At 33.4% G+C, this 283,855-nt stretch overlaps 32 protein-coding genes across 59 annotated transcripts in view; 19 read left to right on the top strand and 13 right to left on the bottom strand.

Annotated features, from left to right (window-relative positions):
* Positions 1–13,497: 13,497 nt before the first annotated feature.
* Positions 13,498–14,934, bottom strand: LOC137821929 (myb-related protein 308). The gene is made up of 2 exons (XM_068626737.2): positions 14,230–14,934; positions 13,498–14,139 (listed from the first exon to the last, which is right to left on the bottom strand). Exons 1-2 carry the CDS (start codon positions 14,490–14,492, stop codon positions 13,623–13,625), a joined length of 780 nt encoding a protein of 259 aa, XP_068482838.1. The 5' UTR covers positions 14,493–14,934; the 3' UTR covers positions 13,498–13,622.
* An 11,184-nt stretch (positions 14,935–26,118) lies between these two features.
* LOC137821677 (synaptotagmin-2) lies at positions 26,119–31,941 on the bottom strand. Its single transcript, XM_068626386.2, has 12 exons — positions 31,831–31,941; positions 31,644–31,742; positions 31,507–31,557; positions 31,314–31,437; positions 30,886–31,004; positions 30,373–30,474; positions 29,236–29,310; positions 28,680–28,756; positions 28,337–28,583; positions 27,537–27,887; positions 26,879–27,007; positions 26,119–26,347 (listed from the first exon to the last, which is right to left on the bottom strand). Exons 1-12 carry the CDS (start codon positions 31,939–31,941, stop codon positions 26,210–26,212), a joined length of 1,623 nt encoding a protein of 540 aa, XP_068482487.1. The 3' UTR covers positions 26,119–26,209.
* A 2,030-nt stretch (positions 31,942–33,971) lies between these two features.
* On the top strand, positions 33,972–44,424 carry LOC137823026 (E3 ubiquitin-protein ligase UPL3). Of its 2 annotated transcripts, none has more exons than XM_068628095.1 (18): positions 33,972–35,265; positions 35,539–35,649; positions 35,768–35,884; positions 36,038–36,208; positions 36,287–36,448; positions 36,621–36,869; positions 37,013–37,134; positions 37,214–38,642; positions 38,904–38,999; positions 40,029–41,600; positions 41,697–41,921; positions 42,005–42,109; positions 42,731–42,811; positions 42,910–42,978; positions 43,077–43,205; positions 43,355–43,477; positions 43,796–44,034; positions 44,192–44,424. In XM_068628095.1, the coding sequence occupies exons 1-17, from the start codon at positions 34,426–34,428 to the stop codon at positions 43,859–43,861; spliced, it is 5,667 nt and encodes a 1,888-aa protein (XP_068484196.1). In that variant the 5' UTR covers positions 33,972–34,425; the 3' UTR covers positions 43,862–44,034; positions 44,192–44,424. The 2 variants fall into 2 exon arrangements, with proteins under 2 accessions (XP_068484196.1, XP_068484197.1); XM_068628096.1 differs by having other exon boundaries at positions 34,075–35,265; positions 35,397–35,649.
* An 11,993-nt stretch (positions 44,425–56,417) lies between these two features.
* LOC137821882 (beta-galactosidase 13) lies at positions 56,418–60,860 on the bottom strand. The gene is made up of 17 exons (XM_068626675.1): positions 60,319–60,860; positions 60,122–60,217; positions 59,917–60,029; positions 59,768–59,834; positions 59,593–59,685; positions 59,364–59,507; positions 59,188–59,282; positions 58,991–59,096; positions 58,702–58,905; positions 58,448–58,615; positions 58,180–58,358; positions 57,976–58,085; positions 57,779–57,888; positions 57,562–57,669; positions 57,373–57,477; positions 57,124–57,269; positions 56,418–57,025 (listed from the first exon to the last, which is right to left on the bottom strand). The coding sequence occupies exons 1-17, from the start codon at positions 60,535–60,537 to the stop codon at positions 56,557–56,559; spliced, it is 2,532 nt and encodes an 843-aa protein (XP_068482776.1). The 5' UTR covers positions 60,538–60,860; the 3' UTR covers positions 56,418–56,556.
* Positions 60,861–68,000: 7,140 nt separating this feature from the next.
* LOC137821364 (beta-galactosidase 13) lies at positions 68,001–72,293 on the bottom strand. Its single transcript, XM_068625920.1, has 17 exons — positions 71,928–72,293; positions 71,731–71,826; positions 71,529–71,641; positions 71,381–71,447; positions 71,206–71,298; positions 70,977–71,120; positions 70,801–70,895; positions 70,603–70,708; positions 70,314–70,517; positions 70,060–70,227; positions 69,792–69,970; positions 69,588–69,697; positions 69,391–69,500; positions 69,174–69,281; positions 68,985–69,089; positions 68,736–68,881; positions 68,001–68,637 (listed from the first exon to the last, which is right to left on the bottom strand). Exons 1-17 carry the CDS (start codon positions 72,144–72,146, stop codon positions 68,169–68,171), a joined length of 2,532 nt encoding a protein of 843 aa, XP_068482021.1. The 5' UTR covers positions 72,147–72,293; the 3' UTR covers positions 68,001–68,168.
* Positions 72,294–73,581: 1,288 nt separating this feature from the next.
* Positions 73,582–76,950, top strand: MCM10 (minichromosome maintenance 10). 2 transcript variants are annotated; one of them, XM_068625921.2, is made up of 11 exons: positions 73,582–73,827; positions 73,924–74,095; positions 74,206–74,280; positions 74,378–74,615; positions 74,721–74,845; positions 75,592–75,625; positions 75,718–75,764; positions 75,869–76,012; positions 76,138–76,202; positions 76,297–76,366; positions 76,462–76,950. In XM_068625921.2, exons 1-11 carry the CDS (start codon positions 73,743–73,745, stop codon positions 76,625–76,627), a joined length of 1,221 nt encoding a protein of 406 aa, XP_068482022.1. In that variant the 5' UTR covers positions 73,582–73,742; the 3' UTR covers positions 76,628–76,950. The 2 variants fall into 2 exon arrangements, with proteins under 2 accessions (XP_068482022.1, XP_090151501.1); XM_090295375.1 differs by lacking the exons at positions 75,869–76,012; positions 76,138–76,202; positions 76,297–76,366; positions 76,462–76,950 and having other exon boundaries at positions 73,603–73,827; positions 75,592–75,608.
* Positions 76,951–90,654: 13,704 nt separating this feature from the next.
* Positions 90,655–94,927, bottom strand: LOC137821965 (beta-galactosidase 13). The gene is made up of 17 exons (XM_068626790.2): positions 94,599–94,927; positions 94,402–94,497; positions 94,200–94,312; positions 94,040–94,106; positions 93,866–93,958; positions 93,636–93,779; positions 93,460–93,554; positions 93,262–93,367; positions 92,964–93,167; positions 92,716–92,883; positions 92,447–92,625; positions 92,243–92,352; positions 92,041–92,150; positions 91,824–91,931; positions 91,635–91,739; positions 91,381–91,526; positions 90,655–91,280 (listed from the first exon to the last, which is right to left on the bottom strand). The coding sequence occupies exons 1-17, from the start codon at positions 94,821–94,823 to the stop codon at positions 90,812–90,814; spliced, it is 2,538 nt and encodes an 845-aa protein (XP_068482891.1). The 5' UTR covers positions 94,824–94,927; the 3' UTR covers positions 90,655–90,811.
* Positions 94,928–96,778: 1,851 nt separating this feature from the next.
* Positions 96,779–97,797, bottom strand: FP6 (farnesylated protein 6). Its single transcript, XM_068625154.2, has 2 exons — positions 97,528–97,797; positions 96,779–97,408 (listed from the first exon to the last, which is right to left on the bottom strand). The coding sequence occupies exons 1-2, from the start codon at positions 97,606–97,608 to the stop codon at positions 97,025–97,027; spliced, it is 465 nt and encodes a 154-aa protein (XP_068481255.2). The 5' UTR covers positions 97,609–97,797; the 3' UTR covers positions 96,779–97,024.
* Positions 97,798–104,068: 6,271 nt separating this feature from the next.
* On the bottom strand, positions 104,069–106,962 carry LOC137822277 (protein FAR1-RELATED SEQUENCE 6-like). Its single transcript, XM_090295668.1, has 4 exons — positions 106,817–106,962; positions 104,555–106,714; positions 104,288–104,479; positions 104,069–104,215 (listed from the first exon to the last, which is right to left on the bottom strand). The coding sequence occupies exons 1-4, from the start codon at positions 106,946–106,948 to the stop codon at positions 104,069–104,071; spliced, it is 2,631 nt and encodes an 876-aa protein (XP_090151794.1). The 5' UTR covers positions 106,949–106,962.
* A 13,213-nt stretch (positions 106,963–120,175) lies between these two features.
* Positions 120,176–121,508, top strand: LOC137822750 (putative BOI-related E3 ubiquitin-protein ligase 3). Its single transcript, XM_068627741.2, has 2 exons — positions 120,176–120,651; positions 120,923–121,508. The coding sequence occupies exons 1-2, from the start codon at positions 120,322–120,324 to the stop codon at positions 121,478–121,480; spliced, it is 888 nt and encodes a 295-aa protein (XP_068483842.1). The 5' UTR covers positions 120,176–120,321; the 3' UTR covers positions 121,481–121,508.
* A 3,246-nt stretch (positions 121,509–124,754) lies between these two features.
* Positions 124,755–126,761, bottom strand: LOC137821725 (chloroplast protein FOR GROWTH AND FERTILITY 2). The gene is made up of 2 exons (XM_068626460.2): positions 126,320–126,761; positions 124,755–125,781 (listed from the first exon to the last, which is right to left on the bottom strand). Exons 1-2 carry the CDS (start codon positions 126,617–126,619, stop codon positions 124,951–124,953), a joined length of 1,131 nt encoding a protein of 376 aa, XP_068482561.1. The 5' UTR covers positions 126,620–126,761; the 3' UTR covers positions 124,755–124,950.
* A 6,349-nt stretch (positions 126,762–133,110) lies between these two features.
* On the top strand, positions 133,111–138,535 carry LOC137821396 (uncharacterized). Of its 5 annotated transcripts, none has more exons than XM_068625966.1 (13): positions 133,111–133,937; positions 134,044–134,181; positions 134,282–134,363; positions 134,522–134,598; positions 134,795–134,895; positions 135,231–135,360; positions 135,610–135,726; positions 135,814–135,896; positions 136,755–136,821; positions 137,048–137,126; positions 137,448–137,539; positions 137,911–138,054; positions 138,139–138,535. In XM_068625966.1, exons 1-13 carry the CDS (start codon positions 133,827–133,829, stop codon positions 138,172–138,174), a joined length of 1,257 nt encoding a protein of 418 aa, XP_068482067.1. In that variant the 5' UTR covers positions 133,111–133,826; the 3' UTR covers positions 138,175–138,535. The 5 variants fall into 5 exon arrangements, 2 of the variants coding, with proteins under 2 accessions (XP_068482067.1, XP_068482068.1); XR_011082790.2 differs by having other exon boundaries at positions 133,192–133,937; positions 137,048–137,183; XR_016515603.1 differs by having other exon boundaries at positions 133,192–133,937; positions 135,599–135,726.
* Positions 138,536–146,193: 7,658 nt separating this feature from the next.
* Positions 146,194–147,752, top strand: LOC137820322 (putative aquaporin PIP2-8). The gene is made up of 4 exons (XM_068624352.1): positions 146,194–146,668; positions 146,755–147,050; positions 147,148–147,288; positions 147,376–147,752. Exons 1-4 carry the CDS (start codon positions 146,389–146,391, stop codon positions 147,493–147,495), a joined length of 837 nt encoding a protein of 278 aa, XP_068480453.1. The 5' UTR covers positions 146,194–146,388; the 3' UTR covers positions 147,496–147,752.
* A 1,369-nt stretch (positions 147,753–149,121) lies between these two features.
* Positions 149,122–151,538, bottom strand: LOC137822915 (uncharacterized). Its single transcript, XM_068627939.1, has 4 exons — positions 151,274–151,538; positions 151,047–151,187; positions 150,176–150,399; positions 149,122–150,075 (listed from the first exon to the last, which is right to left on the bottom strand). Exons 1-4 carry the CDS (start codon positions 151,374–151,376, stop codon positions 149,311–149,313), a joined length of 1,233 nt encoding a protein of 410 aa, XP_068484040.1. The 5' UTR covers positions 151,377–151,538; the 3' UTR covers positions 149,122–149,310.
* Positions 151,539–156,333: 4,795 nt separating this feature from the next.
* Positions 156,334–188,845, top strand: LOC137821096 (uncharacterized). 2 transcript variants are annotated; one of them, XM_068625520.1, is made up of 28 exons: positions 156,334–156,929; positions 157,016–157,176; positions 157,648–157,713; positions 159,835–159,952; positions 160,057–160,166; positions 160,269–160,364; positions 162,508–162,631; positions 163,287–163,354; positions 164,223–164,309; positions 164,566–164,718; positions 164,850–164,945; positions 165,994–166,053; positions 166,159–166,277; positions 166,413–166,500; positions 167,244–167,348; positions 168,057–168,161; positions 168,244–168,296; positions 168,384–168,447; positions 171,063–171,197; positions 177,178–177,290; positions 177,371–177,464; positions 179,616–179,835; positions 180,156–180,286; positions 181,447–181,593; positions 181,741–181,869; positions 182,182–182,280; positions 182,584–182,622; positions 188,142–188,845. In XM_068625520.1, the coding sequence occupies exons 1-28, from the start codon at positions 156,692–156,694 to the stop codon at positions 188,277–188,279; spliced, it is 3,156 nt and encodes a 1,051-aa protein (XP_068481621.1). In that variant the 5' UTR covers positions 156,334–156,691; the 3' UTR covers positions 188,280–188,845. The 2 variants fall into 2 exon arrangements, with proteins under 2 accessions (XP_068481621.1, XP_068481622.1); XM_068625521.1 differs by having other exon boundaries at positions 156,353–156,929; positions 168,060–168,161.
* A 1,102-nt stretch (positions 188,846–189,947) lies between these two features.
* On the top strand, positions 189,948–191,599 carry LOC137821095 (GATA transcription factor 25). Of its 2 annotated transcripts, none has more exons than XM_068625519.2 (5): positions 189,948–190,293; positions 190,384–190,526; positions 190,624–190,704; positions 191,037–191,136; positions 191,223–191,599. In XM_068625519.2, the coding sequence occupies exons 2-5, from the start codon at positions 190,396–190,398 to the stop codon at positions 191,250–191,252; spliced, it is 342 nt and encodes a 113-aa protein (XP_068481620.1). In that variant the 5' UTR covers positions 189,948–190,293; positions 190,384–190,395; the 3' UTR covers positions 191,253–191,599. The 2 variants fall into 2 exon arrangements, with proteins under 2 accessions (XP_068481620.1, XP_068481619.1); XM_068625518.2 differs by having other exon boundaries at positions 189,956–190,293; positions 191,031–191,136.
* Positions 191,600–191,718: 119 nt separating this feature from the next.
* Positions 191,719–193,881, top strand: LOC137821093 (glutamate-1-semialdehyde 2,1-aminomutase, chloroplastic). Its single transcript, XM_068625516.2, has 3 exons — positions 191,719–192,024; positions 192,095–192,268; positions 192,589–193,881. The coding sequence occupies exons 1-3, from the start codon at positions 191,851–191,853 to the stop codon at positions 193,654–193,656; spliced, it is 1,416 nt and encodes a 471-aa protein (XP_068481617.1). The 5' UTR covers positions 191,719–191,850; the 3' UTR covers positions 193,657–193,881.
* Positions 193,882–194,792: 911 nt separating this feature from the next.
* On the bottom strand, positions 194,793–197,237 carry LOC137821094 (RPA-interacting protein A). Its single transcript, XM_068625517.2, has 5 exons — positions 197,074–197,237; positions 196,731–196,995; positions 196,358–196,467; positions 195,852–195,962; positions 194,793–194,994 (listed from the first exon to the last, which is right to left on the bottom strand). Exons 1-5 carry the CDS (start codon positions 197,176–197,178, stop codon positions 194,833–194,835), a joined length of 753 nt encoding a protein of 250 aa, XP_068481618.1. The 5' UTR covers positions 197,179–197,237; the 3' UTR covers positions 194,793–194,832.
* Positions 197,238–204,131: 6,894 nt separating this feature from the next.
* Positions 204,132–210,527, top strand: LOC137821154 (uncharacterized). Of its 6 annotated transcripts, none has more exons than XM_068625618.2 (6): positions 204,132–204,316; positions 204,411–204,442; positions 205,808–205,996; positions 209,340–209,387; positions 210,086–210,153; positions 210,241–210,527. In XM_068625618.2, the coding sequence occupies exons 1-6, from the start codon at positions 204,240–204,242 to the stop codon at positions 210,298–210,300; spliced, it is 474 nt and encodes a 157-aa protein (XP_068481719.1). In that variant the 5' UTR covers positions 204,132–204,239; the 3' UTR covers positions 210,301–210,527. The 6 variants fall into 6 exon arrangements, with proteins under 6 accessions (XP_068481719.1, XP_068481718.1, XP_090151220.1 ...); XM_068625617.2 differs by having other exon boundaries at positions 210,238–210,527; XM_090295094.1 differs by lacking the exon at positions 205,808–205,996.
* Positions 210,528–211,672: 1,145 nt separating this feature from the next.
* Positions 211,673–216,385, top strand: LOC137823033 (DEA(D/H)-box RNA helicase family protein). Its single transcript, XM_068628110.2, has 7 exons — positions 211,673–212,300; positions 212,442–212,636; positions 212,752–212,939; positions 213,712–213,925; positions 215,422–215,553; positions 215,660–215,835; positions 215,929–216,385. The coding sequence occupies exons 1-7, from the start codon at positions 211,773–211,775 to the stop codon at positions 216,152–216,154; spliced, it is 1,659 nt and encodes a 552-aa protein (XP_068484211.1). The 5' UTR covers positions 211,673–211,772; the 3' UTR covers positions 216,155–216,385.
* Positions 216,386–217,327: 942 nt separating this feature from the next.
* FRS2 (FAR1-related sequence 2) lies at positions 217,328–221,708 on the top strand. Of its 9 annotated transcripts, none has more exons than XM_068628104.2 (9): positions 217,328–217,464; positions 218,214–220,330; positions 220,424–220,480; positions 220,563–220,616; positions 220,774–220,839; positions 220,920–220,982; positions 221,059–221,127; positions 221,213–221,287; positions 221,369–221,708. In XM_068628104.2, exons 2-9 carry the CDS (start codon positions 218,246–218,248, stop codon positions 221,441–221,443), a joined length of 2,544 nt encoding a protein of 847 aa, XP_068484205.1. In that variant the 5' UTR covers positions 217,328–217,464; positions 218,214–218,245; the 3' UTR covers positions 221,444–221,708. The 9 variants fall into 9 exon arrangements, with proteins under 9 accessions (XP_068484205.1, XP_068484210.1, XP_068484206.1 ...); XM_068628109.2 differs by having other exon boundaries at positions 217,337–217,464; positions 221,059–221,124; positions 221,373–221,708; XM_068628105.2 differs by having other exon boundaries at positions 217,337–217,464; positions 221,059–221,124.
* A 3,554-nt stretch (positions 221,709–225,262) lies between these two features.
* LOC137821955 (histone chaperone ASF1B) lies at positions 225,263–227,326 on the top strand. The gene is made up of 3 exons (XM_068626778.1): positions 225,263–225,598; positions 226,544–226,659; positions 226,756–227,326. Exons 1-3 carry the CDS (start codon positions 225,490–225,492, stop codon positions 227,104–227,106), a joined length of 576 nt encoding a protein of 191 aa, XP_068482879.1. The 5' UTR covers positions 225,263–225,489; the 3' UTR covers positions 227,107–227,326.
* Positions 227,327–228,665: 1,339 nt separating this feature from the next.
* Positions 228,666–233,519, top strand: LOC137820119 (uncharacterized). Its single transcript, XM_068623951.2, has 11 exons — positions 228,666–229,808; positions 231,144–231,257; positions 231,340–231,372; positions 231,465–231,636; positions 231,733–231,911; positions 231,983–232,119; positions 232,251–232,346; positions 232,505–232,574; positions 232,664–232,741; positions 232,817–232,934; positions 233,147–233,519. Exons 1-11 carry the CDS (start codon positions 228,807–228,809, stop codon positions 233,206–233,208), a joined length of 2,061 nt encoding a protein of 686 aa, XP_068480052.1. The 5' UTR covers positions 228,666–228,806; the 3' UTR covers positions 233,209–233,519.
* A 905-nt stretch (positions 233,520–234,424) lies between these two features.
* Positions 234,425–242,763, top strand: LOC137820120 (MLO-like protein 1). 2 transcript variants are annotated; one of them, XR_016515718.1, is made up of 14 exons: positions 234,533–234,880; positions 234,959–235,215; positions 235,302–235,418; positions 235,533–235,593; positions 235,839–235,933; positions 236,414–236,488; positions 236,597–236,685; positions 236,826–236,875; positions 237,253–237,293; positions 237,406–237,528; positions 241,479–241,688; positions 241,864–241,931; positions 242,047–242,107; positions 242,202–242,763. XR_016515718.1 is itself a non-coding variant. In XM_068623952.1 (13 exons), exons 1-13 carry the CDS (start codon positions 234,694–234,696, stop codon positions 242,430–242,432), a joined length of 1,542 nt encoding a protein of 513 aa, XP_068480053.1. In that variant the 5' UTR covers positions 234,425–234,693; the 3' UTR covers positions 242,433–242,763. The 2 variants fall into 2 exon arrangements, 1 of the variants encoding a protein (XP_068480053.1); XM_068623952.1 differs by lacking the exon at positions 237,406–237,528 and having other exon boundaries at positions 234,425–234,880.
* A 906-nt stretch (positions 242,764–243,669) lies between these two features.
* LOC137820129 (UTP--glucose-1-phosphate uridylyltransferase) lies at positions 243,670–252,617 on the top strand. Of its 4 annotated transcripts, none has more exons than XM_068623969.1 (19): positions 243,670–244,468; positions 244,548–244,636; positions 244,742–244,832; positions 245,343–245,403; positions 245,602–245,679; positions 245,752–245,802; positions 245,885–245,937; positions 247,552–247,624; positions 247,840–247,897; positions 248,020–248,066; positions 248,158–248,202; positions 248,625–248,657; positions 248,838–248,875; positions 248,958–249,033; positions 250,067–250,150; positions 250,252–250,350; positions 250,428–250,532; positions 251,681–251,752; positions 252,133–252,617. In XM_068623969.1, the coding sequence occupies exons 1-19, from the start codon at positions 243,837–243,839 to the stop codon at positions 252,157–252,159; spliced, it is 1,812 nt and encodes a 603-aa protein (XP_068480070.1). In that variant the 5' UTR covers positions 243,670–243,836; the 3' UTR covers positions 252,160–252,617. The 4 variants fall into 4 exon arrangements, 2 of the variants coding, with proteins under 2 accessions (XP_068480070.1, XP_090151700.1); XR_016515716.1 differs by having other exon boundaries at positions 243,696–244,468; positions 248,810–248,875; XM_090295574.1 differs by having other exon boundaries at positions 243,705–244,468; positions 245,516–245,679.
* A 1,781-nt stretch (positions 252,618–254,398) lies between these two features.
* LOC137822276 (protein MAIN-LIKE 1) lies at positions 254,399–254,851 on the top strand. The gene has a single exon (XM_068627164.2). It carries the CDS (start codon positions 254,399–254,401, stop codon positions 254,849–254,851), a length of 453 nt encoding a protein of 150 aa, XP_068483265.2.
* A 33-nt stretch (positions 254,852–254,884) lies between these two features.
* Positions 254,885–255,661, top strand: LOC137821338 (uncharacterized). The gene is made up of 2 exons (XM_068625886.2): positions 254,885–255,421; positions 255,494–255,661. Exons 1-2 carry the CDS (start codon positions 254,885–254,887, stop codon positions 255,659–255,661), a joined length of 705 nt encoding a protein of 234 aa, XP_068481987.1.
* A 447-nt stretch (positions 255,662–256,108) lies between these two features.
* LOC137822858 (protein FAR1-RELATED SEQUENCE 6) lies at positions 256,109–259,719 on the bottom strand. 2 transcript variants are annotated; one of them, XM_068627872.2, is made up of 4 exons: positions 258,949–259,719; positions 256,690–258,846; positions 256,423–256,614; positions 256,109–256,350 (listed from the first exon to the last, which is right to left on the bottom strand). In XM_068627872.2, exons 1-4 carry the CDS (start codon positions 259,099–259,101, stop codon positions 256,204–256,206), a joined length of 2,649 nt encoding a protein of 882 aa, XP_068483973.2. In that variant the 5' UTR covers positions 259,102–259,719; the 3' UTR covers positions 256,109–256,203. The 2 variants fall into 2 exon arrangements, with proteins under 2 accessions (XP_068483973.2, XP_068483972.2); XM_068627871.2 differs by having other exon boundaries at positions 256,423–258,846.
* On the top strand, positions 259,719–261,062 carry LOC137822861 (Ribosomal protein L3 family protein). Its single transcript, XM_068627874.2, has 2 exons — positions 259,719–260,388; positions 260,640–261,062. The coding sequence occupies exons 1-2, from the start codon at positions 259,875–259,877 to the stop codon at positions 260,927–260,929; spliced, it is 804 nt and encodes a 267-aa protein (XP_068483975.1). The 5' UTR covers positions 259,719–259,874; the 3' UTR covers positions 260,930–261,062.
* A 764-nt stretch (positions 261,063–261,826) lies between these two features.
* ROL5 (repressor of lrx1) lies at positions 261,827–263,698 on the top strand. The gene is made up of 6 exons (XM_068627873.1): positions 261,827–262,485; positions 262,567–262,659; positions 262,738–262,778; positions 262,873–262,939; positions 263,026–263,137; positions 263,221–263,698. Exons 1-6 carry the CDS (start codon positions 261,893–261,895, stop codon positions 263,377–263,379), a joined length of 1,065 nt encoding a protein of 354 aa, XP_068483974.1. The 5' UTR covers positions 261,827–261,892; the 3' UTR covers positions 263,380–263,698.
* A 9,482-nt stretch (positions 263,699–273,180) lies between these two features.
* Positions 273,181–279,957, bottom strand: LOC137821098 (chromo domain-containing protein LHP1). Its single transcript, XM_068625522.2, has 6 exons — positions 279,218–279,957; positions 279,066–279,091; positions 278,887–278,973; positions 278,165–278,815; positions 273,626–273,686; positions 273,181–273,489 (listed from the first exon to the last, which is right to left on the bottom strand). Exons 1-6 carry the CDS (start codon positions 279,407–279,409, stop codon positions 273,442–273,444), a joined length of 1,065 nt encoding a protein of 354 aa, XP_068481623.1. The 5' UTR covers positions 279,410–279,957; the 3' UTR covers positions 273,181–273,441.
* A 1,123-nt stretch (positions 279,958–281,080) lies between these two features.
* LOC137821132 (uncharacterized) overlaps positions 281,081–283,855 on the bottom strand; it is a 4,320-nt gene continuing 1,545 nt past the window's right edge. The window contains exons 1-4 of one of the 2 annotated variants that reach the window (XM_068625579.2): positions 282,322–283,855; positions 282,102–282,220; positions 281,866–281,913; positions 281,081–281,451 (exon numbers count right to left, since the gene is read on the bottom strand). The exon at positions 282,322–283,855 is cut by the window's right edge and continues 1,545 nt beyond it. In XM_068625579.2, coding sequence (XP_068481680.1) covers positions 281,404–281,451; positions 281,866–281,913; positions 282,102–282,220; positions 282,322–282,418 — 312 coding nt within the window. In that variant the 5' untranslated portion in view covers positions 282,419–283,855 and the 3' untranslated portion in view covers positions 281,081–281,403. The remainder of the gene's footprint in view (positions 281,452–281,865; positions 281,914–282,101; positions 282,221–282,321) is intronic. The other variant, XM_068625580.2, reaches the window with a different exon arrangement.

The raw sequence follows: 283,855 nt of genomic DNA, 5'->3' as shown, positions 1-283,855 counted from the left end.
ATTTGAATATTATCTATATCATCTATATAAATCGAAGTATTATGTAATATAATCAGAGCATTTATGTAATATAATCAGGGGATATTGTGCAGGTAATTATAGCGTTTATGATATAATTGAAGATATTACGCAGGTCATTTATGTGATATAATCGGAAATATCGTGCAGGTAATTATAGCATTTATGTGACATAATCGAGGATATTATATGAATAAATCAAGACACTTAACGAGGTTGGGATTTTGTGTCTCGAAAACACCTTGATCATGTTGTGGCGGGACTTCTTGTTTCCACACCTTTTGAAAAAGCGGGCCAAGATGGGTCTGGGCCCATTCTATACGCTTTATGACTGTTCGGTCAGCCCAATTCCTAGCATGTCCAAGACGGTACAACTATTTGTACCAAATCAATGAGATGGGGTTTTTTAGGCCCACCTTGTCGTGTTTTAGTCTAGCTTGGTCGGCCTTGGTGGGTGACCCGATAGGTTGGTCTATTCGGCATAATTCTTAGCAATTCTGGGACGGTACACAACCCCCCATCCTTAGGGCAAGCTCACGAGGCGCAAAGGTTGATGTCCAAGATACTGTTTGGCCTCCAGAATTCACCTATACGTAGGAGCATAATTGGTCGGTGTGTTTGATCGACCATACTCCTAGCAAGTACGGGACGGTACACAACCCCCCAGCCTTGAGCTGAGTGATGACTTTCTACGGCAAGTGTATCGCGTTTTTCATAAGTAATAATTGTCCTTAAGGACGAATATCGATCTCACAAGAAACAATGAATTATCAAGTACAATAATCGCTAAAACATGCAATTAACACCAAATTTGGGAATAAAATGCTCTTATTCAAATAAAGATATTAAAAATGTAAAAAGGTATAAATTCATAAATTATGGATTAATTTATATATAAATTAGCAATAAATCCTCGTAAGTCTTTGCATTTTAATATGAAATATTACTGAAATTAAACATTTATCACCGAGTGAGTGGGGCGAAAAGGCTTGTTAAAAACATTTGCGGCCTAGACCGATCGTTCAATATATTTTATCTTGAAGAGTAATATAAATTTTATGCAATAATAATAAGTTAAAACCAAACTTGATCAACACATTGTTGATCAAGAGTGATCAAAGGCTTTGAAGAATCCAAATCCAAGTGTTTGATACAAGGCTGGAGTTGCTGTTGTGTTTAGGATAGGATCTGGGTAGTTTATTTGTGTAATCCACTCTTTGTTGAATGTAAAGCTAATGTGTTTTAAAACCTTTTTGAGTTTAAAGTGTTTTTCAAACTAAGTGAAAAACAACCTGTTGTTTTGTCGAAACAACCAATTGTTTTGTCGAAACAATCGATTGTTTTGTCGAAACAACCAATTTTTTTGTCGAAACAACCGATTGTTTTGCTCTTAGGTGTTTTTGAAAAGGTTGAAAACTGTTTTGGTTGATTGACTTGCTGTCAAACCAAAACAATCGATTGTTTCGTGGTTTCAATCGATTGTTTCTTTGAAAATCTTAACAAAATTTTGTTTTGTTAGTTGAGTGTGCTTTAAATGATTTCTAACTGAATACGCTCCTCTATTAAATGTTTTGACCAATCTTTGAAAGCTATAAATAGTTTGTTTATGTTTTATAACAAACAAGAAAAACAGATTTGAATTTTTGAGTTGTGAAAGATTGCTTTCAAGTTTTGAACATTCACATCAAACTTTGGGTTTTCTCAAGAGAGAGTGGAATAAAATTACATCTGTATTGATTTTAGATTGTTCTGTAAACAAGTGTAATTCGTTATGAACATTTTGTAAATTCTGGTGTTGTTGCCAAGGAGTGTTGTGTGCTCTTGAGGTTGTCAAGATCAACATTCGTGGTGTGTATTGTGCCAAAGAAAGTGTGTTTCTTGAAGGGTTCAAGGTCACTTCTTTGGTGGTTTGTGTGTAATCTGTTTTGATTGCTTAGTGGATTGTCCAGTGGCTTCTGGAGAATGGATGTAGCTCTTGGCTTAAGAGTGAACCAGTATAAACTGTTTGGGTATCTCTTTCTTCCCTTAAACTCATTTAAATTCAGTTGTCATTGTTTTGCTGGTATAAACAACCGATTGTTTCGAAGAAATAACCAATTTTTTTTCTGGTGCTTTGCTGTTTTGTGCTTTATATCTTGGCTAACTGAATCTGTGATTGAGTTTCGTACAAAGGATTTTGTTCTAGCTGAAAAAGTTTTCAAAAACCCCTCTTAAACAATTCACTACCCCTCTCGTTTAAGGCCATACATTCTAACACACATGGCATAGGTAGTTGTCGAAGTTGTTTGCGGCTAAGTATGATCGTTTGTTGGATCTATCTTTGAAAAACAATATATTTTAAAGCAATAAATCAAGTTTAAAGCCAAACCTTTTAGGCCTGCATATTCGATCTGAGTTGGTTTTGGTTGAACTGCTCGTGTTCGAGTATAAGGCAACTAGATTCAAAACTTTAGGTTGTTTTTTATCGAACTACTCAGGTTCGAAATGATGGCAACCAGATTTAAAACTCCGAGTTGTTTTTTTATCGCTGACTTTTTGGGTCTGAGTGGAGACAACTAGATTTAAAACTCTAGGTTATTTTTAATCGAACTACTCAGTTCCGAAGTGGTGACAACTAGATCTAAAACTCTAAGTTGTTTTATGACCGTGGCGGGTCTGAGTGGAGACAACCGAATTTAAAACTCTAGGTTGTTTTTTATCAAACTACTCAGGTCCGAAGTGATGGCAACCAGATCTAAAACTCTCAGTTGTTTTATGAACGCTGATTTCTTGGGTCCGAGTGGAGACAACCATATTTAAAACTCTAGGTTGTTTTTTTATCAAACTACTCAGGTCCAAAGTGATGACAACCATATCTAAAACTTTGGGTTGCTTCCGACCGAACTGCTGAGGTTCGTGGTTATGGCAACCAGATTCAAAACTCTGGGTTGCCTTCGACCGAACTGTTCAGGTTCGTGGTTATGGCAACCAGATTCAAAACTCTGAGTTACTTCCGATCGAACTACTCAGGTTCGTGGTTATGGCAACCAGATTCAAAATTTGGGTTGCTTCCGACCGAACTACTCAGGTCCGTGATTATGGCAACCAGATTCAAAACTTTAGGTTGCTTCCGACCGAACTACTCAGGTTCGTGTTTATGGAAACCAGATTTAAAACTCTAGGTTGCTTCTGACCAACTACTCAAGTTCATGGTTATGGCAACCTGATTTAAAACTCTGAGTTGCTATTGATCGGGCTCCTCGGTCCGAGAATTGTTCTAACCTATTTCCAAAAAATAAAACACAAATTATATACGAAAAATGTAATTTTATTGAAAACAACATTGCTAGAAATAACTGTTATACATATCTTTTTTTTTTCTTTAATCATACTTTTAATACTTTAAAAATAACTCGCATCCCTCACTGATGGAAACTGTCCAGCCTCACACAACCATATAATAAGGAGGATAAAGACCTAGAGTTGTTTATTGATTTAATTGAAAATATGAGTCTAACTGGGCTTTTGTTTATATTTGTAGGCCCAATCAAGAGGACAATTCCAGGGTGAAAGAATGTACAAACATATCCAACTGGTGCGCGGTTGGTGGTCGTTGTTTGTGGGTGGTGCATGGTGGTTGTGGTTGGAAAGTGGACTCAGGTACACAAATAACAACTTATAATTGATGCAAAGTTGTGAAAACTCAACTGGTGTAGAATGAGTGTTTTAGTACTGGAAAAACACCATGTTTTGATAATTTTTTTTTCATTTTCTATTTTTATGTATGTATGTGTGTTGTTCTCATGTTTTAATAATTTTTATTTATTTTATGTATGTATGAGTGTACTATGATTTGATTTATGTATATATGCAAAAAAAAGTTTAGTTTGGCTGAATGCTTATGAAGATAATAACTACAAATCCTTAAACTATGTAAAAATTTGGTTATCTTTTATTATGCATATGCAGTTTTCTTTTTGGATTTGTAATCTTAATTATGACACGAATTCTATGCACATTTATAATATTTGTTATGCACAGACTTTATCCATGAATTTTGCTTTAAATTTTAAATTTATTGCATTAATATTTATTTCATAAATATTTTTTGTTTCATCAAATTATATATCCAATAGAGTATCGAAAATAATATGTTCCAACATAGTAACAAAAATAATCTTTTAATTTCATACAACTATAATTAAAAATAAATAAATCACAATTACAACTTTTTTCTAACTAAAGTTTCTGAGAATCATAAACATGGTACGAATATTTTACATCATTTATTATTTTTTGAAGTTAGCTCTAATACATACCGGAAATAATATTTCAATTACTAAAAAAAATATTTTTTTTAAAACAATTACAATTCACAAAAATCAATCAAATTATTTTTTCAACAATTTTTAAATATAAAGACAAATATCTAAACTTACATTTTTATAAATTAAAAAAAATAAAATTTCAATCACATCACTCACAAACTTTCATACAATTTTCACTTTATTTACCTTAATCCAAACATTCTAACTTTTTTCACTTCAAATCATCTTAAATCTATTCTTTGAATTCTCCTCTTAATCCAAACAAAGCATTAGTTATAACTTGTTTGAGTTGAATTTAATTAAAGAAAAAAATTCTTCCACTCAATTTTACCCGAATTGTCGCTTCAAAAAACAAATTAAATTATAAAATAATAAGCTTACAGTAACTTAATTAAACTTACAAACATGATGTGGAATAATTATTTTGAAATATTTTAAAGATTTTTAAGTTTGATATTTTACTCTAAATACTTTTAATAGTGTTTTAAGTTAGAAACATTTTGAAGAGTCTAAAGTAAAAAAGGAATGAAGAAACTGCAAAATATCTATTTAAGCAGTGATGTGAGATGAAGGTGTTTCCACGTGTCTTCTAACTGTCTCTGACTTGTCTCCTACAACATGTTAGAAGGTGGTGTTTTTAGCACTACCACATGAGTTCGTGACATGTGTAATCTTCAGGTACCTATATGACACATTTCTAGTTTGGGTGACATTTCAATAGTTATTATTTCATTATATTATGTAAATAAGTAGTCAAAATTGTTTGTATAATTATCCTAATAAAGAAATATTTCATGGAAGAAAAAGTGAAAGGTAAAATAAACTTTTGTAATTAAATATTTTTTTGAAATAAACAAAGTCTTTAAGTTCAATTTATCTTTTATTAAAAAATAAATATGTTTTATTAAATTGAGAAAGCATTGCACTCCAAAAGTAAACAAGTTGTCTTGTAAGAAATTATTTTATTAGATGTGAAAAGGAGTATACAAAAAATTGAAATATCTATGTAATATTTTATTTTTATTTATCGACTGATTGATATTTACATGATAATAAATACTTCCACTCAAAATATAAACAAAATACTAACAAATACAGAGCAAGGTCTCCTGTAGAATAAAAAAATCAATATATTATTTTTATACAAGGCAATGCACAACAAGTTAAATTGATTTTATTTACTTTATATATAATTTTTTTTTAATATATCCTTTTGAATTAATATATCATTTACTTCTAAAAAAAACAAGTGGTATTAAAATATTGAATATTTGAAGTATATGAGATTATAAATAAGTGCGACTATAGTTTTGTCTTCTAAGTTTAACACAAAACTTAGTTTTCTAACTTTTTATATTCAAATTGATATTTTAAGACAACTTTTTTTCTCGTTTATTTACTCTTGCTTAATTTTTTTTAACTCTTTTATCTCATAATTTAATATTAATCTAAATGTTTTTTACTATACTATTCGTTACTTCTAATGTTTCCTTCTCCATTTTAAACACCTAATAACCAACATGTTATAGTCATCAAACCAAAATTTTATCCCTATATTCGCATTAAACATCAAAACATTCTCCTGATCATAACAAGTTTGAAGACAGACTAACATAAAGGAAAGTGTAGACGCAAAATATAAAGGATTAAATTGAATTGAAAACAAATAAAAAAGAAAAGTCACAGAAAAGACTAAATCGAACGAGAAATGTTTAGAAAACTAGACTAAAATCCAAACATAAAGAATTAAACTTATAATTTTATCTTATAAATATTTTAAGATAATTAAAAAAAATAGTTTAGAGTTTTGAATAATTTATAAGGAAGAATTACATGAAATTTCTCCCTCTAAGTAAGTAAATATAATTATTCAAATGGTGTGAAATTTGTTTTCCTTTTCATTAATTTGAGATCTACAATTAAGTACAATCTCATAACAAAGTATAACTAGTAGCGTAGTGTTTTTATAGTTTGAAAAATGATTAAATATGATTTTTGATTTTTGTATTTCATATAAATTTTAAATGATATTTATAATAAAATAATTGAATTGAGTCAATTTTTTATAAGACTATAATAAAAATAGTAATAATATTTTTAAAAAACTTATAATTATTTTATGTATAAAAAAAATAATGAATTAAATGATCTAAAATTTAAAACACATGAAAGAAAAACAATTTTGTATTATAATATACAAACACGAAAAACATGTGTAATTCTTTATAAATTTGTTTGTGGAGGTAAGGGTAGGAAAGTGAGGAGAAAAGGAGGGAGCAGAAGTGAAGCGCATGTGATGTTGGTGGAAGTTGAACCAATTTAAGCATTTAGAAAGCAGAAAGCAGAAAGTAGAAAGTAGAGAAGGAACAATGAGTATGGTGGTTGACGGGAAAAGAGGGCAAAGAATTAAAAGAGAAGTCTCCTACTCCACCAAGCCTATGTTTTTGAGATTTTAGTAAGAAAATATAAATATTGAAAGTTGAGAACCCTAATTTTTGAATTGAAAGGAAAGAGTAGAAATATCTGGTGGAAGGTTCTGATGTGTGTACCTAACACATTTGAAAATGAAAAAGTGTGGTGATGATGGTTGAAAAGTGTGGAAATGGCCATGGTTTTGGGGATCTGCCTGCCAATCATCTACAACCCACTCTGTCCTTTATTCTCATCTCTGTATCATATCATATCTATCTCTTTCTATTTATTTTCTCTCATCTTACTAAATTATTTAACAAATACTGTTGGTTAATGCCTCTTCACCAACACTACTTATTAAATATTCAATCTTATGTCTTTTCTCTTCTAACTTCTAACTACAATAACCATCTCATTACTGTAATAATGCCTAATTGCTTCTCAATGATGAGTTTAGGGAGTGGTTCCTAGAATGGTGGAGGATTAACATCTATTTGTGCTTGGAGGAAGTAATGTTGGATGTGATTTTATGATTTTAAATGAGGACATAATCTTTTAACATTATAATTAAACTACGGCAACAAACAGAGGTATTATTTACATCTGCATTATTATTATATTTATATTTATTTAAATAAAATATAGATTTATGTACATCAGTTTCAATATATTTAAGAAATAAGAGAGATAAAGGAAGAAAGAGCAAAGAGAGTAAAAACAATAATAAAATTCTAAAAATTCAAAAATTTAAATTAAAAAATTGAAGAAATGAAGTTATATTTTAGAAAATTAAATTAAAAAAAATTAATCTACGTTTAAAACTGCTTATAATAACTATTTTAATATATTCTAGAAAAATTAAAAAATGATGTCATAATAAAGTAATAAAATTAAATATTAATATAAGAATAAAATAAAAAAATAATTGAGAAAAGTTAAAAAAAAAATCTATTTATATATAGATGATAGATAGTTAGCAGTTAATACTTGTTAAGCTTTGTATGACATCTTAATTTAAAACTTCATTTAATTATATATTATCTAAATTTTAACTTAAAAATGTTTAAATATTATTATTTATTGTTGTCTTTAGTGTTGTAGAATATTTTTCAGAAGTAAAAGTTATCTTTAAAGCAAAAAATAATTATTCTTAAATTTGCAGGTCTTCAATTTATTCCCATATTAATTTATTCTAATAAAAACTATAATCCTAAAATATTATATTTATGATATGCATTAAAGATACTTTTGAAATGTGTTCAAATTATACATATACTCTAGTGCTTAAATAAAGATAAGTGAAAGGTAAAGAACGATACATTGAAAAATAAAATAAAAACATAAAAATACAGTATAATCAATTAAAATAAAACATATAATTGATTATATTTATAAATAATAATAAAATAATTTTCATATATATATATATCTATTATATATTCTATTACATTAAAAAATATAATAATCACTAAAAAATCATTAAATATCAACTAATATAGAGACTAAAAATAATTATATTGACTAATTATATTGTTTGGTGAAATAAATTATCGTGTGACGGAGGTCAAATAAAGTAAGTTATGATCGAATTCTGACGTTTTAGTTGTTATACTTTTAAATAGAAAAAGTTGTGTACTATTATAATTTTTAACCTAATAATGAGTGTTCAATCCAACAACTGGTATTAAAGTCAAAATTACAAGTTCGATTTTCAGCGAAACTAATCCTGACTAGCTTTTGACTCACTGAGAAGCGTTGGACAAACAAATATTAAACTAAAATAAATTTAATATCTTTTTAATATATATATATATATATATATATATTTATTATAAAAATAAATAAATAAAATAAGATTAATTAATTTAAATTTTGATGATTTGTTTTAATATATTTTTTATTTTAAAATATAATGTTTTCTTTATTAAAATTTTAAAATAATTTATATTTATATTTATATGATAAAAATTAGTTTAAAATTAAGTTTCAAAATACATTAATATATAATCAAATTTATTCCACAACATTAATTAATCCTTTATAAAAAAAATGTACTTATTTTTATTTTCCAAAATAAAAAAGGAAAGCATTATCTATAAGGCTCTGTTTGTTTTTGGTTGTTCACGGTATACGAAGAAAGAAAGACGAAGATTATGTGCGTTTGTTTCCACTGATGTCCGTGTATTGGTGAGCGAAGAAAGGTGCTGAAACACATTTTTTCATCTTCACGAGTGTCTAAAGATTTGCCAAGAAAGCCACATAGATTATGTGAATTGACCATATTACCCTTGATTTATAAAATTATTTAATAATATTATTAATAATAATTAATTATAATAATAATAATAATAAATATAATGATTTATAACAAAGGATAATTGATATAATAATAGTATTAAATATAAAAAATAATAAAATAATAATATAATATAGAAATAATTTTAAATACATTTATATTTTTTTAAATGAAATATTTGATCAATAATATTTTAAAAATATATATATAATAATAATAATAATAATAAATTATTAACAATAAATATAAATATAAATATAAATTACATATTTAATAATAATTAAAATAAATTTATTAAATAATATTAACAAAAATAAAAGTTAATTTTAATTTTGATTTGATTTATGAAAATTTTTTTTTTTAAAAATGTAAATTTGTAAACTTACATTTTATACAATTTAAAAAAAATAAAAATCTCCTTACAACCATCCTATCACACACAAACTTCAATAAACTTTCCTCACAAAATCCACTCTAATATATCCTAAGGACCTGTTTGCATCCGAGTGAATAGTATTCACTCGGATTGAAAAGCAAATAAAATATGTGTTTGTATCTGCGTAATGGTGAGGAAAGAAAAGCGAATGGTTGTGGGAGAGTAGAAAAAACAATCTTCGATGTGCAGCGAAGAAAAGCAACAAAACCAACAAAAAGTTTAAATAACATTATTAAAAAGTCAAAATTACCCTTAACTTTATATATATAAAATAAATTATATATATATATTACAACAATAATAATAAATTATAAAAAAAATAAAAAAAATTACAAGTTTAATAATAATTAAAATAAATCTATTAAATAATAATATCAATAATAAAAAAAAATTAATTTTAATTTTGATTTGTGAAAATATTTTTTTTAATAAAAGAGTAAATTTGTAAACTTACATTTTATACAATTTTAAAAAAATAAAAATCTCCTTACAACCATCTTATCACACACAAACTTCAATAAATTTTCCTCACAAATCCACTCTAATATACCCTAATCCAAACAACCTTACTTTCTTTACACTTTCCTCTCAAATCACTCTAAATTCACTCCCTCAAATCCTCTCCCCAATCCAAACACACCTAATTCAAACAACCTCACTTTCTTTACACTTTTCTCTCAAATCACTCTAAATCCACTCCCTCAAATCTTCTCCTCAATCCAAACACACAAAAATAAATATGAATGCACAGGCATCCAATCCTCTACCGCCACGTCCAATCAGATTAGTGACTTACCCCATCATGACATGACCTTAAATTAATGTGCCAGATCAATTTTGGACGCTTGGTAGGATCATTTCACTGTCCCTTGTGTTTTAGTTCCTACCACCTTTTTAATTAATCTTATTGTTCACACTTAACTATTTCAAGTTTCTCAAACTCCGAAGACCATTCTTCCCCTTCTATGTTAAAGTATTCGGTACGATTTTTAGCATTTTCAATTAAAATATCAAGAACGTTTGGTGTTTATATATATATTATAGATATATTTTATAAGTTTTAATTAGTTAATTTAATTAATATTATTTATTTTTTTAAGTTTGAATTTTTCTTACATTCATCACGACTTTAAATCAGGAGATGTATGTGAAATACAACTTTATGTACCTCAACAACTTTAAGTTGGAACATGCACGTGAAAATTGTATATCTTATTATTATTATTCTAATTGAGAGTTGTACACTTTGTTTCGATTTTAAGTATCTTATTAAGGCTCTAAGTCGGGACATATAAATAAGGTTTGTACATCTCATTATGACTCTAATTAAGATTTGAACATCTCATTACGATTCTAAGTGTCTCACTATGATTATAAGTCGAGATATACACACAAGATTTGTATACCTCGTTATGATTTTAAGCTGGAACATGCGCAAAGGATTTGTACACCCATTAAAACTCTCTTCGAGGTTTGTACACCTCATTACCACTCTAATACAACTCTAATACAGAAGGTGTGCACACCTCACTTTGATAATTCCTTCAAAAAGTTTTTGAGTGACACACATCATGCATTGATAAAAAGATATCACTTAGTTACATTATTTTTATACTTAACTATTAAAATCATATGATAAGCCCCTTCCCACTTTACATAATTTGCTTGTGAATTAAGTTTTTCAATTATTGATACAAGTCATGCCTTGGTATTAAACAAACTTTGGCTAGAAAAACAAATTATGTAAAGCAAACGTTATTTAATTAGTCAAGTCTACAATACCACAAATGATATTTAGGTGTTCTAACTCTTGCTTTGTTTATTTCATGGAACAAGTAAGCTTTTTTTCACTATATCAAGACTTTTTTGTCTTTACTTGGCTTATATATGCTAAGATAGTGTAACCTTATTGAAACAATTTCATAAATCCTTACTCTGATCAACGACAAAATGCTTTGGTTAACTAATTAATTTGTTTTAATGTCACGTCGTTTTAAAATGATTTTTATCTTCTTGATTCTCGTTTACAATACTCTAGTTAACTAAGGGTCGGTGTTGTTTCAACTTAACAAACTTTTAAGGGTTAACTCGTCCACAATATGAGTATAATTAGGTTTTTTGCCTTAAAAAGCTTAAGTCCAAAGTTGTGTATTGTTAGTTTGTTTGATCTCCTATTAAAAGAGTATGTAACTTATGTAAAAAAGTTGATTTTAGAACTCACTAATCATCAAAATAGAGATATTCAATAAAATTATAGAAAATCTTAAACAAAAATAAAGGATGTGTGCTTTTAGTACTTGAAATCCTATGTTTGTTGTTGTATTATTTTGGTTTGCATTCTTAATTTATCAACTACTTGCAAGATTGCAAAATCTTCTTTTGGGGGCTTAGGGTTAAGAACCTCTCATGGTGATTTTGGGGAATAATTTGACTTTTAACCGTTCCTAGGACGTCAAAATGTTATAGCCAAAAGTAACCATACTTATTCACAGTGCTTTTAGTTAAAACATCAAGAATTTCGTGTGTGTTGATTTTAATGAAAGAAGTATTTTATAAACTCTTGTCCTATTATCTTTTGAATTTTAACTAATATTATCTAATGCTTAAAGTTTGAATTTTTCTCCACTCATATTAAATAACACAAATAAACATTCTCTTATTTTTTCTTAAAATTCTCAATAATTTTATTAAATTTCTGTATTAATTATTAATAGGTCGTGCAACTAACTCTTTAAATGAATTTCATTCTTTTTTACCAGATTAACCTATTAGGCAAATGGCCAAACAATTAGCACAAAACATTCTTTTAAACGGCAACACCTTAGCTAAGGTACTTAATGAATGCAATTATGGTGATTGTTGTTGGGTTTGGTCAACTTAATGAAGAAGAGCATCACATGTAAAACTGCTAACATTATTTGTTTCCAACACGTTTTTGGTGTGTATTTCTCAATTATTATACTATGATAAAGAAGCATGTTATGATGGTCTGGGCACCCAAAAACGTGTCACCAAATTTAGAATCGTATAGAAATATGCATTGTATTAACGTGGGAAAATAATTATTTGAATGAAGTTGGGTTTTAGAGTAATTTTGCATGTAATTGCAAATTAAAAATTTGTGAAAAGGGTTGATGTAGTAATTGAAGTAGAAAAGGGTGAAAAGAAGGTAGAAAAAAAATAATGGGAAAATGTGAGTAGGTACATCTCATCATGTGTACCGTTACATACAAAAGTAATGAAGTTTGTTGAATGGTGACCTAAATAATTAAATGTTAGGAGGATGGTAGAATGAATATATATGATGTGATACAAATAATACATTAGTTCATCCACGCAATTTAGGTAGCCTATTAATTATTCAGCTCCCACACTCACTCTCTTTTCCTATCACACCTTATCCATTTACTCTTTCCACACCCACAACTATCACTCTCATTTCTTCTTCTTCGTTTAACTCTTCAAATCACAATCCTCAAGTACAAACCAAACTCCATTACTTTCAACTCTCTTCATGCCATGCCATATACACACCTCAAATGAAATTATTAAGAAAGAGATTTGCCATTAGTTGAAGAAACAAAACTAATGATATCTCACATTCTAAACTATTAAATGCTTAACCCTTAAGAAATAAAAACACTAAGTACATCTGTGATTTTTAATTAATGCGCGTAAGATATTAGTTAGCACAACAGACGCAATTTTTTTTATCAGTATGCCTTGATTAACATGTGATGCAAAAAAACATTGATCTAAATTATAAAAAAAAAAATTATGTGCTATTTAATTATGAAATACATGTAACCAAATAGTTAATAATATCATGTAAGATGATTAAATTAGATTAAAATGAGTAGAAAGTTTACCATCCTATACAAAAAGAAAAACAGAATATAGTGAATCTAAAGTAATCGAATTGATGCGAATCGGAATCGAAATCGTAGTGAAAGGCGAAGAGGCCTACGTGGTGTTTCAAACAGTAGCTAACAGTTGGGAAAGAGAATGAAGAAGAAGGAACAGGAACATAGTGTTGAACTGTACTGGGTGGAACTGTATCATTTGCATCCATGGATCCAAAACTAATTAATTAATTATACAAATTAGAGAAGAGAAGAGAAGAAAGAGAGAGAGATTCTGAAATGAATTGAATTTAATTTAATTTCATTTGCAAGGTTCTGTAGTCCAAAGGATTGGTTTTCAAGCCCAAGAAATCGAAGCCAGTGGCAGCAGAAGCGTTGGCATTAGCAGTGTTGGCATTGAGGGCACAGGAACAGTCTTTGCTGTTTTGCAAACCCAAACTGCAGGCAAAGCAAAGGCTTCTCCCAACACTCTTCAATTCATCTTCATCATCACCCTCCTCCCGCTCAGGATGGGGAGGACTTATACTTAGCTCAAGGTTCAAGTCAGGGCACCGTTCCGATGTGGGACTTTTCGAATCCTTAACCTCCACGAACACGTTCTCCTTTTCCTCTTGTTTGGGAGCAAAAGATATGGTGGCTGCGCCGCCGGATTCTTGAACCTGATTTTGACGAGGAGAGTCGTTGAGAGGCCTGTGAGTTGCAGGGTCAATTCCTCTGCTCAAAAGCTTCCTTCTTATGTGAGTGTTCCAGTAATTCTTTATCTCATTGTCTGTTCTCCCCGGCAATCTTCCGGCTATCAGAGACCACCTATCATTTGGACCCACCTCATCAATAAACCAACAAATGCTAATAATCTCGGTGTTTAGGTGTTTATCATTATATATATATATATCTTACTTGTTCCCAAGGAGGCTGTGGAGTTTGATGATGAGTTCATCCTCTTCTTCTGTAAAATTCCCGCGTTTGAGGTCAGGGCGGAGGTAGTTGATCCATCGGAGACGGCAGCTCTTGCCGCAGCGGAGAAGGCCGGCGGCTTTGGGGAGAGAGCGCCAGCAGCCTTCACCGTGAGCTCTAATGTAAGCTATGAGGCGATCGTCTTCTTCTTTGGTCCATGCACCTTTGTTCGTGTGTGCTTTCTCACAACAAGGGGACCTTCCCATCCTTTCTTTTTCTTCTTCTTCTCCTCTTCTTCTTCTTCAACTTCCAGATGAATGAATGAATGGGGTATGTGTTGGAATCACTCTCTGGCTTTGGTGTAGTGGTTTTGGTGGAACAATAAGGGTGGCCGGCCCTGAGAGGTGATTTTTATAGGCTTTTGACCCAACAAAGGAAAAAGGAAAAAGGAAAAAGGAAAAAGTGATTACTGATATTGGTGCTTCTAGACGTGAGTTGGTGAGATAGGTTAGAGGAGAGTGGCTGGTACCTTTCTCTCTCTCTCTCTCAATTCATTTTATGAGATTAGATTAGATTAGATTGTTAGTACTATAATTTCATATTATTATATTATGTTATTCTTAGCCTCAAAAGATATTAGCTATGCGTTGGGAAGGATATGTTAAAGTATGGACAAGGCAAGAAGATGTGAACTTTCTCCCTTTTTGCATAAACCAATAAATAATACATCATTTTATATCCTTTTCCCTCTTCCTCCTCATAAATAAATTATTCAAAAATCAAATAAAGTCACTCCCTTATCAATTCTTTTTCAATAATGGCCTCCTAACATGTGATGCTGTTGCTATTACCGTAAGGACTATGCTACTTCCGCATTTAATCACTTTAAATTATATGCATCATTTGTAAGAGTTTTTTTATTTATTTATTTCCCTTTTATAAAATGATTTGTAAGATTAAGTTGTTAGGTAGTTTTATGAAATACTTTTACTTGTTTTTCAATTCAAGCAGAAAAGGTTTTTTAATATCCGTCGAACACAAGTTGGAGATTCATTTCTCTTTATTAAATTATTTAAAATTAGAATAAAAAAAAGAGAGTATTATATTATCCTATTTTTTAAGATGATTGATTACAAATATTGTCGTCAGCTTGCACTTCAGAAGACGTACTATTTTCTTTGTGTTATCCTGATTTCACCAAGTAACAACCGCCCAATATAATTAGTATACCGTTTAATAAAACTAGATATGGTGCGTAACCATGAACATATATTAATCGAAAAATAGAGTTAGGAATGTTTAATATTGCATCTGGCGTAGTAAAAAAGATTGAAGTGAGATATTGGATATTGTGAAAAAGGAAAAAGGAAAAATTGATTTAGTGATTTAAGTAAGTTGGTTGTTGTGAGTTTCCTGGAAAGAAATGTATCGGTAGTTTGGGTATTCATGTGTGAAAGCATAGAGATGGTAATGGTAGTTGCTGTTCTTTATTATATTGGTTTGGTGCATTATCATGCATGAGAGAGAGAGAGAGAGAGATAGTGTGTGTGGACAGTGACAGGTTTCTAGAAGAGTTGGAAGTTGGGTTGAAGGAAGGGTGATGGTGATGGTGATGATGATAATTGATTGATAAAAAGAGAAAGATAAAATGATAGAATGTATGGAAGTGGTTGTGTATGGGCTTTGGTTCACCTTCCACCTTCCGTTTATCTTTGCCCCCAACCCAACCAAACCCTCCTTTTTATCTTTTTTTCTTTCTTTATATCTGTTTTATTTTGTATAACTCTTGGGTTTGACATTTAATTTTGGTGAATATGATTGGAAGTAGATGGTGAAGAGTTAGTGGCATAGGTAAAAGTTGGGTTGAAGTAGGGAGGAGAAAAGATTGCTAGTTATCATGATTTCATCCACCTTTTCACTCTTTATCTCACACTCCTTGCAATTCTAGTCCCACTCTACTCTCGGTTACATGTTGAACAACACCATGATTTAGATTGCCACTCCCAACAAAATAATGAAGCCTTTACAAAAACCAACCACTTTTTTCAATACTCACTCTCTCCTTATAACACCACATTCATTTATACAGGTGCACTTGTTGCTCTGTACCAAACTCAAAAATATAAAACTCCAATCAATAAATTGATTTGGGTTCATATCAAAATAAACGCACTCTGCTTTCAATCTTAGGTTTCTTCATTAAAAACCAACAGCTAACAACTAATAGCTTTCTTGATGAAAATATTTATCTTTCACCTTCTCCGTCTTGGTCCTTTTTCATTCTTAGTTTTTGCCTCGTTTTTTACGTTTTGGTTTGGTCAGATCATGTGTCTTTTAGTTCCTGGTCTAAATCTTTGTCTTTGTCATCCAATTTCTGTTCTCGTCTAATTTTTTTCGTCTCAAACGCTAGCCTAGTAAGGTAGCCAACCTTTAATTTGTTGATGAGGGCAGAGTTTGAAATTTTTTAATTCCTTACAAGTTTTCATACTAGGTTGTCTTCTTCACACAATCTGGCCATAGGTACCACCCAACACATTCTGTTTGGTCCTAGAAAACTTGCCTATTGGTTTCCAAGGTTGCAGTGCAATTGTTTTATTACAAACTTTTGAATTTATATGACGAAAGTAAGAACACAAGTGGTGAAAGGCTATGGTTCATAAAGGTAATTGACCTCAACTTGTAAGTAGACAATACTCACAGAAGCCTTCTAATTGGTGGGTCATTCCATTTTGTTAGAATTTTATAAAATTAAGTCAAACAACTAATTAATTTTTATTGGTGATAGCTATGGATTCCACAATCAAATTAAATTCGGTTCATTGTAAACAATCAAATGCATGTTAATTGACTTTAAGTCGTTTCCTACTTAATTCAATAGTAAATTCAATTAATCAATGTCCAAAATTTTATTTACGATAAATAGAAGTTAGCAAAAATAATAAATTAAAAAAGAGAATTTTTCAACATCTTTGTTTTTTTTACACTTAATGTGCTTTTTGAGTATTATAGATGAATCACTGGATCGCCTAGTCATATAATTATTAGATCATCTTAAATTGAGATAGATGAACCCTATTTAAAATAATAATTCTATTCATAAACTTTGTCCAAAGAAATTATTATGTTGATTTGGTTAGAATGTTTTTGTACAAACTTTTAATTTGGTTAAGTTGTGATTACCCATACTTTCAATAATTTACATATGTTGAATTTTGGGGTAGGAGGGGGAAAAGTCTGGTCATCCACCCTAGTTGCCGTTAAGAATAGAATAGTTCAATTGGGACAGTGGGAATCTATTATACTATTTTAAAATAGCCATTACTTTCAAGTTTAGTATAAGAATTAAGAAAAGTAGAGAATGAAGTTGTGATTTGTACGGTGAGGGAGAATAAACAAAGAGAAGGAAACTTTAGTTTACAGAAATATGACACGTGATAGAAACCAGTCAGTTTTTATGTCAGTATAAAAATGGCTTTTTGTTGCATACTCTAGTTTTAGAAAAAAAAAATTATATTACAGGTATTTCACTCTATAAATGTCTTTAGGGGTGAATTGGTGGAGTTAGATCAATTTTAGTACAATTATATTCATTCCAACCTAATCATAGAGAAGTCATAACGATAAGAGGGAGGGGAGCAATAGTTGTAATGATAAAGTGAGGGACAATAAACAGGATAAAACGCATAACTAATGACATTAATAATTAGTAAATTGAGTCTCAGCAAGGTTGCTTATGAGTTGGGGTATTGTTATTCGAAATTATCAATCAACCTACATTGGTAACCCAAACCCAAAAAGGAGGAACAACACAAGGGCATAGTAATTTCACATCAAAAACTCATATGTATGAAAATGTTAAAGAGTTCAGATAATTGAATACATCTCCTCGAAGAGTTTTCATTGTTATTGTAAGGATATGGCCTGACCTGATTCTGAGTATATCAAGATCGGTTGCTGATCGTCATAGTAGGCGGACATTATGGTAAGAGACATGGGATTCATAGTAATTAGCCTTAAATACTCAGTTAAGACAGAATCATAACCGTAAGATGGAGGTTAAGAATATACCCATATATACTATGTAATATGTTGTTGAAAATATGAGCTAATACATTGAATACTGACCAATGAAATGGTATTTCTATCTTTAACCACTTTTGATATTTTAGGCAGAGAATTTCTGTTTAGAACAGTTATCATTGATAATTATGAATAGAACAGTTTACTCAAAAGTTTTTATGAATAATTATTTATAAAACAATGAAGACAATCATATAGCCTAACTTAAAAGACAATCACCTAAAAATTTATAAATATATATTATCATTTTATCTCCTACTTTTAACTTTCCTATTGTTAAGTATTTATCATTTTTATACTCCATATACTTAAGCATCATAGAGTTTTTTTTGTGGATCTCCATTGAAAACCAACTAAAAAGTGTAAGGAATACCTAATCCTCATGGAGACACCATGCAAAATTATTTCCAATAAGAAGACCACCCAAATAGGAATCTCGAAATTTTTGAGGGGAAAGTATGAATAGAAAAAGGGATTGAGTGATGTTGATTAGGAAGAAATTGTGGGCAAAAAATTGCATTTACATGATTGTTTGAGTGTATGTAGTGAGAGCCAACACAGCAAAAAGAGTATGTCATGTGCTTAGGTACTTGTGGGAGGTTGTCCTGAGAACCCTTACCTACCACTTTGGTTGTCCTTCCCACGTGGGTCTCCCAAAACCCCAACCTTTTTCGATATGTCTGCTTCATCGACACGTATATGACTATAGGGTGGATAAAGAGTTAATAGTTATCATTCGTGATTCAAGAAATATGTTCTTCACATACGACAATTATTTTTATGGAGTTTGGTAACATTATTGTGATTGACAGACACCAACTGCAGATACAGATCTATCTCGACCTGTCTCACGTTGTTCCTTAGGTCTTTCGTTCTTCTCCTTTTTATTTTTTCCCCTTTCTTTCCTTTTTAATTCGGACATACTGCAATATACGAGTACCAATAGTAACAGGTTGTTAGTTTGAGCAGTAAGCGTGAATTCCTCTGAACCAACATCGTGTAGGAAAAACAACCCCATTCACAAAACTCATCTTATCGCAATGCCAATGTTTGGATTTAAACAACATTTTGCTTCATAGACAAATACATTTGATTTTGGATTGATAAATAAAAAACACAAGTACCAAGTCACGGGAAGGCTCGTCTAAAGTTAAAGGACATGATTATCCATCTCATTTCAACTACTTATTATCATAAACACTACTATCTCGGGTGTTTTCCCTGCGATTTGTTTTGTGATATCAAAGACATAAACCTGCAATAGAGCTTTCTCTCTCTCACCAAGTCTACTTAACTAGACTCCTAATCTGTCCAGAATTTGCTTTTTCAACTCAAATCTAAGATATTTTATTATAAAGTAGACTTTAAGCCTAATTCAATTCCATAAAACCAATTCATAAGTTGAGGTTTGCATGCTCTAATCTCTAGTAGATGTGGAATCTCCAACACACCCCAAACAATTGTTAAGATAGACTTGAAAATACCATATTACGAAGTAGACTTTAAGTCTAACTCAATCCCATAAAACCGGTTCATGAGGTGAGGTTTGCACCCACTTATATACAATGAAATATGCTCATCATTAGTTGATGTGAGATCTCCAACACACCCCCTCACGTCGAGAGTGACATCTCGTGCGTGGTCCGATAACGGTCCGATAGCGGGTGACCTGATAAGTCCACCAAACAATTGCTAGGATAGACTTGAAAATAGTTCTCATACCATATTACAAAGTGTACTTTAAGTCTAACCCAACCCCATAAAACCGGCTCATAACCCACTTATAGAATAGAAATATTTTTATTTAGATATAACCACAATTGCCTTTGTTTAGATATTACTCTTAAGCTATTCATATCTCTATAATGACTGTCACGTCACTCTTATTGACACTAAGCACAAATACGCAGATAGTGAAACTGCAAAAATGAATTCATGTAGCAGCATTATATATACAAGAGAGATCAACAATGTGAAGTCTACTTCACCCTGTTACAAAATTCATACTTGTAATTAAGGATCACTAGATAGCAGCGGTGCCATAATAACCAAAGGTACTTTGGAATTTGAGCTAGTACAGTCACCTGTTGCCTCTTGAACTAGGAGCAAACCCGCTCTTTGTAAGATTTCGGCATAAACTTTAAAAGATGCTTACTCATCCTGCCAAAGGGGTGTGCAAATCCATTTGAAAGTTCATGAATTCTCAAATCGGTTCGGTTGAACCATGAGGCAGCAAAACGGTCTTAGGTCCCTCACAACTATGAAACCAACAAGAACAAATAATGTGATTAGGGACAGAATTTGAAATAAGACACCTGAAATGGTCACACTGCAATCTACCAAAACACATGTATCTCTGACATGCCAAGAAAAAGAATATGTGAGAACAAGTGAAATGGTTTCTGATGGTGGGTGGCCCAGTGTTGTACTAATGTAGTGATGGTCAGTCGTGTTGTCGGTCTAAAAACTGGTGGTGAACAGAAGTCTAAAGTGGAGAATGGTGGCTGGCTTGGATGCAGTTCTACAAAAAAATGCAGAAACAGTGAAATCAACTGAGGAAGGTGGTTATGACTGTAGTGAAGGAAAGCTTAAGGTTTTCTTAGCAGTGCAGGAAAGAGTGTCTTGAGTCATGAAGAAGTATATTATTTTTACGATAATTTACAGCAGTAGGTTCAATATATATGTAGGCATTCGAAATAAGTGAAACAAATTCCAACCTAGAGATTTTAGGCTACAAACTTGTACAGAATAATGGTAAGAGGAAATATTGCACACATAGCTAGTTAGCTACAACACCTATCTTTTTCACTCCTCCAATTTGGGAGGTATGGGAAAGAACCAAACTCCTTTTTTTCCCAATTCAATCATAAAATATTATAACAATGGAATAGTAACTACAGTATGCTTCACTCCATTCCATATCAGATGATATTTAACATAGCATAGAAGTGAAAATGGCTTGTTTAAGCCAACTCATCCTATTATTTTTATTTAAAGAATTCAGAACAAGAGTAGAAATTGAATATTTTAGCCCACAAACAAATGATGGGTGTGATAGAGAATTTAGGTATTACCTCTCTTATTATCATTATTGTAAAGTAAATAGAGTATCTTCGATAATATAATCTCTTATGAATGGTTTCAAATTTCACTATGTTTTCTAATGTGTGTGTTCCTTTTATTAAATTAGGATAAGAAGTGTATCACTTTTTAGTACATAAAGATTAATGCTTAATATTGCATCACATCAGAAATCATCGTTAAACCCAGGAAAATATTATTCAGTGTATCTAACCTCCCCTTCCTGCTTCTCTAACTAACTCCCAATAAGACAATATGCATCTGTTTTCATGGGAACTCGATGAAGACAATGTTCACCTGGTAGAAATATGCATATATATATATATATATATATATATATATATATATATATATATATATATATATACCTTTGCATGCATGGCCTTCACTTCATGTGCCATAAAATCTAAGACAAAGGAGACTGGATTATTCCCCGAATGGGGATTGTAATATTGGCAAAAATTAAAATAGATCCATACATTTGATGCACATAGAGAGATGCGAATAGCAGAAGATTGAGCATGAAACTGCAAAGATGAATTGCTGAAAGGTAATATGGGAAGGAAAGGGAGAAAAAAGGTAAGCGTAGAAATGAATATTCACTACTAGAAAATCATGAAATAAAAACCAATTTTTAGAAACCAAAATAATTAGTTGCAATAGTATATAAATTAGGGACCATTTTAGAAACTAAAAAAAATTGGTTTCTAAATTAGTTTATATTATTGTTAAATAGTTTTTAAATTGGTATCTAATTAGCAATCAAGGTTTTAACTAGTGGACTTTAAGCCTAACTCAACCCCATAAAACCGGCTCGATGAGGTGAGGTTTGCACCCACTTATATACTATGAAAGGCTCTAATCTCTAGTCGATGTGGGATCTCCAACACACCCCCCTCACGCCGAGACTGCCAACTCGTGCGTGAGACTATATATTATGGGTGGTCCGATAGCGGCCCGATAGCGGGTGGCACGATAGGCCCAACACAAACACTCGCTAGGATAAGCTCGAAATGGCTCTGATACCATTTTGACGTTCTACATATGTTTTATGGTTGTTGAAGCGTAAAGGTGAAAGAAGAAGACGATGATGAATAGTGCTAAGGAGAGAGAGAATCTGAATATTATTCTAACTCATTTACTTTGCATGACTTTTTACACGTGGACATCTTACTTAGTGCCTCACACTGAGCCAACAAATATACATAGACATAAACTAAAAGAGATAAAAGCTCAGCCCAATGGTTTCGGTCCAATCCAACATAAAACAGAAATACTAAAACACCCCCTCAAGCTGGTGGGTGAATGTTTGACACACCTAGCTTGGAAAGAAATTTGAAAAAAATCTCTCTGTTAAGAGATTTGGTAAGAAGATCTGCAGGTTGATCTTCAGTGCTGATTGGTAGTAAGTGAAAGAGACCTTCATGAAGCTTCTCCCTTACTACATGGCAATCTATCTCTATATGTTTGGTTCGTTCATGGAAATTGTTATTTTGTGTTATATGCCTTGCTGACTGTCTGTCACAGAATAAGCTAGCAACTCCATTAGTGGTTACATGTAGATCTTCGAGCAAGAAACTCAACCATTGAATTTCGCAATTAGAAGCCGCAAGAGCTTGGTATTCAGCTTCAGATGAAGAGCGAGATATGGTGTTTTGTTTCTTGGTTCTCCATGATATCAAGGATTCTCCAAGGAAAATACAGAATCCTGTGGTGGAACGTCGTGTTGTAATGCATGACGCCCAGTCTGAACACTGAATGCCTTGATCTGTAAATTGGTGTTTTTGGGATAAAATAGTCCTTGTGTTGGAGAAGCCTTTATGTAACGGAGGATCCTCTGTGCAGCTTGGTGGTGTGCCTTCGTAGAAGATTCAACAAACTGGCTAAGGAATTGCACAGCAAAGCTAATGTATGGTCGTGTATTTACTGAGTAGAGCAATCTTCTAATGATTCTTCTATACAAGAACATGTCATGTACCTCTGTATTTCCGTCAAACAGTTTTTCATTCTTTTGCACCATGGGTGTGGCCGTTGGCTCTGCACTCAGCATTACTGCATCTGCCAAAATCTCAAGAGCATATTTACATTGACAAATATGAATTCCCTCTCCAGTCATAGCTATCTCAAGTCCTGGGAAAAACTTTAAGTGACCTAAGTCTTTTATTTTAAAGGCTGCATCTAAAGAACCCTTTACAATATTGATCTCATTGGCATTGTTTCCAGCGATGAGGATGTCATCAACATATACAAGTAGAGCAATGAAAGAACCTTCAGTGTTTCTTACGAAGAGAGAGTTGCCAGCTTTAGAGCGAGTAAATTTGATGGAATAAAGAAAAGAAGTGAGCTTGTCATACCAGCATTTGCTTGCTTGTTTTAGACCATAAAGAGACTTCATCAATCGGCATACCTGATGTGTTTTGTTGGAAGCAATACCTGGTGGAATTTCCATATAAACTTCTTATTCTAAGTCACTGTGCAAGAAGGCGTTGTTGACATTGAGTTGTCCAAGATGCCAGTCCATGGTGGAGGCAACTGCAAGGATGGTGCGAATCGTTGTGAGTCTTGCCACCGGTGAGTAGGTTTCCATGTAATCAATGCCCTCATGCTGTGTGTATCCCTTCACCACAAGCCTTGCTTTGTATCTTTCTATGTCTCCATTAGCTTTTCGTTTGATTCTGAATACCCACTTGCATCCAATGGCTATCTTGTTTGGTGGGAGTTCCGTAATCTTCCAACTTTCATTCTCTTCAAGAGCCTTTATTTCAGCTTTCATGGCTTCCATCCATTCTAGATATTGCTTGGCTTCCTTATAGTTTCGATGTTCATTTTGACATGAAATTGATAAAGCATACTTTAAATGATGTTATGCCAAATTCTTGTAAGATATAACAGAGCTAAGAGGGTACAATGCCTTGGTTTTCTGCGTTGCATTGTTGCATGGTGAAGCCATTATGCTGTGATGGTAATCTTCCAAGTAAGTTGGTGGTCTCTTGACTCTTGTGGATCGTCTGGGTTCTTCTTATTCAGTGTTTTCCTTTGTCATAGTGGGTTTGGAAGAGGTAGCATCATACATTGTAAAATCAGTGTCTTCAAGAGTAGTTTCATCACTGTTTTCGCTTTTTGAGTTACAAAATTAGGTTTCATAGAATATCACATTTCTTGATACAAATATTTCTCTAGAATGAACATCCATAACCACATAACCTTTAGTACCATGCTTGAAACCAAGAAAGATACATTTGCGTGCCCTGGGATCAAGCTTGTGTCTGCTTTGCTCAAGGGTAGAAGCAAAACAAAGACATCCAAACACTTTAATATTGTAAAGATCAGGAGTCCTTCCATGCATTAGTTTATATGGGCATTCATTTTGAATGACAGGAGAAGGAAGACGATTTATAAGATGCACAGAATGAAGAACCGCATAAGACCAATGCAGCGACCAATCATCTTCGTAGTACATTTCTCCTGTATCTGACAAACAAGCCCTTTACCAACGTAGAGATAGAAGAGAACCAGTCGTAGTGGAGAGCAGAGCGGGTTACGATACCATTTTACGAAGTGGACTTTAAGCCTAACTCAACCCCATAAAACCGGCTCGATGAGGTGAGGTTTGCACCCACTTATATACTATGAAAGACTTTAATATCTAGTCGATGTGGGATCTCCAACAAATTGTCTTTGCCACGGTAGGGAAGTTACCCTCTTTAAAATAATCAATTCTCAATTCTTAATAATGTAATTAAGTATATGTATTGTAAACAAATGAAACAATTAGACTTTATGTAATCAAAATAAAATTGTTTTTGAAACCTTGGCTAGATTAAGTTAATAAAGATTTAGATCCCTTATTTACTTAAATATCTTTCCAACATGTTTAGGTAATTTATTATGCATACATCTTTGTTCATGAATAAAATTAGTATTTCATTAATTTTTATTTTTTTTACATTTTCACTTAAGTATCGGGTTACTTTTTTTTGTTACATTTAAATTTATATTATGCAAAACAAACAAAAAAGCAACCTTGTAAATGGTACTTACTTTTTATGAGAATTCGTTTTTGACAATCATACCAACCATTTGATAAATTACTTTTAAAGATAATAAGTTCATTAATAAATATTTTTTTTTATATAGATGATGAAAGGATAAAGGATAAAATAGTGAATATAAAAAGTTATTACATGACAAAATATCATGGTTCTTTTCATATTTTATACTCACCTAAAGAGACAATTCAATAATCATCCATTGATTAGTGATTATGGAGAGATATTTCATAAAAGTTAAAGTCAAATATCCTTATTTTCAAATATTGATTGAACACATAAATAAATAAATAAAAAAGAATTATAGTTTTAACATAAATGAAAATTTATACATAATAAAAATATTTAGATTTATTAAATTGCATCTCTCTTATTAAAATTTCAAAGGAGATTATAAAATAATCATTTATTGACACTTTAACAACTCAATAACTTAGTCTAAATGCTTTCCTATCACGTGTTTTTCCCACACAATGTTATGCAAATGAAAAATGTTCCACAAATTATATAAAATTGACAAAGGACACAAGTTCAAACTCCATTGTGTCGTGCATTTATCATATGATTTATGTCCAAGTCAAATCATATGTTATTAATCATGTATGTAATTATGTTTTCTAATGAATTTTTTTACAAGCATGTACATGATTAACAAATAAACCAACCTACTTTAATTATATCCCAATAATTGTTATTTTCATCCTTAATTCTCTATTTGCATGTAAAACTCAATTTCAAAAGAAGAAAAAAGAGCAAATCCATGAAGAATTTTGTTAATTAGCTTGTGAAGCTCTCCATTGTAGTTCTATTTGGATACGACCATTCTTGGAGTCTATAAGATGATGTCTTTCGTTGATTCTATTGTTCGCAACAACGTCCATAAGACTAATGTCAGCATAGCCCAAAGATTCCTAGTGTCACAAAACAAAACAATAATTAGTGTATAAGATAAACAATGATTTTCACATATTTTAGGAACTAAATTAGAACATGATTTCATGTGAAAAATAGTCCTCTGTTAGACAAGATAACGGAACAAAAGTAAAATCTAAAAAAACCAAAACAATTTATTTTATAAAGTAAAATGCTAATGATTTAAAAGAATCAAACTAAAATACATGACCTTATAATCTCGAAGATTCATACAAAGATACACAACCAATGAAATTCAATTTAATTGCAATACCTTGAAAAATATCCTCTTACGAAATAAAAACAAGGTACATCTACCTTTAAAACTTTGTATACTTTAGCATTAAAAATTAGTTACGATAAATACAATAAAGTTTATAAACAAATTGCATCATACTTTATAGAAGCAAAACATTAACACATTTTTTGAATTTTTTTAATAACTTTGGATCATATATTTTTATTTTAGATCGCTAAAATGTTTTAAAATTTTCATAAATAATTAATGACAAAAGTTGTAAATCATGTACCTTTTGACGTAGAAGGCTTCGCGACGAAGTGCTAACAACTTCCACATGTAATTTATCATTGGTGGGAGGCTCTTCCACCAAAAATTGAAACTCTTCTTCCCATCTTGGATCTCTACTTTTTTTCATTATCTATAAATTTTAACAGTAAACATGCATTCATCAATATCATATCACACACAAACTAATTTCATATCAAGATTGACTGTAACATGTATTTACTATTTAAATAAAAAAATTGTACGTAGAATCTACAATAATTTTTATTAATTAGTGAAAAAAACGAGTTTAATAGAGAAACAAAAATAATTTTGGATTAAATAAAATTGATAGTAATTACAAATTTATTTTTATATATTACAAAGTGAACTTTAAGCCTAACTCAACCCCCGACTCATGAAGTAAGGTTTGCATCCATATATCGTGGGTGAGACAACATATTATGGGTGGTGTGATAACTATATTACGAAGTAGACTTTAAGTCTAACTCAATCCCATAAAATCGATTCATAAGATGAGATTTACACCCACTAATTATATACAATGAAATGTCATCATCTTTAGTCGATGTGAAATCTCTAACATTATATTTTAATTTTAATGATTTGTGTAAAAGAAAAATAAAAACATAGAAGTATAATGATTCTATTGAGACTATTACCTTAGTCCTTCTCTCTTCTCCTTTGAAAATAAGACGTACGTGGGGATTAGTATGGTACTTTCCTTCAACGTCTTGAGCTTCATGGATTATAACTACAAGTAAACCTCCACCAGGAGGAGTGCCTTCGGGAGGATCTTTTATCGAGTGTGCTTGTTTAAAACTTTTGGCCAAGTCTTCAGCCCTAAATGGTTTATATGTCAATTCCATAATAATTTGCCCTCTAGACTTCTCATTTTGAGCATCCTTTGGATTCATGTTTTTCAAAAGGTCAAGAGTAAAAAGTTTAGGTTCTTCGGATACAAGATCTTTCAAAGGAATCATATTCATACCCATCTTGTCATGCTTCCCAACCTACGTGTGCAAAAATAATATTCAATCCAAATGTATAATTATAATATAATATATGGATAAACACTGTAAGAAAAAATAGAAACTAATTTTAAAATCAAAATAAAATTAGTTGTTATAATGATTAAATTAAGAAAAATTTTAGAGAATGCAAAAAGTTTTTAGTTTCTAAATTAGTTTTAAAATTGCTATGTAATTAACTACCAAGGTTTTAACTACCAATTATTTAGATTTTAAATTTGGTAGCAAAAACTTTGGTAGCTAATTAGATACTAATTTAGAAACCATCTAACAATAATAGAAACTAATTTAGAAACCAAAATTTTTCAAAGTATTTAAAATGATATGTAATTTAATCATTATAACAACTAATTATTTTTGTTTTTAAAATTAATTTCTATTTCATGATTTTCTTATAGTAAAAATTTATAGAATCAGACGTAGAAATCAACCTGCTCCCAGTCATAAACATGAAACTCTAGAGATTGGGTCTCGGGATCTTTAACAACCAGGCTAAATTCCTCGTTCCATTCAGGATTCAAGTTCTTATGCTTTACTGTAGTTTTTTTCGATGTCAATTTATCATCGGTAAGTGTTAACTTCACATAAGGGTCAGATGCACCCAGAAGATCTTTCTTCTTTAACTTCATTGCTCTTAACACCTTTGTATTTAAAATCCCAACAGGTTTCTTCAATGCTCTAAAATCCCAACAAAGTTCATTAATATAAAATAGCAAAAACGAAAGCATCATAAAGACGTAAGATAAAAATACTGTAGATAATGCATAAACATACTTCGTCGGATCCATAACTTCAACATCTAAAGTTTTGGGCCACAGATACATATTTGCAACTTGATCCTTGATAAGTTCCTGAAAACAACAATCTTATAAAGTTGTTCAAAAGTCATAAATCTTTCAATTACCTTGTAATAACTAAACTTAAAAAGCAAAAAGTAAACACATAACCTAATTGTTATTTTCATACCACTTAATGTTTTAAAATAACGTCCTTAATTTTTTTTTTTCAAAATGAATAAATTATATTTCTAAACCTAAACCATCAATCTTCAAAACCTTATAATTGAGCACTACTTGCATATTTTCTTTTTGTATTCATCTCATCTTTGTTTAGTATTATTTATTTTTCTATTTTGTGTAACATGTTTGTTGTTGTTTATGATATTTAAAAATATTATACTGATCACAAGTAATCACTATTTCACTTTTACAAAGAAAATACTATATATTACTAAGGGAGATGAATGCTCTTATTCTAAAATGACAAGTATAATCAACTTTAACTGAATTACATAAGAATGAAATAAAAGTATAAAATATGAGTTGTATACCTGAACAAACTTGTAAAGTACAGGAATAGACATAAGATCAGCCCCTAGAAGCTTCAGCCCAAAGTCAACATAGGGCTACATGATGAAAGATGTCAAAGCAAAAATGCAAATGTAATCATTTAAGTGTTGTAATAAAAACAAATAATTTTTGCACAAATAATGAGATAAACTATAGTTAACTTTCTAAATAAAATAAGCATAGTAAGTATGAGAATAAAAGTTGATGATTATCATATTAATAAGGTTTACTACAAAACTAAAAGATTAAGCTACACTCGTCTTTTTTTTCTTTAATTTTGCAATATCCCTCATTACACATTCATATATATAATACCATAATCACACATTATACATATAAATATAACATTTTTTTTAAAAAATACTACCGTGTTTACCTCTTAGGAGCATTATGTACTATAAAAAAAAATTAGACGTCAAATATAATTTGGCGAGGTATAAATAATAGTTTATTCTTTGTTGATTAAAAAAAATGATAAATTTGTGTGTGACTTTTTCATATCATTTACTAAGACATGAAGAAAAGAAAAATACCTAAAAAGGTCCAATCATCATTTTTTTCTTTTAATGCTCAAACAACCAAAAAGAAATGAAAACAAGTGTCATTTTAATAACATGTCAGTTGCTAAAAAAAGAATTAATTTTAGAACAATATTTTCAGTTTTTAAATGTTTAATATCTTAATGACTTTATGCATCATTTTGATATACCAAGTGCAATGATTATCTACGTTACTAAGTGGTGTGAAAACAAGTTACCAAGTATGATATCACTCATAAATAACAATATTGATTAATTAAACTACGATCTAAAAGTTTTTCAAAAAAAGTGATGTTTTTAAGATTTAATCAGTTCCAACGATAAAATACTGCATTGTATTTTTATATTATTACACTACTTAAATATTACAAAAAGAAAAATCATTATTTCCTTTTTTCATAAGAATGGAATTACCTACAAAAAAATTGCACTTGATATTCATGTTGGTCTCAAAAGTTGCACTTACACAAACATTACAAAGCTATATAATATTACAGTATATGTTATGAGTAAATAAAATGTTTTACATGTATTTAAGTGATAAGTGGGTAGGGAAAGCAATAACAAATCAACACTAACCTTTTCCATGAGAGACACATAAATACTGGCAAAGCATGGAAAACTTGGAACCAAAGGTTTCAAAGTAATACGTGGTAAAACAAAAACTTGCAGATCCATCACCTGAAAAATAAAATAAAAAATCTTAAAATCAAGAAACATATATAAGTTTCTGAGTATATAATGAACTTTAAATCTAATTCAATCCCATAAAATCAGTTTAATGAGGTTAAGTTTACACCCAATTATATACTATGAAAGACTTTAATTTCTAGTTAATGTGGGATCTCCAACACATCCTCATGCCAAGATTGTCAACTCGTGCATGAAACTATATATTATGAGTGGTTCGATAGCGGATGACACGATAGTCGTAACACAAACACTCGCTAGGATAGACTTGAAATGACTCTAATACCATATTAAGAAGTTGACTTTAAGCCTAACTCAACCTCATTAGCCGGTTTTATAGAGTTGAGTTAGTCTTAAAGTTCACTTATTAATATATTCATTTCCATACTATGAAATATTCACCTGGATGGTTGCTTTCAACCCAAATTTCTTAACAGCAACAATGATATTAGGATTTGCTGCCCATTTTACAGAAACCTCCATGATTAACTCTTTCTCTTCGGTCTCGTAAACTTTCATTCCTATTGAGAATAAATCATGCATTCAAAGAGAAACGTGAGAAAACTCATATAAAATATATCATATAAGTGAAAATCAAATTAGATCTAAATATTTAATACAATTTTTGAGATTCTTTATTTATTTATCATCAAAAACACTTTGTTGTAACATAACCTCCCTCCAAAAAATATGATTTATCTTGAGAACAAAATTTAATTTCTAAAATGTGATTAAAATACTTTACAAATAAGAAAAATAATATTTAGCAATTTGTTTGTGCAAACTAAAAGGTTTTCATCCAAAAATGCATGCCACCCACATAAATTAACCTTGAAAAGTTGGCGGCAATGACCCTAGTGTTAGCTCTTCAAATTCAACAGAGTCAATTTTATATTGTGGTATTTGCTCATCAATTATAGGCTTTGCAATGGTCTCTGCTGTCTTGCATATAGCCTGAGAAACCACATGCTCAAACAATCAAACACTGTTGAAGCTGAGTTAATATATATAAAAATTGAACACCTTGTTTAGGTATGGCCACATATATTCAACAAGTTTGTTAAGCCAATCAACCTGCATGAAAAACACCATTCAACAACATTGCAATTCTGCAAAAGATCATAACAAAAGATGAACATAAAGTGTAATCAATTGCTTACTCGATCAAAGTCTGGATTCTTTATCCAAAGTGGTATTTCAGGAATCATTCGCTCTACATTTTCTGAATCTTCCTCTGCCAATGGTTTTATTTCAGGGTCCTACCATACATAAGTGCAAAACTTAAACAAGCACAGCAAAAAACATAAGATATTATGTTGAAACCGTGTGATGTAATGTAATTCTTACCTTAACATCACTGGGTTGAACATAAATGAAGAGAAAATAACCAATAGTAAGACCGATGGAAATCCCAAATCCAAAGCCAAAAAACCCAAATATGGTGCCGAAGAAACCCATTTCAATTCTCAAATTTGTTTGATCACAATCTCTCTCTTCGTCTTCTTCGTCTTCGTCTTCTTCTCTCTCTCCTTTGCTCTATGCTAAATGTAAATCACCTCACAAATATGTTACTACCAATATCCTTCAGCTCTCTTCGGATCACCATTCCTACTTTCAAACCAAGACGTATAAAACGAATCTTGTTTTATCCTAAAAAAGAATACTATTTTTACTAAATAAATCAAATTAAATTGTAATTACAAAATATATTAAGGGTATAAAGATAATTAAACATTAATTTTATGTCATTTACACGACAAGAAAACCATGAAATAGAAGCTACCAATGTTTTAACTACCAATTTAAACTAATTTAGAAACCAAAAATTTATTTAGTCTCTAAAATGGTCTCTAATTGCAACTAATTATTTTTTGTTTCTAAAATTAGTTTCTATATTATAAAGTGGACTTTAAGCCTAACTCAACCTCATAAAATCAACTCATAAGGTGAGGTTTGCACCTACTTATATACAATGAATCGTCATCATCTCTAGCCGATGTGTGATCTCCAACACACCCTCACGCCGACAACTTGTGTGAGATAACATATGATGGGTGGTCCGATAACGGTCCGATAGTGAGTGACCCGATGAACCCAATAAATACTCGCTATAATAGATTCAAAATGACTCTCTTACCATATTACAAAGTGTTATTTATTGTGCTAACATATATTTAAAAAAAATATGTTAAGTATTATTTTAATTGTCTCATTTGTCACCTAATTTAGAAAGTCACATGTAATTTTGAAAAAGAATAAGCAAAATTTTAGCCCCAGTAGATCATGTAAGAGATCAGACTATTGAGACATAACTTTCTTTTATTTTTATTCAGTTTTTTAAATTTTACTTTCTCTATGTTTTTCTTTATAAATTAAATCGTATAAGCTAATTTACTCATATATCACGAGTAAAACTAATGAAATGGTATAAGAGTATTTTAAGGAACAAAAGACAGATATAATTACGCTGACATAATTGTGAATTTTTTAAGTAACACGATTAATAAACAAGCATTGTGTGTTTAATTACAAAATTTAAACTTGGAACTTTTTTAATTTATACAAACGTGGCATGTACTTTCTGTGACAAAATGAAAACACCAAGAGATATACAATATTTTTTCTGTGGAATATTTGATTATAAATAATAGCACACTTTCACGTGAAAAGACCATACTAAAAATAAAAATAACACATAAATAATCATTCTTATGGATAAGTAGTAAACAATAATTAAATGATAAGATATAAATTTGAACTTGTAATAATTTGTACTCCTCTAACTTATTTTAAGAAATCGTAGCTCAATAACTTTAGAATATTTAATAAATATTGGAATTAAAATCAAAGAACAAATAATAACAGTAGATAAATTTGACTGTTTGATATTGAGTGTTTGATCTAAATTGTAACAAGGTTAATGTATTCAAAATTTTAACAATATCACATTACTAACACTAATATGGTTAAAAGTTATTGACTATAAATTAAAAAAATCTTGAGAAAACGTGAAGAAATATACGTGTGTTGATAAATTATCTAATTTATGATTTATTTATAAAAAAATAACTTTATTGGTATAATAAATTTTTATCTAATCTATTTTTAAATTTTTTTTAATATGTATAGTCTCTCTATGTATCGTTTTTCATAAAATGATTGTTGTTATTTGAGATGTCAGCTTAACTGAGATGTCAAATTACATAATAACATGAAAGTTTTTATTAAAAAAATAAGTGAATAAAATTTTGAAACAATGAAAAATAATTACTGAAATTTAAATAACTACAAATTTATATTAATTATTTTTTAATTTATACATTGTGTATAAAAAATACTACGTCTTGTTATATTGCATGAAAAAGGAAGACATGATATTAAAATTGAACATGGTTAACGATGTTGATAAATTAAAAATATATGAAAGATATAATGTTTTCATGAATATAAAAACATAATTTGAATGGATGGGTAGGTGGAATAATTGTGTTTTTTTGAATTTGGAATGAAGTGAGAACTTGTTGTCACTGAGTGCCCTTGCCCAAAGAAAGTTACGTATAAAAGGGGTATTTCTGTTCTGCGTTATGTCCTGTTTGTTCCTTTTTTATTCCCTTCGATGCTCATTACATGACCTTACTTAGGGTTTTCATTCAACAATTTCCTTTCGGTGTTCTACACTAAACGCAATACATTGCACGCATTCCATTCGATTCCAGATTCTCAATTACCATTTCCCAATTCGCTACACTATTTCTTCAATATCTCATTCCGTTCATAATAATCTAAGGCGGTTTCGTATTCGTACGACCACCGATTCGGACTTTCTTTGGATTTAGGGTTTTCGTCGATTTAATTTGTTCTTTATCCGATAGGGCACAGATGCAAGGGATTAATCGATCGGTGAGAGGTCTGAGAAACTGAAAGGGTGAGTCTGGGTTTTGTATGGAAACTCGTAGTCGGAAGCGGGCGGAGGCTTCCTCAGCTGCCCCTTCATCCTCGTCCATCACTCGTTCCGCCAAGCGTTCTCGTCTTTCTTCTTCCTCTTCTTCGATCCCGAACACCCCAACTGTTAATACACGTTCTCGTTCGGTCAGGACTAACACCACCACCACCACCACAACCACCAATTCCGTTTCTCTCATGGACCCCACCAACGAATCCTCCGGGTCAAGACGTGATCGCCGTGGCAAGAATTTAGAAAGGGACAATTCGGACAAAGGGAAGGAGAAAGAACAGGATGTTGGAATTAGGGATGTAGAAAGAGAGCGAGTCTTGGCGTTGAACATGGAGAGTGAAGGTGTTGGGGACGACGATGATAATTATAGTGACGGTGGTGTGCATCGGAGTTTGACGTCTGCTAGTACCCTTCAAGGGCTTCTTCGGAAACTTGGTGCTGGTTTGGATGATCTGCTTCCTGCCACGGCTATGGGTGGTTCTGCGTCCTCTTCTCATCTGAGTGGTAGACTCAAGAAAGTTCTGGCTGGATTGCGTGCTGAGGGAGAAGAAGGTCGTCAGCTCGAGGCATTGTCGCAGCTTTGTTTCATGCTTTCCATTGGCACCGAAGAATCCCTTAGTACGTTTTCCGTTGACTCGTTTGTTCCTGTGTTAGTGGGGTTGCTTAATCAAGAGAGCAACCCCGATGTTATGCTACTTGCGGCCAGGGCGCTTACCCATTTATGCGACGTTCTTCCCTCATCCTGCGCTGCTGTAGTGCATTACGGGGCAGTGTCTATATTCTGTGCGAGGCTGCTTACGATAGAGTATATGGACTTGGCTGAACAGGTTATTTCTCAGTCAATCTCTTTTCTGCCGTTGGTTTATGTATCAGGAATCTAGAACAGATGTTGCGATTGCTTTACGTTGAATTCTTTTTAGAAATGTCTTATCTTGTGTATGACGTTCCTAAACCGCAGGTTGGTTTCTTTTTGTCTAAGGCTATGCATTTGTTTAAGTATGTTTCGAATGGGCTGCTGTCTTCAACGAGGTTCTTTTTGTTTGATACACCTGTGGCTGTCTGCATTGAATTCTAACAGATGCGATTATTGATATTAACAGTCTCTTCAAGCGCTAAAGAAGATTTCTCAGGAGCACCCAACTGCCTGTCTTCGAGCTGGAGCTCTGATGGCTGTACTTTCTTACTTGGACTTCTTCTCAACAGGAGTTCAGGTAACTCAAACGAAATCCTTACATATAAGAGTGCTTATAATTTTCAAAGGGTGATGATTCATTTTGCATATACTACCCTTAATCAGCAAGCCTATATTGACATGATCATATTTTTCAGCGGGTAGCATTGTCTACTGCTGCAAATATGTGCAAAAAGCTTCCTCCTGATGCAGCTGACTTTGTAATGGAAGCTGTTCCTCTTTTGACAAACCTTCTTCAGTACCATGACTCCAAGGTAAGGCTATGTTTTTGTTGTTATACTTGTCATAAAACGGAAACAGCACTCGTTAGTTTTAAGAAAATATTGTTTGAGTAAATAATGATCCTACAGACAGTGTTGCCAATTATCTAATTGTGTCTTCACAATTTTCAATTATAATATTTCTAGGTTCTGGAACATGCCTCTGTTTGTCTGACTCGAATAGCGGAAGCATTTGCCTCATCTCCAGACAAATTAGATGAATTATGCAATCATGGACTGGTAACACAAGCTGCCTCTCTCATTTCTACCAGCAGTTCTGGAGGCGGTCAGGCTTCTCTCAGCACTCCAACATATACCGTAAGTGTAGTCTTTGTCGCTAAATCTTATATTTTCACCTTTGGCAGGATGTTCCTTTGACATCATTGGTGCATGCAGGGTCTTATTCGCCTTCTTTCCACATGTGCCAGTGGATCCCCTCTTGGACCCAAAACATTACTTCTCCTTGGAATTAGTGGCATTCTGAAAGATATACTATCCGGTTCTGGTGTTTCTTCTATCACCTCTGTTTCACCAGCATTAAGTAGGCCGGCAGATCAGGTATGATGTACTTTGGAGTTCTTTTTCTGTTTTTACATATAATTTTATTTTACCTCCCTCCGGTTCATTTTCATAGATTCTGATATTGATCTCATCATTTAAATCCCTTAAAACTTTTCAGTTCTCTTTTAATTAAAAATGAATTTATCCCATTCTCTTTTCTAATATTTAGATATTTGAGATTGTGAATCTCGCAAATGAACTTCTGCCTCCATTGCCACATGGAACCATTTCTCTTCCTGTCAGCTCCAACTTGTTTGTGAAAGGGTATTTTGTGAAAAAATGTCCTTCTGGCAGTTCCGGACAAGAAGACACCACCAATGGAAATGTTCATGAGATATCAGCTCGTGAGAAATTATTAAACGATCAGCCGGAGTTACTTCAGCAATTTGGGATGGATCTCCTCCCAGTTTTAATGCAGGTTAAATGTTTAAACTAGTTTCATTGTCAAGATATATTCATTATTTATAAATTTTTATAAAACTAGCTCTATTTTTGTGTCCTTGACTTCTTCACTCCTCCATCCCGCAACTTACCAATATTTTTTCCCTGCTTTTGAATTAGATATATGGTGCCAGTGTCAATGGTCCTGTTCGCCACAGATGTCTTTCTGTCATTGGAAAATTGATGCATTTCAGCACAGCTGAGATGATCCAGTCTTTGTTGAGTGTAACAAATATATCAAGGTATCTAGAACTTCAATTGGGTTGCTGTTGCTCTATGTTCTCTGTAGAAAACTTATGCATTGTCAATTTGATGATATAGTTTCTTAGCTGGTGTGTTAGCATGGAAAGATCCGCATGTTTTGGTACCTGCCTTGCAGATTTCAGAAATTCTTATGGAAAAGCTTCCTGGAACTTTCTCTAAGATGTTTATCAGAGAAGGTGTGGTCCATGCAGTTGACCAACTTATTTTGGCTGGAAATTCAACTAATATATCTATACAAACATCTGCTGAGAAGGATAGTGATTCTGTATCTGGAACTCATTCGCGCCCCAGACACTATCGCCTGCGTAGTGGTAATTCAAATCCCGATGCAAACTATTTGGATGATTTGATGAAGAGTCCAGTTCCGGTAAATGTTGGTTTGCCAGCAAGTTCTGTAGAAACCCCAACCACTAGTTCCAGTATTCGGGTGTCTATTAGCTCAGTTGCTAGAGGGTTTAAAGACAAGTACTTTCCTTCTGATCCTGGGTCTATTGAAGTGGGTGTTAGTGATGATCTTTTGCATTTGAAAAATCTCTGCTTAAAGCTGAACACTTGTGTTGATGATAAAAAAACTAAGGCAAAGGGAAAAGTTAAAGCTTCTGGATTTGGTCTGGATGATAATTCTAGTAACATAGAAGAATATTTGATTGGGGTGATATCTGACATGTTAAAGGAACTTGGCAAAGGTGATGGTGTATCTACTTTTGAATTTATTGGTAGTGGTGTAGTTGAAGCCTTGCTGAGTTATTTATCTTGTGGGTATTTCGCCAAAGATCAAATGTCAGAAACCAGTCTCCCCAAGCTTCGTCAACAGGCACTTGCAAGGTTCAAGTCATTTGTTGCTATTGCACTACCTTTGAGTATTGATAATGGGGCTGTTGCTCCTATGACTGTCTTGGTTCAGAAGCTTCAAAATGCGTTGTCCTCCTTGGAGCGCTTCCCTGTAATGCTAAGTAATTCATCTCGTTCATCTAGTGGGAGTGCACGTCTCTCCTCTGGGCTAAGTGCATTATCTCAGCCCATAAAGCTGCGTCTCTGTCGAGCCCAGGGTGAAAAGTCACTTAGGGATTATTCTTCCAATGTGGTACTGATTGATCCATTAGCAAGTTTAGCAGCTATTGAGGAATTTCTGTGGACTCGGGTCCAGCGTAGTGATTCTGGTCAAAAGTCTACTGTAGCTGGTGACAATTCTGAATCTGGAACAGCTCCTGCAGGGGCAGGTGTTTCATCTCCGTGCTCTTATACTCCATCCACTACCCGACGTCATTCAACTAGATCCAGATCATCTTTTAATATAGGAGATGCACCTAGAAAAGAAACATTACAAGATAAAAGCATCGGTTCATCTAAGATCAAGGGTAAAGCTGTATTAAAGGCTACACAGGAGGAAGCACGAGGACCCCAAACGCGAAATGCTGTTCGTAGAAGAGCAGATATTGACAAAGATGCTCAAATGAAACCTATAAGTGGAGAATCAACTTCTGAGGTATGCTGCTAAATTTTGGGAAAGAGTCTTATTAGTAGAATAATTTTGTTTTAATTTAATTATTGGATATTATTTATACTTATGCTTATTGTTCTTTCCTCCTTTTTTAGAAAAAACCATTGTTGAGCCTTCTTCATCTAATAGTTAGTTGATTTTTTTACTTGATTTGGTCTCCTGTATCATATTACTTGAGTGGTGTCTTTTACTGTTTAAGGTCTTTCTATTGTTTGACATTATTTTCTCTCTACCTTTATTGGATAGGATGAAGAATTGGATATATCTCCTGTTGAAATTGATGAGGCTTTGGTCATTGAAGATGATGATATTTCTGATGATGAGGATGAAGACCAGGAAGATGTATGTCTATACTTCTGCTAGGAATTAATCTTTTTGTTGTTTTTGGTTATTCTTATATTCATACCCCATTAATGATTTAAATGTTTAGGTTGAGTGTACGCCTTTGCTTTTTCTTCAGTTCAAGTTGTCATTCAGTATGTTAAATTTCTTCATGTATTTATGTTTTGCCATTGTATCTACTTCCGTTGTTATTCTCCTATCTACTATTTTTAGAGATTTCAGCAAACATAAATGACATTATTGTAGTTATAGCCTCTATCTATCAGATCATGAGCATTAGTTGTTGTTACCAGTGTTGTCAGGATTATGATTTAGATTGTAAGATTGCAAGATTGTATGATCTTGCTGCCACTTTCCTTTTTATATCACACGTTAGGAGATTTCAAGATCACTGAACTGGTGAAATTGTGCAATCTTGTGCAAGTGTGATTAAAAAATCTGTCAATTTCAAATCATATTTGGAGTATTTTCTTTTGTTGACTTCTTGTTGTGTTATATTTGAACTTTAGCAAACCTTCTTGTATGTGTTAGTGATATGCCATCTGTATATTTTTATATTTTCTATTTTATATGCAAACAACCACGCGCATAATTGTTTTATACGATCTTATAATCTACATTTTATGAACTTGCAACTGTTCTGTGATCTTAGGTAGGATTTCGATCTTGACAACATTGGTTGTTTCCAAGAGTGGAAACTACCTTTAGCTTATTGCGGCTGTTTTAGTACAATTGAGTTTTGCCTGATATATACGTGCCATTTTTGTTTCCTTGATTGGATACTATCATTAGTTGTTTAGTAGTTTGGATAACTGATTTGATTTTAGGTTATGAAACCATATTGGTATTATTGTTTCTTATATATTTTATAACCTTTATTGATAATTAATTGTTGATTCCAAGATTGGATCTATCATTTGATTCCACCGCATTCATCCTAGACATTGAATTTATCAAACAGAAGTGATATTATTTCACTAACCATGATTTAATGTATCATCTACTTGTTTTATTTATCTTTTTCTACAGGTGTTGAGGGATGATTCTCTTCCTCTCTGCTTACCTGACAAAGTACATGATGTGAAATTGGGTGACTCAGCTGAGGATAGTACTGTTCCTCCAGCAACAAGTGATAGCCAGACTAACGCAGCCTCAGGTTCTAGTAGCAAAGCTGTTACAGCCAGGGGATCTGACTCTGCTGATTTTAAAGGTGGGTATTCATCTAGCTCAAGGGGTGCAATGTCATTTGCTGCAGCTGCTATGGCTGGGCTTGGATATGCTAATAGCAGAGGTTTCAGGGGTGGCAGAGATAGGCATGGGCGTCTGTTGTTTGGTACTTCTAATGATCCTCCAAAATTAATTTTTACTGCTGCTGGGAAGCAGCTTAATAGGAATTTGACTATATACCAGGCAATTCAAAAACAGCTTGTGCTAGATGAAGATGATGATGAGAGATTGGCTGGCAGTGACTTTGTATCCAGTGATGGAAGCAGTCTGTGGGGTGATATTTATACTATCACTTATCAAAGAGCAGAAAACCAGACAGATAAGGCTTCTATTGGAGGATCAAGTTCAAATACTTCAAAACCTGCCAAATCTGGCTCTGCCTCAAATTCCAGCCCAGAAGCTAAGTTGCATCAGACTTCTGTTTTAGACAGTATATTGCAGGGAGAATTGCCGTGTGATCTGGAGAAATCTAATCCCACCTACAATATTTTGGCACTCCTGCGTGTGTTAGAGTGTTTGAACCAGCTCGCGCCTCGTTTGAGGGCTCAAATGGTTTCTGATAGCTTTGCTGAGGGAAAAATCTCTAATTTTGACCAGCTAGTTGTTACAACTGGTGCTAGGGTTGTTCCAGAGGAATTCGTTAGTGGGAAGCTTACTCCAAAATTGGCCAGGCAAATACAAGATGCGCTTGCACTATGCAGTGGTAGTCTTCCCTTATGGTGTTATCAGTTGACTAAAGCATGCCCTTTCTTGTTTCCTTTTGAGACTCGACGACAGTACTTCTATTCTACTGCATTTGGGTTATCTCGAGCATTGTATCGACTTCAGCAGCAGCAAGGTGCTGATGGTCATGGATCAACAACTGAGAGAGAGATTAGAGTTGGGAGATTACAGCGCCAAAAGGTTCGCGTCTCTCGAAACCGTGTCTTGGATTCTGCTGCAAAAGTTATGGAGATGTATTCTAGCCAAAAAGCAGTGCTTGAAGTAGAATATTTTGGCGAGGTTGGCACTGGCCTGGGCCCCACCCTTGAGTTTTATACAATCCTAAGTCATGATTTACAAAAGGTTGGACTGCAAATGTGGAGATCCCATTCTTCAAATAAACATGTAATGGAGGTTGATGGAGATGAGAAGAGAGAGAATAGTGTGGTCTCTAGGCCTGATTTGGCTGGAGATGAAGAACTTGTTCAAGCTCCTATGGGTTTGTTTCCTCGGCCCTGGCCTACAAATTCTGATGCATCAGAGGGTAGCCCATTTGCAAAAGTCATTGAGTATTTTCGGCTGCTGGGTCGTGTTATGGCAAAAGCTCTTCAAGATGGACGACTATTGGATCTGCCATTGTCTGTGGCATTCTATAAGCTTGTTCTCGGCCAAGTATGTTATTGAATAATGTTGATGTTTCAACCTTTTTGATGTTTGTAGAATGAAAACTTATTCTAGTGTATGTTTCTGATCTTCATTTTGGTGCAGGAGCTTGATTTGTATGACATTCTGTTCATTGATGCTGAACTTGGGAAGACTTTGCAAGAGTTGAATGCCCTTGTTCGTCGGAAACATTATGTAGAATCTATTGGTGGTAGCTATACTGATACACTTTTTAACTTACATTTTCATGGTGCGCCCATTGAAGATCTTTGCTTAGATTTTACACTTCCTGGTTTTCCTGAGTACACCTTGAAACCTGGAGATGAAACAGTATGGAGTTAATTTCTGAACTAGTTCTTGGATCTTGGTTCTCGTGGTATAAAAAATTCTTTAACTTGCTCTCAAATTATTAGGTCAATATCAACAATTTGGAGGAGTACATATCCTTGGTGGTTGATGCAACAGTCAAGAGTGGAACCATGCGGCAAATAGAAGCATTTAGAGCAGGGTTTAATCAGGTTTCTTGTTTGTGTTAATTAGTTAATTTAAAAAGGTTTGCACATTGTTGGTGTGGAGTATGTTATTTTTCAAAAAGGTGTCTCCCCTCCCCTTCCTAATGAAATGGAAAATATCTTCTTGTAACGTTGTCATCGTTTTTTATATATCTTCCCCTACTTGTCTCCGACTACATCCCTGAGGATTTTGTTTTTATCTGTGTGCAATGATGGTGTTGTATGATTTATGTAGCTGATATCACTTAAGTGTAGTGGAATAAAACTATTGTAGTTATTGTAGATTGGATTGGAATGACTATATATGATGCATGAAATTAATTTGATGACATTACATTGAAATTCTTAAGTTGGTGTTCTGTAATATATGCACTTGTCCGTTTACTTATTTGGTCCCAGTCACCAACCATTACTTTCCCTGCACAAAACAGAAATTGAAATGTTTGGTTATCGGATTTTAAAATTCCAACGTTCTAATTGTTTGTGAAATGGGTAGTGGGTAGTTATGGTTTTGCTTGTCTCTCTTGTAGAGGAGAGGAAGATGTTGAGAGGGAACTAGTATTTTTTTGCTCGTTTTATTTAGTTCAAAACTGAACATAACTTGCATGCTTGTGCTGTTTAATGCAGGTTTTTGACATCTCATCTTTACAAATTTTTACTCCTCAAGAACTAGACTATTTGCTTTGTGGCCGCCGGGAGTTGTGGGAGGTATTTTACCCAATTTTTATTACTGCTTTTAATAGTGGTTAAACTAATAAAACAAAACATTGAAATCATAATATCTTTTGTTAAAACTGTTACTGCAGGCTGAGACACTTGCTGATCATATAAAATTTGACCATGGGTACAATGCAAAGAGCCCTCCCATTGTTAATGTATGTTTCTCCCCCAATTATAAGTAATATAGGGTATTATGGAAGACTAGAGATAGTTGTATGTTTATCATACTTGTCCTGTTGGATGCTATTTTCAGTTACTTGAAATTATGGGAGAATTCACACCGGAGCAGCAGCGTGCCTTCTGTCAATTTGTTACCGGCGCACCTAGGCTGCCACCTGGTGGGCTGGCAGTTCTAAATCCCAAACTAACGATTGTGAGGAAGGTACTTGGAAATAGATTTGTGATGACATGATGACTCGTTGCTTATTCATCCTGTACTTCTATATTTCCATTTTTTGTGTATTAGTTTTGTTATATATAAAATTTGTTGTTGCCGTTGCATTCATGGCCTTTTTTTTTGTCTCGGTGCAGCTTTCGTCAACTGCAGTTAATACTTCATCAAACGGGAACGGACCTTCAGAATCCGCGGACGATGACTTGCCTAGTGTGATGACATGCGCTAATTACCTGAAGCTTCCTCCTTACTCTACCAAGGTACTGTGATACAGCATACGAGAAATGATTTTTGCGACGCAATCTCTGCACTATATTTGGGGGAAAATGTGTATTTTTAAGTTTCTACTTGTTTTAATCTACAAAATGGAAGTGGTGCAGTGAAAATGGTATTCAAGTAAACATTGGTTTGTCATAAAACTGATTTTATCTTCACGTCCATGTTTCGTTGGGATTAATTCTTGGAGTTGGATTGCTCATTTTATAAAGCTTGGCAAAACCAAGCAATTATTTTCCAAAATACATTACTTTGCTTATTGCGTCTTTTGTTGCTGATCAATGATGTCCAATTTTCAACAGGATGTTATGTACAAGAAGCTACTCTATGCAATCAGTGAAGGCCAAGGATCCTTTGATTTATCATGAGTTCTGGAACTAACCAACCTTACCCTGTATGTTAATAGATGGATCAGGGTTTATTGAGTCTATTATTGAGGCTCAGTTAAGTTTTGGTTGGGATGTAGTTTCCTCCTCGCGTCTCGAATAATAGTCTCGTTTTCCGTGCTGAATGGGAATTGCAAGGTTGTGGAGTAGTTCAGGTGAGTTTGCCTTTTCTGCCAGTGAGGATGTTTCTGTGTCTGTTGATATATACATCTTATTTTCTCTGCTGCAGCTCGTTAAGATCTTTTACTTTAGTGCCTCATTCTTCCTTTTTATTTTTGAGAAACTACTAAGAATTTCTCCTATAAACTGCAGTCGAATCGGGTGGCCACATTACAAAGTGTAGGATCATTTACGGAGCTCTTATTTATTTTTACCTATTAGAACTTGTAAATAAAATAGCAATCATGAGATTTTGATTCTTTTTTATTTAATTTTTTTTCATTATTCTGTTTGTGTAAGTCCAATTATTCGCAATTAGCATGTACGAAGAAAGCGTAAAGGGAAGAGAAATAATTTAAAATATTATGCTTGATTATTGGCTCTTAGTTCTGCCTTTTGGAGTTTTATTAAGCAAATGTCTTCCTAGCAAAACTATCATAAGTTTGTTATTTGTTTAGCAAAAACTAGTTAATGAATTAATTATTAGTCAGACAAGTTTCTTATTGTCATAATACAAAATAAACTGATAAGCTAGATGTTAAAATGACATAAAAAAGAGAATTAAATAAGTTATTATATAAATAAAAATATGTTATGTGATTATTTTATAATTTTTAAATTAATTTTCTATAAAGTAATTTAATATTTCTATTGTTTTAAAAGGTTTATGTATTTTTTGATTGTGTAAGTTGTTTTCTTCAAAACATCCAATGGTATTTATTAAATTTAATTTATCAATTTAAATTAATTTAGTAAGCTTTATTTTATAATTTTTTCTATAAATACTTTTCATATACTACTTGTAATATTAAATTTTCTTTAATTTGAATTATAAAAAATTAAAATATAATTTAATAAATACTTGTATTAGTGTAGTAATTGCTTATTTTTATGAACTTGAAAATATGTATTAGAATATAAAATAATTATAGTAATGGAAGCATTTTATTTGAGGGTTTTTTTTTTTTTTTTTCTCGCGAAAATGTGTTTTTAATTAGCTTTTAAATGTAAGATGCTAAAAATTTGTGTTGTTTTTCTATTTTTAATATTAATAGTGTTGGATTTTTATTTATGTATATATTTTTGGTTTTATTTGTATTCAAAACATGCTTAATACATTATATACCAGTATAATGATTAAAGCGGCGCGAATGTTTGGACTCAATCAAATCGTTTTAAATTGACAATCTGATTTAAAAAAGTTTAAAGCAGATCACATAAAGTAAAATTTTATAATTTGATTTGGTTTTTACTTTTGAAAATTAAATTAATCAAATGTAACAGAATTTCATATTACATTGACTTTTCTTTGACATTTACGAATAAAATTACTTTGGTTTTAATGTAATCTACACTTTAGTTTTGTTTCCTTAATATGATAATCTGTTATTTTATGTTCATACAAATTTTAAAATTGTATGAAACTGATAATGAACTAGTTTACTGTAATGTAGGTTTCATCATGTGCTTTTTTTACTGATTTATTATTTGTAGTAATGTTAATGTTATTTTTCATAAGCTGTATATCGCCTGAATTTGCTTCATTAGAATAACTATTCAAAAATCAAATGGTAAAATATTTATTAAAAAGTTACAAGTATTTTTGTGGGAGACAATTAGTCTTGAACCGGGTGGAATCATTTTGTTCATGATCTTCATCATAAATCACTAATACATTGGTTTTAGATTGAACTTTACGATAAAAACTTAATTAAATCAAATTATATATTATCTTTTATTTATGTTTCTAATGAAAAAAATCTGAAACATAATCATATTGCACCGCTACTCAAACACCCTATTAATTGTTTACAAAGTGGAAATTTCGGCATGCTTTATGAGAATTAGGATTAAAGAGGACTATGATATTTGTTGGAAGTAATAATTTAGAGTTATTTTGGTTAATTTTTTATTATTATTGTACCCATGGGGCCGACAACAAATTGGCAAGAAAAAAAAAATAAATTTTAGGACATTTTGTCTTGTTTGAGTTTGGGATAAATGTACTAACGAATATTGAGATTATGAGAATTTATATTGTATTATCGAATACCGAGATGGAGAGATCCCATAATATGCTATCAAGTACTGAGATGATGAGGTTCCTTAGTATGTTATCGAGTACCGAAATGATCAAGTGTCATAGTGTAAGAACCAAGATGACGAGGACCCATTGTGTGATATCCAGTGTCGAGATGTTGTTCAACTCGACATCCCAACATCTTAACAACGTACGCGACAAACGTCTCCTAATCAAGATTAGAGGCTTAACAACGTAGTTAACAAGAATCATACAATAAACAACCAACAAATCATTAATGGTACATGGGCCTAACCTAGTTATTTGTACAATATAGGAGATTGATATTATCACTATAAATAGGTGAACATCAAAGGTGAAAAGGTAATGATTTTTTGACTTTATTATATACCCACAACTCGAACCGATAACTGACTTGAGCGTCGGAGTATAATTGTAGGTACCCATGCCTAGGTCTCGAAGACTGATAACTCGTGGGGATGACAATGTGGGACGACGGGTCGTGCAAAAAATGTGTGACCTATTTTAACCCGTTCAGGCCCGTCTCATAAAACCCGCAACCTGCATGGGCCAAATGCGAGGAAGGGCAGGGTGACCCGCATAACCCGCATATATTGAAGTTCTATAAAAAAAGTTGTAACTCCATAATTTCTTCTTGCACCCCCATACTCTTAAAAATTCAAAAATTATTCATCCTATATTATACAATTTGAAATACAAATTTGTATTCAATTATACCATCAAAATCACAAATTTTAACTTCCATATTCTATAACCCAAAAAGTCTCCAGATTCCACATTCTAGAAAAAACGTTCAATGAAAAACGTCACAAAATAATTAGAGACTTTTTTGAAGTATGGAGTGTAGGAAGAAATTGCCCTTAATCCCTAATTGGTAACACCTTCACAAAATAAGGCTTGATGATTTTTTGATATTTAATAATGTGTATATATTTAATAAAATATTTTATTAATCAATTTATTAGTACAACTAAAATCCAAATTTAATTGAAAATCAGAACATCATTATAATTTTTTCTTACCCATATCTTATCATACATATGTCGTGAGAATAATATTATGAGACAATTTATCTAGTTCATCTAAATAAGAAAACGAATTAATTTAATAAAAAAATTATTCAAAAATTATTTTTTATTAATTTAAAAAAAATATTTTTTATGCTAGTTGACTCGTAAATCTGTGAATTGACTCTTATACCTGACGGGTCAAAAGCAGGATAGGTCATATCGTATTATCATTCCTAATAATTCGAATATTGAGAAGTCGAAGACCAAGAATGACAATAATAAAAACAATTATAAAATATTATAGGTGTTTTAATTTAAAATTAATTGACATATTATGGTTATATTTAGTGATTTAAAATTAGTTTTACATAATTTTTAAACGATTGGACGTTTACTTTTTTTTTGAATTATATCTCTACAAAATGGTCTTAGATGAGAGCTTGGAAAAAATTATTACCAAATAATAGTATCGTTGTTTATGAAATTCATATCCTCCAACTATTTTTATTAAAACAGAAGAGCTAAATTATCTTATTATTTGATAAAACTATTAATAATTAAAAATTTATGACATTTATTAAAACTTAAAAAATTATATTTCAAATAAATTTTAATATTTACAATTAAAAAGAATGGTGCATTGTACAAATTAGTGTATGGAGTATTACATATGTATCACGACCCATGAAACATTAGTTTGAAACAATTTTTTTTAATAATAAAAAAATTCAATGAGATATTTATAATTTGTTTTGTCTTTCATAACAATTTTTTAAATAAATTATGTATCTGGGTTGGAACTAAGAGAACGATTCGAGCACTCCTTCAGTCGGTCGGTCAACTCTTATTCCATTCCTCTTGAAACAAACTCCTCGCTCTCCTTTTGTTATTCTACTCCTTGTGTCCGTGAACTCCAAGCTTGAATGATACCTACAAAAGGCACTCCGACGCTCAAGTGAGAATTCGGTATTCGACACTTGGCGCTATTAATAATGTATGATGACGTACTTGATTCTTGGAATCTGTGCCTATTTATACAATTACCATGAACCTTTGTTCTTGGGCCAGATTAGGGAGCTGGGTCATGCTTAGGAATGCATTACCTAACTCTTGAATGTTGATTAGTCTCGTTAATCCTATTTAGGTGTAACGACTTTGGTTGTGTCGGTCGATCTTGGATCGGAGGCCGAGTCAGAGTGTCGGTCGTGCGGACTGTATCGGTACATTTGCCCACCCGGCTCGAGGATGGTTAATCCGAAGAGTCTTTATCCAAGGTCGTAGTGACAGTTGGGCTTCCAAGGTTGGACGTGACGGTGGCGGCACCAAACACGTGACGTGACACATATTAATGACGAGGTTTTTTGGCGCCACTTGTCGTGAACCGTTAGATCCAAGGAGATCTAACGATTGAGATGAGAATGACGCTTCGTCTTCCGACCTCTCCAAAGGCTATAAATAGTGGTCCCCTCATTGTTTCGAGTCACTACTTCCTTGTTCCGACATCCGAAACCTACTCGTCCTGACGCACTGTCTTCCATACCTGAGAGGTTAGTCACGTCTTCCTTGTCATCTTCTTCGTCCTCCTATTCGCTTCCTCTTTTGGCTCCTCTACGACCAAGTCCATGTCAGTTAGGACGATTCAGGTATTGCTCCCTATGGAGGATGTTGTAAGGGCCGATGACCCAGAGGTGCTGCCAACCGGTCGGATCCCTTTGAGCAGTCGTTCCACCTCTTAGGTTTGACTGGGTAGACCTTGAGGTAAATAGATTTAACTCTACCTTCCTGGATGGACCTTCCATTTCTTCTTTTATAGGAAACACACCATTTTGAAGCTGGATGCCAACAATGGTATTTTGGCTATTGATTATTGTCGATCAACCGATACCATATGTATGGTCGGTCTCCCGAAAGGGTCCCTTCTTCTTCATCTATTTCTGTTTTTTTTTTTCTGACCTACACTTCACCCTCCCTTTTGATGATTTCACCATGGGCGTCCTTTAGGCGCTCAATGTGGCCTGTTCTTAACTCCACCCAAACACTTGGGCTTCGCTCCAGACCTTCCGCTTCATATGTGACATGTTTCACCTCTCTCCGACTCCTTCTACCTTTTTGAGTTAATATACCTCTCATCTGATCGAGCCTGTTAGCTGGTTGTCGCTTATCAGTCGGTCGGGTAACATTTTGTTTAATCCTTACACCACCTCATACAAAAATTTCAAAGGAAAGTTATTCAAATTTTTTGTTGAACCTGAGGGCATGGGGCTTTTCTTTGCTGAAGCTCGTAAGTCCAAGTTCCCCTTATATTGGACTAGGAACCCTACCCGGTACAAGGAGTAGCCTCATTCGGCTCCGAGTGTTGAGGAGCAAGAGATTTTTATTCTCTCTTTGACAAGCTCCCTCGAAGGCTCCATACACGGAAGTTGTTAATCGTGTACAAGTCGTCTCAACAATGGACCTACTTTCAAGGTATGTTTACATTGTTTTTTGTCTCGATCGGTCAATGGTCCTTAAATTTTTATATTTTTTCTTGATGCAGATACTATGACTGTCTTTCGTGCCAAAGGCAAAGGCAGTATTGAAATGGTTGTGGCCAGCAACCCCTCATCTTTCGGAGTCAGTCCTTCAACTGCTGCCGACGAGGGCAAAAAAAAAATGTTAGGAGGGCTCCAACACTACCAAGATCACTTTGTCTCCAGGTGGCACTCCAAGGCATCCACTTCCTCGCTCCCCCATTCGGCTGCGGTCCACTTCACAGGTGGGATATGCCCCCTCACTCTTTTCTTTTTCTTCTCCCCCACTAGACTCATCATCTTGGTTGCTATACTCAACCCTCAATCTTAAGATCACAGTTCTCCTATTTGGGCATTGGGATGCTATGTGACCTCTTCCAAGACACTTAAAGCATTGGATGCCTCTACTGCGAGGTTGTGAGGTAGACACATATTTTCCTAAACTTGCTATGGTGGTGGGTTCTTCCTCCCGAATAGAGGTTCTCATCATGTAAAGCTCCATCTTTTTCCTATACTCCTCTACGCTCATGTTCTTTTGTTGGAGTCTTTGGAGTTTGTCCATTAACTCCCTATTATAGTAAGAAGGAATATGGCAGCGTCTCAAGGCTCCCCTAATATCATTCTAATATTATATGGGAGGGTCCTTGTGGAGGCGTCTATCCCTCTATAAGGTTGTCCACCAATACATAGCATTTCTTGAAAGCTTAAAGTGGCTAAGGGTACCTTCCTCTCCTCATTAATATGATGGCAAGCAAAAAGTTGTTTTATTTTCATTTCCTAATCTAGATAAGTTTCAACATTTTTCTTTCCATAAAAATGAGACAAGTCTACCCTAGTCTCTTTTTGGCTTTCTCTTATAGTTCTTCTAGGTGGAGGTTGATAATAGTCATTCATTCTAAGACTCCCCTCAACATGTGAGTCACTCAACCTAGAACTAGATGCATGTGAAGATTTTCTTTTTAATTTTCTTATGTATTCATCTTTTTCTCTTACAATTTTCAACTCTTCTTCCAATATTGCAAGATGTACATCTCTTTCTTTTTTATCTTCCAAAATTTGAACCTCATGTTGTAATCGTCTAAGTGATAGTGATTGAAAATCTCTAGCCAATTGTTTCATAAGAGATTTTATGGATTTTCTATCACTTTCACTATGACTTGAAGAATGAGTATACATGTTTAGAGTTATGTGATAAAAGTAATTTCCAAAAAGAAAGATAGGTGGAGTGAAGGAGGTAATTTCCCAGGAAAGGGAGGTAGATCGCTAGGATCTCTTAAGTACCAAACATTTCCTTGCCAGATACTATCCCCACAACACTTTCACAAACCTTTCTCTAAGCAATTTACTTAGAGCACAATCAAAGATGAAAACAAAGTTTTATGCAAGAAACAATGCAAAGTAATAAAACACAATTGAAAAATGCTATCTAAAAAACTTTTAAACTAGTCGAAATCCTAAGGTGAGGCTTTTTGGCACTTTGAACCTTGAAGGCACACTCACCGACTAAAATGAATTTTAATCCACTAACTAATCAAAGTTTTGCAAACTACAACTCAAAGAAATACAAAGAAAATTAGGTCAATAATATTTTATGCACAAAACTAAAGACCTATTCTATGCACTCCTTCACTTGTAGCTCGTTTGTGTATATTTTTATGTGAGTTTGTTGTTGTCCCTTGCTTTGCCTCCTTAGGATATTCAACCTTAGATATTCGGTTTTAACCTCTTTAGTGATGTGGCTTACACAAAAAATTTGCAGCTCCACAACTCACCAAAGCACAATAGGTTACTTCCACCAAAAGAGGCTAAACAATTTCAAAGCAACAAAACTCAAATTTAGAAATAAAGACTACTTAAAATGGAATCGGTAATTGAAATGACTTGAAAGAGTTGTCAAGAAATTCACAAGTAATAATTTAAAGTTAACAAGAAAAGGTAGCACACAAAATGGAATCCTAGTGAATGGAACTAGAATAGATGAATAAAACCAAAACAACACTACAATTTTTTTTTTGTGAATTTTCTTTTAACTTGCCGAATTTATGTTGGACATATTACTCTAAATTTAAATTTGAAATTTTAACCACATAAACTTCAATGCTTAAGCTCAATGTAGGCACTGGAATTTCACAAAAAACATTACGCCAGATAATTGCAATAATGTTTTTCAAATTCACTACTGATTCAAATTTTCCATGGTCATATTTTTTGTGCACTCTGGCCGTTTGTCATTTACCATTTTTTTCTATTTTGAATTTTTATATACTATTTTTTTTAAACTTTTTCTTAACACATCAAATTGCTCAAATCCAAAATTTCAATTTTTTTTTCACCAACACAATTAATTTTGATAAACATTTTCAACCAGTACAAAAACTGTGAAACAGAGGAAAACCTATACTAGAATTAAAAACAACATTGGAAACTTCAAAAACATAATAGAATTGGATGGAAAATGAACTTGTATGGAACTAACAACAAGTATGAACTCAAATATAAAAAAAAATAAAAAGGCACTAAAGCTCAAATTGAGAATATAACTTGTACTCAAATTAAAATCAATCAAACAAAATTAACAACAAAAGTACTACATAGAATTGATGACAATTTTGGATGAACATGACATTGACAATACTTGAATGGATTCAAAAATTAAAATGACTCAAATAAAATGTGAATGCACTGATTAAAACAGCAAGAACAACTCAAATAAAATAAAAACAAAACAGTTTACTCCATAGGAACCTAAAACAATTGAAATCGGAATGTTCAAGAACAATTAACAAAAACCACTGAACCGAAAATTTAAAACAACAACATAACATGAAATTGAAATTAAAACAACAAGAAAATTCAGAAACAATTGATGAACAACCCGAATATGAAGAAAACATAAAAATAAATGAAGAGAAGACACTTATCTCTTGAAGAACAAAAACTCTAGATACCAAATGATGGTGTTGCCGTCATGACCGATTGTTTTATGGAATTTTTGTTGGAGTTAGTGGAAACTTGATGAAGAAGATGGAACAAAGAGCGCTCTAATGGAGATATGAGTTCCTTGAAGGTGCATGAGAGGTAGGGAGAGTGATTGGTTGGGCCATATCACTTGGAGAGGTGAAGAAGAAGATCAAGGTGTTTATCCTAGAGTGTCTAGACAAGAGAGTGAGAAAGCTTGCAAACTTGGGCAACAATTCACTTATATATTGATCTTAGAATTTCATGAGCCAAGCACCTCTTTATATAGGGTAGAGGTCTGACCAATGTACAAAGCAAATGGTGGGAAAATTCAAATGCTAGAGGTTTGAAATTGGCGCCTATTTTGGAGTCACAAGGCAAACATGACCAATGTGGGTTTCATATGACTCTTTTTAGATTTAGGACCAACCTAGGTTAAATTAGGAGTCTTCTAGAAACCTTTATTTAACCTAGGTTGGTTTTTAGGTTCCTAATTCAACCCTACTTAAAATGAAGAAAAAATACAAATAAAATTCATATTCTACTTTTGGCAAGAAAATAAATTCTACTATATAATTCTACATTAGGTTATGACATTTTTTAACATGTAGATGAAGGTGTTTCTGTCATCAGTAGTAGACTCCCAATCTTCTTGTATCTTCCTTGTCTTGGACCTAGTGATTGGTCCTGGGCTTGACCCTTCTTCCATCACTCGGGTGCCCACTCTCTCGCTCGAGAAGTCGACCACGTGATCATCATACGACTTCATCTCCTCCTCGGCTATTCTCATCTGTTTGAACGTCTTCCAATAGAGTATGTTCACTGAACTCCCTTGGTCCACCAGCGTTTTCATGATGGCGAACTTGTCAATATCGATCGATATCACCATGAGGTCGTCATACGAAGGGTCGACACCCTTGAAATCCCTATCGGTGATTGGGGGCATTCTCAATTTAAAAGAAATGGTGTTCACTTGATGTACTGCTCTCAGGTGCTTCTTCCTGGCATTGTTGGAGCTACCACCCCCAACAAATCCCCCAGTGATGGTGTTGATGACCTCTCGGCCACCCCTTCCTCCTTTCCTTCTTGGAGGGTCCTCCCTTCTCAGTCGACGCTCAGGTCGGTGGTCGTCTTCTCTCGTTCTCTAAGGGGAGTAGTCCCTCCACCTTGTCGCCTCTTCCCGTTGTGGGGACCGCTTCGATCCCCGGTCCCCTTGCACAAATTGCCGAAGCTGCTTGACTTGGATAAGTTCCTCAGTCTTATTTTTCAGTGCTTGCCACTCCTCAGTGGTATGTCCACTGTTTCTATGGTACCGACATCTATGGGTTAGGTCGACATTATGAGGGCATATGCAACCCTTCTTCGTGGTGTAGTTAGATCGACACTTAAGGCCTCATGTAGGACCTTTCCCTTGTCGGCGCTTAAGGGGGTGTATCTTGTGAACCGGTGCCCCCGGTTGTCTCTATGCCTATCTCCTCGTCTAGCCACTAGTCAGTTTTGGCTCTCCTCCTTCTCTTCTTTCCCCTTATCCCCACCTGTCTCGGTTCGGGCCTGGTTCCTGAACTCCCTTAACTCCTCCAGCTACATTTAACTTAACGGCCCTCCGCCTAAGCTCGTCCAGGCTTTCAGCTGGCTCCATGCACAAGCTGTCATTAAACGGTCCCAGCCGTAGGGCTATTACCATGTGATGTATGCCTACGTCCAGGCTTAGATTCCAAATGTTCATGGCTACTTTACCAAACTTATCTATGAACTTCCTCAAAGATTCCCCCTTCTTTTGGTGAATGTTGATCAGGGCGATAGAGGTCAGGTGATGCGGTCGGCTGGTAGCGAACTGTGTATCAAACGTGGACACCAGGGTCTCAAAACAGTCGATAGAGTTTAGAGGAAGATACGTAAACCAGCTTAAAGCTCATTCTTTCAGCGAGGTGGGGAAAATGTGGCACATAGTTGCATTGTTTGAGGTGTACAAGCTCATGTGCGTGGTGTACATGTCTATGTGCTCATCGGGGTCGGTCGTACTGTCATAACGATCCCTATTAAAGCCCTTCCACCTAGGGGTACTCCGATTATATAGTCGATGAATGGATGTTGGCAGGTTGGATCCAAAGTATTGGTCGTAGGGACCAACCTATTCAGATAGGACTCACCGTCAGCCTATTGGGTGTGGATCTTATCGTTCGGCTCCTCAACAATTTTGGGGCCGGTAGGGGGTGGTGAAGGACCTCCCAACAGGGTTGGTCGGCCTGACACATGGACCCCCTTCCACAAACTTCTTCTTCATCTCTTCATTCTCATTTTGGAGAGTTAGAATCTCATTTTCATTATTTCGCTTAGTCTCCTTGTTCCTTCTCTTAATCTTAGCCATCTGTTTTTGCAGAGACATAAAGAGCGACATCTGCTCAGCATAAGACATCTTCTCGTTCACCATACTTCTGGTTGACACCATCTACTTTCTTTTTCATGCTAATTCTCTCGGTCCCACGGTGGGTGTCAATTGTTCTCGAATGGGGTTGGAACCAAAAGAACGATTCGAACACTCCTTCAGTCGGTCTGTCAGCTCTTCTTCCGTTCCTCTTAAAACAAACTCCTTGCTCTCCTTTCGTTGCTCTACTCCTCGTCTCCGTGAACTCCAAGCTCGGATGGTACCTGCAAAAGACACTCCGACGCTCAAGTGAGAATTCGGTATTCAGTACACGACGCTATTAATATTGTATGATGACGTATCTGATTATTGGAATCTATGTCTATTTATACAATTACCATGGGCCCTTTGTTCTTGGATTGAATCAAGGAGTTAGGTCATGCATAGGAATGCATTACCTATCGCTTGAATGTTGATTAGTCTCGTTAATCCTATTTAGGTGTAACGGCTTTGGTTGTGTGTTGGTCTTGGACTGGATGCCAAGTCAGAATGTCAATCGTGTGGACCATATTAGTACACTATCAATTTTCAATATTTACCTAATAAAACACGTGTACATTCACAATTTTAAATATGTAAGAAAAACAAGTATAATAAATTCATTATTTGATTTTCGTAAGTGACATATAAGTGGTTAAATGGTCTTTATAGAGGTATTTTCTTTTTGCTTCTTAACAAAAGTATTATGTTGTAGTCTTTGCACAAAATTATTGTTTTAATATTTGTAAGAAAGGAAAATAACACCGGAAGCTGTTGAGTGCTTGTTGAAAAATAATTAACATAAAATAAAATGAAACTTGCAACGAACAACAAACAAAATTATTCACTATCAAATGAATTAATTAAGAAGTTTTTGAACGAAACACTTGTTAACTAAGTGAGTATATTGGTAACAATGATGCAATTTTTGGTTTCCAAGCATTGTTTTCACCCTTCTTCTAAAAAATATATTTGATCTATTAAAAATCAAAACAAAGTGTTTTAACACCAAGCTACGCTTCATTTATTTGAAGCATTTATTATTAAAAGCGGTCAAACGATAGACTTACGAGTCATTTTTTTTTTCTAAAATAAAAAATAAAATGTCACACAAAATTATGTAATATAATTATATAATTTTTATAACTTTGCTTATGCTGTTAACCTTTCAGCGAAAAATTTATTACAGGTGTGACATATATACAAAATTCATCATTTTTTAAAATGATACTGATATTTATAGATTGGTATATTTATATCATTCTAAATAAAAAAAATTAAATAGTTACAATATTATTTATAGGATTATATATATATATATATATATATATATATATATATATAGATAGATATATAGATATATGTAGATAGATATATAGATATATGTATGTGTGTGTGTCATGACCGAAGAGATTTCAAAAAAATAAAAAAGATAGAAGTTATGAACAAAATTGAATATAATGTAATCACTGAATTCAGTATGATGTTACAAAAACTCAATGACACAAGTTTGAACTCCTGGGCTATATTTGGCCACATCAAACCAACCATTTTGGACTCATTGCTTCATTGATTTAATAACACCTTGCTTGAATTGCAAGGGTTTTCACCAATATTTCTGGGCATGGATCCGCGCCATTTTGGTTCAACATTGCACGATCTAATGCTACCGTGCAAGTTTCTTTGCCCAAACATTGCTGCTCCACAATTTGCTTCGTAGCAGCAGCATTGCAGCTTCCCAAAACAAAATCTCCGCAGTAACCACTAGGGTTGCCAAAACTTGCAAACTCAATTGCCGTAATTTTTTTCCCAGGAATGCACTCTAGTGCAGCTTGGGGTCCAATATTTGACACGATAGGATGGAAGTTTCCTCTCCTAGACACCCATGAGTTCACATTGGCAGGGTCGTTCTCTGCAATGAAACTGCAAATTGTGTCTCTGTTCACGTTCAATACCTCAACTTGTCCTGGATTCATTGCCTCCTCTTCAAATATAACAAGCAAGTTGTCTTGTGGGTTGAGGAAAGCTCTTGGGATGTGGAACCTGAATGAGTGGTGCAAATTACAAAGGTTTTTAGTTAGACCAATATCAAGTTCAAGACCAAGACAAAGGTTTTCCCTTTTTTTCAGTGATTTACTTACTCTGATTGAGTAGGCGTTCCAAGTGGGGAGAGGAAAGTCATCCAGTGGCGTCCAATGCTTTGACCATTGACCCATATCAATCCTTTGCCCATTCCAGTCATCCTTATGGCAACTGGACCTGTTCCCTCTGGGGTGGCAAATCTAGTCTGTGAAACCAATGCATAATATTGTTAAATAGAAAAAGTAGAAAGCTTTTGAAACTGTTTCATAAATAAAATAGTTTCATTTAAGATGTGTGATATTTCTTACCCTGTACCACGTTAAAGGGCGTGGAACTGGAGCGAGTGGCATCCATTTTGCCCTCAATGATCCTTCCTCACTGAAAACTTTCATGCCTTCACCTTTGAGACCAACCTGCCAATTGAAATGGACCAACTTAGTTATGTCACTATAATAAGCTCAACGATAATTTTTCTACTGAGCAGTAATTCTACTAACCCGATGACCCCACATATTGTCACTAACATCAATTGTTCCGGAGTTGAGATCAAGGATAGATATGGACTTGGGTCCGGCGTATCTATGTTCCATGTAAGCTCCACTGTCCTGTATATTCAAAATTTCAAGAGATGAAACAATGTTATATTGTTATGCTCGCTAAAACTTGGATTGGTGTTCATTAAACAAACTAGAAGAAAAAAGTTAAGTCTCTTACAGGTAATCCAACAGTGCTAGCCAAGATGGAAATATAGTTGGTTCCAACCTTAAATGCTACTGGTCGCTGAAACTCAAAAGATTTTTCTTCATGGGTTCCATGAGCAGTTCCTAACACACAATAATTAAGACATTGACATTACTACCCTGTTTCCTCACCTTTTTAATGGTGTTTTTCTTTTAACTTTACGTGCTTACCAACAAGATCTCCGTTTACAAATGCAACCATTGAGTGTCCGAGACTCATAATACGAAGAACTGGGATAACTCCAGGCTTTGTTGGCAAGTCTTGTGGACTCAACTCAAAGCTGCAATGAATAAATAACTTAGAAGTTGGAGACAATAGTCATATAAAATGTTTCAAGAGTAAAATAATTAAGCATTCCTCGTACACAAACTCACCTGGTGGTGTACCAAGCATAATCAGTGGTGTCCTTGAGCAAGCTGTAAAGCTCTGCCGGAAGGTTCTGGTACGTATCCATTTTTTTGGTTGTTGGAATAGCCTCGATGAACATCTCCCATTGAAAATTGTTTGCAATGGGCGACCTCTCGTAGTTCCTTGAATTATGTTGTGAAACAATCTGTTACATGTGCCAAAAGTGAATAAATACCTGATTGTGAATTGTATATGATAATATATCAGAGATGAACAAGTTAGTTAGTTAATTACACTTTGCGTGTTGTAGACAACGGTCTTGCAGTCAGGGAGGACGCTAATGGAATGTGGAGGCAAAAAGTAGTTGGTGCCTCTAAAGTTAATAGTGGCTGCATCTATGGTGTGGTTGTTAGTGATGAAAGCAGCACACATGTTTGTTCCAAGCTTCTCAAAGGTTCTAATCTGCATTAAATAAAGTTATTTAGCTTAATATTTTAGTGAGACTACATTCTTTATCATAGACATCAGAAGTCGTATCAGATGATTACTTCATGGAATTGGTTCAACTTTTCTACATTGGTATCGCCACCAAGGATAGCCTTCCTGCACAAGAGCACTGCTTTGTGCACATCCCTCAAATGACTCCATTTTGGTTCTCTCTGTAGACCATATTCATCAAGAGGAGCCTCGTCGTAATAACGAGTTGTGGTAAAAGCAGAACTGGTTCTACCAAAGTTTGTTCCACCATGATACTACAAAAGTTGCAAATAGAGTTAGAAACAAGATATGGCCACAAGTTATATTAATACAACAAGATTTAGATGTCGAGAGAAACACCATATAATAGTTAACCAAGTTTCCACCCTTGGAGAAGAAACGGGCAACTGAGAATGCAATATCTTCTGCGGATCTTTGGGATGGTGGATCTCCATGTACTCGGTACCTGGAGTTGAAAATTACCACAAAATGTATTAAGATGAGTGCTCCTGATTATGAAGTTGTTCACTAAGGATAAACGTCAAGTCGTTTCTTACTGAGCGGTCCAGTTCTCTGTCCATATGGATGGTTTGTATGGTTTGTTTGGCCCTGAGAAGGTATCACCGCAATTTCTTCCATTGCATGCATTGATCTATGAAATGAAATCACACAAGGTGAGACTATGTTGGAAGAGTATTTGTGGTTATGCTACTGCTACCATATCATAACTTACCACTGGATCAGGTGCATCTCTTTGCTTGCACATGACCCATGGAACTCCGACATTCAGTGCTACTGCCATGTTTGCAGACCACTGGACGTAACTGTCTCCCTTCTCTTCATATGCAAGTTGAATATGGTTGTACTCGTTCTCAATCTGCAACCATTGAATAATGTCACGTGTTTATGTAGGTTGATTACTCAAAAGAAATTAAACACAAGTTTGGTTACACAATCAAAACCTGAGCTAAGATGATGGGTCCTCCTTGGGGAGCAAAGAGCTTCTCATCTTTCATCATTTGTACAATCTTTGTCACGAATGCTTGCATGTATTGCTTCAAATTAAAAGATTTTTCATGTTAATGCTTAAATTCTATATTAAATTTCCATAAATTATATATGAAGGATTGAGACTACCTTGTAAGGCTCATTGTCAGAGCGAAAAATGATGCCAGGAACCTCTCTAAGCCAATATGGAAGACCTCTGAGGAACAAAATTAGGAATGAGAATAAGAAAGGAAAGGAATCATATATTTGGAAATCAACTTGATCAGTGGATGTTTTACCCGTGGTTCCACTCAGCTTGGATGAAGGGTCCAACCCTAAGAGTGACAAACATTCCATGTTCTTGAACGAGCTTAATAAACTTCACCAAGTCATAATTACCAGCAAAGTTGAACTGCATATTGAGGGAAAAAACATATTTTCAGAATACCCCTTTGAGTTTTGTGGTAACAAAATAATTGAAAGAAGAGAAATGAAATATTTCACCTGTCCTTGTTGGGGCTCGTGAGCATTCCAAAACACGTAGGTTTGAATGACATTTATGCCTCCGCGTCTTGCATTATCAAGAAGGACAGGCCACATCTGCATTATTGATACGCACAAATGTGAAATGAGTCATGTGATTTTATTAGTTTGCATGAATAATGTAGCATTAGTATATGATTAGGAATAGAGTAACTTACATCTTGTGTGCTTCGTGGGTAATGGATGGAACCAGAAAATAGCAGCTCGCGCCTTCCGTTGATGAACATGGACTTACCATCATAAGTGACATTTTGAGCGGTCATGTGACGACCATGCGCTCCCTTATGATGACCGCGTGCATGTGCCGCAACCACAATGATGGAAAGCAATGCCATGAAAAGAAGGGTGCGAGACATGGTATTATTGGTGTGTTCCATCCTTATGACTTGTTATTGTTGCATAAGAATTGAAAGGAGAGATTGAGTGAGCCAATGCAGGGTTCCTCCTTCTCAAGAGAGGAGAGAGAGGTACCCAGGAGCTGATTTCCTCATTGCATCACCTTCCCTTATATACTACTCCCCCACACTCCAATTCTTCTCAGCCCTTTGAGACGAAATTTCTCTCTCACCCATTATTTTCCGCATTTTGTTACGATTCTTTGGTGGATCTTTCTTCATCTTTACCATGAAAACTCTAACCACTCACATTCCTCTTTTACGCCTCTTTTTTTTAGCTCAATCTACCATATTTACTCACCACCTTTCAAAATAACTAACAAATTGCACTATTATAGAAAATCAAATAACATCCATCTGTATTGGACTCTTTCAAATTATCTTTTTTTTATAAATATTTTATACACACCGTGTTTATATTATTTTTATATATTTTTTCACTCTTCTTTTTAGTGTTTTATCATATAACATATTATCCATTTTGCTAAACAAAATTTCTACTTTCTTATTTAATTATAAACGTGAATTTTTTTATTTTTTTTATTTATAATTGTTATAATTTAGGACATTTTTTTGAGTTATTCTAAACAAACACTTAACATAATAAATTTGAATGAAAACTCTTTTGCGGAAAATAATTTAGTTGATTATTTTTTAAATCGAACCTATATTTTTAATTATATTTTTTTATCCATAAAACTCAAATCTAAGTACCACTAAAATCAATTATTCTTTTATAAACATATCAAAATTTAAAGTGAATTATAATTAATATGAATTTAATTAAAATATGTTGAAAATGTAATTTTTTTTTAATATCTTCTATTATAGGTTATTATGAAAGATAAAATATTGGCTCTCTTTACAATTCATTTAAAAGGCATGGCTAATTGTTGGATATTTTTATTTTAAAATGCTTACCTGAAGTGTATATAAAATTAACTTTGATATGTTTAAAATGGCCCACTTGCTCTAGGATAAAACCGCAATCAACCATGATGGATGATCACCCTCCACCGCTTAAGAGGTCCATCAGTATCAACATGGTCATAGTCGTCTTCACCGACTTCTACATCAACCCTCTCACACATGTCTATTGAATTTATACCAACACCAATTCAACTATTGAATTGAGATACAATAGAAAACAAAAATAAATGTTCAGGAAAAGATAAGTAAAATGAAATGAAAGGGTTTAAAAAAAACAAACTTTAATAAAATAATTATTTGATTAGAAATAACACCGACTGAGGTAGGTAAGTGCATTAAGGGGTCCTAAATGATGTAGAAATGTTTGGCTTTCTTAATATCTGATCGTTGTCGTTTAGCTGTCAAATTAATATGATTCTAGCATAGATTTGTCTAACACTAGATAGATGATAGTATAATTGTGGTCAGATGACCCCAAGTCGTCTCCCAACGAATCCAATAGTGATTCAGTTAACCGAATTCAAAATCTATCTACAAGCAATGAAAAGTTAGTAATAACAATAATAATAAAAAGGGGTTTAGGATAGTTATGCATAAAATATAAAAGAGATTGAAATAGAAAATAAAAAGTGGTTGATCCCCAAGTTCTTCCACCATTGAATTCTTTGCACAGGTTCTCTAAAGATTAATCCTTTCTCAATCCTCCAACAGAGCTAAACCAGATTGAACATGCGCCGATCTGATTCAACTGAAACTCACTAGTAAAACATGCGTCTACTAGTTTAATCAATACCCACTTTGTTCCATGCGTATACTCCATGAGAATGTTTATCTCCCCTCTCTTGAACCATGTACCCAAGAAATTAATTAGAACAATGCGAACTAACTAAGAAACCAAAGTTTAAGATAAGGAAGACTCTCAATCATGCGTATAACCTCTCACAAAAACTAGTTTTCGAGAAGATTAGACAATAAAAACAACTGCTATAAAGAATTGAAAAATGAATCTTTTATTGAACAAAACCCCAGAACTCAATGGGGAATTACAAAAGAATCAACCATAAAGGTTTAGCCTTCCATGCGGAGGCAAAACAAAAGAATTATAAAGAAAAGAAACTAAGAAAACCCTATGAAGCTCTCCTTTTTCTCCTTGATGCTTGTGTCCTTTTATAGGCTTTTATGCTTCAAGGATATTGGGAAAATATTGTAGTTTATATTTTGTTAACAGTTTTCAACTTTCCAGAATTCATGTATTTTGCAGAAGATTTGCTTCCAATTGTGTTTCTGAGATATTGTAGATTTTATTTTCTCTTTCTTCTCTTCGGAATTTGTTTCCCGTTTTGGTTCAAGAAGCAACTTGGACTTTTGCATATTTGACCCATTCACAAAGGTAGATGCTTACTTCGAATAATTTACTCTAAAAACACAAAATTAACAAAAATAATAGTTAAGGCCCAAATAAACCCAATTATAAGAATATTAATTAAAATAATGGATTTATTTATTATTATAGTCCAATAATCTATGATTAAGGCTATTGAGTGTGAATAAATATATGCTCATCAATATTGATTGTGTTTTTCTCCTGTGTTTTTGTGGCCTCAATGTTATTTGGGTTCTGATATATTGACACCCTCTGCACATAACACACATTTGACGTTGCAAAGGTGGCATAGACGTGGTAAAGTGAGATAGCGTTACGTGACATGACAAAGTGAGATTGCGTTCGGTGATGTGACAAGTTTCTAAGGGCGAGTGTTTTACATCGGTTGGTAGTGACAACCGGTGTAATATATTGTAGTTTTTACTCATACGCCCATATTACACCGGTTTTAACCATGTAACTGGTGTAAAATATGCGCATATAAATAAATTTTTAGGTCAAATTAAGTCCCAGTTCCTTCTCTCTTGTTCGAGTGCAGTGTTTGAGCTTCAGTTGTTCTCAGCTTCTCTGTTTTGTTCGACTTCCGAGTGGGTGGTTGGTCTTGGGTTCCGTTTCCCTTCGTCTTTGTTGTAACAGTGATATCGTTTTGGCAATATAATACAAACCAAGCCAACAAGGAGATGACCAATGATGCACACTATGAGAAGTCATTTCAACAATCAAGTGAAGACCTCACCAAGGATCTGGCAGACCTCACCAGAGGGATAAATGGACACAAACTAGAGCATCTTATGTTCTTCCTTCTGGTCTTCTTAAAGATAAAAACAAGTTGTAAATAAATTGGGCTCACTTGAGGGGTTAAAATAGCAAGATAGGATAGAATAGTGCCTTTAGCATAAATAGGAGTGCTTATTGTGAAATGGGCTTGATCCAAGCCCATTTTTTCAAGACAAGGGACGTAGAATTAGGATTTTTGACCTAGTTTCTAGAAAGAGAGCCTAAAGATGCGGTTTTGACCTTAGTAAACCCTCCTTGGTCGCTCTTCCCTTATTTCCCATCCTACCCTTGCCCTTCTTGGGCACCAAGACACCCATTCTTATAAATAGGGTGTCTTACTCCATGTATTACATGTTAATTTTGAAGAGAAAAGTTACTCTACACAAATTGTGTGAGAAGTGTGTGAGGTTTGAATCCTCTTGGCTAGGTCTTATCTTTAGTGGTGTGAGAATCTCAAGTGGCGACCCTTCACTCATCTTGGTGGCTACCCCACCCCAAGTGGCGTGAACCCCTCTCACAAGCACTCCATAAGCTACTCTTCTTCCACTATTTTCAATTCATTTCCATTTCATATATGTCTTTGTTTTGCTTTTGCTAAATGCTTATGGTTCATTATTTGGTTCGGCCATGAACACCATTGATGTTTACCTTACTGTTATTTCCATCTTCATTGCATTCCATCTATCACTTTATATTGATTTTTCATCTTTGCCTTTGTGAAGTGAACCTTCACACTTACTTAACCATTTGGTTAAGTTCGTGTCCAGTGGGAATCTTCCTTAGGTTTTCACCATTAAATTGCTAAAATCCCAACTCTAAGTAAAGTGTCACCATAAAATGGAACCATCTAAAGATCAACTCACATCACGATGTGTTGCAGTTTATTTTGTTATTCTGTTGGTGTGGTTGTGGTTTCGTGTTTGTCTTGGTATTGTCTTGGCGAGTATGTGTTCTTTCCTAGGTTTTGTTGTGTTTTGCTTCGTTCATTTGGACATTTTGTGATCTGGCATTTGTTTTGTTTGTTGACTTTTTGTGTTGTTGATGTCAGGTTTGTTTTTGAAGGAAAAATATGGCAAACGAGTATTGTCTTAATGAAGTTAATGTATGTTTGTGTTAAAAGGTATATTTTGTTTTTTTATTTATTTTGTAAAGCAACTAATAAATTTACTGTTTGCAATTACAGATTAGGGTGAGACACAAGGTATGTATATAACATATCATTGAGATTAATGGTATGTTATCTTCTTCCCAATGTAAGAGGAATGAAACTACACCATTTAAATGGTTGCTCGGATTAGAAGAACCATTGAATATTTCAAGTACTATTTTAAAGGAGTTTGTTAGTAGGTGCTCTGCTGAGGACTAATGTTTTAGGATAAGGCAACATCTTGTGACATTTAGTCCTTTTAATGTCTGTATTAGTTTGGGATTAGGAATTAGTGGTATAAATGTAGAATTACAAGACGATGAGGGGGGCCTTGTTAAAAAACTATTTAGTGGTGAGGAGATTACAATTGTTGGCATTGGGTGAACACGTTGAATGACAGTAAAATAAAAAAAAAATGATGTTGATGTATTTTGTAGACTGTATATATTGCTTGGGTAAGCTATTTTCTATTTTCCGCGAACATCTAGGTCTTTTCGTAGTTTTCCGTTTAGTTTGTTAGATAACTTAGATTCCTTGAGTATGTATAACTGGGGTGAAGTCATCCATGGGTTACTTGTTAGCAGTTTAGGGCGTGCTTCTGAAACTTTGAACATGCAAAAGAATTTAGCCGGAGTACACCTGGTTGGATGTGTTGCAGGTTAGTTGAAGTGATTTTTTTCCATATTTTCATTATGGAAAATTCTTGTATTTTTCAAATTGAAAAATTAAAAAAGAACTTTGTTTTCCATTGTAATAGTTGTGGGCAGTTCAACATGTACGTGTTGGTGATGGGAGTCCAACATATTATTTTCCACGTGTTCTTCAATGGCCACGTGTAAATGACCGATCAGGCAAAATACATGTTGCATTTGCTTCGAATGAGGTATTTTCAAGTTTTTTTATGGAGTAATTGGTGAATGATTTTTTGAATTTTTTAAGTGGTGGTTTTCATTTATCTGAATTGGTTTACTGGAATTTTTTCAGATTGTATGGGATTGGGATTTGTCAGAGGAAGAAGAGGCGTTGGATGTAGTGGTTGAAGCATAAAAAATTGGTGGATAGTCCTCACCAAAATGTATTGAGAATGATGAATCCTCCTTCACTTCCATTGATTTGGAAAGGATTTTGTCTGAACAACGAAAGTGCCAACAAAAGTGCAAAGAAAAGACTGAGGAAAATGACATTCGCATTAACGCCATTGAAGAGAAAATAAGACTTCTACAGGAGCAAGTCTTCAAGGGCGACCATAATGTGGAGTCATCATCATACAGGACACCTACGCCAAGAAATACCGATAAGACGCATGATGATGTTGATTGTGAGCTTATTTACAGGACTTTGACCTCCGGTTGTGATGGATAAAACAATAGGTTTATGAATATTAAAGTGTGAAAATACCCTAAATAAAACAAATTTCTACAACATCGAAGCAGACCACGTATAAAATTAATTCCAACCCAATTTAATTAGAAAAAAATCATACATTAGAGGATCATGCATCATGATCAACACTTCAGACAAAGATGTTTACGTTTTACCTCATTTTGAACACCCTAGACCAACAAATGTTTGCTTTGGGCTTCAATTACAACTTCTACAGTTCTTTATCCCTCCCTTTGACAAGACTACGGTAATTTGTCCCTCCCTCAGGTAAGATGACGACACCACAAATGTTTTTTATGTGCTTCGATTACAACTTCTATGGTTCTTTGTCCCTCCCTCCCACAAGACTACATTTATTTGTCCCTCACTCCAGTAAGACGACGACATTAGGGTTCTTTGTCCCTCCTTATGACGAGGCTACGCTTCTTTCTCTCACCCTCCGACGACAATGCTCTTCGTCATCCCTTTGGCTCCAAATTCTCCCACTTCTACAACAAAGTAAAACACTAAACCCACACTCAAAGCCTAAACTTACCATTCTACCCTCATATAAATGAAGTTTCACACTGGTTTCCTAGACAAATTGATGTAATATACCCACACATATGAAACTGCCCTTAGTTTCAGAAACATGTGTTACACCAGTTGCATGTACAAACCGATGTAATATACCCACGCCTACGAAACTGCCCTTAATTTCAAAAACAAGTGTTACACCGGTTGCATGTACTAACCAATGTAATATAGTGAAAAAAAACATAGGACTTAATATGTTACACTGTTTGGTTGGAGTAACCGGTGTAAAAGCTACTTGCAAGTTTCAACAATTCCTAAACGAAAGAAACAAGCAGGGGACGATGGCACAACAAAGACATTTACATATTCTACAACGTTTGTTCTAGTCCCTTTTGTCTTTCCCTCCTCCGACGTTGACGTTTTCGGTACGTGCGAATCACTATTACACATATGTCCTAAGATATCTGCATTGCCCTTAGTGTCAGATCACTCCCAACACAATTACTATAAACTCCACTGCCACATTGTCAATTAATGACACACAAGCGGTGTCAAATCTGTGTTAGTGGCAAATGGTGTTAATAAAACATTTTTTATGTTATTTTGATACATCTGAAAGTTCAGAGTTTTCTTTTCTCAACAAAAGCAAAGCCTTAGGTGTTAACTAAACAAGCACATGGTATGACTTATCTTATGGTGTTGTTTGTTCTTTTTCTTTCTCTCTCTCAAAAAAGTGGATTAAACCTTGAGAGAGTAAATGGGTTTGTATGGGGACACAATTTTTAAATCCAAAGGAAATCATTCTTGCTCCCCGCCTTTACCAAGTGACACAATTGTGTCAGTGCTTTGGAGGTGGAGGAGGAGTTAGTTTCTACAAAAGGTAGAACCGCGGTACCAACGGAAGACATGTATGGCCGCTAGAGGAAGATGATTAGGGTTAGGAGACACATAGGGAGAGACAAGTGATTAGGGTTGAACGTAATGACGAGGCTTTAACATAAAGACATGTGTCCCACTCACAGTTGCCATGTCATCAACAATTAACGTTGTTAATGGAAATTTAATAGAAGGACCAAGTTTTATATTTTTAAAAAACCTCAAGAAAAAATTATTTTTAAAAAAATCACGATAGTAAATTGAATATGAAGACTAAAAAGGTAATTAAATCTATTTTTTATTGTTATTTATGGATAAATTGGTATACTTATATAATTTTAGATAAAACAAACTAAGTAGTTCAACTATTATTTATAAGATTATATTTATGTCATTACTAAAGAGAATTGAAAAATATAAAAAAGATATAAGTTGTTAACAAAATTGAATGGGTGAAAATTTTATTGCCACGAACATGAGAAATAATGTAATCACTGAATTGAAGTATAATGTTACAAAAACTCAATGACACAAGTTTGAACTCCTGGACTCTATTTGGCCAAATCAAACCAACCATCTTGGACTCATTGATTGATTGATCTAATAACACCTTGCTTGAATCGCAAGGGTTTTCACCAATATTTCTGGGCATGGATCCGCGCCATTTTGGTTCAACATTGCACGATCTAATGCAACCGTGCAAGTTTCTTTGCCCAAGCATTGTTGCTCCACAATTTGCTTTGTAGCAGCAGCATTGCAGCTTCCCAAAACAAAATCTCCACAGTAACCACTAGGGTTGCCAAAACTTGCAAACTCAATTGCCGTAATTTTTTTCCCAGGAATGCACTCCAGTGCAGCTTGGGGTCCAATATTTGACACGATAGGATGGAAATTTCCTCTCCTAGACACCCATGAGTTCACATTGGCAGGGTCGTTCTCTGCAATGAAACTGCAAATTGTGTCTCTGTTCACGTTCAATACCTCAACTTGTCCTGGATTCATTGCCTCCTCTTCAAATATAACAAGCAAGTTGTCTTGTGGGTTGAGGAAAGCTCTTGGGATGTGGAACCTGAATGAGTGGTGCAAATTACAAAGGTTTTTAGTTAGACCAATATCAAGTTCAAGACCAAGACAAAGGTTTTCCCTTTTTTTCAGTGATTTACTTACTCTGATTGAGTAGGCGTTCCAAGTGGGGAGAGGAAAGTCATCCAGTGGCGTCCAATGCTTTGACCATTGACCCATATCAATCCTTTGCCCATTCCAGTCATCCTTATGGCAACTGGACCTGTTCCCTCTGGGGTGGCAAATCTAGTCTGTGAAACCAATGCATAATATTGTTAAATAGAAAAAGTAGAAAGCTTTTGAAACTGTTTCATAAATAAAATAGTTTCATTTAAGATGTGTGATATTTCTTACCCTGTACCACGTTAAAGGGCGTGGAACTGGAGCGAGTGGCATCCATTTTGCCCTCAATGATCCTTCCTCACTGAAAACTTTCATGCCTTCACCTTTGAGACCAACCTGCCAATTGAAATGGACCAACTTAGTTATGTCACTATAATAAGCTCAACGATAATTTTTCTACTGAGCAGTAATTCTACTAACCCGATGACCCCACATATTGTCACTAACATCAATTGTTCCGGAGTTGAGATCAAGGATAGATATGGACTTGGGTCCGGCGTATCTATGTTCCATGTAAGCTCCACTGTCCTGTATATTCAAAATTTCAAGAGATGAAACAATGTTATATTGTTATGCTCGCTAAAACTTGGATTGGTGTTCATTAAACAAACTAGAAGAAAAAAGTTAAGTCTCTTACAGGTAATCCAACAGTGCTAGCCAAGATGGAAATATAGTTGGTTCCAACCTTAAATGCTACTGGTCGCTGAAACTCAAAAGATTTTTCTTCATGGGTTCCATGAGCAGTTCCTAACACACAATAATTAAGACATTGACATTACTACCCTGTTTCCTCACCTTTTTAATGGTGTTTTTCTTTTAACTTTACGTGCTTACCAACAAGATCTCCGTTTACAAATGCAACCATTGAGTGTCCGAGACTCATAATACGAAGAACTGGGATAACTCCAGGCTTTGTTGGCAAGTCTTGTGGACTCAACTCAAAGCTGCAATGAATAAATAACTTAGAAGTTGGAGACAATAGTCATATAAAATGTTTCAAGAGTAAAATAATTAAGCATTCCTCGTACACAAACTCACCTGGTGGTGTACCAAGCATAATCAGTGGTGTCCTTGAGCAAGCTGTAAAGCTCTGCCGGAAGGTTCTGGTACGTATCCATTTTTTTGGTTGTTGGAATAGCCTCGATGAACATCTCCCATTGAAAATTGTTTGCAATGGGCGACCTCTCGTAGTTCCTTGAATTATGTTGTGAAACAATCTGTTACATGTGCCAAAAGTGAATAAATACCTGATTGTGAATTGTATATGATAATATATCAGAGATGAACAAGTTAGTTAGTTAATTACACTTTGCGTGTTGTAGACAACGGTCTTGCAGTCAGGGAGGACGCTAATGGAATGTGGAGGCAAAAAGTAGTTGGTGCCTCTAAAGTTAATAGTGGCTGCATCTATGGTGTGGTTGTTAGTGATGAAAGCAGCACACATGTTTGTTCCAAGCTTCTCAAAGGTTCTAATCTGCATTAAATAAAGTTATTTAGCTTAATATTTTAGTGAGACTACATTCTTTATCATAGACATCAGAAGTCGTATCAGATGATTACTTCATGGAATTGGTTCAACTTTTCTACATTGGTATCGCCACCAAGGATAGCCTTCCTGCACAAGAGCACTGCTTTGTGCACATCCCTCAAATGACTCCATTTTGGTTCTCTCTGTAGACCATATTCATCAAGAGGAGCCTCGTCGTAATAACGAGTTGTGGTAAAAGCAGAACTGGTTCTACCAAAGTTTGTTCCACCATGATACTACAAAAGTTGCAAATAGAGTTAGAAACAAGATATGGCCACAAGTTATATTAATACAACAAGATTTAGATGTCGAGAGAAACACCATATAATAGTTAACCAAGTTTCCACCCTTGGAGAAGAAACGGGCAACTGAGAATGCAATATCTTCTGCGGATCTTTGGGATGGTGGATCTCCATGTACTCGGTACCTGGAGTATAAAATCACCACAAAAATGTATTAAGATGAGTGCTCCTGATTATGAAGTTGTTCACTAAGGATAAACGTCAAGTCATTTCTTACTGAGCGGTCCAGTTCTCTGTCCATATTGATGGTTTGTATGGTTTGTTTGGCCCTGAAAAGGTATCACCGCAATTTCTTCCATTGCATGCATTGATCTGCAAAATGAAATCACACAAGGTGAGTCTAAGTTGGAAGAGTATTTGTGGCTATGCTACTTCTACCATATCATAACTTACCACTGGATCAGGTGCATCTCTTTGCTTGCACATGACCCATGGAACTCCAACATTCAGTGCTACTGCCATGTTTGCAGACCACTGGACGTAACTGTCTCCCTTCTCTTCGTATGCAAGTTGAATGTGGTTGTACTCGTTCTCAATCTGCAACCATTGAATAATGTCACATGTTTATGTAGGTTGATTACTCAAAAGAAATTAAACACAAGGTTGTTTATAAAATCAAAACCTGAGCTAGGATGATGGGCCCTCCTTGGGGAGCAAAGAGCTTCTCATCTTTCATCATTTGTACAATCTTTGTCACGAATGCTTGCATGTATTGCTTCAAATTAAAAGATTTTTCATGTTAATGCTTAAATTATATATTAAATTTCCATAAATTATATATGAAGGATTGAGACTACCTTGTAAGGCTCATTGTCAGAGCGAAAAATGATGCCAGGAACCTCTCTAAGCCAATATGGAAGACCTCTGATGAACAAAATTAGGAATGAGAATAAGAAAGGAAAGGAATCATATATTTGGAAATCAACTTGTCAGTGGATGTTTTACCCGTGGTTCCACTCAGCTTGGATGAAGGGTCCAACCCTGAGAGTGACAAACATTCCATGTTCTTGAACGAGCTTAATAAACTTCACCAAGTCATAATTACCAGCAAAGTTGAACTGCATATTGAGGGAAAAACATATTCAGAACACCCCTTTGAGTTTTGTGGTAACAAAATAATTGAAAGAAGAGAAATGAAATATTTCACCTGTCCTTGTTGGGGCTCGTGAGCATTCCAAAACACGTAGGTTTGAATGACATTTATGCCTCCGCGTCTTGCATTATCAAGAAGGACAGGCCACATCTGCATTATTGATACGCACAAATGTGAAATGAGTCATGTGATTTTATTAGTTTGCATGAATAATGTAGCATTAGTATATGATTAGGAATAGAGTAACTTACATCTTGTGTGCTTCGTGGGTAATGGATGGAACCAGAAAATAGCAGCTCGCGCCTTCCGTTGATGAACATGGACTTACCATCATAAGTGACATTTTGAGCGGTCATGTGACGACCATGCGCTCCCTTATGATGACCGCGTGCATGTGCCGCAACCACAATGATGGAAAGCAATGCCATGAAAAGAAAGCTGCGAGACATGGTGTTATTGATGTGTTCCATCCTTATGACTGGTTAGTGTTGCATAAGAATCGAAAGGAGAGATGAAGTGAGCCAATACAAGGTTCCTCCTTCTCAAAAGTAGAGAAAGAGGTACCCAAAGGCTGATTTCCTCATTGCATCACCTTCTCTTATATACTACTCTCCCACACCAATTTTTGTCAACCCTTGGAGACAAAATTGTTCTCTCACCCACTATTTTCTACATTTTGTTACCATTCTTTGGTGGACATTCCTTCCTCTAACCATAAAAATTCTAATCACTTATATTTCCTCTTTTTTAAGCTCAATCTACCTATATTTACTCACCATCTTTGAAAATAAATAACGAATTCCACTATTACATAAAAACAGACACTGAGACAAATTCAAATTAATGATTTTTTAATATTTCTATAAACATATACTGTATTTATATTACTTTTAATCATCATTGACCTTTTCTCTCACTTCCTTTTAATTTATTTTTTGTGTGTTTTTAATCATATAACAGTTTCCCCTAGAAAAAGTCCTAATAAATTGCTTTCTGATTTAAATAGAAATTGTCATGCAAAATAAGTTGTTGATTTTTTATAATTGTTTTAAAGCTATAATTAAGAATATTATTTGAAATGGGTGATTCTAAACATAATAAACCTGAATGAAATCTGGTTTGCAAATAATATATAATCAATAACTTAATCTAAAGTTATATTTAAGAATATTAAATTTTAAGTATCACTTAAATTAATAAGTTTTCAATAAACATGTCGAATTTAAAAGTGAATTATAATTAATATGGATTTAATTAAAATATATTGGCAATGTAATTTTTTAAATCTGATTTATAAGTAGCTCTGAAAGGTAAATTGTTGGTTCTCTTAACAATTTCTTTAAAAGGCATGGCTAATTGTTGGATATTTTAAAGTAAGAATGCTTATGCTGAAGCACACATGAAAATTAAATTTGACATTATTTTTATATTATAAATTAATATACTCAAATTAACGAGTAAGATTTTCATTTATTCCATTAGACATTATCACTCTCTCTTTCTCTCTTTCTTTTATATATATATATATATATATATATATATATATATGTTTTTGATTTTTTTAAATATAGTTTTATTTGCTACTTTTGATGTTCGTTAAAAAAAGGCTCTTAATATTTTTTATTTATTTAGCTATTTATTTATTCCCATCAACGTTCCATCCTTAAAAAGTTATATTTTTTTCTTTTTATCAAAGCTATTTATTAATTAATTAATAATTGTTAAGAATAAATTTATATCATAACTTAAACAATTGATTATAAATTTAAAATATAATTTCTATTTAAATATTTATTTATTAAAAATTAAAATGTTTAAATAAGTTATACATTTAAAAATGCTTATTTGTCTGAAATTTAAAAAATTTGTAATTTATAATATCTTATTGTTGATGTAGGAAAAGAAGGGAGGGAGAGTAAACTGATAAACTGAATTCCCTCCAAAACATTTGCATACCCTCTATGAATCTCCCTCCAAAATCAAAATCACCAAAACCCTAACCCTTTCTCTCTTCTCTTCTCTCAATGCGTTGAGATCTGTGACGCAGGGACAGAGCATTAGCCACAATGACAAGCCACGAAGATGACCTCGATCTTCTTCTCTCCCTTCAGGACCGAGTTCCCGACACTCCTCCCGCTTCTCCCACACCAGGTAGCATCACTATCACTATCACTATCGCATGCAATTCTTTTCTTTATGCATTTTCATTCCTTTGTTCCCTTCTCATTATCATGTCAATTATTGCAGGTTACCTTTCCGATGACGATTCGCTCAACCAAAGGGAGAAATCTGACATGTCCGTATTCAAAAACGCCGTTCAGGATTGCCTTCCCTACGATCCCCCCAAACCGCCCAAACCAACCAACAAACCTGTTACCAATGATTCCCAGCTTGAAAAGTTTTCAGGCCTTCGCATTAGGTTTCATTCTCTTCGTTTTCATTTCTCCTATTCACTAATATGCCTGCCTGTAAATTAACGCCTCTGACTGAACTGCAATTTATTCTCTATCTCTTTTTTGTTCTGTCTAGGAACCAATTGTTAACTCCTGCAGAGCTCAAGGAACATTTTTCAGACATTCGATTCGTTCGGTTATCTGTTATCAAGTAATCTTTTTCACCTTCTCTTCATGCGTAAAACGTTTAATCTTTTTTGCGAGTATTAAAGATTGGAATATTTAAGGATTTGATTTGGATTGTTCAGGAATTCGTTGATTGGGGATACCTTGTCTGGAAGTTGGGCCACTGTTGGTGTGTTGACTGAGAAGGGGAGTCAGAGGACGAGTTCAACAGGGAAAAACTATTGTATATGGAAAATTGGGTGTCTGGATGAGACTACCGTTTCGCTTTTCTTGTTTGGAGATGCTTATCAGAGGAATATGCAGGAACAAGCGGGAACGGTCTTTGCACTGTTTAATTGTACTGTTCGCAAGGATAATGCGGTATTGAATTGTTATGAGTAGCATCGGTTTTTCAGTTGTTTATGGGGCACAAAGGTTTGCCATAAGTTTTCTAATCTTTCTCTCTGTTTTTCAATGTTTTTGCAGGGTACTGGTTTTTCTTTGAGTATATACTCCGCCAGACAAATTATGAAGATGGGCACCTCTGTTGATTATGGAGTTTGCAAAGGGAAACGAACAGATGGGATGGCTTGTACGCTGGTCATAAATAAGTATGTAAATAACTGATTTTCCTTATTCTCTTTGGATTTAATGGCATTAGATTCGCAATAGTTTTTTTTTTAATTCTGTGAACCTTGTCCTCCAATATTTTCAAACGGAGTTATTCATGGTGATTTTTTTTTATTTGCATTTTTACCGACTATCCCTTTAGTGAACGTGCCTGATTTAAATTGCAATTTGGCAGTGTGTCCAAGTACCTTAATTTTGAGAAGCACGGTACATTTTTCACTCTGATAAGTAAAACAGAAGAGGAAGTACTTTAGGACTAATAAATAACTATAGGCCGACACTTTTTACGGGTGAAAAAGATAAGGTAAGATCATGCTAGATCTTGTTGCATAATTTGTTTTGAATGTTTGTAAGATGCATTTGAAGGAATACATTCCCTAGGGTGAACTTTAGAAAACGAAGAGCAGAGTGGGTGAATTAATAGTTTAGGTTTGTTGTTAGGTATCTCCACTTCAATAACAATCTATGGGATTTTTAAGAATTCAGTTTACTAAATTCACATTTGCCAAGCATGAGCAATATTAATTGTTACATGAATCCATGTTCTTTTCATAATTTCATTTTGTTAATTTGTTTTTCATGAGTATACCACGTTTAATATTAAAGGACTTGACCTTAAAACTATCCAATAAGGTGTACTCATTGATAAAGGAACTATAAAATAGCTTACATTATCTTAGTTTTCGTCATATACCGATTTCATAACCCTTGATCTTTGTTATTTCAGACGTCATGGGACATATTGTAAATATCATAAATCAGTAAGTAGCCTTTAATTCTTCTCGGTTTTCATGTATATTCTGTTGTGACAAGGATATTATTAGTTTCACTAACTACTTATAACACCATGTAGAAAGCATCAGAGAATTATTCCACGATGCGAAGTGAACTCAAGGGAGGGTGCGTATTTAGTTCTTTCAAGGTTCAATTTCCTATTGCTGGTGTAAAGCTTGTTCTCAACTTGTTTGATTTCACCTGTTAAACATGTATTTTTTTATTAGCAGAAACTTAAAAACAGCGTTTAAGTCTAGGAATTACCTCAAATCAGAAGGAATTTACTTAGTTGACCCCCTTGCTGACAAAACAAACTTGAAGAAGTCTCGGCCAGTGAAACTATTGTCTGCGGATGGCCTCAGAAAGGCTTTGAGGTTTGTCTTCTATTATTTTGGCCCGGGCTAGTGCTGAGTTATATTGTGAAGACCTTCTATTTTTTTTTTCTTTCCAGTTGAATCTGTTGAAGTCTAGTATTAATAATAATTTCTGTTTCTGTCAGCAATGCAGGAAAAGTAACAACAACAACTCATTCTCAAGGCATTAGGTTTCTTTCTCAGCTTGCAGGTGATTGGGTTACTTATAACTTTAATGACATTCACTAATGTACTCATTATTCATGATATTGTGTTCTTAGCTTACTTGTGTCTATATTATCCAGCCAAGTCGGATCCAAAAGTGAAGAATAAAGGATCAAAGATTCCAAATGAACAAAAATGTACGGAGAAGAGGTGAGATGGAAAAAACAAATATTCGAGTTTGTCACTTACATGTTATGGATGCCATTGGTAGAGGACGAACATACCAATTTGACTTATTATTTCAGGAAATCATCTTTTCCGAATGTGGGATCCTCTTCAGTCATAAGAAACCGACAGTTGGATGGAAAAAGAATAAAACCAGACGGCCAGGTTTTGGCTGCTACAACTCCGAAGTATACAGAAAAGATGATTGAATTAGACTTTGTTAGCTCGGATGATGAAGACTTCTAAAGTTTCTACATTGCTCTCATCCCCAGTTTCACTGTCGAGCATCGATGTCGGGCAAAAATGTGTTTCATGAGTAGAAAGTGAAGGTTTTCTACATAATAGTATCTTATGGCCTACGTACGTTAGTGTCCCCCTATAAGGTTTGATGCTTCAATTCAAAGAGTATTTTCTGTCAATATGCCATTATTTAGAACTATGGTTGAATTGATGTTTGAAGATTTAGTGAACGGAAATGGAGTAAAAAGTAAGCACTACCATTATTTAAATTTTGTAAATTAATATAAAGTTAGGATGGAATGGGATTAGTTCTACTTCATTTTTCTTTATTTGAGGGGTATTTTTTCTTCTCTAACATGAAATTGATTTGATTTTGATATAATGTTGCACTTAATGGTCCATTTATTGTGCTTTATGAGGAATATCAAATATATCCTTCATGGGCTTGCTCTATGTACACAAATAATACTTATTCTTATGGCTGCATACATTTGATATAGAGAGATGTTAAACATGCCTTCATCAATTTTGGTGTATTTAGGTACCTTTGTTTATTAATCTTATTTTTTAGTGTTTGGAAATCTACGAATTTGCTTTCAATTATGTGCAAGTTAGCTAATGAATTAATTTTGTAGTAAACTAAGGAAAATAAAATAGTTATTTTTTTTTTATCAGCAAATAATTAAAATGAATTAAAGGGATACTTTAAGGATATCCCAACTCTTATACTTCAGGATATTTCAGGGAAAAAAATTAGGACATAAAAATTATCCTAAAACCACTCAAAAAAACAGGATCACTAAAAATCCAGTATCTGTTTCATAAAGAACTTCCCCAAAACTACCCCTGCACTCTTAAAGAGAGAAGACTACCTCTCTAAGATCATTACCCACTTCCTCCACATCAGATAAGTACATTCTATATGACCCAGGAAATTCTTCCCAGTACCTACGTACAAATAGAGAAAAAGTGGTATAGCCCCCATTAACATTTGGTACCTACGGCCTCAGCATCATTACATGTTTGTTGAATTTACACTTGAACCATCAGTCCATTCTCACCATTTCTTCAGCTTTATGTTATTGGAATCATACTATAGCGATCATGAGCAACACACAAATCTTAAGCCAGCTAAAGCATGTCAACAAGTGGACCAGCACAAAATTCAAATACAAAACAACCTGTCACATAGTAGAATGGCGCTACACCATCCCCCTAATCCACCATACCAGATTTAGTTCAGCATAAATCCAAGACTCCTGACTTGACTAGATCAAACAACAAGTACACCATCTACACAATGCAAAAACAATCTACGCAAGGCTAGAAAACCAGCCCACACACCATCCTACACAGCAACCACAATCCAGAACTCTGACCAACCATCAGCTACAATCTCCAAAAACAGAACATAATTGAGACCTACTGCAATTCAAGGCCCTTTACTACCTAGCTTTAGTCTTCCCCTTCCACCATCCAGCAGCTCCATTCACAGAAAAAACCTTCACAGCAGCTTTAGCACTGCACCAAATTTGATTCAGGTATAAGCTTTCCTTAGCTTATGGCTGATTGTCGCACCATCTATTTATTAAACCTGAAGAGCACTTATAGACTAAGGAGTTTAACCTTAGTCCTCTTTAAACTACACACCATCCTCCATCCAGGACCATGCTTCCACTGCAATCATCAGCCACAGTACTCAACATACTCCATCGGCAAAACTAAGCACAAAGTGCTCAGCTAAGAATTACATCATCAATGTATTAAGCCCTGCTTACATGATCTACATCGAAACTGATGCACCTCACCCTCCTATTTAGACTCACCACATCTTTCTTTCTTCCTCCTCTACCGCCGCTTATTTAACACTACTAATGTAGTACATTGGGTTCAAAACCCAGACTGCAAAAGAGTAGTTAAAGTCGTGTTCTTTATGCTTCATCCATAACCACGATTTAAGTTGGGCCTTTTCGAATACTTCTTCTACATCTACAACTCCTTGGTTAAACACAACTGAGTTTCTATGCTCCCATAAACACCGGACTATAGCTGCCCACACCCCTTTCCAAGTTTTGTTTATTACTACTCTGGATCAAGTGAAAGCTCTCAAAATGGGTCATTAAATCATTATGTTGGACAAACAGAATTCTAATCCATCTAAAACACAAGGCCCACACACACAGAGCATGTTTACACTCTAAGAAGAGGTGCTGACACGACTCTTCCATAGAGTGACACAGAGCACATACAGTAGTATCCAACACTCTCTAGTTGGTACTCTATCCAACAGAACTCTCCACGCTGTGATCACCACATTAGGGAATGCCTTAACCTTCCATAGGTTCTTGAAAGTATCAATATATACACCCCTTTCAGGCTTATATAGGTGTTCATATGCAGAACTCACCGTAAAACCCCCAGATTCATCACCTCTCCACACATGAGTATCCTTTCCATCCTTTATTATTGTGGCCCTTGATATGTGCATACCAAGTTCGATTTCCATAGGGATCTCCCACTGAAATCTGTCACACCTCCATCTTAAGGTCCATCTCCACCCTGATTCTTCCCACACACCTACCTCTTCCACCTTTTGACCCTGGTGCAACGATAGGGAATACATTCTAGGAAACAGGGATTTGAGATTAGCATTCCTAACCCACACATCCTCCCAGAATCTTACTTTATCTCCACTCCCTAATTTCCAACCAACATCTTCTTGAAACCAACTTTCGCTAGATCTCTCCACCACCACGATTGAAATTTAAGTGGTGTTTTAGATACATCATGTTCCAGGCCTTACTTTGAGTCCAAACACTCCTTCCACTTCCCTTTTTCGTTCGAGATACAATGTCATTTCCATTTAGCCAAGAGCACTATGTTAAACTTTCGAATGTCTCTAATGCCTAGTCCTCCTTCCTCTTTTGGTTTACATAAGTTTTTCCAACTGACCCATGACATTGTTCTCTTCTCCTTACCCCAACCCCACAGAAATCTCCTTTGAATACTAATAATGTTTTTGCATACCGACTCCGAAGCTTTGAACAAAGACAGGTAGTAAAGCGGTAAGGCAGTGATAACAGACTTGATTAGACAAATTCTTCCTGCCATAGATAAGAATCTTCCTATACCCAAGTAGTTAAACGAAATTCCTATATGAGCACAGTTCAGGGTCCTCGTGTAGTAGTCAATATCTCTTTGTTGGACATTTATACTTGTTAACTTTGACTTATGAAAATTGATTTTCAATCCTGAGGCTAGCTCAAATCCCATTAAGATAGCCTTCAGAGTCACCACATTGTTGAAGGTGTTCTTGTAAAGGAACAAAGTGTCGTCTGCAAAGTGAAGGAAGCACAACTCAACCTCCTTGCTTCCGATTTTGATGCCAGATAACAAGTTCGCCTTCACAGCTTGCCTTATTAGCCCGGCAAGACCTTCAACCATCACTAAAAAAACAAATGTTGCTAAAGGATCACCCTGCCTCAATCCTCTAGACAGTTTAAATTCCTCCGTGGGGCACCCATTTACTAGCACAAACACAGTAGCGCTTTTCAAGCACCCTTGTATCCACATAATCCATCTATTGTAAAACCCCAACCTATGTAGCATATCATAAAGGAATTCCCATCTAACTGAATCATATGCTTTTTCGAAATCCACCTTTAAACACATGTCGCTTCTCCCTCCTCTCCTTAAGTTCTCTACCACCTCATTAACCATAAGTACACTATCAAGTATCCCTCTATCCTTCAGGAACGTCGATTGGCTTTCATCAATAACAGAAGAGAGCATTTTCTTAATCCTGTTTGCCAACAACTTTGTTATGATTTTGTACATAGCACCCACTAAAGAGATTGGTCTATATTGCTCTAAAGTAGAGGGGTCCCTAACCTTAGGTACCAGCGCAACGAAAGAGGCGTTGCAACCCTTTGGCATACACCCAGATTCCTGAAAGAGAACCACCGCTTCCACAACCTCATCTTTTATGACCTGCCAATTTTTCTTAAGAAAGTTAAAATTGAATCCATCAGGGCCTGGACTCTTTCTGCCTTAACACTGTCACATAGCATCCCTTATTTCCTTCTCTGTAAAGCCAGCTATAGTGCTCAGATTGTCCTCTACCGATAGGGACTTAAACTCGACTGCATCAAGCCTAACGCCAAAATCTTTCGTGGATTTGAATATATTCTCAAAGAGTTTCTTCGCTTCTAGGCGTACTGTACTATCAAACCATAGACCCCCGACCTCAACACCCTTTACTTCATTTTTGAGCCTTCTCCTTTTCAGAGTCGAGTGATAGAATTTAGTACATGAGTCCCCATTCCTGAACCAGCTTGCTTTAGCTTTTTGGCAAATAAGAGAATCTAACCTTTTATCAACTTTCTGCAGTCGACTTACCAATTCACATCTTTTTACTCCATCAGATACCCTGAGAGTACCATTGCAATCTTGGCAATCAAGATCCTCTATTTCCTGCACTATCCTCTTCTTACTTGTATACATGTTACCGAACACTTCCCTGTTCCACACTTTTAGATCACCTTTTAGACACTTCAACTTCTCTTTGATCTTCAAAAAAGTGCTCCCCTGAACTGTGTAAGAGTTCCATTTATCCTTCACCATCTCACAGAAGCCCCTCTCCGTAAACCAAGCATCAATGGTTCTGAAGGGCTTAGGACCCCAATCTATATCCACAGACTTCACCACTATAGCACAGTGGTCAGAGACTTCCCTTCGTTGCACATACTGTATGCACATAGGCCAAATTTCCATCCACTCCGCAGATACAAGCACTCTATCTAGTCTACTTTTTGTCGACCCATTAGAAGTAAACCACGTGAACTTTTTACCCACAATAGGAAGATCAAGCAAAAGAGGTTGGCATCGATGAAGTTATTAAAACCTTTAATCTCACTTGCATGGTTCTCCCTGCCCGTCCTTCCTTTCCTTTCCCTATGACTTCTAGTGGTGTTAAAATCACCACACAAACACCAAACCACATCTTGTGAGATGGCTTTGATATTAGACAACTTCGCCCAAAGGGTCTTCTTATCTCTCAGGTTGCAGGCAGCGTAGACGTTTACCACTACACATTTGTGGTTAGCTTTGATATGATTACCATAAATCACAATGAACCCCTTCCCCCCATCAAGTGACTATTGTAACTAAACGCTTCTTTATGCCACATTGACAGTAAACTTCTACTTCCATTGTCTCCTTCATAATGTAACCATCCAACTTTGTTGTCCCCCCATAAAGAGTAACATTTAGCATCTGAGAGCATCTTTGATTTTGTTTCTTGTAGACAAACAAATTTCGCTTCCTCACTCACTATGATTTGTCTCAAGTACCTAGCTTTCGTGCCTCCCCTCAAACCCCTTATATTCAAGTTCACGATTATCATAATACACCATTTACTTTACCCTCCTTACGACTGTTCATAACCTCCGAATCTCTTACTTTCATACTATCATATTCTTTTACAACCTCCTCTTCATCCCCTCGGCAATATAACCCAGTTTGCTTTCCAATTGCCCACAAATAAGATGATTTTGCCATGTTGCGGGGAGCAAACTAACGAGAATTGCAATTTATAATATCCCTATCTGAAATGGAAGCATTCGACATTCCGTCTCAGTGCATAGAAGAGGTACCCACCTGAGAAAATCTTTCACTGATCCTTGCCGACCGTCTCGGATGCGAAAGAGGTTCCCCCAAACTAGCAAGCCCTTTCTTCTTTCTCCGTCGTGTTGGGGAATTAGACTTACTTCTCTCCCTTACTGCCCCATTTCCTAAAAATTGTAATGAGGGCGACGCTCGTAGCACTTTTATTCCTGTTGCTCCTTTGTCTCCATTGCCACCATTCACGTATTGCACCCCATTGAACTCCCTCGTCTTCGATAATGTGGCATTCTCTGGCACAGTGACTCCTAAACTTCTGCTGTCAGCAATGGCCTTACGTTTTGCTTTGTTGACACTCACTCCTGGGCCTCCAATAGGGCTTTCGCTCGACATACTATGGTGACTTGTTTCGTCCCTTAATCCAAACTCTGCTTCATCTTACATGTCCTCAACCCCAATGTTATCCTCTTCTATCTGGGCTAACGAAGATGACCAACCCCCTACAAAATGGGCCTCCTTCTTTCTATCAAGGCCCATACCACCAGTGAGATCCTTTAGGTTATTTTCACACTCAATATCTATCACCATTTGTGACATCTCAACTTGTGAAGGGTTACTGATAAAAGCTGCACCACAGACAATGTCAGAGAAAGATAGCGTGTCAACACCTTCACATCCCGTTTGCCCCTTTCTTTCTACTTTCGTTACGGCTTTAACACCTTTCCACTGACAATATTTGCTTTTCAAAGTAGATCCCTCAAAAGCAAAATGTGTCTTATGCGAATACTGTTCATTGTCTTCCACTCTCACTTCTCCTTCCTCCTCCCTTTTTGATCGGTGCTCCTCCCCTTCCCATAACCTGTTCTCTTCCTTACCATTGTTCACCTCGAATTTTGTTTCCTTTATATATGTTTCCGAGGAGGAAACGCTATCGGAGGACTCAATGGAACAGGACGAGGCCAGAACTTCGATCACTTTAGAGAAGCAATCCTTGTTTCAGAAGGACAACGATAAACCGTAACACCTCACCCATACTGATTTGTGGCTCGGGCCACTGGATACCGACCATGGCTTAAGACTTTCAAACACACTATCAAACCACTCACTATTTAGCTTTATAATATTCTCCATGTTCTCCCCTTCTCTAGGTGTAAGCAATACTAAGTTGTCCCTCAGGGCTCTTAGTCGAACTATATTCAAGCCCCCTTTTACTACTTCCTCCCACAGCTGGTCAATGTCCATAACATCTCTAAGCTTCCCCACCACACTTTTTTCCATCCATGGTAATACATGTTGTTTCGTTTTAATGCTCAGACCCTTCCACCGCTCTTCACTTGCACCTATTACAGCTTCAACATATGACCTTTTCCCTTGCTTCTCCACCCACATCTCCTCACTTTTCTGTTTCCCACTAAACTCCATATCCTTCTACTGATGCTTCATAGATTCCTTTTGGCTCACCAAATATGGGGCTCTCAGGTTCCTCCTCTCTATTCTACTTAGAGCAGGCTGATGTCTTTGGTATTTTGGAACATTCACAAATAGCTTCCTGTTCCCTATGTATAATTGGTCCAACTCTTTCTCTAGACCCCCCACATTACTCACACCAAAGAATCTCACAAACCCAAACCTCCTCCCCCATTTATTAAGTCTTCGTGAGATAAAGACCTCTTTCACTCGAGCCCGTTTTTGGAAAACCTTGAGCATGTCTAGTTCACCGAGACCATTTGGGAAGTTTGAAAAGAAGAAGGTTGTGTAGTCATTTGCAGCCCCTTGATCTCCATACCGGTCTGAACGTCCTCTGTTTTGGACTCTTCTTTGCTCCCCCACCTAAGAGTTTCTCCATTCTTCACTCTCTTCCTTTACGACAACCCTCTTCATTTCCTTACTTATTTTTAGTGCAATTGTAAAATTGTTTTCATATTAAAAATAGTCACAAATAAAATATATGGTTAAGTTCTATATAATATAGTGGCAAATAAAATATATGGTTAAATTCTGTTTTAAATCCATAAAAAAGTTGTTAGAGTTATGTGAAATAAACTTAAATTTATAACTATTGTAGTTATGATGATAATTTTCTGTCACAAATAGTTAGTTTGCTTATGTGTTTACTATTTATGTGGATTGAAGGAAACATTTAAACGGTTGTTTTGATGGAAAGAGTGTATAATCAGTTATGTAATCTCTTACGGCATAATCAGTTATGTAATCTCTCCAACTGTTTTATTTTTTTGTCTTTCTTATTTTTTACTTGTTAAAGTTATAAATTTTGATTTTTTTTGTCTGAAATAATTCTTAATTTTTAATTTAAATGTTTAACTATTGGATAAATATTAAGTGATTGTAGAAAAAAATAATTTTAAACGTTAAATTAAATTCCTTTAATGAATCTAATTGCATAAAATAAGTGAGAAAAAATAATTAATATAATATTTTTTTATTGTATAATTTAAATTATATAAATTAAAGAAATATAAAATAAATTTTTATTAAACCTTATAAATATTTACATAATTTATCCAACTATTTATAAATTTATTCACTATATACTATCAGGGTAAAATAATGTGAATAATTTAACCAAGGAAAATATATTTGATATGTGAATTACTTTTTTATAATTTTCAATTAATTATTTAAATATATTAAATCTTAAATGATATTTTTTGAATATATAATTCATAAGATATTCTGTTGTTTTTTAAAAAAAACTTATATAGAATTGTTTGCTGATTATTATTTTTCTGTAATTTTACTTTAAATTAGTGTTTAATGAATAACTTTTGAGCGTGCTAGAATTTTGAAGTAAAAATTGATTACAGTACATTATTACTATATTAATTGGTTATTCATCACATGATCCATTATGCGGCACAAAAATCATAATTGATTATGTACATCTTGAATAACAAAAAACATGGAGTTGTAGAAAAAAAAAATGTTTTTATACAAAACCATCTAACATGTTTTATGTGAAATAAATGAGGTTAGTAAGTCAAAATTTTGCGATTGATTATTGTACTTTAAGAAATAAATTATTTAAATTTAAAATACTAAACAATTTTTTTTACATGTTATCTCTAGTTAAATGCAATTAAGGGATGCAATTATGAATGCAAAAGTTATGGATTTAATTTTTTTAAAGTAATTTATATTTACTTTGAATTCAAAAACTAAAGTGGAAATTAAATATGATAAAGATATTTAATACACAAAAATGTATTGGTGTTGTATTGGATCAGATGACGTAGAGCTCAGGTGGTCGGACATCAGTTTCTGTGTTAAATAGGTCAGCTTGGTTGTCGAGTCAAGACTGACGGACCATACAAGTGGATCCCAAGTATGTGTATTGACTCTCATTCATAAATTTAATATATTCCTTCGCATATAAGGCTTGCTCGGTCAGCGAAGAATGTTATTGGGCCTAAGGGTGCGTTTAGTGCATTCCGGTATAGTACAAGTAAAACGTTCTCCACAAGCCTGATCCCAAGAGTGTTAGGGTTTAAGGGAATAGGTCGCATGCATGGTACGTAAAAGCATGTATGCTTGTGAGAGACAGATTGGACTCCTGATGTTGGTACATGAGTTGGTACCCTAGTGATTATTCTTTTAAGATTTTAAAAGGGAAAAACATCAAAAGGGAAAAGCAGATTCCAACAGAGATAGACGGAGCCACAACTTGTCTTCGAAGTCAACCGGCGACCAGATCAACCCGCAAGAACAGTAAATAATTGTAATGACATTTTTTATTCACTTATATTTTAAACAATTTTTTATTTGAAATTGAAATAAATTAATTGAATATTAATTTGATATTAGTGTTTTTTTAATTTTGTTTTGTTGTAAAATAATATTAAAATTAAATTAAATTTATATAAGTGTAAAATTATATTAAAAATATAATTCTTTTTTTAATCTATGTAATTTTATGGAATGTTATTAACAAAATAACTTTAAATAATATTTCCAATTTTATAAAATAATTACTTCATAATTAACCATCTTTCAGTTTTAATTTATACTCAATTTTATTAAAACAAATTCAAGAATAATTTTGTAATTTATTATATTATCTAATTAATTTTTTTTCTATCACAACACCAATGAAATCTAATATAAACTTTTCATTTATTTTCCATTATTTTTCTTTAATCCAAACAACAGTATTTAATAAACTCACTTTTTTACTTCTCATTTTCATCTAAACAAAGTGTAAAAGAAACTTTCCTTATAATATACCCATATGATAATGTGTTATTTTTTACTTGTAAATGTTTGTGAAAGATCAAAGGGAGTTCTACATCAAACAACACAGATGCCTTACTTTTTTGTTTTTTTTTAAGTTCTAGATGTTATGAATGTATTGAATGTGGTTCTCTTCAAAAAGTAAAATGAGGGTAAAATTATTTTTATTATGTAATGGGATAAAAAAGTATCCATCTTATTTTAATATTTTATAGGCTAAAAACTAATTATTTTGTATCACTTTTTACCAAATTATGAATGTGGAGTAAATTTATTATGACAAAAATTGTTGTAAAAAATAATGATTTTATTCTATTCCACGTACTATTGTGAAATATATAAAAGATTAACCTACAACTCGATTTAAATTTTGATAAAGATTATTGTGATTCATTTATAACTATTAGTTTGTAGTTATTGAGTCTTTTAGGAAAAGATTTACAAGAAAGATCTAATACTAGTGAGTGGTGTTGCATTATGTATGAAATAAAAAAGAAAAAGAATGAAGAAGAACCTTCCATTGGCTCCAATTACAAATTACAAAGTAATTAATCCATTCCATTATTTTTTTTCCCTAAGGAGCATAGAGTTTACTTTGTGCAACATATAAAACCTGCGTTATGGTTTCAGTGTAAATGAATCAAAACAAGTGCTTGAGTAATTCACTGTTTTTTTTTCTTATAACATTTTTAATTAAATAACATGTTTTTATGAAAAATACTTAAAATAAATTATATAAAACATTCTTTATGAATATCAAAGTTTCACTCAACAATTTTAATTTTAAATATGACAACATGATTTTTGTATAATGCTACAAATTAGTAAATTAGTAACCCATTTATTATTTTTAACTGATTTAACCAATCATCTTAAAGGATGTGAATTAGTTAAAGGTGACAAAAAGGCATTAATGAATAGGACGATATTTTCAATCTCTAAGTCTTAGGTGTAATTATATAAATACTTATAAATTAAGTTTCATTATTAGTTTTAATTAAATAATTCAACATTTAAAATAAAAAATATTTTAATATATTTAATTAGAGATATTATTTAATTAATTAAGGTTTAGAAAAATATTCATATAACTAAGAGTTATTTTTTAATCTATATTTAAAGAATTAGTGGACTTATTATCAACGTGTTCTTTGGTAGATAAACTAAGACCCTCAGCCCATCTCGATTATGATGGGTTGACAATTCGTTTAAGAGAATTAAAAGTAAAATAGGACTAAAAGTATGGAATTAACCTATTTTATTATTCTTAAAAATTATTGAAAAATTTATAAATAATAGAATATTTAAATTATTTTTATCTTAACTTATAAATAATGTGATCACTATAAGAAAATCATTAAATAATAACTAAGAAAATCATTAAATAATAACTAAATTTAGAGACAAAAGATAATTAGTTATTATATTGACTAAATTATATATTAATTTAGAGACTAAAAAATTATTGATATTTAATGTTATTTTTATTATTAATAAAATATTATAAAATAGTTTTTAAATTATTATCTAAATTAGCTACCAAAGTTTTAGCTACTAATATTTTAAATTTTAAATTAGCCTCTAAAAGGTTAATAGAGACTAATTTAGAACATAAGTAATTAGTAGCTAAAACCTTGGTAGCTAATAGTTAGATACTAATTTAGAAACTACTTTATAAATTTTTATTAATAATAGAAACTATTTTAGATATCAAATTTTTTTAGTTTATAAAATAGTCTCTAGTTTAGTCAATATAGTGAGTAATTATTTTGGTCTCTAAAATTAATTTTTATTTAATCATTTTCTTGTAGTGGACGACGTATCAAAACAAGTATCTCATTCGAGGTATAAGGGGAACAAATTTTCCCTAATTGAGGGTTAAGGGAACAAAGATTCATCCTTAATGTTCCAATTTTAAGTCCATTGATATAACATCGTTAGAGTCAATCATCACATCCAATATATTGTCTGTTTTGAAGCTTGGAACTCCATCTTGCTTTTATCCTTAAAAGATGTATCAAAATGTTAAAATATATATATAAATTATAATTGACATCGACTCCTAAACAATGTGATATTATATTGAACCTACCGAACAATTATATAAAAATTAATCTAGTAGGTATATTTTTATTTATTATAATGAGAAATGTATTACCTTCTATAAACCATTCATAAATGATTTTTTAATAAATAAAAAAATATTATTTTTTAGTATATTTCTATAAATTAAATTCTTTTATAATTACCTTTCACTGAATATTAATTCCTTAATATGAAAATCAATTAAAAACTAGGCTAATAGTATATATATTATTATATTAATTAAGTATATGAATATATTATATATGTTGTATCAATATGAATAATGTATTAATACATAGTAGAGACATTGAAAGAATGTAAAGAACGCAAACAAAATAGATTTTAATGTAATTTAGTCTATTGTAATAAAAAAAGATAAAATTATTAATTTTCAAAGGAAGTTGATGTTGGAAGGATTTTACAAATTTTGCCTTCTTTAACAATCAAAGTTTTAACACATTTTTATTCGATTTTGTTCATATTTTTACTGTTATTACTCAAACACAACTAATATTACAATGTTTTTACAAGATTAAGGTTAAGATGATGTTTGAAGTTGATTAATTTTTTATTTGAGAATAAAGGAAGATGATGTTGTAAGCTCTAAACTCTTCCATAATTTGGAGTTACAATGAAAAATGATTATAATATCTAAATCATATATAATAGAATTTCTAATGAAGAACTCAATTTAATGATTAGATCGTCTTGATGGAAGAAGAAAAAAACCATCTAACATATGAATTAGATCATCTAATATATGAATTAGATCATCTAATATATGTAAGGATCTTAATAATTTTTTTGTTATTCTCTTTACTTAAGTTTTATATAGATACTATTGTCATAGTACACTTTATTTTTCATTAAACTATATGTATAGAACTTCAGAGTGTTAATAAAAGTGTATTTTTTTTAATATTTTGTTGTTGTATTTATTTTTGAGAATCCAACCCTTTTAAACATAAAATATTTTAATAAAAATATAGTAAATGGTATAATAATTAAAATAAATTATATAATACCAAAAAGACCCTCACAATTTACTAAAATATTAAAAGTAGAAAAAAATTCTAAATTTAATTATTACTTCAAGTAAATATTTAAAATTGAATATTCTTGTATAACTAAGGAAATGGTATAAATTATTTAAATTTTTTAACATATTTTTTTAGTCAAGTAAGTTTATAAGCTCGTTAAATAAACTATAAAAGATAGTAAACATCACTTGTGAAACTCACTCTAAAATTTTATTTCAGAATTTAAAATATTTTTAAAAATTATAATACTAATAATTTCTTTTAAGAAAAACTAGTATAATAAATTTATTGTTTGATTCTCATGGATTAATTTCTACATGAAAACATGTGCAATAAAGCCAAATAATACAAGTCTATCATTATTCTTGCTTCTTAATTATAAATATTATGTGGGAGTCTATGCACAAAATTAATGTTTTAATATTTATATGAAAGGAAAATAATACCTATAGTGGTTGAGTGCCCATACTGTGACCTTAGGTAGCATTGCAAAAAGTTAATTAAGAAATGAATTAATTAAGAAGCTTTGAAAGAAACACTTGTTAACTAAGAGAGTATATTGGTAACAATGATGCGATTTTTTATTTCTAAGCATTGTTCTCTCATCTTTCTTCTAAAAAAATATATTTGATCTATTAAAAATCAAATAGTGTTTTACCACCAAGTTACCCTTCATTTATTTTAAGCATTTACTATTAAAAGCTGTAGAACCATAGATATCACGTGTCAATTTTTTCTTTTCTTTTTCTAAAATAAAGAATAAAAATGTTACACAAAATTATGTAAACTAATTATATAATTTTTATAACATTGCTTATGTTGTTAACTTTTCGGAGAAAAAATTATTTGAGGTGTGACGTATATACAAAATTTATCAATTTTTAAAAATCATAGTGATACTTATTTATTTATTTTTATTTATAGAATATTGGTATATTTGTATAATTATAGATAAAAAAAGTTAAGTAGTTAGAATATTATATATATATATATATATATCATTACTAATAGACTTAAGAAAAATAAAAAAGATAGAAGTTGTGTACAAAATTGAATGGGTGAAATTTTTATTGCCAGGGAAATGAAAAATTGTAAATTGAAGTACGATGTTACAAAAACTCAATGACACAAGTTGAGCTCCTGGACTCTATTTAGCCAAAACAAACAAATTATTTTGGACTCATTGATTGATTGATTAATAACACCTTGCTTGAATTGCAAGGGTTTTCACCAATATTTCTGGGCATGGATCCGCGCCATTTTGGTTCAACACTGCACGGTCTAATGCAACTGTGCAAGTTTCTTTGCCCAAGCATTGTTGCTCCACAATTTGCTTCGTAGCAGCAACATTGCAGCTTCCCAAAACATAATCTCCACAGTAACCACTAGGATTGCCAAAACTTGCAAACTCAACTGCTGTAATTTTTTTCCCAGGATTGCACTCTAGTGCAGCTTGGGGTCCAATATTTGACACAATAGGGTGGAAATTTCCTCTCCTAGACACCCATGAGTTCACATTGGCAGGTTCGTTCTCTGCAATGAAACTGCAAATTGTGTCTCTGTTCACGTTCAATACCTCAACCTGTCCTGGATTCATTGCCTCCTCTTCAAATATAACAAGCAAGTTGTCTTGTGGGTTGAGGAAAGCTCTTGGGATGTGGAACCTGAATGAGTGGTGCAAATTACAAAGGTTTTTAGTTAGATCAAGATCAAGTTCAAGACCAAGACAAAGGTTTTCACATTTTTTTTCAGTGATTTACTTACTCTGATTGAGTAGGTGTTCCAAGTGGGGAGAGGAAAGTCATCCAGTGGCGTCCAATGCTTTGACCATTAACCCAGATCAATCCTTTGCCCATTCCAGTCATCCTTACGGCAACTGGACCTGTTCCCTCTGGGGTGGCAAATCTAGTCTGTAAAACCAATGCATAATATTGTTAAATAAATATAAAAAAGTAGAAAGCTTTTGAAACTGTTTCATAAATAAAATAGTTTCATTTAAGATGTGTGATATTTCTTACCCTGTACCACGTTAAAGGGCGTGGAACTGGAGCGAGTGGCATCCATTTTGCCTTCAATGATCCTTCCTCACTGAAAACTTTCATGCCCTCACCTTTGAGACCAACCTGCCAATTGAAATGGACCAACTCAGTTATATCACTCTAACATGTTCAACGATAATTTTTCTGCTGAGCAGTAATTCTACTAACCCGATGACCCCACATATTGTTACTGATGTCAATTGTTCCGGTGTTGAGATCAAGGATGGATATGGACTTGGGTCCTGCATATCTATGTTCCATGTAAGCTCCACTGTCCTGTATATTCAAAATTTCAAGAGATGAAATAATGTTATTTTGTTATGGTCACCAAAACTTGGATTGGTGTTCATTAAACACACAAGAAGAAAAAAGTTAAGTCTCTTACAGGTAATCCAACTGTGCTAGCCAAGATGGAAATATAGTTGGTTCCAACCTTAAATGCTACTGGTCGCTGGAACTCAAAAGATTTTTCTTCATGGGTTCCATGAGCAGTTCCTAACACACAATAAATAAGACATTGACATTACTACCCTGTCTCCTCTCCTCACCTTTTTAATGGTGTTTTTCTTTTAACATTATGTACTTACCAACAAGATCTCCGTTTACAAATGCAACCATTGAGTGTCCGAGACTCATAATACGAAGAACTGGGATAACTCCAGGCTTTGTTGGCAAGTCTTGTGGACTCAACTCAAAGCTGCAATGAATAAATAACTTAGAAGTTGGAGACAACAGTCATATAAAATGTTTCAAGAGTAAAATAATTAAGCATTCCTCGTACACAAACTCACCTGGTGGTGTACCAAGCATAATCGGTGGTGTCCTTGAGCAAGCTGTAAAGCTCTGCTGGAAGCTTCTGGTACGTATCCATTTTTTTGGTTGTTGGAATAGCCTCGATGAACATCTCCCATTGGAAATTGTTTGCAATGGGCGACCTCTCGTAGTTCCTTGAATTATGTTGTGAAACAATCTGTTGCATGTGCCAAAAGTGAATGAAATACCTGATTGTGAATTGTACATGATAATATATCAGAGATGAACAAGTTAGTTAGTTAATTACACTTTGCGTGTTGTAGACGACGGTCTTGCAATCAGGGAGGACGCTAATGGAATGTGGAGGCAAAAAGTAGTTGGTGCCTCTAAAGTTAATAGTGGCTGCATCTATGGTGTGGTTGTTAGTGATGAAAGCAGCACACATGTTTGTTCCAAGCTTCTCAAAGGTTCTAATCTGCATGACAAGTTATTTTAGTTATATTTTTGTGAGACTACTTTTCATATGAGACATCAGAAGTCATATCAGATTATTACTTCATGGAATTCGTTCAACTTTTCTACATTGGTATCGCCACCAAGGATAGCCTTCCTGCAAAGGAGCACAGCTTTGTGCACATCCCTCAAATGACTCCATTTTGGTTCTCTCTGTAGACCATATTCATCAAGAGGAGCCTCATCGTAATAACGGGTTGTGGTAAATGCAGAACTGGTTCTACCAAAGTTTGTTCCACCGTGATACTACAAAAGTTGCAAATAGAGTTAGAAATTTAAGCAGAAAAAAATGGCCACAAGTTATATTAATACAACAAGATTTAGATGTCGAGAGAAACACCATATAATAGTTAACCAAGTTTCCACCCTTGGAGAAGAAGCGGGCAACTGAGAATGCAATATCTTCTGCGGATCTTTGGGATGGTGGATCTCCATGTACTCGGTACCTGAATTTGAAAATTACAATAAAAATGTATTATTATGAGTGCTCATGATTATGAAGTTGTTCACTAAGGATAAACGTCAAATCATTTCTTACTGAGCGGTCCAGTTCTCTGTCCATATGGATGGTTTGTATGGTTTGTTTGGCCCTGAGAAGGTATCACCGCAATGTCTTCCATTGCATGCATTGATCTGTCAAATGAAATCACACGAGGTGAGACTAAGTTGGAAGAGTATTTGTGGCTATGCTACTACTACTGTATCATAACTTACCACTGGATCAGGTGCATCTCTTTGCTTGCACATGACCCATGGAACTCCGACATTCAGTGCTACTGCCATGTTTGCAGACCACTGGACGTAACTGTCTCCCTTCTCTTCATATGCAAGTTGAATGTGGTTGTACTCGTTCTCAATCTGCAACCATTGAATAATGTCACATGTTTATGTAGGTTGATTACTCAAAAAGAAATTAAACACAAGGTTGGTTACAAAATCAAAACCTGAGCTAAGATGATGGGTCCTCCTTGGGGAGCAAAGAGCTTCTCATCTTTCATCATTTGTACAATCTTTGTCACGAATGCTTGCATGTGTTGCTTCAAATTAAAAGATTTTCATGTTAATGCTTAAATTCTGTATTAAATTTCCATAAATTATATATGACGGATTGAAACTACCTTGTAAGGCTCATTGTCAGAGCGGAAAATGATGCCAGGAACCTCTCTAAGCCAATATGGAAGACCTCTGATGAACAAATTAGGAATGAGAATGAGGTTGAGAATAAGAAAGGAAAGGAATCATATTTTTTGAAATCAACTTGATCAATGGACGTTTTACCCGTGGTTCCACTCAGCTTGGATGAAGGGTCCAACCCTAAGAGTGACAAACATTCCATGTTCTTGAACGAGCTTAATAAACTTCACCAAGTCATAATTACCAGCAAAGTTGAACTGCATATTGAGGGAAAAACATTTTCTGAACACCCCTTTGAGTTTTGTGGTAACAAAATAATTGAAAGAAGAGGAATGAAATATTTCACCTGTCCTTGTTGGGGCTCATGAGCATTCCAAAACACGTAGGTTTGAATGACATTTATGCCTCCGCGTCTTGCATTATCAAGAAGGACAGGCCACATCTGCATTATTGATACGCACAAATATGAAATGAAGCATATAATTTTGTTAGTTTGCATGAATAATGTAGCATTAGTATATGATTAGGAAGAGAGTAACTTACATCTTGTGTGCTTCTAGGGTAATGGATGGAACCAGAAAATAGCAGCTCACGCCTTCCGTTGATGAACATGGACTTACCATCATAAGTGACATTTTGAGCGGTCATGTGACGACCATGCGCTCCCTTATGATGACCACGTGCATGTGTTGTAGCCACAACGATGGAAAGCAATGCCATGAAAAGAAGGGGGCGAGACATGGTGTTATTGGTGTGTTCCATCCTCATGACTTACTATTGTTGCATAAGAATTGAAAGGAAAGAATGAGTGAGCCAATGCAAGGGTCCTCCTTCCTCAGGTGTAAAGAGGTACCCACAAGCTGATTTCCTCATTGCATCACCTTCTCTTATATACTACTCTCCCACACCAATTCTTCTCTACCCTTCCACACAAAATTGCTCTCTCACTCACTATTTTCTGAATTCTGTTACCATTCTTTGGTGGACATTTCTTCATCTTTGCTATAAAAACTCTAATCACTCACATTTCCTCTTTTACTCCTGTCTTTTTTAGCTCAATCTACCTATATTTACTCATCACCTTTCAAAATAAAAAATAAAAAAAATCCATTATTATAGAAAATCAAATAACATCCATCTGTATTGAACCTTTTCAAATTATCTTATTTTTTTAATGTTTATACACATTGTGTTTTTATTATTTTTAATCATCATATTTTTTTTTTCACTCTTCACTTTAGTGTTTTAATCATATAACATATTTTCCATTTTGCTAAACAAAAATCCTACTTTCTTATTTAATTATAAACATGAAGTTTTTGTTTTTTTTATAATTGTTTTAATCGTTATAATTTAGGACATTATTTTGAGTTATTCTAAACAAACACTTAACATGATAAATTTGAATGAAACTGTTTTACGGATAATATCTTGTCAATAATTTAGTTGATTGTTTTTTAAATCGAACCTATATTTTTTTTATCCATAAGACTCAAATCTAAGTACCACTCAAATCAATTATTCTTTTATAAACATGTCAAAATTTAAAGTGAATTATAATTAAGATGGATTTAATTAAAATATATTGAAAATGTATTTTTTTAATATCTTCTATTATAGGTTATTATGAAAGATAAAATATTGGCTCTCTTTACAATTCATTTAAAAGGCGTGGCTAATTGTTGGATATTTTGATTTTAAAACGCTTACCTGTATATAAAATTAACTTTGATATGTTTTTATATTATAAACTAAAATTCAAAAATCAAAGAATAAGAGTTTCATTCTTTCAATTAGACATTCTAAATATATTTTTTGTCTTTTTTAATATATATTTCATTTACTACTTTCGATGTTCGTTAAAAAAAAGTATATTTCAATATATACTTTATTTATTGCTATTTATTTATTTCCATCTACGTTTCAACCTTAAAAAACTTACCATTTTGTCTTTATATCAAAATTAATTAATTAATTATTAATAGTTAAAAATAAATTTTATTATAACTTAAACTGTTGATTATAATTTAAACTATGATATATTTTAAATTATTTATTAAAAAATTATGTTTCTATATTTTAAAGTGCTTATCAAATATTTGTAATTGTAATATATTATGGTTGATGTACGAAAAGAATGAGAATCCTGTAGTGGAAATATTATCGGGTAATATACTGATAAATTGGATTTTGTTATGATTTAATTTTTCATCTGTTATTTACTATAACTTTCTAATTTCATTTCTTAAATTATCACTTAAATTGTTGTCAGGTTTTCATATTAGAACACTTTCGATGGTTGGTAAGAAATATGATTACTTTGTAGAAAGAGATTTTATTCCATTTAAAGTTTTCTTTTATAAAAAGACAATGTCATCATTTCTAAACATTGCTTTTCTGGTCGCTTTAAGTGTATAACTTGTTGCTTGAAACGCATAAATTCAGACTTAGAATAATTGTTTCGCTTAAAGCCAGATTACAAATAATTCTTTTTACATGATTATTTAAAGTAAATACATTGTCACTTAAACAACAAATTTATTTTGAGATAGTCCACAACAAAATATCGCTAATTATTTCAAATTATGAACATAAACCTATAAATTCAAATATCACCAAAAATTATAAAAAAAAATAAAAATCAACAAAGGTTCACAAATAACAAGATCCATGGTGTTTCTTTATGAATTGATAATTGAAGCAAGATCCATGAAAAAGAAAGATTTGAAGAGGTAATTAGCATATATTCAAGAGCTTATGACCCTGTAAACTCTGAATTTGAAGTATCCATTAGAGAAAGGTATCGATGAAAGCAAAGAAAACAAAATACTGGAAATATTATGAAACAAAGTTTGATTGAGCGAGATTCTGAAAACCAAAATACTAATATACAATGAAGTCGAACATAATAATGGTGGCAGCACACAGATGGAAAAGTTTGGGAACATGAAAGGCCAAAAGAAAGAGCGTCACATAACGGCACAAGCGGTGGGGTTCTCGTCACTGAAGGCGGTGGTGTAGCGGACTTCGGTGGAGCTGGCACGTGCGAGATGGGAATAGTGAGGGTCATCGGTGTTTCGCACGTAACCGGAGGGAGCTTTCTTATCATACACCCCGGGTGCGTAGGGGTGCGCAACGACGTCGTAAGGGACGTACGGCCAGAGCTCTGCTTTCTTGCCGGTGCGGTGAGCAATGCGTGCCACCACCTTAGAGGGATCCACGTAGCCCACCACTGTGACTTTGTTGGCCTTCCGATCCACCTCCACCTGGTTCACGCCTTTCATCCCCTCCACTGCTTTCCTCACTTTCCTCTCGCACCCTTCGCAGTCCATCTTCACCTTCACCTCCACCGTCTGATTCATTCATACACGCTCAACAACATACCAATAACAGTATATAACAAACTCAACTTAATTTCTCCTATCTGGATCTATCTCATATCGTCCTACAGTAATAATAATCAATGAATTACCTGCAATTGCTTCCGCTTCTTCAGTTTCGAACTGCCACGGGAGCAGTCAAAGAGCTCGGAGATGTGATCCAGAGCACCCATTTTTTCGCTTCAAACCAAAGGAATCAAACAATATTTGGTTCCAATATCTGATCTGAGTAAAGCAGTTGAGACTCTGAGACAGTGATACAGACAAAGTTAAGGTTAGTGAGAAGCGAAGATCTTTTGGGTGCTATATCAGGCGACGAAATGTGGGAGGACACGTGTCCATCTCTCCAATTGGACGGTGATGATTTTACGGGATCCATGACCGCCTAAAAAAAAACAGCGTCCGTTTCAAACCTTCTGTTTGGAGTGAGGTACAAGTGGGTGGGCCCACCTAATTCCAATTCCAATTCCAATAATTATGATAATCAAATCATACTTTTTAAACTCTTGAGGGTGGCGGGACCACTGCCCCAACCCCAACAACACACAACTTACCATTCTTTAACCCAACAAATCATTTCAGTTTCAGATTTTTAATAATAAATTCAAACCAGTAATTTTTAATAAGTAGTTTGTTATTTATTTCATCTCAATACGAACATTAAATCATTTATTAAAATAACTTATAAAAATACGAATATATATTATATTCAAAATTATTCTAAATATTATTTATATTTTCTTATATGTTTGGTAAACCTGAAAAAACATTTTTCTTAGGTGTATATTATAATCCTAACAAGTTTTTATGTAAACAATAAATAAAATAAATAAAAGGTAAGCCACAAAAAATTAAGATAATATTATATACAAGTTTTCTTTCTCATTTTTAATATAAATGTTTACATTCATTTTCTTTATCAGCATTCACCTCCTTAGTTAATATTCATTTTTTTTCATCTACAATCATCTTATTTAGTGACACACATTACTTTTACCCACACATATCTTTTTCATCCTCTATTTCTCTAATTTTTTCATTTAGAGTCATCTACTTCATTCACAATCATATCCTTCCTCCACACTCATCTTTTTCATCCACTATAATTTTATTTTTTTCAAATCTTTTGTTTATATTTTATTTTACTAAAAAAATATTGTTTTATGAGAAACTTTTTTTAAAATTACTATACAATTTAAATTAATATTAAAAATATAAATAAATAAATTTTAAAATAAAAAAATATTAACAATATCAAAAAGATGTTAAATTAAATAAATTTTAAAATAAAAAATATTAATATAGATCAAATAGTCGTTAAATTAAATAAATTTTAAATAAAAAATATTAAGACACTAAATTACATTAATTACAAACTTAATTTAAAAATAAGTGATAAATTAATGTTTACTAAGCTCATCTTCAAAAGTCGATGTAATAAATTAATATAAACAATTTTAGAATTGAACATAATATGACGTGAATTTTAAATCCAAATCAAATAAATATTTGTTTAGTTCCTTTTCGGTATTTCTTTTTTGTTATAGTGTGAATCGTTATAAATTTGTTATTGTCGTGATGCAACAACTGAGACCTAATTCACAAATTCACACCATCTTGAAACTAGTAGAAAGTTTTTTTCACATATAAAACTTCATTATGAATAATACCAATCATTGTTTGACAACTATTACTATAAAACTTCATTATGAAGAACACAAGTTTTAAGAATTTATTTTACATTATTTTTTTATCTGCATTAAGCATGGCATTAGGACTTTTATATGCAAATAAAAAAAAATAGACATTATAAAAACATTATGAGATGAAGATTCTTATATCACGTTAGAATGTGTACGAAGAAATTCAACTTATTTTTTATAACTTTTTTCTATTATATTTTTTATTTTCCGCTTCTGTCTGATATAAAAATGAATTAAGTTAATTTAACTCTACCAGGAAACAAAATGGATTTAAATTTATATTTAGAAAGATAAATTTAAAATTTTATAGTTTTGTAATTAAGTTGGTAAAAAATATTGTATTTTATTTCGTTTAATTTTTGTATTGAGTATATTTGTTATGTGAATGTGTGATATGAATGAAAAAGAGAGTTTTTCTTTTCTTTTTTCACATCGGTATATTTGGTTTCATATTGAATTACTCTTTCAAGTTTTATCGTAGGGTCCTTCGACAGCGTTATGTATAAAAGAGAAAATGAAAGGGAAAAGAAACATTAAAGTAAAGTGGAAATAATACTTTAAAAAGAAAGAGGACCACGTGCATGTCATTTTTTTAAAAAAAATAATATTTACAAGTTTCTAAAAGTATGATAAAACTTGTCTCTAATTTGTTTACTTTTTAATTATTAGACAATATTTTTAAGAAGTGGGATAAAGCTGTAATTTAAATAAAAGGTTCACATTCCAAACATTTATATAACTACTTAATAATTTATTGTTTTTTCTTCTTCTTTACACTTATAAAGGTTTAATTTTTAATAACCACATAACTCTTAAAAGTCACTATTAAAATGTGGCTATACAATTGTAGGTTAATTTTTTAAGTGCAGATTGAGAAAACTTAACTAACATCATATTTAGCCTAAGTTATATGAACAAAATATATTTAGATGGTACTACCTATTATGATTATGAATGTTATTATTGTGTTACATGTATTAGGACATAATATTATCTTAAAAAAGAGTTTTCATTTAATATAATTTTATAAAATTAATTTGTAAAATGAGAATTGTATTCCACTTATATATTCTAATATGATATTATTCATACTCAAAAACATTTTGTTCATCTCGACATGAACATCTTAAAGGTGGAATTAGATTGTTATGAATGATTTAAGAGAAATTCAGTAACATATGATAACCTAAAAACTTGATTAAAACATATTCTAAAATGACTTTCATATCACAATTTTTTTTCATACAAAAATTCGATCACATTTTATTCATTCACCATATACTCACACTTCACTTGGGTCCAATAAAGAAAACGTAAAGAGTATTTGGGCCATAGCATAGTTGGTTAGTAGATGGACTGTTTCTTCTTGCACCTCCATATGTTTTTCTCCCAACCTTCATAAATTTTCTTATTTTCAAAAATATTCCTATGTAATATTCCAGATTTTGTAATCTGAAAGTTATTTTTCAAATTCGTAATTAGCTTTCAGATTACATAATCCAAAAGGTCTTTTTCAGATGCATAATTAGTTTCTGAATTACATAATCCGAAAGTTATTTTTCAAATTTGTAATTAGTTTCCAGATTACATAATCCAAATTTTTTTGTTCATACGCATGATTAGTTTATGGATTACATAATTCGGAAGTCTTTCTAACTTCTGGATTATGTAATTCGAAAGCCTTTTTTCAAATACGTGTCTAGATTACATAATTCATAAGTTATTATCAAATTCAGACTTCCAAATTATATAATCCGAAATACCATTCTGGATTATATAATCCAAAATATGGAGGTGACACAAAAAAAGATAAAAAAAAGTATTTTCATGTTTTAAATGGGGTGCCAGAAGAACATATGGAGGTGCAAGAAGAAATAGGCTAATAGATGTTGTTTGTTGACGGAGGCCCATGTTTGAGAATGGAGTAAGTTTGTGGCTCATTCTCCCTGCACCCAATGCTTTGTGACTGGCACCCAATCAGATTTGTGAAAAGACCATATTACCCTTAATGAAATTAAAAACACTTAAATTATGATCTGCACCCAACAATAGGGTTCTTCTTCTTCTTCTTCTTCTTCACCGTGAAGCAGCAGCCACCGTGAAGCAGCAGCAGCCACCGTGAAGTTGCCGGGAGACACCGTGAGCCACCGTGAGCCACCGTGAGCAGAGTTGGTTTGCTTCGTCGTGAGTGCTTCATCGTCAAAGAAGTTGAGGTACCGTTCATGGATTTTTCTTCGTAGAGTAGTACATTCCGGATAATTTTATCCGCAGATCACCATTTGCTTCTGGATAATTTTATCCGTAGACCACCATTTTGTTCCGGATAAATTTATCCGCAGAGGAATATTGGCATCCGGATTTTTTCATCCGGACTTCATTAATGGCTTACGGATATTTTTATCCGTAGTGCAAGAATTGGTTCTGGATTTTTTTGTTCGTAATTCAAAAGTGGGTTCCAGATATTTTTATCCGTAAGCTACGTTTGACTTGCGGATATTTTTATCCGGATTGTTGTTATTGGTCTGCGGATATTAATATCCGTATTAGTGTGAAATTTTTCACAAGTGTTTTAAACTATATGTGTTATAATTTTGTTATATATGTTGGATTGAATGTTACTTTTATGAAATGTAAGATGGTGCGGACTAGAGGTGGAGGAAGTTCTAATTTGGATCGTGTGCGTCCAACTGCATCGATTAGAAGAAAACGGGGTGGGTCTAGTACTTCAATTCCAAATGAAGAGTTTGAAGATTATATTGAACAAGAAGAAGTTGAAGTTGATGATGAAGGCTATCCAGGAGGGCCATTGGATAAGTCCTTACTTGTTAATTATGAACATCACGTAGCCAAACAGTTGTGGGATGGTTTGGTAAGTAATGAAAAATAAATTTTTGTATTTGTTATGCATTCCTGATTATTGATGATATATGTTGATTATTGTAGGATCGTGGTGAGCTGAAGGTCGTTTCACATGGGAGGAAGATAAATAAGTTAGGAGCACCTCATGAGCGCATAGAAGCTGTTGTAGAATTGTCTGGCTTAGGTGGTCTGCTTCATGCTAGTTATGAGAGTCTAGACCGAGGACTGCTGTGTGCTTTTGTAGAGAGGTGGCATGCAGAGACAAACAGTTTTCATTTACCGGTTTGGGAGATGACCATCACTCTTGATGATGTGTCAAATTTGTTACATTTACCCATTGTCGGTCAGTTTTACACACAGGAAACCTTAGATTCTGATTCGGCGACTGATTTATTGGTAGAAGCCCTCCGTGTTGACCATGCACTTGCATCTGAAGAAACAAGACACTGTCGGGGAGCTCATGTGCGCCTTAGCTGGTTAAGAGAAGTGTATCAAGATGCATGCTCAAGGAGGCAGTGGACTGTGGCTGCCAGAGCATACTTACTTCACCTTGTCGGTTGCACTATTTTTGCGGACAAGAGTGCTACATCAGTAAGTGTGTTTTATCTTGGATTTTTTGTTGATTTGAGGCTTACCGGGGGATATTCTTGGGCAGCAGCTGCCCTAACTCACATGTATGAACAGCTAGGAGATTGTAGTTATGCAAATACAAAGCAACTAGCTGGTTATGCAACATTGTTGCAGGGGTGGATTTATGAGCATTTCCCGTCTATAGGGATGAGACGTATGCAAGCATTGTATTCTGAAGATCAACCTCGGTGCAGGCTGTATGATGCTGGAAAAGGTACTTCAATTGTTGTTGTACGATCACAGTTGGATACATTGACACCAGCTTCCATTCGGTTTTGTCCATACAACGAGCACAGGGAAGAACGTCCATTCGAGTGGATTTCCTTATTCTGTGGTTATTTGAGGCTTGGAAATTGGACACAGCTGCACATGCCAGAACGTGTTCTGCGTCAGTATGGCTATACACAGATCATCCCTCGCAACCCATCTGTAATTGGACATGGTCATCCGGATACAAATGAAATGGACCGTCGATGGTTACATTTCAATGATTATGTCATACATGACTATGCCATAGCACGTCATCCTAACGCTTGCGTTCAAGAGTACATGGGTTGGTTTAGATCTGTATCACATCCATGTGTGATTAATACAGATGAGGATGACCGTCCTGTACCGGTACCCTCAGATGCACGTCATCACGAAGCAGTGCCAAGTCATCATGAGGAGTCACATCCTGCTCTGGTATGCTTCTAACCTTGTTAAGATATTAATTTGTATTGTTTTTTTCTAATAGTATGTCATTCATGCTTGTAGGGTATTTGTCGTAGAATTACAGAGACATTGCAGCCATTAGTTGATCATGGCGATGTCGTGGAGGGCAGCCCTGTTTGGGAAGGCATACAAGCAGCCATTACGTTAGCACGAGGAGCGACTGATCAAAGAGCTGTTTATGTCAGGAGACATGCACGTAGGAATGATTGATTAGGATTTCTCAATATGTCAGATGTATTACGATTTCTTTTTATGTAATATTTTGATCCATGACAATGTATCTGAACCTTAATTATATGTTTCAATATGATCCTTATCGGTTCTTGCTTCACGTTACTTTTATTTTATATGTTTCAATATGATCCTTATATGTTTCAATATGATCATTAGTACAGAAATCACTGGCTTACGCATATATTTATCCGTAGGCAAAAGTATGACTTACGGATATTTTTATCCGTAGGCATAATTGTGACTTCCGGATTTTTTTATCCGTAGGCATAACAGTGACTTCCGAATTTTTTATCCGTAGGCATAACAGTGACTTCCGGATTTTTTTATCCGTAGGCATAACAGTGACTTCCGGATTTTTTTATCCGTAGGCATAACAGTGACTTCCGGATTTTTTTATCCGTAGGCATAACAGTGACTTCAGTGAATATTGTAGGACAACTGCAAATGTACTAAACATCCATAAATCTAAATTATGCTATTACAAATGTTATAATTACAAATATCGTCTAATGGACATTAGTTGGGTATAAACTTGTATCCGGCTAGTGTAGTATGTTGACCAAGTTTGGGCCGCCGGATAACGATGTGATGCCCACAATATATCCGTAGGTGGAATTGGACAACCATCTTTGAGCTTGACCTATAAAGGTAATAAATATAAGGTACACAAATCTTGATTTAGCACATCAATCTTGATTGGTTTAGTTTATACCTGGACAAAATGATTTTCGTGGACATGTCCAATTGCAATGATTCGGTGTTGACGGAAGTTACTTGGTGCTTGGGTTCTTAAAGGAAAAATACTCAATGATTGTAACATGGACAAAGAAACAAGAATGACATTATACCGATTTGCAATAACATATCCCATGTCTGGAATTGTCATCCACTTATCTGTTCCTGCCTGCAAGTACAATTGACAAACAAAGTTAAATAAAGAAATGCAATGTAAAAATGAAATGGTTTTAGTGGTTGGTACCATAGACATGTGTTCCACTAGAAGTGAGTTCTTCAAGTATTCATATCTATCATCACCACCAAAGAGTTGAACATATTCTTGTCTCCATTCACTTAGTTCTTTTAACAAATTCATTCGAACAACAGCCCATGACTCCTCTCCCATTCCCAATTGGGCAACAACAGCACGGTAGCCACAATGGCCATCAGCCCTAACGTCAACAACATCAACAATATATGGATGATACCCTACAGGGAACTGATCAAGGAAAGGAATACATTTTGCTGGTACAATTTCTGGTAAGCTTTCTTCATTAGATTTTTTGCTTGCACAACTATCATGTTGTGAGTGTAAGAAATCCACATGTTCAAAATAAGAAGGGATTCGCTTAGTTGATCTCATGAATTTGGTAGGACGAGACATCTTTACAGCACCTTTTGTTTTCACCTTATGATCTGGTGCGTAAATAGATGTTTTCTCTGGAAAGGCAATATCCTGCAATTTACTCTTGATGTTAACCTTACCAGCAACATCCAACTCTTTAAACCGCTTCGCGATGACCTCAAACTCTTTATCAATTGACAACTCAGATGAAGATTGTTCAGTAGCAATGTCTTCAAAACTTAAACGAGTCCACATCACATGTATTGATTTAAGTGGTATGCTACCAACACCAAATGAAGCCAATTGACACGCACAAGGAAGACCATGAGTACATGTAAGACTACATCCACACCTACTTTTATCAAACCCCACTGATTTAACCCTATCAAGTTCTTCTGAAATAAGGTTCAAAGCATATTTAGACACAAAACCTAACAATTTTTTGTAAGCTGTAACCTTGAACCGATGTCCAACCACATGCAAACTCTTTTGGAATGAATCTTTGATTGCATTATGTTGTAAAATAATCATCTTATTGATGGAATCCCAGCAGAAACATAAATCCCCCATCGAATTCTGAAGAACTCTCTTTAGGCTCCAGTGTGCCGCCTCAACTCTATTACTTGTTGTGTTTCCTAAGTGCATCACCTTATCTATCCATGCCTTGACAAATTTTTCTTTATGTGGACGTAACCATGTATCCATCACATAATCAACAAATATAGGCCATGGAGAACAGACAACTCGAAGAGCATTGACACGATCTTCAAAGGCCTCAACAATATCACAATCCACAACAGATCCCCACACTTCCATTACTTGATCCCATGCCTCTCTTGGATGCACCAACATTTTACATTTTGCTTTCACATTTTTATCAATGTGAAACCGACATTGCAAATTATAAGCTTCAGGAAACACCATTCTAATTGCATTCATTAAGGCAACATCTCTATCACATACCACCACCCTAGGGCATGAATCAACTCTTAAAAACAACCCTTTAAGTCTGTCAAGGGCCCAAAAAAAATTATTTTCCTTTTCTGCTGCTAGTAAACAAAATGCAACGGAGAAAGTCAAACCTGTAGACGTAATCCCAACAACCTCAAGTAACGGCATCCTATACTTGTTCGTCTTGTACGTACTATCCATTAATATGACAATGTTAAATGAGTTCACCAATTTTACTGAATCTGGGTGTGTCCAAAATATATCTTGCACAATATTAGAGACCTCATCGCACCTACACCAATGCACGTACCTGTCTCGCTCTAGTAACAACATCAGTTGTTGCATTTCTGTTCTGTGACCTCGTTGTGATCTTCGGTGAACAGTGATTGCATTATAAACCTGCTTAATCGTTGTCACATTCTTCTCATTTCTCTCTTTCATGGTTAGTAAAATATTTCTTGGCTTCACTGCAGTTTTACTCATATCCTCAACCATAACCTTTTCCTCTATACTTAACCTTCCAGCATAGGGATGACCCACCATTGTCTCTGCCAAGTCATGATTGTGAGAACGACAAATTAATTCAACCTTCCACCCTTGACCACCTTTGACTGGTTTGCCTCGCAATCTGAAAGGACACTCACACTTCCTACTTCCAGTTTGACTGACATCTACTTCTTTTTTATACCGTCTGTATTTACCTCCTCTCTCACAACCTAACAATACATAGGTCATCCTTCCTCGTTGGCCCGTCCATGTATCTGACCTTAATATAACAATGACAAACCCATAACTATAGCCAACACTTCTCGCCCAATCTAACAGCTCATCTCGATCACGAAATACCTACAATAACATTCTTAAAAATTTAAAAGAACATCTTGATCATCATGCCAAATTTAAAAATAATTCATATAAAAAACATTCACAACCCAACATTGACCATACCTCATTTGTAGAAAATGCCTCACTACATTCATGTGCCCTGTGTTCATTATCTAATGCGTTATAACTTGTTGACTGCTCCAGATCAACATCATCTAATCCATCCCACACATCAATCTCCCCTAAAACTCCCATGTATGACTCTGTTGTATCCATTCGGTTGCTGAAAAAAATTAACACTTCACTTCCGGATAAATTAATCCATAACCAAAAAAATATCAACAGTTAACTTCTGGATATATATATCCGTAAGGCAATATTATGAACTACGGATATTTTCATCCGTAAGGCAAATACTAGTCCCGGATATTTTCATCCGTAAGGAAATATTATGAACTACGGATATTTGCATCCGTAAGGCAAATACTAGTTCCGGATATTTTCATCCGTAAGGCAAATATGAACTACGGATATCAGCGTCCGTAGGCAAATCCTAGTTCCGGATATTATTATCCGTATACAAAATTTTGACTTCCGGATATTAATATCCGTAGGCAGAAAATTTGAATTCCAGATTCCGATATCCGGGACCAGCTGAGCTCGAGAAAATAACCAAAGACGAACGAAAATGGATTACTTACCTCATTAACTTGCCAAACGAAGCTTACACTCAACTTAGCAACAATGAACGAAGCACAACCTTCTCTTTTGCAGCTCAAACCAAAGCTTCACACATTCATGAACTTCTTCTTCCTCACCATTCAATGTTTTCATAAATGAAGAAGACAAGGGCATTTTTGGATTTTAAAAAATGTGTCGGGTGCCAATCACAATTGATCGGGTGCAGGAAGCAATTGCCTAAGTTTGTTAAGGGGAACTAAGTATGAGGTGGTTTGGTGTAGTGGCTAACTGCTATTTTACTAATGCATACCCACATTTGGTGTATGCACCCTTTTCTTTTTGTTGCTTTTGTAAAGGCTACAACCATAGCCCAAAAAGAAGCATGCTCTTTTTATAATATGATTAATATTAACTATTGACATTTTAAAAATAAAAGTCAATTGAAATTTAATTAAAAATAAAGGTAAATTAAAAAAAATGTTAAAATATCACTTATATAAACCTTCAACTTGATTATAAATATGTATTGATAATTCCACTCTATAGGTACTTTTATGTAATTTAGTTATAGAATATATATACAACTGAATGAGATTCGTCGAGTGAAATCTCATTATCATATCCGAAGCAGATTATGCAAAAAAATCAACAATTTTGCAAAAAAATAATAATTAAAACAGGTTTTAATTTCAAATTAACCAATTGATTCATTCTAGCAAGTCTAAAATGCATAATTATAACGTAAATAAAACTCATCAATTTACATACTCCCAAACACATAATAAAAAGTTATAGTGATAACATTTTTTCTAAATCAAGCTAAATGTTAGAATAGTTTTCCGTACTTGAAAATTATTTAGAGTCCATTAATGAGCAAAAGAGAATTAAAAAGCTCCCACATATTTAGGCATCTAAAAAGTTGTCACTAAACCAACTAAAACTACAAATCAAACATTGCCCTAGTTCAAAGAATATTATTTCTCAACTAACAAGACAAGTAAATTTCTAAAAAACACACACATATATACCTAGATAATTAGGTTGGGGCAGAGAAATATTTAGAGTAAAAATTATTTTACTCGTTTTATTGGACATAATTACTTCATACTCTCTTATCTTCTAATTGGTATAATCTATTATAAAAAATAATAAAAAATGATATTGAAGAACAAAGATAGAGAGAAAATATAAATAAAAAGAAGTGGGAAGAAAAACAGAACAATAGAAAGGAAAAATAATAAATAAATGGGTTACGGCGCATTTTTCTTAATATACATATTATATAAAATTATAAAGATCAAAGAAAATTATTTAATATTATTAAAAAAAAACTAGTAGTGAAGGCAACGTAACGTAAACATTCATATCTATCTTGACATAATAGGTTTTTTAGCCTACATTTGTTTCAAGTTTCAGGAATCACATTTTAGATCAGTATTCCAACTAGAATACTATTTTTGGACATATCTAAAAATATGTTTAGATAGTATTCCTATTCCTAGAGGTTCTTTTTAAATTAAAAATAGTTAAATAAAAATGAAACATATAGTAAAGTCAGAAAAGGATTTTCTAATTTTTCATGGAATACTTTTTTTTCCATCCTAGAGTGTGAAATAATCGTGTAGACACGGAAAAAGAAAATTAGAAATAAAATACTCTTACAAAAAAAGTTATGCAAGTTTGTAATAAAATAAGTTGTCGTAAAAAAAATGTCTCCTAAAGAGATCAATCAGTTTACTACTATAATAGTAGTTGAAGTTAGGAGGAATATTATCCTCTCTAATAGTGAAAAATGGCATTAGAAATGGTAAGTATTCCTAGTAGGGAGATCACTACAAGAAAATCTTGAAATAGAAACCAATTTGTAGAAACTAAAATAATTAGTTATAATAATAACTAAATTATGAACCATTTTAGAAACTAAAAAAAAATTATGGACCTAGAAAACTATTGAATAACTTCTTCTTCCTTCTTTCGGGTAGGTTGTTAGAGTTTCACTATGATCCTTCTAGCTTTGATGTCACTCCTTCGGGTTTCGGCCTCTCAGTCTGAGGTAAATGTCAAATGGATGAGGTACCTGCAGAAGAAGGCACTTCGACGCTCAAGTCAGTAAAATGGGTATTTGGCACTCGGGGGTATACAATGATAATGATGTACATTTGTTCTTAGAGTGTGTGTTATTTATATTATTTTAATGGGTTTACCTTATTGGGTCGGATTAGTGGAGTGGGTCACACTTAAGGGCGTATTATCTAATTCTTAATGGTAGTTTAACTTTACTGACTTTGGTTTGAACGTTAATGGATTAGATGTGTCGGTTGACCTGCACAGCTGTGCAGTCTCGATCAGTTCGGTCAAAAAGTTTGAATCGTAATAATGACCAATCGGTTCATACCATGACAATTAGAAATATGTAGAGTATGAATTAAAGATATAGAAGTGAGAAAGTAATGAATGATTAGTTTGTTTGGGAAGTGGGGAGAGAAAGTTAATTTGAGAAAAAAAGTAAAAGAAAAAAGATAGATAGAAATGGGTGTAGTGTGAAGTTTGGGAGAAGCAAGAAGTGAATGAGGAGGAAGAAGAAAAGAAAGGTATTTATGAGAAGAGAGAGAAAGAAGGATGAGTTTACTGAGTGACTCAGTGTGTGGTAAGCAATAAAGGAGAAGAAGGTAGTCAATGATATTACTCATCTCTTTTCCATGTGTGCAAGCTAAGCATGCATGGAATCTTCACTTTCATTATCTTAACCTAAGTATTTGGAAATAAAAACTATTGCCTCAAAATACTGACTAAAAGTTTTATATTCCATTAAATTGTCTTTACCTGTTTTAATCCTCTCCATATTTAATTAAGTTGCCAGCTAATATGGAAAACTGACCCGATTGATATATACGCTCATCTTCATCTTCAGTGGCACAAACACCAAAAACATAAACATATGCATGCAACAGACAGAGCAATAAACTACTGTAAACCTGCCAATTTGTTATTATACCATACTATACCATCATGTTCAGTGTCTTAAAAACATGGCAGGTGCGGTAAACTAAATATTTTATTCATTTCATTATTATGTATTATTAAAGTAAGACTCACATATATAAGAGAAGACATTTACATGACAATAATCGAAATCAACTTTATCTTCTGATATCTTCAAAGATGGGAAAACATAAGCATTTCGTACAGAGGGGTAGATGTTGAATAAGAACACATGATTGACTCATCGTAGATACAAACAAAAGGAAGAGAAAAGAGGTGATCCTTGTGAAGCAAAGACCCCGCAACTACGGCATCATTGTTTCACCCAAGCCATGTACGGATGAATTCACCAACTTTTTTTCTTCAATTATCCTATCCACCGTGGCGGTGCTTCTCATATTACCAAAACCATTCAATCGCCTCTTCTTTAACCTCTTTACATAATATAAAATAAAAGACATACCAAAAGTAGATGGTGCTTTTCAACTCAATTTTGTACTAGTGGAGTGGGACAGCCTTTTCATGTACTAACATAACACCATATATAATTAGTGCTGTTTCTAGGCTTTTTCATGTCAGATTAAATGCAGAAAACTCTATTACACTTGCATCATCATTTTTCAAAATATGTATGCATATGTCACCTACAGAATAAAATAATAACATTCAATCTACCTTTAGTATAGTAACTGTTTAGGACCCAAAATACTCAAATTCAAAACTGATATTAAGCATGTAGAAACCAAAAAATTTCATTAATCTGTATCCTTAACTTCGAAACAACTTAAATTTAAGAAGGTTTTATAAGGGTGGCTCAGAAGCTGGTACAACAAGTAGTTAATTGGACTGTGCCATTGCCCAAACTTTGAATTCATCATCACCACTTTCAAAACGTAGCAGTGTGTGGGTGTAGAAATAATGACAGTACCAAAGATTTTCCATGGTGGAAAATCAACCATATATCAAAGTTTCATGAGTGTGCGAAATCAAAGTCCAAAAGTGAACTATTATGACGACGTTGAACGACTTGATTTTTTAGAAAGAAAAAATAAAATTGTGACGCTTCTTTAAAGTCCTGGATAGGTAACTTGGAGGTGGAGATGGGAAGTTTAATGTCACTTTGGGCAAGGTTGAAAGCCAATAGAAGAAAAAGACAAGTAGTTGAGAAGTTGCTGCGAAGACTTTTTGCGTCAAAATACGATAAATTGGGTACGCGTAACGCGTAATGGAACAATATCCCATCTTTGATATATAGTTTTAAAAAAAGCAAACCCCATTTTCCACGAGAAAGATTATGGGTTTTGTTTGAGTAGAGTGATAGTGATAAGGAAATATAACGTTTTTCCAAAACAAATCTCAATTAATTGCTAAAATATATTGTGGTGTGGCCATGACTTTTCCCAAACACCAAGGGAAATCAAACATCATTTTTTTTTATTTTTATTGTTTGTTGTTGTCTTGGCTGACATATAATGTTTCCGTGATTTGGGATTCCAACGTAAGAGTCCAAACTCAAGGTGGCTCATGCTCGTGCCTTCCTCTGATTACATGTGCACTTCCAAAAAGATAGGTTCACTATAAACTCCAAAGTTCAACCCAAAATTAGGATCATTTCACATACTTGCTCTATTTTTTTATGAGCCATTTCTATAAAATAAAATTCTACCACTCTTTTGCTTTCAGTTATAGCTAACAACTCTGGTTGGCTCCCACTCCTCAAAACAAAGCCATATATATATAACTGAAACCTATTAGGTGTAGCTTTTGGCTTTTGGCTTTTGGTGGATGAGAAGGTTTATACATATCAACCACTCAGAAAGCAATATGCAATTAACAAAGGTTAAATATGCTTAAAACCCACATCATTCTCAACTAAATTCTGCCTAAGTCATTAGCTGATAACTTACATCTTGTCTTCAAAACAATGCCAAAGTTGTTCCTCCCATAGAACTGTACATTTGTAGAAAATGATGTGTGATTACAAACTTTTTTTTTATTGACAATAATAAATTAATAAATGCGAGTTATTTTAGGATGGTTCAACTCTTATACAAAAGAGACAAGTGATACTAAACTAATTAGTAGCTAAAACTTCCAAACTAACAAACACAAGTATTAACCAGACATAAATTTAAACTATATCAAGCAATCATTCTCATACACTCTAAAGGGACCATACACCAACTAGAAAAGGGAAACGAAGCGGACCGAGATCTAATATTAATCAAGACTAAACATTTGCTTGCACTCGTGCATACACTTTAGACGCATCAGTCACTCTCCTGTCGAAGATAATAAAATTCCTATGGATTCAAATTTCACCCACCACCCCAACCCAGATTGTGCGTCATATTTCATTAATCGACTCTGAAGACTGACTCATTCTAAATTGTGCAAAGTTTAACACAAGATCAATATGGGATACAAACGCCACCCCACTCTAGACAGAGGCAGAGGCAGAGGCACCAAACCCGCCAAACTACCATAGAACTTGTACATTTGTAGAAAATGATGTGTGATTACAAGCTAGTGTATGTGCCCAACAATTCTGCTTGCTACATAATTATAATAAATCAAAAACATTATGAAAAGTTTTTAGTTAACAATTAATATATTAGGATATATCTCGCTTTCAATTTCAGCTGCCATATCTTTAAATTACACCTTCTCATCTTTCAATTTTCAAACAAGAGATTCAAATGCTACATTATGTGCTCCTTTTGGTTTTCTTTTTCACCTTTTTCCATTTTGGCAATATTGACTGAATGCTGCTGTGGACCGCGTACCACATTATTAGTCTTATTTTTCTCTCTACAACGTTCTTTACATTTCTTTTATCTTACTTTTTAGATTGTCTTTTGATTTTTAAAAAGATACATTTTAAGTGTTTAACTCTCAAATTTTATAGTCTACTTATGATATTTTATATTTTGTAACCGATAAATTTGAAGTAAAAAAATCTTCAAATTTTAAGTTAAAACAGCATAAAACCATTGGACTTTTATGTTAAATTTTATTCTTTTTATACTCGACCACAAAACTATAAATTTATACGTTTACATATATATATATATATATATATATATATATATATTTGAAAATTATGTTTCCAATATGTAATGATATTTTTTTAAAATTTTATATATTGAATCTTGACGCGCTTTAATGTAAAATTCTTCCTGTCAACGTTTTGAATGAATTTATAAGTAGACAACTTTGATCTGCTACAAAAATAAAAAAAATAAGTCCCAATGCATTATCTATTTCTTATTTAATAAAATGTTGATTTAATTTTTTTTTATAAAGTTTTCGTGTTAGGCATCATTATGCAACTTGACATTTCAGCTAAGCTGACACCTCAAGAAACAACAATCATCTGCCATCACATGAAAAAAAATATTATTAAAAAAAAGAAAAAAGAAAGAAAATACAAAAATATGGGGGGACTAGACCAAAACCCATATGTTAACACAAACGATACATAAGTAGATTATACCTATTCATAAAGAATTCTAAGAACATACTAGCTGGGAGTTTATTATACCAATGAAAAGATTCTCTATGAATAAATCCTAAATTAGCCAACTTATCGGCACAAACATTCCCTTCACGAAAATTATGAGTTACCCTAAACCTGATTGTCCCACAAAAATTAAGACAAGTATTCCATCGATTCTGAAGCATCCACGGAACATTAGTCCTAGCAGTAAACGCAGCACAAACCAATGCAGAATCACATTCAAGTCAGACATATATATAATCAATTATAAAATTTTAGTTTAAGTTGAAAAGTATTTATTTATATTTTGTCCTTGATATTATGTTGTCTTGAAATATTTTAAAAAGTTTCTTTTGGTTGTTCAAAATAATTTTCTATTATAATAATTTATATGTTTTTTTATTATATGATGATGGACATTATTAATACTATAGCGGATACACATATGTAACAACACCGGTGTATTCGTATTTTCCTCTTTTACTCAACTTTCATGATGATAGAAATTTAACATATATATATATATAAATAATTTTGGATGAGTAAAAAATGAAAAACAAAAAATAGCATGTAAAGAAATGATGAATTGATTAAACAACATTTTTTTTCTTCTCCGGTTTAAGTCTCTCTTTTTCTTCAAAGTTTTTTCTCTTTTTTCATTGATAGTTTTGGGATTGGAGAGTGTAATTATTGAAAATGAATATTATTTTATTTTATATGTGAGATTTGGTGTGAAAACGTATGAGAGTGTATAATAATATTAAATTAAAAAATAGTTTTATACTAATAAAATAAGATAAATTAATAAAGATAGGATCGGAATAAATTTGTATAGAAAAAAAACGATTATAACAAAGAATCCTCTTTATATATAGGTATAGATAAAAAATAAAAATAACTTAGTGTATATTACCCTTCAATATTTTAGATCGTGTAATAGATGTCCCAATTAAATTGATACACAAAAACATACGCAAATAATATAAATCACTTAAATAAAAGTGTGTAATTAATTAAGTACCTTATTTTAAAAAATATTAGTTACTAAAAAGTCAAATATACATTAGATATATAAAGTTAATTTAAGTGTTTAAAAATAAAATATGTCCACCAATGTAACTATAGTAATTTACAATTTTATTTTTTTCTGATTACAGTTGTTTAATAACAGTCATTGACATTTTTGAAATTTTGAAGTTATAACATAAAACTTTTGAGGGTAGTCCTTAGGAATTGTCATTGAGAGTGGAGAAATGAAAATGTTGGTTTTAGGTCAATCATCATAAAAAAAATATATGGAAATAAAAACTTTGTAATTAATTAATGTACGAATAACACATTTTTATGATAATTATAAAGTGATTGTCGTTGTTTTGACACTTTAACTATTATTGACCTATGTTGTTACTATTATTACCGTTTGAACATCATGTTAATATATATATTAAAATTAAATTTATTTTATTATATTACCGAATTCATAATCATTAATTTGACAATTATCGCTTTGTGTTAATGAAACGATAATAATTGTAATTATTATTATATAAATTTTTAATGGTTTAAAAATTATATAAACTATTTCAATCATTTTTAAAAATTTCTTTCTAATAATAATTGTTACTCTTTATTTCACTATTACGTTTTTTATGTTTCTAATAATGATCATTACTCTTTATTTTACTATTACGTTTTTTATGTTTCTAATAAGGATCATTACTCTTTATTTTAATGTCAATCTATTAGGTTTTTATTATGATGTACTTCTTTAAGGAATTATATTACCTCCCCGTTAACACGATTCACTCTTATAATAAATTGAAAATTATGAGAAAATAAAGAGGAAAAAATAAAAAGATTGATGGTTATATATATTAAAATATATATGATATAATTTTTTATAATTAGTGTTGGTATTCTCTTAACATGATATCTTTATAAATTTGAAATAATTTTACGATTTGATTAATAAATAAATTTCTTATTTTTATAAAAAAATAACTATATAATTGATCAACTCCGTTAGTTATACGACTTTTCAATTAATCTTTACAGATTTATTTTTAATTTATTTTTAAAACTATATTTTTAATATAAAATTATAAATATACAAGAAAGCGTTCATGTTTCCACTAGGACGATATAAAAATATTATCTATATTAAAATTTGATTGAAGTTATCTTCCTGATAGATATTATGGATATACATGCGCCAAAAATTGATAATATATATATATATATATTAAATTCTTACATTATTAATATAATACACTATGAACATGGTATAAAATGATTGGAGACATTTATATATCAGATAATTTAGATAAAAATCTAATAGTTTTGATTTGTAATTTTTTACATTATTAATATAATACACTATGAACATGGTATAAAATGATTGGAGACATTTATATATAAGATAAAGCTTTAAATAAAAATCTAATAGTTTTGATTTCTATTCTGCTTTTTTTTAGCTTAGTGATATTTTTTATTTCAATTTGAAAAGAAAATATAATAACAAAATAGAATGTAATTATGTTTTAAAATAATAATAAATTAGGAAGAGTGGAAAAATTACATTATCTTACTATCACACAAAAACATTGTTAATATTTCTTGAAGATCTCAAGTCGATTAGATATTAGAACATTTAATAGTATATATTTTGATGAAAAATCATCTTATAAGTCGATTTTGATTTTATAAGGTTGAGTTGCACTTCAAAAGTTATGTAGAGTTTATACCACAGAGAGTTTGTTGGACTTATCAGGTCTCAGGTTCTACAATATCGGACCACTCATAAATATATATAGTTGTTAAATATCTCACATTGACTACATATTAAAATATTTCATAGTATATAAGTAAATGCAAACTTATTTTTATAAATCGATTTTCTAAGGTTAATTAGATTTAAAGTCCATTTATCAATAAATATTTATATTTTAAATACCATAAAATTTATAATAGACAATTATTAAATTCAAAAAAATAATTAAAGATGGTTTGTGTAATAAATAAATAATAGAAAATAATTAAAAGAAAATAAAATTTACTTATATTAAACAGAGGGTGTTAAGAATATACCTAGCAAGTCAACAAAGGGAAATAAATAAAAATATAAGTATTTAATGAAAATAAAACATTTATTATTATAAAATAACGTAATTCTGTTTTATTTTATTAAATAGTATTATTATTTTAATTTTATTAATTACTTTATGGAAAGCAATAACTATTTTAAAAAATTAATGAGTAAAACATATGTATTATTTAATATCACTACTCATTCTTTCGATTTTTTTTATATATACAAGTTTTTATGGTAGTAGTCATTCTCTTTAAATTATTATTATTTTTATATAAAAGTTTTTATGTTAGATATTAATATATAATTTTTATGTTAGATATTAATATATAATTTAATATATTAATTAGACTGACATTTTAAGTCACCACAATCGTATGCTATTATATAAAGAAATATTATTAGAAAAAAAAAATTATACCAAAACTCATATGTTTGATAAAAAAATATGTAAATAGACTATATTTATTGATAAAAAAATTAAAAACAAACTAGATGTAAGTCTATTTATAAAATTAATGCATAAAATTAATGTTTTAAAATTTATATGAAATAAAAATAATAACTATAGTGGTTGAGTGGTCATACTGTGATTTTGGTAACATTTCAAAAAGTTAATTAAGAAGCTTTGAAAGAAACACTTGTTAACTAAGTGAGTATATTGGTAACAATGATGCAATTTTTTTTTTCTAACAACACTTTACGATTTTTTTTTTTACATTTTCGGTATAACTTTTTGACAGAATTATCAGAATCAGTACTTTTATAAAAAAAACACAAATATGTGAAATCGCATTTTAAATTTTTTTTTTTAATATATAAAACATATTCTAAAATAGGATTTATACTAAATACAAAAGTAGTGGTTTGATTTTTTTTAAGTAATTTTTTAAAATACAATTTCTCTTTTTTTTTTCTATAGTAAAATATATAATTTTAAAATATATTTACCTATATTCTATATTCTATATTTTTTCTTAATTATTTATTTCTTAATTTTCTTATAAATATTCTGAAAGGTAAGAAAAACCAATACAGTGAAAAAATATCAAATATATTATTTGATGATTTTTTACACAAATTATGAGATATACAAATAATTTTGAACACTTAAATTATTAAGGTGAGATTATGGTGTTTTGTAAAGGGTTTTATAAAAACTTAAATTATATATATATATATATATATATATATATATATATATTTCTAATTTCATTATATTATGAGATGAGAGTTGTATATAATTCTAAAAATTGTCAAAAACATTTTTTTTAATAAATCATTATTTTCCTTTATAAAGTGTATGAGAGGGTAAGATTACAAAGAAATTATAAAAATATTTTAATTTCTCACATGTATCAAAATCTTTCGTATTATAGTGCAAAATCTTATTGGAGACAAAATCAAGTATATTAAACATGGCGCATCTTTCAGTAAATAGTTAAATTTTGATTTACCATATCATTTCAAGAGATTGGCTCTTTTTATATTATATCTAAATTCAACTCTTATTTTTTTTATTTTTGTTAACAATTAATCTTAATAGATATTAAAATAAATTTAATCTTAATAATAAATTACTCAAAGAGGAAAGGCTGATAAAATGTCGTTAAGATATTTGATATTTTTGTTAATGAAATTTATAATATTTTTTCTGACATGCTTATAGTAACAAGTAAATGATTTTAGAATATCCAAACAAAGTATACAAACATTTAATTATCTAAATAAGAATATAATAAATTATAAACTACAAATATAGAATAAAACGGTGATATACTAAACTTCTAATTAATACAAAAAAAAAACCTCACATGTTGGCATTTATAAATTATAAGTGATATGATTAAAATAAATTAATGATACTAAGTTAATAGTATAAAAGTCATACTAATTATATTTGTTATCAATTAATAATATAATCTTTGTACACTGATATTATACTAATGGAACTCAAATTTTATAACAATTAAAGTTTGTGTGGCAAGAAAACTACTCAATTAAAATTTATAAATAACTTATCAATATGAATTAACCACAATATTTAATTGCCTTAAATTTATTATTCAAAAGAGTCAGTCACTTGGATCCATCTGGAAGTCAATAATCCTATTTGTAATAGTTAACATATAATTTATTATACTAATAAAAGCACAATCAATAGTTTCAACCTATAAATAGTAGATTGTTAAGAGTTATATTTTCTTTGAGTTATTTAATCTATTTTTTGAATTGATGATATGAAAATAGTTTTAATATTTAATTCTGATTGAATTGTTAAATTATATATTAATTGCATTTACATACGTTGACCAACATTTGACTTCTGGTCTACATATTAAAATGGTTCGAATTTTTTTCATCTTTAATTGAATATCAGGATGTAAAAATAAAGAAACACACCAGGTAACATGTAAAAAAAGAAATTAGCCTCTGACCATCATTATTGTACATTAAAAATTAATATTTATTTTATAAAAAAAATTGTTGATCAGTAATTTTTTGTCTAAATACAATCTCACAATATGCCAAGGAACTTTCATGCACGAAAAAAAGAATATTAGTTACAACTAAGATAATGGTTATTATATATAATTTGTCATGCATTTTCAATTTAATTTATTTACAGTATTAAAAAAAGTAGCTAAAAATGATGGATATTTGAAATCAGGAAAAAAGGATTTGACGCATATTTATTTATTAGGAAAAATAAGTTATATAAAAAAAGTGAGAAAAAAAGAGAAGGGTAAAAATGGTTGGCTTAGAATCCTTGACCTATGTGAAAGATGAAACTGCTGAAAAAATTCTGACAGTTAAATTTATAGTATTAAATAGAAACTTACTTTTTGACATTCACAAGTTTATTGATGTCAGTTTTGTGAGACAGTAGCAAATGAAATTGAATTCTTAAATTCAAATCCAAACAAACGGCTCTGACAGTCACAAAATGTCACAAAATGTGCATGTGGTGAGTGTTTGCTTAACGCGTCCCACACTTCTCTATCTTGAATGCTTATACGATAAATTGATAAAAAAGAGGAAGAAAGTTATGAAAGAAGAGAGAGAAAAAATTGCAGTATCCTAGGCCTTTTTTTTTTTTGTTTCCTTTTCAACTTGTTCAGTTACTATTTCCATTCATTCAAATCTATTCATTAATTTATTTCCAATTCTTTTTAACTTATCTCTTCTCTCACAACTATAAATATGTATCACTGCCACTCTCTCTCACAGACAACAACTCTTCTTCTTGGATCTTATGCGTTTCCACCAAATCACACGCTGTCTACTACTCTGCTCGTTTTGAGGATCTCGTGAAGACCTTCTGTGGTTTATTTCTTATGTGTTTGCTTTTCTGATTGGATTTATTTCGATCTTCATATGGCTATTGAAGCACAGTTGTATCCCAGCAATCAGTTTTATGGCTCAAAGAACTTGATGGTGTGTTTGAATTCTCAAGCTTATGGTCATAAGCATAATCTGCAACAACCAGAACAACAACAATGTCTACAACATCTGCACCATGCTAGACAGATGAATCAAACCACGTCTCTTGTTGATCCCACCTTTTCTTGTTTTTCCAATTCAAATGCCCAGAATAATGCTTTCAACAAGTACAACCACAACGCTCAACCCTTAGCCTCGTATCCTCAACACTTGGCTACTGAACTTGATGAACAGAGAGATATCGATCACTATATCAGATCTCAGGTTAGTTTCGTATAGCGTTACATTAACAGTTTTTTTAAGGTTTTAAAACTTCAACGAGCGTGATTCCGGCAGGGAATCTGGAAGGTCCACCACCGTACTGCCACGGAAATTGTGTTCCATCGGTTGTTTTTATCTGCAATTTCAAGGAGCTGCTTGACTTTTTTGCCATTGAACAATTGAGAGATTTGTTTGCTAGCTAACAATTTTTTTTTTGTCATTTTAGTTTTGTGTCACAACCAGTCTAATCGGTGTTTGTTTTGTGTTTGCGCAGAATGAAAAGTTGAGAGTTTTGCTGCAAGAGCAAAGAAAACAGCATATGGCGGAGTTACTGAAGAAGATGGAATTGAATGCCCTTCATTTATTGAAACAGAAAGATGAAGAAATAGTGCAAGCATCGAATAAAACGATGGAGTTGAAAGAGTTTTTGAGAAGGTTGGAAGTGGAGAAGGAATCATGGAGAAAGGTGGCTGAGGAAAAGGAGGCTGTGATATTGTATCTTCATAACAACTTAGAACAGATGAAGGAAAGAGCAGTGCATGGGATGACATCAGAGGATGCAGAGTCGTGTTGCGATGATAACATGAGAATCACAGCAGCAATGGGGGAAGGAACAGGAGAGAAGAGAGTGTGGCATAGTAGTGGGGTAGGAGAAGTTGAACAAATTAGGAAAAAGACAATGGATTGCAAATGTTGTAATTCTCAAAAATCGTGTTTTATGTTTCTTCCTTGCAGGCATCTCTGTTCGTGTAAAACTTGTGAGCCTTTTCTACAAGTTTGTCCTGTCTGTAGTATGCCCAAAAAGTCTAGCATAGAGACTTTAATCACATAATTTTATACAAAATTACTTTTTTGTTTTAGCACAGTTTCTTTCTCTTTTATGATTCTCTTTCATCACAGGTTCTAATGCAGAGCTAACCTTTTGAGTTTGGCCATGAACCTTTATGAACATGAACAATTACAAGTTATTTTTTTATGATGCTATGTGTCATATTCAAGAGGGATTCCTGATGAATGGTCTATTCATGCTTTCTGCCATTTCCAAGATATCGATGAATGGTCTATTCTGGATTCTGTGTCATCTTAGTTTCTCGGAGTATTTTCACCATAAAAGCTGTTCACACCCCAACTTTATCACCATCACCAGTTACTTGTGTATATGTAAAAACATATTTATAACTGTTTCTTTTCCAATGTCCACATTTTCATATGATGTTATTCAATTACAAATTATAATATTAGTTATTTTTCTTTATTTTTATAATGATATTAAACATGATTTACAATTAATTCATACAATTAATTCATAGTGTAAATATTTTATATGCATGATACATACTCATTAAATAAAAAAGCATGAAATATCTTTATGTTTGCAAGATTAAAAAGTATTTATTTTAATTTAATATTATATAAAATATAAATGATAGTATAACCTTCTCCAATATTTCTTAATAATCATCTCAATTTTTTCAAAATATCTTTAGTATTAAATACATACATACATATATATATATATATATATATAAGACCTTCTTTTAATAAATAAGAAGACTGATAAATAAAAATGTAAAAATATATATCCTTAATTTTCATTTTTTACTATGAATTTAATTATTTTATTGAATTTTCATTATTCTTTCATGAGTTGTTTAAATAAATTAAACTACAATTATTTAGGCTTAAATTCACTCCAATGTCTAATAAATTTAAAATGTGTAATTTGATTTATACAAAAATTTTATTAGATATTTTATTTTCTATTAAAAAATAAACAATTCTGATCCACTGTGATATAATTCACTGTTTTTTCAGAAAATATTAATGTAGCGGTCATATTACAAAGGGAATAAAGTAAAACAGTTTAATTATATATATATATATATATATTTAATTTTTTAATTTTATTAAATTAAACAATTGATTCATTATAATGTCCTTCATCTGTTATCAGAAAATATTAAAGTTTAGGTCGTAATAACATTTAATAGGAAAAAATAGGAAAGAGAAAAAGGTTGGTGGGTGAGTGATCACATAGCCTAGGACTATAGAAAGTGGTCAATAATATTCCAAGAGAACATAGAGTAAAAATGATTTAATTATATATTTGATTTTTTAGCTTTTTAAAGTTAATTATACTATAATAGTATTCCATAGTTGTCATAAAATATTAATGTATCAGTTATAATAAAATTTAATAAAGAAGAATGAAAAGATAAAGGAATAGAAATATAAATGATACAATTTTGATAGAGAAATGTGTAATAAAATATGTATTTTAGATTAATTATTATAAAAAACATTAATGTGCAAGCTACAATAACATAATAACATCTAAAGAGAAAAGAATGGAAAAGAAAAATAACACTTAAAAAAAAATAATAGATAGAAAAAATGTTGAACTATGATATATGATACTATGAAAAAATAAAGAATAAAATTTTTTCACTCTATAAATTACTCCGATATTACACAAAAGTAAATATATATAATCATACAATAACTTTAACTTCTCATAACACTAATATCAATAAAATTACCATTCAAATAAAATTATTATATCATTCATTTTTTTATTGTTTATAATAGGATATATTCTATATTAGATATTTTCATCGATATACAATTCATTATGAAAAAATATAAGATTATTTTTTTAGTTCACTTACCTACTTAGACACATAGTATGGAAGATAGGTATGGAATAAGGTGAGTCATTGTCCTAGCTAGTTCGTATAATAATAAAAAAATAATTTTTTTCTGTAGTTTCTCAAATTTCTTCCTGCATCTCACTAATTTTATATTAATGAATATTTGTCATATATTTGTCATGATTTCAGGACAACAAAGTTTTGATAATGTAGCATGATTTGTTTTTAAAACTTTAAAGTCATTTTCATATATTTCTTTTTAATAGTAACTTGAATTTTTGAATTATGAACTAAATTTAAATATTTGTAAAAAAAAGTTAAAAAATATGAATATTTTTAAGAACTCTTAAGAAAAATTATTTATATATTTACTTTTTTATCTAACTAAACATATTTGATACTATATTTGGTTTATAAATTTCTAAAGGTTAATAACATAAATGTATCTTCTGATTGAATTTAGGTATAAAGTCATGTATCAAAATAATTAATGGAACAATATTGAATATGGAAGAAAACATATATAAATAAGAATGTATAAGAATATAAAAATACGAGGAAGATTAATGCTAGTTTATAATTTTAACAAGTGCAAGATTTTAGAAAATTAATGAGATGGATAATTTTGTTCATCTGTAAAGAATAGGAATTAAACAATTATGATAACCATGTATAATTTATTGTTTTCTTTTAGCAATATCCAAAAAATATATTTTGATATAGATCTGTAAAATTGTGATTATGTATTTATTACGTCTTCTAAGTTTGGTACATTTTTAAACATATATCTTACAAATGTATCTGCAAGAAATATATTCAGTGAGGTTGAATTAAAACTTTTATTTGGATTGATGGTATTACAGCTGAACAATGTTCAGTGAAGGATATCTGCATGCCATTTACACCAGTTTAGTGAGGAACTGGTGAACATGATTTTGTGGATATAGAACACTGCAGACCAGTTTAGTTTTGATCGAAGCTGCACTCAAATGGTCAGAATTAAAATTTAAAACATAGTAAATCACTTAGATAGTAGTTGTATCTGCTTCAATTACATCATGATTCACACAGGACACAGAATTTGAATTCACTAAATTACACATTGATTAAAGAGATAAAAGATAAAGTAAATTCATAATATATAAGTACTGAAAATCTCACCTACAAGTTGGTTACCCCAAACAATCCACATGATGGAGAAGAAAGCCTCTTCAGAAAGAAAGACAAGGATCACAAGCATTTTTTTTAAATTTAAAAATCAAACTTCCAGGGATCCAAACTTACAAAAATGCTTTTATTGTATGGTACAAAACAATGTCAAATGTAATTTTAAAAACTAAATCATGAGATGAAAGAATTGTCATTCAGCAGTCCACTTCTGCAGAATCATGTTCCCAACAATTTAGGAACTCCCTTTGATAGCTAGGGAAAGAAAGAGGCTAATATTTCATCATGTTTTTGTCAGCAACAGAACCATTGAACTTACATATAGACACTCAAATGCAAAGTACATATTTAACAGTCAATTACACAAGTTGTCTGGATGATATACTTCCTCTTGAGGACCAAATTTTTCTCTAAAAGACTTTACTTTTTCTAAATACCAAAGCGTTGTTCGTAGGGAAAAAGGACCTTGCTGATTAACCATAACTTAATACAGACTAAACCCAAAAAACTGGCTAACAATGATAGCAAATCCGAGGGCTATTGCAATAAGAGAAGAAGCCCAAGTGAGCTTCTCGGTTATCCTAGGTACTCTATCTTTCAGTGCCTGGCTACACGAACCTATAAACACAGTATAGCTTCCCATTGCGATTACAGTTCCTATTAAGAACATGATGAGAAATGCAGCACCGGCCAAACGAGAAGGCAGAGCAAGGGCAGGCAAAACCATCATCAATGCATCCGGTTGCAGTCCATGAACTATCCCAGTGGCAAAAGTAGCAAATCCAATATTCTTTTTGCCTACTGTTGGATCGTCAAGTGATTCATACACGTTGACATCACTTTCTAAAGCAACACCCGCTGTATGTGCTTCTGAGGCTTCTCTAATTCCCATAGCACCAATTATTAGCAGGGTTAGACCCACCACTCTAGTGCCCCAAGTTCGGATAATTTCAATATGGAGTTTATCCTTGAGAATCAAAAATATTAACCCAAAAAGAACCTGACCAGCATCATGACCACAACCCCAAAGGGCTCCAACAGCAGCACTCTCCATTCGGGTTCGGCCAATTGACAATGGAGCCAAGGCGGCTAGGTGGTCAGGCCCTGATAGTGTGTGCAAGCAGCCAGCAAAGAAACCAGTCCAAGCACTACTCAGGAGCTCAGTGTGGATTAATTTTCTACCAACTGCAGCTGCAGCAGGACCACCAGTCCTCGCAGCAGTTTGAAAGGTTGCAAAAGCTGCTGGTGCAATAGCAGGATGGATTAAGATCAAGGCAAGAGCAGAAAGTATTATAAGAATCCGAGCTGGTATTGCCTGAGACAAAAAGCACGAGGATTCTTTTATTAAGATCTATTCATACACCACAATTTTAAAAAAACAATATATGCCACACGTAACTTTGTGTATATACAAGTCTCTATTCAATTACATATATATAACTCACAAGAAACTTGTTGATCTTGTTTTATTGGCATAAATATGTAACTCATGACAGAAATTGGTCACGCCATCAAGGTACAAAAGGGTCATAGACATGTTTGTTACGCTAGAAAAATAAGGGGAAAGAAAACAGAAGCATGGATACAAGAAAAGAGGCACTTAATTCTAAGTTTGTAAAGAAGATTCTTCAAACTTGGCACACATCAAATTCGAATTGTATAGTACGGGTGCCTGACATTTTAAAAAGGAAAAGCTGTATCACCCCTTACAGGGACATTTTATTTAATCTTTAACTCAAAAAACCAAATGGTGTTTTGCTCATGAAACATGAATTTGAAAATGACCAGAGATACAGAAACGAGAGAGAGAAAAGATTACGTAACAACAATGATTGCTCGGAGCAGAATCATACCTTTGGGTTTTGGAAAGTGACTGTTTTGATTTGATTGAGAGAATGGGGATCGGGTGGGGGTCGATCTGGAGAAGAGGAAATGGATGGAAAAGTATTGGGGTGTTTAGAAGATGGAAGAAAGGGAGTGGAAGACAAAAAAGGAGACGGGTTTTCATATCTGCAACAAATTGAGGTGACCCTCTTCAAGTGGGAACGTGTTAATGGAGATAAATTGATTCTTGAAGTTGCAGGTTGAAATGGGAAAGAGTTGGTGAAAGTTTTGAAGGAAGAAGGTGAAGGCGAAGACAGAAGCCAATCCATGTCTGGCTTCTATAAACAGAAACAGAGGAAGAGAAACAGAGCACACAACACAGATTATTTCCTTTCTTTTCTCCTTTTCATAGCTTATAAGTCCAAATTGTTGTTCTCAAAACCGAAAGCCAATGTTCAAAGGTTAGGTGGTACTTTGCCGCACCGGCCCAATCAGAATTAATAAAATTAGATTATTACTTTACGATATTAAAAATAAAAATAAAATATTTTTAAAATTTCAAATCAAATGCACTGTAATTCTCAAACTTTAATTTTAATAATAATCAATATTTTTGGTTTATTTTTTTTCAAAACAAAACATTATATCATTTAAAATTAGTAATGAGAACAAGTCCTTTGGACATGTTTTAGGTTTTATTTTCAATATATATATAATATTGAATATTTTTTTATATTTTTTTATTTTTTATTTTTCACTTTTATATCAATTATTCTAAAAATTTGTTTGATGATTAATTTAATTCAGACGACCAACAATTCATATTTTTTTACTAAAAATATATTATTAGTATAGTGAAAAGTGTGATGCTTTTTATTTTATTTTCAAGTGGTAATAATTGTTTGTGATAATTGTTTTTTATGGTTAAAGATAAACATTGGTAGTTAAAGTAATTTTGTGGAGTGTTTCTTAAAGAGAGTTGTGTTTTAATTTGTTTATTTTTTTTAGAAGACACAAAGCAAAATAAAAATAGAAAAACAAAAATATCCAACTACAGAAATGAAGTATAAAACTTTAAAAAAAAGTCACATTGAAAAAATATCAAATACAACAATTTTTCTTATTATCTTTCTCAAACACTCTCAGATGATAAAACTACTCTTTAAATCACAAGTATATGTTGAAGCATATTGAGAGAAAAGAACTTAAATGAATCATATCTAATACCAAATATTGTGACTAAAAAAAGTAGAAGAAAAATAAATTATGTTTTATTTAAGATTATTTAATTTTTTTTAAAACATTTTAAACTAACTTTTAATAATTAATATGAAAAAAAGAGATGTAGGAATGAAAATGGAAGGAAATTTAGAATTTAACAATTTAAGTAATGGTATTAGGTCCGTTGTGATTTTTGAGCATATAAGGTTTGTGGAGTCTGGTGAGATAAAGTAGAGATTAAATTAAAGTAATAAAAAAGAAATAAAAGTTGAGCAGAAAAGAAAAGGACAAAAAGAATAGCACACGATAACCCACCTTTTAACGTGCTTTGACATGTGCTTTCGTGTGTTAGGCACACACCGCAGACCCACTCGCCCTTTCTTTTTTTTCTTCAATCATCTCCTACATACTCATCACAACATTACAATCTGTATTCATAAAATAACAAAAATATTAACATTTGAATAATTGTTTAAGGATTTTAACTTTATTAATTTATATATTTTATTTACCAGTCGGATTCAGTTACTTCCTGAATAAATGGAATTCTTCCCGTTAAGACCACATACAATCTAAGCTGGGAGCATTTAGATCTAAGCTTGGAGTATTTAGATTAACCACAAATATAACAATTTCTTACCTATTGTTTTTTCTTTCTATTTTATTTATACATTCTTTATTATATGTTCAAATTATTTTTTTTTATTTTTTTTATCTGATCTTAGTAATCATTTTCAACAATAAACATTATCTCTTTGTTTAAGATTGATTTATCAGACTTGATTTACACTTATACGATATTAATATCATTAAATACGTAAATCTATAATTGATCGTGATAATTTCAAACTCGATCCATGATATAAAGTCCTAAATCACAACCATTAAAACTAAGTTTAAATTAACAAATAAGTTAAATCTTTAAATATCAACGACTAATTTATTCATGTTAAATTAGTTCTATTACATCACAATCCAATAATATAAATATATTTATATAGTAATAATAATATAAATATATTTATATAATAATAATGATAATAAAATAAATTATAAAATAAATGTAAACATTATAAAGTAATAATAAGAATAATACTTAAAATTAAAATATATATATATATATAAAATAAACTTATAAATAATATTATTATTTAAATCTAATATGAAATTATTATTTTTACATTTAAATTTATTTTAAATTATAAAAAAATATTAAAATTTATTATATTCCAAATTTTTGCAGAAATTTATCATAATTATGAATATTAAAATCTTATTTTAAATTAAAAAAAATTGTCTATTGTTTATGCTTTGACAATTTTACATAATTTATATATTGTATGAAGTTAGTTTTTACATATTCTCATAATCAATTAAGTATATTTTTTAAATTATTTTTAAATATAAAGAGAAATTTATAATATTAATTTTTATTAATTAAAAAAATTATAATTTCAATTACAATAATTACATTACTCATAAATTTTTCTTTCACTTTTTATTATATATATCTTAATTCAAACAACCTTCTTCCTTTATATCTTTTTTAAATAATATCACATTTACTTTCCAAAAATCATTTTCTAATTCATACAAACTCAAATAAACTATTAGAGAGTTGATTCAAGAACCATTTCTCTCTACTCCATATATCAGGGCAATGAAAGAATTGTTCTATAAAATACGATTGCACTATTTTCTTAAAACAACCGTACGGATACTTAGCCAATGAGATTGTACCAAATGAGATTCGTTTTACCCATGGTTTTAGGGGTGTGTCCTTAGTAGCTACATAACTCATTTTTTAACTCCTAAGAAAGGAAGACAATCCCATTATCCTGCATAATTGAAAAGGAAAGATTGTCTAAAAGTAGGTGGGTTTTTTTTCTCCATTTTGAAAAGTCAAAATAGGTGTTCCTAAAATACTTTTTGGACATGATTTTTCCTCTTCCAAAATTTACTATCTATGTTATAGAATATGTATTTCAAAAGTCTTCTTATTTTATTTTGGAAATAGCTTTTTGATATGCATATAAAAACAATTTTGCAATTTTTTTTCATAAAGTCTATTTGTATCGGAGTTATTTAAAGTTTATTTTGACGAAAGTTTGTTGACATTATTAGATCACTTGTTGTTGGATCACCTATTATATAGTTTCACACATGAGTTAACTAGGATGTGTTTAAGATCCTATATCGACTAAAATTAAAAAACATTGTATAGTATATAAGTATGTGCAAATCTCAACTTATAAGTTGATTTTATAAGGTTGAGTTAAGCTTAAAGTTCATTTCTTAATATGGTATCAGGGTCATTTAAAATTTATCTTATATAGAGTTTATTGATTTTATCAAGTCACGCCATTAAACTAGAGATAAAAACATTTCATATTATATATATTAATGCAAATCTCACCTTATAAATTGATTTTATAATATTAAATTAATATTAAAGTAAACCAACTTTCAATATTTCATTGAGAATCAGAATCAGTACAAAACAATTTATTCTTAACTCAAACAACTAACTAGTAGATACAAAGTATGATTTTTTATTTCTTAGGGATTCTATACTACTAAACTATAAATTAGTATAAATAGAATATACTTTTTTTTATTATTTTGGTGTTATTTTTTAATTAAATAATTTTATTCTTAACCAAATAATTTCTTTGGTTGAAGAAAATAATCATGGACAAGTTTTACTAAATTCATTCTTATAAGATGATTACTTTTTTAATGTGTGTATTATATTGTTTCAGTGTAGATGTACAGACAAAGCACGTGTTTAGTAAGTAATCAAATACATAATTCAACCAAAGTTGATCTCATGGGATTACATTGATATTTCTGTAGCGTTTGACAATCCTATGGGGTGAGTTTTGAAAATGAAGAACATTATTTTTCACATGCATATCATATCATATCATGGAGTGTTTTATTAATGTGGATATTATGTATAGTGATTTTCATCATCATTATTTCCTTTACCCATAAAATAAAGAAACATTGCATTATTCTGAATGGTCACTTTCCATCTCCATCATCCCTTTCATGGTTATACAAAATATTAGCATTTTTAATTTACTTAAATAATGTACAAATGAAAAGGAACTCACGCTTATCACAATACTAATTAACTTTTCAAATGGTTAAGTTATTTAAAGAAGAATGAGGTTGCTTTAAAAATATTTATTTTATTTTATTACGAACGGAACTTTAAATCTAAGTCAACTCTATAAAATTGATTTTAATAGTCTATTACGAAGTGAACTTTAAGTCTAATTTAACCCCATAAAACCGATTTATGGGGATGAGATTTGCACTCACTTATATACAATAAATTGTCCTCATCTCTAGTCGATATGAGATCTTCAACACAACGTGATGCTGTTTCTGATCTTTGACGACTCCACTTTTGTGACCGGCCTTGATCTAAGGGTCGACGACGGCTTTGTACAGAACCACTAATTATTCGGCATATGCATGTACTCATTTTGGTTACATTCCATCTTTATGAATAACAAACTGTCGCAATACAACTTTTATATATGTTGTGTACGTCAAATTCAAATTAATTGGAGTTTTCAATCAGTAACTTCCATCTTTATAACTCTAATTCAAGGTAACAAGGTTGTTCCCTCATTACTCCAAAATCAACAATATGCAATATCTCATTGGTTTAGATATACAGTCGTAACCTTTTCACCAACTTCATCTCCAAAACTGTTCTTATACAAAAGGATCAAGACAACTTCTACTAAAATTTGAATCGGTTATTAGGTTCACATTTATTTTCACGCTTTTCAGACTAGTTTGACTTATTTTTCCTTCCTTTATTCTAGTTCCTTCATTCCAGTCAAACTCTTCTTAATTTCTTTCGCTCAGGAGTAGGGAGGACACATGCAGAAGGTGTTCTGACACTTAAGTAATTATTCGGCATTCGATGCAATTAATACGTGATAATAACATACTTTTTTTTCGAGAATTGTGATTATTTTTATGCTTATTATGGACCCGTTATTACTGGATCGTGATTAAGAACGTATTACCTGATTTTTTTTTTGTACGATTTAGACTTGTTAATTTCTTTCTAATCTTAATGCATTTTTGAATATGTTGGTTGACCAATATCAAATACCAAGGTTGCTCTTAGGTCTCATCTGATTTCGATCGACACAAATTCATTTTTGTGAAACCATGATCATAATTTTTAAAAGAGAAGGCTTCATTACACAAAGTCCGTTGTCAAAATATTGGTTTTGTGTTGTAAATTCTTTTAAGGGGGAATAGAAACGTTTGATTTCTTGTGTATTCTCTATATATATACACAATTCATGGCCAAAAGCTTGAAAAATTTTAAGGTCACATTAAGTTTTTCATTAATTACAGTAAAGTAAAGGTGTTAGACGCGATTTTGCATCTCAAAGAAATTTGAAGGGAACTCTTGTTAGATGCTTTGTAATTTATGACATGAGCTGAACCATGAAGTTAGTAAAGTTGTTTTTTATACAGAATATCAAACAAGTTAATAAAAACACTAAGGTTTTTTTTTTTTTTTTTTTTTTAAGTTCATATGTGTCTTGATTCACTATATGGAAGACTCCTCTTTAAAAAATAGTTAATGGCATTATTTTATTTATTAGATTAAAAGCTCCACATATTCTCTCTAGGTTTAAAAATATGTTGAACCGATTCTCCAAGTACAGGAAGCAATGACTTGCACTTGTGGTAAATTGTAGATCGATCCTCTTCTGATCACGAGTTTGGGTGCAAAAACTCTGTGAATAAAATTTTGGTGTACTAATCAAGTTGTCATTCGTAAAACTGAGAACAAAATAGCTGAAGGTAGTAAAATGAAGTAAAGTGGAAGGAGATGTGACTGTAAAAATAGTTTCTTATGGTCTGTTACATATATCTGAACGCCTTGATAAGTGCCAAAAGTTTGATCTCAAGGTGATAAGGTTGAACTCCAAACTGACAAAAATGGAATCAGAACAAAGTCTTGCATGTCTGTCACCTGTATTTTATTTTGTGGGAGTACGTAGGAGACAAATCAGGCTGCAAAATATTTCTGTCATTTACTTAATTCTTACCTAATTATCAATTACCATGATTATTAATTTCTATTTGTTACGGGAGGATGAGACTTAGAGAACTATTGAATAACCGGTTTCAGACAGGTTGCTAGAGTTTCACTATGATGCTTCTTGTCCAGGTGCTACTCCTTCAGGCCTCGGTCATTCAGTCTCAAGTGAATGTCGAATGGGAGAGGTACGTGCAGAAGGTACTCCGACGCTCAAGTCAGTAAAATGGGTAAAAAGAGGTGTTCGGCACTCGGAGGTATACAGTGATAATGACGTACCTTTGTCATTGGAATATGTGACGTACCTTTGTCATTGGAATATGTGACGTACCTTTGTCATTGGAATATGTGCTATCTATATTATTTTGATGGACTTACCTTGTTGGGTTGAATTAGTAGAGTGAGTCACACTTAGAACGTATTACTTAATTCTTAATGATAGTTTAACTTTACTGACTTTGATTTGAGTTTTAATAATTTAAATAAGTCAGTCGGTTTGCATGAACCAGGCTCGGTCGGCTCGGTCAAGCGGCCGTTCGGCCCATATGGATACATACCTAATTCATATATTTGGCCCTGCTAGAAGGAATGATTGGCGCTGCATTTGAAGGAACGTCTGGTGTACAGTGAAATATTTCAACATTCCTCTGCACTATAAATGCTGAAGCTGAAAGTAATTAAAGTTGTTGGTGAAAGTCATATCATATGTAAGTGTATGTGTGTCCCAATATCACTTTCGTTGTGGTTGACTACTGCTTGTGACAGTAATCCAGAAAAAGGTTAAACAGACAGCAAAACACATATATTAAATGCTAGTTTTTCTTTTATTAGAAGCTACATGAATTAAATAGTGGTTATAGAATGTGTATTAGGTAGAGGAGTTTAATATAGTAATATAATGGGAGAATGAGAAGGTGGAAAGAAGCGTAGTTGTAGAGTTGTAGTTAGTGTTTTGGTACTCAACAAACAATCCCAAGGGACCCAATCTGCTACCGCCACGCTGTTAAAGACATGGAACAACAACAGCATAAGCATATTCCCATTTTCCTAGTTTCTCACGCTTTTCCCTCGCTTCTTACACTGTGTTTGGATCCTAAGGGAGAAACAAGTCAAAACACTCACCACCCCCAAACCAAAGTCACACCGTTTGCTTTGTTTTGTTTGGTTTTGTTTTGTTGAAACAATCCGTAGTAGTTTGACGAGGATACTATTACTGCGCCTGCAATTCAATGGCTGATCCACGACCGTTGCTGCTCAACGATTCGGAGCCAACTCAACTCCAGGGCGGCAGACCCACCCGAATCGCCTCCCTTGACGTCTTCCGCGGCCTCTCTGTTTTTGTATCCAATTCTTTCACTCTCTTTCTTTGCTTTTAAACAAATTAATAAGCAAAGGTCTTATCTTTGTTCTGGGAATTGAACAAGGCTTTCCCTTTTTGAATTTCAGCTTATGATAGTGGTGGATTACGGAGGTTCCATCTTCCCCATCATTGCTCATGCCCCCTGGAATGGAATTCACTTGGCTGACTTCGTCATGCCATTTTTCCTCTTCATTGCTGGAATTTCCCTTGCACTCGTTTATAAGGTGCCTATTCCAGTGTCACATTACGTTTTCTGCTTTTCACTCCTTATATCAATCCAATTAATTAAAGCCCTCTTTTTTCTTTTTCCTCGCAATATGTCAGAGAAGGCCGCAGAGAACACAGGCTACATGCAAAGCTTTAGCTAGAGCAGTCAAACTATTTGTTCTCGGTATTGTTCTTCAAGGTACTTTCTTCTTACTTACTCTTTTCTATCCACACTGTCATGGTACTGTATAAGACTTCAATTCAACTATGTTCACCTGATTTTGCTGTACTGGCCAACTGCTTTTTCTGTTGTTCTAGCTTCATCGCCTCAATAAACAATATGTGTATTCATTTCAGGTGGCTATTTTCACGGAATAACTTCCTTGACTTTTGGTGTGGACGTTGAAAGAATTCGGTTGTTGGGAGTTTTACAGGTAGCTTCATCCATAAAACCATCTCTAGTAGCTTGCTGACTACTTTTCATACTATAAGTTGACAGTTGAAAGAAATGTATCTGATGTAGTTGTGATATATGACTCTACCTCATCACTAGTGGTTGATATCGGTATTGTTTCTATGCATATTATTTGAGGTAGCTAACGAATTTCATATGATGATCTATGAATCCAGAGGATATCTATTGGATACATTGTTGCAGCTTTATGCGAGATCTGGCTTCCACCTCCTCGATGGAAAGAAATAAATTTCCTCAAAAATTACTACTGGCATTGGTAAGGTTTTCATGTCAGAGCTATTAAATTTGAGGGCCCTAATATGTCGATATCTGTTTGCCCTTTTAATCAAGATTGTCTCTAACCCAAAACCATCCTTGATAAGTATAATTTCAGGCACCTATTGCTGCCACAGGATGTTTAAAAGTAAAACTTAACAACAGGCACTTTCCAAATTCAAAAGTCTCAACAAATGTTAGTAGGAAATTAAATGAACTTAAATAGCAGGATTATTCCATTTCACATTGAATGAAGTTGCCAAATATATTTATCTAGTATTACATCCAGTATATTCATATTCATTGGCGCATCATTTTACAAATATTTTTATGCAGGTTTGTTGTAGTGATATTGCTGGCACTTTACTCAGGATTACTGTATGGTCTATATGTTCCTGATTGGCAGTTTGATATATCAGCCTCGACCTCTTCGTTGCCTCCTATTGGTGGTGGTGTTGTTTACACGGTGAGGGTAGACCCAGCACCCTTCACTTCTCAACTTTTGTATCTTTTATTTGCTTCATTTTTTTGTTTAGAATTTGATTTCATGAATTCTTATCAAATTTTACTCGTTAGATAGCTGTCCTGCGCTTATTAATTGTCAAAAATGGCACGTGCTTATTCATGTTTGAAATTCATTTGTATGAGAATATACTGGTGTGGAATTCAAAATATTTAGTTTACGATGCTTACAATGTTCTCAGCCCAATATCAGGTCAATTGTTCAGTGAGAGGCGATCTTGGACCTGCTTGTAATTCTGCTGGAATGATTGATCGCTACATTCTTGGTCTAGGCCATCTGTATAGAAAGCCAGTCTACAGAAATCTTAGGGTATCTTATTGTTGATTCCATTTCTTTGTTCAATGCTTTACAGCATAATGTGACATGTTAATTCCTTGTTTATGATCTAACTTCCAGGAGTGCAATATGTCTAAGGGTCAAGTTTCAGATAGTTCACCTTCATGGTGTCATGCTCCTTTTGACCCAGAAGGCATTTTAAGGTAATAAGTATAAACTGCTAATATTTACCTGAGTCCATCAGTTAAAGTCCTTCCTCCTATGTAGAGTTGCCTTTTTATCTTGTGTAGTGCCTAGACAATTATGCTCTGTGCAACTGGAAGATTCTTTTGCAGATTAAAATGATCACTTTTTTAATTTGTGATATCGTGGAATTACAATCACAAATAAAGCCAACAAGGCCCGAGTAATATTGTTCTAATTTCAAAATCAAACCCAGTTGATTTTTCTTTTTGTTCCAAGAGATCAGAGGTATTATCCATTATGCTTAACAATTTTATCTATGGAAGACGCCCTTAAGAAAGTAGAATATATAAATTATCTTTGACCTTTACTTCTAAATGACCTTTACTTCTAAATGAGCTGGGACTTTTGTGTAACCTAGTTAGGACATGTTGAATCATCATACTTAGGTAATTTAATATAAATAACTTTTGTGGCATCTTTCAATACCATAAACATTTTTTCCACAAGTGTTTTAAAAGTTTTTAATTTTAAGGGAAGATCGAGTTGTGTGATGTGCTTTCAGTTGATGACCCCCGGTTTCTGTGACTGTTATCGCTTTCTGCATTAGTTCCTTCTGTTGTATTCTAGTTTCTATTATTCTTTGAAGAACCTGAAAGGTTTGTTTTCTATAGAACAAATTGTAGATGTTGATAATCTATATATTTATTCCTAGTGGGTTCTCACGTTCTTTACAGATGTTTTAATGATAGTCTGGCAAGAAAATATTTATTGAACAGCAAATTATATATATGGGTCGTAGGTTTTGTCTTAGTATTCGAGTTACATTTACTGGTAATGGCAGATGATAGTCTATAATTATCTTCACTTGTTCACAGCTCCATAACAGCAGCAGTTTCATGCATAATTGGACTTCAGTATGGTCACGTTCTTGCCCACTTACAGGTGAGATCAGTATCAAGTTTCCAAACCTCAATAGCCTGTAAAATTTAGCATTTTCAATATGAGTTCTTTAAATCCTAACTATGATCTGATAGTGCACTTCCCTTTGTAGAATTTTTTTGGCATTGAATCATCACAAGTACTGTAAATTGTGGCTTTGATGTCTTGGTTGGTAATTTGGTAGTCCTTAGTGGCTGACCTTTTTCTTTTATTTATGCTTGTCCTCTAGGACCACAAAGAGCGCCAATACAACTGGATGTGTTTTTCCCTTTCATCTTTGGCTCTTGGATTGTTCCTGGCCTCAACAGGTCCGTGCTGTAAACCATGTGTGAGATGTTGGAGATCCCATATCATCCATAAATAAAGTCAGTTTACAATTATATAAATCGGGACAATCTCACCTTACAAACTAGTTTTATGAGAATAGATTAAACTTAAACTCAGTTCTTAATATGAGAATCCTGTGTTTGTGGAACGCCCACTGAAAGTTATTTACTAATAACAAATCTCACATTCTCTTTCCATGATCATAATTGTTCGGGATTTTAGCAAATGAATTTCTTTATGTTCTTTAATGCCATAGAAAGTTTACAGATATTTATTTTACCCTTTTTACCTTTTGTTTTCAGGAATTCCAATAAATAAAGCTCTGTACACCGTCAGTTATATGCTACTAACTTCTGCAGGTTCTGGTCTCACATTCATTGCTTTATATTATCTGGTGAGTGCCACGTGATGTTATAAGAGAAAACTATACAGACAGAGATACAGTTCCTGCTTTATTTATTGGGTACTATTTTAGTATGAAGATTAAACCTGTGATCTCTTGCAATTTTCCAAACTTTTGACCACTATATCCCATCCCGAATGGCTTACATATTATTTAGATTACCCCGCATGTTCCTGATCAAGTTTAATTTTTGGCTCGCGGGTTCTTTCTTCGCCATTATCTTCCATTACATCATTCCTTCCGCATGCATCGTGTTTTGCAACATTCATTTTTTCCCTAGCTAGTTCCATTTTCTGATCATGGGCGTCATGTTCTCTTTGAAGACCAATATGATTACATTGTAATACTTTACCCAATTGTAGGTAGATGTTCATGGCCACAGGCGTTTGACAGCGGTGTTGGAGTGGATGGGAAAACACTCTTTGAGTATATTTGTTCTTGTATCTTCAAACTTAGCCGTGATTGCTATTCACGGATTTTATTGGAATAAACCCGAAAACAACATCGTAAGATACTGTTGAACGCTGCTGTTTTATGCCAGAAAATGTTCCGGTCCCCCAAACCAAAAATTGACTGTTACTTTTATGCAGATAAACTGGATTGTGACACGTTTCGACCGCACATAACCTCCTCGTATCTAACTGGTGTTAGATTTTGATGCCTTGCCTTTCATAGTGTACATATTGAAACCAGGAAAAGAAGGAAGAAGCAAACAATGCAAAGTAACACCATTGCATTGAAGTAAGGTTGTTTGAAGATGGGGTCGTGAGTGAGTGCTTATTGAAGTGCATAGGTAGTTTGGAATTTTGCATGACATCAACTGTATATTTTCCTTAAGAACTACCATGTAATTGTGAAATGGTTAGTGCTCACACTATCTCTTCTCTGTTTGGCTGGCCCATGTTCTATTCTGTCCTAAAAGGAATGCTAAATGTCTCATTCAATCCTTTCATGTGTTCAAAAGTAAAGAGCATACCTTAATAATTATCTCATGATCAGTTGCTTCTACAAAGTGACAAAGGCCATACCTTAATTATAAATATTCTTTTATTTTGTTGATTCAATAACTTACATTTTTTGTAACTCTTTTGTCCAAAAAGTTTTAAACAAATGTCAAGTCATATTTTCTAATGCTAAAAAAATTATAAACAACTGTGTTTAGCATCAACCACTTCCATTAAAGATGTCATTAGTTTTAATAACTGTTTTAAGTATGCAATTTTAGTATAACTGTTATTCTGTCATCAACTTTTTTTACAGAAGTTATTGACGTGACATGATGATTGTGTCACCGACTAATAACTATATGACACTAATATGGTGTAACGATTTGACAATTTATCACGTGTTAGGGTGACATTCACTTGACATTCACTCATAGACTAACGTGACACTAGTGAAGATTGAATATAAGGGTGAGGAACATTATTGATTTAAGAAAAAAAAAATCGGTTGTTTGTATTAAAGTAACAACGGAAAAGGAAATGAATTGAAAAAATAAATAAAAGTTTCACTACAGTAGTTATTACTTATAGTGGTCTAAAGCATAAAACTAAACCGTGATTAAAGCATAAAAATCGTGGTCTAAAGTTTAGGCAATAGTTTTTAGCCGTGGTCGAGGTGAGTGTGACCGTTTGTAATAGGTCACGGTTTTTATAAAAACAACAATTTTAAAATCGTTGTATAAAATCTTTATAACAACCACAATTTTAAAAGTGTTGTTGAAAGTATTGACAAAAACAACAATACATTTTTTTAATTTTAGAGGAATTATTCATACAAAAGTTCATGATGAAAAAAATAAATATTGAAGGATAATGTGTATTGAAATAGAAGTGACCAACAAGAAATCTCATATGGATGTGTTCAAACTACATAGTCAAAAAAATTGTCTTAAAGTATAATGATAACAATCAAGTCTTCAAAATGAAAACTACAAACTTAGTTAAAAAAAAAAATATAGTGTATTGTTTCTTTACTACATATAATAAGTTCATTCTTCTTCAAGATTGTTTTCACATTCTTTATTGCTTTCAAGCTGCAAAAAAATACATAAATATATACTAATTAAATCTAATTCAAACAAAATAAATATAGTAACTACCAAAATATAATTGTATAAATAATCAATAACATGTCTTAATCAAATCCATTAAGCTTTGGTGTAACACTAGACAATTGCATGTATATGTTTACAACACAAAATCAAGAGCACCACATAATCCAATTCATATCACTAAACTTATTAGCATAAAGTGATCCTTCCCCCACCGAATACACACAGCCTGAACATGATCCAGAACAACAATCCCCTTTGGATTGAAAATATCCTTTACTCTTCAATGGTCTGCAACGCCTCTTGCGTTATCCCTATCTTTGTCATATTAAAAAAAGAACATAACTCGTTATACTAAAACATAGGGTTTCAACAGACGATACAAGAAAGTGTTCATCAACCAAAAAAGAATGCTAAAACGAACCAATCATAAAAAAAATTACAGATGAAACCTTTGCTCCTAAATTACATTATGTGAAAGGAAACCTTTGTCCCCAAATTAAACTCAACTAACATGAAAGATTAAATGAAAGTAATGAAACCAAACAAAATCAAACAAACCTAACCAAAACAAAATTCAATCAAACCAAAAATTGAAACCCTAAGAGAGAGTACCTGAAGTGAGTGAAAATGTCCACTAATGTTCAATGAGGATAGAGTGCAATATACCTGATTGACGAAAATGAGAACGTACAGTCTAGGTGAGAAGTGGGGAGTAACACGCAGTGAGGAAAAACACCTAGTGAGAAGGTATGAAGTGAAGAAGAACGTCACAGTGACAAGTGAGGGAGAACGTGGTGAGAAGGTGAAAAGTGAGGGAGAATGAGTGGTGAGAAGTTCGTAATAGCGCATAGTGAGAAGTGAAAGGCCTGTGAGGTGCATTTTTTCAGTCACGAGAGAGGGAAGAAGAAAAGAATTCCCACAAAAAATTGAATTTTGTTTATATTTTATTTTAATCTAACAGGCCACGTGTAAATAATCGTGGCTTAAAGTGTTAACGCTTTTATAATCGTGGCCTAAAGTACCAACGCTTTTATGGCCGTGGTTTCTTATATATTTTAAGCCACTTTGATAAAATTGTGGTCTATACTACATTTAGCCAACACTTTTATACTCGTGGCCTATTTTAGCGTTATCTAAAGTAAAAAATGTTGTAGTGGTAGATGCCTAAATTTTTTAATTCTCTCTGTCCTACTTGAAACAATTTTCTATAGCCACAATTAAGAAAATGATGCCTTACTGCTAATTGGTGTCTTTATTGTATATATATATTTTTTTTTTGCAGTTGGTTAGGGGAATAATTGTCCATTTTGAAAAGGGAGGAAAGCAATGTAAGTAAGGTTTAATAAGTTCTATTCTACATGATGCTGCTAAGAATTTTCCTTTCCAGTCGTAAGAGAGTTTTCCACTTAATTAAAGTTGGATCTAGACAATTTTATGTTGTTAATAAGAGATTCAGCAAAACCTAAAGATTGCCAGAGTCCAATACAGAGCCTCCATCTTTAACCCTCAGTAATGAACTGGAATAAAGATAATTCAGTTTTTTATCATACAAAGAAGAGAAGTAACTTTTTTATGTGTCAAAAGCAGGCATGGAAGACCTCCTTTTTGCCACTCTCAAAATGTTTGCGGACTCTCTCAACACACTGAGAAACGCTTCATGCATAGTCGCAGGATACCGCTTGTTGGTTGCCTCTTTAACAAAGAACACTCTTCCATTCCAAACACTCTCTGCAAGAATGTCATAATCAACTCCTGAAAACCCAACAACAACATAAGAATAAGATCCATATGCAAAGTGATCCTTCCCCCACCAAATACACACAGCCTAAACAGGATCTGGAACAACAATCCCCTTTGATTGAAAATATCCTTACTCTTCAATGGTCTGCAATGCCTCTTGCCTTATCCCTATCTTTGTCATATTAAAAAAAGAACATAACTCATTATACTAAAACATAGGGTTTCAATAGACGATACAAGAAAGTGTTCATCAACCAAAAAAGAATGTTAAAACGAATCAATCATAAAAAAAAAATACAGATGAAACCTTTGCTCCTAAATTACATTATGTGAAAGGAAACCTTTGTCCCCAAATTAAACTCAATGAACGTGAAAGATTAAATGAAAGTAATGAAACCAAACAAAATCAAACAAATCTAACCAAAACAAAATTCAATCAAACCAAAAATTGAAACCCTAAGAGAGAGTACCTGAAGTGAGTGAAAATGTTCACTAATGTTCAATGAGGATAAAGTGCAATATACCTGATTGACGAAAATGAGAACGTACAGTCCAGGTGAGAAGTGGGGAGTAACACGCAGTGAGAAGGTTAGAAGTGAGGAAAAACGCCTGGTGAGAAGGTATGAAGTGAAGAAGAACGCCACAATGACAAGTGAGGGAGAACATGGTGAGAAGGTGAAAAGTGAGGGAGAATGAGCAGTGAGAAGTTGAGAAGTTCGTAATAGTGCACAGTGAGAAGTGAGAGGCTTGTGAGGTGCATTTTTTCAGTCACAAGAGAGGGAAGAAGAAAAGAATTCCCGCAAAAAATTGAATTTTGTTTATATTTTATTTTAGTTTTTTTTAATCTAAAAGGCCACAGTAAATAACCGTGGCCTAAAGTATCAACGTTTTTATGGTCATGCTTTCTTATATATTTTAAGCCACTTTGATAAAATCGTGATCTATACTACGTTTAGCTAACACTTTTATACTCGTGGCCTATTTTAGTGTTGTCTAAAGTAAAAAATGTTATAATGTTTGTGAGTTATATGATAGGTGTGATTAAATTTTAATTTTTTTAATTGATAAAAAAAATAAGATTACAAATTTGTTCTTGTACTTAAAAATAATGAAAATATATTATTTATTTATTTGTACATTTTAGTTTGTTGTAATTAAAACATTGTTTTCGATGTTTTCAAAGAACTAATTCTGAAAAAATACAATAATTCATAATCGAATATTTATGAACCATAATTGATTAACATTTACAAACCAAATAATTGGTTAACACACGAACACATTAGTCATAATTGATTATCAATGCATACATAATCGGTTATAACACACAATGTAAAATCCATTACTCCTCCTCCACATTCAATTATGCTTACATTTATGCGTTCCTCTTCTATTGACTAACACCACACCACCTCAACAACGACCATATCCATAGATTTGAACACTACAAAACCAGTTTTAGCCAGTTACACACACCACCACTACCCTTCTTCAATAAGGACCTCACACATGAAGAAATCACACAAAGACCTCACACAGCAAAGAAGAGTGCATCACCAACGAAAACAAGAGTGAGAACTCAATACACACCCATAACTATTTAATGCAATTTTCAAACTCCATCTACCCTTAGCTACCCATGGTTAAGGAATCACTATATTTTCTCCATGAATCTTGATGTGCATGCGCCTAACAATGAAAAGCAAGTTCTCATGCATAGATAAAACAAGGTTAATTTTGTTCTTTACGTATCCATTTGTCACTTTGTTCTTGTTTCTCACAATGTGAAAGAGACTATGATATTTCACAATCCACATTTTTTTTTCACCTTCATTTTGTTGCACTTTAGCTTAAGCAAATACATTGAAGGAAACACACTCACTACAAGAAAATCATGAAATAGAAACCAATTTTTAGAGACCAAAATAATTAGTTGCAATAGTAACTAAATTAGAGACCATTTTAGAAACTAAAAGAAAAATTGGTTTCTAAATTTATATCTAATTAGCAACCAAGATTTTAACTACCAATTATTTAGTTTTTAAATTTGGTCTCTAAAACCTTGGTTGCTAATTAGATACCAATTTAGAAACTATTTAACAATAATATAAACTAATTTAGAAACCAATTTTTCTTTTAGTTTCTAAAATGGTCTCTAATTTATTTACTATTGCAACTAATTATTTTGATCTCTAAAAATTGGTTTCTATTTCATGATTTTCTTGTAGTGACTATAATATATTAACAAAAATTACAATTATAATTCTTTTCACAATTGTATAATTGTGATTTTTATGAACCAAAATTGAATAATTAATTTTCTCTATTTTTTATTTTCTTTATACCTTTGCATTCAATTTGTTTAAAATTATTAATTGATTTGTAAATTAAAATAATATTCATTAACAAATAAATAACAGTGAAATAAAAAATTAACAGATAAAACAAAAATAGAAATTATTATGATTTGATCACGTATTAAATATCATATGTACTTTACATATTCTATTAAATTTCTAAGTTAGTTTAATTTATATTGACTTTTTTTGACAAATTAAATCATCATATATACTGAATAAAGTTGTATATAAATATAAATTATCATCATTGTATTAACCTAAGAGAGCCAGTTTAGACAAAAAAAATTTCTGTAAATTGTTTTGGAAGAAAAGTATTAAAAAAAATTATAATCTAAAATTTGCTTATGTACGCGTTAAAAAAAGTTAAAAAATTATTAAAAATTCTACAAATTATTCTGTGTATTTATTTTGTAGGAATTACTATTTTTTTTTTAATTATTTATATCTCATATATAAATCCTTATGGAAAGACTTAACATACCCTAAATATACATAAAAGAATCTAGGATACAATAGTTAAAAAAAAAAAACTCTCTCGTCAAATTCTATTCTTGAAATGATTCCACAGTGTTATTACTTTTAAACAACTAGCTTAATACTTTTACAAGTTTTTTTATTAAGAATGAAATCTTGTAAGAATTTACATATTTAGAATTTGTTTTGTTTACATTTCAATTTTTATATTTAAAAAAGAATTAATACTTAAGAACTTAATTTGATTATTAAATTTTTTTTACCGTTAAGACATCATACATCAGCTTCTTCCAATGATTTTGTTATAAAAACATAATTCTTAAAATTAATATCAGTCTTCAGATTTATCATTATAAGCTATATATTCTTGCTGATAAATAAAAAATTAAAATTAGAAGCTCTTCTTAGATACTTCTCTTTGCTTTTTTGTGAGACTGATGTGTCAAATGGATGAAGAAATATTTGCTTCACTTGCATCAGCGGATAAGAAGAGATGTGTACTGGAACTATGTACCACATACATATCTACACGGACATACATATTTACACGGATACACGATACCAACATTCACATACCTATAATTTCTAAAATATAAGATATATATTATATAATTATTAATTATATAAATTGATAATAAAGATTTATGTTAATAATTATGTTTTATATTATTTTTTGGAAAAAAAATGTGTTTTATGACTGATTCGTTTCTTATTTTTATAATTATAATAAAAATTGATACAATAAGTTTAAATTTTTAGAAAATTAATATATTTTTTTAAAAAAAAATATGTTAGAATCGTGTTAAAATTGTCAGAAATCAAATAAATATTTTTTTGAATTAAACACTTCATATATACATATCCTACGAGTGTTATACGAGTGTCAGTGTCGGATAGGTGTATTCGACACTGACACGCCATTTGAGATAAGTGTCTGAACTTCATACGTATGGAACGAATTATGATATTTTTTTCTTTTTATCACAAATGCAACATGTAAATTAAAAAAATACAAATTTTGTTATTAAAAAATAAATACTTTAAAATTCAATTTATCCATAAATTAATTATGGTATTTTTATAATTTATATTAATCTTATAAGAGTTCTTATAAATTTGTAAATAAATTTTAGATATCTTTGTTTTAAAGAATGTTCTTTAAATATATCCAATAATACATGCGATTGTAATGAATTATAAATGTTGTTTGTCGTAATAAGAATAATAATAATAAATGAAATTATTTGACTTTTGACTTAATTTAAGTAAGTTTACTTTTTGATTTAAATTGATTTGTTCCTTAGTATCCAAAGAGAGGAGATTCTTTGGAGAGGAGAGTGGAGAACGGCACGCAGCTCTATTGTCTGCCAGCTAATCCTGTTGGACTCTTTATGTCCATTGCTCTTCCTCCCTCACCCTTTCACTTTTCCACACCAGAGAATGTCTCTACTTATACTCTCCCACACTGCTTTTCAATTATTAACATTACCTTTTTCATTATTTCCATTCATTCATTTTATTATTTAAATCATCTCCCTTCTTTTATATTTTTATTAAAAAAATAGTTATCAATAATGGTAAAATACGATAAAATTAGGAAAATAAGAAAAAACTTTCATCATTTTAACCAACATAGAACACTTTTTGGTGTGAAGTACAACGCATTGGTTGCTTTAGATTCAAACTTTCGTAAAAAAGTAAAGAGTTTCATGTGGGTAAAAAAAGTTGAATACAAGGTAGGAAAAAAGTTATTGACACGTGATAATAAAATATATAATTCATATTCTTTTGTCTGTTACCTTTAATTGAATTGAAAATAGCATGATTTGAATTTAAGTTGAGAAGGAAAATGAATTTGAAATGAATAAATGAGAGAGAGAGAGAGAGAGATATGAACGTTGTGTTGTTGTAGGGGTTGCATGCCATGCCAGGCTGACAGAAGAAGAAGATGAGAAGAGGGCCCACCTCTGCTCTGTCTACCCATTATATCATTACCCTTCACATGTTACTCTGTCCCACACCTCACTCTCTTTTTCTTCTCTTTTTTTAATCCCAAAATGCCCTTCTCTTATCCACACCACACTCTTCTCTCCTCCTTATAACCTACCAACCCAACCCAACCTCCACTCTCCTTCTTCTTCATCTTCTTCTTCTTTATCTTATTCTTCTTCTTCATTTGTTCCTCTTCCTTCACCAACACCACCACAATGTCCAAGGAAGTCAGCGAAGAGGGGCAGCAGAGGAAGGACTATGTAGACCCTCCACCAGCTCCTCTCCTCGACTTCGCCGAGATTAAGCTCTGGTCCTTCTACAGAGCCCTCATCGCCGAGTTCATCGCCACGCTCCTCTTCCTCTATGTCACCGTCGCCACCGTCATCGGCCACAAGAAGCAGACCGGCCCTTGCGACGGCGTTGGCCTTCTCGGCATAGCATGGGCCTTCGGTGGCATGATCTTCGTTCTCGTCTACTGCACCGCCGGCATTTCCGGTAAACGACTAACCCAACCCAACCCACCGCTTCCGTTTCTTTTTTGCTTGCAACAGTTTTTAACTTTTTGTCACAAAACATGACAGGTGGACACATAAACCCAGCGGTGACTTTTGGCCTGTTCCTGGCGCGCAAGGTCTCGCTCATCCGTGCGCTTTTCTACATTGTAGCGCAGTGCCTTGGTGCTATCAGCGGTGTTGGCTTGGTCAAGGCCTTCATGAAGCACCCCTACAACTCCCTCAGCGGCGGTGCTAACTCCGTCAATTCCGGCTACAGCAAAGGTACCGCTCTCGGGGCAGAGATCATCGGCACCTTTGTGCTTGTCTACACCGTTTTCTCTGCCACCGACCCCAAGAGAAGCGCGCGTGACTCTCACATCCCCGTATGTTCTCCTACACCCTCACTACTGCTGCATCTATGCCACTTTTAGTAATAAAAGTATATAAATAAATGAATGAATGTGTTGTGTTGTTGTGCAGGTGTTGGCCCCATTGCCTATTGGCTTCGCCGTTTTCATGGTTCACTTGGCTACCATACCCATTACTGGTACCGGGATAAACCCAGCTAGAAGCTTCGGAGCTGCTGTTATCTACAACGATGCCAAAGTTTGGGATGACCATGTAAGACTCTAGCTTGACGTGCGTGGATGCGTGGTTGTGCTGTTTTAAATTGTAACTGATGATAATGTGTGGTGTGTTTTGTTGCAGTGGATCTTTTGGGTTGGACCATTCGTGGGAGCATTGGCGGCGGCGGCGTACCACCAGTACATACTGAGAGCAGCGGCTATTAAGGCGTTGGGGTCGTTCCGGAGCAACCCTACCAACTAGTTGATGATGATGATGGAGAGACAGAGAGAGAGAGATAGTGTAGAGGAAGTTTAATTGGTGTTTGCATTCATGATTTGTTATTCGCTTGATGTGTGTGTATGTGATGATGATGATGACCCATTCGTCTTTTCTTTTGTAATTTACTTATTTATTTATTTTTATTATTGTTACTATTTATTTGGTTTGTTTGTAGTTTGGTTTCAGAGGAGAGATTATGACCGTTATTTAATTTTATATTTATATGCCACTTTTCTTTACCCCTCCTCGTCTTTTGCGACATAAATTTTTGTTGTCTTCTTCTTCTTCTTCCTTTTACCTCCTCGTCTTTTGCAACAACATTTCTCTCTAACGGTTATCCGCTACTGCTCGTCAAATGATTTATGTTTGCCAACGTGATTTACAGCATCCATGTCTTTTTCTATACCTGATTTGTGCAAAGAAAATTAGAGTTACCATTCAATTTTCAAACAGTTTAGTTGGCCCAGTATAATAAATCCATCTTATATATCCAAGAACGTAATGGAGTAATTTCATCGTAAAAGTTGTCATTTTGTGTAAAGTTTTTAAGGTATAATAAAGTTGTAAATGAAAAATTGTGTTGTATTTGATTTAAAGTGAATATGGTAAAGTTTGGGCATAGTAGGAAATTTAAATAAAAGTTTTATGAAATTAAAAAGTTGTGATGAAAACGTAATACATTGGTTAGCATTATGAAAGTGTGGGGCGGAAGAGTGAGATTAAAGTGGAGTGAATGGAAGGTTTGGAAAACCTAATGCCTATTCTTTTCATCAAATATTTTCACTTATTATTTTTCTCTGTTATTCTGGATTATCTATCTATCTATTAATCATTCTCTTATAATTGCCCAATCACTTAATTATTTATCTATATTTAACATGTCCCCTTCTTCACGTCTTAGTTTGGCCTGCCCTTGAGAAATTGAATTCTTCTATTGCATATACAAAGAGGATACACTATTTGTTAATTTCATTTGGTACCACTTTTTAATTAAATAATTGTACCCTTTAATAAATTAGAAGTAATTGAATATAAGTTTTCTTTATTTTAAAACAATTAAATAATTTCTCTTTCTAAAAATAATGGTTATATAATTTTTTAATACTATTTTCACAAAATTATTTATATTTTAAACTATATTATTATTTTCAATTAATTATTCATAAAAATAATAAATCTATACAAATATTAAAATTATATATATATAATTTAATCTAATAAAAATATGAATATATATTTACGGGCATATGTTTTGCTAGTAAAAATAATTAAGATTGAATAAAAAATTAGTCTAAACGGTCTCACAAACATCCCCTTCACAATGGAGAGTTGTGTAGTTTGTATGTGAGCGTATAATGATAGGTTGATAACTCCAAAAATTATATACAATCTTAATGTGATTGGATTAAAAAATAAATATATATAATAAAAGATAAATTTGTAATTAAATGATGGATGATGATATATTGACAATCCTATATTTTTAATACCATCACATTACCATCCTCAATATTATTATTTTAATATTTTTCATATCATTTAGTTACAAATTTATCTTTTATCATATATATTTATATATAAATAAACCGTTTCAAGAATTGTATATAAGTCTCATAATTATCAAAATATATATTTTTAAATAATATGAATAAATATTAAAATAATAGTATTGAGTCGGCATTTATCATACCTAATAAGAAAAGATTGTTCTTCATGCATTTATTCAGTAACCTATTCTACCTTTAAGCATTGCAAATTTGCAACTTATTAATATGCGTGCACCCCAAACGAATTTGTTCAACATAATAGTTCATCTACCAACGATTTGATAGGCAAATTGTCAACATTGGACTTGATAGATAGCATGTTTTTGGTCAGTTCTTCTGACTTGAGTTCGACCTCTCTCAAACGAGCTCTGATCTCAGGAATTCGTGCTTTGATATCAGCAACCTCTTGTTCTTTCTGAGCCAAACTTCCCAACTCTTGTTCTAGCTCCTCTTTTATTGTCTCCACTTCCTGCTGCTTATTAATCAGTTCAATATTTTCAGCTAATTCGTCGAGGGCACTACGCAACCATGCAACATGAAGTTGAGCAGATTCCACATCCTTAAGAAGGGCCAACAATTCTTTCACTTTGGAGTTGCTTAATTGAATTATTGAGGTGGAGTGTAGCTCTTGCACCACAAAGCATACACATTCAATGTAGTATGAACGCATCACAACTGATTCCAAGTGACAACTTGCTCCTATGTCCCCGTACCTGTCAAGGATAGACTGCAGGATCGAAACAAAACTTTCTTTTACTTTATATCTTCCAACTTGAAGACGGGGTTCTGAAGTCACTGACTCGCTCTCTCCTTCATCGTTTAAATTTTCTTCATTTCGAATACCAGAGAAACTGGAACCTACGGATCCACCGGCTGAAATATTAAGACCCAATTCTTGAGTGTCATCAACATGATGAGTTACTGGAACAACTTTATGAGAAGCTGTTTTTTCCTTGTGATTTGTTGGCATTGGGTCGGCAACATGATCCCTTGGTTGGTCTTTGAGATTGAAAGGCTGCAAAAAAAGCACATGCAAGACATGACATCAGTTTGTGTCGCTCTTTCTTAACTCAAAGATTGGAAGGCATGACGTGAGACAAAAGAGTGACCACTACCTTTACAACTGGATCATGTTTCTGTACAGAAATTGGCTCAGAGGGAACGTGCTCGTTTTTCACTGTCTCAGCCTTTTTCTTCTCAGAATACTGTGATATTGGTGATGAAGCATCAGATAGGTAAATTGCTCCAACTTTTGAGGCAGGAACGCTGTCAAGAACAGGGGGTTCTGGTTTAGAACCTAGCTTATTTTTCCTGTCTAACTTTAACGGAGGAGGGGCACCTACAAATGCAATTAGAATGGACAAGAATCAGAAACATATTTATTCATCGGCATGTGAGAGATCTTCATCAACCACCCGTTCATCAAGTCAAGGACCAACTTTTATACCTCTAAAACGACTCTAGTGCCTATACAACTAGTTTCATATTTTTCTGTCATATGAATTTTCTTATAAATGTGGATTACCCGAGTTAAATCAAACACACCATACATACACAATAACACATGTTACTACTTTAAATACTTTTTAAATTTACAAGAATTCAAATTAATAGAATTGTTTTTAGATAACTAGAATTAAATTTTATCATACTCACGTGAACTAACAGTATTTGTGAACTCAGCAATCTATTTATAAGTTTGTTTAACAGATAATATGAACATGAATCCTAATGTTTTGTCGAACAGTATGGCTACAGTAAATAAAATCCATGTTCTTAAGATGTTAATTGCATGATCGAAAGATGTCTAATTCTATCGCTATTTATTTAGCCTGATTTAGAGGCTAAGTTAAAACAGAGACGTTGTTTTGCATGAATTATAATTAAAAAGATTGGACCGAGATTGAATACAATAGAAGGGTACTGAAATTAAAAAATTCCTCATCAGGTTTGAACCTGAGATGAAAAGAGAGAGAAAGAGGGTACCTGAATCCGATAATCTTTTGTAACAGTTGTGATCACACTCGTGGTAAGGATTAGACGCTTTAGGACAACCTGAGTAAGTTCGTTTGTGTTGCTTATGAACCTTTTTCCCAAGCTCACCATCTGTCACACTTCGACCATAACCTTAGCAGCCATGCAAAACTAAATTTAACAGACGGAAATGGTTCCAAAATACATATACAGAATGAAGAGAGGAGAAAAGAACTAACCAGAATTAATCTTCTTTCTGTTGGTTTGGTTGGTGGCTTTGGAGCAAGCTTGGGTGCATTGATGGTAAGGATTAGAGAGATTAGCACAGTTAGATGATGCCATCTGCTGCTGTTTGATTCACCTCTTCTGTGCCGTGTAAGAATCACAAAACAATAATACGAACCATCTATTTATTCATTGCTCCATTCCTGATCAACTTCTGGACATTGTTTCTTTGACCAAATTAAATTCCATAATGACGTGTATTGATTTTTGAACATGTTCGGTTTGATCAAATTCTAAGACTTTGTTTTATATTGTGTCAAAGTCTTGTCTTCTAGACACTCGCGCGCCAACAACGACCATTTTTTATGGCTACGCATTGTAGAAAACTTTTTGACACAAAAACAGTTGCTGCATTATTTAATAGGACGGAATTCTGATATGCTACTTTAATAAATAATAATTGTAAAGCATTTAATTAAGTTATTTGTGTCAAAAGGGTTACCCATAAGTAAAAAAAGACACACATTAAAAAAACACGATTTGGCAATATAATTTAAATCAGAGAAGACATGTTTGATAAAGAAAAAAAAAACAGATAAAAAGAACGCGGGAACAAGATACCGTTCCCACGCCGCATGCAAACAGCTTCAAATGTGACTAATAATAAATTATCAATTTAATCTTAACAATTTTGTCCATCAAATTGATGATTAAAAGGTTGTTTATTAAATTAAAATAAGAAAATTAGCGTTTAGAATTAAATTAATTTATAATTTATAATTTTAAGAATTAATTTTCATTTTATTCATTTTTAAGATTTATTTCAAAGACTGCACACCATTACCATTTGAATGACTAAATTGATATTTTTTAAAATAAATAATACAATATTATTGAGTAAAATAGATTTTGTCTCTAAATTTCAGCATGATAATTGATAAATCATAGGTTTTATTATATTTTTTAATTCCTAAAAATTATAGTAAACCCAATTTTGATATTTCAAATTTAAAAAATCATTTTAATTCCTAACATATTTTGAAAAAACAATAATTTCAATCTCTAAATATTGAATTTGAAAAATTAAAAATATTAAAAAAAAACATAATAGCCCTTCAATTTTTGTGTTTTGGACCTAAAACCTTATTTTGTAAATTGTAAATTTAAGACACTACAATATTTTCTTAAATTAGAGAGACCAAAATTAGATTTAGCCTAAATTTCAAAAACTACAAAAATAACTAAACCAAAGTAATTTTTATGTGAAACTTATTAAGGTAAAATATTCCAACATAAAATGAATTCACTTTAAAAATAATTTTGTAATCAATTTTATTTAAAATTAAATTTAAAAACGCTCATCTAAATATACTAAAGTTAGGCACTTGATTTTCAAAACAACTATTTTTGACAGAAATATATGAGTTTGACTTGTTTACATAATTCAATTTTTTAAAATTAGTATTCTTACATTTCTTTATTTTTATTTATTTATTTTTATCAAAATTTCTCAAATAATAACAACAATCATACTTTTCTCTTAACATTTTTACTCTTAAGAAAATGATGATCAGAAATGAAAAGTAAAAGTTTCATAATTTAATTTTCGATGAAAAGTGTTTGATTTTGACAAGTTTGCATTCTGCAAGTGATGAAATATTTTAAGGAAAAAACCACGATATTATTACTTTTGCTTTAATTGTCTTTATTATATCTTTCTATCCTGTATATTTTTTTTATTCTTATAGTAGTTTTTTAAAATAACAATTTTGTGCTGTTTAAAACCAATAGACATAAATATTTCTTCCTTTTGCATTCTTAAAATAAATAAAAAATTACACGGTTAGTAAAAAAAAAGTCCTGAATATCATACTGAAAGTAATTGTTATGAAAATTAATACATTTATTATGCATAACAATATACAAATTAAAAACCGTGTGAATTTTTTAATTAATGGGTTATAATTAAATTCATAAAATATTTGTTAAAACTGTCTATTGATTGTAAAAATAACTGTTATATGGAAAATATATTAAATGATATTTTTTATTACATCATTTAGATACTGTAGCTAACTATCGAAATTATATATTATTTGCTATTATTATTACTGTATATATATATAAAATTATATTTTGAATTTTTTTTAAACATAAAATACAAAAATATATGTCTTTTTAATCAGACAAACATATCTGTAAAGTTTGGTGATTTAATTGAGAAATAATAGGTTGGTCAATAAAATTAATAACAGGTTGATTGATATTAGATTGATTGAGAAGCACGTAAAACAAAACGTGAAGGCACGAGTGCCATTCACGTTTGTGCGACAAGGGCGACCTAGTATATTGGTTATACAAATAACTGATCGTAATTTTTATCACGTTACTCAAATAAATAGTGATTTGGAGTATTATCTCACATTTTTTACATCGGTGATAATAAAGAAAATATTAATGGTATATACATTAAAAGAACTAAGAATAATGTCCATAAGTATTCTATTGATTATCAGTTTCATATATATATATGAATAGAGAATATCAATATGACTAAACTTAAATTTCACACAAATTTATTGCAGCAATAATTTTGAGAGGTGTTTTGATTAAATTTTCTAGCAGAATCAACAAAGAATCCATAACAACTAAAAATCAACAGATCTTTATATCAAAAAGATAATCTACAACGTATTTATTGTAAGAATACAAAACGTATTTATCGTAAGAATACAAAATGTGAGTGGTATTTGGAATCATAGGAATTGTGTGTCCTTTGATAGGGGTGGTAGATGCGCTCGAAGTATTCGCCTTGGTACAGGTAAAAGTTTGGTCGTGGATTTACGCAAAGTCTCATTGTGCTTCCTTCGGGTACTCTAATTGGGTTTTGAACTCAGTAGATTGTATGAGGATGATAATTTAATGTTTTCCTATGGTTAGTTTGGTTGTTCCTTAGATATTCAGGTAGGTGTTTCGTGGTAGGAGTATGGTAAGGTGTTTTGCTCTTTATGTATAAGGGTTGAACCACTCCTGAAGTGGTTCCCATTTATTTATTTTTTATTGCCGATAAAAAAAACAAAATATAATGAGTATATGATAAAATATGAGTTGAGAGTACTTCTTGTTGTGTATTAGATGATCTTTTCCGTGGAGCATAAACTAGTATATATAGATTGAATTGTAACATATCTCTGCCTTTAGTCATGATTCTGTCTTAATTGTGTAATGGATTAATTGATTGAGATCCTTTGACTTGTGTTCTCTCATAACGTTAAATACATAGGTCGGAAAACAACCATAAATGACAAACTATCGGATCAGGTCCATGAGTTTACTAACAGGTAATTGATTTTGTTATCCGTAGCGTGAATATTCAAGATTGATGTTGTTTTTAATAACTTTAGAGGATAATTTTTTTTATACCTATATCTCCATATCCAAATTAAATTTTTTGTATATGGGTTGATTTTCATTTATATAATTTGTTGTTATTGATTAAAAAAAATATTTATAGATTATTTTTCAAAGAATAATTTTGTTGTAATTCTCCAACAAAAATCTTCAAATTCCATTTATATATCCAAATATTTACACAAATTATTAAAATTCACTATTGTAATTAATATATACTTTTAGACCATTTCAATAGCTAGCAAGCTGAAATCCATTTTTTTAAAACACCTTCATAGCTTACTCAACCTCTCCAATTATTAAACTCCTCTATCTGGTTGAAAAACTACCATCCTCCACTATTCACAAAAGGATGATACCTTATTCAATTCACCACACTATTCTCATCAATATTTATCTGAGCTCACATAAAAGGCATAAACTTGTGTTATATCACATGAATTTTTGCCCTACCCTCACTCAACACAACAAACAAATGCAATACATGGAATCCATTTTTTAAAAAAATCTGATTCAATACAAACAAGCACAAGATCCATCTTTTAAGTTTAAGCAAACTGAATAAGATGAATGTTGCAAAATTTTAGAAACACTCTTACATATTAGTTAGGCCTTTTATTCACAGAGAAAATCAAATTTTGTTGGAGGAGTTTGTTAAGGTGGTTAAGAAAATTATATCCATTTTGGGTAACAAAAATAATTTTGGTTTTAAAATATTAGGTTGAAACAAATTTAGGTTCTCAACAATGTTTGGTTAAAGTGTGTCCAAACTTTAATTGGCACAATAATAAGTGCAACAAAACATAAGAAGTAACAACCAAATAACTTGCAAAAACTTTAGGATTTAAAAGTTCCGATATTTCAAAAAATAAAAAAAGGTGTTACAACAATAAGTAGAACACACCAATAAATAATCAAAAGCCTCTAAGAGGTATTTAGGGAGGGAAAAAGCAATGATGAAAAGAAGATCACAACAAACACAAATAGAACATGTTCTAAGACCTTGATAGAAGACATTGTCTATAATTGCATGTTTTGATATTTATGACACTTCAAGACAATATCATTTTATGTTATTTTTTGTTTCAATAAACTCCACTAACACACACAAAGGGGAAGACATAGTTGAGAAAATGGAAGGTTAGGCTTGCTAGGATTAATAAACAATAATTTAGATTTAGTTTTTGAGTTGTTATATGAATTTAAAGGTCCAAATAATGTATAAATAGATTTTAATATTTTGAATATCTTTTCATGGACCACTACATATAAATAAGCTATAGAAAATAGATGAATTGAAAGGAAATATCATTCCTTTTTTGTCATATAAAAATTTAAAATACACATAGAACATAAAAAGACAATCATCCACTCTATTTCATTCAAATGCTTAACTTACGTTTTTTTATTATAAAAAATGATATTTTTATTTTATTCCAGATGAAAAATTAATATAATTTAAACATGCAAATTCTACTAATAAATAGCTATTACCTTTTCAAGTTTGTAATATGGAAGTAAAAAATGTTTTTTCAATCATTTTCAAATTTGATAGAAAATAAATGAGTTTTTTTTAGCGAAGGTAAATTATTCTTACAACCCGGTTATTTTCGCATTTATTTAAAAAATAAATAAAACACAGTCGGTGCATGAATAAAAAAACGGAAAGTATTTATTTAAACAGTTTTTGTCGTTCACGCATAACATAAACGGGAGAAAAGAAAAGAAAAGAAAAAAATCCTTCTAACAAAGAAAGAGATTGAGAAAACCTAGATGGATCAAGCACAAGAATTTCTTCCATTTTGCCAATGCGATGTGATCGTGGTCCAGCAGTTGTGGTAGAACCCAATCCTCTATCCACTCCGATTTCATTTCGTTAATCTCCTCTCCACCTTCCCCGTCTTCTTGCGGTTGCCGGCGGCACCTCCCCGTCATCGCCGCCGCCTTGTTTCTGTGGTCGCAACCCTAATCATCGCCCGTAGTGAAATCTGAGATTTGTGTGTGCCGAATCTTGATGAGCGATGGAGTTGGCACAACTAGAAGCATTGTGTGAGAGGCTGTACAATTCGCAGGACTCGGTAGAACGTGCTCACGCGGAGAACACACTGAAATGCTTCTCTATGAACACTGAATACATTTCTCAATGCCAATACATACTTGATCATGCCTTGACACCCTATGCATTGATGCTGGCTAGTTCCAGTTTGTTGAAACAAGTCACCGAACACAGCCTTGCCTTGAAGCTTCGCCTAGATATATGTATTGTTTCTCTTTATTTCACTCTTGTCCCCTCTTCGGTGACTCAAGATGCTGCAATTCATAGAACTATTTTTAATGCATGTTAGGGACGTACCTCATAAACTATCTAGCGACCAGAGGACCCGAGTTACAGCCATTTGTGACTGCTTCTTTGATCCAACTTCTGTGTCGAGTCACAAAGTTCGGATGGTTTGATGATGACCGATTCCGAGACCTGGTCAAAGAATCAATGAACTTCTTGAGTCAGGTGATATAAAATCGATTGTTTAATTTGCATGCAATACGGTATCTTGCATCGAAAGACGATTTTCTTGACTCAAGTAAAACAAGAAAAAACCTTGACATTGTGGCAAGAATCGCGGTTGCTTCATTTTAAAACCACGAATGTGGCTTATCCTCTTTTGAACATCACTCAATATCTCCTAAACTAAAAAAGGTTTCTCAGTTTACTTGAAGTGGTAGCCCTGAACCCCACTTCTGATTTCGGCACCTTCTCAGATGTGTAGTAACTGTGTACATAAGCTATTATTCTTTATGTTGTGACCTAATAATTTTACCACTGATAGTAAGTGCTTTGGTTTCTGCAACTTTTTTCTTAAATCCTATTAAGTTAACCAGAAATCAGTATGTAATCTGAAATTGTTGCATTGCACACCATCTCAATTGGTAGATTTCTGTTTCTGAGACATATTGCTCATAACATATTTTTTCAATCCAGGCAACGCCAGGTCATTATGCCATTGGTTTGAAGATCCTAAGTCAGCTTATCTCTGAGATGAATCAGGTTAGAGTTTAATTTGTGCTACTTGAATATCTGTAGTGCGGACATTACAAATTACTGTTGGCACGGGTTTGTGGTTGTATGTGTCTGTTTATGGAGTTCATCCAATGATCTGGACATTGAACAGTAAAAATGGGGGGGATGTTGGTTCCGTGCCTTTTTAGGGGCGGGGGGGGGGGGGGGGGGTGTTGAGTAATAACAGGACGGTTTTCTACTGGAGAAGTTGTACAAAAAACAGATAAAAGATTCCTTGATTATTTACCACACAGATTTAAAGTAGTCAGCTGAAGCAGCTGTCTTAATATTCTTATTTTATTGTTTTCTGTATGTACTTTTTTATTTACTAGAATATTCATAACATCTTGTTGTGCTTCTTTATATTGAAAATGATTTGCTTGTCACTGATTATATCCTTTTTTTGTTATAACAATATGAAATTTTACTTAAGTGATATTTAAAATGAGTGTAAGATCCTTTGAAGTTTGGGTAAGTATCTGTCTTGGGTTGGGGGAATTTCTCAAGATTCCTTGGAAATTCCGGGATATAGGAGTTATTTTCTTCCTGGATTTTTTCCCTTCTAATTGTGCCAATATACTTGTATCTCTAATGTTGTCAAGATTGCTGGGTAGGTTGTGAGATTGGTCGATTTATGATCTTCCATTCTTGTCCTGAGTTGGATTGTGCATTGAATCATGTTGTGCACAGGTGAGATCGCAGTGAGATTGTAGCAAATTTGTGAAATCTGATGAATTTCATGATCCTGCAAGTTGGTCTTCGGTCTGGTTGAACAGCCCAGTATATAAAAAACCCCTATACCAAAAACCCCTTTTTTTGTGCCCTTAAATTCAATTTCTGCTCCCTAGTTTCAGTATAGCTTTGAAGATGCCTTAGTATATGTGAGCCCTGTTCTCTCTTGAACATTTCCTCTACCTCTCTTGTCTGTTTTGCATGTCATCTCTCTCGACCTTCTTTATTGTCTTGCAGATTCCATGTGTCCTGCACATCTTAAGCTGTGACTTATTTGTTTATGTTGACTTATTTGAGATTTAATTTTCTCAAATAGATTATGTTGGTACCTAAAATTTTCTATGGTCCATGTACAATACTCTTGTTCTTTTTGTGGGATCCTAAACCAATTTTTCCTTTAATGTTGTCATCTTTGTGTGTGTGTGTGGTATATGTGTACATATATCTGTATGTATGCATAATTTTATATTTTAGTAGCATCCTATGATCCTACATTTTATCACTTTGGACCCACTCCTGATCCTAAGGATCTTGATTTTGACAACATTTGGTATCTGTGTGAATGTTTCTTGAGGGTTGGAGCTAAGGGACTTGAAAAAGAAGAATATGATAAATCCCTTGTGTATATTGAACACATAGGGTTATATAACTTATGTTTATATAGAAAAAGAAACATATGAGCTAAGTCCATTACATAAATAGAAATATCTAACAATATCTATAATATCTCTTAATATCTAACACATGTTGTCACATATTCATTAATGAGTTTAAAGCAATGGTCATGTGCGGAATATATGCTTCATGAGGTCATCACATAAATTTGTGGTAACCTCATTCCAAAGGTTTGTGAAATTTGAATATCTGTGTTGGTTATACTTTTTGTTAGGTCATTGTTAATAAAATATAAATGAAAAAAAAACTTATTTGGCGAATGAGTTTTGTTGGAGATTTCACATCGATTAGAGATAAAACTAATTTACAATATATATAAGTAGGGGTAATTCCCCTTACCAAGCTGGTTTTGTGAGGATGAGTGCGACTTAAAGTTCATTCTTAATATAGTATCATAGTCCATCCTAGTGAGGTTTGTTGGGTCTATTGTGCTAGCTACTATCGGGCCGCTATGGGACCAACCACAAATATCCAGTTCCATGCTCGAGATGTATATGCCTTGGCATGAGTGGGTGTATTGCAAATCTTACATTGACTAAGGATAAGACCAATTTACAGTATATAAGTGGGGGTAATCCTCACCTTACCAAGTTGATTTTGTGAGGATTTGTTAGCTTAAAACTCACTTCTTAATAAGTTTCATAATCACTTCTACTCGTTTTTTATTGTTCTTTGATCTATTATATCTAAATCCTTCCTCAGGCTAATGCTGGAATGCCTGCAACAAATCATCGAAGGGTTGCTTGCTCCTTTAGAGACCAACATCTTTTTCAGATATTCCAGATATCTTTAACATCCTTGGGTCAACTGAAAAATGATGGTAAAAATGGAATACTCATACTCTTAATTTCCTCCTCTCTTTTAGTACCTTGTTTCTTACTTTTTCTGTCATGATGTTGAGATTAGAGATTGTATAATATGCAGTTGTCAATCAATTGCAAGAATTGGCACTTGCTCTTTCTTTGAAATGTTTATCATTTGATTTTGTGGGGACATCTGTTGATGAAAGTTCAGATGAGTTTGGCACAGTTCAGGTATCAGTTTTTCTTTATTTAAAATTTTAATTTTTGGGAAGTACCACAAAAGTTACTTTTTTTGTTGGTTCATCTACTATCTTGTAATATGGTGGTTTGCAGATTCCATCACCTTGGAAGCCTGTTTTGGAGGATTCTTCAACACTACAAATATTTTTTGATTACTATGGCATTACAAAGCCCCCTCTTTCAAAGGAGGTCTGTATATGCTTTTTTTCAATGATCATATATTTCACATTTAGATCTTGAAGTTCACCAAAACTAAAATTTTAATCTTTTTTGCTTTTTGGAGTATTACTTACATTGATTATAGCCCCCTTAATTTAAAAATATCATGTGAGAGCACTAGCTTAACCTGAATGATCAAATTTGATTATAACCATTTTAAGTTAATATGCTTTCTACATATATCTATGTTATAAATTAGTGTTAACATATCAAGGGCATACATGATGTATCTACTGCTATTTTATTTCTTACTTTTCTCGGTTTATTTAATTTATTCTCATTCAAAGAATTTTGTCAAACCATCAATGTTCATTAGTTTTATTTTCTTTCATGACCTATTTGTAGGTTTTATGCTGCCACTTGTTAGACTTCGAACTTATAAATGTAGGCTAGCTATTTGAGATTTGAAATTGGCAATGATGACATAGCCTTTAGAATGGAAAAAGTGTTGGCCAAATCATGATTAGGTGCTATTTAAATGTTTGAAAAGTAATTACAACGTTATAATGAGGCAAAAGTGGGCATGGCTGGTGTTTTTAATAGTGATGGTGTTATACTAAGTCTGAAACAAAAACCTGTTCTTTTGAAAGAGGATGACTGGACACTTCTTGGCAAATTCTGGTGGGATTCCTTGTTGTTGCAGGAATGTTTTATGCTGTAAAGAAGGTGTCGGTTGAACGTTATTTTAAGTGTTTATTATAATGAGGCAAAAGTGGGCATGGTTGGTGTTTTTAATAGTGATGGTGTTATACTAAGTCTGAAACAAAAACCTGTTCTTTTGAAAGAGGATGACTGGACACTTCTTGGCAAATTCTGGTGGGATTCCTTGTTGTTGCAGGAATGTTTTATGCGGTAAAGAAGGTGTCGGTTGAACGTTATTTTAAGTGTTTATTATAATGAGGCAAAAGTGGGCATGGTTGGTGTTTTTAATAGTGATGGTGTTATACTAAGTCTGAAACAAAAACCTGTTCTTTTGAAAGAGGATGACTGGACACTTCTTGGCAAATTCTGGTGGGATTCCTTGTTGTTGCAGGAATGTTTTATGCTGTAAAGAAGGTGTCGGTTGAACGTTATTTTAAGTGTTTATTATAATGAGGCAAAAGTGGGCATGGTTGGTGTTTTTAATAGTGATTGTGTTATACTAAGTCTGAAACAAAAACCTGTTCTTTTGAAAGAGGGATGACTGGACACTTCTTGGCAAATTCTGGCGGGATTCCTTGGTTGTTGCAGGAATGTTTATGCTGTCGGTTGGTTAGAAAAAGATACACAACTGAATCTCCAGTTTGTAGACTACCAAAAAGTGAAGATGATCTACTTTTTCTCTTGGGGCAATAATTTTCTTTATTGTGAAATAAAAGCATAATTTTATTTGAAGGGAGATAAAAAGAATGACAAAGATGACTTGATCTCAACCATTATAAGGCAAAATATATAAAACGCTAGTACAGCTTACAGCCTTCACTTAGAAGCTCCCTTCTTTCATAAGTATCTCAGACTTAGACTACCTTTCTCTTTGCCTTCATCCTGCCTTGGGATTCCTATTGTAACCTCCAGAATAATAAATGTTAAAACAGAAAAGGGAAATGAAAACAAGCAAACTTGAAAATACTCTTCAATCTCCTGGCATGTGTGACTAGGAAGAGCAGTTTGAAAACCTTTGTTAATGACTTTGCCGAAACCTTTTTATTGGTATTGAAAATTTCAAAGTAAACTCCCTAAGCTTCACCAAAGTAAGGTAGTGAAAGGCTGTGGGGCAGGTTAAAGTATCATTTCCTTATGAAATCAAGCAACGCACCTCATGGAGAAAAATTATTATTCAACATTACCCCATCCTTTGCATTACATTTTACTTGAAAATTGAGTATGACACTAATGTACTATCAAGGTATTAAATAAGATATCTTTTGTTGAATATTTTTCAAATTTTTATATTATCACTTGTATTAGATGACAATTTGTTTGTTTATTTTGGAAAATCGAGAATTTAGGTATTTCTTGACTAATGATTGGTTAATGCTTATTTTATTTTTGTGAAATTTTCTTATTGACGGTTCATCGGCCTGTACTTTTGAGCCTTCTTTCTCTCTTAGGCATTAATTATTTTTCTTTCCAGGCACTGGAGTGCTTGGTGCGACTAGCGTCTGTAAGACGCTCTTTGTTTACAAATGATGCTGCCCGTTCTAAATTTTTGGCCCATTTAATGACAGGAACCAAAGTAATCCTGCAAACAGGGCAAGGTGTTGTAGGCTTGTTACTTCTTCACTTGTTTTGTATTGTAATGACAAACTGGAAATATTATCTTCCATTATTATACGTGAAAGGAAAAAATGTCTATTGTTCAGTTTTTTTGGATTTCTTGTTATATATTCATTATGAGCAGCATTAAATAAAACAGAACATCTCTCTATCTTACTTTCTTTTTGTGCATGTATTTGTCATCATGACAATTTATTCTGTCTTAGCTTGTTCAATCTTCCTGCCTCTTCAACAAACCAGTCAGTTATTTACTGCCAGTGTAGGGAGTGAGAGTTTGTAGAAGCTCTTACTCGACCTAGGTAAAAAGCTCTTGGGTGAGATTTTTGTAATTACAGGTGAAATTGGGCTGCACATGGTTGTCATTTATAAGCCATTAGTCAGGAAATAGATTAGTTGAATTTAAGATTCAATGTACTCTATTTTTCAGTGGCATTAAAAGGGGAAAGCCATAGTAAATCTCTCTAGGTTCAGCAAAGCAAAAAATGTTGTGAAGAAAGAAGTTATACACGACAAACATTGGCCAGACTTGCATATACATTTTGAAGCTCTACTTAATACTTTATTTCCAATTCATGTTTTTGCTCTCTTGTTTGGTATTGGCCATGCATTTACAATTTCAACTGTGTTGGAAAGCAGGTCTTGCAGATCATGATAATTACCATGAATTTTGTCGTCTTCTTGGTCGTTTCAGAGTGAATTATCAGGTAGCCTTGTGTGCGGTTTTTTCCTCCTTTTGTGGTCTATCTACTGGTTTCTATTTCTAATTGGTAGTAATGCAATGTACATAAGCAGGGACATGGGGTTCATGCAGTGGAGGCTAGGTACATACTTTGGCTTAGAAGTTAGATGGGCACTGTACTGTGTGCACCATACAAATTGCCCCTAGTAATTCTTGTGGAATTTTAAGTTTTCAAACTTTAATACACACCATGATAGGATAGTAACTTCGAAGACCGACTATAGTTTTTATAATTACGTTGCCACTGTTTATTGTAGTTAGCTAGAATATTATTTAAATTTTATGTAATTAGTATTAGTATATTAAAGAGACAAACAAGTGCCGGAATATATTCATAATTTACATATCATTGCTTTCTATATTACTCTGCCAATGTTTTGAATACTTCACTCCTTACACCTGAAACAATTCCATAAATTTTATTATTATTTGTGTCCTAACGGAATAATTACATGCATAAATGTTTAATTTATACTTATAAACTGGAGCAGTTCAAGTTAATTATCACAGGGCATACTAAAATTTTATGACTTTTTTATTTGTATCTTGTCCTTTATGTCTCAACCAACTTATGTTTATTCCACTGCTTAAAAGTTTAGTGTTCAAATATGAAAATCAACCTTAACTTATCTCTTCCCCAAAACTGCTGCCTCCAAACCATGAGGAACTTGACTTTTCTGATTTGTTAATACGTGGAGAATTATGTTGAAAAACTTTAGCGGAATAACTCTGCATGTTCTATAATTTATTCCATCCGAACATCCTTTTGGTATTACTTTTTTTCCCCAATTGCCTTGAACTTGTTACCTAAATTTGTAAACTAAATGTTGCAGTTGTCGGAGCTTGTTAATGTGGAAGGCTACAGTGATTGGATACGTTTGGTTGCAGAGTTTACTCTCAAATCTTTGCAATCATGGCAGGTTAATTATTGTGTTGCTTTAGAAAATTTCCCAGAGAATACATGATATATAGCGGCTCAAAAATCATATTCTGAAGTATTTTTTGAGCAATTTATCTTTGGGACAATGGTGGCAGTGCCAGGAAAAAAATTCGTGACTACGTCTTGTGATAATTATCAATAAGATATACTTCATGAGTTTATTAGGTTTCAACTGAATGTTTGCATGTATATTTTGAAATATTGAGGTATTGATTAAGCTGATATTTTCTTGTCAGTGGGCAAGCAATAGTGTATACTACCTGTTAGGGCTGTGGTCTAGATTGGTGTCTTCTGTTCCATATTTAAAAGGTGATGCGCCAAGCTTACTGGATGAATTTGTTCCCAAGATTACTGAAAGTTTCATCACATCAAGATTCAATTCAGTACAGGTATTTCCAATTATCCATGCATGCTTTACATGTTGCCTGCTGCATAGTTACAGGCTGTATGCATTTAATTTTAAACATTTGTTTATAAGACATTTGTCATAAATGTACTATCTTCTGTCTGTTTTATATAGGCTGGATTGCCTGATGATCTTTCTGAGAACCCCTTAGACAATGCAGAGCTTCTTCAAGATCAATTAGACTGCTTCCCATACCTATGTAGATTTCAGGTATCATCCATATTTAATATTTTCATTCTTCTATTTTTAATAAAAGAAGAAATTTATAAGGCAAAAAGGATATAAGAGGAGAATATGACAGATCAGTAGAATATAAAAAGCTAAAACAAACAGGAATATTAACAAAACAACTGTCCAGCTTCCGTGCTCATTTAATGTGATAAAGAATTGATATAATCTTATTAAGTAAAAATATTTGATCTTGGTGGGAACTGATGAATTCCAAATAAAGTAATTCTGGATCAAAGCCTAAGTTACTGAGGTAAAAAAGGAAGTTGCAATAAAAGAAGAATTAAACAAGTTTTAGGTCCCTAATAGACTGAATTTTGTTTTTGAGTACCCAATAAGTTTTTTCTTCAATTTAGATACCTTATAAATTAACCGTTTTGGTTTAAGTCTTTTCTGTTACCTATGTCAGTTGTATTGTCTATATTTCCATTAAGTTATCACATGTGTAATGTTGAGCAATAATCAATATTAAATCCCTTCAATTACCTGTATTGAGATGATACATCACCATATGATGCAAAACATATTGGTTATTATGATAAAAAAAATATTGAGGGAACAAAAGAAAATTTAAAAATGTTTCATGGACTTAAACTAAATATTGAATTTAGGGACTTTAATAAAAATGATTAATTTATTAGGTATCCAATTTAATGGAAAAATTTACTGGATACTCAAAGAAAAAATTATATATCGGTAACCTTAAACTTTGTTTTATTCATAATCATATTCTCTTTAAATTCGTTATATTGAGCAAAGTGGCTATAATAAAGCTACACAAAAATGGGTTAATGGAGATAAGTGACTCAAACAACTGAATTAGGTAGTGACATCAAGAGGCAACCTTGATTTAATTTATTATACTGAATTCTAATCTTTTGTGTATGATCAAGGAATGAGATAGATATCATGGTTGTTACTCATTTGCTGCAGATAGGAAATACTTTATTCATTCTTAAATACTTTTTTTGCAATTCTGCTGCAATTTATTGAACTATGATTGCTTGACTCCTTTGTATTCATTGTGCAGTATGAAAGCAGTAGTTTATTTATAATAAACGTAATGGAACCAGTCCTGCAAATATACACGGTATGGTTATAGCTTTCACTGAATGCTGATAGTTACCCCTTTTGTAATTTTTGTTGAGAGAATTTGTTATAAATTGATGTTTAACTGTTCTCAATGACAAAATAGGAAAGAACAAGAATACATGTTCCTGATAACAGTGACCTCAGTGTGATTGAAGATAAACTTGCTTGGATTGTTCATATCATTGCTGCAATTCTTAAGATAAAACAATGTACTGGTTGTAGGTAAAAACCATTTAGGCTCTTGCCTTTTTCTTTTGGAATGATGTGGATCATCAAAGAAGTTCTGAGCAGTGTTCATAGCTTATCAAGTATCAACTTATTTGTAGTCTTATTTTCATGGGGCATTTATATATGCAGTTTGGAATCCCAAGAAGTGCTTGATGCTGAACTTTCTGCTCGAGTTTTACAGTTGATAAATGTAACTGACAATGGAATACACAGCCAGGTACTGGCTCAACGTTAGTTTTTTTCATTTGGCAATCCGTTGTAAATTAGCATGATGACATTTAAATTTAATTGAAAAATTCTTTGGTTGTAAGTGAGGACATCTATGTTAGTATCTTGTATTTGTGTTGTTGGCCGAAGGATAATCTATTGTATAAATAATTTTGGTATGAAAGTATTTTTTTAAGAGTAGCGCAGTACATAATTTTGGTGAGCATAAGGCATCCTTGCCACAACACAAAAAAAATGTGCAGAAGAACAATGGAAAAACTAAATATCAAAATTAAGTGATGGTAAAATCCTTGTAAAGTTCATGCGCTCAAAGGATTGCTTGAAGTGCATATTGCCACAAATTTGGCCTTCCTATTCCTACCAAAACATTTGAACTTTAGGGGATCAAATTGATGAAACTAACCTATAAAGGGTAGGGTATCTTCCTGAGACTATAACACAGTTTTACTCTATTTTTATTGCAAAGTAAGGTTCCTATATGATAAATGGAAGTCTTTTATTTTTGCCTTGTAATTGATTAGTTCACACATGCAACTGGTTGAAATCACATGGTCTTTTGGAGAACTACCAGTCATAGTATTATTCTATTAATGCAATTACAGAATGGAATCTATGTCTTAATCTTATTTTGTTTATGGTTTCTTTTATTTTGTTTTTCTTGATGATAAATTTAGTCAATGATGTGGTTTAGAAGAATGAATTTCTTACTTGTTTGTTTTTGGCATTTGACAGAGATATGGTGAGATAAGCAAACAAAGACTAGATAGGGCAATTCTTACTTTCTTTCAGCATTTCCGAAAGTCTTATGTAGGAGATCAGGCTATTCATTCTTCCAAGGTAATAAAATATTTTAATTATTGAGAATAAACTATTTTGCATGGATGTACCAACTTTACAGGTATAAAATGTTAATTTTTAAAAATTCGAAAGTATTGGTACGTTAAAAAGCTTTATAATTTTTTTATTGATTGATATTTATATATAGACACATGCACACAAATGTATGTATTATGCAGGAAATGGAATTTATCTAATCAAGCTGGCAGAATTATATAAAAGATAAAAAATCGTGTAAATTTAAGATAACATAAAAGGACATATTTGTAAATTGTGAAAATATTTGTAATAAAAAAAGTTAGCTAGCTCAATTTGATCTGCTAAATCCTTCCAGTTGCATATTGCTGCTGTTGCTAGTTGAGTTACTTTCCCAACTTGCTGTCATCCCCATGTGTGACTAGAAACGGCACTTTTCCTCTCAAAATGCTTGCGAGAATTAATGAGCTTAATTGAGATTGTATAATATATTGAGAGAGAGAAGGAAAAATATCTAACTTTAACTGAAAGTGATTGGTTGGTTGTACTTGAGGCATACCTAAGTGTACCCAGTTACATTAATCCTCGTAAATACATACCCAGATATAGCCAATATGTACCTGTTATAGGTATGGCTCACAAATCGCAGTACCCATGCTTCAGATTAATAAATTCACTGGACATAAATTGAGCTTTCTATGCACCTGTTCATTTATATATTTTATGTTGCAGCAGTTATATACCCGGTTATCTGAACTTCTCGGTCTACATGATCATCTATTGCTGTTGAATGTTATTATTGGCAAGATTGTGACTAACCTTAAGTGCTACACAGAGGTATTTTTATAGCTTTTCTTTTTTTTCTGATTTAATTTTTTTTCCTGATTTAACACACTAATTGTGTTTGTGCTTATTTCAGAGCGAAGAGGTCATTGATCACACCTTGAGTTTGTTTTTGGAGCTTGCATCTGGGTTAGTCTTAGTTGGATTGAAGAGTATTAGCTACCTCTTTTGTAGTTAGGACAAGCCACTAGAATTAACTGTTTTCTCTTGTTACAGCTACATGACTGGAAAGCTACTTCTGAAGTTGGACACAGTGAAATTTATTGTTGCCAATCATACGGTAGAATATCCTTTTTGTCATTTGCTCATTAATTTGTCTTGGATTATCATTCACTTCGCACTAGCTAAAATGGGCAGATGATGTACTGTCATATAAATTGAAAATGGAAACTGAGTTTTAAATGACACAATCCATCATAGTTCACAAGTGACTTGACTAAGAGTGATTTAATATGGAGTTGTATAGTATACAGTCAGCTCTTGCTTTTTCATGCTGATATGTGAATGTTGATCAAGATCGCTCTTAGGTTATTTTTCTGGTTAAAACTTTAACTGGATGGGTACTATCTAGACTTCTTTTCGACTATATCTAAGTTGTTAAGTGTTCAATAATTCAATTAAGTATTCTATATGACAGTGGTCTAACTATGTTGCATATGAATTAGCTGTGCTTTAAAACTCAGACCAAACTAATAGGTTGAACTGGTTTAACTGCAAACAGACCAGTGACCAGTTTGGTCACATTTACAGATTGGAAATGCCATTGACCCGTACTAATGTCCTGATTAAGACTATTAACTGCATTTCTATGTTGTCCAACAATGCTTGGTTCAAGCATGAAAAATAAGATTACGAGTTAAGGCCACTGCACTTTGACTATCACAATAGATTGCAGGAGGACCGTACGATATTGTTGGAGATCCACATCGAATAGAGATTATGACATTTCATAGTATATTAGTGAGTGTAAATCTCACCTCAGCCGATTTTGTAAGGTTGAGTTAGGTTTAAAGTCTACTTCTTAGTATAATATAATATATAACCGGGTGCAAACCTCACCTTATGAACCGGTTTTGTAAGGTTGTGTTAGACTTAAAATTCTTGACCATTATCTATATAAATATGTTTAGGACCTTCAAAAGGAATATTTTGTTTAATATTCTAACTTTCTCCAATAACATGAAAAGAAGCACTAGAATCATAGCATAAGGAGGATGTTGTGAAGTGGAAAGATGAGGTGAGGGAGGACGATAGTTGGCAAGTAGGTATTGATGAGGTGGAGAAAAAGATTGTTGTTGTTGATTGAATGGACAAAAATATCCTTGACCAAACTGATTTGTATGTCCTTGATAATTAGAGTAAAAATTACTTGGAGTGGAAGGTTGAAAACTGTGATCAAATCTGTAATAACAGAAAGTAATACCGTGCCTGGTCTTGAAGCATAATTGGCATTGAACATTGGCAAAATGCCCTCTACGATCACATCCTCTAAAACCAGTTCCATGACTACTATGAAAAGTAGTCAAAAAATTGTTGACCTACACTTGAGTATTTTGACTAGGAGTAGGTAAAGTCAAAGCAGTAGAAGGTTCTCCATCGTTGTTTGAAATAGAATTTGTCAAAGGTGCACAAGTCAGATTAAGAGAAGCAAAATCAATAACACTTTTCTTGTGGTATTTCTCAAGACGAGACTCATGTATAAGAAGAGGTTGAAACTTACTTTCAATGGCAGAAATAACAAATTCATAATCTTGAGACAGCTCTTAAAAGAATAACATCAATGTGTTCTTGAAGAGAAATTGGATCTCCTACAGAAGTAAAATAATCAATGAAAGATTTTATTTTAAGAAGAAAATCACCCATGGAATGATGATCATCAAGAGTCATGGAACGTAGTTCAGGGTAAAACTCCCGTACTATTTCTCTTGTTTGTTAGTGAAATAATCATGTATTTTGTCCCAAACTTGATAAGAATGAATACATCTCAAAATACGTTAAAGAAATGATCTTGATAGAGTGGACTGCAACTAAGACAACATCATCTGATCTTGTTGTTCCCAAGAAACATAGGCTGGATTAATTTTGCCAATATCTCGATCTATTTCACTCAGAAACCAAATAGGAATAGATCAATTATAGTTTAAACTTTAAATCAGAACGGGTGGATACCAACTCAAAGGGCAAGCATACGCTTGTTAGTTGTTTCCCTAAATACTAACTTTGGTTCTCACCTATGGCTTTTGGAGGATGCTTATGGGTAGAAGTGTAAATCTTGGCTTTCCCCCTGATTTTTCAATGTATTTGCATAATTCAATGATTAATGCTGTCTTTCTTCTCCAGAGTCTTCCTCATTTTGGTAATTTCATTTCCACATGGTCTTAATTGACATGGAAGCTAGGAAACTTAAACTCCTCTAGGTTGTTATTGTATCATGTAAGCTTTGAACTAATCTAGAGCCTAGATCTGAGAATGTGTCATCTAATGCATTTTATTGGAGTTAAATGGTTGGAACTTTAGGGCATATATCTGTTCCTGAACTTGCAATAGTGTTTTTCTGTGGTCTTTCTACATAATTTGGCACATGTTTGCTTCAAGGGAGTTTCCATTTTAAATATATGAAGAGATTGGGCTGACTTGCTGCAGTTTTTACTACTGAAGTAAACTCCTCTGTTTGGAGGATTTTTCTTCTCCTTTTGGCTACACCCTCCCCATTTCCCTTCTAATGTAGTTCTATTTCTATTAAAAAATGATATACAATGATCTTTTAGATTGGACATTGGTGTTGCATTTCTCCCCTCACTCTCTGCTCCATTGTTTTTCTCCACATTTCTTTGTTTATGGAATTATATTCCTGTGTCTTTTTTCTAAATTCTTTTTCACTATAATTAATCTCAGAGGGAGCATTTTCCATTTCTGGAAGCAAAAAGATGCACTCGCAGCAGAACTACATTCTATTACACTATTGGCTGGTTGATATTCATGGAAGATAGTCCCATGAAATTTAAATCTTCGATGGATCCACTCCAGCAGGTACTCTGCCACTCATCTCATTAAAATGCTTGTATAGTCATTTTTTTAATCTCATGTCTCTCTATTAATTATTGCGGATTGGATTGTGCAGTTAGTGAAGTGTTTTAACATTATTGGACATATAAATATGACTGGATTTTATGTTTTGCTTGCATGTGATGTGCTGTTAAGCTTTATGCAATTTATAATTTATTCATCGGTAGATATAGTTTTTATCACTCAATTGCACATTAAATTTGAATAAACACCAAACATGAGACATTCACATTATGAAAGAGCATACATCTGATTTAAGGGTAAAGAATCTCTGGACTGAAGTAATGGGGGGATCTATACTGAAGAATCTCCATCCAAATTCCCCTTTTTGATATACCTAGTGTTGATTAAGTACAAAGAGGAGTGCTTGTAGTTCTGTATCTTGTATACACCTGACTACTTTTATTTATAATGAACAAAATCAATAACTAATAATGAGAAATTTTATTCATTAAGATATTTCAGTATTTGATGTAATAAAATCATATCATATTTCTCTATTTAATGTTGTCCAATCATATCATATTCCTCTATTTAATGTAGTCAAATCATATCTTTAACATTCCACCTCAAGCTAAAGCATATTTATCATATTAGTCAAGGTTGCCAATTTTCATTAGCACGAGACCTCTTGAGAGACTTAGTAAACATGTAAGCCAATTGGTTGTCGGGGCTAAAGAAGTCAATAGTGTAAAGCTTCATGCATCGATTTGGTGTAGGTGTGTGAAGGTGGGGTATCAAGGAATTGGTAGCAGTTGGCCATGACTTAAGAAGCATGGTGGTCAACAAAGAAGGATGGCTTTGATCCAGGGATCCCATTAGAGGTTGAAGAACAAAAATGTTTGGAGGGTTCGACTATCTAAGAGCAAAATTTCTTGGAGGGTTTTTGTGGACAATTTGATAGCAAAAATGCTCAAAGAGAATGATGTGTGCTAGTGATAAAAATGCTCAGAGGGTGCAATAGTAGTCAGAGCAAACAAGCTTGAAGGGTGTAACAGCTATTGGAGACCAAAATGGATATAGATTGTAGTGGTTTTGGTAGAGAAAAATGTTGCAATGGGTGTTGTTTACCCAAGGTAAAAAAATGTTAGTGAATGAAAACTGCGAATTAGAGGGACCAACAAAAGAGGTGAATAATTAGAGTGCCATTTAACTTTGTTTAGGGGAATGTTGGAACTACGAGTTGTTTTCTATATTTCAAATTTTTTACAATGAAATTAAAAATCAATTTGGGATTTCCATTCGAATTTTGCGTAGTGATAATGGACGTGAGTATCTTTCTCATTCTTTTCAAAATTTTATCGCTTCTCATGGTATTCTTCATCAAACTTCATGTGCTTATACACCTTAACAAAATGGGGTAGCTGAGCGCAAGAATAGACATCGTGTTGAAACAACTCGTACTATTTTAATCCATGGTGATGTTCCTCAACATTCTTGGGGTGATGCTGTTCTTAGTGCATGTTATCTCATTAATCACATGCCATCTTCAATTTTAGATGACAAAATTCCTCATTTTATTTTATTTCCACATGACTCTCTCTACTCTTTACCTCCCAAGGGTTTTGGGTCCACATGCTTTGTTCATAATTTTAGTCCTGGTCTTGATAAATTATCTCCTATGTCACACAAATGTATCTTTTTAGGGTTCACTAGATCACAAAAAGGATATAAATGTTTCTCACCTTCTCTAAACTGTTATTTTATTTTTGCAGATGTCACCTTTAGTGATTCTTCCCTTTACTTTAAGTCTTGTCCTTCTCCTTCTATGTCTTCATCTAATCAGGTTAATATTCCTCTTGTTGTGCCTAGTGCACCTAAAGATTCACCACCGCCACCAACTCTTCAAGTGTATTGTTGTCTTCTCATCGTCCATCAAATGACTCTCTTCTAGTGCCAACACCTCATCCCCCTCCGGCTCTAACAATTGAACCTAACATTCCTATTGCTATTCGTAAAGGTATACGTTTTACCCGTAATCCCCCCTCTCCACATTATACTGCTTTGAGTTACCATAGACTATCTCAACCCTTTTATACCTGCCTTTCATTTATTTCTTCTGTATCCATTCCAAAATCTATATGTGATGCCTTAGCCCATCTTGGTTGGCATCAGGCCATGCTTGATGAAATGAATGCGCTTCAGAATAATGGAACTTGGGAACTTGTTCCTTTACCATCTAGGAAATCTGTTGTTGGTTGCAGATAGATTTTTGCTATCAAAGTTGGTCTTGATGGTACTATTGATCGTCTCAAAGCTCGTCTTGTGGCTAAGGGTTATACCCAAATTTTTGGTTTAGATTATGGTGATACTTTTTCTCCAATGGCAAAGATGGCTTTTGTTCGCTTATTCATAGCCATGACTGCTCTTCAACAATGGCCTCTTTATCAACTGGATGTCAAAAATGCCTTTCTTAATAGGAGTTTGTTGGAAGAAATTTATATGGAGCAACCTCCCGGTTTTGTTGCTCAGGGGGAGTCTTCTAGATTGGTATGTCTTCATCGCAAATCCTTATATGGCCTCAAGCAGCCTTCTAGGGCTTGGTTTGGAAAATTTAGCAATGTTGTTCAACAATTTGGTAACTCGCAGTGCAGCAGATCATTCAGTTTTTTATCGTCACTCGAGTGTTGGGTGTATCTATCTTGTAGTATATGTTGATGACATTGTTTTTACAGGTAGTGATCACCATGGCATCTCATAAGTAAAACAACACCTTTGTCAACACTTTCAGACCAAAGATCTTAGCAAATTCAAATATTTCTTGGGGATTGAGGTAGCACAATCCAATACTGGTATTGTTATCTCTCAAAGAAAATATGCATTGGAGGAAATTTGGTTGATCAATTCGAAATCTGTTAATACTCCCATGAATCCAAATGTCAAGCTTCTATCCAATTAGAGGGAGCCTCTTTCAGATTCTGAGAAGTACAAGAGATTAGTTGTAAAATTGAACTATCTCACTGTTACTGGTCCTGATATTTCCTTTGCAGTCAGTGTGGTGAGTCAATTTCTTAATTCTCCAAGTGAAGATCATTGGAATGCAGTCATTCGTATACTGAAATAGATTAAAGACTGTCCTGGAAAAGGTTTGTTATATGGTCATAATAATCATACTAAAGTCGTTTGTTATTCAGATGTTGATTCGGCAGGATCTCCATCTGATAGAATATCAACTTCGGGTTATTGTGCCTCCATTGGTGATAACTTTATCACTTGGAAGAGCAAGAAACAAAGTGTTGTAGCGAGATCTAGTAGAGAAGCAGAATATAGAGCTATGGCCTCGGCTACTTGTGAGCTTATTTGGCTTAAACAGATACTTAAAGAATTGCAATTTGGAGAGGTCACTCAAATGACACTTATATGTGATAATTAGGTTGCTCTTCATATTAGCTCAAATCCAGTTTTTCATGAAAAGACCAAACATATTGAGATTGTTTGTCATTTCATTCGAGAAAAGATTATATCGGGAGATATCAAAACCGAGTTTGTTAATTCAAATAATCAATTAGCAGATATTTTTACTAAAGCTTTACGAGGGCCTAGGGTTGATTACATTTGTAACAAGTTGGATACATATGATCTATATGCACCGGCTTGAGGGGGAGTGTTAGATATTATTAGATATAATTAGATATTATGAGATATTATTAGATATTTCATATTTATGTAATGGGCTTAGCCCATATGTTTCTTTTCTCATATAAACATAACCCTATGTGCTCAATATACTCAAGGGATTTACCCTACTCTTTCTTTTACTTTAATATGGTACCAGAGTCATTTTTGAGCCTATTCTAGTGAGTGTTTGTTGGGCTTATCAGGCCACCCGCTATCGAGCCGTTGTCGAACCACCCATAATATGTTATCACACGCACGAGCTGTTACTCTCGGCGTGAGGGGGGTGTGTTGGAGATCCCACATCGACTAGAGATTAAGAAATTTCATAGTATATAAGTGGATGCAAACCTCACCTCATAAGCCGGTTTTATAAGGTTGAGTTAGGCTTAAAGTCCACTTCATAATAGGGAACTAAACAACAAAATTGTGACAAAGCATATCACAGAGGATTGTACCACTCAGATACCATGTAAAGTGGATTACTTGTAATTATGTGTCTTGTACATACCACTATGATACCATGTAGAGAGGACTACTTGTAATTATGTATCTTGTGCATAGTAAGTAGTTTTATTTTTAGCAAAAAGAAATACAATAATAAGGAACAAAAATAGTAATAAGTAATCATAACGATCATATGTTTGTAATGCATTGTATGTCCCATAATTGGCCATACTTGTTTACCTTTTACCGGTAATGACTATTCATAGCCATTACTTTGACATCAAGCAAGAGTTTGATCTAATCTTGTTTAGGGGACTCAACCGCAAAAATGTGACAAAGCAGATCACAGAGGATTGAACAACTGTAGAGAGGATTTCTTGTAATTATGTTTGTTGTACATATGGATCTGATACCATATAAAGAAGATTACTTGTAATTATGTATCTTGTAATATATGTAAGTACTTTTGTTTATAGCAAAAAGAAATACAATAATAAGGAACAAAAACAATAATCAATAATTGGAAATATTTTCTAAGATATTTCCCTAATTGATGTAATAAAATCAATATCATATTTTCCTATTTAATGTCAACAAAAGTGTCTTCAAATGTAGGCTTAGGCTTAACTCAACTTCAAAAGCTAGTTCATAAGATGAGTGTTGTCATTATCTTGACAGCATAGCTGGTCAATTTGACTTCGGTTTTTTCCAAGATATCTTAGATAACCCAATGAAAAAAATGTGCTAAATAGTTATTTGTTGATGTCTTATCCACGCAAAGTATAGTAGAGTCTTCCCCCAGAAATCGGGCACTAAGGGAAGAGATTCCAGTTTAAATGGTCTCATGTTTCTCTTAGAATTAAGTGTTAAGCTTTGACTTTATTAGTGATAGAATTACTTCTACAATCAAGATAGTTTTTTTTTTTTTTATGTCTTATCCACAAAGTATTGTAGAATCTGCCACTAGAAACCAGATGCTAAGAGATGAGAGCTTCCAGTTTAAAAGGTCTCATGCTCCTTCTCCTACAATTTAGTGTGAAGTTTTGACTCTGACACTTTCCAATTATTTATCTTCCTTATCTCTAGTATTTGGGTCATGACTTGTTCATAGATATTACTATCGTGAAACTGAGCAAGACTGGTGGGTTTTGTTATTTTGATTGGGGTTTCTGTTGTAATCCAATTGGTTTTCTACTCTTAGCTAGCATGTTCATGGGACCTGTTTCTTGTAACTCATTATGAAATTCTTTGTATATTTCCAGAAAAGCAAAAAATTTTAGACATGATTATGCTTGTGATAAGGACTTGGGCATCGTGCATAAGTCATAAATCGAGTTATATGGGATGTTCAGTGGAGTATTTGAGTCTTGGTTCTACCCCTTTAAGAACTAGCTTTAGAGAGTGAATTTTCCAAGTGCTCATGGTATCTGACTCTGGTTGCCAGTGTCCTGAAAAGGATACCTATGAAGGTTTCTGATCGGTGAGGGTTTTAACTAACAAAGGAGTTGAGTGAAGTGTCACGGAGCAAATTATCGTAGTGATAGCCACCAAAATATTAGCTCCAAGAGCTATGTTATGATAGGGACTTAAGTATTATGGACCCTAAGTATATATTGACTAGTGCAGGATGCTTGGTTGAGTATTTAAGTGCATGATTTTCTTCTTTAACAATTAGCTTTTAAGGGTGGTTCTGAAATGTTCAGGTACTTGTCAGCTTATGCCTTAGCTCTTTGACTACTTTATTTATTATTGGTTAGTGAAGGATAATAGCAATTGTTGTTTATTTTATTGTGTTGATTATAACACCTAGATGGGTTTTTCTTATAATTAGTTGCTTGGACTTGTGGTCTTGGATGAATGATGTTGCCTCCTCCTTTTTTAGGTTTTTCTCAGTTTGGAATCAACCCCTGATGCAGTATTTCGAACAGATGCTGTAAGGTTTGCACTTGTTGGTTTGATGAGGGACCTTAGAGGAATTGCAATGGCCACAAACAGGTTGGTAGTCATGCTGTTTCTGTTATTCAAAATGAGGGAAGCAATTGAACTGACCTCTTTTTCATATTTGTATTTCTTAGCCGCCGAACGTATGGATTTCTATTTGATTGGTTGTATCCTGCACACATGCCGCTACTCTTAAAAGGCATCTCACATTGGACAGACACCCCAGAGGTAATGAACCTTTTGGATAACTTTTTATACCTACATATACACTGAAATAGGGAGTTTTGGTCCCATTATCATTTTTTAGATGCTAGCACATTGCATGAATTGCTACAGGATGTGCCAGTTTGCTTAAACTTAAAATAATTGTTTTTGAAATAATCAATTATTTAAAAAATCACTTATTTGAGATTCAGTTAGAATTTATTTATTCAAATAAGTAGAAAATTGTTTATATGAACAAGAAAATTAGAACCAGAAAAAAAAAAGTAAAACGTGCTTAATTTATTAAAATAAGCACAAAGAAACTGAACCAATATTACATGGGCACAAATTATTATTTGCAGCCCTGTTTTCAGCAACTGGGTTTTGTAACTTTTCTGGCATTACCTCAGCTATATTTACTGTAACTTTTCCTGTCATGACGTAAAATCATTTAATTAATATCTTTAGTGTGGCAGATGGCTGAGGAGATGAGGGTGGCTTATGGGGAAAACCACAAGCACCTTTCATATTCTTGGCCATCTCAGTAGAGTTGGCAGACATGTGGTATCACTTTTCTTGTGGGTTTGCTAATGCATGATATGGCAATGCTTCCCTCAACCCTGCATTGACTCATGATATTTCTTTTGTTGGTTCTTTTACATTGAATTGTGATTAGCAGTTACCTTATTTGAATTCAAATGCTAATGCTTTTCTAGATAAAAAAGATTCTGTGTAGAAGAAAAAGCTATTAGTCGGTCAATCTGCAGAAAATCATAACTTGCAACCCAAGCTAAACATTTTATTTCTAGAAAGCATTAATATTTAACTGATAATAATGTATGTGCTAGCTGTCATGCTCCAGAGCAGATGAATTATGGAAGGGGCGTGTGCCAATTTTATCCTCTAATTAATCTTAAGACCATTGAAATGATTCAGATTGAAAGTATTTTCCTGTGTAAGAGCAGTGTGAAATCTTATTTCGAAGAAAATATGGAAAGTTGCCTAAGTAGGCACTAAAGGGTTGGACTGCCTTATCAGTGGCTAACCACAATAACACCTACATCTTACCTGGTTTGGCATTGAGGGGCTGTGAATTGTTCAGCAAGGACCTGTCAAATTTCATATTAAAACCAGTTGAGATCAAGTGAAGTTGTCTAATAGATATATAAGTTGCTCTCCATGAATCAAGGTAGGTGATGTGGAACTTCCCAACACACCCCGTCCACAATTGCCTACCAAACTAGACAAGACTACCAGAATAGGCAATTACCAAGATGAACTATAAGCTCTATGTCAAATTTCATCTTAAAACCAATTGGCCTTTAAACAAAGTTGTCCAACAAATATATAAGTCGCACTCTAAGAACTGAGACAAGCAATATGGAACTCCCCAAGAGAGCCAATTACCTAATAAAAATGCCTATGCCTCTACAGGCCTAATGCTGAGAAGCTGTGATTCACCTAAATGAATGACCGACTTGCTAACATGGCCTTATATGGATGACCTACCACATCTCATAGTGCTTGTATATCTGGGCCCTGTATTAAGGTTTCTAGATCTTTCTTATAATCTAGTTGAATTTCTCTTTGTGCCACCTCTTGAAAACAATGGGAACAGTTCGGGGGAGGAAACCTGTTTAATGTGATCAATTCATATACCCTTGTCACACATTCTTGGATTTACAATGAGCGAACTCTAGTGTGAACAAAAAAATAATTAGTGTAATACTTTTTGAAGAGAAAATAATAATAATTAGTATAATTTGAATATGGAAATTAGTAGGGAAAGCTTTGACTTGGAAAATAACACTGAACATTCTTTCATAAAATATTGTCTTGAAGAGCTATCAATAAGGTAATAAAATACTTAAGACTTAAAGTAGTAAAGGCTAGAGACTAAAGTTGGACCACATGTTCGATTATGTTAAAAATAAGTATCTTGATTATGTCTTAGAATAATAAAGAAGTATTTAGCTTCTATTCTTTCATATTTTGTGTTTCTTTTTTGTTTTTGAGTTTTGTTGGTGAGTGATAGAAATGTGCAATAATAAAAATGTTGTGTTCTAATTTTCCATCTACAAATTCCCTTTGTCATGTACATGTGGAATTACTTCCTATACATATATTCTGATGTATGCTCCTCTTACCCCTCCTGGCGTTTGCTTGATTCTGCAGGTTACTACCCCATTATTAAAGTTCATGGCTGAGTTTGTGCTAAATAAAGCTCAACGTTTGACATTTGATTCTTCTTCTCCCAATGGCATACTTCTTTTCCGGGAAGTTAGTAAACTGATTGTTGCTTATGGATCTAGAGTTCTGTCTCTTCCAAATGCTGCTGATATTTATACATACAAGTACAAAGGAATATGGATTTGTTTGACTATACTTTCAAGAGGTGAAATCCTAGCCCTGTTTATTTCTTTTTTATTTCTGAAGCATGGTCTTGTGTTCTGCCTGTGTTTTGGTAGCTCTTGTTAATTTCTGCAGCTAGTACAGTTATTTTATGATTTTGCAGAGTTATATAAATGGGTGTATCTATGTATTGTACTTAAGGTTTGGTTCATAAAAACTTTTGAGTATTTTTATGAAATGTTTGAGTTGCTTCAAGGTTGTGTAATAGAGTTACATGAATGAGTATCTATTTATTGGGACATAATACTTTAGAGAGTAGATTGTATGTGTGGGCTAAATTTAATATCTTGCATCAAATGACAGCCCTTTCAGGAAATTATGTCAACTTTGGTGTGTTTGAACTATATGGTGACAGAGCTCTATCTGACGTTCTTGATGCTTCTCTAAAGATGACACTGTCAATTCCTATGTCTGATATATTGGCTTATAGGAAGGTATGCAGACTATTTTTTTGCAATATAAGTCATATGTACACTTCAAATTAAATTTGCAATAATAAAGTGAAGGATATAAAGCTAAATGATTGCATGGATAAAATTTTCTTAAAGAAATATTTTTATGAAGTTGAAAGAAGCTCAATTGTGTTGAATGTTTAATCGCCAATCTCTCTTTTAAAGGTAAAGATTTATTTGATGTGGAGTCTAATTCAACCTCAAAATTGGCATGCTTCGTGAGAATTGTCCTCCAATTATATGCTATATTTTGGTCATTTCTCTAGTCAATGTGATACTTAAACACCACCCTTGAGGTTGCAATTAAGTTAACCCCCTAATAGGCCTCAACTAAGACGATCTAGGGGTAACCTCAATTAAGGTGACTTTCAACCACTTCCTCATGCCCAAGATTTCCAGCCTGGAACGTGGCAAAATGCTGGTGGGTCCAGCAATGAATATAGAATAGGTTTTGATACCACCTTAGAATATGAGTTTAGAATTTAACTCAACATGACAAAATCGATTTGATTTGTAAGGTAAAGGTTGTCTTTCACTTATATACTATATTTTGGCCATAGTTGATGTGATGTGAGACTAAACCACCACTCTTGAGATTGCAATTAAGGCAACCCTAATGAAACCATAACAGAAGATAGGGAAACAAACATCCCATACCTTTTGATGTTTACTACAAGGAGCTATGCATTTTTTAAAGCAATGATTTTTTTATGCTAGAGGATGAGAAATATTCAAGTCTTAGAATTTGAGTCTAGGCCTAAGCTAACCCGAAAGCTGGCTAGTGAAGTGAGGTTCTTCAAAATTTCTGATTCAAGAGCCTTTGCCACACGGCTTAAACTTTTAGGTTGTTGATTGATATGGTATCAAACTGCTCCATGATCAAGTGATTGAGTTGTACCCTTTCTTCCTCTATTTTAAATAAAAGTTGGGTTTTGGCATAATGCACAGTGGTTTAGCATTATCCACACTAAGCCCAATTGAGCTCTTGCCTGAGGAAACATGTTAAATATAAAACCATCTGTGAGCCTTCATAGTTTATCTAGGTTCTGTTTATCTCACTCCTGAATTATTTGTTGGCTTAGATTTCTGTCAGGTTACCAAATACTATTACAGTGAATCACACAGTTTTTGCTTTTATGCAGCTAACAAGGGCTTATTTTGCATTCTTGGAGGTTTTATTCAATAGCCACATCACTTTTGTATTAAACTTGGACTCAAACACCTTTATGCATATGGTTGGCTCCCTTGAGTCTGGACTTAAAGGGTTGGATACAAGTATCTCATCACAGGTTATGGCTACAAGATCTCATCCATGTTCCTGTTTTCAGGCTAAAGGACATTTTTCCATAGCATTTTTTAGGAGATTCTATTGATGTAAACATTATGTGTTTGGTTTGTAACTGCCTTTGTCCAAATCTTCTACTTTCTGATTACAGTGTGCATCTGCTGTTGATAATTTGGCTGCCTTCTATTTTAACAACATCACTATGGGGGAGGCTCCAAATTTGCCTGCATCTGTCAACCTTGCTCGTCATATTGCAGAGTGTCCCAATCTGTTTCCAGAAGTAAACATTTTTTTTTAATAACCATCTGTTAAAAGTTCATAATTTTTGCACTAAAGTTTTTACAAAATTTATTTTTCTGAAATCTGGAAAAATTAAGGTGCAGTTAATACCATTATGTGATCATTTTAGTCCTAAATCTCACTTGGTGAAAATCTTCACTAAGTTATCTGTTGTGTGTATAACTTGTTCAACATACTTGAGACAGCAAACTACCATTTTATTTTAGGAAATATTTCCTACTGTTAAACTGGGAACGAGGGACAATTTTAGTTAAGGTTATTTGACTTTGGTGTCTCTCTTTTGCATGCCAAGATTTTGAAGACCCTATTTGAGATCATATTGTTTGAAGACTGTGGGAACCAATGGAGTCTGAGCAGGCCAATGTTGAGCTTGATACTCATTAATGAGCAGGTAGTGAACTTTTTCAATTTGTGTTCTATTTTCATAAAAATTTCTGCTGACAGTTATATATGTATTATTTAAGAAGCTTTGGTAAATGATATATATACTCCAACTTGAAGTTGAGTGTAATATTAATGTGCATTTATTGCCTTACTAATCAGTACTCCAGGATAAGAATTAAGTCTTCATGTAATTAGTCATTTATCTGGCATAAATGCAATTATAGACTGATTTGCCAGACGATTGTAGCCACATTTTCTGTTTCTTATGTGACACAATCAAGTTAGAGACTGAGTTGCTATTTATGTGCAGATATTCTCCGACCTGAAAGCTCGAATCTTGTCATCACAGGTATTTTCTTTCTTGGTGTAATCTGAAAGTTGCGCTATAAAAATTTGTGGTGTTTTTTTATCTGGATTACAGATCAGGTGTTGAGAATATAGGGATGAGTGAATTCAGCCTCTCATTTTTCACACGTAAAAGTAGAGACTCAAAGACAGTAAATATTGCTTCACTAATGGGCACTGATCGTAGTTATTGTGTCAATCTCACTCTGTACTTTAGCATACATCAAGTGGTGGCAATAACTTGCTAATAAAGTGGTTCAGTTTAGTTATTGTTATAATATCTTACATGTTTTTGAGTGGTTAGAACCATGAGTTGAGTGGAAAGAAATAGATGAAATATATTTCTGAGATATCTTACAAATGTGATTACAGTCTCTATTTATAGACTGTTTTACAACCTAATTAAGGAAAGAAATAATAGGTAATAAAAGCCAGAAATAATGGGTGTTTAAAACTGTACAAATCAAATCAAATCAAATTATTAACAAATTTGTCCTAATAAATATAAAATGGAATCTGCACTTAATTATAACATAATTCTCCTGATTATGCAATATTCCCCTCAAGTTGGTGAATGTATATCTATCATTCCCAACTTGCAAGTAAGATCTTCGAATTGTTTTGTGGGAAGTCCCTTAGGAAACATATCTGTCAATTGGAGTCTTGAAGGGATGTACTCAGTGACTATAAGACCATCATCCAACTTGTCTTTAATAAAGTGTCGGTCTATCTCTACGTGCTTTGTTCAATCATGTTGAAGCGGATTGTGTGCAATACTTATAGCGGACTTATTATCACACGCCAAGCCCATGGGAGCTTGATATTTTATTTTTAGGTCATCAAGTATGATCTTCATCCATAAGAGTTCACTCACCCCTTGAGCCATGACTCTAAATTCTGCCTCTGCACTTGATCTTGCAACTACATTTTGCTTCTTGCTCCTCCATGTCACCAGATTTCCACCCAAGAACATGTAGTAGTTTGTGGTGGATCTTCTATCAACAATCGATCTTGCATAGTCAGCATCATTATATACTTTCATGCATAAATTGGCTAACCACACTAACTGCATAGGCTATGTCTGGCCTAGTATGTGATAGATAAATGAGTATCCCACAAGTCTTTGATAATGTGTCTTCTCCACTTTTGGTTTTCCTCATCATTCCCAATCCTATGATTTTGCTCTATTGGCACTCTAGTGGGTTTACAACCCAACTTATCGGTCTCTTTGAGAAGATCAAGGATGATTTCCTTTGAGAAATAAAGATGCCCTGTCTTGAGTAAGCAACCTTTATCCCAAGGAAGTACTTTAGCTTCCCAAGATCCTTCATTTCAAGTTGAGCAGCTAGTCTCTCCCTCATTTTTTTTTCAATCTCATCATCACCTGTAATAATCATATCAACTACATAGACCAAAAGTAGAGTGAGTTTACCATTCTGAGAATGTTTTATAAACAAAGTATGGTCACCTTGGCTTTGTCGGTACCCCAAAGATACCATAGCTTGAGTAAACCTTCCAAACCAAGCACGAGGTGATTGTTTAAGACCATATAGGGCCTTCTTAAGTCTTCAAGCCTTATTCCCTTCATTAACAACACCATAACCAGGTGGAATCTCCATGCATACTTCTTCCACCAAGCTTCCATGCAAGAAGGCATTTTTAACATCAAATTGATGCATTGCCCAACCAAAGTGTGCTGTCAGGGAGAGAATAATCCTGACTGTATTCATTTTTGTCACTGGAGCAAAAGTCTCCTCATAATCGATCCCATAGGTTTGAGTGTACCCTTTTGCAACCAACCTTACTTTATACCGATCCAGTGTGCCATCAGACTTATACTTAACTGTGTATATCCACCTACAACCTATTGCTTTCTTATCTTTTGGTCTCTCTACAATCTCCCAAGTCTCATTCCTTTCTAACGCGCTCATTTCTTCATTCATGGCTCAAATCCAGTTCTCATCTTTTATGCTTTGTTTGGATTGGAGGGTGTGGGGGAGTGGAAAGTTGAGGGTGTGGGGGAGTGGAAGTGTGAAGATTTGTGAAGAAAGTTGATGGTGTTTGGATTGAGGTATGTTAGAGTGGATGTGTGAGGAAAGTTTATTGAAATATGTGAGTGATGTGATGGTTGTAAGGATATTTTGAATTATTTTTAATTGTGTAAATTGTAAGATTACAAATTTACCCTTCTATATAAAAAAAAGAAATAAATGATAATTAATTTTTTACACATTATATTTAATTCAAAGAAATTAATAAATAATTTTGTATATTTAAATATATTTGTATTATTTTCCATTTAAATCAATTTTTTTAATTAAGTTAATTTATTTAGATAATTTTAATATTATTTGTTTCTTGTATATAAAATAAGAATAAATAATTATTAATTTTGTGCATATTTTAGTTAATTAAAATAATTTAAAGTTTTATTTATAAATAAAATAAAAAATGTAAAATTCAAAGAAATAATTAAATATAATTTTAAATATAAGTATAATTTTATCATTTTCTATTTTATTAATTTAAATTTTGTTATTTAAGTTAATTTATTTAGATAATTTTAATATTATTTATAATTATTTAAATTATGTTATATATATACAAAATTATTACTAATAATAATTTTCATTATTATTATTAACAAAATTAATATATTTTAAAAAGTAAATGGATATTTAAAACATAGATGTCAAAATATATAATATAAAACTTATTAATTTTTAAATTATAAGGATGATATAAGAATATAAAGGGGTGCAGGAAGAAACAAAGTAATGTAATTTTTTTTTTGAAAAGTTGAAACCCATAGTGAAAAAAAGTGAAACCCAAGTTATATGAAAACCTAAATTTGAAGCAAAGTGCAAGAGAAGAGACACTGAGAAGAGAAGCCGCAAAGGAAGAAGAAGAAGCATGGGGCGCGATGGTAATGGCAGTTTACACTGTGGAAGGTGAAGAAAGTAAGGGCACAATAGTATTCCATTAATCTTACGTGGGTTTCCTCTCTAGCCACTCTCCTTTCTCTTCATATTTGGGAGCATCCGAAAATCACCCATGTTTCCACTCAATCTCACCCTCACCTTCACTCTCACGGAACCAAACAGGGGTGGCACTCTTAAATTCGTCTGTGCTACAGTGCCACCCCCTGATCCAAACACATGCTTAAGGCTTCTTGTACCGATGTAGGGATTCTGATAGAATCAATAGCTGAAAGTTTTTTTGTACACACAAATTGAGATATAGGATATTTGGCACAAGATCTTTTTTCTTTTCTCAAGGCAATAGGTAAATCATTTAGGTTAGGTTCAAAAGCAGTATTTAAGGTGTCCTCAAGAGTGTCACAGGTATGAGTTCTTACCTCAGGTTCGGACAATTGAAAGTTGTTGTTCGACCAAGACAGGTTCTTGTTGCCTTCGCTGATATAGTTTTCCAAAATATTTGTCTTCATTATTCTTCTCTAGTAATGATGTTGGTGCAAGGTCTTTGTCATCCTCCTTAAGAATGAAATCCTGCAACAAAGGAAAAGGTGGCAACTCAAGATTCTCAGCTTCTTTAATACTCTCCCCGAGAACTAGGAAAGAAAGATTTTGTTTCATGAAAGGTAACATCCTTGGAAACATAAACTTTACGACTCTGAGGGTGATAACATTTGTACCCCTTTTTGTTGGGGACATAACCAATGAAGACACATTTGATGGCGAGAGGATCTAACTAACCCCGATAAGGACTATGAACATGGACAAAAGCAAGACAACCAAATACACGATTCTGAAGAGTAGTCAACATGGGAGTAATACCCTCTAGAACCCAAGAGGGTAATTTATTAATCAAATAAGTGGCAGTCAGGACTGCATCCCCCAATAAGATCTAGGAACAGATGTTTGGAAAAGTAAAGCTCGAGTAACCTTAAGGAGATGACGATTTTTCCTTTCTGCAACCCCATTTTGTTGAGGAGTGTAATTTATGAACAACTCCATTTTCTTGAAGGAACTTGGAAAGGTTTTGGTTCACATATTCTCTTTCATTATTAGAACGCAATCTCTTAATTGGACTTTCAAATTGTGTTTAAATCATTTTATAAAACTTTACAAACAGGTGAAAAACTTCAAACTTATCTTTCATGAGAAATATCCAGGTAATCCGAGTACAATCATCAATAAATGAAACAAACCATTTTACACCTAAGATATTAGGAATAGGTGAAGGTCCCCATACATCTGAATGAATAAGATCAAAAGGTTTAGAACTTTTATTACCATTGGGAGGAAAAGTTGTCCGATGGTGTTTAGCAAACTGACAAACATCACAATGAAATGACTCAGCAGACACTTTTGTAAATAAATCAGGAAATAAGGAGTTTAGGGTACTAAAGGGAGGATGACCAAGACGTCTGTGTTGAAGTCATATCTGAGAGGATGACCAAGATTCACGACCTTACTGGAAGTGTGTGCATGTAGTCTAGCATACTTTTTATCTTCATGCTGGAAATAATATAACCCGCCCTGCTCTTTAGCAATTCCAATAGTCTTCCCCGTGACAAGATCCTGAAAAAGGGAAGAGAAAAATACCATTGCATAATTTAAATCTTGGGTAATCTTTTGAATAGACAAGAGGTTATTGGATAGTTTGGGAACATGAAGCACATTTTTTAAAGGAAATGAAGGTTGAAGGTGAATGTTACCACAACCATTAACGGGGGTAGTGGAACCATTAGCAACAGTAATATATGAGTTACCAGATAAAGCAGTGTAGGATGAAAAAGAAAAGGAATGAGGTGTCATATGATCAGTAGTACTAGAGTCTATAATCCAGATATTTTCAGTACTAGAAGCATTAAAGGATAAAAAGCTAGAACTCTTACCACTCATGGTGAAGGAACAATAGCTAGATGGCTTACTAAGGGAGTCCATGAGAGCTCAAAAGCAACTGAGTTTTTCAGATTGGCAAAATTTGATTCGGTTCAAAAAAAAAATCGGCTAAAAAAAATTTCCGATGGCAGTTTCCGGCGAGCAGTGGCAGTTTTGGCGAGTGGCGGAAGTTTCCGGTAGGCGGCGGTGGTTGGTGGTGGTGGTCGGCGGCGGTCAATGGCGGTGGCAGTAACCGTCAATGGTGCAAGGTGGTGGTGGTGGTCAATGGAGAAAAGATAAGGAAAATAAAAAGTTGCAACAATTAAGACTTTAAAAAAAAATAATAATCGCAGCAAAGGAAAATGATTACAACAATAAAGGCGGCTAAAAAAAAAGACAACCTAATTAAGGAAAAAAATAATAGATAATGAAAGTTAGAAATAATAAGTGTTTAAAGCTGTACAAATCAAATCAAATTTGTAACAAATTTGTCCTAATAAATATAAAATGGAATTTGCACTTAATTATAAATCAAATCAAATTTGTAACAAATTTGTCCTAATAAATATAAAATGAAATTTGCACTTAATTATAACATAATTCTCCTGATTATGCAACAAGTTGTGTTTTTCCACTCTGCATGCGTTGCATGACTAGGGTTCGTTAATTTTTTCAGCCAATGGATCAGCATCAGCGGCTATCTTCATGCTTTGATAAACTCATGGCAGATGTTACTCTCAGCATAGATTCAAAGAACAGGGACAAGTTTACTCAGAATCTGACCGTATTTCGGCATGAATTCCGTGCCAAATAATTCAATTTATACAAGTATATATGAGAATGTTTGGTGTCTGTATATTGTCTGTTTGGAGAATCTGCTTCCATCTTTTCTGGTGGCACCTTGGACCTCTCGTGGAAGAAAGAACCGCATTATGCGTTTTCTTCGTTTTGGTCTTGCATGTAAGAAATGTATTCTTTGTAATTACTGTTCATGCAGTGTGGACGATAGCTGTATACTTTTGGTGGTACCAGATAACTCTTTATACACCTCAGATTTGGATGACTCATTGTTCGAAGATGAAGGAGAGAAGATTTTGAAGATTTATGGATGTGATTAGTACAAAAAAGGTCATGGCAAAATTAGTGGAGGGATGGATAAATCGGAACCACCTGAAATGTAGAGTGATTGAGTTAGATATATTCTTTTTAGAACTCATGTATATTATTATCGATGATATTCGTTTAGAAACATTCTAGATATTATTTGATATCTTGTATAATTGATTTCTTTGTACCTCTATTCTAAACCAGCAAAAAAGGGGGAAGATGTGTTTAGATGGTGATAGAATTATAGAAGAGAAATGGTAATTTTGTTCTCAATCTTTTGAAAATCTTAAAACATTGTTTTGCAACTAATTAACTATATTAGGGACTTTTTTTATGTGGCTTAACTTAATATCTGGAAAAGGGGAAAAAAGACTATAAAACACCATTATTAGGTTGTGTCATGTACCGGCAAAATTTAGATGCAGAGAAAAAGGTTTTATTTTTCATTAGCCAATGTGTATATGATTGAGTGTAATTTTGCTTTCCCTTCTATAACTCTATAGTCAAGAGTAGCTCTAGTAAAAAAAAATGGTTTATGATTTAAAAATAAGATATTCATTAAAGTAATATATATATATATGTATATATATATATATACATATATATATATATATATATAAAGTGTGTGTGTGTGTGTGTATTTTTTGTATTTATTTTTTTGCTTTTATCAACTTTTTTTTATCCTGTTATGTGAAATCTGTAGTTGTCAAATATCCTCTCTTTTTTTTCATCTAATATCGCTTTCTTTCACTCATTTTCTACGTTTATAATCCATAAAATTTTGAAAGTTCTTTACTTTGCATAAATGATCTATGCAGGTGAAAAAGGATAGTACTATACGTATTAATTGACAAAAATAAAATATAAAATACCTTTTGTAAATAAATTGTCTTATAGTAAAAACACAAATTATTTAAGTAATTAAAAATATTTAATGTGCATTGGATGTTGGCTTTGTATATAATGCATGGGATATATATATTACTATAAAGAAGAGGTCAACAAAATACTAATATTATAAAGAGAAGTTATCTTTATATAATAAATATGTATAAATTTGTGTACAAACAGATAAAGTGTGATATAAAGTTGTAGCAAGTTATAGAGAAGTTATATGTTCAATCATTCTCGTGGTGTTAAACTCTCGGTATTATTCAAAAATATAAACCCAAAAGATGTGTACATGAGAGGCGAGAAAAGGAATAAAATTAATATAATTGATGATAAGAATATAACAAGAAAGAAGAGATAAAAAAAAAGTGTAAAAGGAGTTTATATTATTTAGGTGTCCAAATATTATGGCTGTGTCAAACATTAAAAATTGTACATTTATTTCTCTTGTCATGCAATTTCTTTTGCAACTGCAATTATAGTTGTGAAACACATGAGCTTCAGAAAAAGAGAGGTTGAGTAAAATGACTTGTATGTATCTAAGTACATATGTAGTATATATGTGATATTGAGTGGTAGTGAGAGTGAGTGTGGAAGTGCATGGAGATGGGTGATGATGATGGTGCTAGTGCTTCCTCTCATTGTGGTTTAACCTTTGAAGAGGACGCTCATACTAATACTCTTCTGGAGGATCCTTCTGTTACATTCTTTCCTCCTTTTTACTATTATAACTTCTTACCAAATTGCCTTTATCAAATTACAAATTTTCATGTCTTGAGCAGATACAGTGTGTGGAGATACCACCTCCAAACCAAAATCAAAACCGAGAGGTGATATAATTAATTGATTACCAAAGCTTTAATTTCAATGTAATGCCATTTTTTCTTCCGTTTAGCAATTTGCATGCTGTATTGCTCTAGGTCGCAATACAAATGGAATGCGAATATGAATACGGTGGTGAATCACACCGAGCAGCCTCGTTGAGTAGGTTCCGTCAGAAGAGGAAACGAAGATGCTTTGCTAATAAAATTAGATACAGAACCCGTCAAGAAGCTACTCTCAGGTCAGATCAGATCATAGTTCATTACTTTTTTCTTATTCAATCTGAGAGTGAGACAAATCCATGACAATTCTTCATTTTTCTTGTTTGTTCATCCTAGGGTACATCGTAGTAAGAGCCAGTTTATTTTGTCCAAAATCCAGGACTCAGCAGGCCAAGATGTCATTCACTCAGAAATTTTGTGAGTTTTTTTGTCTCCGTCAAAATCTTGTAACCTCTAACTTTTTATTCTTCCCTTCACACTGTCTTCAATTTCTGCTGCTTTCATTTCATCTGAATTATTTACCAGCTTCATTAGCAATTTTCATTTTGGCCCAATTCTCAGAACTCAAAAGTTCCATAGCCATTTATTTAATAAGGAGATCTTTATCAAATGTCTTTTAAAAGGAACAATGTTTGGTAAACTCACGAAAAAGGCACTAGTTTACCTCCCAAAAGCTTCCCATTTATCTAAGTTTTATTATTTGTGCTTTTATTTTAACAATTGTAAATGATCTCATTTGTCAGATGCAGGAATTGTGGCATCAGCTCAAAATGCACTCCTATGATGCGGCGAGGGCCATCTGGGCCTGGAACACTTTGCAACGCTTGTGGGCTTTCTTGGGCAAACAGAGTATGTTTTCTTCAATTCACTTTTTTTTGTTTATGTTCACAGATATCTCACAAATAACTTATATTCTGTTGTCCTTACTTGATCAGGGTGTCTTCAACTGTAATAAAGCAGATTAATTCATCTAAAGAGGGTTAAGGAATAACATAAAGATCTGAATGATAAATGATAACTCTCTGTTGAACATAATAGTGTGTGGAATAGAGGGTGGTTCAATCTCAGTTCAGTTAAATATATAGATATTAATATATATTTTTTAAAACATACTATATAAAGATAATGATTTTTTTTATGTGAAAAACATGTGCAACTCATTTTCACTGTGACCATTTTTTTAATCATTCTATTAATTTGTCAAAAAAAAAAAACTTAAATATCACAATGTTTATGTTTTTTAATAAGATAATATTGTTATTTGTACTGTTAAGAGGTGATCGATAATTTTTTTATTTTTTTTTTTAACAAACAAGCGTGTGCTTCTTTGTTTAGGTAAAGGTATCTTTGACATTTCAACAATCTCAGAATATTTTAATAAATTTAAGAAATTATACATATACATATACACACATTTATTTATATTATATATATATATATATATGAAGAGAAGGGAAATGTGGTATCTTGTGGCGAGAGGGTAAGGTTTTGGTGTTAATTTGAGAAACAGAATCTTATCTCTGAGTGGCATATCCGATCTCATCAACTTCACATTCGTCTCTAATGGCTGTTTCGGCTATCACTGGAGCGAGGATAACCCTAGGGAGGCCTCTTTCCTCTCCCTCACTCACACGCAGAACAACTCCTCCCTCGCTCGTTATGGCCGTCTCCATTGACCACAAGACCGACAAAAAACTCACTCTTACCAAGTCCGAGGAGGCTTTCGCCGCTGCCAAGGTACGATACCTCTTCCTCTGCAATTGGAATCACACTCAATGATTTTATTTGATTTTGATTCTGATGTTAGGAGTTGTTGCCTGGAGGTGTGAACTCCCCAGTTCGTGCCTTCAAATCGGTGGGTGGCCAACCAATTGTGATCGATTCGGTGAAAGGGTCTCGCATGTGGGACATCGATGGAAATGAGTACATTGACTACGTCGGTTCTTGGGGTCCTGCTATTATTGGTCACGCTGATGATCAGGTAAAAACCAACCTTCCCTTTTTCCATTCATTCGTTTATAAATTTTAATAGAAAAAAAAATATAGGGTTATGATATATTACTAGTGGTTTCAAGCTCGAATACTGAAGATGGAACTGTGTTAATTACTCTCAGAATGAGAGTCTAAAACACCGTAAGAAAAAAAGAAAAAAGGTAGGGTTATATTACTGGATTTAATTAGAATGAACTGTCAGTTCCAAGGTTTTTTCCATTGGGTCAAATTTTTCTTATTGACAGAGTAAAGGTCATTACATTGACTGAATGAAAATTAAACCTCGTATATGTTGGAATACATTGGCAGGTGCTTGCAGCTCTAGGTGAAACCATGAAGAAAGGAACAAGCTTTGGCGCACCCTGTTTGTTGGAAAACACTTTGGCTAAGCTGGTTATCGATGCCGTCCCTAGCATTGAAATGGTTCGGTTTGTCAATTCTGGCACAGAAGCTTGCATGGGTGCTCTCCGTCTTGCACGTGCTTATACAGGACAGAATAAGATCATCAAGTTTGAGGGGTGTTATCATGGCCATGCAGATACTTTTCTTGTTAAGGCTGGTAGTGGAGTTGCCACCTTAGGACTTCCTGATTCCCCTGGTATCCCCAAAGCTGCCACAAATGAAACCCTTACAGCCCCCTACAATGACATATTGGCCGTTGAAGAGCTCTTTGAGAATAACAAAGGACAAATTGCCGCCGTTTTCCTGGAACCTGTTGTTGGAAACGCTGGTTTCATTGTTCCTACACTTGAATTTCTTAATTTCTTGCGCAAAATCACCAAAGAGAACAATACACTTCTTGTGTTTGATGAAGTTATGACCGGATTTCGATTGTCATATGGAGGTGCTCAAGAGTATTTTGGCATAACTCCTGATTTAACAACTCTAGGAAAGATCATTGGTGGAGGTCTGCCCGTGGGCGCTTATGGTGGGAGGAGGGATATTATGGAGATGGTGGCACCAGCTGGCCCAATGTACCAGGCTGGGACCTTGAGTGGGAACCCTTTGGCCATGACTGCAGGCATACACACCCTGCAGCGTATTAAGGAGCCAGGAACTTACGAGTACTTGGACAAAGTCACAGGTGAGCTTGTTCAGGGCATTATTGAAGCTGGGAAGAGGGCAGGTCATGCAATATGTGGTGGGCATATAAGTGGGATGTTTGGGTTTTTCTTCACAGAAGGACCTGTGTATAATTTTGAAGATGCTAAGAAGAGTGATACTGCCAAGTTTGCTAGATTCTTTTGGGGAATGCTGGCAGAAGGTGTCTATTTGGCACCTTCACAGTTTGAGGCTGGCTTCACCAGCTTGGCACATACTTCTGATGACATTAAAAAGACAATAGCCGCAGCTGAGAAAGTTTTCAGAGAGATCTGAATGTTAAATTTTGTTTCTTTGCAACTTTAGTTATTTGGAGAGTGAATTTTGTAGGTCACTTGAGATTATTGTTATGGCAATTGTTTGTTTGTATCTGTATTATTTTCCAATCCTGTATCTACCCAGTGTATTATCTTGAGGTGTAAGTCACTTGAATTTGAAGCTTGTAAGCATTCGAATTCATTGTTTAACTCCTAATTCTAGTGCCACTTGTTATCTCATTAATGTAGGTGTGATACTTTGGTTATGCATTAGATATCAGGATACATCTTTGTGGACTTGATTAGATATGCAATGAATTATCATAATACCAGATAAATTGAAGATAGACTTGATTAATTTAACTTATTTTGAGCTCTTTTGAATCCAGTGCTGAGACTATTCATAGATTAACATTATTAATTTAATGGGTGGATCAACTTGAACAAGATCTCCGTATTATAAAAGAAGCAAACAGATAGGACTATCAACATTTTTCTGTTGCCTACAGAGGATGGGCTGTTAATGAAAAATTTTCTATTTAATAATACCAAAATGCATAACTTGTAGATTAAACTGGGAAATTTGCATAAGCTATTCATTAAAATTATACTAATGGTATGCGTATTTATTTCTCTCAAGACAATTATTAGCATGAGCCCAGTTACATAATGGTTTGATTAGCAAGGGTTCTTTCTTTATTTGCCGTTTGAGAGCGAGTATAGTTGACATGAGTGCCTCTCGAAAATTCCCCCAACATCAATTTCCAAGTTCTAAAAATCTACGAAATAGTGCACTCAGGGTTCTGAAAACTTCCATGTACTATAATACTCAATAGGTTGAATGTTTATTGCAAACTTTGGGCAAATTTGTTTATTTTTCGAATAAATGGCAGCGACTTGAAAATAATTAGCTGTTGTATTACTCGGAGGGTTTTTCAGAAAGGCCAGAAGCAAGGCACATTATGTCGAATGGAACAAAGCTATAGGTTTTTTAAGGTAAATTGTGTTCCGTTGTTTTTATTTTCACAAATACTTAATGCAAATAACTTTCATTTTTTGTATTCTCAAGTTCTACGCCCAACATATTTTTTTCTACCACCGCATTACCCTAGCCATGCATATTAGAAACCAAACAAGATGAAGCAAAACAGGAAATATAAAGAAAACTCTTTGATATAGTTTGAGCCTATGATACTTATATGACAACCTCTAATGTATCGCAACCTTCACATGAAATGTACAATGCAGTTAAATTAAATTTTGTCTTCATACAAAATTTGGGTTTCAATCTGCAGCCTCTGTCAAGATGCTCCGTGTGGACTTCAGCCAGCCGATCTCGCAAAAAGTCCAAAGTAAGCTGGAACTCAAAAGAAAAAAGATGATGTTATAAGTGTCTAAATAAAGCCGAAGTGTAATAGCAGATGTAGTTTTGCTTATAACTTATATCCTCGTGCATATATGTATGTGTGTGTAGACTCAACTCTAACAATAAAAAAACCAAATATTTACGAAAAACTGATTCTCCTCTGCAAGAGATGAGATGCTACACTATGAGATGCTTCTTTGATTGGATGTTACATGAAGGAACTTGTTATTTTTTATGCTTTCTTTACTTACATTTACCATTAGCCAATTTTTAGAGGTTATTAATTTCCTCTTAATGTCTTGTTAACAACTTAAAATAAAATAAAATACCATTGAGCTTTCTAAGTAACTAAAGAAAGAACAGCGAACAGATTACGACTAGTAGTTGAAAAAAAAATGTAGAATAACATGTATGATAAAATATCATCGTATTTAAGATATTCTAGAATATGCAATATGTAAGATATTCTAAGATAATATGCAATATGTAAGATATTCTAAGATAATATGCAATATGTAAGATATTCTAAGATAATATGCAATATGTAAGATATTCTAAGATAATATGCAATATGTTAGATATTCTAAGATAATATGCAATATGTAAGATATTCTAAGATATGGTAAGTTATTTTCCTATATTCTAACCGAACAGAGAGTTGGAATCAACCCAGTGCAGAAGTAAATTCAGTTGTAAGATATTGACAATCATCAGATGCTAGCGTGTGCAAGTAGTGTAGTTAACAAGAGAGCTATGCGATCTCAGTAAAATTACAGAATCCTTGATGTTCTATTTCATGGCCAGAAATACCATAGAAAACATAGCACTGAAGTAGCAAATATAAGTACCTCACTAGCTTTGTTTAGTTGAAGTTCACAACGAGAGCAGTATATAAGATTGTGACTATCTTTGAGCTCTCCTTGCTTACAAATGGGACACCAAATCTCTTTCCCATATGCCTATTATCAATTTTCATAATCAAATCAGAGACTTCATTCTAATTAAAGAAACAAAATTAAGGTTGCTTCGAAAATAGTATGAAAACACTACAAATAAGTACACTTTTTCTAAAACATAGCACAGATTCTGTACTCAGCGGCAACGTGGAAATGTCACTGATTATGATGTGATCTAAGAAGCCAATGCACAGAAATGACCATAGGAAGGATACTCAAATTTTGGTTTATGTTACAGATACAGATGCAGATATTGGCAGCAAAAATAACATGTTTGGGTAGCAGTGACTGAAGAACGGTATAGATGCAGAATCAAAATCTAAGACTACTGTTATTGAGAGATGCCAATATCTAATTAGAAGATAACTTGGGAAACTTTCATGTTTTAAATCGTGTACCTCCTTTTCATTTAGCTGCATATGCTCATAAACTGCACGAGCCAGGTACTCATCCACTTCAAGGTACTCATCCACTTCATGTTCCCAAGTTTCAATATCGCTTTCTAACTCTGCAGGGAGAGAGGTAAGATGATCATATTAAAAAACAGGAGCAAGTTAACGCAACTTGAATAGCAAAGTAGACCTACAAGCAAATGCCCCTTTTCCACCATTTTCTTCTGTTTCCATCTACTCATCAGGCATGATCATTCACACACACGAACACACTCACCGATGCAGATACATAAATACAGCCACGTGCAATGCAATGATACTCATTCGTAGAACATAATATTACATAACAGGGAAAATGACAGAATTGGGAGTGAGTTACCTTGTGGTTGGGATTTGAGGTCTTCATAAAAGATCTTTTGCATTTCTAAGAGTATTTCTTGATATTGATCCGGGTCAGTGGTGAGAGGAGAATCTTCATACTCCCATAACACCTCATCCCTTCGTTTCATTTTGTGGAATTCATCGGATACAATGTCTTCCAAAGCAATACTCACAGTATCATCATTTTGCTGTTCATTGCATCTGAATTTCCACAGTAGGCGAGTTCGGTCCTCTCGCACCCTTTTGTAGCAGTTCTCCCTGAACTGCCAAACGCACCCAACTTCTCTCGCTTAAGCCGTGTTTGGAATGAAAATAGAAAAGGGGAATTAGGAAAAACTGACCTTCTCTTTCCATAATTGATATTTGTTGAACGGAGAATCGGATTTCAGGGATGGTCGCGTGGTGCTTGCGTTCTGCTTCTCGCTCCCATCTTCTCCTTCTTCCATCTCTCTCTGCCCTCGCTAGGTTGCGCTTCTTCTCTTTTCATCTCTGTCAATTTTTTCAATTTCAATCTTTTACTCTTTATTTAAATAAGAAAATATAATTCAATATACACTTTATTTAAATCTCATTTTTTATTAAATAATTGAGAGACACTCTCCTAAAACTATCTTCTTTCCTGTAAACCTAAGAAAGTTGTATATGTAAGTTCTTTTAATATAACTTAAACATACATAATAATCTATGTACACATAATTTTCCATTATAACCGTTTTCTTCCACATAAATTTTTTCTAATTTTATTCTTATTTAATATATCTCATTTTATTAGTACAATAGAGTATTTGTAATTTCATTAACTATTTTTTAATTTAATATTAATATACAGTTTTTATAGGCAAACTGACTTTTCACTCTTTTCTTAATTCTTTATTTTAACAGGAAGAAAAGGATAACATATTCTCACATATCATATCAAATAATATAATATTCATTTTCAATCACTCTCTTCACTCCATTTCAAACAACTATATTCTTTGGTAAAACTATTATTCTTTTGTATCTACCATAAAGTCAATCATAACTTTAACCTGAACATCATCACTCTCTGATCTCAAAACTACCAATGGAATAAGAGAAAAAACTTGAAGAATAAGAGAAACTCAAACCGGAGAAGAAAAAAAAAAAGAGGTTGTTTAATCAATTCATCAATTTTCTTTTACATGCTATTTTTTTGTTTTTCATTTTTGATATCCAACATGTTAAATTTTTATCATCGTGAAAATAGAGTAAAAGAGGAAAATACGAATACATATGTGTTATTGCGCATGTGTTTCTGCTAGTAATAATATTATATATACATAACACAGGCAGTGTGTATAGAAATCATAAATCATATAGACTACACATTACAATATACATTCAAAATGAAGAGAGTTTTTGTTACAACATATTAGTTTTGCTTAATCCACAAATCATAATGCAATCTTAAATTCTTATCATTCTCAACAATCACTATCATACAACAAAATTTATTTAAACAAAATTATAAATCAATGAATTACAAAAAATAGTATTTTATTTACATTTACATTTAATATTCGCATCAGATCCATAAAAGAGATCAAACAAGAAAAAGAATGTTCAATTCGAGCAAATATTGTTTCGTCAACAAAAATTTCTTCTTCTTTTGAATGAAAATCTAGTCAAAAATAGGGTTGAGTTGCAACGAAGAATTTTGTTTCGCTTAAATAAAAATAAGACCAAGAGTAAAGTTTGGATCTCAATTTTATTTTCTCTCAAGCGAAAATCTCTCCTTTGTGAAAACATAAGAAAAATTAATCAAATTTATTTTTAAAATTTTACTAAAAACTAGCTCGATAAATAGAACTTTAAACATATTTAAAATTGTATCTAATCCATAATTTGCTCAAATATATTTTTTAATCATATCAATTCGACTTTTATTGTACGAATTCAATTTTAATTCCCATTAAGCTTGTAAACTAACATATGAAAAAAAACATAAAAAACTAACTATACTCCTTTAAAATCATATTCAAAATTATATAAATTATTATTTATCTTAAATTCAAACATTTAAAACATTCAAAATAACATATAATCAAACTCGATTATCATCACGTAACTTTCAATAAACAAAATAAATAACTTTCATTATCTATAATTTTCTATTCCAAAGAAAGTTTCACTCTGGATAAAAGAATTACTCAAAATCTAGATTAAAATATCTAAATATAATATATTTTAACATTGTTGAAATAAGCTAAATAGAAGAGTTAGGTTGTTAACTCTAATTATCCAAAACTTAAAGCTAGGTATTTATGTTATTAGAATGTTTTTAATTCATTCTGTTTTTAACAGCTATAAATAGCATTGCTTGTATTGTATCAGTACAGTTTTTCTAATAAAAATATTTTAGTTTCAATTTCAATTATCAATTAATTCCCAACAGATTGGTATCAGAGCATAGGGAGGGGACTGTGTGGTTTCCTGACAGTGAGGGTAAGACTGCTGCTGGAACTTTGAGCAGAGGATGATCTATTGTTTTGCACGCCAAGAATTGGAGGTTGACTGTTGTAGGTGATAGCTGTCATGGCTGCATTTGGTGTGGTTCTAGGGAGTCTTCCGGTGTTTGATGGGAAGGATTATGATGATTGGATTGTGAAGATGGAAGCCGTTCTTGATTTTCAATAATTAGAAGAAGTTGTCAAGATTGGGTTTCAAGATTCAACCAAGCTTGAAAGAAAGGAGCAGAAGAAAAAGTCTGAGAAGCAATCAAAAGAAAATAAAAGGATTGATTGCAAGGCACGGATGTTACTGCATCAGTGTGTCTCAGCTGCCATTTTTCAGAAAATCTCAAAAGCTGAATCTGCCAAGCATATTTGGGACATACTGGAACAAACCTATGGAAATACTGGTAGGGTTAAGAAGGTGAGGCTTCAATCACTCATAAAGACAATTTGAATTGTTGCCCATGACTGATCAAGAATCAGTGTGTGATTACTTTGGTAAAATCCAAGCAATTGCAAATTCCATGCGAGATTGTGATGAGCACTTGCCTGATTCAAAGGTGGTTAAGAAAATTTTTAGAACTTTGACTCCTGCTTTTGATCACATTGTAGTGGCAATTGAAGAATCCAAGGATCTTGATGAAATGACACTAGAAGAACTCCAAAATTCTCTTGAAGCACATGAGCAACGGTTACTTTCAAGAAAATGTAAAGAAAAGGTAGTAGAGCAAGTTTTCCAGACTCAAATTGCTGGTAGAGGCAAAGGAAGAAGTGGCTGGAAAAAGAAAGGAAGAGGAAGAGGAAGAAAAGGTCAATCAAGTGACTGGCCTGCTTCAAGCAATCAGAACCAGAGTCAAAATAGTGTGCAGAAGCAGAAATTGGCTGCTGGTAGAGGGAGTCAAGATCATGGATCCAAGAAATTCCAGGATAAAAGAAAACTGCAGTGTTATAATTGTGGAAAGTATGGTCATTTTGCAGTTGAATGTTGGGGAGCTGATAACAGTAACAACACTGGAAAAAATTTCAAGAAAGATGAGGCACATCTAGCTCAAGAAGATGAAGATTCTGATTTAGATCAAGTGTTATCAATGGCCACTACAAATCAGGATGAAGATGCTTCAAGTTGGTACTTAGACACAGGTTGTTCCAATCATATGACTGGCAACCGGGAGTGGATTATTGATTTTGATTCTAATGTCAAAAACAATGAGAGATTTGCAGATAATAGTATGATCTCTGCTGAAGGAATTGGCAAGGTCAGATTCACTTGTAAAGATGGAAGAGTTGGTTGTATGAATGATGTCCTATATTTGCCATCAATGAAGAATAATCTTCTCAACTTAGGCCAACTACTGGAAAAGGGATTCAAAATGTCAATGGAGCATAATTATATCAAGATCTATGATCAGAAATCAAGGTTAGTTCTTAAGGCACATTTGTCTAAAAATAGGACTTTTAATACTAACCTTAATACATCAACTGCACAATGCTTATCTTCAATTGGGGATAAGGAGGAAACAAATATGGTGTGGCACTACAGATTTGGCCATTTGAATTTCAAGAGTTTGAACAAACTGAGCAGTAAACAAATGGTCACAGGGTTGCCACCAATCAACCTATCTCATAAGACTTGTGAAGGTTGCCTATTTGGGAAGCAATCAAGAAAGAATTTCAAGAAATCAGTACTACAAAGAGTAAAGAAGCCTTTGGAGGTTGTATATTCAGATGTATGTGGCCCTCTTGATAGTAATTCACTTGGAGGTAATAGGTATTTTCTTACTTTTGTGGATGAATTTACTAGAAAAATATGGATTTACCTATTAAAGGAGAAATGTGAGGTGTTTGGAAGATTTGTAAAATTTTGTGCTAAGGTTGAAAGGCAATCAGATTATGCCTTAACCATTTTCAGAACTGATGGAGGTGGAGAATTCAATTCCAAAGAGCTGGAAGAATTTTGTGTTGCAAAAGGAATTGAACATGAAGTTACAGCTCCTTACACTCCACAACATAATGGAATTACAGAGAGAAGAAATAGAACTTTGCTTGATATGGCAAGGTGCATGCTCAAAGGCAAGGGGCTGCCTCATAGCTTTTGGGGAGAGGCTGTCTCCACTGCAGCCTATATTCTCAATAGGTGTCTTACAAAAAAAATTGGAGGCAGCTGTACAGAAACAGTTTGGTCTGGACTTAAACCAACTGTTAGTCATTTGAAAATATTTGGTTCCTTGTGCTATAGGCATATTCCAGATGAGAAGAGGAAGAAGTTGGAAGATAAGAGTGAAGCTTTTATCTTAATTGGATATCATCAAACAGGTGCTTACAAGTTGTTCAATCCAGTAAACCAGCAAATTCTCATCAGCAGAGATGTTGTTGTAGATGAGAATGCATCATGGAATTGGAGTAAATCTGTAAAACAAATTCATTGTTTTTTAGAAGACAGTGGACAACAGCAAGATGAAGAACATGAAAATATAGTTGAGCCAGAATCTAGAAGATCACAAAGGCAAAGATTTCCTTCTTCTAGATTAAGAGGTCATGAAGTTTACAGTGATAATTTGATCACTGATGAAGGAGAGTTGGTTTACTTAGCATTTGTGGCAGACATTGAGCCAATCACTTGGAAGGAGGCAATAGTTGATAGAAAGTGGAAGAGTGCAATGATTGAAGAGCTGGAATCACTGGAGAGAAATGAAACCTGGGAATTAGTGGCTTTGCCAAAGGGAAAAAGACCAATTGATGTCAAATGGGTTTTCAAGATAAAACTCAAGTCTGATGGCAGCATAGCCAAGCATAAAGCAAGATTAGTTGCTAAGGGTTTTCTGTAGAAACATGGAATATACTACATTGAAGTCTATGCACTAGTGGCCAGATTGGTGATTGCTGTGGCCAGTTTTAGAAACTGGAAAATCTATCAAATGGATGTTAAATCTGCATTCTTGAATGGAATTTTAGAAGAGGAGGTTTATGTGACTCAGCCACCAGGTTTTGAAGCAAAGGATGCCAGCCACAAAGTGTTCAAACTTAAGAAAACACTTTATGGACTCAAACAAGCTCCTAAAGTGTGGAATAAACTGATAGATTCGTTTTTGCTCAAGCTAGGCTTCACAAAGTGTTCAGTAGAATATGGAGTGTATGTAAGAGAGTCACAAAGTCAAAGCTTAATCTATGTATGTCTATATGTGGATGATTTGTTAATCACATGGAGTTTAATGATAGAGATTGAGCAATTCAAAAATAGATTGAAGGCTGTTTTTGAAATGACAGAGATTTGGGAATGCTTAGCTATTTTCTGGGAATGGAATTTGTATACACAGATCAAGGTATTATCCTACATCAAAGGAAGTACATTAATGAAGTGCTCAACAGATTCAATATGAATCAATGCAATGGAGCTAGGGTGCCTGCTGCTGGAAATTGAAGCTGACAGAAGCCTTGGAGGAGATTGCAGTAGATAGTACTTTGTTTAAACAGATTGTTGGAAGTTTGAGGTTCATCTGCAACAGCAGGCCTGACATAAGCTATGCAGTTGGACTAATAAGCAGATTCATGTGTAATCCAAGAGCCCCTCATATGGCAGCAGCAAAGCACATATTGAGGTATCTTAAGGAGACAACAGGGTATGGCTTACTTCCAGTAAACTTGAATGAAGTTGAAGACTGTTTGGAGGCTTGGAGTGATTCAGATTGGTGTGGTGATAAAGTGGGAAGGAAGAGCACCTATGGATATTTTTTCAAATATCTGAAAGCACCAATTTCTTGGTGTTCTAAGAAGCAAACTGTAGTTGCTCTCTCATCTTGTGAGGCAGAGTATTTAGTTGCAGCAGAAGCAGCTTGTGAATGTGTTTGGCTTGAGTTTGTGCTTGATGATTTGAAGCTGGATCATGTGAAGCCTGTGCAACTGTGTGTGGACAACCAATCAGCCATCAACCTTGCAAAGAATCCAATCTCACATGGGAGGAGTAAACCCATAGAGACCAAGTTCCAGTTCCATTTCTTAAGGAAACAAGTTGGAAAAGAAAAGTTAGAAGTGAAGCATTACAACACCAAGGAGCAAGTGAGTGATATTTTCACCAAACCACTTAGACTAGACAGATTTGAAGAACTAATTTAGCTTAAGGAAGAGTGTTGAAATAAGCTAAATAGAAGAGTTAGGTTGTTAACTCTAACTACCCAAAACTTAAAGCTACATATTTCCATATTTCTGTTATCAGAATGTTTTTAATTCATTCTGTTTTTAACAGCTATAAATAACATTGCTTGTATTGTATCAGTACAGTTTTTCTAATAAAAAGATTTTAGTTTCAATTCCAATTATCAATTAATTCCCAAAAAACATAACCTTAACAAATATGAAAGAATCACTTTTATCTAATTTCACACAAATTTATAACAGATTAAGAAACAAAAATTAAAATACACATAAATTTTTTCTATTTAAAAATATAATTAATTAAAAATACCATTAACTCGATAAAGGTATGATCCGATTTTATAAAAAATAAGATTTATAGAAAAAAAATTAGAGACAAGGGATATAGAAAAAAATAATTGAGAGAGAAAAAAAGAAGAATTGAAAAATAAATGAAAGGATTTGTTTGCAATTTTTAAGTGATAATTTAATATTAATGTACTTAATAAAGTATCACTTCACCCATTAAACATGAAAACAAAAATATCATGATAATGTGAAATTGTTTAACACATTATTCGACTTTAAATTTTGCTATTATTTATGTATAATGGATCTAAACATAAAATTATCTAAACTTATTTGGAAATTTTGATTAGTTAAAATTTATTTACGAAGCAATTAAGCATCCGCACGTGTTGATAAATCGCATTGTTTAACATAGGCGTGGGTCGACCCGAATACCCGATCCAGGCACATCTTAATTATGAATTAGTGACGATATATAAGTTTATGGTAAGAGGAATGTGCTTTCTCTCTCTTTGAATTCTAATTCAACTCTTCTCTTTCTCTTTCTCTCTGTCTTCTGTGGAAGACGAGGAAGTAGTAGAAGCAGTTAGAGAAAGATGCTGGAGAATCTTCAGGCTGTTCCGGCGACGGAAACCGCCCCAGTCGTCAAGCGCTATGCTCCTCCCAACCAGAGGTATTTTCTATTATTAATTATATTATTTATTACTTCAATTACGTTACCCACTTTCCTTTTCAATTCCTAATATTTCCCATTCCTTCTTTTGCAGGAACCGTTCTTCCAACAGGCGCAAATCATCTGGTCAGTTCACTCCTGTTTTTCTTCCAATCAATTGATCCTTTTATATCTATTTCGATGTCTCAATCACATGCCTTGTCTTATTTATTACTGCAATTCCAAATGGGTATTTAGTAATGTCAAAGAGGTATAGATATAGTCCCTTTTTGCCCAATGACCACTAGTCTGCGTCTTTATTTTACTCCTCAACTCGATCCCTTCCTTATTAGTTGCACACGTCATGTTTGGGCTGCAAATTTCATTTGCTATAGCTCAATTACTTCCCTTTTACTGTTTATCTTTTGTCTATAAAATGGGAAGTACTTAAGTTAAATCCAGTGTTCCTAGTTTGGGATTTTTCCTGATTTCAAATACCATCCTGTAGTTTCAACTTTATTCCCTAACATATCCATCTTCAGCTCATGGAAGTGTAAGCATAAAACTAGTCATTTTGAGGAAGCTAACAATAAAAATGACACATTTTACCCCTTTTCGCACATACATGCACCCCTTACCCCTCACACATCGTCATTCTGTGAAAAAAAGATATAAAAAATGGAATAGGTTGGTTGTATGGTAATGGAATGAATCTCAGGAGGAAATTGGACAAAGTTTGAACAACAAGGTGCGACATTGAAATGGGGACAGACTGCAGGGTGAGGAAATGAATATATGTCAGACACAACACGATATATTGAAGTTAGCTTTGCTCACCCTACATATGCATGAAGTTATACGAGTTTATACAAAGAAAAAGAGCAGGCTTAAGCCTTGTTCACTCCTTTTAAACTCTTAATTTTATTGTGTTTATAAAATAACATCAAACACTAATGATTTTCTTCTGTATATCAAAATATTGTCAATCAAACATTGTTTTGCTTGAAAAATCTAAAGGCTAGATAGAAATGAATTTTGAAAAGGCCAAATATAAACTGAATCACCCCACACATCCCTCCCTGTTGACAATGGACTAATGACACCAGTGTTGGCTTCATCCTTCAGGCGTTGTCTTATGGGTGAGGATTTAAAAGAAATATCACATGAGAATAACTGTCAGTTACCATTGGTTTGCAAAACATATATGGTTAAATTGTTGAAGTTGAGAGGAAGTCTCTATACTTACTTAAGGTGCTACCGAACTTTACTTTTTTAATTTTAGTGCTATGTTCTCAATTAAGGTACTTACTATTTACAGTGACTAGAACAAAAATTAAGGAAAGAAAAATATAATATTTTTTTCAGTGGCCTTCCTTAATGACAAACCACTAATCTCATTTGCATAATTCAAACTGAGCAATGGCAAAAGCTTTAGGCACATTTTCTGTTAGTCCCCATTTTAGTTGGTTTGTTTCTAATTTCTAGTTGTTTGGTTTTAATTAACTTATGTAGATCGTCTTGATCGGACAAACAGTATTGGGAGTGAGTTAGAAAAGAATCAAGTTGCTTCTTCAAGAAGTGTTCACATTCCAGATCACGGAGATGCTGGTAGCAGTAATCTTCTTAACGAAAACCACTATTCAAGATTCATAACTTTAGAAGGGTGTAGTTGCAGTGCAGCTTCCCAGCTTCTCAATGATCGTAAGTGTATCCCAAACTTTGCTTGAAGAACTTGCATATATTGAGAAACTGAATATTCTTTCACTCTGATATTTTCTTATAATCTTACTAGAAACGTTGCTGTTAGTCTGTCCGTGGCAAATGACAATTGCTTTCAATTAGTAAGCATCGGTTTGACATCTGCAGATTTTTGGGGCATATGAAACATATGGTTTGGTTTCAATGAGCTTGTTGGTGGAATGGGGATGCCTAAGGCCCTCTTTTAGTTTTATCTAATCTGGTTTATGTTCACCTATTCCTGTTGGAGTCCAGAACTGTTAGTTTGCATTCCATTGATTTGTTTCAGACTCATCCTCAGTAAAAGCAGGTTGAGCAATTATAGTCAGGAGAATTTAGTGAATAACTAAGTGCAAGGTTGCTAGTAGCAGTTAGGCCAACAGGAAGTAGGAAATAATGTAAAAAGAGGTGATAGAGGGAGTAAGGAGGATATTGTGTATGCAAGAAAACTGAGAGTCGGCACAGCCTTTAGGTCTGTCAAAAACCAGGAAGTGTCATTAGGAGAGAATTCAGACCCTTGTATACACTAGTCCTCAGATCAATTATCACATTCATATCATTTAAGGCATTCATTTTGTCATCAAATTTCCTACCTCTGTTGAGAATAATTTTTGTTGTGTTATTATTCTTACTATTGTACTACTATGTTTCCTAATTTCCTTTTACTGAGCAGACATGTATATCATGTCATGATAAAACAAAATCCAAAATTAAAGAAATTCATGACATGATAAATAACAAGTAAAAGTTTTTACACACACAATCACCATCCATCTAGGAGCAATAGGAACACAGTATTGAAGTCAAAGAATGAAAGTTGATTGTGAAACTGGAATATTATCACTAGTTATTTTCAGAAAAAGTTGTGTTAGTTTAGAGTAACTCAGTCACGGATATGTTTGCTCCCCTACTTTTACCATAGGTTGCAAGTAGGATTCTGCATCAAGATCCATGACTCGATCATAATTGAATGTTCATAACTACTTTGTATTAGAGCTATGTTAATTGACAGAGGGAATTTAGCAGCAAAGTTAGATGACTTCATGGAGTACCCGTATGTTAGGCAACATGCTATTGAAGAAACAAACAATGGTAATTAAGGACATATCAGAGGTTCAAAAATAGAAATGAATCACAGCGTGGGATCCATGGTTCCATGATAGCCTAAAATGGAATTTCCCACTTATGATGACACCAAAGATCCTTAGGATGGTTGTAACACTGCGATTGACTTTTAACAAATTGCTAAAGGAGACAAGGTGGGATTGAATGCATTTCATGTCTTAGGAGAAGTGCAATTATGGTTTTACTAGATGAAATAAGAGGAGTCAGAACTGGATTGGATTCACTTCAAGCAATGTTATCTTATACAATTTGCACCTTTCAGTAATAAATTTCGTGGTGAACTGACCCATTTGAAGTACTTGGGTTCTCTAGAAGATTATCAATGTCCAATTCAATCCTTGCTAGCCTATACCTGCAATCTTAGACCTTACCAACAACTGGATCTTTTTACTGCTAGTTTGATAGAAGAGTTAAGGATTGATATTGAACTTCAGCAAACTAGGTAGGCTTGGCATTGAGATGAATATGGTCAAAGTATTAGAATTGTGCAAGCAAAGCAGCGCTAACACCATGACATTCTATGGGAAAATTCTTCAATTGTGCTTCTTTTACCGCCACTCAAACAAGTTAGGAACTAACGAGGAGCCCATAAATAAGCTAGATGGAGATAGTATCATAGTAATAAGGGGAAGAATGACTGAAAGAAGAGCTAAAGGGCATGTGTTACAATTGTGATGAAGTTTAAGTAGTGGGGGATAAATCTAAAAGGTTGTTTTGAATTCAAGTACCTGAGAAGATGGTAACCCAGTTGCAGGGAACCTCTTGTTCAACTTTAGACAATTTATCTTGCGCTGGAGGACCTAGTCGAAAATCGAGGCAAGGAGTAATGAGGTGGACCACTATTAGGATTACTACCGTATCTCTTACTAAAATCATGAACTACTTTAGCTTATTTTGTTTCCTCATATCAATAAGATGTGAAAATCAAATATCAATAAGATTTGCAAATCAAGATCTTTGATTTTAGATCCTTAGCATTATTATTTTTATTTGCATAATTGGTAGTTTTGATCCTAATAGATAGGGATCTCTTTATTGTTTGTTTTATCAATTAGGATAATTGTTAGATATTTTATCTCAATTAGAGATATTTTGTAGGCTTTTAAAGGGAAAATCTAATTAGAATATTATCTTGATTAATTATTTTAAAAAAAACTTGTGTTAGACTAGGAGAACTTTTGTCAAGGATGACTTTGCTTCTTAATTTCACTATAGGTTGCAAGAAAGATTCTTTTGTGCCTAAGACTATGAGTCAATCTTAGGTTCATAGCAACTTTTAGGGAAGTTTCCCTAGTGATTTGGTGCTTATCAGAAACCTAAACTAGTTCCACATCAAACCAAATTGTCTAGCCTTGGGGTACATATCGAAGGAAGTGATTCTTCTTGTCTTGCATCCAATACCTTGGATCTTTAAATCCCAACTCAGTCGGCTTACCTATGGAATAGCCTTGAGAAAATCTTATTTGCAATACCGTAGTTTCAACCCCTCTGTAGATTCTAGGAATCCTAACAAAAGAAGAAGCATTGATGGGAAGAAAATTGGGTTTGAGTCACCAATGAAGAGATGTGTGCATTGAACAAAAGTAGAACATGGAATACTGTGAAAAACTTGATATAGAAGTCCAGATGGGTGCAAATAGATCTACACTATGAAGTATACTCGAAAATTTAGCATTGAGTATCAAGAGACATATGCACCAATGGCAAAAATGCACAATCATAGTAGAGACTTTTTGTTGCAGACTTGTTGGAAGAATAGTATAGCAGTGACATTGATAAAAGGAAAGCTTGGATTAATCTATATATTATGTAACTACCTTTGTACAGAATATTCATTGGTCAATGTTCAGTCTATCTGTTTCCATAACGAATTATTTTCAATTGTCAAGTCTAAGGCAATGTCAACATTCTCCTAATTTGTTCTGCTTATTATGAATGCGTGTTTTCCCTTTAGTTCTATGTCTACATGGTTGCATGCCTTTTGTTTCATTAGGGTTTTATTGTCCTCAGCATTTTAACCATTCAGCTCTGCGCAACACATTAAGTTTATTGGATTGTGAAGAGAAAGGGATGGGTGGGTGAGGCTGGAGTTTGTTCATTACTTACAAGCCCTTTATGTTTTGCCCATATCCGTGGTTAACATTGCCTGTTATCTTTGTTGATCATAAATTTATGTTTTCAGGTTGGACAGCTGCAATGCAGTCCTACAATAATCCCAAAGATTCATCTGGTTAGTGCACAACCATAAAATATTATATTTTTTCCATTTTATGAACACTTGCAAACTTTGTTTATAGTATTTGATGACTATGAAACTGAAACTTGTTTTGTATGTCTAAGAAGTTCTCAATGTATTAAATTGAGGTCATCACTGAAACTATATATATGAAATTATTCGGACTGATTGCTTGTATCATATAAACCAAAGTAGCTCAAAATCCTGCTCATGTAATAAATATGCATATTATTTTGTAGCATCTAATTGAAAAATTGTTTATTACCAATTGGATAAATCTTGTGTCTTCTAATTGATGATTAGATATGAAATGAGTGATCTATGAGATGCTTATGAGTGTTTTGTTATAATCAAGCAACTAAAAAGTGTTTTCTTACCTTATACACTAGTTAGCAGTGCTTAAAGGGTTTTTTCTTCTCCTGAACATCTCCACCACACGCTGTATCGGTAATTCTGTCTTTTGTTTATGATTTTTATTAACATTTTGTTGTCCTGTTGATGCATTTCAAGTTGAAGCATCATCCTTTAAACAGTGGCGTTTACTATTTTTGTTTCTATGTTGCTTTTGGGAATTGGGATCCCTTGTTTTACCATTTTATCACTGCTGTTGATAAATACAATCAATAATAAATTGTGCTGCATAAGAACTGTTAAGCATGGGATGAAGTCTGGCTTTTACTTTACGATTTCAGACAAGCCAGTTATGTATTCAAGTGGGGCGTCAGTGTGGACTCATCAGCAGTTTAGACATCCTCAACAGGTAATGACTTTCCCTTACCTTGGCATCACATTTTGTTTCAGGTTATGCACCCAGCTGAGTGCTTCTTCCTCTTGTGTGTCACAGCAGGACTTCCTGGGAGAACTTCGTCGCCAAATGCACAATGCTAATCCTAGTTTCACCACATGATGGCTGACTTGGATGCCTTGTCTAATAAAGTTTTTGGAAGAACGTGGATTTGCCGACTGCTTTAAGAACACTTCCATACTTAAGCTACTTCTTGTTTTTGTCAAACTCATTACTAATACATGTAATGTAACTGAATTTCAGATCATCCACCATGCCTCTGTTTGTGTAAATTGGGATGTCGCACATTCAGGATTCCTATTTAAAGATTTATTCTGTATTCTTTCAAACTCTTCATTTCTTTATTTGTAGAGCCCTCCCTAGTGTTCACATTTTTTAGTTCCAAAAAATAAAGAAACCAAAAAACTAAGATATATGAAATACCGGTTTTATTCATCCAAGCTAAGTAATTTTATCGTTGTTTCTGTTGATATCCCAACATATCTAAGATTAATTATGTTACATAAAATTGACAACTGAATTTTTCACTTTTACTTCAAAAGTATTACCTGATTGCCCATCGAAAATTTACTGCCTTTTGAAATTGCAACACTGAATATCTGTTGACATGTTGTAGTTAACAATGGTGAAGAAGCAATTAAAAATATATTTAAACTTGCACCTAACAGTAGGGTAATTAAATTCATCGTTCCAGCTATGACTTCTAAAGCTATGTGGACTGTTCCTTCTAGCACCTCTATACCTTCTTCTTTCACTTTCAAAAATTTTCAAATTTTCAAAAAATGGCCTTTATAATATTCCAGATTACGTAATTCAGAAGTCATTTTTCAAATTTACAATTAGCTTTCAGATTATGTAATTCGGAAGCTTTTTTTTATATGCATGATTATTTTGTGGATTACATAATCCAGAAGTCTTATTTAACTTTCGAATTATATAATCCGAAAACTAGTTGGGGATGACAAAAAAAGATAAAAATGTATTTTCATATGGAGGCGACAAAAGAGGATATGGAGGTGCAAGAAGAAAGAGTCAACTATGTGTCCAAGAAAATCTACATTTTTATTAAGTTTGCTTAAGTAATTGATTTGAGCGAGTCAATTTTGCTTATAAGAAAATGGTAGAATTAAAAAAACATGAAATTAAATTAAATCTAAACTTTAAAAATAAAAACAATTAACATCTTTAACCATATTACAAAATAAATACATTTATTTTAAAATAAATTAGAGTACATGTTAACATGATGTTATTGAGTTTTTTTATAAGACCAGTAACAATAACTTCAATTTATCTCAAAAAGATATTAATTTAATTACATTAGGTTAGATAAAGTAAGTCGAGAACACTGTTAATTTATATATTAGAATAAAATATATTTTTTAAAAATTATTATTTTATTTTATTTAAAATTGAAAAGTTGAGATGTTTGAAAATAGTGTGTTTTGTTTATAAAATTAACTTCTCTGAAGATATATTTTATAAGTATGTATAAAATATGTAAATATATTTATAAAATGGAGAAAAGAAGGTTATCTAGAGAGTGAGGAAGAAAGAGGAAGAAGAGCAGAGAAATGGTGGTTGGAAGAGTTGTTGTTCTGAATCCTCCCTCCAATCTGTTCCACAATCCTTCTTCTGCTGCCACGCTCATACCTCCACACACTCGTCTTCTCTCTTTCTCCGCTTCCGCCGCCTCCTCCTCCTCCTCCTCCTCCGCCGCCAATCGCACTCGCCACACTCCCACTACCAACAACGACTCTCCCTTCTCAGCTTTCGGAAGACTCAAGGATCAGAAACCGAAGACTGTGCTTCATAGAAGCAAGGACCGAAGACGCGAAGAAGAAGAAGAAGACGATAACGATGATGATGAGGACTACAATGAGAATCACGCAGCCCCCAGACGCAGACCTTCTCAGTCACGGTCTCGGTCAGGTGGACGAGAACGAGGAGGATGGGATATCATTCCCAGGTTTCCCTCACAAGCCAAAACCACCACTGACACCAACTTCTTCAGTCTCAAGTCATTTAAAGAAGTTGGGTGCGCTGACTACATCCTTCAATCCCTCCAAAAAATCTTCTTGACGCGCCCTTCCCATGTGCAGGTACCTATTCATTCATTCATTCATTAATTCTTACTATCACTCACTCACACTCGTATATCCTTTGTTATTACTTTGGGCTTTATGCTATTATTGACAAGTTCGAGTGCAGTGAGTCATTTGATTGTTGTATTGAATGTGTAGGCCATGGCTTTTGCTCCTGTTCTCAGCGGAAAGACTTGTGTCATAGCTGACCAAAGTGGTTCTGGAAAGACATTAGCTTATCTTGTACCAATCATTCAGCGTGTTAGACAAGAAGAACTTGAAGGACGTAGTCAATCCTCTTCACAAGCTCCTAGAGTCCTTGTACTCGCACCCACTGCGGAGTTAGCTTCTCAGGTCAAATCCTCCTTATTTTCTCATTCCCAATCTAGCTTATTATTTTGCTTCTTTCGACCCTTTGAGAGTGGTGTAACTCCATTGTCCATCTAATGCACTATTGCCTGCTTTGCAGGTCTTAGATAATTGTCGATCCTTGTCAAAATCTGGGGTTCCATTCAAATCTATGGTTGTCACGGGAGGTTTTCGACAAAGGACTCAACTGGAAAGTTTACAGCAGGGAGTTGATGTCTTAATAGCTACGCCTGGCCGTTTTTTGTACCTCATGAATGAAGGCTTCTTGCAGTTAACAAATCTAAGATGGTAAAGCTTGCTCTCTTATTGATTGAATATCTTACTACCATTACGGATTTTTACATTTATTTTCTGTTTTATCATCAAACAGGCAGTGTAACTAATTTCCACTAGTAATAAGAGTTTTTTTCACACAATGCACAACAATGAAATATGCTTGTGTAACTTGTACTAAGTTGGTTCTTGGATTGCTTGGTCTAGTTGCTGGAGACATATCTTTAGTCTTTGACTCGCGTAGTATGGCATAAGAAAATGGACATAATTTTAATTGTTGTTTAACATGTGCTACAAAATTGGTGATCAAGATTACATCGCATCAGATTTTATCTGTTGCTGTTGATTGATCTGCTGTCATTATGGCACCAATCTGTGGGAATTGATGTTGAAACTGCATATCATATCATGAATAAGGATATGGATACTACACTAGAAAGAGGAGTGAAAAGTGAGAAAGTGATTGTGTATTTGCTATTGATTTAAAGTGGGTTAGGTGGTTCAGTAATCCAAATCTACAGTAAATACATTTGTACTATCACTTCATACTTGTGTTCACTTCATAGAAGTCAAATTCCTAGGATGAATGTTACTCGATGTGGTGTGAATATGTATCCATTGGGATATCTGACTTTTAAGTTCTATTTTGATAGTGACACTTTCCTGTTAGATTGATAAAAAAGAAGTACCAGACTTCCATGCCCTTTCCTTCCTCTACGCGTCTATTTAGGATATTTTATCTATCCACACTGATTGTGAAATTTATCTTGACTACAATTTGTTTCAGTGCTGTGTTGGATGAGGTAGATATTCTCTTTGGTGATGAGGACTTTGAAGTGGCTCTTCAACGCCTGATCAGTTCTTCACCGGTTGACACACAGTATCTATTTGTGACTGCAACTTTACCAAAAAATGTTTTCACCAAATTGGTTGAAGTTTTTCCCGATTGCGAAATGATTATGGGACCTGGTATGCATCGCATAAGTTCTCGCCTTGAGGAGGTCAGGTTTCAGTTGTAACTTTCATTTCTTTCTATTTCATTTTGTTAGATAGATGACAACATTACGGAATATCAGAAGACTTATCTAAGAATATGTTAACTTAGTACGGAAAATTCAATGGACTAAGTATGAGAAACATAATTACTTCTTGTCTCCTACCTGATATTAAATTGACTTATATTTTACTTAGTAGCTATATATAATTTGGACCTTCTATTTTATTTTAGATCAATGGCTCATAATAAGTACTTAAAAGGCTATCTTGATAAAGCAGTGACTAATCATCCCATAATAGTCTCCATAACTATGAACAAGAAGATAAAAGTAGGAAGTGGAAAACAAAATTTGCATCAAGATTGGCATTTTAAATACTTAATTTGAGCAGTTAATCTAGAATAAAATAGAAGGTTCAGATTAAGAGTAACTCATTATACTTGTGCTTGGAGTAAGTAGATTCCTCTACCACACATACACGCACACTCTGGTGGGGAAAGATTCTCTGGGTTGGAGATACCTCCACAAGAAAGGATAAAGGAAGAGGATCAGTATTGTATTCAGCACCTCAATCAAGGAAAATCAAGGATATATATAGCCAATATAGGCAATGTGCTCATTTTAACAGAATTCAATTTAACTACTTTAACAAATTGCCAACTCAGCATAACAAAATCTGAAAGCAAATTATAGAACTTATTATTCCTCTCCTCTTAGTAATAAACATATTCTGAATTTATTTTCTGTTTAGCAGTCCTTTTGGGCCCACTGGTCTGGGCCTCTTCTACTTGCATGTTCACGTCATATACTTTGTACTGTGGTGCATAGCTATTAGAATTTTATTATTCATGAATTGAAAGATACCATTTGCTATAGTTGACTACCTATCAATTCATATTATGCGATGAATCTCAAATGATTTTGAATCTTACAATATATGAATGAGTCAGTGTAATTTTGTATCATGGATAGATTCACACTATCCCAGTATTTTATTTACCTTTCTTTCATGAAATTGAAAAGTCATAATAAAGCCAAAATTTTCGTTCTTCTATAATAGGAGTTTAACAAACTCAGATATAACTCAACTCTGTTATATGAGGCTTATGGTTAAGTTGTTTTATCTAATGCTAGTTTACAATTATTACCTTGAACGCTGTGTACCATTTATATGATATGCTTGAAGTTATTTTTCACTGTCTTTGAGTCTTACAATTTGATACAACTTGTGATCCGTGGTTCAAAAATTAACTTGGCTATGACTATTTGAATCTCGCGTTGGTAACACGATTGCTAGTAGCAAATTAGAAAAGTGGTATCATATACTGTATTATATATCTGAGGGTGCTGGGTTGTTTTGGTGCTATATTATATTCTAGTCTAGACAACTATAATACAAATCAATATTTGTTATGTAACTGATTTCTATGCTAGACTACCAGTATTTTGAGTCATCAGTTTCTATGTATCTTGATGTGATTATTATCTTCTCATTTGTTCAGATTCTAGTAGATTGCAGTGGAGAGGATGAACAAGAAAAAACTCCTGATACAGCATTTTTGAACAAGAAAACCGCACTTGTGCAGCTTGTGGAGGAAAGTCCTGTTCCAAGAACTATTGTGTTCTGCAACAAGGTACTTTACATTCTAACTTTTGAGACTTATCTTTTATAATTTTCGTTTTCCATGCAGCATTTGTCCTTTTATTTTGGTGTAATTCTCCATAAAATAAAAATTGCAGATTGAAACATGCAGAAAAGTTGAAAACTCATTAAAGCGATTTGATAGAAAAGGAAATCGCATGCAAGTTCTACCCTTCCATGCTGCCATGACACAAGAATCACGGCTTGCTAGCATGGCAGAGTTTACACGTTCTCCGTCACAAGGAGTCTCCCAGTTTATGGTTTGCACTGACAGGTATTTATCCGTGTTAACTCATTTTTTCTTTGCCTTTCTGACGTTTTGTTATGTAAATTTTCACTGGTAAGTGATTATGGTAACTTGTCACAGGGCTTCACGGGGAATAGACTTTGCAGGAGTGGATCATGTCATACTCTTTGACTTCCCGCGTGATCCAAGTGAATATGTACGGCGTGTTGGAAGAACGGCCAGAGGGGCGAAGGGAGTAGGAAAGGCATTTATTTTTGTGGTTGGCAAGCAAGTATCCCTTGCAAGCAAAATAATGGAAAGAAGTCGGAAGGGTCACCCACTACATGATGTGCCTTCGCCATATTAGCTGATGAAGTAGGAAGTTGAGTGAGAACCTGAAAAGGTTGCTCTCAACTCGACTGCTAGCAGCTGCTTAACCTCTCTTTTTTTATCCAAACCACCTTATTCAAAGCAACTTGGCTGATGCATAGGTGGCTTATTAGTAGCATAAGCACAAGGTGGTTTGCCACAGTTGTAGCTAAAACATGACTGTTTATTATCAAGATCTTTGAAGTATGTAATGAAAGATTTTCACCTACGCTAGTTTTTAGGTGCATTTTCACCTTTCGTAGTTTGCAAAATGTTAACATTAACTCATTTAGTTGTGAATAAAACTAGTAATACAAGAAAATTTTGACGTCACTTTGGTCTTGAATTATGGCTGGTCAATTTGGTCGTTACGAGAGTATTTTGTCCATTACTTTAGTCTTTGTTAATTTCAATACTTAACAGACCTGCTCACACGTCACCTTAAGATTCATGTAAGAGTAGATGTGGTTAATATCTACACAATTTTCTCTTCCTGAGACTAAAATGATGGCATCTGTTAAGCCAGTTTAAGCAAAATATAAGTCTCATGGTTAATATGGGACAATTTTTCTCCTTTAGCATCTAAATAGTATAAATGTAGACACATTCTGGGTGAAATTATTTTACATTTTTAACATTAATAAAGTTATACATAATATCATAAGTTGTGTAATTCTCTTATTAGAATTGGAATTTTACTTAACAATATCACTTAATTGGATTATTTGTCACCAAATTATTTATTAGGTAATTATTGAGGTAAAAATTCAAATATGATCATGTAAACAAGTTGTCTTTTTTTTTTTTTTTTATAAAGTTTTCGTGTTAGGTATCACTATCCAACTTGACATCTCAGCTAAACTGACACCTCAAGTAACAACAATCATCTGTCATTACATGAAAAAAAATAATTTGAATTTTAGTTAAGAAAAAATCAACTAAATCTATAAAGTTAATCATTTTCTTATTTTAATATTTTTCAGTTTCACTAATTAAGATAACAGTTTGTTCATTATTTTATTTTTGTTGAGTGCCAGAATCTTTTTTCAATGTGCCATCAATTTAATAATTATATATGATGTCAAAATTCCAAAATAGTGTCTTGTTATAACAGTGTTAAATAAAAAAAAAACACACACACATATATATATATATATATATATATATATAGTTTAATAACAAAAACTAAGGTTGCGTGGTTGTGTTGTGTAGCCTGCAGTGGAGTGAAGGGAGAAAGCAAAGCATCTTCTTCATTTTGTCTTTCTTCATCTTCTCAGCAATGCCGCCTTCGTCAACAACTCACTTTAGGTTTCTACTTTCTTTCAATTTCGATTTCCTTCACTTTCTCTTATTTTCATTACCATATGCTTTGACCACCGTATCTGCTTTATTATTCAATTTGAATATATGGTTTCTTCAAATTGAGATGAGTGGGTATTAGATTTTGGCTCACCCACTTCACCACTCATCCTTTCAACCCTCCACCTTACCCAATGTCGCTTATTCTTTATTAGTTTTTCAAGTAATTCGTATTATCGTATTTCTTTCTTCCCTATCAAAATGAATGAATGCAGCGGTCAGACAGTTTTTTCTAAATTTATAAAACTCGATAATGTTTGTGGGATTACTCTCTAGTGTGTTGTTTTTTTACCATGTGCATATCAACTTTGTTGAGATCTTGCTTGAGCAGGTTGACTGAACAAGACGGATTTAAAGTATTGCTAGTATATAATTTTGTCATGTATTTGTACAGTACACACACAAAATTGGGCGACATTGAACTTTTTTAAAATGTGGGGGTTGAAATTGATTTTTGGCCCTTGATATAGGAATTAAAAAGGTAATTAAGCCATTTAAATATTATTCCGTTCACTGCAGAATCTTGAAATTGTACATATTCTGAAGATTTATTTGCTTCTGTTTTCTTCATTGTGTGTTAAATATGATAATTCCAAATGTTTTTTTGTTTTTATGCCCTTATTACTTACACATTGGATTGTACTAGTATTTTGCCTTTATAAGATTCTGGTTGCTCATTTATATTCGCTCCATTTCAGATACTGTGATACAAGTTCCTTCTCCTTTTGATATGTTCTCCTCCATGGATATTGATCTTGAGGTACCTATATGTGAGCATGAGAAGCTTAATATTGGATCTAGTGGAAATGATGTTACAGATACAACATGTGATTTATGTATTGAGGAGCATAACATCAATCCTTTGTCAATGACTGCACACTGTAAGGAAGTTTTAAGTGAAAAAGCTTTCTGCTGTCAGGATCCAGTGGATTTGAATTCTAATCAAGTGGATGCTATTGATAAATTTCCCATTAAAGAACCACAAAATGGCTTGGAATTTGAATCAAAGGAGGCTGCCTATTCTTTCTACAGAGAATATGCCCGCTTAGTGGGATTTGGCATCACAATAAAAGCCAGTCGGCGCTCAAAAAAGTCTGGTAAATTTATTGATATTAAAATTGTTTGTTCTAGATTTGGAAGTAAGCGTGAGTCCGGTACAGCGGTTAATCCACGACCATGTACAAAGACAGACTGTAAGGCTGGAATGCATATGAAGAAGAAGCTTGATGGTAACTGGATTATATACAATTTTGTAAAAGAGCACAATCATGAGATCTGTCCGGATGATTTTGTCAGGGGACGTAGCAAACAAATAAGTAATGTAGCTTGTCATAAGAAGGGCATGCAATTTGCTCTAGATGAGGGAGATGTACAGTTGATCATCGAATACTTTATTTCTATGCAGTGTGAAAATCCGAACTTCTTCTATGCAATAGACCTGGATCAGGATAGACATTTGAGAACTGTATTTTGGGTTGACTCAAAAGGAAGATTTGATTATCCAAACTTTCATGATATTGTGTTGATTGACACTTTTTACCTGAAAAACAAATATAAAATTCCTTTTGTTCCTTTCGTCGGAGTGAACAATCACTTCCAGTACATTTTACTTGGATGTGCACTGGTTGGGGAAGAGTCTGTTTCCGCTTTTATGTGGTTAATGCGAGCATGGCTCAAGGCAATGAGTAACCTACCTCCCAAGGTGATTATCACAGACCAGGAGCAATTCTTGAAAGAAGCTGTTAAGGAAGTGTTTCCAGATAAATGTCACTGTTTCTGTCTATCACACGTTTTATGTAAAATAACCAAGAATTTGGATTATATCATAAATCAAAATAATAATTTCATGGAAAAATTTGACAAATGCATTCATCACTCCTGCTCAGATGAGCAATTTGAAGAGAGATGGTGGAAATTGATGAATAGAATTGAACTAAAGGATGACGAATGGGTTCAGTCATTGTATGAAGATCGTAAAAAGTGGGTGCCCACACTCATGCGGGACATTTCTTTTGCTGGATTGTCAACAATTGTAAGGTCTGAGAGTGTATCATCTTTCTTTGACAAGTATATTTGTGTTGATTCTTCCTTTAAGGAATTTATTGAACAGTATAAAGTTTTCTCTGTAGACTGTTTTGACATTGAAGCCAAAGCTGACATTGAAACAAAACAAAAGCAACCTACATTAAGATCTTTATCACCTTTTGAGAAGCAGCTATCTACAATTTATACAGATGCCATATTTAGAAAATTTCAGTTGGAAATATTGGGAATAATGTCTTGTCATCTCCAGAAAGAAACAGAAGGAAGGGAAAATCTAACATTTCTTATTGATGATTTTGAGAAGCAGAAGAAATTTATCGTTTCTTGGAAGGAAGCAGATTTGTGTGTCTGTTGTTCATGTTGTTTATTTCAATCCAAAGGTTTTCTGTGTAGACATACAATGCTTGTCCTTCAGAAGTCCGGCATAACCAGCATTCCATCCCATTATATTTTAAAACGATGGACGAAAGATGCAAAGGCCAATCAATTTTCTGGTGACATAATTACCAGGACTGCTAATCGAGTTCAACGTTTTAATGACCTTTGTAGGCGGGCAACTGTATTAAGTGAAATTGGATCTTCATCTGAAGATACTTACCGTGTTGCATCTCAGGCCATGGAAGAAGTGTATAAACACTGTGTGAACATAAAATATTCTTCTAGAAGCACTTCAGATCCCAACAAGTTGGCTCTTAATGCTTTTGATGTTGAAGATAAAAATAATGGCTGCCACAGGGCAAAACCTACTAAGAAAAGGAAATTCAATCAAAGGGTTAGTTGATGATCAACTCTTACGGTGCTGCTATAACTTGTTTTGACTTGTAGTAAGTGGTGGGCCTTCTTAAACAGATTTTGTATATTACAGGAATGCTCTGATCCAGAAAGAATCAATATCAAGATGATGGATGATTTCCGAAAGAGGGTTTGCCCATTTATTACTTAAAGCTTAGAACTCTTCTATTGCTCATACTTTGTAGGATCATCAGTGTTATCTTTATGTGCAGGAACAGAGAATTACAAGAGCGCACAACTTCAGTAATTGTTACATTTCTCAGCAGGTATGCAAACTGTGGTGCGGGATATTTCTCTGCCCACGATTGTCCATAAAGTATCTAAAGATAGTACTTTAACACTAGCAGTTTTCGTAAATGTTCATTCTCCTTTTAATTTCTATTTTATTCTTTGGGTACTTAAGATAATTTTTTGTTCTCACAGGACTTGGATTCTAGAGCTTCGACCCTTGATGCCTATTATGGGACTGAACAGAGTGTGGTTGGAGATGTATTATCTTGTCTTATCTGTACTTTTTTTTGTAGTTTGATAGTGTATAAATTAACTGCTTATACTTTTCAAAGGCGCAGTTGAACTCAGTCTCTATCATGCATGATGGCTATTATAGCGGTCAACCGGGCGTTTTAGGGCTGGTAGGGCGCATGGACTTTCTCCTAGCCTCTTTTCATGAGAGATGTTTAAGAATCTCATATTTTGTTTCAATCTCAGGGGCAATTGCATTCCATGGCAAGCCATGGTCCGCATTATGGGATGCAGCACAGTATACAAAGACCGGTAGTAAGTTATGGCTTACATTTTGAAACTATATGGCTCAAAAAATTTAATCCAACATAATTTAGCTTCTGCTGGTTTGTTTTCACAGCTTCAAGGACAACTCACTTTCAGAATGCCAACTGCACAAGGGTGTTTTGACCTTCAAGATAGTGTAGAAGCTACAGTATGCACTTAAATGATTCAGTTATATTTGCACTTTAGTTTGCAGTGCCAAGTATATTCATGAGATGTGATTTTGTTTCAGGAAGAACCTATTAGGGCTTCACAGTTCCATGGCATTACAACGAAGCAAGTAGAAGTTGATAAATCACTTTCCTGATATCTGGAAGAATACAGTTTTGTTTCCATGTTAGATTAAAGATGTAGATGTATATGTACTAAACAAAGTTGTTTTTGCTTGGGGAGTAGGCAAAAATTGCACTCTAACAAATGTGGTAAGTGGAGTGATGATAAAATAGTGTTCATAACATAGCCCAAAATAAGATCTATATTTTATATTTAAATTCTGTTGTAAAAAATATGTTTATAGACAACATATATGGATATATAATTGTTGATCAGCTTTTGAAGTAATTTTTTTTAATAATGTGAAGATTTTACTTTTGTCTACATTAAAACTATTTTTTGTTATCAACTGTTTTTTATATATGAAATAAAAATAGAAATAATCTTTTACAATATTTCGGTACTCATATTCTCTTTAACAATAGGAAAGAGTGATAATTGTGTATCAAGAATTTAATCCTTAATTTACATCTATAATAATGTTTTTGGAGGAAATTAATTTTCATTAGAATCAGAGAATCATAATAAATTTTATAATTGTTAATCCTTAATTTGATCCCACGTTATATTTCTCTAATTAAATAATCAATTATTATTATTTTTCAAAATATTAGAACATTTGTTGGTGTGTGATAAAAGAAGGGAGACATCTAACAATATTTCTCTATGTCACAATAGTATGATGTAACATAATTCTACTTTCAAGAATCATTAGAAAAATAATATGATATTTTTTAGCATCCTTTAGCATTCTCAATTAACTCTAAAGTATGGTATAAATGTTAAACTTTGGTATAAAAACATTTTTTATCTTTCATCAAGGTTTTGATTTTATTATCAAATTCAAAATCATTATAGTTAATAAATATCTTTTTGAATAATCATTAATCCATAAAGATTTAACTTCTTATGGCTAGATCCAATCTCCTAATCTTGTAGAAAGGAAAAAGAATTTCACGTTCTTCCTTTCGGGACTAATCCAAATTGATCTTGTAATAGATCGGCTACAGAACACGAATACGTTTATTTTTCAAATGATTTATATAGTCAAGCAGAGTATTCTAAATTCATGTCAATCTACCTTTCGGAGGAAAGCATGTGCTTCTAAAAGATCTTTATCCTGTGACCAATCCCCAAGTTAGTTCTATACATATAGCCAACAACTAGAAAAATAAATGTAATAGCCAAATGATGGTGTGCAATATCGATCAACCATAAACTTTAAGTTTGCATATGATTCAGATCCACAACGATGGGTTCAAATGTACTATATCTTGTAGCACTTAACAATGAGATCCTATTGATTAGTATTATACAAAAATTATGGTAAAATATACACTTCTTCGGGAATGAAAGAAAATTGATCTACTTTAATTTGGTATTTTGTCTTAACTTCTTTAACTCCTGGATACTCTTTAAAAATGTAATTGATATATTAGTCCTATAATAGTCCTGTATTTAGTAATTCGCGTGTATGAATTCAATTTTAAAAAATTGTTGAAATAAAAAATGAATGTTTGTGATTTTAAAATGGACAGTTAAGAGAGAATTGAATTTTCGATCTCTACATTTAATCATGTAAAACATAAACAGTAATAGATAATTCTGAAATGATGTCTTTCCAATTATATATATATTAAGAATTTTTTTATTGATATTATAAGATAATACTAATCATTAGAGAATCCCATTTGATTCATCCATATGTTTATAATCTACATATGTAAATTAATAAAGAAGATCGATTAATCTTCGTCCAAGGAATACTATTACAAATATATTTACTTATTTTTCAGATTCTTTTTATAACTATTCTATCCCTGAAAAATAATATAAATTAAAATTGTAAAAGACTTGTGTCTTATTATTATAATCTCTATTATAGTAACAAGTTTAAAATTATAATAAAAGATTTTATCAAAAACAACTATTATATAAAATAATATAAATGTGATAAATAAATAAAAATTATTGCAAAGATAAGACTAAGTAATTGAATCTCAAATATACATATTTCCTGAACCAATGTACCTTCATTCCTTAGGGTTAGTGATCCGAGTTCTAACTATAAATAAGATGAATCTAAACTCAAAACACTTGAATTGATAACTCTATAAATTGGTTTGCTAGCTGTAATTTAAATTGGTTTGTTAACTGTAATTTAGTAAAAACATACTTAAGAACTTCTTCTTTTGAATACTCATTATTATTGGTTAAAATTAAATAAAAACTATAAGTTTTGTAATCCTTATTTGTTATTAATAATATTACTTATGGTTTTGTATTTTTTTTAAAAACAGTGAATTATAAAAATGTATTAAACAAAATATATGATTTTATTAAGGAAATGTCTAATTCAAAATTCATAGTTAGGTTTATAAATTTAAAATATGAATTTTACAAAAAAAAAAAAAAAACTTGATCAAGAAATGGGAGATGCAAAACTCTTAGTGATCTTAAATAACATATTGAATTATAGAAATAAAAAATAACTTTTTATTTTTCAAAAATTGTACATGTATTAAAATGTAAATAAATAAAAATTATAAATGCGTTAGTCTTATTTATATTAAAACAAAACTCTTAATAAAAAAGTAATGTGAAGTGTAAAATCATATAAAATAAAATAATAAGATATGAATATTTTGAAAGTGAAGTTGGTTGAATGAGTGAAATTGATGATATTAGGGTTGGAACCAAAATGTAACTTCCTTATCCATCATCATCTTTGTTATTGTCTTCCCCCGCTTCCAAATCTTCCTAAGTTTCACTTATTACTTGACAATCTTATATTATTTACATTTATTTAAGAAGTGAATTTATCTTAATCACTCAAAGATTACAAATCCTCTTCACACTTTAGTGCATAATTCTCCATTGAGTGTTTTTCTACGCAAATACTTATTTTTCCTTTTTATTTTGAAATTAATTCTCACCTCAATCACATCTTCATCATATACCACATCAATTTTCATATTACCTTCACATTTGATTCATTTTTATACCAGGTTCAACATGCATATCTCGAAGTTCTTCAATTACTAAAGTATCTTCATCTACACCATAATTTGATTCTCCCTATCTAAGAATAATCTTCTGAAACCTAATCACCCTCCTCCACATCAAACTACACCAACTACATCACCTAGATCCACATACCCCACCCCTTTTCATATTCCACATATTTACAGTCTCAACTTCATTCTCACTTTTAGCCTCAACCTCGTTCTCATTCACAATCTCAACATTATTCTCACTCATTGTCTCTTCATCCTCAGTCTCATTCCCACTAGCAGCTTGAACCTCCACATTCTCACTTAGCGAAGACATTGATTTTTGAAATTGAATAAAAAACAAGTCAACTACACGAATCGAAGAATGACAAAATCACAAGTGCAATTGACGCCCATCCATCACCATTAAACTAAAAAAAATATGTCTTCAAATGTCACAAACATTCCACCAACAAAAAAATCTATTCGTTTGAATATTAGATTTTGTCTTCAATCTTCCCAAAATATTATTTTTCACCTCACTACATGACTACAAAAGTAACATAATATCCATGTAAGCTTAACATGCTACGTACATGTCATTTCTGATTTTATGGTTAGTCACTGGAATAACGTTAATACAAAAATCACATTAAATATTTTAACAAAAATAAGAATTATATTAAAAAAATTAAGAAAAAAATCGAGGGACTGAATTGATATTGCATCAAAAGATCAATTAAACCATCTTATTGACAAATTTTTTTGTAAAAGTGAGAAAAAGGTATTTGGGTGGGTTTTTCTTACACGAGTTGTTGGTGATGTAAATAAATTACAAATAAGTAATAAATAGTGTGAGCGTGGGAATAGTGTCGTGAAATGAGTTGGGAGTGAAAAGCGAGGTCTTTTTTTCTGTCTTCAAACCCTCTCCCGCCAACAACACCAAAGTTGGGTTCTTGGCTTCCCAAGATTGTTTGATTCCTTCATTCATTCATTCATCTGAGAAGAGAAGAGAAGAATCAGCATCACCAGTAGCACCATCATCACCACCACCATCATCATCATCATCACCAACAACAGCATCAGCATGAGTGCTGTGAACATCACCAACGTCACCGTCCTCGACAACCCTGCTTCCTTTCTCACCCCCTTTCAGTTCGAGATTTCCTATGAGTGTCTCACCGCTCTCAAAGACGGTAACTTCTTCTCTCTCTTCCTTTAGGGTTTCTTCTTCCCCTCTCTTTCCAACCACCATGTCGCATATTCATTATTCTACTGTTTCCTTACAAATGCTTTCAAACCCTCACTCTGTAACGTTAATCGCAACCCCTCCCTCTATCTCTCCCTTTCACCCCTTCCATGAGGATGCCGGATCTCTGCACCCTCTGTAACCCCCTGCTTTTCTTATCATTATCTTTGCAACCCCCAATTTCCCCCCCCATCTAATTTAATACCCAAAACCCTGCTTAATCGTATTACACATCCTATTACAATTTACCTTGTCTTTCATCTCACAGTCGATGCTGAAGTAACCGATATCTAAATAGCATTGCAAGTTGACGATTCTCTAAGACGATATCTTTTCATAACTTAGGCCTTGTTTGTTTAGTGTTTTTTGTTCTTGAATATGTATGCCTGCTGAGCACATTCGAAAGCGTTTGTTCTTGACCAAATTCATGTTTCCCAGAAAATTGTCTCTCGGCACTTCACTACTCGGAGAAAACAGAGTTGAATGGAAAAATATCTTTAGCTGTTTCTGTTAATTGGTTTCTAAAACCTTTTTTTTTCAAAACTTAATGGATTTGGAGTGAGAATTTGATTGTTGAGCGCGTGAAATCATTTAGAAGGTGCTTTTTAAAACAAAAAAATGAGAAGGGTATCAAACAACCGTACTGTTTGACCTTGTTCTGGTAACAGTTATTTTAAATTTTGTAATCTATACCTGTATAAACGAAAGCCTATTGAAAATATTTTCTTGTAAGTGATTTTCTCGGAACAAAGTTGTTGTAAATCATCATGTTGAATTTGGGTCTAGAAGTGATTCTAAAACCTATTTTTCTAACGTCTTCACTGTAATCTTGCTTCTGTGGCCTACTTTAACAAGTCTGGTTTTGACAATGTATGCTGTATTGTGGGTGCAGATTTGGAATGGAAGCTCATTTATGTTGGATCTGCTGAGGACGAGACCTATGACCAATTATTAGAGAGTGTGCTTGTTGGTCCTGTCAATGTTGGAAACTATCGCTTCGTTTTACAGGCAAGCGTTATGAATACTAATCTTGCGAATTCTGTGCTGCGCCATGCAATTGTTCATACTCTCACTCTAACTTTGAAAATACTATTTGGTTTGCAGGCAGATCCACCAGATCCATCAAAGATTCGTGAAGAAGATATAATTGGTGTGACAGTGCTTCTGTTGACCTGCTCTTATATGGGACAGGAATTTATTCGTGTTGGCTATTATGTGAACAATGATTATGATGATGAGCAGCTGAGAGAGGAACCTCCACCAAAGGTTTTAGTTGATCGGGTTCAAAGGAACATTTTGTCTGATAAACCCAGGGTCACGAAGTTCCCCATCAATTTTCACCCTGAGAACAATGAAAATGAAGAGCAACCCCCTCCGTCCGAGCATCCATCTGAAACTGGAGAAGATCCACTTGCCTTAGTTGACCGTGAACCTGCAGCTGAGAAGGATTCTTAACATTTTGTAGGTATACAGACCTTTCAATTCCTAAATCTCCATTAAATTCACTGTATGGATAATGATGCCGTTTTTTTGAATCTCTGTTCGATGATGTGAATGGGATTTGTGAGCCCTTTTGAAGTAGGGGCCTTGGAGCACTAGGTTAAAAACGACTGTAATGTATGAAAACCAGTTTCTTTGAATGAAGTTTTGCAATGCAAACCCAGTTTTATGGATAGCCTACTGTTTCATAAATCATAATCTTTATGATTTCTAATATGCAAGAGGTTTCACTGTATTATTTAGGTCATTTTTTGAGTTTTCTTTTGTTCGGTTCTGAGTTTTTGCTTAAAAATATATGATGACTAGGGCAGGCCTGTAGGTCAAATGTTGAAATCTCTGGGATTGCAGCATCCTTTGTAAGGGCAAGGCTGTATATATTTGTCCTCCCTAAACCCCATTAGGAGGACTAGGAGGTAGTTTTGCACCTGGCAGCCTTAGTACAGAGAGTCTTAAGTGCTTATTAGAACTGATCAGGGTTGAACCTGACATCACCCAAATTAAAAATTATGGGTTGATCGATATATAAATATGGATGAACCTGAAACAGTAAATTTCATCTGTTAGGCAAGTTCATTCTACTATTTTCTTTAATTAGGTTTTTGTTAGGCAAATTGTTTAGGGTATATATCTGTCAAGGAGTATTTTGCAATGTAGGAAGGCCTGTTTCTACCATAAGACCCTGTCATTCGTAAACTTCATCAAACAAATAGTTTAGCATGTTTTAATCACTGTTCCAATTTACAATAGAAAACAAATGTATGTTAAAATTTTTAAAGTTTTGCCATATAATTGCTTTTATATACAATCGTGGGTTTGTCATATTTTCTCTAGAAAAACAGCCGATAGTTTATTTTACTTTTCAATCTCGAATGAATTGAGTTTAACACGCTCGAAAAGTCACGACCCTTGTTTGTGCTACTGAATGCCATCATAATTGATAAGCTAAATAAAGAAGTGATATGGACAAAAAAACTGTTTATAAATTTTAACTTTGACATAAATTTGTTTATAAGTATCAAATTATTTTAAAAAAGTGGAATAAGTATGAAAATATAATAATCTTATGTTTTAAATTAAAATACATAATATATAGAATGAGACTATTACCACTTTCTCAATTAAATATTCTTAATGGTTTTCTCTACACGTCACCTTTGTATATCTAGCAAAAGAAGTTCTTAACTATCTCAAACTTTTTCATCTTTATTTATCTTACTAAATATTCTAAACTGTGTATCTCTTTCGATTTGATTTTATAATTAAACTTTAATAATGAAAGGAAAATGTTAATAACTAAATTAATCTCATAATATTTCAAATTATTTACCATAAATTTATATTTTTAAATATATTTCTTTATTATAAATTATAATGACTTATATAAGGTTTAACTCTATTATAAGGGTTCAATTTTTTTCACGTATTGTTAACATTATAGTTTTTGGGAGAAATTAGTTGTGTAAAGCAAACATGTTGTATTAATTATATAAGGTTATGAGTATTAGAGAGTTGGCGTGGTGAAGATGAAGAGGTGGAGGACCTTGTGAATAACGTCATAAGCATGGATATCATCGCTTGCTTCCAAACCTCCCTCCGATACAACACACGCACTCATATCATCCTTCTCATTCATCACCTTTTACTTTGGCCTAAAAATGGTGAGTGGCGAACACAACCTGCCAAGTCCAACCTTGAAACAGTACAACGTTAACGTCTCCGATCAGAGCATGTCGAAGAACCACATCTCACCCACACCACATAGGTTTCGGTCCAGAAGGAGGAAAACCACTTCTGCTTGGCCCTTCTCATCGCTCAGCCTCCGCGAATACGGCATCCACAACACTAACAGTCCCTACTACAAGGGTCTCACTGATCAGTCCCTTGCCATTGTAGACGCCATACCCTCCTCCTGCACTCAACCTCAACCTCATCCTCTTCCTCATACCCCTCCCACCGACCTCCTTTCCAGTCCTTACTATAAAGGGCTTACAGACTATTCCCTTGTTATTGGCCCCTTGACCTCTCACCACCATCCCTCCTTCTCTTCCACCCCCAGTCCTTACTATGCTGGTCTTCTCACTCACTACACCCTTCTACTTCATGCACCCTCACTTGATCAACCTCCTTTCACTCACTTCCAACCTCCTATCCAAACTACTCAAGGGATAACGCCCCCTCCAAACCTCAAGACCGACTCTACTTTGAAGGACTTGATGGTCCACGCTGACCAAGTTGACTTTCTTATTCAAGAAACCAACCAATTTGGTAATTATGCATTGGAAGAACTTGGCCAGAGAGAGAATGATGTTGATGTTGATGTTGATGTTGAGATGGTGATTGAAGAGAAGGCATGGGAGAGTGTATTCGAGCATAAGTTTGAGGCTGTGTTAGAAGAAACAATGTTGGATGTGAGGTTGATGAGTGATGATGTTATTGAAGAGACACCATTGGGGGAGAAAGGTTCAGAAAGAAGGGAGGATGCAGTGGAGATGGATGTGTGGAAGGAAGAGGAAGTGAAAGTGCATGAAGAGATATCAAGAGTTTTTGTTTCATCAGAGGGAGATGTGTACGACTATACATGGGCAGCCAAACACCAACCCATGACTTTGGCAGACTTCATCTGCAACAAAGATAAAGCACATCAACTCAAAACAATGGTAAGATATATCTTTATTTAAATTTAAATACATACTCATATTTTATTTCTATTTTAAAATGCATTTTGCTGCACACTCTTTTAAATGGTGTGTGTCGGTGTCTGATATCGATACTCATATGACACATATAGGACACGTATCCGTGAAGTGTCTAATTCAAAAAGTATTTGTTAAATTTTTAACAATTCTAATACGGTTCTAACACAATTTAAAAAAAAAAAATACATTAATTTTCTCAAAATTCAAACTTTATTGTATAAATTGTTATTATGATTATAAAAATAAGAAACAAATTCTTGGGAACCGGTCATAAAAACATCTTTTTACTCCAAAAAATAATCTGAAACTTGTGCACATAAATCTTTATTATCAATTTATATAATTCATAATTATATAATATATAGATTCTTGTCCTATTTTCTTACATTTTAGAAATTTTACGTATTTCCGTGTCCGTGTAGTATAATATCCGTTTGAGTGTCTATGGTACATAGTTTGCTTCTCATTGCTTCTATTTATTTATTTTTCAGATTCTTTTAAAGGTAATATGTTATTAGCTTTGACCAATAGGTGCCTATCAAACTTATATAGCTGTGTTTGTATTAGGTTGCTGGGGAAAGAAAATAAAGTAGAAAAAAGAGAAAAGAAAAAGTAAAACATATGAGATTGTTACCTCAAGCAAAATCCTCTAGAAATAAATAAAAAATGTGTATTAAATTTGATTGGTATGATAAACAGATTAAATTAATTAAATAATATAATAAGTTATAAATATATTCTTAGTTTAATTTTAATAAAATCGAGTATGAATTAAAATTTTAAAATAATTAATTTATAAAATTAAAAGAATATTTTAATATTATTTATAACATCTTGTAAAACTACATGAATTTAAAAAAAAAATTAATATAATTTCCTACTTCTATATAACTAGTTTATTTTGTTAATATTTATTTTATAAGAAAATAAAATCAAAATCACTAATATTAAATTAATTAAAAATTTAAGATTTATTTAAATCATCAATGAATAAAAATATTAATTATTTTAATATATTTATTTATTTAAGTGTTATTACAATTATTTGTACTAAAATATTTTTAAAGTGTCATTTTTTATATTAGATATAAAAACTGTAACATCAAATTTGTCCGAAAGTATTTAATATATTGATGAAAATATTAATCTATTTTCAAATCCTAAATATACAACTTAAATTAAAGAAAACAAATTATTGTTACCAAAAATTTCCATACAAAATATTGGTGAAATATTAGAGTTTTGTAATCTTTTAAATTCATGATGAAATTAAAATTAGATTTGATAATTGCACAGGTAAAAGATGGTTGTGGGTGCAGTCACTTTATATTTGAAGGACCACCCAGTGTGGGAAAGAGATCCATGATAAGGGCTATGCTTGGAGAGGTATTTGGAGCCGACAGGGTCCAGGTAATAAACTGTTTTAATTCATATATATTTGTATATTCTACCAAAACACTCATAATTTTACCACTGAATGACAACATCACAGGTCACAGAAGAACATAAAAACTTCATTTTGAAGGTATCTTCCTTCTTCATTTATATGTTGCATTTTCATCAATGATAAACTGTTTCTTCCTCAATCAATGCCATTTATTCTACATATACACGTAGGGAGAAATGGTTGATAGTGTGCAAGTGCGCGTGAAGAAATCACTCCATCATGTTGAGGTGAATCTGTCAGAGACAAAGGGATACGAAAAACATGTTATTGTTGATTTATTCAAGGAAACATATGGTCAGGTGATAGATAACTCGCAGCCTTGTTTCCCAGACAATTGCAAAGGTACGTACGTAAGTAATTGTAATTGATGCAAAAGGTGATGATTAGGTAACAACATATATGTCTGCTAACTCTCTATGTCTGTGGTTTATTTGAAAGCAATCGTTTTGTATGAGGCGGAGAAGCTATCCATAGAATCGTTGTTGTATATAAAGTGGCTGCTAGAGAAGTATGAAGGCTGTAATAAGGTTTTCTTCTGTTGCTCTGATGAATCCAAGCTCCAACCTGTGAAGCCACTTTGTATCACTATCCGTCTTTCATCGCCATCAACCCAAGAGGTCCCTTCTCATCCTGCATTCTCAATACATATCACACATAACATGCTTCTCATTACCTTTTCACTCAACAGCTAGCTAAGATTTTGGAAAACATTGCAAAAGAAGAAGGAATTCAGTTATCACGCCACTTACTCGATACCATAGTTTTGAGCTCCAGAAACAATCTACGCCAAGCCATTCGTTCGTTAGAGGCCACTTGCCGAAACAGGTGAGTCGTTTCCATATATATAAGCAGTGTAGTATGTTAATGAATGCTTTCTTTTTCTTCCTATTTATTATGCAGAAAACTTGGAGAATAGTAGTGTTATAGATGAATATTGTCTGTTATTTTGCATGCAGGGATGTTCTGAAAGACGAGGATGTGATTCTAACAGGGTGGGAAGAAGATATTTTGGATATTGCCAAGAACATAATCCAAGAGCAAAGTCCACGACAGTAAGGAATCAGTTGCTGCTTATATATCCCTTGAATGCTTAGGGTGTAAAATCATAGGCTAGAATGTGTTTGCATCTTTTAACTTTTTATTCAAGTATTTAGTTTTGAAGTTCATGGTTTTTTACAAGAAGATAATATACAAATATCCTTTGTAATAGACTGTACGCCATTCGTAGAAAGCTGCGAAGTCTTATGAGCCATGACGTTCCTCCTGACTATATTTACAAGGTAAAGAAATTACTTTTTTGAAGTGAAAAGAAAAATTGAAGCAATGCAAAAGATGTTAATAAAGTAAGTTTTTTGATGCATGCATGCAGTCTTTGGTACCAGAGTTAACCACTCTTGTTCATCACTCCCTACGCCCAGGGATTGCCAAACTCGACAGGGAGTTCATGGTAAATAAATACTCAAACTCTTTTCTCTATTTCACTTTATATTTTGTTTTGATGCAATTTTTTGTCCCTTCTCAGAGACCCAGTGAAACTACGAAGCAGCACTTCTGTCATGCTCAAAACAAACAATCGGAATCTGACGACAAGAACAATGATTCAACAAAAAGGAATACCTTAACTTACTTAAAATTGGAAGGTAAAACATTTTCTGACTTTCTGTCATTTACCATTTACTGTCTTCAATATTTTTACAATTCATTTCCAACACGTAACTTATTAGTTGATGTGTTTTGGATAAAGTTCTCCGTTAGAAAGTGTGAAAAACGTTTTGGACCAAGTGAAAGGTAAATTGAGAAAGGTGACAGTAAGTATGTTAATTATTGATGATTGGAATTATATTGTTGGCAGAGTTTATAGCGAAAGTGATGAGCTGGTACAAGAATTGGTCTGAAAAAGACAATAAGCAGTAGTAGCACGTGCAGCAACACAGTGTGTCTGCTTAAATATGAACCAATAAATCATTGCCATGAAAATGTTGCAAGAAGATCTTTTTACACAACAATATATTACAGTGAATGTTGGAGTGCTTCATTTATTAATCTTGCTAGCTAGCTGCTGTGTAATTATTGGATACTCCACATCTGTTACAAAACCAAACCAAGGTAGTTCATAGTATATCTTTGTCCTACGTATGTGTAATGTTTATTCCTTACTTCAATACAAACAATTTTATTTTAAAATAATCATACATTTTGGAGTGTGCACTTTCTCCTGTGTACTTTAAACTGTATATACAGAAATTTAAAACTTTTTAAAAATATTTTAATATCTTTTTTATTTTACTATGGCGGTTAAAAAAATATAACGACTACATAATAAGTTATCACTGTTGGTATAAGTTAAAACTAACTAATGCATTAAATGAAAACTCTTACATATATATTTAAATTTTTATTTATAACTTATATAAAAATGGTTAATAATTCCTTAAACTTATTACAATATTAATAAATAAGAGATATAGAATGACGTGGTATATATATATATATATATATATATATATATATATATATATACTAGTTTGATTTGCTTTGCGTTTGTTAATAAATGAAATAGAAAAATCTATCGATCAATTTGTAAATATTTTCCAAAAAAATCTGTTGATTGTGTAGAAGCTTCCTAGAAATAAAGAATGGTACTTCTTAGCCACAAAAATCTAAAATGAGTTTGGCCCTTTCACATGGCAACAGAGAATTTGGTTTCGTTTTCATTTTCAACTAATTTACTTCATATTGATGGCATCCCATGCAACTAAAAATCTATACCTAATCAATTATCAACTATTACAAGTAACAACAACTCATTGCCACACCAATCGTCACTCGCCATGTTTAATTTCGTCTTCATTACTTATCAAAATAACCATTTTTCGTAAAATTTAAATTTTAACACCTACCGTATTTATTTTCTAAAAATATTATTACACTCGTTCACTTCCTTTAAAATATTTTATCCAATTAAATTATAATTACTAATTGACAACTAAAAGGAACGAAAAGGCTTCAAGTAAAGTAGTGGTTTTTGTTAGTAATATATGATAAGACCGTTCAAATAATAAATAATCTACACTTAAAAGTAAATTTGATTTCAGCAATAATAAAACTGAATTTAGATATTTGAGAAGCCACTATTGTTGAGAAAGTTATGATTTAGAAAGGTGAGAAAAGTGTAATAGAAAAAAGTAACTGTATGAATATGATTATTTTATTGAAATGGCGCAAGGATTATTCACTCGTGATATTTATGATTCAAATCGAAAACGAGAGGTGTATTTTAGATTTTTTTAATGAAAAAAATGTTGTGTTGGAAGGTTTGTTTGATGTTATGATGGTGAAGGACAACTGCGAATAACTATCTAAAACACAGAGAGAGAGAGAAAGAAGACAGAGAGAGGGATGAGTGGCGGAGGAGGAGAAGAGGGAGATAGTCTGGAGTTCACTCCCACCTGGGTAGTGGCCGCCGTTTGCACAGTCATCGTCGCCATATCCCTCGCCGCAGAGCGCTTTCTTCATTATGGCGGAAAGTTTCTCAAAGCCAAGGACCAGAAGCCGCTCTACGAAGCTCTCCAGAAGATCAAAGAAGGTTTTCTTCTTTTTCTTTTCTTTTCTTTTCTTTTTCCCTTCAAATCCAAATTCACGATCTCTCTCTGTACTGCCTCAGAGTTGATGTTGTTGGGCTTCATTTCCCTCCTTTTGACGGTTACGCAAAACGGCATTACCAAAATCTGCGTTCCGCCGGGCTTCACGCGCCACATGCTTCCGTGTAGCCTCGACCTCGCCCCCAACCACGAATCTCATTTCCAGACTTTTTATTTCCCCGGAACACCCAGACGCCTTCTTGCTGCCACTGCGGAGGAACACGCGCCGCCCCACTCCAAGGCTGAGACTGAGACCGCGACTGGTTTCTGCTCTCGCAAGGTCGCTCACTAATCGTAACTATCATGAACATTGCATCGCATCTTCTGATTACCCCACCCACGCCCATTTCTCTTTTCACTTTTCAGAACAAGGTACCTTTGTTGTCTGTGGAAGCACTGCACCACCTCCACATCTTCATTTTTGTCTTGGCTGTCGTACACGTCACCTTTTCCGCACTCACCGTTATCTTTGGAGGTGCTAGAGTGAGTTCTATGTCATGTCCCCTTTCCCCACCATCAACTCAACTCTTTTCTCTTTTCTTTTTTCTCTTTCTTCACTTTTCTCTGTTCATGCAATCGCTCTCATTCTATATGCAGATTCGTCAGTGGAAACACTGGGAAGATTCAATTGCAAAACAGAACTACGCAACCGACCAGGGTAAATTATTTCTTTTATTTCATTTCCTCAATTCTTTCTACACTCTCCTCTCTCTGTCTTCAAATGCTTTTATTATTCCTGTGCATTTTGTATTTGTTAATAAATATAATATGTTTTATGCTTTTGGTACTGTCTAATTTTACTGTGTTAACTGAAGCATCAAACCTTTGCAAATAATTTTCTAGTTCGTTTTTAAATCTTATTATTTCCTCGCTCCCTCTTACATTTCTTTTTCTTTAATGCAGTTCTGAAACCAAAGGTGACTAATGTTCAGCAGCATGATTTTATCAGGGACCGTTTTTCTGGTTTTGGCAAAGACTCTGCTATAGTCGGTTGGTTGGTAAGTTAATTACAAGTTTGTCATGGTCTGTGTAAGTTTAATGAATACGATAAATGAAGTTATACTGATGGCATCTTTGGGTTCTTGGCACTTGCAAGCTTTATATGGCTCATTTAGAGATACCCTGATGAATCTTTGGTTGGTTTCTTAACATTTACAAGCTTTATATAGTGCAACCGCACATGTGCCATATTTTTTCATTAACCCTGCTGATTGTCCAGTCTTGCTTCTCCTCAATCCATATACTTCCATCTGTTACACTTCCAGTCTTATCAAAGTTTTTTAAATATTGGTTTGTTTTAGATCTTGTTTTGAATTTTGATATACTTTTTCCTTGATGTTTGATTACCACCATGTAGTTATTTTCTTCACCACACAAAACAAATAAACTTTGAAAGTCAAAGCTAAGCTAGTGTCTTTTTAGTGTTTTTGTTTCTTTTTATTTATCTCTCTCGCCTAATCATTTGCTGCTTCTTTCAGATATCCTTTTCTAAGCAATTTTATGGATCTGTGACAAAATCAGATTATGTGACGTTACGACATGGTTTCATTATGGTAAAGCTCTAGTGTGCCATATTTGTTGTGAAATTAATAATCTCTCAGCCAGCTATTGGCCAATGGCTTCGATGCTTGAGTAGTAAAATTTATCCTTTTATTTTTTAGACCCACTGCAGGACAAATCCAAAGTTTAATTTCCACAAGTACATGATCCGTGCCCTTGAAGATGATTTCAAGAAAGTTGTTGGTATAAGGCAAGTTCTTCTATGTTATTGCTTCTATGTCTGTATGACAATTATACATCATTTAATTGCCAATAAAACTTTATTGTCACTTGTCTCATTGTGTATAGTCATTGGTTCTTTGTAATAAGAATTACATTTTCTGGTTGCAGTTGGTATCTTTGGCTCTTTGTGGTTATCTTCTTGTTGCTCAATATCAATGGTATGTTATAAAATATAAAGTTATGTTTTTGTGTTTACCTCATGGTCTTGTTTATGGACTGTGATAGTCTTATATTTGTCTCTTTGTGTGTTTTTTTGTAATGTAAGTTAATTTAAATAACATTCTGAAGTAAAATAGGAAAGGTTAAGAATTACATTTTATGTTTTGGTGATGAATATCATGCATGACAGTTAACAATAATGACCAATATATGTTTGCCTATTATTTTTTTTGACTTGGTGATGAATATTAAGCATGCCAGTTAACAATATTGACCAATAGGAGTAAGTAATTGATTTAGTTACTTTTGGTTTTGTTGATTACTAAATAACATCACTTGGAATCTTGTTATTAAGGCGTCTGCTTAACTTTTCCAGGTTGGCATACATATTTCTGGATTGCTTTTATTCCTGTCATTGTAAGTATCTTGATTAAATTTTTTACCCTTTTTGAGTGGACGTGGACATTTACATGGCCGTGCATTCATTTTACTGGGCTTACATACCCTTCTTGTCTTAATTTTGTTCAAGGGATAATTTGTTTACAATGTTGCATGGAGTTTCTTAATCAAATCAAACAACTATACAGTACAAGACTATTGTTTCTATTAAACTGGTGTCGTACCTTGGTTTTCTGCTCTGCATAGATACAAGGTGATTGGTTCAACAATTTCCTTAAAATTTCTGTAACTAGTATAATATTATATCTTTTAATATTTGAAAAAAAAATGCCTCATAAATATTATTTCCGGACATATTTTTAGAATCATTTCCACCAAATCATACTCAGGTAGGCAGGTATAGTTTTTTTGGGTTAAAGTTAATCGAGCTCGGTCTCCAAAAGATCTTGGTGGATCACTTTTTCTGCTCAATGTTAATGGTGAGTCTCCGTATTGGTTCAAAAGACTCGAACTATGTAAGAAAATAAAGATTGATTTTACTGATAACAATCACATTAATTACACCAAAACCTTTAAAAAAGAAAATAAAAATATGCTGAAATAAATAGGAAGATTCTGAAAATATTTTTTCTAAATAACTATTGCAAAGGCACCTTAACACCTACATCAGTAACATTATATTGGAAGGGTGTGTGTATCTTGTGTCTCTGTTTGTGGTCTATTTTGTTGTGCTTTGCTGGGAGTCATGTCTAGGGCAGCTGAGAGTGGCCATTATATTAGGTAATCCTCGTTGAATGTGGACTCCGTTATTGGCTGAATATTCTAGAACCCCTTGCAAGTGAAATGTTAAGAGATGCTGTCACTAACCTTTTTGGGTCTTATTAGTGTACATATACTGTTGGGAAAAACGGGTAATTTTCCCACTAAAACAAAACCCTAACAGAGCTACCCGACAAATAATATTGAATAAATAAAGCAGAATAATAAAAGAGATAAAGAGGAAAGAACACACCCTAAAATTGTTAACGGAGTTCGGCCTGTTTAGCCTAATCTCCGAGCACAGCAAAAACAGCTCACTTTTATTACTATGAGAGAAGATATTACAAATTGGGATATTTAACAGTGAAGGAGAAGAGTTTAATTTATAACCCCCAAACCTCCTTCCCAAACAATGAACCCACCGATGTGGGACTTGGGATTAAGCCAAAATCAACAAATCTCCACCTTGGCTTAATTTCAAGTCCCACCTAAAACAAATCTTCTCAAAACATAACAAAAAAACAAACTTTACAGTGCTTCAAATTTGCGCCTCCGGGCACCAACTTCAAATGTGCAAAATATTAACCAAGTCTAAACAATATTCAAACTTGGCCCTTGTAACCACCTTGCCTTGTAGCGAACATCTTCTTTATTAGAAAATTCTTCTTTCTTTGCAAATACCCATTTGCACCCAATTGCCTTCTCACCTTTTGGTAATTGTGCCAACTTCCACGTCTTGTTCTTCTTCAAAGACTGCATCTCCTCTTCCATCGCACCCGCCCAATTACCACTCTCTGAACTCAGAATGGCTTTTGGGTAAGTGGATGGAATGTCATCAACAACTGGAAGTGCATAGGCAACCATATCCATGAAACGAGTAGGCTTCTGAATGTCTCGTCTCTGTCTTCTAACTGCAATTGGCGCTGATTGTTGTTGAGATTCTTGGGTAGGAACCTCTTCCTCATCCGACTCTTCTTCTGCCATAGGAGAGTGACTTGTGGTATTTCGTGTTGGGATCACCACTGTCGGCTCAAACTCCACCTGCTTCCGGGCACACTCCACCTGTTGTGGAGTACTATCAGCTCCTTCTGGATTTACCTTCTTTAACATGGCAGATTCATCAAAGGTAACATCCCTGCTGATAATCGTCTTCTTTGCCTCTAGACACCACAAACGGTATCCCTTCACTCCAGGACTAAAGCCCATGAAAAGAGCTTTCTTTGCCCGTGGATCCAACTTTGATTCAATCACATGATAATATGCAATAGAACCAAAAATATGCAAAGAATCATAATCAGTTGCAGGTTTTCCAGACCATACCTCTAACGGGGTTTTGCCATCTATAGCAGATGATGGCAAACGATTGACGAGATGTTGAGCGTATGTCACAGCCTCAGCCCAAAACTCTCTGCCTAACTCAGCATTAGACAACATACAACGAACTTTCTCCACAAGTGTCTTGTTCATACGCTCCGAAACCCCATTCTGCTGTGGTGTTTTTCTAACAGTGAAGTGCCGAACTATGCCACAATCTTGGCATACCTTCAGGAACGGATCACTCTTGTATTCTCCTCCATTATCTGTTCGGAGAACCTTAATCTTCCTTCCTGTCTGGTTTTCAACTTGAGCTTTCCACTTAAGGAAAATTCCAAGCACATCATTTTTGTTCTTCATAGTAAACACCCAAACTCTCCTGGAAAAATCATCAACAAAAGTGACAAAATAATGCCTACCTCCGATTGACGGAGTCTTGGCAGGTCCCCACACATCTGAATGCACATAATCCAGAATACCCTTGGTATTGTGAATTGCAGTGCCAAACTTCACTCTTCGTTGCTTTCCCAGAACACAATGCTCACAAAATTCAAGTTTGCAAGCCTTCGTACCTTTCAACAATCCTTGCTTGGTAAGAATTTGCAAGGATTTCTCTCCAGCATGTCCCAACCTCATATGCCACAACTTCGTTGCCTCAGCATCCTTCTTAGTGCTAGAAGTTGTTGCCGCTACTGTCCCCACCACTGTACTACCTTGGTAGTAATACAAATTGTTCTTCCTCACGCCTTTCAACATCACCAGTGCTCCTGAAGTTGCTTTAAGAATTCCATCTCGCATCGTCACAACTAGGCCTTTAGATTCTAAAGCCCCCAATGAGATGAGATTCTTCTTCAACTTTGGCACGTACCGTACATCCCGCAAAATTCTGGTGGATCCATCGTGATTCCGCAACTTGATTGAACCTATCCCGACTGTCTTACATGGATTATCATTACCCATGTAAACAACCCCGCCATCGAGTTCTTGAAAATCAAAGAACCATTCCCGAATGGGACACATATGATAGGTACAACCTGAATCCAATATCCACTCATCTGGATGCAATGATGCTGAAAGCGAGACAATCAACACATCACTTTTGCTTTCTGCAACATTTGCATCTTGCAGAGCCTTCCCTTCTTGATCCGAATTTGCCATTACAGACTCACAATATAATATTCAATATTACAAATAATTTCAAACAACCCAAGGCGAACCTTCGGCTCTTGATACCACTTGTTGGGAAAAACGGGTAATTTTCCCACTAAAACAAAACCCTAACAGAGCTACCCGACAAATAATATTGAATAAATAAAGCAGAATAATAAAAGAGATAAAGAGGAAAGAACACACCCTAAAATTGTTAACGGAGTTCGGCCTGTTTAGCCTAATCTCCGAGCACAGCAAAAACAGCTCACTTTTATTACTATGAGAGAAGATATTACAAATTGGGATATTTAACAGTGAAGGAGAAGAGTTTAATTTATAACCCCCAAACCTCCTTCCCAAACAATGAACCCACCGATGTGGGACTTGGGATTAAGCCAAAATCAACATATACTTGGTGAATTGGGCCCTTGCTACTTAGTCCGGAACAGAAGTTATCCATGTGACATGTCTTACCAAATGGGTTGTGGGAGGGAAGAAGAAAATTTTGTTTATTTTAGTTATGCTTTTGTCTTGTAATTTCTGATAAAATATTATTGTCAATCAGTTTTTAAGCCTTAAGAGTACCAACCAATTGTAGGCTGGACAGATTTCCAGGTGTACCTTTCGTATGAGTATTATTCGAAGAAATTTTGATCCTGGAAACAACTAGTATTGTTTTATGTCTTCTGAAACAAATGCCCTTAAGAATTATATTAGTTAGTGGTTACTTTGGGACTCTTTTTTTTGCAATTTTCCAATTATTATTTTTACTGATTATTGGAGGAGAGCCACATTTGTGCTAGTGTTTTGCTTTCTACCGGTGCTTTCTTGTTAAACCTGTATGCACTAGCATGATCTATTTGTTCGAGCAAGTTGACGTATAGTAGTAGGTTTTCTGTTTGGAATATCCTTATTTTTTTATTGTCCCGCACTGTATCTCCCCCTTCATTAATTTCATGATTCTGGTTTGCATTCTTTCAGCTATTGCTTTCTGTGGGCACTAAGCTGGAGCATGTAATAACCCAACTAGCTCACGACGTGGCTGAAAAGCATGCAGCCATAGAAGGTGACTTAGTTGTGCAACCATCAGATGAACACTTTTGGTTTCATCGGCCCCGTGTTGTCCTCTTCTTAATTCACTTTATCCTTTTCCAAAATGCTTTTGAGATAGCATTTTTTTTCTGGATATGGGTAAGCAAATAATTCTCTTGAAGAATAAGTTGGGATATTCTCGGTCAACCCTTTTCTTATTCTTTTTTTTTAGTTTCGTTTTGCTTTTTGGTTTAGGGAGGCACGATGAGTGGTTGGGGTTAATTATATGTAGTTGTGGTGAATATAATGAACCCCTTGTGGTCTCACTTCTCAGGTTACATATGGATTTGACTCGTGTATAATGGGGCAAGTTCGATACATTATTCCAAGGCTCGTTATTGGGTAACTGTTAATTTTCTTTTCAGCAATATGAATTCCTTCTTCGTGACTATCAAACTTAGCTGAAACTTTTCTCTTTTTATCCTTTTTTATTTCCTTCTATATATTGGGATTACAGGGTATTTATTCAGGTATTATGTAGCTACAGCACTCTGCCACTCTATGCATTAGTTACGCAGGTAGGCATGCGTAGCTCTTGAAACTAAAATGCAGATTAATTATGAATTTAAATAGTGTCCTCTTTGCATTGACTTCCATTATTTCACACTGTAGATGGGAACTCACTATAAGAGGGCAATATTTAATGATCATTTGCAACAAAACATTGTTGGTTGGGCACAAAAGGCGAAGAGGAGGAAAGAACAAAATGCTGATGGCAATCCTGGCCAAGGAAGTTCTCAGGAAAATGGTAATACAGGAATCCAGCTTGGGTCGATTTTCCCGAAGAAGGCATCTGGTCCAGGAAACAGTTCTTCTGCCCCCAAAGCTGACCGAACCAGCTGAGTGTGCATATCTAATGGAACAATTACTATCTAATTCTGTAAAGTTGCACACAAATTGCACTTTTCTTTATATTATTTTCTTTGTTGCTTAGTTTAGCATTTCGGAACATCGGTTTGAGTTGGTGTAAGCGTTTTAGCATAAGTTTGAAGTTCCCTGAGTAGATGCTAGTGAAGGCCATTGTCATTTCTAAGATCACTCTCAGTCATTGGATTAGGATCACCTGCACTGCAAAAAGAACCGCAGGATCGTCCAGTTTTAATACAAGAGTGTGAAACATTTTAGCTTTGTATTTTTATTTTGTAGTTTAATGTATAAAATTGTTTTCGATGAATGAGAGATATATGCAATTGAAATTGTAAACTGCAAAGATAATTGTGAAAAGCCAATAAATAGTAAGTAATAACTCCAGAAAAAAAGGGTGCTTAGATAACAAATACATGTCATTGTGTACTTAAAAAACCAATATTTAGAGAGAGGAGTTTAGAATGTTATAAATGATGGAGGGAAGAAAAATAAAAATAAGAAGTATGAATTGTAAATCACTTTTGTAGATTAGTAATGGTATGTTTGTGCTAGAAATCAAACCAAGAGAAGGGAAGAGCAAAAAATGATAAAGGTAAGATAGTTTTGTAGTGATGAAAAGCTTATTAAGAAAGATTGAAAACATTGGTGAGTTTAACCATTTTTCCTTTCTCTAATTCTTAAGTGCTACCATACTAAATAGTGAAAAATTGGTTGTTTTACTTCTGTTCCTTTCTGTTTATACTGACTAGCAAAACAAAAAAAATCTTAATATATTTTTTATAATATATAATTTAATAATTTTCATAAATTTAATATTCCTATAAATAATTGATTGAAAAATGTGAATATAATACAATTCTAAAAAATATATAATATTATAAAAATAATATTAAAAATTAATGTGACAAATTATTTTAAAAAATTATTTAATTATTTTGAAATGGAGATAAATCATTCAATTATTTATTATATTAAATAATTGACACTAGTATATATTCTTTTATATAAAAGTATTGATATATTTGAAGAAAAAAAAGAAAGAAAATATATTTTAAAAGTATATAAATTTCAGGGTCTTTGTTAAGATTTAAAAAAATCCATGTAATTATAACATAAATAAACAAATAGTTTGTGTATAATTACATTTTTATAAAGTAAAATTTATTTGTGAATATGATATTCATAAATAATGTTTTATGATTTTAAACTATCTGTGTGTTAATAAGAGTACGATGAGATAATAAACCTGTGAGTGGAATGTCCAAATTTCAAATATTGGAATACCAAATTTAAGAACAGAATGGTCTTATAGTAGTAAGAAAGGAAAGAGAAATCGAAAAACCCTAGTGGAGTGAGGGAGAGAATCGAAGGAGGAAGATCATGACGATTCATTCGATAGTGATACAGAAGCTGCTGAGCACGAATGCGCAAGTGGGTCGACGAGTTGCTGCTCACCATTTCAAGGGCTACACCTATGGCTTCCGCAACAAGATGGCCATCATCGACTCCGACAAAACCCTCATTTGCATGCGCAGCGCATTCAATTTCGTCGCCTCCCTCGCCCGCCACAACGCCCGCTTCATGTTCATCAACACCAACCCTCTCTTCGACGACATCTTCAACCTCATGACCAAGAAGGTTGGCTCCTACTCCATCTCCACCAGCTCCCTCTGGCGCACCGGCGGCTTCCTCACCAACAGTTACAGCCCCAAGAAGTTCCGCTCCCGCAACAAGAAACTCGTCTTCGGCCCCACCCAGCCCCCCGATTGCATCGTCATTGTCGACACCGACCGCAAGTCTTCCGTCATCAACGAGGCTTTCAAGCTTCAAATTCCCGTTGTTGCATTGGTCGACTCCGCCATGCCCCTCGATGTCTACAGCCGCATTGCTTATCCTGTTCCCGCCAACGATTCTGTTCAATTCGTTTATCTGTTCTGTAATTTGATTACCAAAACACTGCTTCATGAGAAGAGCAAGTCTGCTGCTGCCGCTAATCTCAACATTGATTTTCGGTATCACGCCTTATCTCATTCTCTTTCCCATTTCATTTTCTCTGCTGTATTTACTCAATTCTTCTCCAATGAATTAAAGAGATGAAGCTCCGCGCAAGGGCAAGAGCGATTTGGATAAGGTCGGCATAACCGTAGTTCCCTATTCTAGTTTAGCTCCTTCATCCGAAGGTAAACTAAACAGTAGTTGCAAAACGAACTTAATTGCTTTCTTTTTTTTTCTCTTCCTATCGCTTTTTACAAAGTTTACCTGAGCAATTTTCACATTCAAAGCAGATACAGAGGAAACTAAGAAGCTTTTGGACAAACTTGTTGTTTTGAAGTTTAATGGTGCCCAAGGAGGAAATATGGGCTTTGAGGGTCCCAAGTAAGCCACTTACCCAACACCTCGCTTTAATCTCCATCTAATTTGGATTTGATGTAGCCTCCTTTATTTAATGTATGTTTTACATAAAAAAGGCTTGTTTAATTTGAGCAATATGTTTCTATATATAATTTCCTAGTTGAAGGCAGACATCTCTTTGTCAAGTCTGAATTGGACCTTTTGTTTTGGAGGGGGTTCACACTTTTTTACTCCATATTTGTTCTATATGCATTTCCCCTCCTGTTTGTGTTGTTGCTGTTTTCTAAATTCTACCCCTTTTTGTTCTCTTCTACTTGTAATAATCAAAATATTATGAAAAAATTTAGTACTTTTTACTTATTTTTGTTTGTTTAGGTATGCATAAGTAAGGCATGTCTGTCTATTTATGCGCATCCAGTGTTTAGAGTAATTTTATTTTTTTGCACTTGTACTCCCCATCCATGTGTTATTCTAAACTTTACACTTCATGAATTATTTAATTTACACTGACATAATGTTTTGACTCTCATGTAGATCTGCAATTAATATTAGTGATGGACAGACATTTCTGGACTTGATCATTAACCAGATTGAGGTGAGACATTTATACATAATGTATGAGTTCATGATAATCATATTTTCTTACATTACTGTACTCCTATGCAAATCATTGGTGTATTTCCTTGTTTTTTTTATGAATGATCCAGATTGTGCACATACCTTACCCAGTATCTTCAGAACTTGTGTTCCCCTACTATATGGTTGCCATTGACTGGTTTTCTTTGGTTCTTAGATGCTCAACTCCAAGTATGGATGCAGGGTTCCGTTGCTTCTTTTCAACAAAAATGACATTCATGATAGTTCTCTAAAGGTGAAATGCCATATCAATTATGTAATTGTTGACCTCAGCTTATGTTGTAATCTTCAGCTTCATCTTCCTTAGGTTTTGGAGAAGTATTCAAAATCAAGTGTTCAAGTGCAGACATTGAAGCAGGTTTGCGTTTGTTTCATTTCAGATGAAATGATATTGATTTGTGAGTTCTCATGATCAATACATTATAGTATATATTTCGTAGGGTGAAGGTGGAGAATTGAAATTATCGAAGGAAGATTCCAGTGAGGCGGAAGTGTATGTCATCCTTCAAACAAATATCTCTCTATTAAATTCAATCCTAAACTTGCTTTTTATTTGCATGTTTATTGAGTAATACATCTTGATTTTGCTCTGATTGATGGTTTTGTTATTATGTTATGGACATTTTAAAATACTTTTATTTGTGTTACCCCTGATGTATGCTAGACGTTATAGAAGTAATTTAGGTGTGTGGAAACAATGCATAGAGTCATTGGATTAACTATTTCTGTTTAACTCAATAACTTTTTGTATTATTGTGAGGCAGGCAAGGTTGCATCCATAATTGTTTTTATACTGCGCAATTGATCTAGAAATACTGATAAGCTATGAATTGGCTATAGTTCTACATAAAGTGTTTTAATTGACATTTCAATTTGGTTTGACATGAAAATATAATAAAATAAAGGGTGACTTGGGGCACAAAACTCTCACTTAGTGGGGTTTAGGGAGAGTAGATATATGCAGCCTTTCCACTGCAGGCTGAGAGGTTTTTTCTCGGATTTCAACCTGTGACCTAGGTCACTGTTTGGATCCAGTTGCAAGGTATGGGACTTGAGTCCCACATAAAAGTATGGGATTCTAATGTGTGGTCTATAACTTATAAGGTCTTGTACTCTCCAACAACAAATAACTTTTGGTGGTGTAGTTCTCTCCCTCCTCCCTAGGTTCTTATCAGTCATACTGGCATGTAAAGTCAGTGCATGAAAAAAAATGTATATTCAAATTTCTTTATTATTCCATGATATATTCACATTCATCAGTTCAAAACTTTTAATGGTATGCTGATGACATGACGAGTGACCATTTTTAATGGATCTAGGAAAACCCTACACTAACTTAGGAAACATATTTTAAGCTTAATTCAATTCTACAAAACTGACTTGTAAAGGAAGATTTGCATCCACTTATATACTATAATTTGACAATCTTTTTAGTCAATATGGGATTTCCTACACTCCCAAAACATGGATTTCCTAGAATAAAACTTTAAAGATGACAAATAGTTATTGTTTATTGGATTGCAAATAAGCTATTGGACTTAATAAAGTACTTCTCATTTACTTTGTAAGCTGATTGGTTTTCTGTCACATCAGAATTAGTTAATGCTGTTTGGGTTCTGCCACTTCGGCATAGTTAGTTCATGTTTTGTAAGCTGTTTGGCTTCTGCCACTTCAGCAAGTTAGTTAGACTCTCTTGTACTCTTCTCTGTAAGTATATAAACTGATCTCAAATCTTGTGAGATCAGAATATGAAAAACAAAGTTGTCCGAAATTCTCTCTCTTTTAGCTTCTAGGTTTTCTACAGGAAAACCTAGAAACGATAATGTCTAAGTATCATGTTACTTTGAAATACCAATAGTTTTATACTTTACCGTTGTAAAAAGTTAACAGTAAATATTTAGTAGCTGTAAATTAAGAGATGTCAAATAATTTATCAGCAACTAAGGTACAAAATTTTCTGTGTGGTCAACATATAATTACCAGTAAATAAAAAACAGACAGAATATATATTTCAACCTATTGAATTGTGTAGTCCATTTCTTGCAAATTGGCTTTCATGATAAATACTTCATCATTTTAAACTAACTTGTTAATTCTACATGCAAAGGCATCCATTGGATGATGTTGATGTGTTGCATTCACTCATGACTGGTGGAACCCTTGATTCATTATTGTCACAGGTATGAACTTTTTATGCGGTTGAGCACTCCTTCTACCTAAACTGTTGTCCTGTTACGTTAAAATCTATCTAGATCTGTATGAGACTTAAAGCTGAATTTTACAACTGTAACAATACAAGGCTATAATTAAATATTTCATATATTTTCATGTGTGGGGAGGGGATGTGCATAATTTTGTGTGCAGTTTTTACTAAATTATTCATATTATTTTCCAGGGTAAAGAGTATATCCTAGTGTTGAAGTCAGACAATGTGGCAACAATTGTTGATACTAGTATCCTTCATACGGTTTTTATCATTGATGACAGCATTTTTTGAAGCCATTACTTGTTACTTCCTAACCTAGCTTTGAGATTAACATATTTTTTATTTTTATCAACCTTGACTGTCTTGTAGATATACTAAATCATTTGATGATAAATGATATTGAATATTGCATGGAGGTAAGCAGAATTATTTGTATCCAACATAAAGTGCTACCACTTCTCTCAAGGAATATGAGTTATCTGCTTCATTTTCTTTCCTTTTTTCCAGGTGACACCAAACCATAACTTATTCTTAACCGCAATGAAAGTTAAGGTATACTTTCATTTGCTTTACTTCTAATTCCCTTTAGTCTCTAATATTTGTCAGACTTGGAATTGGTAGTACTTGATCAACTGGCATATTTGTGCAAGTTTTACCATGTGCCACTGCCATTATATATGGGCATATATTGCATATTAAGATATACGGCAAAAACATCTGCCCTGCTAATAAGTGGAGTTTGTTGGAAGTTGAAATTTTCATTATCATTGGAGATAACGTAGGGAAAAACATTATTACAGTTTGACGTGCATTAGTAGCTCTTGAGGATAAGTGCTCAAGACCTATTAACTCTTATTAAATGCTGATAAGGTAACGGGGGAAATTTGGTTGCTAATAACCTGTTAAAGTGGTTCTATGACTTATATAACATGAACAGCTTTGGCTAAACATTATATATTTGGTAACCTGTGCAGCTTCGTGAGATTGCTCGAAACCAAGATAAAAATGTAAGTTATAATTTCTATTTTATTTTATTTTCATAACTTTTACATGCATTTGTAATTTTGTTTTCATTTTAAGTAATAGTTTGAGGTTTTATTGTGAATTTCTGGCAAGGCTTACGAGAATATTACTACACTCTGTTTCTTTTCTAATTTAGTTTATTTTTCCTGATTGGTGTGTTGAAGTTGAAGAACAATTTCAAACTCATTGATACAACAAATATGTGAGTGAAATGCTTGTTTTTCTTAAATAATGTATTAAAATTTACCAAAAGTGCTAAATTCTTTGAGTTGTACTTCCAATAGGTGGGTAAGCTTAAGAGCCATCAAGAGATTTGTTGATGCTGATGAACTAAAGCAGAAGAAGCCCTCAGTTTTGAAGGTATGATTTCCCAGCTGTTGTTAGGTCATTTTTCTATTGATAACTTACGTAAGAATGAATTGAATGTGTTACTACCACCAAGAAAATATCAATTTTCTACGGGATACAGCAACCAGATCAACTATACATGTACATGCATAGTTCTTTATGGCTTCTCTAGTGCTTTTGTGCTCGTGCCTCTACTTTTTATTTTCGCTTATGCATAAAATAGGATCATACCTAACTTTGAGGCAGCCTTAATTGCAGACCCTGAGTTTTGAACAATTTATTTACAGCCAAACATATCAATCATGATTCAGATGTATGTTATAGTATGATTTTAGAACGAACATGTAGTTAAAATATTGTGGGATGTTATGAATTATTATCTAAGCTTTAATGGAAATGCCATTCCTTAAAAGGGTAGAATATTTCCCCCTATATTTGATTAAAGAAATCTCCCCGTTGATATAGCAATCATGGATAAGAAAGAAGCCAAAATTTGTTTGAGCAACTCATTTTTTTTATTTGGGTAAAAGAAATTTCTTAGTCTCATTTTTTTAATCTTTTTGAATTATCTTTTTCTAAGATTTCTTATCCTCCAGTCATTTTGTAGTTATGTTTCTTTCACTCACTAATTTTTCCAACCAATTCCATAACAGCTAAGAGTGACAAAACAATCTATTTATTAAGCTTCCATTTGGTCCATCTGCAAGTAAATACATTAATGTCTCACATCAGCTTTTGGACCCTGGTCCACATTATCAATCTTGGACTGCATGTTCATATTATATGCCTTCTAAAGGTCCAGCCATGCAAGTTCAATTGCTTGTTAATAGGATTTTCATGACTTACATATAATATTGTGATTACATGTATTAAGCACCACCGGTGTTATAAATACTTTAATTAGATCAAATTAAATATTAAGTTGTGTGACAATGGCCTCTGGCTTCTTGAAATGAGAGAGGGAAAGCAAGAAGAAACATTGACTGGTTTTTCCTGCTAAATATGAAGTTTCTGATTGCTGTTTTTAATGTATTTTCTTCGGCAGTTCTTTGATAATGTAATTGGTGTCTCTGTGCCTGAGTCTCGGTTTCTTCCATTGGATGCAACGTCAGATCTATTTCTTCTTCAGGTGACACTGACTTCGATGTATATATGCAAATAATGTTACTGAAAACATACTTTGTTTTCATGCATGACTGACTCCCTTTCACCAATTATGTATTTTTGCAGTCAGATCTATACACTTGTAGAGAAGGTGTTTTAACTCGCAATCCAGCCAGAACTAACCAGTTAAATCCCATCATAGACTTGGGACCTGAATTTGAAAAGGTGAAATTTTAGTTTTTTCTTGTCTCTTGTCTTATCTTCTGCATATTTATTACCTTATGTATGTGTTTTATTCTCAGGTTGGTGACTTCCAAAGTCGTTTCAAATCCATTCCAAGTATCATTGAGCTGGATAGTTTGAGGGTGAGAGGTGATGTGTGGTTTGGAGCTGATATTACTTTGAAGGTACAATTGATGTTCCTCTTCCTCTTGATCGTATCATGTTGAATACTTGCTATTTTGTTCTTTTCTGTATATGAGGGATTTTTGTCACAAGTTATAGGAGCCTTCATATTCCAATTGATTTTAATCTACCCAATTTATAGCAAGTGTTCAACTCTACTAAAGATTTACGTGAAGCTCTAAAGTCACTAGAACATGGATTGCTGGATATGTCCAAAGAGGCCCAATAAAGCCCCTAGCATGTCCTTAATATGGTCCTACCTACGTACCACTAAGTAAAATGGGGTTGAGAGACCAGGACGGAAATAAGACATTCACTTGCAGAACCCACATATAGTGGTGTAAAGATTTAAAGAATTAATCTCTTCCCATAAGAGTTGAGGCAGTCATATAGCCTCTCTCCCAAACGTAACAGAGGTTTTTTGGAAGATGGTGTGCAGTGTGGGGGCTGGTAGAGTGGGGCTCCGATAATAAAAGAAGATAATTTAGCGTTTTCAGAAGATAGTAGAGGGTATATTATGTGTGAAGTTAAAACAGAAATATCAGAAGATAATTCTGGTCTCGTGGTCAAACACCATATTTCTGTTAAAAGATTAAGCTATGAAATATATGTTAATATCAACACATCCGCTCATGCAAGAATGCACTGGACTTGAAGATGTAGAGGCTCTTATGCAATGTCAAGGCCCATAAACTGTTGGATGAAGGCCAACAGTTGGTTTTGTATTTCTAACACTCATTATCCTATATCAACTATGGAAAATCTCTGGGTAATCCGGAAAAGAGATAAATCACTTTTTATTTTTAATTTAAAGTGATAAATCTCTGGATATCAGTAGACAATGGACAGTACCATGTTAAGTCATCTTATTAAAATAATTGGAGGGTTCTTTTCTCTTTTACAATTTTTCTTGTTAGACTCTTAAGGTTTCTGCTTATTAGAAACTTGGGTAAATTTTTTGCTTTTGATATGGTATAGAAAATTGAAATAAGGTGAAGTGATAGTATAATACAAATTTCTTTATAACTTATTGTAAGCATTCAAATTCAGTGAACTTCGATTCATATAATTTGTTGTCTGAACTGCTGCATGAGAAACTTATTTGTTATGATTTTCTTGTATTTATCTGATTATTAACACTGATTTTCAGGGGCAAGTGACTATTGCTGCAAAACCTGGCTTGAAATTGGAAATTCCAGATGGGGTGACGATTGAGAACAAGGTATAATACTAACTTTGGTATGGGCTTTTTGGGAGTCTTTTTATTACAAAATTTCACCTGATCATGGGTTTTATTTTCCCTATTCTGTTGGGGTTTGAGGGGTTGTAGGTGGGATGTTAGTTGGAAGAAGTTTTGTTGGAACTGGTATAATGGGGATTCATAGCGTTTTTTTACCTTTTGTCATCGTTGGTTGGATAAGCCTGACTGACTCGCAAGCCTAAGCAGTATTGAGGCGGGTCATATTTTGTGGAGACTGATGCCTTCCAGCATCCTGACACAGCAAGATGATTATGCATGATTCTCTAGAATTCAATCCATAATTATTAGTATAATTGGATATTATGGTGTTTTCCTGATAGGCACATTTTGCTTCTTTACAGGAGATCAACGACCCTGCAGATATCTAAGGATGAATGAACGGTTTGTGGAAGTTGTTGGAATTTCGTTCTGATGACTGCTGAACTTTAATTTGGAGTGGTATACAATTTAGTTTGTCTATTAGCAGCCACCAACCAGCCATCTTTTAGGTTTTTATTTGCAGAGAACTAAAAGCTGCAGAAGAACACAGTTCCTTACACTTTTTCTCTTTCAAGCGGCATGATGATGGTGATATAATTTGCACATCTATGTATTCATTCGATAACTTTTAGGGCAAGGCTTGTTAGCACAGTCACAGCTGAGGGCAGAACATGAAATAGGAATGGTTTCAGTTTTGCTGGTCTTTTTCTTTGATACTATTAGAATCACACCAATTATTTACTGCACCAATGACTTGGAGCATACAGAGCAGACATTTTTGTCCTCCTATAACCTACTCCAAAAATTCTTGTCTTTAATAAAAACAGATTTTTTACTAGATTGAAAATCTTGTTGTCATTTTTGCGTAGTAGTATTTGTAAGGGATACAAGTTGTAATATTTAATGTTAAAGTCATAAAGACTTGATAAAAAAAATAGCTAGAACTTTACTCTTACCAGACTGATTTAAATAACATGATGGTGGATAACAGTCTTCCTCATGCAAAACTGATTTTTTAGGTCCCCGTCGATTTTAATTGAATTGACTTGAGTTTATTTAAATTGTCTTTTTTAAAATTATTTATTAATTAAAATGTCACATAATTTTTATCTCTAGATAATTGTTTTGTGAAGGATACATATTAAATTCCATGCAATAACATTTTTATAATTACCCTAAATAAAAATATATAACAGTTAATTAAATTAAATTTGTAATTTATTTATTATTCTTACTTAGAATATTTTTTTACAGCAATACTTAGAAAATGTTAAATTAATTTACCAAAAAGTGAAAAGAAAAATGCGTATTGAATTCAATCCATCTTGAGTAGATTTTATTTGAAAAGTAAAATAAAAAGTTGACTGTTCCGGAATAAAAAATTGAAGTGATAGATATAGGGCACATTCTCCCTGCACCCAATGTTTTGTGACTGGCACCCAATCAGATTTGTGAAAAGACCATATTATCCTTAATGAAATTAAAAACACTTAAATTATGATCTGCACCCAATGCCTCCACCCAACAATAGGGTTCTTCTTCTTCTTCTTCTTCTTCTTCTTCACCGTGAAGCAGCAGCAGCCACCGTGAAGCAGCAGCAGCCACCGTGAAGTTGCAGGGAGACACCGTGAGCCACCGTGAGCAGAGTTGGTTTGCTTCGTCGTGAGTGCTTCATCGTCAAAGAAGTTGAGGTACCGTTCATGGTTTTTTCTTCGTAGAGTAGTACATTCTGGATAATTTTATCCGCAGATCACCATTTGCTTCCGGATAATTCTATCCGTAGACCACCATTTGGTTCTGGATAAATTTATCCGCACAAGAATATTGGCATCCGGATTTTTTCATCCGGACTTGAATAATGGCTTATGGATATTTTTATCCGTAGTGCAAGAATTGGTTCCGGATTTTTTTGTTCGTAATTCAAAAGTGGGTTCCGGATATTTTAATCCATAAGCTACGTTTGATTTGCGGATATTTTTATCCGGATTGTTGTTATTGGTCTGCGGATATTAATATCCGTATTAGTGTGAAATTTTTCACAAGTGTTTTAAACTATATGTGTTATAATTTTGTTATATATGTTGGATTGAATGTTACTTTTATGAAATGTAAGATGGTGCGGACTAGAGGTGGAGGAAGTTCTAATTTGGATCGTGTGCGTCCAACTGCATCGATTAGAAGAAAACGGGGTGGGTCTAGTACTTCAATTCCAAATGAAGAGTTTGAAGATTATATTGAACAAGAAGAAGTTGAAGTTGATGATGAAGGCTATCCAGGAGGGCCATTGGATAAGTCCTTACTTGTTAATTATGAACATCATGTAGCCAAACAGTTGTGGAATGGTTTGGTAAGTAATGAAAAATAAATTTTTGTATTTGTTATGTATTCCTGATTATTGATGATATATGTTGATTATTGTAGGATCGTGGTGAGCTGAAGGTCGTTTCACATGGGAGGAAGATAAATAAGTTAGGAGCACCTCATGAGCGCATAGAAGCTGCTGTAGAATTGTCTGGCTTAGGTGGTCTGCTTCATGCTAGTTATGAGAGTCTAGACCGAGGACTGCTGTGTGCTTTTGTAGAGAGGTGGCATGCAGAGACAAACAGTTTTCATTTACCGGTTAGGGAGATGACCATCACTCTTGATGATGTGTCAAATTTGTTACATTTACCCATTGTCGGTCAGTTTTACACACAGGAAACCTTAGATTCTGATTCGGCGACTGATTTATTGGTAGAAGCCCTCCGTGTTGACCATGCACTTGCATCTGAAGAAACAAGACACTGTCGGGGAGCTCATGTGCGCCTTAGCTGGTTAAGAGAAGTGTATCAAGATGCATGCTCAAGGAGGCAGTGGACTGTGGCTGCCAGAGCATACTTACTTCACCTTGTCGGTTGCACTATTTTTGCGGACAAGAGTGCTACATCAGTAAGTGTGTTTTATCTTGGATTTTTTGTTGATTTGAGGCTTACCGGGGGATATTCTTGGGCAGCAGCTGCCCTAACTCACATGTATGAACAGCTAGGAGATTGTAGTTATGCAAACACAAAGCAACTAGCTGGTTATGCAACATTGTTGTAGGGGTGGATTTATGAGCATTTCCCGTCTATAGGGATGAGACGTATGCAAGCATTGTATTATGAAGATCAACCTCGGTGCAGGCTGTATGATGCTGGAAAAGGTACTTTAATTGTTGTTGTACGATCACAGTTGGATACATTGACACCAGCTTCCATTCGGTTTTGTCCATATAACGAGCACAGGGAAGAACGTCCATTCGAGTGGATTTCCTTATTCTGTGGTTATTTGAGGCTTGGAAATTGGACACAGCTGCACATGTCAGAACGTGTTCTGCATCAGTATGGCTATACACAGATCATCCCTCGCAACCCATCTGTAATTGGACATGGTCATCCGGATACAAATGAAATGGACCGTCGATGGTTACATTTCAATGATTATGTCATACATGACTATGCCATAGCACGTCATCCTGACGCTTGCGTTCAAGAGTACATGGGTTGGTTTAGATCTGTATCACATCCATATGTGATTAATACAGATGAGGATGACCGTCCTGTACCGGTACCTTCAGATGCACGTCATCACGAAGCAGTGCCAAGTCATCATGAGGAGTCACATCCTGCTCTGGTATGCTTCTAACCTTGTTAAGATATTAATTTCTATTGTTTTTTTCTAATAGTATGTCATTCATGCTTGTAGGGTATTTGTCGTAGAATTACAGAGACATTGCAGCCATTACTTGATCATGGCGATGTCGTGGAGGGCAGCCCTGTTTGGGAAGGCATACAAGCAGCCATTACGTTAGCACGAGGAGCGACTGATGAAAGAGCTGTTTATGTCAGGAGACATGCACGTAGGAATGATTGATTAGGATTTCTCAATATGTCAGATGTATTACGATTTCTTTTTATGTAATATTTTGATCCATGACAATGTATCTGAACCTTAATTATATGTTTCAATATGATCCTCATCGGTTCTTGCTTCACGTTACTTTTATTTTATATGTTTCAATATGATCCTTATATGTTTCAATATGATCATTAGTACAGAAATCACTGGCTTACGCATATATTTATCCGTAGGCAAAAGTATGACTTACGGATATTTTTATCCGTAGGCATAACTGTGACTTCCGGATTTTTTTATCCGTAGGCATAACAGTGACTTCCGGATTTTTTTATCCGTAGGCAAAAGTGTGACTTACGGATATGTTTATCCGTAGGCATAGCAGACTCTTCCGGTTATTTTTATCCATAGGCAAAAGTGTGACTTACGAATATTTTTATCCGTAGACAAATATTTTTATCCGTATTCACAAACTTCAGTGAATTCAACATTGTGTGTAGGACAACTGCAAATGTACTAAACATCCATAAATCTAAATTATGCTATTACAAATGTTATAATTACAAATATCGTCTAATGGACATTAGTTGGGTATAAACTTGTATCCGGCTAGTGTAGTATGTTGACCAAGTTTGGGCCGCCGGATAACGATGTGATGCCCACAATATATCCGTAGGTGGAATTGGACAACCATCTTTGAGCTTGACCTATAAAGGTAATAAATATAAGGTACACAAATCTTGATTTAGCACATCAATCTTGATTGGTTTAGTTTATACCTGGACAAAATGATTTCCGTGGACATGTCCAATTGCAATGATTCGGTGTTGACGGAAGTTACTTGGTGCTTGGGTTCTTAAAGGAAAAATACTCAATGATTGTAACATGGACAAAGAAACAAGAATGACATTATACCGATTTGCAATAACATATCCCATGTCTGGAATTGTCATCCACTTATTTGTTCCTGCCTGCAAGTACAATTGACAAACAAAGTTAAATAAAGAAATGCAATGTAAAAATGAAATGGTTTTAGTGGTTGGTACCATAGACATGTGTTCCACTAGAAGTGACTTCTTCAAGTATTCATATCTATCATCACCAAAGAGTTGAACATATTCTTGTCTCCATTCACTTAGTTCTTTTAACAAATTCATTCGAACAACAGCCCATGACTCCTCTCCCATTCCCAATTGGGCAGCAACAGCACGGTAGCCACAATGGCCATCAGCCCTAACGTCAACAACATCAACAATATATGGATGATACCCTACAGGGAACTGATCAAGGAAAGGAATACATTTTGCTGGTACAATTTCTGGTAAGCTTTCTTCATTAGATTTTTTGCTTGCACAACTATCATGTTGTGAGTGTAAGAAATCCACATGTTCAAAATAAGAAGGGATTCGCTTAGTTGATCTCATGAATTTGGTAGGACGAGACATCTTTACAGCACCTTTTGTTTTCACCTTATGATCTGGTGCGTAAATAGATGTTTTCCCTGGAAAGGCAATATCCTGCAATTTACTCTTGATGTTAACCTTACCTGCAACATCCAACTCTTTAAACCGCTTCGCGATGACCTCAAACTCTTTATCAATTGACAACTCAGATGAAGATTGTTCAGTAGCAATGTCTTCAAAACTTAAACGAGTCCACATCACATGTACTGATTTAAGTGGTATGCTACCAACACCAAATGAAGCCAATTGACACGCACAAGGAAGACCATGAGTACATGTAAGACTACATCCACACCTACTTTTATCAAACCCCACTGATTTAACCCTATCAAGTTCTTCTGAAATAAGGTTCAAAGCATATTTAGACACAAAACCTAACAATTTTTTGTAAGCTGTAACCTTGAACCGATGTCCAACCACATGCAAACTCTTTTGGAATGAATCTTTGATTGCATTATGTTGTAAAATAATCATCTTATTGATGGAATCCCAGCAGAAACATAAATCCCCCATCGAATTCTGAAGAACTCTCTTTAGGCTCCAGTGTGCCGCCTCAACTCTGTTACTTGTTGTGTTTCCTAAGTGCATCACCTTATCTATCCATGCCTTGACAAATTTTTCTTTATGTGGACGTAACCATGTATCCATCACATAATCAACAAATATAGGCCATGGAGAACAGACAACTCGAAGAGCATTGACACGATCTTCAAAGGCCTCAACAATATCACAATCCACAACAGATCCCCACACTTCCATTACTTGATCCCATGCCTCTCTTGGATGCACCAACATTTTACATTTTGCTTTCACATTTTTATCAATGTGAAACCGACATAGCAAATTATAAGCTTCGGGAAACACCATTCTAATTGCATTCATTAAGGCAACATCTCTATCACATACCACCACCCTAAGGCATGAATCAACTCTTAAAAACAACCCTTTAAGTCTGTCAAGGGCCCAAAAAAAATTATTTTCCTTTTCTGCTGCTAGTAAACAAAATGCAACGGAGAAAGTCAAACCTGTAGACGTAATCCCAACAACCTCAAGTAACGACATCCTATACTTGTTCGTCTTGTACGTACTATCCATTAATATGACAATGTTAAATGAGTTCACCAATTTTACTGAATCTGGGTGTGTCCAAAATATATCTTGCACAATATTAAAGACCTCATCGCACCTACACCAATGCACGTACCTGTCTCGCTCTAGTAACAACATCAGTTGTTGCATTTCTGTTCTGTGACCTCGTTGTGATCTTCGGTGAACAGTGATTGCATTATAAACCTGCTTAATCGTTGTCACATTCTTCTCATTTCTCTCTTTCATGGTTAGTAAAATATTTCTTGGCTTCACCGCAGTTTTACTCATATCCTCAACCATAACCTTTTCCTCTATACTTAACCTTCCAGCATAGGGATGACCCACCATTGTCTCTGCCAAGTCATGATTGTGAGAACCACAAATTAATTCAACCTTCCACCCTTGACCACCTTTGACTGGTTTGCCTCGCAATCTGAAAGGACACTCACACTTCCTACTTCCAGTTTGACTGACATCTACTTCTTTTTTATACCGTCTGTATTTACCTCCTCTCTCACAACCTAACAATACATAGGTCATCCTTCCTCGTTGGCCCGTCCATGTATCTGACCTTAATATAACAATGACAAACCCATAACTATAGCCAACACTTCTCGCCCAATCTAACAGCTCATCTCGATCACGAAATACCTACAATAACATTCTTAAAAATTTAAAAGAACATCTTGATCATCATGCCAAATTTAAAAATAATTCATATAAAAAACATTCACAACCCAACATTGACCATACCTCATTTGTAGAAAATGCCTCACTACATTCATGTGCCCTGTGTTCATTATCTAATGCGTTATAACTTGTTGACTGCTCCAGATCAACATCATCTAATCCATCCCACACATCAATCTCCCCTAAAACTCCCATGTATGACTCTGTTGTATCCATTCGGTTGCTGAAAAAAATGAACACTTCACTTCCGGATAAATTAATCCATAACCAAAAAAATATCAACAGTTAACTTCTGGATATATATATCCGTAAGGCAATATTTTGAACTACGGATATTTACATCCGTAAGACAATATTATGAACAACGGATATTTGCATCCGTAAGGCAAATACTAGTTCCGGATATTTTCATTCGTAAGGCAAATATGAACTACGGATATCAGCGTCCGTAGGCAAATCCTAGTTCCGGATATTATTATCCGTATACAAAATTTTGACTTCCGGATATTAATATCCGTAGGCAGAAAATTTGAATTTCGGATTCCGATATCCGGGACCAGCTGAGCTCGAGAAAATAACCAAAGACGAACGAAAATGGATTACTTACCTCATTAACTTGCCAAACGAAGCTTACACTCAACTTAGCAACAATGAACGAAGCACAACCTTCTCTTTTGCAGCTCAAACCAAAGCTTCACACATTCATGAACTTCTTCCTCACCATTCAATGTTTTCATAAATGAAGAAGACAAGGGCATTTTTGGATCTTAAAAAATGTGTCGGGTGCCAATCACAATTGATCGGGTGCAGGAAGCAATTGCCTAGATATGTTTTTGAATAAAAAATTCACATGGGCCGGGCTTGAGTACTAAATGGAACGGGTCTATCGAGAGAGAGAGAGGGAGAGGATAAGAGTTTGAGCTTAATTCCAGTGTGGTTCTCTAACTGTGAATCTGTGACGCTCAGTCAGATAAGGAAGCAGAGCAGGCATGTCAATCTTGTCCATTCCGTCGCCGATATATGGTTCTACTCATTCCTCCCTCTCAATTTCTCGGCTGCCGTCTTCTTTAACGGCTCAGCCACTGCAAGTGAGAAGAAGAGCAAAAGGGAAAGGTGTGGTGGTAATGAGTATGGAGGCAGGTATCGGAGTCATGGCCACCAAATTGGGTATGATGAGCTTCTTCCAACCCGACGGTGTGGTCGTTCCTGTCACTGTCGTTGGCTTCAAAGAAGGGAACATTGTCACACAGATCAAAACTGAGGCTACCGATGGCTACAGCGCCGTCCAGGTTGGTTACCGAAGGATCAGAGACCGCAAATTGACCAAACCCGAAATGGGTCATCTCGAGAAGGTTGGTGCCATTCCCATGCGTCATCTTCAGGAGTTCCGTCTTCAAACCGTTGATCAATTCGACCTTAACCAACGCCTCATTTTCGATGAACTTTTCAAGGAGGGTGATCTTGTTGATGTCTCTGGCACCACCATTGGCAAGGGTTTCCAAGGTCATCTCTCTTCAACTACTTTCATCTCTGCCTTTTTCAACTGTTTAGGGCGTCCTTATGAATTTTTCCAATTCAAATTCTTGCCAATTTACTTCATCTTACTGAATACATATACTATAAGTTTCATACCGGAAAAATTATGTAATTGAATGACTTCTGTTATTAGGGGTTAAGAAGCTCTCTTTTTTATCCCTTTTGTATATTGAACTTGAATTCCCTCTTGCTCATATGAACATTGAAACATTTGACAGGTGGAATCAAGCGTCACCACTTCAAAAGGGGTCCAATGAGCCATGGTTCGAAGAGTCATAGACAACTGGGATCAATTGGTGCTGGAACCACACCCGGTCGTGTGTACAAGGGAAAGAAGATGCCCGGAAGGATGGGAGGAACCAAGAGGAAGATAAGAAAGCTTAAGATTGTCAAAATTGATAAAGATCTTAACGTGGTAATGATCAAAGGTGCTCTCCCTGGTAAGCCTGGAAATCTTCTACGGATAACTCCAGCCAAGATTGTGGGCGAGAACATCCCAAAGAATTAGCACATCTTTCCTTTCATTAACTTGTCTGTAATTGTTGCATTCCTGTGTTAGCCCTTAGGTGCTACTTTATGTATACCTACTACTATTGCTCTTTTTTTTTTACTCCATTGAATTATAGAGCACCTTACGAGTATCGGTTCCGTTTCTTCTTTCCAAATGAAATCACTTGATTAGTAGATTTATGTAATACTATATGCAGTTGATGCAATATGTAATGTCACACTCGCACACCGCTGTTATATTCTTATCAATTATCTAACAGAATATGGGAAGAGGAGCTTCCGGGGTGATCTGAATCTCAAGGGAATATAAAAAATATAGAGAAATTAAACCACAACTTCATTGATTTAGCCTGTCTTTGGGTTGTCTTCACTCTATTTTATTCATTCTACTTTACCAACATGTTTTAGATTGATTGAAAGGAAGGAACTTGAATTCTTTAAGCATGATTTTTTGGGCAATATTTTAAGGAAGGAAAGACTCCCTTAGTACTTGATTATATGTTCAGGGATTGGCCTTTCACCTACCAAATAAATTCTCTTTTAGGAGCTTTTGCCCTATGCATGATGATTAGATTTTTCAAATTTTATATTTTACCTAGTACCTCAAAATATATTATTTTTTAATTTCCATTCAAATCAAATATTAAATATATTCATTTATTTAATTTATTGTTTGGATAAAGAAAAAGATAGTAAAAATTGAAGAGGAACGAAGAAAAGGTTGTTAAAAAATTTATAAAATGATTAAATTGTCTTTATTATTAGAAATTAATTTTGATTAAATATTAAACTATAGTTTTTTAATATTTTTATGATTATTACATTATATAACCTAACATAATTAATTATGTTATGTTTAATTATTAAAAATATATTTGGTAGGGGAAGTTGAGGAAAAGAATAAAAGTTTGAAAGTTGAATAAATAAAGCGAGGAGAAGTGTAAACCCTAGTTTAGGTTGAATGGAAGGAGAAGGAGAAAGAGAAAGGAAAAGAGGAGGGCGTGTGTGTTGCGTTTGCAATGAGGCAAGAGCTTCCGTGAAGAGGCCCAAAACCTTACAGCACATGTGCAGGGAATGCTTCTTCCATGCTTTCGAATCTGAGATCCATCACCTCATCCTTAACAACTCCCTTTTCAGCCCCGGTGAGCGCGTCGCCATCGGTGCTTCTGGCGGCAAGGATTCCACCGTCCTTGCCTACGTCCTCTCCAAACTCAACCGCCTTCACAATTACGGCCTCCATCTCTTCCTCTTGTCCGTCGACGAGGGAATCACCGGCTACCGCGATGACTCTCTCCAGACCGTTCATCGGAACCACCTTCAGTACCAACTCCCTCTCCAAGTTGTTTCCTACAAGGACTTGTACGGATGGACCATGGACCAAATCGTTGACGTTATTGGCTTCAAAAACAACTGCACTTTCTGTGGCGTCTTCCGTCGCCAGGCTCTTGATCGAGGAGCTGCTCTCTTGAAGGTGGACAAACTCGTGACTGGCCACAACGCCGATGACATTGCCGAGACCGTTCTCCTCAATCTCTTGAGGGGAGATGTTGCCAGGTTCCTTCTCTCTCTCTTTTCTTCCCCTCCCTCTCTTACCCTGCTTCTTTTTCATTTCTTTCTTTCTTTCTTTCTTCGTAGATTGAGTAGGTGTACTTCTATTACCACCGGTGAAGATGGTCCAATTCCCAGATGCAAGCCTTTCAAGTATACGTACGAGAAGGAGATTGTTATATATCCTTCCACACCCTTCCCCAATTCAATTTTAATTTCCATTCATTTTCTGTTTTGCTTCCTTGACTAATTCCCTACGTATGCATATTTCAACCGGCTTGACTACTTTTCCACCGAATGTAATCTCTATTTTCCTATAATCTGCATACTCATGTATTTAATCTTTATTTTCCCATCAAACGGCTTAGTAAAACATTCTGATTACAATTGCAGGCATCTATTCTCCAAATGCATATCGAGGTTTTGCTCGCGAGTTCATCAAGGATTTGGAAAGAATCAGGTAAGTTGCTGCTTTACTTATGCCACCTCCTATTCTTGCACTTACGGACAAGTTTGTGGTGGGTTTATGTTTAACGTGAAATGCAGACCTAGAGCCATTCTTGACATCATCAAATCGGGGGAGAATTTCAGGATTTCTACTACTACCAAAATGCCCGAACAGGGAACATGCCAACGGTGTGGTTATATTTCTAGTCAGGTATTGTCCTGCGTGAACACGAAATACGAAACCATACAATATAATGCCTCGTTTCAGTAAACAAATATGTGCTTTATGTGCAGAAATGGTGTAAAGCTTGTGTTCTGCTTGATGGATTGAACAGAGGTTTGCCAAAACTAGGGATTGGTCGAAGTCGTGGCAGTGTTGGCTCTGAGAACGGAAATGGAAGTAAAGTAGAAAAGAGCATCCAGGGAAAACAGTGTGGAACTCTAGACTTCTGATTTGTACTTGTGCTTAATCAAACGTAGGTGTAGTAACCATCTATAAGAGAATTCAATTCAATGGCAGTTATTGACTGTGGAATTATCTATCTACTTGGGGACCTCCAAACTACAGTTCCTGGATTAGTTCCCTTGACAAGATAAACAGACTCAGCAAGATCTCCGGCAATGAATATGAAAGGTATGGTGGAGAGAACATGTTGAGAGTTGTATACAAATATTTAATAACCTTAGATTTATTAACTAAATACTGAATACTTATGATTTATTTTTTATAAGCTTTATAATCATTTCATATTAACATTATTTTACACATTAACTTTGAAGAGTGTCTTTCTTGGTTCTGCATGTCTCTTTCATTTTGCAAATGTTGAAACCATCACACACAACTGTCATCTTTCGCCGCAGCTACAGCCCACTCTCCCGCCATCACCTGAATGTCGGGTTTGAGATCCAAACTTTTATCAGGGTTTTACTTTTTATACCTTTATAATACCCCTTGTGTCTCTTTAATTTGAAATAGTAGCTTCACCTCTTTTGTAAACGCCTTGCTCCGTGCTGGTTGCTTCATGAATGTTTTCTTAATTCCCAAAATGTAAGTTAACATTCTTGGCTATTCATTCATTTGATGCATTTGGTCAATGGTATGTTGGGTCAAAGAGTCGATGATTATTAGTTCAATTAGCGTTTTAAAAAAGTATATAATATATGTTAACATAATTTGATAAATCTTACTAAATTTAAATTTTTTTATTGCAAAATACTAAGTGAAATAATAAGTTAAAAAGATGCAATTCTATAGTTTAAATTTTAAACAATATCATAGTAAAATAATATTTAAAATAAAATCATAATACTAACACAAATTTATATATATTATTGACCTTTATGTTAAAATAATTAGATTAAATAAATTGGGTTGATCGGGTTTTTATTTGTTCATTCAAATCGAATCAATCTGAATTGATTGTATTTTTTGTTTAAACATCTAGATTCGATTTACTCGTTAAATCTCGATCGAGTTTGTTCAATTTTTACACCAAATTTTAGCAGAAATCAATTTAACGTTATACCATGATTTAATTATAGCATATAAAATCCCATACAGAATTGGGTTTCTTATAATCCATTATTGATATCAACCGCATAACTACCCTAACTTCAACTCACCAAATTATAACCCTCAAAATGCAATTTCTTCCTGCACATTTGTGGTGTTGATTAGCACCCAACGAACATTCTAAAACCCTACATGAAAAGGCGTGTAGGGTGTGCTACAAAGAACTTTAATAGGGTGTGCTACAAAGAACTTTAATTTGACTTTGGTGATGGTTTGAGCTAGTGTGGTGTTCGAGGGACGTTTTCAGGTTAAGGTGTTATGCATTTTGCATATATGTATCTAGAATGGTGAGGTATATTTCCAAATTTGGTAATGTGGAAGTGTATTTTTTGTATTATGGATTTTTTTATCCGAAAGTTAAGTGATGTTTCTTTTTTCAGCCTTGCCAATGGATTTAGAGGACTCATTCATGGGAATTTCAGGAGAGATTGATGTGTGAGATGAATTAGATGATGTTGACTTGGAGCACTCAATAAGTTATAACACGTTAGACAATGAATATAAGGCACATCAGTGTAGTGAGACATCTACTACAAATGAGGTATGGTAAATGTTAGGCTTCTGAATGTTATTTTTATGAATGATTTTAAAATTTGGCATATGTTGGTCATGATGAACGGTTAGAGTGGGCTATGAGTGTTGGCTATAGTTATGGATTTGTTATTGTTATATTGAGGTTGGATACATGGACGAGGCAACGAGAAAGGATGACCTACGTATTATTAGGTTGTGAGAGAGGAGGTAAATACAAACGGTATAAAAAAATGTAGATATTAGTCGAACGAGAAGTAGGAAGTGTGAATGTCCTTTTAGATTACGAGACAAACCAGTGAAAGGTGGTCAAGGGTGGATGATTAAATTAATTTGTGGTTCTCACAATCATGATTTGGCAGAGACAATGGTGGTCATTCGTATGCTAAAAGGTTAAGTGTAGAAGAAAAAGTTATGGTTGAGAATATGACTAAAACTTTAGTGAAGTCAAGAAATATTTTACTAACCATGAAAAAGATAAATCAGAATAATGTGACGACGATAAAAACAAGTTTACAATGCAATGAGTGTTCACTGAAGATCACAACGAGGTCACAAAACAAAAATGCAACAATTCATGTTGTTACTAGAGCGAGACATGTACGTGCATTGGTGTAGGTGCGAAGAGGTGTCGAATGTTGTGCAAGATATATTTTGAACACACCCAGAATCAGTAAAGCTAGTGAACTCGCTTAATATTGTCATATTAATGGATACTACATACAAAACAAACAAGTATAGGATGTCGTTACTTGAGGTGGTTGGGATTACATCAACTGGTCTGACTTTTTTCAGTTACATTTTGTTTACTAGCAGCAGAAAAGGAAATAATTTTTTGTGGGCCCTTGACAAACTTAAAAGGTTGTTTTCCAGAGTGGATTCATACCTTAGGATGGTGGTATGAAATAGAGATATTGCTTTAATGAATGCAATTAGAATCGTGTTTCACGAAGCTTATAATTTGCTTTGTGTACGAAGACGCATGCTCAAGGATGCAGGGGACTGTCGCTGCCAGAGTTTACTTACTTCACCTTGTCGGTTGCACTAGCTTCGCCAACAAGAGTGCTACATCAATTAGTGTGTTTTATCTTGAGTTTTTTTGTTGATTTGAGGCTAACCGGTGGATGTTCTTGGGCAACAGCTGCATTAACTCACATGTATGAGCAATTAGAAGACTGTAGTTATGCAAACACTAAGCAACTAGCTGATTATGCGACATTGTTGCAGGGTGGATTTATGAGCACATCCCATTTATAGGGATGAGACGTATGCAAGTACTGTATTTTGAAGACCAACCTCGGTGTAGGATACATTGACACCAACTTCCATTCGGTTTTGTCCATACAATGAGCATCGGGAAGAACATCCATTCGAGTGCATTTCCTTATTCTCTGGTTATTTGAGGCTTGGAAATTGGACACAATTGCACATGCTAGAACGCGTGCTGGGTCAGTATAGATATACACAGATCATCCCTCGCAACCCATCTGTACTTAGACATAGTGATCCGGATACAAATGAAATGGACCGTCAATGGTTACATTTCAATGATTATGTCATAGCACCTTATCCTAGCGCTTGCGTTGAAGAGTACATGTCTTGGTTTAGATCTGTATTACATCCATATGTGATTAATACGGATGACGATGAGCGTCCTGTACTGGTACCCTTAGATACACGTGGCCACGGAGCAGTGCCAACTCATCTTGTAGACTCACATCCTGCTTTGGTATGCTTGTAACATTATTAATTTGTGTTATCTTTTTCTAATACTATCACATTCATGCTTGTAGGGTATTTGTCGTAGAATTACACAACCATTACTTAATCATGGTGATGTCATGGAGGGCAACCTTGTTTGAAAAGGCATATAAGTAGTCATTATGTTAGCACGATGAGCGACTGATGATAGAGTTGTATATGTCAAAAAACATTCACGTAAGAATGATTGACAATGTATTAGGATTCCTTTTTATGTAATATTTTTATCCATAACGATGTATTTCAACCTTATCTTTATTGAATGTGGATTTTAGTATTGTTATTTACAATGGTTTGGGATATTCAGTTATGAACACTTAAAAAACCATGTTAATAATTGGCTTCGGCAAGACACTTCCAGATATTGCCATCGGTAGGCACCTCCATGACTTCCGGATATGATCATCTGTAGAGACTTTCATAAGTTTCGGATAAGGTCATCCGTAGGCACTGTCATGACTTCTGGTTACGCTCATCTGTAGACACCTTCATGAGTTCCAGATATTCCTATTCGCATGCACCTGATTCAATACCGGATTTTGGCATCCGTACATAGCAATATCCTTTCCGGATATTCTCATCCGTAGATAGCATTTCATGTACTGGATATTCTCATCCACAGGCACGTTAATTGATTCCAGATTATGGCTTCCATAATTGTATACGATAATTCCATAAGTGATTAAATACATTATGAATGTAGTCAATACATTGATTCAAATACGATACACATCCCTATACATAAACATTAAGTATCTATTATAAATGTTATGATTACAAATATCGTCTAATGGACATTAGTTGTGTATAAACTTGTATCTGGCTAGTGTAGTATGTTAACTAAGATTGGGCCGTAGGATAACCATGGCTAGCAGAAACATAAATCCCCCATCGAATTCTGAAGAACTCTCTTTAGGCTCCAGTGTGTCGTCTCAACTCTATTACTTGTTGTGTTTTCCAAGTGCATGACTTTATCCGTCCATGCCTTCACAAATTTTTCTTTTTGTGGACGTAACCATGTAGCCATCACATAATCAACAAATATAGGCCAGGGAGTACAGACAACTGAAGAGCATTGACACCATCTTCAAAGGCCTCAACAATATCACAATCCACAACAGATCCCCACGTACTTGTTCTTCTTGTACATAGTATCTATTAATATGACAATATTAAACGAGTTCACTAGCTTTACTAAATCTGAGAGTCCAAAATATATTTTGCACAACATTCGACACCTCATCACACCTACATTAATTCACGTATTATGTCTCGCTCCAGTAACAACATGAATTGTTGCATTTCTGTTCTGTGACCTCGTTGTGATCTTCGGTGAACAATCATTGCATTATAAACTTGTTTTATCGTCGTCACATTCTTCTCATTTCTCTCTTTCATGGTTAGTAAAATATTTCTTGGCTTCATAGAAGTTTTAGGCATATTCTCAACCATAACATTTTCCTCTACACTTAACCTTCCAGCATACGAATGACCCACCATTGTCTCTTCCAAATCATGATTGTGAGAACCACAAATTAATTCAACCATCCATCATTGCCTCGTGTCCTGTAAGGAAACTCACACTTCCTACTTCCCGTTTGACTGATATCTACATCTTTTTTATACCGTTTGTATTTACCTCCTCTCTCATAACCTAACAATACGTAGGTCATCCTTCCTCATTGCCTCGTCCATGTATCCAATCTTAATATAACAATAATAAATCCATAATTATAGCCAACGCTTCTCGTCCACTCTAACCACTTATCTCGATCACGAAATACCTACAATAACATATGCCAAGTTTTAAAATCATTCATAAAAAAAACATTCACAACCCTAACATTGACCGTACCTCATTTGTAGTAAATGGCTCACTACACTCATGTGCCCTATGTTCATTATCTAACATGTTATAGTTTATTGACTGTTCCATATCAACATGATCTAATCCATCTCACACATCAATCTCCCCTACAATTCTCATGTATGAGTCTGATGTATCCATTAGGATGTTGAAAAAAAATAACACTTAGCTTCCGGATAAATAAATCCATAAGGCAAAAAAAATCATTTTGCATCCAGAATGCATAACCTAATTCCGGTTAATCGTATCCTTAAGCCATTTTTCACCTACGGACCTTGGTGTTTGGAAGCTACAAAAGCAAATGTTGATATTACGGATTTCTATATCTGAAATTTGTTATAACTGCTTTCGGACACCTACATCCATAATGCAAAAACCAGGCTTCTAGATGACGATATCTGGAACCACCTCAGTTCGAATGAAAAGCGAAAAACGACTTCAAATGTGTTCTTACCTCATTTCCTTAGCAACCGCACCTTAGAGTGAAACGTCCATCCACAACCCCACTAAAACCACCTCTTCTGCAGCTCAAAGCATCACCAACAGAAAATCAAGTTCCTCTATACCTCTCCATTCACTATTTTTCAAAGTGAAGAAGAGAAAGATACAATGAGATTTTAAAAAATTCGTCATGTGCCAATCAAAATTGATCGAGTGCAGGAAGCAATTGCCTTATATAGGTTTAAGTCTAATGGGTTGGGTTGCAGGTTTTTCTTCATGCACCCCAATAATTCCTAAATGCATCTTATAATTTTAAAATGACTCTTTTACCCTTATAAATATGATTTCCAGCTGCCAGTTCTTGAAATGTTCCAAAACAATTTTTCTTTTAGAATTTTCACATTATTTTCATAATAACATTTTTCGAACAAAGTTTTCGTAACAGAATTTTTGGAACAAACTTTGAAAAACACAAAATAATACATTCCAAAAGACACTGAACAAATTTTATAACACCTGAGATACTTTCTACAACGTGTTTAGTAGAACAAGCTTTATGAAATAAATTTTCTAGAAGATATATATGAAATGCATTCCAGTGAAAATTGATTTCCAAAACAAGATTTTTAGAACATATATGTGATACCTTATAGAACAAGTTTTTCAGAATAAACTTTACAGCACATCCATCGTGTTACTCTATCTCCCTCTTCCTCTCAAAGATTGCAGTTAAGAACATAAGTGTATTTGTAGGTTCAACGGGATGACAGCCACAACACTATGACGTGGCGCAACAGTAGAGTTAAGTTTTACTTTTAAGCACAAATTAAATTTAAACCTATTTAATCCAACACAATCATAGTTTAATTTGTCGTCAACCTAAAAATGTTATAAAAAATTAGGCCTTATCTTCTTTTCTACTCATTATCAATATAATATAAAGAGTCTGACATACATAAGGTAGTAAAGTACAAACAGACGGCACATGAACACTACCACAATATAATCTTTAAAATATAGAATACATAAACATAAATTTATATATTATATAATTATAAATTATATAAATTGTCTTTAAATATAAAATACATAAACACAAATTGTCGATAAAGATTTATGTGCATATGTTTTAATTTTTTTACAAATAGAAAGATATTTTTCATAACTGGTTCAAAAGAGTTGTTTCTTTTTTTTTAATTATACTAAAAATTTATATAATAAGTTTGAGTTTTTATAAAATTAATGTATTTTTAATTTTTAAAATTGTGTTAAAATTGTCAGAAAATCAACAAATATTTTTTGAATTGAACATTTGACTAATATGTGTCCTACGAGTGTCGGTATCTGATATGTGTATCTGACACGGACACGTTATTTAAGAGAAGTATCCGAACCTCACAGGTTGATGCTAAAACTTAAAACATTGATAAAGTTATTTTACTTTAAAAAGTTTTAAAACTTAAAATTATAAATCAACCAAATGGCCATATGTTTTTTGGTTTTAATTTTGTCTACTTCCCAAATGAAAGATAAGTCTAGCATATTTACTTGACACAAACTTGATACATTGTCTTTTAGTTAAAATTACAATTTTTTTCATATTTCTAAAAATTAAATGATCAAACGGAATAAAATATAAAAATTAAAAGTTATCTAGATAATTTAGCTTACAAAAATAAAACTTAGATTTAGATATGTTTTGTTGAAATTATTTATTTGAGATTTGCTTGTTACTTTCCAAAATGTCTGCTTAGGATAATTTAAATTCCAAAAGATGTAGGTTGATTCTCCCTGCACTACATCAATTTAGATCTGCACCCAACACACTTACATAAAATGTTCATTTTATTCTTAATGATTTAAATTTTTGCCTTCCGGATATTCATATCCATAAGTCAAATTACAAAGTTCTGGATATACAAATCTGGAACTAATATGTCACTTTCGGATTTTACTATCCAAAAGCTTATGTAGACAACATAAATGACCTTCCGAGTGTCAAAATCTGTAAGCAAACATAAATGAGTTTTGGATCTCAATCCTCAATACCATTTACAACACACCATTCCAGATATGAAAATTCAGAACTCATAACTTTCGAATATGATCAAGGTTAAATGAAATATGAAAATGATCTTCCAGATTTCAAAATCCATAATGTATAAAAATGACTTCCGAATATTGAAATCCATAAGCAAATGTGTGAAAAGGGCATAATGAGATTTTAAAATTTCCGTTGGGTGCGAGTCAAAATTGATTGTGTGCAAGAAGCAATTGCCAAAGATGTATTCTAGAATTACTTTTTTTCACCCATTCTTTGGGGATTGAATCTCCCTGTACCCGATGATTTCAAACTGACACCCAATTGTAGATAGGAAAAGACTAAACTGCCCTTAATGAATTTAACATTAGGTTAAGTGAGATATGTGCACCCAACAGTTATATGTTCTGGATATTGTCATCCATAGGCACCTACTTGATTTCTGGATTTTTCCATCCATAGACATGTGTATGACTTCCAGATTTTTCCATCCATAAGCAGCTCTTTGACTTTCGGATTTTTTTTATCCATAGGCATCAATATTGGATTTCAAATAAATCCATCCATAAACACAACAATGTGTTCCAAATATTGTCATCCGTAGGGACCATTGTGTGTGTAGGATACATGCTTCAATGCACATAAATGCATCACAAATGAAATGAAGCTTTCATGAATTATGTTGTAAAATAATCATCTTATTGATCGAATCCCAACAAAAACATAAATCCCCCATGAAATTTTGAAAAATTCTCTTTATGTTGATTATGTCATAAATGATATGGCCAGAGCACTTTATCCTGGCGCTTGTATTGAATAGTACATGTCTTGATTTAGATTTGTATCACATCCATATGTAATTCATGCGGAGGATGATGAGCGTCTTCTACTGGTACCCTCAGATGCACGTGGCCACGGAGCACATTCTGAGGAGTCACATCCTGAACATCCTACTCTGGTATGCTTGTAACTTTATTAACGTGTTAATTTGTGTTATCTTTCTCTAATACTATGACATTCATGCTTGTAGGGTATTTGTCGTAGAATTACATAGACATTGCAACCATTATCTAATCATGGTGATGTCATGGAGAGCAACCCTGTTTGTGAAGGAATACAAGCAGCCATTATGTTAGCACGGAGCGACTGATGATAGAGTTGTATATGTTAGGAGACATTCACGTAGGAATGATCGAGCATGTATTAGGATTCTTTTTTATGTAATATTTTTATCCATGACAATGTATTTGAACCTTATCTATATTATTGAATGTGGATTTTAGTATTGTTATTTACAGTGTTTTGGGATATTAAGTTATGAGCATTTAAAAAAATTCATGTACTGCTTTTATCTATAACATATATATGTTCTGGAAATTGCCATCAATAGGCACCTGCTTGACTTTCGGATTTTTCCATCCATAAACACGTGTATGACTTCCAGATTTTTTCATCCATAAGCAGTTTTATGACTTCCAGATGTTTTTATCCATAAGCACCAATATTGGGTTCCGGATAAATCCATTCATAAGCATCAATATTAGGTTCCGGATAAATCCATCCATAGGCACCAAAGACAATGGCATAGTTGGATTTTAAAAACTTCGTCGGGTGCAGGAAGCAATTGATTGGGTGCAGGATGTAATTGCCTTCTTTGCACTTCTGATAAAAGGAAAGGATATAATATATTGAAAAAAAAAATTTAGGGGTGCAGATGACTTGTACTTGGTGCAGGAAGAAAAAGCAGCCTGCATGGCATCCCTTTCTCACAGCCACACAGTCACGGTTGTAATGCTTGGCTACTTTGATTTCCCCAAAAGCAGGGCTAAGAAAAAAAAAAGATTATTCCACTTCCGGATTTCTTCTATCTGGTACTTATAAAGGAATAATATAATAATAGGATAAAAATTTAGATCATGTTCAATTACTTCAGATATAACAATGTCTAGTTATTAAAAATACTCACACCAAAGATAACTATAAATGTCACCATAACTATTTTGGTGTCTCAGTCTTGGACATGTTAGTGAGTCATAAAGAGGATAGAATGGATAGTAGAATATTTAGATTAAAGAGGTTTCAAAATACTTGAAATACAATTTCCTAGCCGTGTACGTGTCTAATACCCATGCAGGCAGGCATTGAAAACAATTGGTCTAATGGTTGTATCATCATACACTAACCAAAAAGCATTACCTTTACGATCCGCTGCATCTACAAAACTACATTGTTATCACTAACGACAAACAAAGGAAGATCTACCATACCTGCACAAGGAAGTTGCTTCATTACCCTGTTCAGTTACAATGTAGGACTATACCGGAGATGCAACTCATAGAAATTAATCAGCTGAAAAATTAAGAAAATCATTAGCTTTAGGTAAAAATGAAGGCCAAAGCAACATTTTCAAAAAATATTAAAGCCATGAGAAATTGACTATGAAATAAACAATTCAATCTAACTCTGCTGTGAGATTGAGGATTACCAGAAGTGGATTGTATGCCTTGAGATATCTGTTATTCACCATCACTTCTGTTCCATCAGACCTGTTATGTTAATCAGGTAAGCTGTTATGTGAAGAAGCATGCAGTATGATTATGGAAAATAATCCAGTTTGTTTCAAATTCCATAAAAGACTTGGATAAGATACAAACTTAGTAAAGGAAATGAAGTTCAAGATTCATAAAATCGGGTAATGTTATGCCAAAATCACTTTTCACTGGCTACTTTTGTGGACGCCTGGTATTTCATTTAAACAATGGCTTTGGCTTGTTTCTTTAACTTGGGAATTAGTACCAACATCATATTACAAGTTTTTTTTTTTTTTGAAAATTGAAAAAACAAAAGTTTTATTGATAAAAACCTCATAACTCAATAGGAAATTACAAAGAAATCAACAAAAAAGGTTTAATCTTCCATTCGGAGGCAAAACAAAAGAATTACAAAGAAGAAAATAAACTAAGAAACCCTTTGAAGCTTCCTCAACATCATATTATATTACAAGTTTGCAGTGCTCCCATATTCCAAAGTTCATCATCCCGTGGATCTGGTATGCGATGGGATCATTTTATTGCATCCCCGTGATGTTTGTCTGAGTTTCTTCAATGGACTCTCTATGACAGATGTACAAGGGGTCTAAACAGCTTTAATGTTTCTATCTTCTAAATTTCGTGGAACAGTTAAATGTTTTAATTTTCTTTCCTCAAATACTTTAGATCTGTGCTTAGCATGCCTTCTATTTTTTCATAGACATTCTATTTTTCAATAATATTTATCCTTTCATATGCAAAGAACAGTACATAGCTAACATGTCCCTAACTGGCCAAGAATATAGCCAGAATGCTTCTTACAAGACTGTCAATCCAACGCCTTTGAATTAGCTTTAAGGGTTGAATTAATGTGATATTTAAGTCTATCCAGTCTTAATTTTCGGTCACCTACACATGTCCAATTTTCGAAACTCCATGTTCCAAATGTCTAGTTTAGTCTAGGCATGAAAGGAGTGTGTTAAGATGCCCCACATTGACGAGGAATATGAGCAAACTCCTACTTCCGAGCTTGAATTATCCTCCCTTTTGAGCTAACTTTTGGGGTTATGCTATGCCCAGTCCATTTCTAAATAGTTGAGAGGAGGAGCCCTTATTAACATTTAAGACTCTTGATGTGCATTCCATGACACAAGTGGTTTACCATTGTAGCCTGTGAGTCTGTTTGGGTAAGTTTCTTCATAAGCACTCGAGAGAAGAAAAAAAATGAAATAAACATTTGCATAAGCTAAAGTTAGTTTTATACATGAGTTACAAAATATCTTTTAGAGAACCTAAGCTTCTACAGTTAACTTTTACATTAACTAATATTAACTTCTGAATAAATTCAATTCATCTTTTTACTTATTTTTCTAACTTAAAACTGTGCGTGTAGTTTACCTAAAGAAATCTTTATATTTGATAGTCTCAAAGTTGGGGATTGTTACATGTTTGAGATTAATAAAACTAATACTGAATCTTTAAGGAGCAGCTTAAAATATTAGGTTCAATCTTGCTAATCCCATTCTACTAATTAAAAAAAGGTTTAATTTTTGGGCAAGATATGTTCGAGCCCATATGCCTAGGGTGTCAAGGATGCATCAGAAAGAAAAAAAATCAATCACAAATTGGAAGGGTTTTAAACAAAAACCTTATATGACATTGTATGTAGACACACAAATCCACAAACAATTCACAGCAGTCTTACAAAATGGAAAAACACACCATCATGCCAATACTCTTTCCTGTAACCACACCACACCACACACAATTAGATAACTGTTACATAACTTCCCTATTGCAGTTTTACACATAACTGCCCAATTATTGATTCGGGACAGCTTATTACAGCATAAATTCATAACTATGCTACCCATATGATATAGCTTCACTATTATTTATTAATTCTGGTTTGTTATTTTCTTACTTCTCCTAGAGCAAATAAGTCATTTTTTCCGTAATTGCTATCTGCACAATCCAGAATTTAGCTCATATATTGACTATTGGTTGTAACATGAACCTTTAGCTAAACTAGAAAATAATGTGTTTGTTGCACATAAAAAAAGAATGAATATAAAATACTATTAAGAGACAAGTACAAAAAAGGAAATAAGTATATAAAATATAACAATAATATAATAGTAAATTCTCTAAAAAATTTGCCAAAGTGTCAATGTAATAGAAAAAAAAAATATAATGGTATAAATTAATGCAACATAATAGTCTGATGGTAAAAGTAAATGTTTCATTTTACTAAATACAATCCATTTTGTGATAATTTGTCTTTATGTGCACATGCTAGGCTCATAAGTTGTTTTTTTCCTAATTTGGTTTTCTTTAAGCTTTGCACGAAGATTGTTTTTTTTTATCATAGGATACTGTGTCACTTAGTTGTTAAGATGAATTTAAATTCTTAATAAATGTCCAAAGTTGTCTCTCCATAAATATGTTGTTTAATATGCTTCAATGTCTTATTTTAGAATTGCCTATGTCAAGTGAATGGTTTTCTTCAATTGATAATATTGTTTATTGTGTATGTTAATATGCATCTATTATTGATCTTCAATTGATAGTTTTGTGTCTATTGTTATCAATGTCATTAATGGTTGTACAAATTGTAAATATTTTCAGGTGTTTTCCGTTAGTGAATAGAACATTATTACTAAAATGTCAACTCTATCTCATTTTTCATAATTGTTACACTTTTAAACAGACAAAAACAACGTCTTTCTATAACCACACCTGACAATTAAGGTTTCTATGAATACATAATATACAAAGGGTTGCTCTCCCACTTAATTTATTTGTAGTTTGCAAAGTACAAATGATTGTTGATAAATACTCTCTCCTACCTAATTTTGGTTTGTGACTAATTATGAAAGAAATGGTGTGAGTATTTATTTAAGATAATATTGGAATAAAATTGAAATTATTGCATTTAAAGAAGTGAATTTGAAAAATTATCAAAAAGCTTAAATAACATATAAAGTGAAATGTAGGGAGTATTAAATTATCATTAAAAGGTACAATGATGACAAGTTAAGCCAAAATATAAAATATTAATGCTTTAGATTTACATATAATTATGACTAGATAATAATTCCCCTTCCTTTATACTAAAAAAGTAAACTTGTATTATACTCAAACAAAAACCTTAAGATAATAAATTTGTGAGTCTTTGGCACTAATATATTACTCAACTTGTTTATCTACACACAACATGGGACTGCAATCACTTTTGAACTCCAGCAAAATGTTTCATCAATTTAATAAAGGAAGTAATTAATCATGCAAATCTTAAGGTGGCCTATTTTATTAAGAGAAGAACCAGTATTCTTTCTCAAAGGAAAATAATAAAGAAATATGTCTTAAAACTAATTTAACAAAAAAGCATTTGGTTTATAACAAAAATTAGTTACTAAATAATAAAGGAAGTAAATGGTCACCTTGAAATGTACAAAATGTTGTATCAATTTTAATAAAGTAAATGATCATGCAAATCTTAATTGCTGGTCTATTTGGTTAAGAGAAAGAAAGAACCAATATTATCTCTCAAAAGATAAAAATAAAGAAAATATGTCTTAAAACTAAGTTAATAAAAAAGCATTTTCATTACAATTGCATAATAACAAAAATTAGTTAATAATCAAGATTATTAAACAAACCATCTTGAATACTAATGAAAAAATTGATCAATCACACCAAACATGTCAGTGTTAGGTGGAGTAATGACATAGTCAAAGTGAAATTACAAGAAATAAGATGACTCGAACTGGCCGAATATGTTGAGCACACACCAGCTCAGTTTAGTCAAAGTACCAATTTCCAAGGACAAACAATACACCAACAGCTTTTGATATCTTCTCATTGAATCATATAGGTTCTTACTAAAGCAAACAGTTTTAATAGAATTGAATGACGAGGTAATTGCAAAACAGCTTACTTATATAATAGAGGCTTAAGATATCTTTTAGTTAAAAGTATTCCCATTTCGATACTAAATGCTGTTATGTGAGGCATTGAATTCTAAATGAACTTGCTATTACGGTGTCATCTGATGCACAAATAAACTAGAGGACTATACAACTGACCTGGCAGAATCACGTCCCACACAGTTTAGTTTAAGTTTTGATAACTATGATCACAAGTGATCGAACCCTTCAGCAATGTAGAATAAATTTTGAGTAAGACTGAACTTTGGTACTTCAATAATTCTACTCATTCCATTCACTAGTCAGTTGTTTGAGGTTTTTGTTTTTTATTTCGTAAACCAATTGCTCATTATTTGAGAGAAAAATCATATCCAATTGAAGACATAGTTATCCCCGTTTCAAAAGTGACAAACTAAACCATGAAATCCAAAACCTTTAAATTATAAATATCAATTTAGTTAGTAAACTTATTCATAATGAAAATAAATACAAATATATTTTTTAATCAAAAGTGGAAGTGTGCATGCGAAACCATAAAATTTGGAGTTGTTGAGTTAAGTGACAAACCTCATGGCCATAAATGTCACTAAAACATCCTGCATATTGTCGGATAAAGAAGATGAATAACCTATTGGCTTCAAAATCTTGACAATATTGCAGGCACTTTTAGCATCATCCATCTTCACAGGACTATCATTCCCCACACAACCAGCGGTTCTCGTGCAGCCTGGTTCAACTGCACCAACAGGCAAGCTGACTGCATTCTGAGCATCAACAGGCTTCCCTGCATCTGTCTCTCTCTTGAAGCTCTTGACAGAACCAGATTTTCTCCTTTTTGCTCCTCTACAGCACCCAGTTTGAGTTGGTTCCGCGCAATCCAGGTGACCACCATTGGCACTTGAAACCTTAGGTTGCCGGAAATGCATTCCAAGGTTATCTAGCTCAAGGGCAGTGTTTGTTGTTGCCTTAAGTTCACTGAGCTTTGGATCATAATCATTTTGGTGGTGTTCTGGAAAGGCATTTACATTGGTTGGTTGGGGTTGAGGAAGGGTGGTAGGATGAGGTTGGTGAGGGAAGATGGGAGTTTGAGAATGGGGATTGTGAGTTGGAAAATGTCTAAGGCTGTAAGAAGTGGTACAACGTTGGGGGTGATTCTTGACCTTGGTGTGATGAACGACATCCTTGCGCTTGCGCTTGCGAACTGTTCCTGACTTGAGACTTGCAAAGAAATAAGAAATGTAATGAGAGATGAACGATGAATATAGGGTAGAAGAAGAATAGGCAGCTACCTGTCCTCAAAAGCGTGAAGAAGATCAGGAACGGACTGTAGATTTTCAAGAGGCTCCCAGGTGTTGGCAGTCTCAGGCCATCCACGCCTGCCAATCACAGTTTCACAACCTCACTCACATGAATCGCATCTATTACGTTACCATGTTAACAAGTAAAGTAAATTAAAGCAAAAACTCACCATTTTATTAGGTACTGGAGCTGACCCTATTATATTCATTGAATCGCATCACCATTTGCAACATCCACCGTCACAACTCAGAAGAAGAATAGAATAGAAGCATATAAAGTGAACAAAAAGAGTAATAATTATTAGTTGGTTGATTTTGTTACCTTGCGTACCCTCTTACGGCGTATGGTTTCGATTTCATAGAAGCCGTCGCCGAGGTTGGGGTTGGGGTTGGGAGGCACGAGGGTTTGTTCTCCATTGTCATTGTGTTTGTGAAAGAGAAGAATAGCAGAGGATGGAGGTGATGAAGATGGTTCGTTGGTTACTGAAATAGAAGTACAAGTTGTGTTCTTCATTGCATTTTCTATCTTTTCTTTTCTTTGCCAAAACCCAACACCGCTACTTCTGCTCTTTCCCCTCTTCTTCTTCCCATCCAAATCAACCCATCTAATGGGACCCAACACCACCCTCTTCTATTCATTTACTTTCCAATAAAAACATTACTAATTACGCATTCCAATAATTATAACTATTTAATTGTTTATAACTTACATGTTCTTTTTCAGTCCATTACCTATTTAATTGATTTCTTTGCCTCTTTCTTTCTCCTGCTCCTGTTCTTCACCTGTTTTCTCTTTTCCTTCTACGGCTTAGGATAGTCTCAAAACATTTAATCATTCTAAAGTATTTAATGTATAAATCTGAAATGAACCATAAAAAGCAAGTACATTGTTTCGTACTTTGCCTGTGCCTCTGTAGATTTCACATATTCGAAGCTAACCAATGGCTTCAGTCAGTATTTGTCTCCTGACAAAACCAAAACAACACAATGCAAAGAAACTTTAAATCTGTTAAATTCCTGCATGGCTGTTAGTAACTTACTGTCAAAATACATCTATTTTTCCGTTCACCTTTCCATGTGGGACTGCTGTATTCACTTTATAATACACTCAATTCTCTCATCGGTAGCATATATTCGCAATCGTTGAATTTGAAGGACAGAGTTATTATTTAACGTTAATAGTGGCATTTTAAATAATAGTACGTACGGAAATTTTACAGAATAAACTTACAAATACAAGTATTTAATATAATTTGAGTTGGGAACAGATTTTAAAATTTTGAGTACACGAAACAACAGTGATGACAACGTCTATAATCAATAAATAAACTTTCATTCCTCTTGTTTTTCGTAATTTCTTGTCTCCAGTCTACTTGATTATGAATGTAAGGATGAATTGTTTGGAGCGAAGAAGATGGTGAAATAGAGCTCGGAGTGATGAAGGAAACTCTTAATAAAAGAATATATAATAAGATTCACCACGGTTATGCAATTAGTAAAGTCAGTTGTGTACTCTTTTAAGAGGAAAGATGGTTTGATTTGATGGATTTAAGAGAGTAGAGAATAGAGATATGAATGAATTGCGGACAGGTCAACTTTCTACCATGAAAATTGTGTATCCAATACCTTTACCCATCAATTTTCATCAAACTAGACTACAAAAAATTTGTCAGGGAAACAACAAATAGAAGGGATTGTCCAAATCACAAACTTCATCGTTTTTTGGTTAACCTAACCATAAAACTTGACAAATTTAAAATCTTCAAATTATTGACTTGAAGATCTTTTGCTTTATATTTCAGGTACTGTGTCTTTAAGAACATTTTGTCAAATCTGAGAGTGTTTAGGTGCATTAGAAATTAGGCTTATTATTTTCTGATAACTTGCAGGAAGAAGAGGGAAATAATGCTGCTTATTTTGTTATTTTATAATAGATATGTTTTAGTGGGGAAAGTGGTTTTCTGCAGTCTCATTGAAAGAGAATAATTTGAGTAAGCATATGCATGGAGGACTGGGAAACTGTCGAGCTGATCAAACCAGATAGGAGTTTATACTTTTTTTTGCATATTCTGCCTGCCACGTTTCATCGGGTGGTTGTCAGATTTCCTTAGGAGTTAAACGCAAAATAGGAAATTTTTTTGAGTACATAAATCTAAATTCTTACTTCCAAAATGACAAACCAAGATGGCATGAAAAATTAAATTGAGCATCACTCGGATATGGAGTCCCTCAGATGGGCGAAATTACACCCAACTTATGATGGTCCATTGCACTGTTTCTGCTACCCGCAATACATACACATGTAAGGAAAAAAGAAAAGAAAAAAAAATGGAAATATTATATTGGAAAGCCACTATCATCATGTCATGCCTTAAAAATAGAATAACAGTGGAAGGCATGAGCATGGAACATCTAAAAATTGGGTTTGTATGGGGGAATAGTGGAGCATAGCATAGTATGTACAAGAACAAAAATATCCAGCTCTCTAACCAGACTTCAATCCTTATTTTATGTGCAATCTGATTTTTTCCGTTTAGCAGCAACTCGTGGTCGTAGCTGTATGAGCATGTAAGTAGGTAAACTTTCGTAAGCAAATGCAATATAGTAGTATGGGAGGGGGGAAATTGAAAAGCAAAAATGATATGGACTGTGTTTCAGCATGTAAACAAAAACTTCCATGGAATGACGAGAGGTATATGACTGCCATGAGGGCCATAAGAGGATGATTGGCCAACAAATAGTCTATATTCAATATTTCTATAACTTCTTTTACTAGGATGCATTTTAAAAGCCTTTGCCTTTGTCCTTGTCCCTTACTAATCAAACCAATTCAAGTCTCGTTAAATTATTAACCCTAATTTAATTAGCACACAAAACAGAAGTATAAACCAAGAAACGCAAACTGTCAATCAATCACCAAATATTCCTTTGACATAAAATACAACAATAAAAGTTATGCAGTTTGCATACCACTTCCACATACTTCAGTTGCTTCAATACTTGATCTGTTTCAAGCTCCTGCAGCAAGGAAATAGGGGAAACGGATAAGATTCAATGAAAGATGATAATATCTGCAGTGATCAAAATAAATGATTTAACATGATATTTTGTTTTGTGTAATTTATGATAAGAATACACTGAGCTATAAGACCTTGTCCTAATCAATATTCATATCGAACACATTATACTAGCAGTTGATGTCTGACCAAAGCTTGAGCAGTAAGGATCATCAGCATGACTTTTATTTTCCTCCACTGGTTCAGCTTTTCTACGCCAGTCAAGAGGGTACCTATTGCATTTGAGACACACCTGCCAAGTTTCACCACTAGGCATCCGGTCACAAAGAACATCTTTCCCATAATCAGATACATAACATAGACCAGCTTCAACTGAACTAAGGAGAGAAGTTTGTATTAACATTATCACCTGAAGCAAATTCAGAAAAAATGTTGTATATTGCTACAGAGCCCCAGAGATAGAGAGTCGAGACAATCAAGTTTTCGTGTTTCGAATTAAAGATCATTGAGTTGTTGGAAGCATGTCCATCAATCTCATCTAGTCAACACACTAATGGCCACTTGGTTTTAAAATCACGAACAGAAGTAGGAAAAAAATATAAGAAACAGGTATGGGCAAAAACAGACATCCTATCATACATATACAGACATAGCTGTCTGTTTTTGGCATTAAAACAACATTGAAGCAATTTTTCAATAACTGTAAATTTGAAAGGTTCAAAATATCAGGATGAAGGCCAACAGCATCCTACAAACTAAATCAATGCCGTCTTCATTGACCTGAAAAATACATGTCAGCACAACACAGTATAAACATTGCAATGAATCATTTGAAGACAAACCCAATTATAGATGTTAAATTTTCTAACCAGACCATAAAACCAGATCACCAGCACTTGGGAAACTCTCCCTTAGCTAGCTGTCAAGGGAGAACCAAAGACTTAAATATCCCATCAGACATCGTATTCTACTAACATTCCACAAGATTTCACTCAACCTTTTGTTCGCCACTTTGTAGGATGCTCTTTTGGACACACTAGCAACTAGCTCTCATAGTAAATAACAAGCAAAGCAACCAAACACTTGGAAAACCCTCCCAAAAAATGTCAAAAGGGAGAGAATGAAGCAGTAAAAAAGTCCATCGAGCAGCCACACAACTCGATGTCGATTTAAACACCTCATAATATCCAAGCCCTTGTTAAAAAACCCATTTATTTTTAAGTTCTTTAAGAGATTAACCTCATGGCATACACATTAAGCCCGTAATAATTCTTTATTCATAATTCCTTCATTTATTTATATAAACAGAGAACTATTATGAAAGAAGGGGAAGATAGAAATGCAACAGGATAAGGAAACCTCAAAACTAAACAAAATAAGAACAAAAAACACTTAGTACATTATACATGTAACACAACGCAAAAATCTCAGTTTATATCTACCAAAGAAAAGACCTTCATTAAAATACCACAAGTTAAGTGAACTACTTGACTCCAAATGAACTCAAGAAGCAACATTTGACCAAAAAAAATTAGAATTTCTGCAAACCACATCCACCAAACAGTACTAAATTGAGAATGACGTCAAAGCCTTCCAGTATCTCTATTTATTGATTACAAAACTTCTAGAATTAACACATAGTAACTTCTGATGAAGGGGAAGTCCTGAGAAAGCAGTGTAGAAACAAATAAGAAGCACTTTCATGACTCAATTTGCATATGACACAATGATAAGGAGAAAAAGCTGTTATACATATTTGAATTTTAAATAAATACTTGGTATAGTTTAATTTAGTCAGTTTAGAACAGCAATCAGAACAAAAGAATTAACCCATAAGAGCAACTGATTTTCAAGTTGGCTGGTCTTGGAAGGAAAGAATTACTAGATGAAGTGAGAATCTGGAAGTAAGATTTGGAAGAAAATAAATCTGATTGCTGGTCTGG

This window comes from Phaseolus vulgaris, chromosome 9 (genome assembly GCF_051622355.1).
Source record: "Phaseolus vulgaris cultivar YP4 chromosome 9, ASM5162235v1, whole genome shotgun sequence".
Lineage (NCBI taxonomy): Eukaryota > Viridiplantae > Streptophyta > Magnoliopsida > Fabales > Fabaceae > Phaseolus > Phaseolus vulgaris.
The sequence above is the reverse complement of the archived record's forward strand: the minus strand, read 5'-3'. Positions and strand labels throughout refer to the sequence as shown.

Bases quoted from the DNA above. Each gene is read 5' to 3' on its own strand.
- LOC137821929 (XM_068626737.2), bottom strand. From the start codon at position 14,492: ATGGGAAGGTCCCCTTGTTGTGAGAAAGCACACACGAACAAAGGTGCA. The intron at 14,140-14,229 runs GTAAGATATATA...TCCAAATGATAG, and splicing joins CACAGCCTCCTTGGGAACAA to GTGGTCTCTGATAGCCGGAA.
- LOC137821677 (XM_068626386.2), bottom strand. From the start codon at position 31,941: ATGGGTTTCTTCGGCACCATATTTGGGTTTTTTGGCTTTGGATTTGGG. The intron at 31,005-31,313 runs GTTAATTTATGT...TATTCTCAATAG, and splicing joins ATTGCCGCCAACTTTTCAAG to GAATGAAAGTTTACGAGACC. The intron at 29,311-30,372 runs GTTAGTGTTGAT...TTCATCATGTAG, and splicing joins ATGTGTCTCTCATGGAAAAG to CCCTATGTTGACTTTGGGCT.
- LOC137823026 (XM_068628095.1), top strand. From the start codon at position 34,426: ATGGAAACTCGTAGTCGGAAGCGGGCGGAGGCTTCCTCAGCTGCCCCT. The intron at 41,601-41,696 runs GTATGTTATTGA...ATTTTGGTGCAG, and splicing joins ATAAGCTTGTTCTCGGCCAA to GAGCTTGATTTGTATGACAT. The intron at 43,206-43,354 runs GTACTTGGAAAT...GTCTCGGTGCAG, and splicing joins AACTAACGATTGTGAGGAAG to CTTTCGTCAACTGCAGTTAA.
- LOC137821882 (XM_068626675.1), bottom strand. From the start codon at position 60,537: ATGGAACACACCAATAATACCATGTCTCGCACCCTTCTTTTCATGGCA. The intron at 59,686-59,767 runs GTAGTCTCAATC...TTTAATTTGAAG, and splicing joins CTGACAATGAGCCTTACAAG to CAATACATGCAAGCATTCGT. The intron at 58,906-58,990 runs GTGTTTCTCTCG...CAACTTTTGTAG, and splicing joins ACTTGGTTAACTATTATATG to TATCATGGTGGAACAAACTT.
- LOC137821364 (XM_068625920.1), bottom strand. From the start codon at position 72,146: ATGGAACACATCAATAACACCATGTCTCGCAGCTTTCTTTTCATGGCA. The intron at 71,299-71,380 runs GTAGTCTCAATC...TTTAATTTGAAG, and splicing joins CTGACAATGAGCCTTACAAG to CAATACATGCAAGCATTCGT. The intron at 70,896-70,976 runs GTAAGTTATGAT...TTCATTTTGCAG, and splicing joins GAGATGCACCTGATCCAGTG to ATCAATGCATGCAATGGAAG.
- MCM10 (XM_068625921.2), top strand. From the start codon at position 73,743: ATGACAAGCCACGAAGATGACCTCGATCTTCTTCTCTCCCTTCAGGAC. The intron at 74,281-74,377 runs GTAATCTTTTTC...TGGATTGTTCAG, and splicing joins GTTCGGTTATCTGTTATCAA to GAATTCGTTGATTGGGGATA. The intron at 75,765-75,868 runs GTGCGTATTTAG...TTTTATTAGCAG, and splicing joins CGAAGTGAACTCAAGGGAGG to AAACTTAAAAACAGCGTTTA.
- LOC137821965 (XM_068626790.2), bottom strand. From the start codon at position 94,823: ATGAGGATGGAACACACCAATAACACCATGTCTCGCCCCCTTCTTTTC. The intron at 91,740-91,823 runs GTTAGTAGAATT...TTCAATTGGCAG, and splicing joins ACAATATGTGGGGTCATCGG to GTTGGTCTCAAAGGTGAGGG. The intron at 91,527-91,634 runs GTAAGAAATATC...TTGGTTTTACAG, and splicing joins GCCCTTTAACGTGGTACAGG to ACTAGATTTGCCACCCCAGA.
- FP6 (XM_068625154.2), bottom strand. From the start codon at position 97,608: ATGGGTGCTCTGGATCACATCTCCGAGCTCTTTGACTGCTCCCGTGGC. The intron at 97,409-97,527 runs GTAATTCATTGA...TGAATGAATCAG, and splicing joins AGAAGCGGAAGCAATTGCAG to ACGGTGGAGGTGAAGGTGAA.
- LOC137822277 (XM_090295668.1), bottom strand. From the start codon at position 106,948: ATGGGAGTTTTAGGGGAGATTGATGTGTGGGATGGATTAGATGATGTT. The intron at 106,715-106,816 runs GTATGGTCAATG...ATGTTATTGTAG, and splicing joins AGGCATTTTCTACAAATGAG to GTATTTCGTGATCGAGATGA. The intron at 104,216-104,287 runs GTATAAACTAAA...TTACCTTTATAG, and splicing joins ACGAAAATCATTTTGTCCAG to GTCAAGCTCAAAGATGGTTG.
- LOC137822750 (XM_068627741.2), top strand. From the start codon at position 120,322: ATGGCTATTGAAGCACAGTTGTATCCCAGCAATCAGTTTTATGGCTCA. The intron at 120,652-120,922 runs GTTAGTTTCGTA...GTGTTTGCGCAG, and splicing joins ATCACTATATCAGATCTCAG to AATGAAAAGTTGAGAGTTTT.
- LOC137821725 (XM_068626460.2), bottom strand. From the start codon at position 126,619: ATGGATTGGCTTCTGTCTTCGCCTTCACCTTCTTCCTTCAAAACTTTC. The intron at 125,782-126,319 runs GTATGATTCTGC...TTTTTGTCTCAG, and splicing joins TCACTTTCCAAAACCCAAAG to GCAATACCAGCTCGGATTCT.
- LOC137821396 (XM_068625966.1), top strand. From the start codon at position 133,827: ATGGCTGATCCACGACCGTTGCTGCTCAACGATTCGGAGCCAACTCAA. The intron at 134,182-134,281 runs GTGCCTATTCCA...GCAATATGTCAG, and splicing joins CCCTTGCACTCGTTTATAAG to AGAAGGCCGCAGAGAACACA. The intron at 134,599-134,794 runs GTAGCTTCATCC...CTATGAATCCAG, and splicing joins GGTTGTTGGGAGTTTTACAG to AGGATATCTATTGGATACAT.
- LOC137820322 (XM_068624352.1), top strand. From the start codon at position 146,389: ATGTCCAAGGAAGTCAGCGAAGAGGGGCAGCAGAGGAAGGACTATGTA. The intron at 146,669-146,754 runs GTAAACGACTAA...AAAACATGACAG, and splicing joins CTGCACCGCCGGCATTTCCG to GTGGACACATAAACCCAGCG. The intron at 147,289-147,375 runs GTAAGACTCTAG...GTTTTGTTGCAG, and splicing joins CCAAAGTTTGGGATGACCAT to TGGATCTTTTGGGTTGGACC.
- LOC137822915 (XM_068627939.1), bottom strand. From the start codon at position 151,376: ATGGCATCATCTAACTGTGCTAATCTCTCTAATCCTTACCATCAATGC. The intron at 151,188-151,273 runs GTTAGTTCTTTT...ATGGCTGCTAAG, and splicing joins CAGAAAGAAGATTAATTCTG to GTTATGGTCGAAGTGTGACA. The intron at 150,076-150,175 runs GTAGTGGTCACT...CTTTTTTTGCAG, and splicing joins AACATGATCCAGTTGTAAAG to CCTTTCAATCTCAAAGACCA.
- LOC137821096 (XM_068625520.1), top strand. From the start codon at position 156,692: ATGGAGTTGGCACAACTAGAAGCATTGTGTGAGAGGCTGTACAATTCG. The intron at 171,198-177,177 runs GTACTCTGCCAC...CTCCTTTTTTAG, and splicing joins CGATGGATCCACTCCAGCAG to GTTTTTCTCAGTTTGGAATC. The intron at 181,870-182,181 runs GTAAACATTTTT...TTGCATGCCAAG, and splicing joins GTCCCAATCTGTTTCCAGAA to ATTTTGAAGACCCTATTTGA.
- LOC137821095 (XM_068625518.2), top strand. From the start codon at position 190,396: ATGGAATGCGAATATGAATACGGTGGTGAATCACACCGAGCAGCCTCG. The intron at 190,705-191,030 runs GTGAGTTTTTTT...CTCATTTGTCAG, and splicing joins GTCATTCACTCAGAAATTTT to ATGCAGGAATTGTGGCATCA. The intron at 191,137-191,222 runs GTATGTTTTCTT...TTACTTGATCAG, and splicing joins GGCTTTCTTGGGCAAACAGA to GGTGTCTTCAACTGTAATAA.
- LOC137821093 (XM_068625516.2), top strand. From the start codon at position 191,851: ATGGCTGTTTCGGCTATCACTGGAGCGAGGATAACCCTAGGGAGGCCT. The intron at 192,025-192,094 runs GTACGATACCTC...TTCTGATGTTAG, and splicing joins AGGCTTTCGCCGCTGCCAAG to GAGTTGTTGCCTGGAGGTGT. The intron at 192,269-192,588 runs GTAAAAACCAAC...ATACATTGGCAG, and splicing joins TTGGTCACGCTGATGATCAG to GTGCTTGCAGCTCTAGGTGA.
- LOC137821094 (XM_068625517.2), bottom strand. From the start codon at position 197,178: ATGGAAGAAGGAGAAGATGGGAGCGAGAAGCAGAACGCAAGCACCACG. The intron at 195,963-196,357 runs GTACACGATTTA...AATTGATAATAG, and splicing joins TGCAGCTAAATGAAAAGGAG to GCATATGGGAAAGAGATTTG. The intron at 194,995-195,851 runs GTACTTATATTT...TTTGAGTTCCAG, and splicing joins AACTAAACAAAGCTAGTGAG to CTTACTTTGGACTTTTTGCG.
- LOC137821154 (XM_068625616.2), top strand. From the start codon at position 204,240: ATGCTGGAGAATCTTCAGGCTGTTCCGGCGACGGAAACCGCCCCAGTC. The intron at 204,317-204,410 runs GTATTTTCTATT...CTTCTTTTGCAG, and splicing joins TATGCTCCTCCCAACCAGAG to GAACCGTTCTTCCAACAGGC. The intron at 209,388-210,085 runs GTTAGTGCACAA...TTACGATTTCAG, and splicing joins TAATCCCAAAGATTCATCTG to ACAAGCCAGTTATGTATTCA.
- LOC137823033 (XM_068628110.2), top strand. From the start codon at position 211,773: ATGGTGGTTGGAAGAGTTGTTGTTCTGAATCCTCCCTCCAATCTGTTC. The intron at 212,301-212,441 runs GTACCTATTCAT...TTGAATGTGTAG, and splicing joins CGCGCCCTTCCCATGTGCAG to GCCATGGCTTTTGCTCCTGT. The intron at 215,836-215,928 runs GTATTTATCCGT...AACTTGTCACAG, and splicing joins TTTATGGTTTGCACTGACAG to GGCTTCACGGGGAATAGACT.
- FRS2 (XM_068628102.2), top strand. From the start codon at position 218,246: ATGTTCTCCTCCATGGATATTGATCTTGAGGTACCTATATGTGAGCAT. The intron at 220,331-220,423 runs GTTAGTTGATGA...TGTATATTACAG, and splicing joins AAAGGAAATTCAATCAAAGG to GAATGCTCTGATCCAGAAAG. The intron at 220,617-220,773 runs GTATGCAAACTG...TTGTTCTCACAG, and splicing joins ATTGTTACATTTCTCAGCAG to GACTTGGATTCTAGAGCTTC.
- LOC137821955 (XM_068626778.1), top strand. From the start codon at position 225,490: ATGAGTGCTGTGAACATCACCAACGTCACCGTCCTCGACAACCCTGCT. The intron at 225,599-226,543 runs GTAACTTCTTCT...TTGTGGGTGCAG, and splicing joins TCTCACCGCTCTCAAAGACG to ATTTGGAATGGAAGCTCATT. The intron at 226,660-226,755 runs GCAAGCGTTATG...TTTGGTTTGCAG, and splicing joins ACTATCGCTTCGTTTTACAG to GCAGATCCACCAGATCCATC.
- LOC137820119 (XM_068623951.2), top strand. From the start codon at position 228,807: ATGGTGAGTGGCGAACACAACCTGCCAAGTCCAACCTTGAAACAGTAC. The intron at 231,258-231,339 runs GTAATAAACTGT...ACAACATCACAG, and splicing joins TTGGAGCCGACAGGGTCCAG to GTCACAGAAGAACATAAAAA. The intron at 231,373-231,464 runs GTATCTTCCTTC...ATATACACGTAG, and splicing joins ATAAAAACTTCATTTTGAAG to GGAGAAATGGTTGATAGTGT.
- LOC137820120 (XM_068623952.1), top strand. From the start codon at position 234,694: ATGAGTGGCGGAGGAGGAGAAGAGGGAGATAGTCTGGAGTTCACTCCC. The intron at 234,881-234,958 runs GTTTTCTTCTTT...GTACTGCCTCAG, and splicing joins TCTCCAGAAGATCAAAGAAG to AGTTGATGTTGTTGGGCTTC. The intron at 236,686-236,825 runs GCAAGTTCTTCT...TTCTGGTTGCAG, and splicing joins AAGAAAGTTGTTGGTATAAG to TTGGTATCTTTGGCTCTTTG.
- LOC137820129 (XM_068623969.1), top strand. From the start codon at position 243,837: ATGACGATTCATTCGATAGTGATACAGAAGCTGCTGAGCACGAATGCG. The intron at 248,203-248,624 runs GTATACTTTCAT...TAACCTGTGCAG, and splicing joins TAACCGCAATGAAAGTTAAG to CTTCGTGAGATTGCTCGAAA. The intron at 250,151-250,251 runs GTGACACTGACT...GTATTTTTGCAG, and splicing joins CAGATCTATTTCTTCTTCAG to TCAGATCTATACACTTGTAG.
- LOC137822276 (XM_068627164.2), top strand. From the start codon at position 254,399: ATGACCATCACTCTTGATGATGTGTCAAATTTGTTACATTTACCCATT.
- LOC137821338 (XM_068625886.2), top strand. From the start codon at position 254,885: ATGAGACGTATGCAAGCATTGTATTATGAAGATCAACCTCGGTGCAGG. The intron at 255,422-255,493 runs GTATGCTTCTAA...TCATGCTTGTAG, and splicing joins AGGAGTCACATCCTGCTCTG to GGTATTTGTCGTAGAATTAC.
- LOC137822858 (XM_068627871.2), bottom strand. From the start codon at position 259,101: ATGGATACAACAGAGTCATACATGGGAGTTTTAGGGGAGATTGATGTG. The intron at 258,847-258,948 runs GTATGGTCAATG...ATGTTATTGTAG, and splicing joins AGGCATTTTCTACAAATGAG to GTATTTCGTGATCGAGATGA. The intron at 256,351-256,422 runs GTATAAACTAAA...TTACCTTTATAG, and splicing joins ACGGAAATCATTTTGTCCAG to GTCAAGCTCAAAGATGGTTG.
- LOC137822861 (XM_068627874.2), top strand. From the start codon at position 259,875: ATGTCAATCTTGTCCATTCCGTCGCCGATATATGGTTCTACTCATTCC. The intron at 260,389-260,639 runs GTCATCTCTCTT...AACATTTGACAG, and splicing joins CATTGGCAAGGGTTTCCAAG to GTGGAATCAAGCGTCACCAC.
- ROL5 (XM_068627873.1), top strand. From the start codon at position 261,893: ATGGAAGGAGAAGGAGAAAGAGAAAGGAAAAGAGGAGGGCGTGTGTGT. The intron at 262,486-262,566 runs GTTCCTTCTCTC...CTTTCTTCGTAG, and splicing joins TTGAGGGGAGATGTTGCCAG to ATTGAGTAGGTGTACTTCTA. The intron at 262,940-263,025 runs GTAAGTTGCTGC...CGTGAAATGCAG, and splicing joins AAGGATTTGGAAAGAATCAG to ACCTAGAGCCATTCTTGACA.
- LOC137821098 (XM_068625522.2), bottom strand. From the start codon at position 279,409: ATGAAGAACACAACTTGTACTTCTATTTCAGTAACCAACGAACCATCT. The intron at 278,974-279,065 runs GTGAGTTTTTGC...TGTGATTGGCAG, and splicing joins CTCCAGTACCTAATAAAATG to GCGTGGATGGCCTGAGACTG. The intron at 278,816-278,886 runs GTAGCTGCCTAT...TTTCTTTGCAAG, and splicing joins CTTCACGCTTTTGAGGACAG to TCTCAAGTCAGGAACAGTTC.